This window comes from Homo sapiens, chromosome 18 (assembly GCF_000001405.40).
Source record: "Homo sapiens chromosome 18, GRCh38.p14 Primary Assembly".
Lineage (NCBI taxonomy): Eukaryota > Metazoa > Chordata > Mammalia > Primates > Hominidae > Homo > Homo sapiens.
The window spans coordinates 8601338-8883834 of NC_000018.10; the positions used below are offsets into that span (position 1 = coordinate 8601338).

Consider the following 282497-nt stretch of genomic DNA (forward strand, 5'->3'; position numbering starts at 1 on the left):
CAGTTCTGATGCTTGAGCAAGCTCTGGCCGAAACACTTTATTTCACAGAGCAGTGTGGGTATCTGAACAAAAGTCATGGTTCCGTTAGCATTGAAAAGAATGAGGAAGTGGTTGTTGCATGGATAACCAACAGTGATTGCCGTAGTTGCTCACTGGCATTCTGATGTGCTTTCTTGAGGAAGAGCAAAGGGAGTAAGGTATAATCAGAGCAATAGGAATGGCACATAATGTGGTATGTCTCTATGGGAATGTGTGATGAAAATGGCTAAAATGCATCTCGGCTGGAACCAGATTAAGACCTGCTTGCTTCTCTGTATCTCTGGTCTTCACTTTGCGTGTGTTACTCAGTCTAGTGCAATCTCACTCCCACCCTCATTGCAATGAATGCTTTAAATATGGACAGTCCTCTTTGCATGGTAGAAATTTCAGTTACCACAGCTTAGTTAAATAACACCAGTTCCCCAGCATTTCAGATTTCAGTTACCACGGTATATTAACTATGAGTAATTGCAGGAAGTACAAAATTCACAGCTAGCTCTTTAGTTCACAGATCACTACATAAATAAACAACACTTACATCATAATCAGTGATCCATGATGTCTGTTGTGGACACTTTGAAGAATAGAATGAACTCCCATCAAAATTTTTGGTTTGGATGTCAAGACTGATGACACCACACACACACACCAAGAAGGTGTATGTGTTCTTTACATTGGTTTGTTATTTCTGGGAAGAATAGGGCGGCCCTCCCAAGCTGGTTTGAAAATGGCTTGAACAGAGGAAGGGAAACTGGCTGGGGGTATTGATTGTGCTCTGGGGAGTGGACTAGGATGAGGGCTCTACACATAAGCAGGGACTTGCATGGTTTGAATCTGTCACCAAAGGAGGGAGCACACAGGCTTTCTTATCAGCTTGCCCAGATGTGGGGCAGAAGCTGAAGAGGGCGAGGTGAGACTTCAGCAGTCAGACATCAAAAAATGGAGTTAGGCCGGGCACGGTGGCTCATGTCTGTAATCCCAGCACTTTGGGAGGCCAAAGCAGGCAGATCACAAGGTCAAGAGCTCAAGACCAGCCTGGCTAACATAGTGAAACCCTGTCTCTACTAAAAATACAAAAAATTATCTGAGTGTGGTGGTGGTCACCTGTAATTCTGGCTACTCGGGAGGCTGAGGCAGGAGAATCGCTTGAACCCAGGAGGTGGAGGTTGTAGTGAGTGGAGATCACGCCACCACACTCCAGCCTGGGAGACCGTGGGAGACTCCATCTCAAAAAAAAAATGGAGTTAGATTCTTTACTACAACACCACTTGTATCAAAATCTCTTGGTAACTGATTTCTGTGTAAGTCAGTCAGTTCATACACAGACAGCAAAGCATGAAGCAGTGATGCCTCCTTGTCTTTCAGTGGTAAGCCCATGTGACATTTCACAAAAATAGGCAATCAAAAGAAGAAACTGGCCAACAAAGATCAAAGTGCAGCAGCAAAGAAACAAAATGTGCCATATGGCAGCCATGGATGGAGATGCTGGTGGGGGGCTGTGCCCTGGGGTCTGTGCACTACTAGCCCATGGTGGACAGGATTGTACTCCATTCCTAAGAAGGACAGAAACTGGAGAACCCAGGCTAGCCCATCCTAGAAGACTTTTTTGGAGTTTTGCTGAAGGGAGGAGAAAGTTCTTTAAAGGAAGCTCCAGGGCAGAAGGAGAGGAAAGAGAGAATGAGGCAGAAAAAACAGTTGAAGAACTAATGGCTGAACATTTCCCAACTTTGGTGAAAGACATATTTTCATATTCAAGAAGCACAGTAAAACTCAAAGCAGAATTGGAAATAAAAAAACAAAAATGGTATCCCTTGGCACATCATAGTCAAACTGCTAAAAAGCAAAGAGAAAGAGAAAATTTTGAAAGCAGCCAGAGAAAAAGAACACACTGCATACACAGAACAACATTTTCAGTGTCACTGTTTTCTCATGAAAAACAATATAGGCCAGAAGACAGTATAACATCTTTAAAACGCTGAAAGAAAAAGTCAACTCAGAAATGCTTTTCCTGGCTGGGCACGATGGCTCACGCCTGTAATCCCAGCACTTTCGAAGGCTGAGGTGGGCAGATTGCTTGAGCTCAGGAGTTTGAGTCCACCCTGAGCAACACAGTGAGACCCCATCTCTACAAAAAATACAAAAATTAACCAGGCGTGGTGGTGTGTGCCTGTAATCCCAGCTACTTGGGAGACTGAGGTGGCAAGATCACTTGAGCCTGGGAGGTGGAGATTGCAGTGAGCCAAGATCACGCACTGCACTCCAGCCTGGGTGACAGAGCAAGACCCTGTTCTGAAAATAAATAAATAAATAAATAAATAAACAAACAAACAAATAAATAGAAATGCTTTTCCAGTGAAAGCATTCTTCCAGAATGAAAATGAAGTAAAGCTATTTTCAGATAAAAGAAAACAGATTTCGTTATCAGCAGACCTACACTATAAGAAGTGCTAAAAAAAAGTTCTTCAGAGAAAAGGGAAATGAAACCAGATGGAAGAACAGAGCTACGGGCTGGAATAAAGAGAATGGTAAATTTGTAGGTAAATACAAAATGTATTTTTCTTTTTAATGTCTTTAAAATACATCAAACTGTTTAAGGCAAAAACGGTTGTATTGTGGGGTTGGTAACATATGTAGATGTAACATATACGAAAGCTACAGCATGAAGGATGAGAGGGTAGACTCATACAGTTACAAGCGTCCTGCATGTTACCCGCAGTGCTGCGATATAAACTCGGAAAGACTCAAGAGTTCAGGATGCAGACTGTAATCCCTAGAGCAGCAGGTCTCCATGTGTGGTCTAGGATGACCCACAGTCCCTAAGATCCTTTCAGGGAGTCTGTGAGTTCAAAATTATTTTCATAACAATAAAAAAAGAAACAAAAAGTGATAATGCTGGAAGTGAAACCTGAATCTACTGTTAAGTGGAGTAATAAAGGAAATAGCTGACTGTGGGAAATGTGATTTTGCTGCCACTCGGGAGGCTGTAGATGTGCGATCAGGAATTCTGTAACGGCCAGCTCGTCGCTGTCACAAGGAGGAAAGTGGCTGTGATCAAAAGGACAAAGGTGGCCCTGAGGAAGTGACACGGGCAAAAAACCTAACATTAAAGAAACTCTCAGAGCTATTTCATGACACTGAAAGCTCAAAGGATGAAAAGTTAGAGGCCGGGCACAGTGGTTCCTGCCTGTAATCTCAGCACTTTGGGAGGCCGAGGTGGACAGATGACTTGAGGTCAGGAGCTTGAGACCAGCCTGGCCAACATGGTGAAACCCCGTCTCTGCTAAAAATACAAAAATTACCTGGGCGTGGTGGCACATCCCTGTAATCCCAGCTACTCAGGAGGCTGAGGTGGGAGAATCGCTTGAACCCGAGAGGCAGAGGTTGCAGGGAGCCGAGATCGTGCCACTGCACTTCAGCCTGGGCGACAGAGGGAAACTCCATCCCAAAAAAAGAAAAAAAGAAAGAAAAATTAGAAGCTGATCCAAACAGAATGGAGTATGACAATTCAGCAAGGCATAAAAAAGATCTTAACTCCTTATAGTAAGTTATATGGGCTGGACGCAATGGCTCATGCCTGTAATCCCAACACTTTGAGAGGCGGAGGCAGGTGGATGGCTTGAGCTCAGGAGTTCGAGACCAGACTGGGCAACGTGATAAAACCCTGTCTCTACTAAAAACACAAAAATCAGCTAGGTGTGGTGGTGCATTCCTGTAGTCCCAGCTACTTGGGGGACTGAGGTGGAAGGATTGCTTGAGCCTGGGAGGTCAAGGCTTCAGAGAGCTGAGATCACACCACTGCACTCCAGCCTGGGAAACAGAGTGAAACCCTGTCTCAAAAAAAAATAAAGAAAGAAAGAATTAAGTTATATGGCAAGAAGAAGACAAGCACTGTTCAAACAATTATTTATAGTTTTTTTTATTATAACAGAGACGAAGTCTCACTTTTTTGCCTAGGTTGGTCTCGAACTCCTGAGCTCAAGTGCTCCTCCCACCTCAGCCTCCCAAAGTGCTAGGATTATAGGTATGAGCCACCATGCATGGCCCAAACTATTCCTGATAAGTATTTTAAAAAAAAAAACACTTAATTCTCAATGTTTCCGGCATTTTAAATTATAGTGTCCTAAATAAATACTAACTTTACAATTTTTTCTTCATGTCTTTATACACGTATAGCAATAGTTGAAGTGTTCTCAATGTTTTGACAAAAATTTTAAAGGCCATGAAATAATAATAATAATTTTCCCATTGGTTATTAAGATCACTTTCTACTATTCAGGCTTAAGCAACGATCTTTATGGTGTCTGACTACCTTGCAAATCTGTGACTGCCTGTACTTATTTTATGTGACCATTCTGTGACACGGGGCTCTTTTGATCATTCCTGCCTTTGTGAAACACAATTGTGCCCTGTTTTTCCATGACCTCACTATCTCCAGTATCCCCTCCCTCCCATCCCAGGTTTCTTTCCAGCTTCTCTTCTCTTGCTTATCTTTTGGATGCTGGTGATCCTGGAGCTCTGTTCTTGACCTTTTGTTTCTTACTCTACATACTCTTCTGGTTCTGGCCTTTGTTATACTTGAAACTTCTCCCCCGTATTAGCCCGTTTTCATGCTGCTGATAAAGACATAATTGAGACTGGGTAATTTATAAAGAAAAAGAGGTTTAGTGGACTGACAGTTCGACGTGGCTGGGGAGGCCTCACAATCATGGCGGAAGGCAAAAGGCACGTCTTACATGGCACCGGGCAAAAGGGAAAAATGAAAGCCAAGTGAAAGGGGAAACCCATTATAAAACCATCAGGTCTTCTAAGACTTATTCACTACCATGAGAACAGTGTGGGGGAAACCACCCACATGATTCAATTATCTCCCACTGGGTCCCTCCCGCAACACGTGGGAATTATGGGAGCTACAATACAAGATGAGAATTGGGTGGGGATACAGCCAAACCACATCATCCACCTCAGGTGGTGATGATGTTGTTAAAGTGAAGACAGTGAAAAAGGGAGACTTCACCAAATGATAGGAGGGAGGTTTTTTTTTTTAGGAAAAAGCAGGATATGGGGTGTCTAGGTTTAAGACAGAGCCCAAAGAGCCAATGAAGTTTATGGATAAACTATGAAATGTTCTATAGGGATATCTACGAAAATGGATATCTATGGATATAGATAGCTATAAAAATTTCATTAATTCATTCACTTCACCAATATTTACTAACTTGTACCATGTGTCAGGCACAGTTCCAGGTGCTGGAGCACTGTGGACTGATACCGTGTGCGGTACAATTCAATACTTTGCAAGAGAAAGAGACCACATTCACATAACTGTTATTACAGTATATATCTTCATAGTAATTGTATAGTTGGCTCTTGAACAATGTGATTGGTAGGAGTGCCGACAACATGCAGTCAAAAATTTGTGTATAATTTTGACTCCCCCAAATGTTAACTACTAATAGCCTACTGTTGACCAGAAGCCTTACTGATAACATAAACAGTCGATTAAGACATATTTTGTATGCTATATACATTACTGTAGTCTAGTAAGAATATTATATTGTAAGTTACAAAATATGTAAGTTAGAGAAAAGAACACGTTATTAAGAAAATCATAAGGAAGAGAAAATACATTTACTATTCACTAAGTGGAAGTTGATCATCATAAAGGTCTTCATCCTCGTCATCTTCACATTGAGTAGCTGAGGAGGAGGAGGAGGAAGAGGAGGGGTTGGTCTTACTGTCTCAGGGGTGGCAGAGGCGGATGAAAATCTGCATATAAACAAACCCATACAGTTCAAACCCATGTTGTTCTAGGGTCAACTGAATTTTATTATTAGTTATTGTTAATCTCTTACTGTGCCAAATTTTTAAATTAAACTTTGTCATAGGTATGTATGTATAGAAAAAAACATAGTATATAGAGGGCTCTATACTCTCTGAGGTTTCAGGCATCCACTGTGGGTCTTGGGACATATTCCCAGGGGATTAGGGGCACTATAATAATTGATTTAAAATAGTGAATATGCACTTACCTGTCCTCCAGAAACACTGCCCAACCTCTGTCATTTAGTTCATTAATTATTCTAGTGGCAGAAACTACAGATCTACCTTATGGGGAAGATATTTTATTTTGGGCAAGAAGGTCTTCAGCCCCACAAGCCATGCCACATGCATCTGCCTATTAAGACAGGCGGTGCTATTAATCAGAATGGACCAAATTAAAAATCTTGAGATTACCTTTGCAGATGCGTCTTGCTTTGTAAAATCACAGTATTCCTGAAAAGCCATGCATAAATCAGTTTCTTTAATCCCTTACATTTATATAGTGCCTTATGGTTGCAGCAGACTGCAGAGATTGTTAGTTGCTTTTTTCCTAACAATGCTAGAGGAAAGGAGGGGCCACTACTCTCATTCTCATAGAACAGAAGAGAAACCCACAGCTAAGAAATGTTCTGCGGCGGAGCACAGTGGCTCATGCCTGTAATCACAGCACTTTGGAAGGCTGAGGTGGGAGGATCACTTGAGGCCAGTTCAGGGTCTCACACTGTTGACTAGCCTGGTTAACAAACCAAAACCCCAACTGTACAAAAAATTTTTAAATTAGCCAGGCGTGGTGGCACGTGCCTGTGGTCTCAGCGGCTCAGGAGGCTAAGCAAGGAAAATCACTTGGGCCCAGGAGTTCCAGGCTGCCGTGAGCTGTGATCGCACCACTGCACTCCAGCCTGCGCAACAGAGCAAGGCTGTCTCAAAATCAAAACAAAACAAAATGAAAGAAAAAGAAAGAAAGAAGGAAAGAAAGAAAGTAAATTCCGTGATGGTAAGTGATGGATCTGTGTTTCAAATAATATAGAGGGATCATATTTTACATATTCTCAGAATTCATATTATAAAGATCCCTACAGTGACTGCACAGTTAAGAATGCTCTCATAGATGTAAACTTCCAATCTACACTGTGGGCAACGCTAGATTTTTACAAATCAGGTTTGCTGTGTAACATATGCGTGTACTGTGCATTACTAAACCTAGTTCTAAATACAGCACAGCTGAAATTTTGTGGGTAACGTGATCATTCGGCAAATGTTGCCAGCCCCTATCATATTCAGAACCCTGTGTTCTGAGATGCTCAAGTTCAAGCTGAGGAATTTGCTAAACAAATCTCTGGCAAGGAATCAGCAGTGATTTTCTGTATCCTTAAATCCTTCCAAACAGAAATGGCAAAACATACGACCCGAGTCCATAATTCCTAAAGTTTCAATCTTCTCGCACTGTTTGAGTTTTAACTCGCTTATTCCCCCAAAGGAGTATGCCATTTACTTAATTTAAAAATTAAACAGCATAAAAACTTCTGAACTCTGAGTGAGACAGCGATCAGAGTTAAAAATAACTGATTTCGCGCGTTTCCGTGCAAAATGGGAGACAGACGTGACGGAGAGAGACCGAGCAGTGCCACGGCCCGGTAGAGGGTGCGGGGGCTTGCACCCGCTGGTGTTTGTGAGAGAGCGCTGGTGTAGACGCGAACGCAGCGCAGGCGGCCCGGCGGCGCGGCCTCAGGTCGGGGCCTTTCCAGCGTTCCAGCTACACCGAGCGCGCGGGGGCGAAAACATGTGCATGGTGTTTGGGGACTGTGCGCATGGGAGTGTTTTCACTGTCAACCAGGGTTCTTTTTCTTATTTTGAACCCATTTTCATGATGCACCGGAATGCTGAAGTTCAAAATTGCCTACGGAGAATTTTAAGACTAAAACCACACTAAGTTTCTTGTGTTAACTATAAATGCGGGTCAGAGTGAAAGCCGAGTAGGGAGGAGTGAAAAGGGGGAAAAGGGAAGAGATAAGAGGAAGAAAAGATGAAAGAGCCGGCGGAAGAGGGAGGGAAGCGGGGGCGGGCAGGCGAGCAGAGGCAGGGAAAGAGCGGCGCGGGTTGCGGGAAAGCTCCGCGCGCAGTACCCAACCGAGGCCCGGGCGCGCGGTCCTCCCGCCGGCAGGGGGCGCCCACCCGCCCGCCTCCGGCCCCTCGCGGCCAGCCGCCCCGCCCGCGCCTGCGCTTCCTGCCCCTCCTCGTCCGGGATGCTGCTGCCGCTACTGCGGAGTAGCTGCTTCCCTTCCTCCTCTCCCGGCGGCGGCGGCGGCAGCGGCGGAGGAGGAGGAGGAGGGGACCCGGGCGCAGAGAGCCGGCCGGCGGCGCAGTTGCAGCGCGGAGCCCACGGGCCGCCGGGGCCGCTCCAGCGGGCGGAAGCCGAGCCCGGGGCCGACCCCCCGCGCGCGGCGGAGGCCGAGGGGGCGCCGGGGCCCGGGGCGCGCAGCCGGGGGGCGGGCGGCGGCGGGCGGCGGGCCGAGCGGGAGCCGCATGCGTGTATGGATCCGGGCGCCGCGCTGCAGAGGCGGGCCGGGGGCGGCGGCGGTCTGGGCGCGGGCTCCCCGGCGCTGTCGGGCGGCCAGGGCCGCCGGAGGAAGCAGCCCCCCAGGCCGGCCGACTTCAAGTTGCAGGTCATCATTATCGGCTCCCGCGGCGTGGGCAAGACCAGCCTGATGGAGCGCTTCACCGACGACACCTTCTGCGAGGCCTGCAAGTCCACCGTGGGTAAGGGCGCCACGGCGACCCTGGGCCGGGCCTCCTGGCGCCCGGGCAGGTGCCCTTCGCCCCGTGGGCTTCGAGTCTCATCGAGCCTGGGAGTCTTTCGGGGATGGGCCTCTCGGTGAAACTAGGGGCGGGGGTCTCCTTGGAGCGCCCTGCATCCCAATCCCAAAGCCTGGCAGAGGTTTTCGTGCCGCCTCCGGGCAGACCTGCCCTTGGCCCCCGGCCCTGCCTCAGAGGTCCTGGCAGCCCCCGGGGCCTGTGGGGGCGGCTCTCCACGGAAACTTCGGCCCTTAGCATACTCGCCCAAGAAAAAGCTGGGTTCGAGTGGAGCGCAGGCAGGCAGGGGAGTGAACGCCTAAGGCCGCTCTCGCCCGGCCCGCCAAGGCCAGCGCGCGCCGTCTGCTGCGGGTGTGATCCCTGCGCAACCAGGGCAGTTTTCTTATTTTGAACCCATTTTCAAGAAATGAAGTTTAAAGTCACCTATGGAGAATGTTAAAACTAAAACTACAGTAAGTTTCTCGTGCTAGCCGTACGTACGGGGCAGAGGAGCTTCAGCTGTATTTATCCATGACCTCAAACAACCCGGTGACTGGCGGGCATGGGGTTGATTCCTCCAGTACCGCTGTTTTCGGTGAGGGACAGGAGTGAAGTAAGTACAGGAACGCTCCAGGGTCAAGGAGGAAAACAGCCGTGGATCTGAAATGGAAACTGCAGGGGAAATTTTTTTAATTAAGTCATGCTTAGAGGACTTGACATTGAGATTTCTCAGTTGGATGTGGGTAGCAGTTGTTTCTATGGAAAACCCCTTAAAAGATGTCCAAACTAGGAGAACCCCGTTCTTTAAAATAAAGGGCAGTCACTTCCGTGATAGGAAGTGAGAGATTTCCCCAGGGGCGGTCCAAGAAACTGAGTAGTCAGGAGATTTGATAGAATTAAAAGCATAATTTCATGTAATTCTATTTATTAATAGTGTTATAACCAGTGGTAGTTCCAAGGCTGTCAGTACGATTTTGAGATGACTTGATTTGAAATTGTCATGTAACAAAACAGTACTACATTTAAAGTGTCTTATTGGAAAGTGAAACCTCCAATTTTTGTACTGTCTTTCTTGGTTTGTTTTCAAGAACTTACTTCCCTTAATGCTTTTTTGGAATAGATCATTTTGGAAATATTTGTGATGTCTGTACCATATGTTTTTAAAATGTTGTCGTTGGAGACATTATATTAAAATGAGTAGCATAACTATACCTGTTTCAAATATCCAGTCTTGGATCATGCAGAGTACAGGGAGTTGTTAAACCATCAAATGAGGGTTAGGCTGTTATTTTAGTACCTGACATAAATAAAGTAGGGTTAAATTCCGTTTAGAATTGTCAATATTTTATGGCTCCGTACTTCAGTATATAAAAATGAGAGATAATAGAGTTGCACTGTGTGATGAAGAGAAATCAGGTACCCATAGGTGGGTAACTGAGGGCTTGAGTGGATGGAGGGTGAGATGGATGAGCAAAGGTGTGCTTTAGAATGCAGAAGAGGAGAGAGGAAGAAGGATTTTCTAAGCCTGGCAGCAGTGGAGCAGCCCCCCACCTCTGGGGAGGGTTCCTTAGGGGACTTGGGAATGGATGCTGCGAGACCTTGACCGCCATGCTAAGGAGAATGGACCCGATCCTATGGGCACCTGGAACCAAAAGACTCCTTAGTAAGGCATTGGCACGAAAACAGTTTGGCAGAGTTGCATAGGATGTTTGGGAATAAGGAAGAGCTGCGGAGGATGCTTGGGAATAAGGAAGAAACCAGGAGGCAAGGAGACCAAGCAGTTTGTTTCTGTGTCCCTTAACAAACATGCACTTACCCGAGCACATACTCCCTACTCTGAGTGTGGTTGAATTTCTGTCTTGCTCATTTTTGTTTGCTTCACATGTAGCCTATAATACTTAGAGTACTGGAGTACTTTAGTACTCAGTGCGTGCTTCTAACTGTGGGATGTTCAGAGAATGATCATGGCCCCTGGCCTGCTGCAGAGCGGGAAGACACTGTGAGAACGCCAGCCAGCTCCACTTCAGTTTCTGCTTCAGAGTTGCTTTTCCCCTCCACTCATCAGATCGTTTGTTGAGCACCTACTGTGTGTTGGGTGTTATGCTACCCAGTGGGGATTCAGTGGTAAACAGGACATCGACTCTGTCCAGAAGTGGATCGGAGCTTCTGGGAGCTGCGTGACCGCTTGTCAGGGCAGTGACAGATGTGTATGGGTATTTGGGAGCACAGTGAAAGCGCCTCCAGTCGAGGCTAGTGATGAGGCCTGGTCAGAGAAGGCTTCCTCGTCATTGGAATGTTTGAAGATAAGTTTGTTCCTCTAGTTCCTTTAGAAAAATGCAAATTAAATATGGTACTGGGTGTGGTGTAGAATTGTGGTTGCCTTACCTGAACGCTTACCATTTGAGCAGTTAGCTCCCGGGGTTCTTCCCAGGCTGGTTTTTCTAGTTTCATCTTCATGTAGTGCAGTGAATTCCATATAGAGCAAGAGTCTCTTCCACAGTAGGAGTTTCTCCCTACCCTGTCAGGGCTGCTCGCGACAGCCGTCTGGGAAAGACCGTGAGCCTCACAGCATGGCCCAGGGAAGAGTCCCTGAGTGTGCCTGGACCAAGATGGGTCACTAGAGTGGTAGTATTGTCTAATTCCTAGGCTAGGAGAGTGTTTCCATTAAGAGCCTTTTTATTTTTATTTATTTATTTATTTTTGAGACAGAGTCTTGCTCTGTCACCCAGGCTGGAGTGCAGTGGTACGATCATGGCTCACTGCAGCCTCGACCTGCCAGGCTCACACAATCTTCCTGCCGCAGCCTCCTGAGTAGCTGGGACTGCAGGTGCACACCACCAAGCCCTTTTTTGATTTTTAGTAGAGACAAAGTCTTGCTATGTTGTCCAGGCTGGTCTCAAACTCCTAGTCTCAAGCACTTGGCCTCCCAAAGTGCTCAGATTACAGGCGTAAGCCACTGCTCCTGACCAGTAAGTGCCCTTTTAAAGTAAATGGGATTCACTTGAACTTTCTATAAAAGATCCGTAGTGGAAGTCCTTAGGGATTTGAGATGATGAACTATTATGTAAAATTATAAATGAGCAAAATGTTGTTTTTTGTATTGTTAATCAAATCAGAAACTGGTTTAAAAGATTTACAAAATTCACAAGGGTATGAAAAACAGAGGTTGTATTTACTGATTGGTCTGTTTAATGGAAATTGTCTAATGGAATTGTCTCATATTTTCAAATGGGATTTTGTTTTCATGGAATTTAATTAGTCTGATTATAATTTACAAGTTCTTTTAAAAAGTACAGGAGCAGCTTTTTAAAGTTTGAGAAACAGAAAAAAGTAATTGACTAAAGAAATTTACAACTAACATGCCTGGTCCACTATTTTCCTCATAGCAGTGCCTGTATCACAAGCATACTTATCCACCATGAATCTGTGTGTGCTTTTGCAAGTTGACATTATTGCTTCCTGAGTGAAGCTGTAGAAACCATTTCTATCTAGCAATGCCGAATTCTTGATCTTGGTTCCTTCTGTTTGACTCTCATTAGTTTTAGCATAAACAGGTAAATGTGCTTTTTTAAAAGTATATTTCAAAAAACAACTCCATAAAATTACATATCTGTCAATCTTTGTTTTATTTCTATGTTACTGTTGGAAGCTAGCTGTTAATTTTGTTTAGGTTGAAATGGTTTTACCTTTTAAAAACCTACCCCCGCCCTTGCTCCAACAGCATTGCATGCTGGAAAAAACACTAGAGTAAGAATAAGAAATGTGGGTTCTTGCTCCAGGCTCTGCCACTAACTAGTTTGTGACTTTGGATAAGTAATGTAGTTGTCTGTGCCTATAAATAGAAGTAGTAGTAGTAGTAGTAGTAGTAGTAGTAGTAGTAGTGGTCACTGCTATATGGTGAGCACTTACTACACCAGCAGAAGGCCTCATCACAGCCCTGAAAGTTATCCCCGTTTTACAGATGAGGACGAGAAGTCTCAGAGAGGTAGAAATTTACCTGCTGTGGCACAGCTGCTCAGCAAGTGGTCAGGGCCAAGGGCTGCAAGTGAATTCTTTTTAACTATCTTTCTGTCTGTTCCTTAGCTTACTTTCAGGTTTAGATTGACTTTGCTTTGTTGAAAATACTAATGGCTCACACACATAAAGGTCAGACATGATGGAGCCCTTTCCTCATTTTAGAATTTGGTCCTTGTTACAGCCCTGTGAAGATAGTGACATAATTATCCTATGGTATTAGTGAAACTGATTTTCTTTAAGTGTGCCCCTGTCATTACTTGTCACTTGCCTTTTGAATTAAAATAATGCTACAAGAACTGCTTTTTAATCTATATATTCCATCATTCAAATTCAAGTGTCTTAAGCCTTTTACATACCAAAATAGGTATATTTGAATACAGGAGAAGTCAAAGAAAGGCAATCTGGACCAGAATTCTGATTTTTCTGGGTAGTAAAGTTTCCTTCAGAATGCTGGTGGCCAGCATAGGATTGCCAGTTCTTTATTTTGCCAAGTAAGAACATTAAAAAAAAAAAAAGAAAAAAAAAAGACTTAAAAAAATTAGGAAAGATAAGATACCACAGTTTAAAAGTTTTTTATTTTATTTTTTATTTTTATTTTTGAGACGAAGTCTCACCCTGTCACCCAGGCTGGAGTGCAGTGGTGCGATCTCTGCTCACTGCAAACCTCCGCCTCCCAGGTTCAAGCAGTTCTCCTGCCTCAGCCTCCCAAGTAACTGGGATTACAGGCACTCACCACCACGCCTGGCTAATTTTTGTATTTTTAGTAGTGACAGGGTTTCACCATGTTGGCCAGGCTGGTCTCGAAATCCTGACCTTGTGATCCACCCTCCTCAGCCTCCCAAAGAGCTAGGATTACAGGTGTGAGCCATCACCCCCAGCCAAAAGTTCTTTAAATTTATCTTCATTTTTCTCATTGTGCGGCAGTGCTCTAAACTTCACAGCCTGGCCCCCTTAAAGGATGGCAGCCCTTCGGTGAAGCCCTTTAACTCCGCTGCAGGCCGCAGTCCTGTGTGCTCTCTGCCTGACTCCCCTCTAGCCTGTGTTGACATGGGGGTGCACTCAGGATGCCCACTGGTGGGGCCTCGGCCTGAGACTGCTTACGCTGGGGAAGTAGGGTAGTGCGAGTGACTCCGTTTCTTTGGACCTGCGGTTGAGCTGGCAGCAGAATGGAGGGGTCCGAGAAACGGGTGAGTGTGAATCCCTTGCAGAAATGCTCTCTGGGGGTCTGCCCTTGAATGTTAGGCGGCATGACAAGTCAAATGCAGTCCACCAGGGTCTTCACCTGGAAATTGACTACTTGTACTTTATTCTGGAAACTTAGGGCAGAGATTTTTGTTAGAAAACCCAGAATGAGCATCTCATACTGGACTTAAATGCTTAACTGTGTATTTTATTTTGCTATACTGTATTTGTACACAGTCTTCTAAGCCATGACCGATCTGCCCGTGTTTCACTTAAGAGAGAATTAAGGAAAATCATCCAGAATTCCCACTCCAAAAGCCCAAGCTCTGCAGCCCTGCAGTGTGGTTTTGCTCCATCTGGAGAGAACCTCACACAGACTCCCCTGCCAAAATGATGTAACATGATGACTCAGGGATGTGAGCGTGAGAGGAACCAACATTTAGTTCTTATACCCACATATGCTGTGTGTTGTGTGATTAGGTTTATTTAATGAACTTAATGCAAGCTGAGAGGCTTGACAAAACGTCCCCTTTTGTGGACTGAAGTAGCTATCTTTCAGAGAAAGCATGCAGATTTAGTTGGTGTTAGGTTGTTTATGTTGAATAAAAATCTATTTAAAGACCTGGCTGAAGTGCATTCAGCCTTTCACTGTCTGCACTTACAATAAAAAAGAAAGATTTTATTATGCATGACAGAGATCCAGATTCTTAGAGATTGCCTCTTTCCCTCTGGTCTGTGGAATCTGCCAGAAGCCATCTGTTAATGGATCTTGGAACTGGCTGTAGAAGGCAGAGTAGGTTCCTTTGAGAACTGATAGGTCCAAATTATTCTCTATCCTTGGGTGCCAGATACGTTGTTCCAAATAAGCATTAGTTTGAATTTGTAAAGAAAACAGCTTTGTACAGTAGTCATTCTACAAATAGTTTTAAGCAGCATTTTGTATTTATATAAGACACCATCCTGCTCGACCTTCCCCTGGGCACAAAGCTCACACCTGGTTTACCCTTTTCAGAGAGGAGGTGAGTCACGGAGGTAGCCATAATAAGTGTTAGAAAAGAGTGCCTCCTGCTTCAGCTGAGGAAGACATTTATCATCCTCCTTTTGTCCTTTAATTCACGTCTTTGACATTTGGAAAGTATTTGGAAAGCCAAAACTACAGACCAAAAATTGTGCCCTTAATTGAGTGTGATTGTTAAAAAAAAAAAAAAAAAAAAACTTGTGAAACTGGGAAGCACAGCACAGGCTGAACAGAGCACTGGATTCCATAGAAAATGTTTTCCCTCCAACTCTGACAAACTCCACCCTTTGGTTTCTGGTGCCTAGTTAACAAAACAACCTGCAATTCCAACTCCACGTCAGCACTTGGGCGAAGGAATAGGCCCCTATAAATGAGGAGCTTTGTGTTTTTCGCTGGCTTCCTCTCACCTCTTCAAGCCATGTGTGTGGTAGGACCTCAACACACTTGTCGATTGGCTAAAGAATCACACACCTGCAGTCAAATTTTCACTTTTAATTTTTTACTTAAAAAGAAAAAAGAGCAGCCTGGGCTACATGGCGAAACCCCATCTCCACAAAAAAAAAAAAAAATGAAAAATTAGCCTGGTGTGGTGGTGCACACCTGTGGTCCCAGCTACTTGGGAGGCTGAGGCAGGAGGATCACTTGAGCCAGGGAGATCTAGGCTGCAGTGAGCAGTGATGATGCCACTGTACTCCAGCCTGGGTGACAGAGTGAGACCTTGTCTCAAAAAAGAAAAAACACTCCACCTTCTCCTTGGCCACCACTGTCTTCCCAAGCCATGGCACTTGTGGAAAGAGATTTTGGAGGCAGGCATACAGTCCTGCATGTAAGTTTCAGCTCCAGGACAGGCTGCCAGCTGTCCTTAGGCAAGCAGCTTACCTCAGTGTCTTCACTTATAGGAAGAAAAACAAAGTGGGATTTACACTTTCTTCACATCTCACAGTATAGGCATAAATGAAGTTAAAATATCTTACATGTCTGGCATAGAAAAGACAATTTTTAATTCTCTTTTCCTAATTTATCCTGTAGATCCGAAAACTCTGAAACACTCCATAAAAAAATCCTTACCCTTTAATGATACACACTGATATATACAGATGATATAAATTTCAAAATGTAATCACATGTCCTGGGTAAAACATAATCTGTTTGACAGTCCCTGTGTTTTCATGGATCCATTCTGAGTAGTAGTGAAGTTCAATTTTTTTGCATATGAAGAAAATGTTAATAATCCACTGTTTGATCATGGTTTTTTTTTTTTTAATCTCTTCCCTTTAAATATTCTCCTCCTCTTTTGACCAGGAACTCAAATAACATGGTAGCATTTCAGATGGGGGTTTGTCTGAAGGCAAGGAGTAGAGAAGGCCTCCTGGTGCAGGGATGGAGTCTGTCCCAGCCAACCAGCCATCCACCCTGTCTTACTGTTAATTTTATATACTTGCCTAGCAATGCAAAGTTCTTTTTCAGCCTTAAATATATGTTCTTAGCTCCCTTCCAGCCTCTGCCTTTTGTTCATCAGGTGGGGCTGCACAGTGCACAGGGAGGAGCACAGCCGGGAGCCAGGCAACCCAGGTTCAAATCTGTGCCCTCATGCTCACCAGCTTGGTTACCTTAGGCAGTCTACCAGCTTCCCTGACTTCTGTTTTTTCATCTATAAAATATAGACAGTAATATATACCTCATAATATTGTTAATGAATATACACTGCAATAAGTTAATGTAGATAAGGCCCTTAGAATATTATCTGAAATATAGCAAACACCACAAAAGTTCTTAATCTTTTCATTTGTGAAGAGAACATACACCTTTCTGTGGAATTCTCATACGTGTGTACACTTCCATGAGAGGAACTGTCCACTCACTCTGCTGGGCTCCAGCCACGCCTCTCCTTGGAGGCCCAGGACCTCCAACTGTCCCTCTGTCCTCCCCTCCCTGATGCAGTCCGTGGTGTCATTGTTTGTTCCAGTCAAGTGCAAGGCTGTCTCCTTGTGCTTCTGTGTACAGGGTGGGCTTTATTTGCTGGGTGGGAGCGTGCCAACCCTGGAGTGCAAGCGAGGACAGGTCTTCTTGTACCTGGATGCAATTTGACATCCTCAGGCCTGGATAAGCATTTTTTTAATGACGCATAGTAACATTAGGATTTTAATAGTACCTGCTTCTGAGTTGATCAAAATATTTTATAGTTATAGTACTTAGTTTCTATTTAAATCCTTACCACACAGGTTAGATAGGAAAAGCCAGATAATATTAAATAGTAGGATGTCACAAGACAGGTCTACTAGCAGTGAGTTTGCATCCCCTTTTCCTCTTTTTTTTTTTTCTTTGAGACAGAGCCTTGCTCTGTCCCCCAGGCTGGAGTACAGTGGCGCGATATTGGCTCACTGCAAGCTCCGCCTCCCGGGTTCACGCCGTTCTCCTGCCTCAGCCTCCCGAGCAGCTGGGACCACAGGCACCCACCACCACCACACCTGGCTAATTTTTTGTGTTTTTGGTAGAGACGAGGTTTCACCGTGTTAGCCAGAATGGTCTTGATCTCCTGATCTCGTGATCCACCCGCCTTGGCCTCCCAAAGTGCTGGGATTACAGGTGTGAGCCACCGTGCTCAGCCACATTCTCTTTTCCTTATATGGGACGAGAATTCATTTTGAACTCTTCCCCGGTAGGTGGTAGAGTTTGGGCAGAAGACTGGCCTTATGCCCACATGACTTGATTTTAATGCTAGATTTGCCTCTCTCTGTAACCTTAACATGTTCCTTAATTTATTTTCTCACAACTCACTGAAAATGCTTACAATCCAATCCCTTAGTAGAATATTATATCCAATTTAACATTATGTAAGATACATCCTTGGAAGAACAGCCACTATATAAAACTTAAGGTCATTATTATAAATTGGCAGTGACAACTACTGTTTGTATTGAGACTTACTTCCAAGTCTATGGAAATTCTTCAACTTCTTGAAAGTATTAAGTAAAATCTATGGTCTGGTCCAAACTCCAGATCTTTGGTGGAACGAGGAGAAGTGACCTGGGCATGGAAGAAGAGGGCACAGTCCGCTTGGCCGTAGTCCTAGATGTGGACCACAGTGGTGGTTAGGCTTTTTACTGGAAAGGAGTGTAAAGAAAGAAGTTTCCGTGTGTTTTTGCCATTTTCACTTTTGTAACTTCTTATGGCCCAGCAAAAAGAAACAGTAGTGTGCAAATGTTTCGCTTTAAGGGGAACATAGAAATCTTACAAGCACTAAGTCCAGGGATTCCTCCCGCTGTTGCTAGACATGTGAAAGACAGCCAGCAAGAAGGCAGAGCGCAGAGTCAGGCCTTGTCTTAACAGCTTGGCTGTGGGAGCTATGAGCCACTTCAGAACATCTCACGCTTTTCTCTCTTTTCACCCATCTGACTTTTATTATAATAACCTTTCATTGTGGGCAGTGGTGTAAATTTGAGTCTTGGTTCTGCTGCTTCTCTGTCATGTGGTATGACTGTAGGCAAATTACCCTGTCCTCTCTCTGCTCATCATGTTGTCTTCCTTTATAAAATGGGGGTAATAGTTTCCCCGTCACTGGGCTGCTGTGAGGCTTGGATATGTTGGGTATTAGACATGGAGTATTTGACAGATGTCCACTGTCATTAGTACTAAAGGAAATTAAGGTCAAGAATAAGACACCGGCACAGTTGCTCATGCCTATAAACCCAGCACTTGGAGAGGCTGAGGTAGGAGGATCGCTTGAGTTTGAGACCAGCCTGGGCAACATAGTGAGATGCTATCTCTACAAAAACCAAAATCAGTTAGTGACAGTGGTGTGCTTCTGTAGACTCAGGTACTCGGGAGGCTGAGGTGGGAGGATCACCCAGGAGTTGGAGGCTGCAGTGAGCTATATAGGATCCTGCCACTGCACTCCAGCCTGGGTGACAAAGCCTTCTTTTTTTTTTCTTCTTCTTTTTTTTTTTTTTTTTTTTTGCTTCAAAAAAAAAAAAAGACTGACTTAAACAGAGCAGTCTAAGACCTTTGATAATACTGTATCTCTGTAGCCTGCGTGCTTTTAGAAAGCATTGTTAAAATACTTTTAGAAAGACTTCCACAAAACTGGTAAGCCTAAAGAAAAGCAAGCTCCTCTCACCAGACTAATTCACCTGGTAGACCAGTTCTGTATCTAAGGGACTGAATGGAGAAACTGTTACCGTAATCCTCTGAGATTAGTGTGTGTAGGGAGAGGCTGTGAGCAAGGATGTCTGCCCCATCCTGTGAGGAACTGTAGGAGAAATGAGAGGTTGTGTTGCTGCACACACTCATATTTCCCCTGTGTCCTGGGCACCCCTGCGTTCACTGCTTCCATTCCACACCTGCTACTCAGATGCCTTTTTTTTTTTAACTAATCAGTCCTGAATTTCCCTATTTTTTCCCAAAAATAATTTGCATTTCTTCTTACATATACAGCATTTGATGGAGAAGAGGGAGCAGTTTCCAGCCATCAAATTTATTGAGTTGCTGTTGTGTGCCAGGCAGTGTCCTAGACTTTAGGGGGCTGAAGATGACTACATCCTCGGAGGGCAGGCACGTAGCCTGTCGGGGAGGCCAGCAAAGAAGGAACGATGTGATATGGGCTAGAAGAGAGTTCAGGGCCAAGAACTGGAACATAGATAAAGACAAGGGTAAAGGTGGGTGCAGTCAGAAGAGGTCAGATGGGAAATCTAGGGCTTCAGAGGGTTCTGGGCAGACAAGGAGTTTCTCTAAGAAGAGAGAACAGCAAAGACAGATGCTTTGCCAAGTGCATGGTGTGTTAATTTAGGTCAGTATGACTGAGGTTTTCAAAGGCAGGGACTGTCCCCATCAACAGTGGTGGGGGCTCGTTGCTTCCTCCCTTAGTCAAGATAACCTGTAGGAAACCGGTTTTCAACAGGGTTGTAGACAGTAGTGAAGTCGCCACCCTCTTTGTCCCTTGGTTGTTTGTAAACATTTCCTCTTCTGTAACAGGAACTCTGTTGACTTTTCCTAAATCATCTGCCAGATATTTGAGGTTATTCATGACTTTTTTCCTTTTATTGAGGATCATTATCACTTCTATGACATCCCAGTATTAAAAATAGACAACATTAAGGGATATTTTTGACTTTTAATATAAGAAAGTTTTTAGAAATGTTTAGTCATGTACTTTGATAGAGGTATATGTTTCTAAGCCAAAAATTGGATTAAGTTTCCAGTCATTGCAGGCTACTTAATGTCTGTTAGATGTGGTATAGGTATAGGATATTTTGTTTAAGAGCGAGGACTGTTTTAAGGAACTGGTTTTACTCATGGAACCGTAGATCTGGCCACTGGGTATTTTTCTGTTGTGTTGTTAATTGTCATTCATCTACTCACTATAAGATAGTCTTCATTTTGGCTAAACAGATTCTTTTTTTCTTTTGTTTTTTTCCTTTCCAGCTTTTATTTTAGGGTCAGGGGGTACATGTGCAGGTTTGTTACATGGGTGAATTGCGTGTCATGGGGGTTTGGTGTACAGATGGTTTTGTCACCCAGGCAGTGAGCATAGGACCTGATAGGTAGTTTTTCAGTCCTCTCCTTCCTCCTACCCATCACCCTCAGGTAGGCCCCAGTGTCTGTTCCCTTCTTTTTGTCTGAGTACTCAATGCTAAAACAGGTTCTTAGCCCTATTTACTGTCGGGTAATCTTTGCTTTGTTTTCCTATTAGAACTAATAATGTGTTTATAATTACATAGTGATAATGTTACCACTTATTTCCTGATTTTGAATATTAATGTCCTAGCCTTTTATTTTTATTCATTAAATGTTGTGATTACAAAATAGTCCTAGTGTAGGACTGCTGGAGTTCGGTAAGTTGTTCAAGTTGGTTGGGAAAGGCAGTCTGACATATTCAGACTCCATTGTTAGCAGAGAAAACTGTAGTCAAAACAAAGATTATCTGCTCTAGCTGTTTCAGGGACTCTTAGTCAATTTGAAGCAGAGCTCAAAAGAAATATCATCTGCCAGTTATTTTCAATAAAGTCGCAGCCACTGCCACAAGGTTTACAAAAGTTACAGCTCCTTTAATTACATTTTAAAAACTAACTTACTTGAAGAAATTGGAAACAAAAGTAAAATAGAATATTGGGGAACCTGCCCCGTTAGTCACGTAGGTTCTTTTCTATTTTCCCTAAGCGTCGGCCGGTTTGAGAAATAAAGGGACAGAGTACAAAAGAGAGAAATTTTAAAGCTGGGCATCCAGGGGAGACGTCACATGTCGGTAGGTTCCGTGATGCCCCACAAGCCACAAAACCAGCAAGTTTTTATTAGGGATTTTCAAAAGGGGAGGGAGTGTGTGAACAGGTGTGGGTCACAGACATCAAATACTTCACAAGGTAATAGACTATCACAAGGCAAGTGGAGGCAGGGCAAGATCACAGGACCAGGGCGAAATTAAAATTGCTAATGAAGTTTCAGGCACCATTGTCATTGATAACATCTTATCAGGAGACAGGGTTTTGAGAGCAACCGGTCTGACCCAAATTTATTAGGTGGGAATTTCCTCTTCCTAATAAGCCTGGGAGCACTACGGGAGACTGGGGTCTATTCCACCCCTACAGCCTTGACCATAGAAGACGGCCACGCCCAGGGCCCCCCGCCACCCCGTAGACCTACCCCCAGGCGAGTATTCTCTTTCCCAGGGATGTTCCTTGCTGAGAAAAAGAATTCAGCGATATTTCTCCCATTTGCTTTTGAAAGAGGAGAAATATGGCTCTGTTCCGCCCGGCTCACCAGCTGTCAGAGTTTAAGGTGATCTCTCTTGTTCCCTGAACATTGCTGTTATCCTGTTCTTTTTCAAGGTGCCCAGATTTCATGTTGTTTAAACACACATGCTCTACAATTTGTGCAGTTAACACAATTATCACATGGTCCTGAGGCAACATACATCCTCCTCGGCTTACAAGATGACAGGATTAAGAGATTAAAGTAAAGACAGGCATAGGAAATCACAAGGGTATTGATTGGGGAAGTGATAAGTGTCGATGGAATCTTCACAATTTATGTTTAGAGATTGCAGTAAAGACAGGCATAAGAAATTATAAAAGTATTAATTTGGGGAACTAATAAATGTCCATGAAATCTTCACAATCCACGTTCTTCTGCCATGGCTTCAGCTGGTCCCTCCGTTTGGGGTCCCTGACTTCCCGCAACAATAGAATAGTAGTCATCACAGATTATGCATTTGATTAGTAAATTCCATCACAGAGTAGCATGGCAGCAGTGAAATCCTAACTCTACATTAATATGAAGACAGTGTTTTGTCATTAAACTGTGCTGCTTTAAACCAGATAGCAAATATCTGCGCTATTTTGTGCGTCTTGTGTAGTGTCACTTGAAATTGCAGTTTCCTTGCAGCTGAGTGTTAAGCCACTGTCTTCAAGTTCTCCATCATGCAGAACCTGCTTCCTGGGTCAAGGCAGTGTCTGAGCTTCCTTTGACTTTGGAAAGCAAATCATTTCCAGAACTGAAAGTGAAATTGAATTAAGTAGCTTTCCTTCAGGGACATCTGAAATTATGTGTTATGTGAGAGGTTAAGAATTGACATGGAGTAGTGCTCTCTAGCTTTGTTTTCTTGTGACATTTTATATTCATGCAACTTCTCTCCTAGGGCAGGAGGGCTGCCTCCCTGGCCACACCCTGCCCCAGGGCTGTAAACATGCCTTTTGTGTGGCATTGGTGTCCACAGTGTTACTAATTATAAAAATCGGTCACATGTCTTCCACTTCCCCTCAAGAGCCTCATCTGACTGCAGCACCTCATTGGTGCCCAGAGACGGGCAGTCAGGGGCATGGCCAGGGCCTTGCCCTCTGCAGCCACCATACCACTCACAAACATGGGCACCTGCTGGCCCGGGGAGCTGGGATCGTCTACACCCTGGGTCCCAAGGAAGCTGTCAGGAAGTCGTTCCTGTAGGGAAGGTGCCTCTAATTCTAAATTCAGCCAGCATCCCTTTTGTTTCCCTTAGTTATGAAAATTGTGTAATAAAATATTGTTGTGAAATATTTACATTTTGTATAACTGGAAGGCATATAAGGTAGCATACACAAATGAAAACTTGGTTTTAAAAATATATCTGAAGCTTTACAGGCTAAATTGAAAAGGAAATATACATGATGGTTTGCTTAGTAATATTAAAATGAATAAAAATTAAAGTTGGGTATGTTAATTTGTGTAAGAGTAAATTTTAAAATCTTCTCACTGTTGATCATATAATGTTATGTTTATATTTACCTAAAATTTTCATGAGTACTGAAATTTTTAGTACAATAATTTCTAAATTCAGACTAAGGCTATTTGACTAAAGTTGATTAAGTTTGATTAAGTTTCCAGTGTTCCATATAAGAATTTTCCCTGAGAAAACATCCTTTTAAAGCCACTTATTTGTTGATGTAGTTATTAAATGTAATTTTAAACTGGTTTCTATGCTGAACTGTGGTAGTTATAAGTTGTGTTATGAACAGCAAATACTAGACCGATCACTCAGGATAAGACATAACATGGGCTGACCTTCCCAGTGTGGACTGAAGCGTGAGAGATGGGAGGTTATAGACACTGGTGCAGATACTGCTTTTCCTTGGAATTAAGTGATGTCAGGTTTCGTGGGGTTTTCTTTTTTTCTGATAATGATAACAAAATACACAAATAGGATTATTTTGTATGACAAATTGCATCTTTGTTGTTTTTGCTTCACATTTATTTGTTTTATTTACAGGTGTTGACTTCAAAATCAAAACTGTAGAGCTAAGAGGAAAGAAAATTAGATTACAGATCTGGTAAGTGGGAGAGTGTGCACCCAGTAATGTGCTGTGTGTGTTTAACAGTCCATGTACTTGTCTAATAAAATGAACTGTTTGAGCTGATTTGCCTCTCCTACTTTCTCCTCTTTTGCTCATTTTAAAATTAAATGGACAGTGTTTCCATCAAGAGAGAGAATTTAGATAAGGCTGTTATGTTATATGCCACTTGCACATGGGGAGCAGTTGTGGACAGAAGAATGTTACTTTAATGGTAGCTAGTTTGGAACCTTTTTGCCTCTATTTTCAAATTATTTACGTGATATCAAAACTGTCTCCACTAAAATGATTGCTCAAATGTTTGTCTTCATGTCTTTATTTTGTATGATAGTATTCAAAGAAAGCCCAATATGTTCATAACCAGATTTGCACAATCTGAAGGCAGGTCCCCTGCAGACAGTTCCAGAGCTTCTTGGTGGCACAATGTGACTATTACTGCGGGTGGGCATACTCCTTCCGGCTGTACTGCTGATTCCACGGGATGTGAGCCCCCACTAATGCCTACTAGAAATGAATCCAGGCCCCTTTCTCAAATCACAATTGGAATGAGAGACTCAACCAGCTGTGTTATAACTGCACTCAGCACTAAGAGCTTTCTGTTAGCTATTAACCTGTTAACAGCCCGCAGGTGCTAGCGACCTGTCTGTGGAAGAAGGGATAAGATCTGGTCTGGTGGTCTGGCGGTGGCTTAAAAGTAGCCCCATTGAGGTGCTCTGAGAATGCCGTTTTGTTTTGAATGCTACAGCTGCGGTGTACTCAGCTTACTAACTCCTCTTGGCAGGTCACCCTCAGCTCTGATTGTTTGTCCACCATGTGTGTGTTTGCTTTCATCTGCGTTAATTGCTGCTTCATCTGTGGCATCATCGGTCACCTAATGCTTGAATGTTAGTGCCATGTCTTCATTCTTCATCCGTGTCCCTGTCTGGGCCGCAGCTGCAGCCAAGCCGCAGTGCCTGCCTTCTGGAGGTGTCTGAGGTAATATCTTCATTTGGTCACCCTTCACTGTATAACACACTTCTAAGATTTTTTGATTTGGGTTTTTGTTCGTTTTCTTTTCTGTTGTGCATTTGGTCTGCATATTTTCATTTTTGGCTTGATTATGAAACATTAGGTCTTGTCTAAATACTTGAATAAACAACAAATAGATATTTCTTCCTGTGCTAGTCCCGCAGACTTTTTGTGCATTGCTGCCCAGCTTTTAAACGCTGGAAATGGCAACAAAGTGTTTGGCACACAAGCTGCTGTTTCTAATTATAAGCTCTATAAGGTAAAGACCATCTTCACAAGGATTTGGGATATGCCTCTCTCTGTTCCTAGTACCTGTGTGAGGTACTTTCTGATGAGAATATTGCCCCACAAAAGTGATGTAAACATTATTAGAATGTGTGACGCCTGCCTTGGTGACAGCCATGCCTGATGACTGTGGCACATGTCTTAATTAATGCATTAATACTTCCATCTTCATCTTTGGCGGCAGTATTCTTTATAAAGTATGTCCAAATGATTTATAAAGTATGTCCAAATGTCCTGGTGCCTCCCTGGAGCTCTGCCCACTAAGTCTATGCTGGTGACATTGTACACTCCTGGAATCTGACTACAATGTCCTTGACTCTGAGATAAGAGGGCCCTACCTGATGGAATCCCCCTCGGGGAGAAAGTGAGATACTGTGGCTCCACGAAGAGCAGCGGGCACTCAGAAACCATTTTTCTCTTGTATATGAAAGCATTCTCCAAATGACCCCTCTCCCTCTCCTGATTCTCCCTTGACTCTTTACTACTTTTTCATTCTCTAAATCTGTGCAGCTGTACAGCATGGGCAAAGAGCGTAACTAAGGGAGGAAGAATGAAATGGATTGGACTTACGGAATGGTTGATTGCAAGTTTTCTACATGGAATATTCCAGTGACTCTTTTCCTGCAGGAAGGTTTTGAACAGTGACTCATATATCTACTACAGGCCAGCCATTTTGTTGATCACATAATACTCAAAATAAGATTTTTATCTTCTGAAATATTTTATTTAAAAGATGAAAACCTTTTCCTTCATTATTGCTATGCAGCAGGTAAAAAGGAAGTGTTAGAATCATGATTGTAATTTGTATTACTGTTTTAAAGTAATGCGTGGCTTCTTTAGGAGTGAGGCACAGCCCTTGTGCTGCTGCTGGTGTAACCTGCTTTGTTGTGGGCGTGTTGTCGTCGTTTCACTCTCATCCATTGAGGGCATAGAAGGCGCCTGTGTAGCTGGAAACGGTCCCTCAAGGAGGCGCAGTGGATTGTGCTATGCTAATAATAGATAGCTCTGCTCCGATTTTCTAGACTGGCATGAAAGCATTGCCATTCGGTTTTCATAGGAGGATCTTGTTGGAAGAAGTGCATTATTTACTATAGATTCCTAAAAGCTAAAAGTACCAAAAGCTGCAGGTGTCTGTTACATTTTTACGTCACGTTTTATGTCATTGCCACATATTTCAGTTTGTTGATTACCTGTGGTCAGAAAAAGGACCATTTTTCTCTTCTCTGTACTTTAAAGTATTTCTACATGAATGTTAGAACTTTATGTAAGTAGCTAAAATAAAACATGTTGACTAGGATGTAGTTTGATGAATTTATATCCAAATGGTGTCCTAGAAATTATTTACAGTGAACTTGGAGTTGTGTTGAAATGGACTTGAAGCCGTGAAATTTGCCTCTTACCTTTAGGCAAACACAGAATTGAAATGCTTCATATAAGGGCCCTTTGTTCTGCCTGTCGGACCAGTCCACTGTTGGGGGACTTTGTTTTAACCAGCGTTCTTAGGTCAGCATCATTCCTTTTGTTCTCTGCTTGGAAGAGGGGGAATATTTCATACCCTATATTGGCGTGTGCCCTGAAAATTAGTAATTAAATAATTTAAGTGGCTATATTAAATACAGCAAATAAGAGGCTTTGAATTCTCCAAGCGTTGTTGTATCACCAAACTGGGAAAACAGAATTGCAGGAATTTTTCAATTGCACAAAAACCAGATAGAAAAATCAGAATAAGGTGGCATGCTAACTGTAGTAAACGATGATTGAGCTGACGTTCATAACTTGCAAACCTCTAGAAATCCGCACCTTATCATTACAGTGAAAACTCAAGTTTATGGGGAAAAAGAGGGAAATATTAGGATTCTGCCTTTTCATAGAAAGGTGAAAGCATGATCAGTGCATTGATGTAATCTAATTTTCTGAAAAGGAGAGATTTGTGTGGGATTTTTATGGTGCTGGCACACGGTAGATATTTAAGAAATACTTGCTGAATGGAATCAACATTTCATTTATTATTCTTTGGCCGTACCTGATAGTAGATAATTTAGTATGTAAGGGAAATAAATCAAGCAAAGGCACTTTTGAGAGGAATAGAAAATAAAAGCTTTCTCAACCCAAATATTTTGGGAGTGTGGAATCGTCTCTCAAAGAAACATGCTTTTCTACCCCCAGCCTTCAGAGCCAGGCCCAAACAGTGGCATTTAAGGAATGGGCTTAAATGGGGAGTGCTGAACTAGTTCATGTTTCCTCATTGGGATTTTTGTCAACTAAATCAGTTTGCTCATTTGCGTTAGGACGATTGCCTCAGGTTTTGAATTTTGAGGTTTCTATCCTCTTTCTTTACATTGGACTTAAAGTCAGTAGAGGCAGCTGACTTCTTAATGGTGAGCTTCTTAATGTTTCTAAGATTCCTGAGTATGCTATTCATGCAAAAACATTTTAAGCTACATCAAAATTGCCTTTTACTATCCCTGTTCTTTGATTGTTTTTATTAAAACTCCTATTATCTGTAATTTCTCTGGTTTTGTGCCTCCAGTTTCTGGATTCTTAAGTCATTGAATGTGAATGGAAGTGCATGTGAGTTGACTTATACTGAAAACCAGATTAAAATTACCTAGAATAAAAGTTTATTAAAGTATGTAATTCCTAAAATGCTTATTGAAGACCTTAAATCTGATTGTTATTTAAATTTGTGGTTCAGCGATATTGTGTTAACCACTGATTTCAGAGTAGAAAAAATGCTTATTATTTTTAACTTTTTAAAGAAATGGGGAATGTTTTGTAACAGTACTCAAATAGCACAGAATATTTTTCAACATTAAAAACATTTGATTGAATCCTAATTTAGACAAGCCATAACTTGGGAGGATGGTAAACCATCCTCTGAAAGATTTAACTCTTTATTGGTTTGGAAGTAGTAAAGTATACCCCTAAATGCCTAGGATTAGAGAAATAATTTTATTCATTGACTCTTTATGGAAACCAAATGGTATCTAACTCTGTTCCTTCTCAGCCACCTTGAAGGTGACTATTAGTGTGGTCTTTAAGTTGCTTTTAGAAATCCTGAAGAATTCAGTCTTCGTCTATCATATTCTTCAGATTTCCTTTTTTGTTTTTGCAGTTCTGAGGCCAAAAGATGAAGTTTCTTTGCCTTGCCTGATGTGGCATCAACTTTCTAATTTTTAAACATGTTACCAGCGCATGTCTACTGATCGTGTACTGCAGGACCTGGGTAGACAGAAACATACCCACCTCTGCCCTCCTCACCTTCCAGTCAGGGCAGCAGGGGATCCTCATATCCTCTGAGGCAAAGCAAATGGCTTCACTTTATGTGGAAATGAATTTGCCAGTGAGCTTTCGTGCTTGTTTGACAATAAGGCATCACTGATGTGAACTAATTTGGTGGCAGGTCTCCTCTGAAGGAAACCAGAAATTGTAACAGCATGGCCAAGGGGTGTTTCTAGGGACCCAGTCCCACAGGTGCCTAAGGGAAGTGTTCTCCTCCCCTTTCAGGAACTCCCTGCTGTGTGGTGAGAGGCTCTGGTGGCCTTGCATGGAAGAGCCTGTTGCCCCCCAGCTTACTCCACTGTGGCGCACTTGGTTGGGGTTCTTTGGGTAAAGCTAAATCATAGATGGTCTTTAAAGAAATCGCTTTGCAAGTGTTAGTCCTTCCTGATTGGAAGCCTTCTCCATTGAGCCTTATTGGAATTAGAAATTTGCAGTGGTTCTCAGTTTCTAGGCTTATCATAATATAAGATATAAACCAAAAAGTATCTGAGACAGGTCTCAATCAATTTAGAGAGTTTATTTTGCCAGGGCTAAGGACACACCTATGACACAGCATCAGGTGGTCCTGACAACCTGTGCCCAAAGTGGTCAAGAGTACACTTTGCTTTTGTACATTTTAAGGAGACATAATACATCAATCAATACATGTAAGATTTACACTGGTTTGATCTGGACAGGTGAGACAGCTCAAAGGGGCTGGGGCTTCCAGGTCATAGGTAGATTTAAACATATTCTGATTAGCAGTTGGTTGAAAGAGTTATTATCTATAGAAAGCAATGTCTGGGTTACTATAAGGGGTTGTGGAGACCTAGGTTTTATCATGTAGATGAGCCTCTAAGTAGCTGGCTTCAGAGAGAAGAGACTAAACGTTTCTTACCAGACTTAAAGTGTGTGTTCATGTTCATGCTGGAGGGTAGAGTGAGGAATGTCTGACCCCCACTGCTCATCATGGCCAGCACCAGCCTTTCAGGTTAAATTTTAGAGTGCCCTGGCCGAAGGGGAGGTCCATTCAGATGGTTGTGGGAGGACTTCAAATTTTATATTTGGTTTAAAAAGGAGAAACAGGGCTCAGCTGGCATCTGTACTGATTGATGTGCTTACATTCTTCATGTGGATGTGGCCAGTGTCAGCCTGGAGAAAAAAGAACGCTTTTAGATTTCAAAGGAGCAGTTGGGTAATAATGAACTTTACCATATTTGCAAACCTATCTGGTATCTCTCCTCCCTTTTCCTTTGACCACCTATTCTGTCTAGGGTTAAGAAAATAACAAAGCCAATTCTGGTTTGTTTTTGTTTTTGTTTTTGTTTTTTGAGATGGAGTCTTGCTCTCTGTCCCCTAGGCTGCAGTGCAGTGGCGCGATTGCAGTTAACTGCAACCTCTGCCTCGCAGGCTCAAGCAATTCTCCTGCCTCAGCCTTCTGAGTAGCTGAGATTACAGGCATCTGCCATCATGCCTAGCTAAGTTTTATATTTTTAGTAGAGACGGGGGTTTCACCATGTTGGCCAGGCTGGTCTTGAACTCGTGGCCTCAGGTGACTTGCCCACCTCAGCTTCACAAATTGCTGGGATTACAGGCATGAGCCACTGCGCCCGGCCTAACAAGGCTAATTCTACAGCATTTTTCATAAGTGTGGGACTATTGGTCATCTTTTCAACAAAACCAGATATTAACAATCAATGTCAGTTAAAGGAGAGTTGTAGACTTAAATAGTGTCAATTGTCCTACATTTTCATGTTGTTGATAACAGCCTACCATAGAGGTGTTACAGCTTCCACCATTTTACACAGGAGGAAACAGAGCTCAGCTCAGAGAGGTTGAGTTTTCCAAGAAGCCAAGTCATGGGGCCAAGAATAGTGCCCGGGTGCCATGAGACTCTGCCCACTACTGCCCTGCTGGCTGCAGAGCGGCTCAGATACGGCTGTCATCCAAGCCAGGGAGCCTTTGAGCCAGTGCTGCTGAGAAAATTGGGAAAAAGCCCACTGCCCGGTTCCCAGCACATCTTCACTGTTCCTCGGGCTCCCTCCATGTCTGTTTCCCTCTGAGTGTAGTAGATTGGGGACTCAGAACCTTCTAGAACAGAAGTTATGGTTTTGTAAGGGGAAGAAATATGGTCAAGTGCACATCTATAATTTAGAGTATTAAATTTCCTTGTACCCTTATGATTTATTCTAGAAGGTCAGCACATTGATTACAAAGCTAATGTTGGCTAACATTAATCCTTCAGGTATGAGGTAAGAAATAAAAAATTACTTTCATGCTTCATTTCTGCACAAAATTTCACTCTGGAAAGATATTTCATTTGAAAAAAAAATTAAAAGTTTTACTCTGTAAAGGATTTTCAGATCTTTTCTGCTATGAAAATTCTTGTTTTCTAATTTTCAAAATCTTGGTTTGAAAGTAATTGGAGGCTGGGCTGGTAGCTTACACCTGTAATTCCAGCACTTTGGGAGGCCAAGGCAGGTGGATCACATGAGGTCAGGAGTTTGAGACCAGCCTGGCCGACATGGTGAAACCCTGTCTCTACTAAAAATATATTAGCCAGGCATGGTGGCGCATGCCTGTAATCCCAGGTTGTCGGGAGGCTGAGGCAGGAGAATCGCTTGAACTCGGGAGGCAGAGGTTGCAGTGAACCAAGATCATGTCACTGATTGCATTCCAGCCTGGGTGACAGAGCTAGACTCTGTCTCCAAAAAAAAAAAAAAAAAAAAGTAATTGGGACTTATTGATGTTTTTGTTTGAGTGTAACTTGTTCAGAAAAGCTACTGTGGCTGACAGTAGTGGCTGTGCACGGATGTCAGTGCAGACTTGAGGAGCTTCCAGTGGCCGGACCCAGACAGAGGCATTCTCAAGAGCTGGCTCTGCTTGTCTCCACAGACTCAGTGCTGCTGGCCTGACTGTGCCTGCTAGGGTTGTAACTGTGGATCTTCTTTTCTTCCTGAAGTGGTCATCGTAAGCTGCCACATGTGCCCCACGCCTGCCCCCAGCACTCTAGGTGGTGGTTAGTGAGCTCTGAGAAATGAATTCTTTGTGGCTTGGAGGGCATTCATTTTCACAATCCTAGGATGCCCACCATTTATTGTGTGTGTGAGCGGGGAGTGGGTCATGCATGTGTATCAAGTGTGTGTTTCTTGTGTGGCATTGTTGCTCTTGGGTATGACAAATGGTTTTGTAAATCACCTACAATGTGAATTCTTAGGGATTGATTGTTTGGAAACTCTGTATTTTAAAAACTTTTCCCCCATTTTATTTTAGGAAAACATCATATATTTTGATGTTATATTAGCATTCCTGTTGCTGATTTTCTGTCTTGAGGGAAAAAGTTATTCAGGAGAGTATGTTGATCTTGGTTCATAATCCATCTCCATTAATCTAATTTAGTTGTTAAATATAAAGGTATTTTCTATGTCATAGTTTTAGTCAACCTAAATTTTTCCTACTTTCTTTAAGTGTGGTCATCAGGTCAAAGGGAAATAGGGGTTACTCTCGTTCTTTTTTCGCAGAAAAACTGCAGCATATAATCTATGTTTGCATTGGAATGTGATGGTGCTCACTTTGGGCATTATTTGGGAACTGACTTTGGCTGCTTTTTCTTAGGGACACAGCAGGTCAGGAGAGATTCAACAGCATTACCTCAGCTTATTACAGAAGTGCCAAGGGGATCATATTAGTATATGATATCACTAAGAAGGAGACATTTGATGATTTGCCGAAATGGATGAAGATGATTGATAAGGTAAATGTTGCATTTTTCTGTCCAATGTGAACTCTCTGCTTGTGAGTCTTAATCATTATTAAAAGAAGGAGGGGAAACACATGTATTGAGCATGTTTTCATATAGACTAAACATCATTTAGCCCATATATAGCCTTCGGGATAGGGATGTAGTCCTGTATTGTGGATGAGGCAAAGAAGAATTAAATTTATCCAGAATCAGGATTTTTCGTCTGGTATCCTGGACTGTCTCAACTACAGAGGCCAAACATGCTCATTCCACTACATCCAGCTGCTTTCATGGAATAGATATAAGACATTTCATTTCTGCGGAAAGGTCACCTGGACACTCATCTCATGCACGTCCACTGAGTGACAACCTTGAGGAGATGGCCTTCTCCACGGTGCCTGCGGATGTCCCACGCGCCTCCGTCACCCACTGGACATCTGTCCTCGCAATTATAGATGCCCTTTAGCTCCTCATTTTGAGCAAGAGGAGCTCGAGTTCTCCTTTGGCTCGTGATGGAATCATACAGATAGGCTGTGTCCCTGTGGTTAATGTGAACCGTGGGTTCTCCGCTAAGAAACATGTTCCCAAATACACATTTAGAAGGCAGAGCAGTTGGGAGTGGGATGTGATGATATACCATTGACCACATTTTGAGTTTTCTTCCCCTCGTGCAGTAGTTTCATGTTTAGTTCCTTTGCATAACAAGCATATGCAATATAAATTGGATTTTATCTACACATTGCATTTAAACCTGTCTGCTAGATAACATTGGAGAATGTTTGCCAGCTTTACCAAGCATGTCATTGATGATGTATGCCTCTTTAAAATGTGTTAGGATTGGTGGCCAGGCATGGTGACTCACACCTGTAATCCCAGCACTTTGGAAGGCCAAAGCAAGAGGATCACTTGAACCCAGGAGGTCGAGACCAGCCTGGGCAACATAGTGGGACTCCATCTCTCTCTCTCTCTTTTTTTTTTTTTTTTTTTTCATTAAAAAAAAAAGTTGTTAGGATCAGGGTTGCAAGGTTGGATCAGACCTGAGGCGGGGCCCCTGCCCCAGCCTGCTCTGCACTGGGCATCAGTCATACCAGGCCCTCCATTGGCACATCAGTGGATACTGATGTTCCCTGATACGGAAGTCACAGAGTGCAATCCTGTGGAAATTAGAAGTGGACAGTCCTCATAGTCTAAAACTTTTAGAACTAATAGGATGAATACAAAACCAAAAGAAATGGCCTAAATCCTACCCCATTTGGTACTTGAGTTTGTGAGTCTGTGCCCACCCAGGTCTTGAGGTCTGATGCTGTCTTCCTTTTGTCATCAACTGCTGCTTTTCACCTTACTTGAGTGAGAGCATCATTTCCTGAGTGCGGGGCCCATTGCCCCAGCCCTGCGGTGGGTGCTGTCACTGTTACCCACACCTCCCTGATAAGGGGCCGGCACTCCTCACCTGGCTGCGTAACTGGCCCACGGCCACACCATTCAGGTTCCTTTTGTTGCAGTCTGTTTCAAGTAACTTTTTAGAACGACAAGTTAGTTGCTCAAGAGATTTTAACCTCATTTTTAAAGACAGAAATCTCATTGTACCTATATGTATTTTTAAACTTAGAAATGTAGCTTAACTTTTTTCCTGGTTATAAAATTAATGATACCTTCATTATAGAAATTTGGAAAATGAAGAAAAGCACAAAAGTAAAGAAGAAATCTGTACCTCTGGCATCCTGAAAAACCAAATTGGCTTCACTGTATTTAGCTTTACGTCTTGCTTATTTTGTGAATATTCTGTCATGGAGTCCTTCCTGTGTCATTCTCTGTTCTTCTGAAGCGTGTGTTTTTTTAAATGCCTGTGTTTTTAAAATAACTTGATTCTTGAGCCATTTTGTTTGACTTGTAGGTTTTTCAGTTGATAACCATTTTGAGTGTAGAGCTTTGCCTGTATGTTGAATCATTTCCTTAGGAAGAGGTCTTGGGAATTGTTGGGTCAACAGCCAAGAGCATTGTGGTTCTTAATGCCTGTGCCCTAGTTCTTTCTAAGACACAGTGAGCCCTGCCTTGCACTGCTGCCCAGTCCTGCCTGGGAACTGGTAGAACCTCAAAGACAGTGGAAGTGAATGGACAAATGTAAATTAGCGAAAAATACTGTATCGGTTTATATTTCTGCTGTCAGTATATGGCGATGCCCATCTTTGAAATGTGGCTTCTTTTAAAATTCCACAGTATGCTTCAGAAGATGCAGAGCTTCTCTTAGTTGGAAATAAGTTGGACTGTGAAACGGACAGAGAAATCACCAGGCAGCAGGGGGAAAAGGTGAGAGGGCGTGGGAGGCACGGTTGCCACACACTGTGCTTAGCGCTTGAGGTACTGTTTCTTTTAATAAATTACTTATTTTAAAAATTACAAAGAAATTATCAATACAGTGATAACTCAGTCACATCCTCCTAATTTGTTTGCACTTTTTTGACTTCGTGCTCCTTTAAATTCATTCTGAAATGGAGGGAGAAAAAAACACATCAGTGTATACAACATTATTATCTAACCTGACATTTTATACAGAGAAACATATTTTAAGCCATAAAGTTGCTTTTATAATTTACTTTAACGTACTTTAAACTTCCTTGGTTTTTGCTAAGGATTGAATCATGGAGAAACGATGCTATTCACATTTAAATGTCAGATATGTTACACTTTTAGAAACTTAGGCAACTGATTTGACTGGAAGGTCCCGGCATCACCTTCAGGATTTTTATTGTCTTTTGTTTTGCTAGTTGCTTATAATGTAAGAATTTGCTACACTTGTGAACTTTATCTTTGAGCGTCAGTGGGACTTTCTACCCCTTAATCCCAGCCCTTCCCTTGAAGCTGAGCCCAGAGACCTCATGCTCGCACGCTGGTCTGTGAGGCCCCACACAGAGGAAATAGGTGTGTGTTTCTTCTCAGTTTGCACAGCAGATCACTGGGATGCGGTTCTGTGAAGCAAGTGCCAAGGATAACTTCAATGTGGACGAGATATTTTTGAAACTTGTCGATGACATTCTGAAAAAGGTAAAAAAAAGAATCTACATTATAAAAGTATATCATCTGAAACCTGTTGTTTCCTTTATTGCTTTTTTATTGAGAATTTTGTATTTAGAAACCAAAATACAGTAGTTGTGCTCAGGCGCAAGAACCAGGTATGGTTGTTAACTCAGCCACAGGCACCCGGCCTGCTGTAGCCGTTTCCCACCCAGGGGCTTCTGGTGTCCTTGGGGTTGGTATATGGCATACTTGCTTCGCCTTAAGATACAGCAGGGTAGACTTAACAGGGTGTAGCAATATGCTGTGTTTATTTGACATTTGCTTGTTTTCCCACCCCCGTTTTTCTGTGAGAATTCAGTTGGAGACCTAGCCAAGTCTGCAGGTGTCTTAGCGGAAAAGAGAGCCCCGTGGTGCTGCGCTTGCATCCCTTCCTGTTCTGCTCCCTGGTGGGAGCCACTTCCTTACAGAGACCTTTCCATGATGCTGAGTTGCAAGAAAATTGCTAGACAGCTTCATTGAGCAGCAGCAGTTTCTTCAGGCATCTTTAGGCTTACATTCAAAAATTGTTAATAAGAACTGAAGTTTATGTTATTAAGTGAAATTTGCTCAGTTCATACATAATTCAGAAGCTTCTAATAAAGTAATTGTTTAGGCTGGGTGTGGTAGCTCACACCTATAATCCCAGCACTTTGGAAAGTCAAGGTGGGAGGATCACTTGAGGCCAGGAGTTCAAGACCAGACTGGGCAACACAGTGAAGCCCCATCTCTACAAAAAAAATTTAAAAATTAGCAAGGTGTAGTGGCATGTACCTGGTTGTAGTAATCCCAGCTACCCAGGCTGATGCAGGAGGATTGCTTGAGCCCAGGAATTTGAGGAATTTGATACAGTGAGCTATGATCGTATCTACACTCCAGCCTGGGTGACAGAATGAGACACTGTCTCTATTTAAAAAAAAAAAAAAAAGTTTATATAATTGCCAAGGTAGGTTATGTCTGTCTTTAGTAAGTATGCAACTCCTTGGAATGCAGACCATTTTTAAAATTTATTAATGTATTTTTATTTTGCCTGGTTCTGTGAAAATATATGTTTATGAGGTTGATCTGTTCTCTTCTACCATAGGGTATTAAGCAGGCTGGGCATTGTTCATGTTGTGATATGAAGTGTCTTGAACATGGCTTTTTTTGGCTTAATATTTTAATGTCTAATTGATCTTTAACGATCGGAGGACTTTCAATAATAATACTTTTTTTTATATAATTGTATAATTTGGAAAGCATTTACAGTTGACCCTTGAACAACAAGGGGGCTAGAGGTGCTGACCCCCTAAACAGTCAGAAATCTGAGTATAACTTGACTCCCTAAAAACTTAACGACTAAAAGCCTATCACTGACTGGAAGCCTTACTGATAACATAAACAGTCACTTAACACATAGGTTGTATGTTATACGTATTTTATACCATGTTCTTAAAGTAAGCTAGAGAAAAGAAAATGTTATTAAGAAAATCATAAGGAAGAGAAAATATATTTACTATTCATTAGTGGAAGTGGATCATCATAAAGGTCTTCATCTGTGTCATCTTCACATTGAGTAGGCTGAGGAGGAGGAGGAGGAGGAGGGATTGGTCTTGCTGTCTCTTCCGGGTGGCAGAGGCGGAGGAGAAGGTGAGTGGGGAGGCAGGAGAGGCAGGTGAAACTTGTATTGAAAAGCAGCTGTGTATAAGTGGACCTGTGCAGTTGAAACTCATGTTCAAGGGTCAGCTGTATGTGTACCTTGTAAAGTTAAAACGGATTTTTTTTTGTTTGTTTATACGTTAGATGCCTCTGGATATTTTAAGGAATGAGTTGTCCAATAGTATCCTGTCGTTACAACCAGAGCCTGAGATACCGCCAGAACTGCCTCCACCAAGACCACATGTCCGATGCTGTTGATTTCCTACTTTGGAGACAAAGTGGAAATGATTCCTGGAAAGGGGAAAAAACGTTCTATTCTGCACTACAATCATTTTGACAATTTCCTTTCGCACTTTGTAATCCAAGTCAGAGCTATACACTAACTTGTAAATATGCATATATGCAATCCTGGGTAAGTTTTGGTTATAAGTTACCTATTTCCCTCCAAATTATTATATTTCATTCATTACCCCAGTGTCTAGTGTACATACACTGGGAAACCTAGTACTTCTAATATGAAGAATGGGAGAAATGAAAGGTATAATGTTTCTTGAAATAAATAATATAATTGTCCTTATTAATTATATTATGAGGACAGAAGATATTCTGATAAGAGAGAACGTGGTGCTTTGCTTACCGTTTTAAAGAAAATTTGTAAAACTAAAGACTTTTTGAAAAAAAGCTATCTTAAGTGCTTTTTCTTTATTTACAAGACATTTCCCCCAGTGGTAGCATCTGAAGTATTGGAGTGTTTCTGCCACGAAGCAAAGCTCCATTCATGGCCGTCATGGAAGGTTATTTATTAATGTTACATAATGGTAGAATATTACTAGTTAGAGGGTTGGATTTGACTTGGTCCTAAGGCCACAGAATCTCTCTCATGGCTTCCTAAGGGATGTACCTTTATGCTTTTAAGAACTACAAAGATTCAATAAAGAAAGAAATGTTTTTGAAACTATAGAAAAAGATTTTAAAACACGCTGCTGTCCTAAACAAATCCTGTTTAAAGGAATTTTAAAGAGATGCATTTTACTATATCAAAGAACATACGTGTATTTGCCTAAACACTCTGTACCTTTGTAATGATAAAACTTCCCCCTTCTTTACGGTGAAGCTTATTCTGATTAAGCCTAGACTGTGTTCTTTTTTTTTTTTTTTTTTTTTTTTTTTTTTTTTTTTTTTTTTTTTGGTCTGATGATGAATTTGTGAACTCTATCTTTGGTATATCTTTTATTAAACTGCACTGTTTTGTTTAGTCAAGGTAATTAAGTAATTATGTATTTGAATAACTTGGTGTGTCTTGAGTGTTGTGGTATGAAAAGCATTGTGGTCTTTCTACACTAATGAAGTGCAAATAAAATTTTGTATTTATGAATGAAGTTGAGTTGCCATATTTATTTATCCAATTATAAATTGTATATATGACAGTATTCTCCATGAGCTCCACAGCTTAATCCTTTTGAGTGTTTAGACAGGAAAAGCATAGTCCTCCACTGGGGAAAAGAGTTTGATGTTTTCTCAAAGGGCTGAACATAGAGCTACCATATGATCCAGCAATTTGACTTCTAGGTTTATATCTAAAAGATCGAAAGCAGAGACTCAAACAGGTACTTGTACACCAGTGCCCACGGCAGCATTGTTCACGAGAGCCGAAAGGTGGAAACCGCCCCAATGTCCATCAGCAAAATAATGGATAAACAAAATGTGTGTTCTACAAACAATGGGATATTCATCCTTAAAAAGAAAGGAAATGCTGTCACATGTGCAGCGCGGATGAATCTTGAAGACATTACGCTGAGTGAAATAAGCAGGCCCAGAAGGACTGATACTGCCTGATTCCACTTACATGAGGTATATGGAGCACCCAGATTCATAGAGATGACGTAGAATGGTGGTTCCCAGGAGGGCGGGAGAGGGGATGAAGCATTGTTTCTGGGTGCAGAGTTTCAGCTGGGGAAGATGGACGGTGGCGATGGCAGCACAGCAGTGTGCAGGGACTTCTTTAGTGCCACTGAGCTGTAGCAAACTGGATTGTCGTGTCCTCCAGAAAAGATTTTTAGTTCGTGTATATGCCTTTATCAGCCACAGTCGATTACGACTGCTGGTGATTTACCTACCCTCACCTCCCACCCTGCCCTTCTGTGTTCTGCTCTGTGATGCTGGGGTTGGGACTCCCAACTATATTTGCCAAACCCTCTTGCTCTTCCTGTTAAAATCTGCTGATGGAGAGCTAGAAGTTGGCAGGAGGGAAGAAGGGGCTTGCTTGCCATTTTTCCGTTCCCATCAGCCTCCCTGGAGCAACAACAGACCACCAGCTCTAGCCTCCAGCTTCCTGCGGGACCCCTGGCTCCAACCTCACTGTGCCCTGTCAGAGGTACCAGTGGCATCTGGGCTTCTCAGTGTCCTGCCAGCTGGGTCATTCCAGCCCCTGCTGGACTGTACCCTCAGCAGTCCCTCTGCCCCCCAGGGTCCTGCTCCTCCGAGTCTGCACTCCCCTCCTCAGAAGCTTGGACCCAGTCTTGCAGGGGTCCTTCCTCTGAGCTCCTGAGTTGTGGCAGTGCCCTCCCCTTTTTGCCCCCAGGGCCCTAGGGTTGGTAGCTGCTTCCTTCACTTCATTGGTTTAGCATTTGAACAACCATGTAGTCCCCTGTATTAAATCCTTCTGTTTAGATATCCCGCATTGGTGTCTGTCTTCCTGACTGATAGAGGACCTGGAACCAGGAGTGATCTCAAGAAACAGATCCTCAAAGATGAGTTCAACAAAAAAAACGGTGGTGTTTGGCATGGGCATTTGTAGCTCATTCAGCAATCTGTGGTCTATTTTATGTTTACAACTCAATCTTAGTTTCTGCATTTTCAGTCTGTCAACTGTAGTATTAACAAAAGTGCTATCCTTGTTTAGTAGGATAGTTTGGGGGTTACAGTTGGACTTTGCAAGAAGGCAGTGTGGTTTATAGCTCTTGAGTTTAATTTTTGTTGTCGTTGTTGAGTTTTGCTCTTGTTGCCCAGACTGGAGTGCAATGGCGTGATCTCAGCTCAGTGCAACCTCCACCTCCCAGGTTCAAGCAATTCTCCTGCCTCAGCCTCCCGAGTAGCTGGGATTACAGGTGCACGCCACCACACCCAGCTAATTTTGTATTTTTAGTAGAGATGGGGTTTCACCATGTTGACCAGGCTGATCTCAAACTCCTGACCTCAGGTGATCCACCCACCTTGGCCTCCCAAAGTACTGGGATTACAGGTGTGAACCACTGGCCCAGACTGATTAAATTTTTATTCTTAGGTTTTCCAGTAAGTATACTTTTGGGTTTTTCTTCCAATGAGTACGATTTGTGAGCGTGGGACTAGAGCTAAATTTTCTAGACTGTTAATTCCCACATTGTCATAGGGGCTGGTTATTCAGTATCTGCTTGGCCAGTGGTTCTCATGCTGTCAGTGGCCTGTCTCACCTTTGGACAGCCCAGCAGTCCATTGTCTGATCAGCTGAAATGCAGTTTGATCCCTCTAGATTTCTGTTTTGTCTTTTGAGACACACTCATCCAGGCTGGTGCAGTGGTGCGATCTCGGCTGACTGCAACCTCTTCCTCCCAGGTTCAAGCAATGCTCCACACTCAAGCCACTCACGTAGCCGGGATTGTAGGTGCCTTCCACCATGACCAGCTAATTTTTGTATTTTTAGTGGAGACGGGTTTCACCATGTTGGCCAGGCTGGTCTTGAACTCCTGACCTCAAGTGATCTGTCTGCCTTGGCCTCCCAAAGTGCTGGGATTACAGGTGTGAGCTACTGTGCCCGGCCATTCTTCTAGATTTTTTAAGGGAACTGTCCTATTGTGTTTTTGTTGTTGTTGTTGTTGTTGTTTTGCTTTTGAGAGAGGGTCTCTATCTGTCACCCAGGCTGGAGTGCACTCGTGCGATCATGGCTCATTGTAGCCTCGACCTTTCCAGGCTCAGGTGAGCCTCCCGTCTCAGCCTCCTGAGTAGCTGGGACTACAGGTGCACGCACCTTGTCTATTTTTTGTAGAGATGGGGGTCTCACTATGTTGCCCAGGCTGGTCTCAAACTCAGGCTCAAGCGATCTGCCTGCCTCCGCCTCCCAAAGTGCTGGGATTACAGGTATGAGCCACCATGCCCAGCTAGGAACTGTCTTTTTGAAGAACAGTCGCAAGTAATATTTTATACGTTTATAGCTCATTGTCCTAGGTTAGTGTCTTATTTGGTTCTCACAGAGACTCTGAAGTAAATAGAGCCAGATATAAAAGGAATTTTCAGTCATCCATGTAGATGGAGAGGAGCATAATCTAAGAACAAATAAAAACCACCCAAGACCACAAGATCTGCAGATTTTGTTGGGGCCACAAAGTTGTATTTCTGGTCTGTGAACTGGATGCTAAACATCCTGGAGTTGAGCAGCTTTGTGGAGAATTACAGTGGATTTCTTGTAAAGCAGTGGGGAAACAACAGGTTCATTCTCTGTACACTCATCTCCAGCTGGTTCTCTTTCTATCTCCTGGGGCTTCAAAATGGAGTCACTAGTGGGCAGCTGGTTTAATTTAACTAATTGCTTAAAGTCTTTACAATGAAATGTGAGGGGTGAATATTAGTTGATGACAACAGAACAGGAGATTTACCTCGCATGTCTCCAGCTCTCAAACAAGCTTCCTCAAATTAGGTCTTTTTCCATGAGTGACTTACATTACCAGGGAGAGGGAAAGTCCTTGTGTATAGATTACGCGTTGCCTAGAATTTGTAACTTGGCTTACAAGCTGCATAAGAGTGATGAGTGGGTCAGGACGTGATAGAAGGAACCCATTATTTCTGTTGTGACACTGTAGTAACAGTTGAAATTTGCTGTGTGGTTGCTTTGTGCAAGGCCTAGATCAATACAACGACCCTCGAGTTTCAGGTGCAAGGGATGGCGGATCCATAACTAGAACACGCGGCAGAGCAGCCTCTGTGAATCCACGGAAGACGCACCAAGTCCTGGGGAAGCTCAGAGTAGAGAGAGGTCAGGGCCCAACTGTCAGTGTACAGTGGCCCAGCCTCTACCTGTACACCGATGACTTCCAAGACTAGTGAAGACTACTCCTGAACTCCAAATACACCCATCAAACTACCTACTGGCATCTCCACCTTGGTTTTATGGACACCTCTAAATCAACTGACATTAAAACTGATATTACCTTCTATTTATAAACCAGCCCCCTCCAACTTGTCCTCTTATATTTCATACCTCAGTGAAAGTAACCACTATTTACCTAGCTTCCCAAATCTGAAACTTGGGAGTCCTTGACTTCTTTTCTATTCCCTACATCCGATTGGTCTTCAAGCCCCATTGAATTAAATCCTCTTCTCCAACCTTCTGCATTAGTTGAAGTCCCTAGTTTCTCATTTGCATCCTTGCAGCAGTCACTGATCTATACATATATTCTAATTATTCTCCCTGTACACAAAAATACTCGCAAGCTTACTGTGACAAGTCATCAAACAGATTCAGAAATTCCATTTGTCATCCAGATTCAGAAATTCCATTTTCTCTGGACTTTCCCCAAATGAAGAGATTTTTTTTCCTCAACTGTACCCAAGATTTAGAGATAGTTCCTCTAATTGCTTGTAGACGGTATTGTTTTGTCTATTTAACTGAGTCTCAGGAAGATTAGGCAACTTGCCCAGATCTCTGTAGCTAGCAAGGGGTAGAGCTGGGTCAGAGCCCCAGGTCTTTAGACTCCTTGCTGTCTTCTCACAGTCTGAACAGATTTACTAACGTTTTGGCTTAAGTATATAGTAGCATGTTCCTTATTTATTTGTAATAACCATCCAAGCAGGATTTTGACTTCCCACCAACTAGAAGATGGCCCAAATGGCTTATGTTCTTAGTGTCATTTAAATTTGCTAGCAATCACTATATGCACAAATCATTATAAGATGAGCACTGACTTTAAATGTCTATAGAAAACAACTAGCAAGATGCTGGGTTTTTTTTTCCTTTTTTAAGACAGGGTCTCGCTCTGTTGCTGAGGCTGGAGTGCAGTGGCATGATCACAGCTCACTGCAACCTTGACCTCCCTGGTCTCTGGTGATTCTCCTGGCTCAGCCTCTCGAGTAGCTAGGACTACAAGCATGTGCCACCATGCCCAGCTTTTTTTTTTTTTTTTTTTTTTCTGTAGAAATGGGGTTTCACCATGTTGCCTAGGCTGGTCTTGAACTGGGCTCAAGTGATCTGCCCACCTCAGCCTCCCAAGTGCTGGGATTATAGGCGTGAGCTGCCACACCCGGCCAAGATGGTGAATTTAATCCAACTATATTAGCAATTACATTAACTATAAACAGTTTAAACTTACAAATTGAAAGAAGAAATTTGTCATACTGTTTTGTTGGTTTTGTTTTGTTTTTGTTTTTTTGAGACAGAGTCTTGCTCTGTCACCCAGTCTGGAGTGCAGTGGCATGATCTCAGCTCACTGCAACCTCCGCCTCCTGGGTTCAAGCTATTCTGCTGGCTCAGCTGCCCCAGTAGCTGGGATTACAGGCGCACACCACCATGCCCAGCTAATTTTTGTATTTTTAGTAGAGACGGGGTTTACCATATTGGCCAGGCTGGTCTCGAACTCCTGACCTCGTGATCCACCCACCTCAGCCTCCCAAAGTGCTGGGATTACAGATGTGAGGCACTGCACCTGGCTGTATTTTTTTTTTTAAAGACCTAATTATTTGCTGTCTACAATAAACCCACTTTAAGGATGAGTTAAAAGGATGAAAAAAGAGGTATCATGAAAACACGAATCAAAAGAAAGCTGAAGTGGTTCTATTGCTATCAGACAAAGCAGACTTTAGAACAAGAAATATTTCCAGGAAAAAGTGGAGCATTATATAATAATAAAGGAGTCAATTCACTGACATGACAGTAATCTTAAATGTGTATGCACCTAACAACAGAGCTTCGAAAGACATGAAACAAAAATTGATAAAACTACAAGTAATTGACAGATTCAGAATTACAGTTGGAGATTTCAATGCTCCTTTCTCAGTCAACAGAACAAGTCAATAGCAAATCAGTGAGGCTACAGAAGACCTATTTGACTTATGTGGCCTAATTAAACTCAACCTAATTGAACACTATCAAAAGAAAAATTTGTATTTTCAAATATACATGAAACATTCACCAAGATAGATTACATTCTGTGCCATAAATTTTTTAAAAAATAATATAAAGTATGTATTATGCCACAGCTGAATTAAACTGGAATAATAATAACAGAAAATATTTGGAAAATCTCCAAATATGTGGAAGATAAACAATACACTTTCAAATAATCCATATGTAAAAAAGAAGTTAAAAGGGAAATTTTAAAGTACTTCTAATGGAACAAAAACCCAAATTCAATATATCAAAATTTGTATGATGACCAGCCTGGCCAACAAGGTGAAACCTAGTCTCTACTAAAAATACAAAAATTAGCTGGGCATGGTGGCAGGCACCTGTAATTCCAGCTACTCGGGAGGCTAAGGCAAGAGAATCGCTTGAACCCAGGAGGCAGAAGTTTCAGTGAGCCGAGACTGCGCTACTGCACTCCAGCTGGGTGACATGAGTGAAACTCTGTCTCAAAAAAAAAAAAAAAAAATTGTGTGATGTAGCTGAAGTCGTGCACAGAGGAAATTTATAACATTAAGTGCTTATATTAGAAAAGAAAAAAGTCTTGGATAACTTATCTAAATTTTCACTTTAAGAAACTAGGAAAAGAAGCGGTAATGAAACCCAATGCAAGCAGAAGAAAAGAAATAATAAAGATGAAGCATAACTCAATGAAATTAAGAACATAATAATAGAGAAAAACCAAAACTATCCAAAGAACTCAGCAGCAACAAAAACCCCAATTAACAAATGTGCAAGGACTTGATAGACATTTCTCCGAAGAAAATATGCAAATAGCCAACAGCACATGGAAAGATGCTCAATGTCACTCATCATTAGGAAAATGCAGATTGAAACCACAAGATTCCACTTCACACCCATTAGGATGGCAATTATATGTGAAAAAATAACAAGTGTTGGTGAAGATGTAGAGAATTTGGAACTCTTATGTATTGCTAAGTGGGATATAAAATAGTGTAGCCACTGTGGAAATTGTATGGTGATTCCTCAAAAAATCAGGTATAGAATTACCATATGACCCAGCAATGTCACTTCTGCGTATATACCCAAAAGAACCGAAAACAGGTACTCAAACAGATATTTATACATTCATGTTCATAGCAGCATTGTTCAAAATAGCCAAAAGGTGGAAACAAAGAAAGTGTCGATTGGTGGATGAATGGGTAAACAAAATCTGGCATGTACATACATGTACGATAATTAATGGAATATTAACTATTCAGCCTTAAAAAGAAGCAACTTTTCTTTCTTTCTTTTTTTTTAATTTTATTTATTGGGTGGCTCACGAGATGGCTGAATAGGAACAGCTCCAGTCTGCAGCTATGAACGAGATCAATGCAGGAGGCAGGTGATATCTGCATTTCCATCTGAGGAACCCAGCTCATCTCACTGGGACTGGTTAGATAGTGGGTGCAGCCCCTGGAGGGCAAGCAGAAGCAGGGTGGGGTGTCACCTCACTCGGGAAGCACAAGGGGTCAGGGAACTCCCTCCCCTAGCCAAGGGAAGCCATGAGGGACTCTGCCATGAGGAACAGTGCATTCCGGCCCAGATACTATGCTTTTCCCATGGTCTTTGCAACCTGCAGACCAGGAGATTCCCTTGGGTGCCTACACCACCAGGGCCCTGGGTTTCAAGCACAAAACTGAGTGGCTGTTTGGGCAGACACTGAGCTAGCTGCAGCTTTTTTCATACTCCAGTGGAGCCTGGAATGCCAGTGAGACACAACCATTCACTCCTGTGGAAAGGGGGCTGAAGCCAGGGAGCCAAGTGGTCTAGCTCAGCAGATCCCACCCCCACGGAGCCCAGCAAGCTAAGATCCACTGGCTTGAAATTCTTGCTGCCAGCACAGCAGTCTGAAGTCGACCTGGGGCATTAGAGCTTGGTGGGGGGAGGGGTGTTCACCATTACTGAGGCTTGAGTAGGCAGTATTCCCTTCACAGTGTAAACAAAGCCCCTGAGAAGTTTGGACTGGGCGGAGCCCACCGCAGCACCGCAAAGCCACTGTAGCCAGACTGCCTCTCTAGATTCCTCCTCAATGGGCAGGGCATCTCTGAAAGAAAAGCAGCAGCCCCAGTCAGGGGCTTATAGATAAAACTCTCATCTCCCTGGGACAGAGCACCTGGGGGAAGGGGCGGCTGTGGGCGCAGCTTCAGCAGATTTAAACGTTCCTGCCTGCTGGCTCTGAAGAGAGCAGCAGATCTCCCAGCACAGTGCTCAAGATTTGCTAAGGGACAGACTACCTCCTCAAGTGAGTCCCTGACCCCCATGACTCCTGACTGGGAGACACCTCCCAGCAGGAGTCGACAGACACCTTATACAAGAGAGCTCCAGCTAGCATCTGGCAGGTGCCCCTCTGGGAGGAAGCTTCCAGAAGAAGGAACGTGCAGCAATCTTTGCTGTTCTGCGGCCTCTGCTGGTGATACTCAGGCAAACAGGGTCTGGAGTTGACCTCTAGCAAACTCCAGCAGACCTGTAGCAGAGGGGCCTGACTGTTAGAAGGAAAACCAACAAACAGAAAGGAATAGCATCAACAGCAACAAAAAGGACATCCACAAAAAAAAAAACCCATCCAAAGGTCACCAGCATCAAAGACCAAAGGTAGATAAATCCACGAAGATGAGGAAAAACCAGTGCAAAAAGGCCGAAAACTCCAAACACAAGAACACCTCTTCTCCTCCAAAGGATCATAACTCCTCACCAGCAAGGGAACAAAACTGGATGGAGAATGAGTTTGATGAATTGACAGAAGTAGACTTCAGAAGGTGGGTAATAACAAAATCCTCTGAGCTAAAGGAGCATGTTCTAACCCAATGCAAGGAAGCTAAGAACCTTGAAAAAAGGTTAGAAGAATTGCTAACTAGAATAACCAATTTAGAGAAGAACATAAATGACCTGATGGAGCTGAAAAACACAGCACGAGAACTTTGTAAAGCATACATAAGTATCAATAGCCGAATCAATCAAGCAGAAGAAAGGATATCAGAGATTGAAGATCAACTTAATGAAATTAAGCATGAAGACAAGATTAGAGAAAAAAGAATGAAAAGGAACAAAGCCTCCAAGAAATATGGGACTATGTGAAAAGACCAAACCTGCGTTTGATTGGTGTAGCTGAAAGTGACAGGGAGAATGGAACCAAGTTACAAAACACTCTTCAGGATATCTAGGAGAACTTCCGCAACCTAGCAAGAGAGGCCAACATTCAAATTCAGGAAATACGGAGAACGCCACAAAGATACTCCTCAAGAAGAGCAACCCCAAGGCACATAATCATCAGATTCAGCAAGGTTGAAATGAAGGAAAAAATGTTAGGGGCAGCCAGACAGAAAGGTCGGGTTACCCACAAAGGGAAGCCCATCAGACTAACAGCAGATCTCTCTGCAGAAACCATACAAGCCAGAAGAAAGTGGGGCCCAATATTCAACATTCTTAAAGAATTTTCAACCCAGAATTTCATATCCAGCCAAACTAAGCTTCATAAGCGAAGGAGAAATAAAATCCTTTACAGACGAGGAAATGCTGAGAGATTTTGTCACCACCAGGCCTGCCTTACAAGAGCTCCTGAAGGAAGCACTAAATATGGAAAGGAAAAACTGGCACCAGCCACTGCAAAAACATTCCAAATTGTAAAGACCATCAACACTATGAAGAAACTGCATCAATTAATAGGCAAAATAACCAGCTAGCATCATAATGATAGGATCAAGTTCACACATAACAATATTAACATAAATGTAAATGGGCTAAATACCCCAATTAAAAGACACAGAGTGGGCCAGGCACAGTGGCTCATGCCTGTAATCCCAGCACTTTGGGAGGCTGAGGTGGGTGAATCACCTGAGGTCAGGAGTTCGAGACCACCCTGGGCAATATGGCGAAACCCTGTCTCTACTAAAAATACAAAAAATTAGCTGGACATGGTGGCATGCACCTGTAATCCCAGCTACTCAGGAGGCTGAAGCAGGAGAATCACTTGAACCGGGGAGGCAGAGGTTGCAGTGAGCCAAGATCACACCACTGTACTCCAGCCTGGTGATGGAGCAAGACTCCATCTCAAAAAGAAAAAAAAGCAAACAAGCAAGCAAGCAGTGGGAAAGCAAGGAAGCAGTGGTTTCTGCCCATAGGCAGAGACCCCAACAATAGGTGAGAGGAAGTGAGGGCTATGGGCTGGGAGACAAGAGTGAAACTCCGTCTCAAAAAAAAAAGTCACACACTGGCAAATTGGATAAAGAGTCAAGACCCATCAGTGTGCTGTATTCAGGAGACCCATCTCATGTGCAAAGACACACATAGGCTCAAAATAAAGGGATGGAGGAATATTTACTAAGCAAATGGAAAGCAAAAAAAAAAGCAGGGGTTGCAATCCTAGTCTGATAAAACAGACTTTAAACCAACAAAGATCAAAAAGATAAAGAAGGACATTACATAATGGTAAAGGGATCAATGCAGCAAGAAAAGCTACCTATCCTAAATATATATGCACCCAATACAGGATTACCTAGATTCATAAAGCAAGTTCTCAGAGACCTACAAAGAGACTTAGACTCCCACACAATAAAATGGGAGACTTTAACACCCCACTGTCAATATTAGACAGATCAACAAGGCAGAAAATTAACAAGAACCAATGACAGAAACCACACGATTATCTCAATAGATGCAGAAAAGGCCTTTGATAAAATTCAACACCACTTCATGCTAAAAACTCTAGCTAAACTAGGTATTGATGGAACATATCTCAAAATAATAAGAGCTATTTATGACACACCCACAGCCAATATCATACTGAATGGGCAAAAGCTGGAAGCATTCCCTTTGAAAACCGGCACAAGACAAGGATGCCCTCTCTCACCACTCCTATTCAACATAGCATTGGAAGTTCTGGCCAGGGCAATCAGGCAAGATAAATAAATAAAGGGTATTCAATTAAGAAAAGAGGAAGTCAAATGGTCTCTGTTGTATATTTAGAAAACCCCATCACCTCAGCCCAAAATCTCCTTAAGCTGATAAGCAACTGCAGCAAAGTCTCAGGAAACAAAATCAATGTGCAAAAACCACAAGCATTCCTATACACCAATAATAGACAAACAGAGCCAAATCGTGAGTGAACTCCCATTCACAATTGCTACAAAGAGAATAAAATACCTAGGAATCCAACTTACAATGGATGTGAAGGACCTCTTCAAGGAGAACTACAAACCACTGCTCAAGGAAATAAAAGAGGACACAAACAAATGGAAAAACATTCCATGCTCATGGATTGGAAGAATCAATATCATGAAAATGACCATACTGCCCAAAGTAATTTATAGATTCAATGCTATCCCCATCAAGCTACCATTGACTTTCTTCACAGAATTAGAAAAAACTACTTTAAATTTCATAAGAACCAAAAAAGAGCCTGTATGGGCAAGACAATCCTAAGCAAAAAGAACAAATCTGGAGGCATCACATTACCTGACTTCAAACTATACTACAAGGCTACAGTAACCAAAACAGCATGGTACTGGTACCAAAACAGATATATAGATTGATGGAACAGAACAGAGGTCTCAGAAATAACACCACACATCTACAACCATCTGATCTTTGACAAACTTGACGAAAACAAGCGATGGGGAAAGGATTCCCTATTTAATAAATGGTGTTGGGAAAACTGGCTAGCCAAATGCAGAAAACTGAAACTGGACCCCTTCCTTGCACCTTATACAAAAATTGGATGGATTAAAGACTTAAACATAAGACCTAAAGCCATAAAAACCCTAGAAGAAAACCTAGGCAATACCATTCAGGACATAGGCATGGGCAAAGACTTCATGACTAAACCACCAAAAGCAATGTCAACAAGAACCAAAATTGACAAATGAGATCTAATTAAATTAAAGAGCTTCTGCACAGCAAAAGAAACTATCATCAGAGTGAACAGGCAACCTACAGGATGGAATAAAATTTTTGCAATCTACCCATCTGACAAAGGGCTATTATCCAGAATCTATAAGGAACTTAAACAAATTTACAAGAAAAAAACAACCCCATCAAAAAGTAGGTGAAGGATATGAACAGACACTTCTCAAAAGAAGACAATTTATGTGGTCAACAAACACATGAAAAAAAAGCTCATCATCACTGGTCATTAGAGAAATGCAAATCAAAACCACAGTGAAATATCATCTCATGCCAGTTAGAATGGCGATCATTAAAAAGTCAGGAAACAACAGATGCTGGAGAGGATGTGAAGGAATAGAAATGCTTTTACACTGTTTGTAGGAGTGTAAATTAGTTCAACCATTGTGGAAGACAGTGTGGCGATTCCTCAAGGATCTAAAACAAGAAATACCGTTTTACCCAGCAATCCCATTATTGGGTATATACCCAAAGGATAATAAATCATTCTACTATAAAGACACATGCACATATATGTTTATTGCAGCACTATTCACAATAGCAAAGACTTGGAACCCACCCAAATGCCTATCAATGATGGACTGGCTAAAGAAAATGTGGCACATATACACCATGGAATACTATGCAGCCATAAAAAAGGATGAGTTCATGTCCTTTGCAGGGACATGGATGAAGCTGGAAACCATTATTCTCAGCAAACTAACACAGGAACAGAAAACCAAACACCACGTGTTCTCACTCATAAGTGGGAGTTGAACAATGAGAACACATAAACACAGGGGTGGGAACATCAAACACCAGGGCCTGCCACAGGGTGGCGAGCTAGGGGAGGGGTAGCATTTAGGAGACATACCTAATGTAGATGAGGGGTTGATGGGTGCAGCAAACCGCCATGGCATGTGTATACCTGTGTAACAAATCTGCACATTCTACACATGTACCCCAGAACTTAAAGTATAATAAAAAAATTTTAAATTAATTAAAATTGAATAATGTATTTTAATTTATTAAATAAAACTTGAACTTCAAAAAAAATTATTTTTATTTATTTATTTATTTATTTATTGAGAAGGAGTCTCAGTGGGTTGCCCAGGCTGGTCTTGAACTCCTGGCCTCAAGTGATCCTCCCACCTCGGCCTCCCAAAATGCTTGTTACAGGTGTGAACCATCATGCCCAGCGAAATTAACACAACCGATAAGCCTCTAGCCACACTCACCAAGAAATACAGAGAGAAGACGATTATCCATAACTGAAATGGAAGAGGAGAAATCATTACAGGCACTGAAGAATAATAAGGAGGCCAGTTGCAGTGGCTCATGCCTGTAATCCCAGCACTTTGGGAGGCCGAGGCGGGCAGATCATGAGGTCAGGAGATCCAGACCATCCTGACCAACATGGTGAAACCCCATCTCTCAAAAATTAGCTGGGCGTGGTGCCACATGCCTGTAATCCCAGCTACTCGGGAGGCTGAGACAGGAGAATAGCTTGAACCAGGGAGTCAGAGGTTGCAGTGAGCTGAGATTGCACCACTGCACCCCAGCCTGGCAACAGAGTAAGACTCTGTCTCAAAAAATAATAATAATAAATAATAATAAGGAAACAGCACAAACTATCCTAAGCCTATAAATTTAACAACTTAGATTAAATGGACAAATTTCCTAAAGAACACAAACTGCCAAAGCTATTTAAAAAAAAAAAAACATAGGGAACTTTCTCAACCTGGTAAATGTTACCTACAAAACAACAGCTAGCCTTATCCTTGATGGTGGAAGACTTGTCTTAACTCTAAGAATAGGAACAATACAAGGATTTTTTTAAAAAGTTAAGCATCATACTAAAGTTTATAGCCTGCAATAAGGCAAGAAGAAGAAATTAACGGAAACAAATAAATAAAACAAATAAAACTATTCGCATGATTGTCTGCATAGAAATTCACAAAGAATTTACAGCAAAGCTGTTAGAACTAATAAGTGCGTTTAGCTAGGTCACAGGATACAAGGTCAACATACAAAAATTAATTGTATTTTTATTTACTATCAATAAACACTTGAAGGTTGGATTTTTTCAAAGTACTATTTAAACAGCACGCACACACCTACACACACAACAAATTATATATGTAAGATCTACACGCTGAAGACTACAAAATTCTGATTAAAAAAATCAAAGACCTAAACAAGTGGAGAGAGATACACCAATCCAATCAAAATCCCTACAGGATTTTTTGTAGAAATCAACAAGCTAATTCTAAACTTTATATATAAAAACAAATAAACTAGAAAGGCTAAAGCAATTTTGAAGAACAACAAAGTTGGAAGATCCACACTATCTAATTTCAAGACTTAACTATAAATCGACAGTAATCAAGGCATAAGGGATAAGCCAGGGATGGTGGTGCGTGCATGTAGTCCCAGCTACTCAGGAGGTTGAGGCAGAAGGATGGCCTGGAGTTCAAGACCAGTCTGAGCAACACAGTGAGACCCTGTCTCAAAAAAAAAAAAAGAAAGAAAGAAAGAAAGAAAGAAAGAAAGAAAGAAAGAAAGAAAGAAAGAAAGAAAAGAAAAAAAATAGTGGAGAAGAAAGGATAGACATACAGATGACTGGAACAGAATAGAGTCATACATATATGGTGAATTGACTTTCAACAAGTTTGGAAAGAGGCAATTCAATGGAGAAAGGATAGATTTTTCAGTGAATAGCTGGAACAATTAGATATTCATATGTAAAAAAAATGTACCTCAATCTACGCCTTGCACTCTCTACAAAAAAGATCATAGACCTAAGCATGACACCTAAAGCTAAAAATCCTCTAGAAGAAAACAGGGAGAAATCTTTCTTTCAGCAAAGTCCTAACCCCACTTGGCTTTGTGAGGTAGGTTGATAGAATTGTTGTGACAATAAGGGAGATAGCAAAATGAAGGTTACTAACATAGTCCCTGCTCTTTTAAATATCTGTTGCTTTGTCAGTTTCCTTCTCTTTCCCCCCATGACTGATCCCAAAATAACTTACCACAGCCTATTTGACAAAAGCCAATGGAAGTATCAAGTGATTGTGAATAAATTGAATACTAAGACCCGGCTGGTCATCTCGTGAATCTAGCATTTTCATTAGGTTCTTAATTTTCCACCAGAAATGACAGCAGTCCTACCATCTGTTTGGTGCTTTTAAAACATACGGATTGCTCTTAATCAGCTACACAAATTGCCCACACTCCAAGCTGTTGAAATTGAATACCAGCTTCAAATACCTGCTGCTCAACTTTATCGAAAATCCCGTGGAGCATAGTTTGAAAGTCATACTCTCTGTTCTTTTCTTTTAGCATTATTTCCCAGGTCAAGACAGCTCAGACACAGCTGCATGAAGAAACCCATGGTCTTGACTCCAGGAATTGTCTTCTGACTTGGTGTCATGCCTTCATCCAAAATGAAACAACTTTAGGAAACCTCTCATGGAATCCATTATTACCTTTAGTGAATACACTGTAAACCTGCATTTCAACTTATTTAGTTTACTTTTTTATAGTGTGTATGTTCATTAAGCCACCTCAAATCTCTTGGGAAACTATATGGACTCTAAATAATCCTGGTGTTATAATAATCGCTGAGGAGTTGGTGCAATTATACAAAATTTCCACTAGGAGGAGGCAGAGCACGAATGATAAAAAATTCAGGTTAGACTATCATTTATACGTTGTACAATTATTTCTAAATTAGAATCTTTATTATTTTAAAAAACATACATAATTAAAATAGATCCTTTGAATATGTGGATGTGGTATAATTTAGAAGAGGAATGTAAATTTTAAAAATTATGCCCTACATTTTAGCTGCAATTTGAACAGACACAATGAATTCAGTTGGAACTCAGGGGAATTTCCCTAATTAGAAGGCTGAAGAATTTTAAGCACAAAGAAATGTTAAATGTAGACAGTGTACAATAATTTTTAAAGGTAACTCTTTTGATAACATTTATTGTTTGCTTTTTTTTTCTAGGTGCCATTTAAGGAAGACAAAACTGTATTTTATTCACTAAATCTACTTGGCATTTGCTTTTTAAACTTTAGTCATGGACTACACTCAAAGATTGTGACTCGTGACCTTGGCATATATCACAGGACCTGCTGAGGACAGGAGTGGGGGGTCTGTCAGTGACACAGCAGGGAGGGTCGTAGATAAGGAATCCACAAAAGACAGGGGTAGCCAAGGGCCACTTTCCACAAAGTGGCACTGTCCTCACAAGATTGGGAAAGTGTTTAAAGAAGACTCAGCCAGGCATGGTGGCTCATGCCTGTAATCCCAGCTCTTTGGGAAGCCAAGGAGGGCAGATCACCTGAGGTCAGAGGTTCGAGACCTGCTTGGCCAACACAGTGAAACCGTGTCTCTACAAAAAATACAAAAATTAGCTGGTGGGGTGGCAGCCACCTGTAGTCCCAGCTACTTGGAAGGCTGAGGCAGGAGAATCACTTGAACCCGCGAGGTGGAGTTGCAGTGAGCCAAGATCGCACCACTGCACTCCAACCTGGGCAACAGAGCAAGACCCCGTCTCAAAAAAAAAAAAAGAAGAAGAAGAAGAAGATTCAGCACTCTCAAGTGCAGTGTCAGCAGCAAAAAAGCAGGGAGTATCAAAAAGTCTCTGCAAAGGAAAAAGAGGGAGAATCGAGTAGATGCTCTAATGAATTCTGTACGTAGATAGCCTGGGCAAGGATACCATAGAGTTGGGATCTAACTAACACCAGCTAGAAGAGAGCATGATTTCTCTTGCTATCTGATGATAGGCAAGTAATGATTAGGTTTAGGGAGTCAGGAAAGGATACTAACTTTGCTCCAGTTCTCTCCTGGGCAATGGAGATTAGGCAGAGGGTATGCTTGGAGAGGCCTTTGTGGGGTGAGCAGGGGCAGGTGGTAAGAAATAAGAGTTGAGAAAAAGACAGTTCTCTCCTGGCCTCTTAGTGGGGAACAATCAGGGAAGCCAGCTGTGGCTCCCAGGGGCCCAGGGTCCTCTGGGCTGGGGGAACCAGGGCTTCTCAAGGGCGAGTTCCTCTGGGGGGTTTTGGTTTGGTTCTGTTTTGTATTGGTAAGCTGTCGTTGCAGTATAACATACATAAAGAAAAGAACACAAATCATGAGTTGTTCAACTGATAAATTTTCCTCACGATGACTGTATTCACGCCCGGGACAAGAAAAGGATCAGAACCTCAAGAGTGCCCTTGCACGCCCTTCTAACCCCCTGGATTAGGTTGCTGGGTTGTGAACTTGACAGAAATGAACCATACATGGAGCGCTCTTTCAGGTCGGCTTCTTTTGCTCAGCACGATGTTTGTGGGAGTCACCCGTGTTGTTGCAGGAAGCTGTAGTATGCTCAGCCTCCTTCCTTGGCAGCTGGGCTTCCCTAGACAGTCATTGGAAGAGAGTAGCAGATGCCAACACCATTGCTAGGAGCCATTCCAAGAATCAAAGGCTCAAGTTAAACTCAATCCAATGAATATGTGACTTTGTGTTTTACCGGACAACTGTTTGCAGCATCTTCCCATAGAGTGTTCCTTTAGATTGTGGTCTAAATGATTGATTGGCATAATAAGAATGATTCCTTTGGGAGGCCAAAGTGGGCAGATCACTTGGATCAGAAACTAGCTTGGCCAACATGGTGAAACCCCGTCTTTACTAAAAAAACAAAAAAATTAACTAGACATGGTGTCATGTGCCTGTAATCCCAGCTACTCTGGAGGCTGAGGCAGAAGGATCGCTTGGACCCGGGTGGCAGAGGTTGCAGTGAGCTGAGATCGTGCCACTGCACTCCAGCCTGGGTGACAGAGAGTCTCTCTCAAAAGGAAAAAAAAAAAAAGGAACGATTCATATATGGCTAATGATTTGATACCAAATGAGCCCAGACAGGCACTACACAGAACCTCGGCCTTGTTTTCACTGTTTTGGAAATAATAACATTGGTTCTGCTCACTTTCTGCTCGGATGAATTCACAGAGAAAGTTAACACTGGCCGTGGTCACTCAGAAGTTAGGGCTTTTCAGTTAGCCCCTGTGAGATCGTCAGGAAGGCTAGAGACTGTGTTGGTCGTGGCCCCTCTGACTCAAGTTATAATGTGTGTTCACACTCCTGGCAGGCTGTCCACACATCCTCCTAATCACTTCACAGTGAGGGCCCGGGGCAAGGTGGTGCCTCACCCCCACTGGCCCTCTGAAGGTCTCATCTCTGACGAGGTGGGCGACAGCAGGCACTTAGGAGCAGATTTCCTGAGAGCCAGGAGCACCTGCCGACTGGCCTAATCTACCAGTAAACTCTGCCTGCTCAGAACCGGCCTGACGCTTTTTTGCATTTTGTGCCTGGCATCACTTGTGACTACTACTTGAAACTGCCACTTAAATCCATTTTCCCATTACAGGAAAGGTCTGATTTCATAGGAAGAAACGCTTTAAATTCAAGGCAGAGCAAAATCTCTAGCCACCATCAGCACTGAATATAAAACTGTTGGTGTGTTCCTGGCTGCGGAGGGCAGCTGCTGCTATTCCATTTCTGACACAAGTCTGGTTTTGTCATCGCCAAGGTCACTCCCTGGCCCTCCCTGGTCACGCACTGCCCCAGGCTGCAGGCACAGGGGGCCTTTGTGGATGCTTTCATTTCTTTTCTCTCTCGGCTCCAAAGATCAGGTTGCTGCTTGCTTTCTTCCTTTACCTTTCCTCCTTGGCAAGATTTTAAATTCCACCAAGATATTGTTTTCTCACTGTCCCTTGCCTTCATCTGGTTGTTTTCTAGCATTTATGGTGACCTTTTCCTTTCTCCATTGTCATACAACTCTTCATCATCACCATTTACGGTTTTTTCCTTCGCCAGAAAAAAAAATGCTGTAAGGTCCTACATACACTTGAAGCTCCTTCCGGAACCCCCGAGCCCACCACACCCCCATGCAATAGCTTAGCTGCCTGCCAGGCCTTCCTGCTTTCTGGCCCAATCCTGCCCATCTCTGGAGGTTGCTGTGTTGCCATGGCAACTAGCAACCTGCCAAGTCAGCAAGCTCCGGGTGTGCTTGTCTGGCCTTGGGCATTGGTCCAGCAGCCGACCTCCCTTAGCACTGTATGAAACGACCCCCTTCGGTAGCGCCTTCATCGTCCTAGAAGGATCCTGCCAGCTCTCAGTTCTCACCCATCCTGACTCAGTTACACGTGGGGGTGAAGATCACCCCAGGTGAAGAGCAGCAGAAAGTTTTCTGTATTTTCTCTGCAGAGAAATCTGTCATCACTCTGTCCTCGAGTAGGTTTATTGGAACGTCAAGAATGAGATTGGGTGTGGTGGCTTATGCCTATAATCCCAGTAATTTGAGAGGCTGAGGTGGGAGGATCACTTGAGCCCAGGAATCTGAAACCAGCCTGGGCAACATAGTGAGACCCCGTCTCTACAAAAAAAAATGTTTTAATTAGCCAGGCATGGAGATGCACGCCTGTCATCCCAGCTGCTTGGGAGGCTAAGGCAGGAGGATCACTTGAGCCCAAAAGGTTGAGGCTACAGTGAGCCATGATTGTGCCATTGCTCTCTGGCCTGGGTGACAGAAGTGAGACCCTGTCTTTAAAAAAAAAAAAAAAAAAGAATGAATGTCTTTTGAGCTGAAATGATGGTCTTCGCGTCTTCATGAGGAATCTAGTTGGGGACAGGGACGAGAAAAGCTCTAAGAAATTTGGGGCAGGGAGGACCCACACAGATTTTATGACATTTGCAAGGGTAGTTTTTATTATGTTTTCAACATCTTGCCGTTCTTAAACTATAGGAGTAGCTGGTTGTCCTAGGGAAGGGTTTCTATGGCGCCACTGTGGCATTTCTCTCTCGAAAGCTTCTCCGTAAAGTAGCTTGAACACATCATGCACAGGCTCAATCATGTATAAACCACTTTGTAACAAAGGCTCTCGGGCAGAGTGGCCAGGAGAGAAGCGCCACAGAGAGGGGGCAGAGGGAGCGGTAGGAAGAGAGGTGCCGTCACAGCAGCACGTGGGTCCTGGATGACTCAGCCAGGGGTGGCCACCAGCCTGACCTCCCCAGAAAACCCCCTCACCCGATGAGACGGTCGTCTGGGGACCTGCAGATGATGAAGTTAAAAGGACTTATTCTTTGCCTCGTGTATCTTCACGACTCGTGGTGCTGATATCAATAACCACGCTCAGATGGAAACTCGGCTTCCTCCCAGGCCATCCACGACAGAAGTGGCAGCTGAAGACGGGCTGGCCCGAGAGGCAGCGCCCCGCGCAGAACGCCCGTGCCTGGGAAGAGGCCTGCACTCCAGCAGACTTCCATGTTCGCTGGAAGCCTCCCTTCCTGACTGTGAATTGGGACAATGCGCAGACTTCCATGTTCGTTGGAAGCCTCCCTTCCTGACTGTGAATTGGGACGATGCGCGGGATTTTCTGAAACCTCAGTTCCTCCGTCTGTAAGATGAGATTGTGGGGAGGAGGGCGGACCTGTAAGTGCCCAGCCACGAGGGCTGAGAGATTCGAACTCCTTTGCTGCCGCGAAGAAGGGCCTGTTCCCCGGAGGCCAGGTGGGCTCCAGGCCAAGCTCGCAGAGGGGCCAGGTGTGCTCTGGCGGTGAGAGGGCCGCGCGTCCCGGCACACACCCCGCCCATTTCAGCACCCTCTCCACCCTCCTCAGATGACCAGAGAAATCCAAGCAGGCCCTTGGCTTTCAAGATTCAGCTTCAGCCATGCATAAGTCCTTCACTGAAGTGGCAGAGGAAGGACGAGCGGCTTTGTTGGATTGGGGCTGGAGCCCCGTGCCCGGCTGTGGGTGCTCGTGGGAGAGCCTCGCCCGGCCCTGCGCTTCCCGAGAGTTCGCCGGGAGCACAAGCCCTGGAGAGCCCATGGGCAGAGCTCACCAGCCCCACCTCACAGAGAGGGAAACTCCGAAGTGGCCGTGGATTTGCCCAGGGTCACCCAGTGACAGACAGCTCAGACTCCTTTCCCAGCTCCGGCCACCGAAGCTTGCAGGCGCGTCCGTTCCAGCTCAGATAAGCACCTCCGCCACGCTTTCCTCACGCCTTCATCCGATCTGGTGTTTCCCGGCCTGAGGTTTGGTTTTAGCACGCAGCAAGCACTTCCGTTGAAGCGTTAATCGAGTTTTATTTTGACTAGCTCTTCCGTCTCTTCCAAAGATACCTCCTGATTTCTACCACCACACGCCAGTTTTGCAGTTGTTGAATATTATACAGGTGGACTCCCAAGGTATCCCATTGCTGGGCTTTTACAAAACACTCACTGGCTATGTTCCTATCGGCTCTGGTATCGGTGGCCTGTGAGCTACTCACTCACAGAGCTCAACCTTCCTGCAGGTACCAGTCAGGACTAACTTCTGGAAAGAGAAGCCTTAATTTAAAAACATAAAAAATAAATTTTAAAAAAAGCTTTCCTACCAAATTCCTGATTGGTAACTGTAGTAACAAATTCAGGTCGGCTTCCCTGACCTTGGCTTCTGACAGTCTGGGATTCGTCACAGCTTCCTGGATGAGTCTCTAGAATGTTTTAAAATATTTTTAATTTTCATGGGTACATAGAGTCTCTAGAATATTATGAGACGTGTATACAAAAAGTCCAAGCCTGGGCAAAATAGTGAGACCCTGTCTCTACAAAAAATAAAACAATTTAGTCAGGCTTGGTGACACAGGCCTATAGTCCCCACTACTCAGGAGGCTGAGGCAGGAGGATCGCTTGAGCCCAGGAGTTCAAGGCTACAGTGAGCTGTGATCACACTATTGCACTCAGTCTGGGTTGACACAGTAAGACCCTGTCTCTAACAAAAAGAAAACGAAAAATCCATATGTGATAATCCATGCCAAATAAAGTTAATCATGATCATTACAAAATGAAAGTAATTTCCGTGCTTTACAAAATGATTCACTATTAAGTTACTTTAAATAGTAAGCTCTCTTCCTATGTTTTAAAATAGATGATCTAAATGAATTGAACCAATTTTCAGGAATATATTCATACCTATATCAAGGCATACCTGATTGGACCCTATATAATTTTTGTTCATTTATTTATTTGTCCCTCGATTTGTCCAGCCTGCCTTATTGATCAGCCGCCCCGGAGGGGAGGGGACTTGGGAGTGAGGTCCTGTGGAGGAGGAGGGGGTGAGAATGGAAACTGTGGGTTGTCTATCTTAATGTGATTTTCCTGACTCAGTGGGCTGGCGAAGACTGCTTGGCATTTGAGACATAGCTACTTCTTGGTCTGTCTCCCAACTAGATTGTGAAGTGCTTGAGGACAGGGGACATTTCAGTCTGAATGTGTCTGCCAAGAAAAAGAGCAGGAGAGAGGAAGGAAGGAAGAGAAAAAGGGAGGGAGGGAGGGAAGAAGGAAGGGAAGGAAGGAAGAAAATTGTATATAATAGCCGTAATGTCTGTGTAGGTACATAAATGGATACATAGATACATTTAAACCACAGCCTTACAGTTATTCAAGTATTGCTACTTCTTTATAATCTGAGACAGAGAAAGAGCAGTCATTACTCTCTCATACAAGCTTCTTTTTCGTATTGTAACCTGAGAATTTAGCATTAATTGCTACAAAGGAAGCAAATAAAACTCACTTGTGAAAACACAAATTGCCCTGCTGCCTTTTGCTTTTTTTGCCTGTTGATATAAATTGAAAAATACACCAGGAACAATCAAACTTGCAGTCGATGGCATTGACTGGAAGAAGGATTAGGAAGTGAGAGAACAGGTTAAAATGTGGTCCACAATTCTCAGCGATGGCTGGAGATCAGGCTTCACCAGGGAGGAGGGTTAGCTCAAGGCTCAGGCTCGTTTAAATATTTTCCCCTTCCTCTCCTTCCTGTGAATTTAACCAGGAAAACAGCACAGTCTGTCACCTAGGTAACTGGCTCTCCTGCTGACTGGTGGAGATTGGAAACCGCACCCTTTCTCACTGCAAATTTGCATTCGCAGCTGGGCTTCGGGTGACCTCGCCAGAGGACAGAAAGCTAATCCAATCCTGCTGCTGAATGAGGGTGCCCGGTCCTACCTGGTCCACCTGACAGGCATCTGCCTCTGTAAGGAGTCTGTTTAAGGGTCCCGCGTGCCCATTGCTTTCCTTCAGAAGGAGGCTGGAAAATGCTTTTGATTTGAAAATGATGAAAATGAAAATGGTCCTTGGATTGTCACTTTGTGCAAAACCCTGTATTTCTAATTGGGAGAACATCGCTTCTCCCAACCATGTTCCCGAAGAGCCTGCAGGTTAGGCTGGCTGAGATGAGGACAAAGACCTTGGGTGCCCAGTTTAGTCATGTTAATTAAAATAAAAAATTGAAGTGGGGAGGCGTGAGGAGAATGTGCCTGGACAATAGGAACCCCAGGCCGTGGTCGTCAGCTCAGTGTTTGTTCACAGCCGCTCCTTTCTTTGCCCCATTGTGCTGTCAGCTCGGTGACTTCTGAGAGGGGCTGGGCGCCAGCTGTATGCAAAGTGCAGAGGCCCTGGGGCGGGTGCCTGGGGAGAGGGGCTGCCTGCATCACTTCTGTGTTACTCGTTTTCTCTTCTCCTCATGGAATAACAGCTAATTCACACCTTTATGTAATATCGGCGAACTCACACCTTCATGTGATAACGGCTAACTCACACCTTCATGTGATAATAACAGCTAACTCACGCCTTTAGTTGTAGGTGTTATTCTCAGGACTTCCGTGTCTAAAATGACTTCACCCTGACCATAATAACCTAGGAGATGGGCACTGTTCATGCTGATTTGAGAAAGGGGCAATCCCAGATGCAGGCAGCGGAAGTGATTTGTGCAGGCCTCATGGCCAGTAACTGACTCCTGACACCCTTGGCACCGGCCACCCCCCAACTCGCCCCTACATGCAGGTGGGTTCAGCTCAGCAGAAGAGGGCACTCAATGCCCTTGAGAGCAGGTGCGGGACCCAGGCTGCAACTGGCCTTGCTAACTTGTCCCTGGCGTCCTCACTCGCTGTCTGGCCTGGCAAGCCCGCGGTGAGCTCCCATCTGTCCCCTGTCATCTGCGAGCTGCGCTATGGAACTGATCTGAAGGGCCATCCGCCTCCCCCTCCACCCATGCTCCCCAACCTTGACTGCTCCCTTAGTGATCCCTGTAGGACAGGCGGAAGCCAAAGGAAAGGAAAAGAGAGGCTGCATGGGTACCTAGGAAAACGCCTAGTTAAGAGGCATTATCTGAGCTCCTTCCGAGTGCCAGTCCCAGCTTGGAATGGGGAGATGCACTGCCAGTGAGGTAGGCAGGGTCCCGGTCCTCCAGGCTGACCTGCTGACCCGCAGGGGACACAGACAGGAGGTGCAAGGGAGCAGCAGGGCCTGAGGGGATGCACATGTTGCCACAGGATCAAGAGTGAAGAAGCTGAGGTGAGGGCTGTGACTTCCCTAGGTGCTCAGAGAACGCTCCCGAGGCTGAGGCCTGCCCGCCAAGACATTAGGGGGAGGACAGCCTCAAGCAGACCTGGGGACAGGCCCCCAGCAGGGCTCAGGAGCAGAAACCGGCCAGATGCACCCAGCAAGCAGAGGACAGTGGCCAAGGGAGGTGAGTGGCTCACATGACTCGCAGGCCTTGGAGAGGGATCTGCACTTCATTCTAACTGCAATTTTTCACCCAAGAGAAAGGAAGGTAGCCTCGGGTTGGGAGGGACCCATTGTGCAATTTGTTGTAAGGTCAATACACACCTGAGGTGAGCAAAGACCCACTGTGAGTGATCGGAAGAGGGATCATATCCTTCCAATATCTGTGATCGATCCCATCCAACCCTCCCTTTTATGCATGGTGCCTGACGTGGATGCTGCTTCCTCAGATCTACATGTTCAGTACACAGCAGAGCCTAAACTGGAGGTCAGTCTGGTGAGGGTTCTGGTTTGCCCCAAAGAGATGTGGGGTGAATGAGAGAGTGATGGCATCAGGCTCATTTGCTGACCAGAACCCTGGGCTGACCTAGAGAACGGTAACGAAAGCACAGGATAGATGAAGAAGTGGGAGAAATGGGGCCGTGTGTGTGTGTGTGTGTGTGTGTGTGTGTGTGTGTGTGTGTGTGTGTTCTAATATAGGAATGTGCTTGCAATATTACAATATAATGGCAAGTGAAAAAGAAAGGAAACTAAAGAAAAGATAAGGATTTGGAAAGTTCAGTATTTTGACAAAGAGAGAGAACTAAAGACAGAAAAGAAGAAACTGTTCAACAAATAAAGAGATCAGGTTTTTATTTGTTTTTACTGTGAAAAGGAATCATTTGCTACCTACCTCAAAGATACTGAGCCCAAGTCCCTGCTCTGAAATTCAAGCACACTTGTCAAAAATCTAAAACAATTTTCATTCAGTAATAGACACTCAAGCCTTTGGTAAAGATAGGATATCTGGAATAAAGTCAGTTCCCCAACCTCACATAATACACATAAAGTAGGTCAAAATAGGTCCAACTAAAACTCTTAGAATAAAACTCAGGAGTAAATCTTCATGACTTTGGGTAATGTCTTCTTAAATATGGCATCAATTGCACAAAACAACAAAAGGAAAAAACAGATATAGTAGACTTCATCAAAATGATAAACTTTCGTCAGGAGTTCGAAACCAGCCTGGGCAACATAGCAAGACACTGTCTCTATAAAAAATTAAAAATTAAAAACTTTTGTGCTACAAACTATCAAGAAAGTGGGAAAACAATGCACAAAAAATGTTGTCTGTATCAAAATCTTTGCAAATCATGTCTCTGACAAGGACTTATATCCAGAATATATAAAGAATTCTTACAATTCAATAATGAAAACACAACCTAATTTTAAAAATGGGCAAATAATTTGAATAGACATTTATCCAAAGCAGGTATACCAATGGCCAAAGCACATGGAAAGATGCTCAACATCGCTAGTCATTAGGGAAATGCAAACCAAAACCAGAATGAAAGCCTTCTTAATACCCAAGAGGATGGCTATTATCAGAAACATACATACTACCAAGTGTTGGTGAGGATGTGGTGAAATTGGAACTCTCTTACACTGATGGTGGGAATATTGAAGGGTGCAGCCACTTTGGGAAAAAAAATCGGTAGTTCTTCTGTTACTGGTGGAGGGTCTTGACTGCAGGTTGTCCAGTTTCTAGGCATTTCGAACAAAGAATTGGACAAAATGCACAGCAAAGCAAGGAAAGAATGAAGCAACGAAAGCAGAGATTTACTGAAAATGAAAGTATACTCCATAGCGTGGGAGCGGCCCAAGCAGCAGCTCAAGGGCCCCGGATAGAGAATCTTCTTGGGTCCAAATACCCTCTAGAGGTTTCCCATTGGCCACTTGGTGTTCACCCCATGTAAATGAAGTGGTGGCCTGCAATCAGTCTGATTAGTTGCGGAAAGCAACCAATCAGAAGCTAAAGTGAAGTTACAAAGATGCACTCCTATGCAAATGAAGACTTGGCCTACAGTCAGAGGCTGAAGTTACAAAGCTACCTTCCTATGCAAACGTCTGGTTGCAGAAAGCAACCAATTAGAGGTACTTCCAATTTTCCATCTGCCTTGCAGAAAAGGTGGGGGTTTGCAAAGAGAGTAGCCTCTGGTCCTTTTGGTACTTGGGCATGGAAAGCTGGGATTTTTCTTTTGATTTAGTTCTAGGAAGTCAGGGTGAATCAGCCTTAGGTTTCCTGCCTCCAGATCCTATTCTCCCCCACTTCAAAAAGTTAAACATATTACCATAAGACCCAGCATATGACTCACCATATGACTCAGCCACTTCTACTCTCTTGGATATATATTCGATAGAAACAAAGACATATATCACATACACACTTGTACTTGGATGTTCAGAGCAGCATTATTCATAAAAGCCAAACCCAGAAACAATGCAAATGTCCATCAACAGATAAACGGAGAAGCAAAACGTGGTCTATACATACAATGAAATATTACTTGGCTGGGTGCCATGGCTCACGCCTGTAATCCCAGCACTTTGGGAGGCTGAGGCAGGTGGATCACCTGAGGTCAGGAGTTTGAGACCAGCCTGGCCAACATGGTGAAACCCCGTCTCTACTAAAAATACAAAAATCAGCTGGGCATGGTGGTGCATGCCTGTAATCCCAGCTACTCGGGAGGCTGAGGAAGAAGAATCACTTGAACTTGGGAGGTGGAGGTTGCAGTGAGCCGAGGTTGCACCACTGCACTCCAGCCTGGGTGACAGAGTGAGACTCTGTCTCAAAAAAAAAAAAAAGAAAAAAAAGAAATATTACTTTACACAGCTATAACACTACATCATGGATGAACCTTGAAGTGGTTCCAGTGGTTTCACTTATGCCAAGTGAAAGAAGCCAGTGAAAAAATACCATACACTGTGAGATTCCATTTATGTGGCGGGTCAGAAACTCCCCCATCTCTGCAAGTCCCCCGACCATCTCTGAAAGTGTGTTCATCTCAAACTTCATGCCCTGCACTCTAGGCTCTGGTCACACTGGGGTCCTCACTACTCCTCAAATATGTTACCATCCCATCTCCTATGTCCACACCTTTATTTCTCATGTTCCCTTGAGTGGCAGATTCCCACACATCCTTCAAAGGTCCTGGTCAGCCAGGAAGTCTACTGGTCTCACTCTATTCCCTGAGCACTTCTGCTTCTAAAATAACACACAAGCAGATGGAGAGAACGATCTACGTCACATTCAAGCAAAAGTCATCAGAAGAGTGTTTAGTCCTTTGCAGACATGCGTGCACACCGTGGGCAAAAAGGAGGGTCTCACAGGTGTGAGTGGACTTCACAGAGGTGGGGATGAAAGAGGTGGATGAGCAGATGGGGAATAGTAATGCTAGCTGATACTGTTTGCACACTCACTCTGCCCTATGCACTGTGTGTAAACTGTATTCGTTTAGTCTTGTCAACCTAAATAACAGACAGGGAGATGCTCTAAAAGAAAATGATTAATTGGGAATAGGCACTGTAATGGTAGTATGTGTGTCATAGTAAACTATGTGTGTATTCAGGGAGGTAAAGGAAGACTAAGATTTTTAAAGGGAAAATTAGGAGGATCATATCATTGTTGAGTCAGATAATTATCTGACTTGTAAGGATCAATTAACAAGGGTGGTGCTAATCCAAGGTTGAACAGGTAGTGGCTGGGCAGATGTCTTTGAAGAGGTAGTTTTTGTTTTTTGGGTGCAATAGTTTTGGGGTAAGACGTCGGGTGTTGTAGAACCTCTTGTGATAGTTCCTGTTATCAGACATTTATGCATGAGAACCTTCCTTTCATGGCCTTCCCCAGATCTGTTTGTCAAGGTTTCCAACACAAGTGACTCCTCTTTGAGTCTGACAACTTTCACACTTTCCCCTGTTGATCAAAATCTTTCTCCAAAAGCACTGCTGATCAATCGTTCTGTAGTTAGGTTGTTGTTGTTTGGAGATGAGGGTCTCGCTATGTTACTAAGGATGGCCTTAAACTCCTGGGTTCAAGTGATTCTCCTGTCTCAGCCTCCTGACGAGCTGAGACTACAGGCACATGCCACTGTGTCTGGATTGTGGTTAGATTTCGATTGTCCTTTGGTGCTGGGACAGACCTGTCCCAGTTCGGTCTGGTCTGGTCCCCGCTGGAAGGAAGTGTTTAGTAACCAGGAGTCAGCATCAAAACCCTTCTAGCCACATTTGAGCAACAAAAGAGGTTGGAGGGAGTGGATCTCATGCTAGGCCCACAGTGGACCCAGAGTCCACTGTGAAGCTCAATTTTGTCTGTTCTGTAGGTGTTAGCTTCATCTCAAAGTGTTGGGCCAGCATTACTCTGTTGTACTTATGCAGGAATTTAACAAGTAACAAGTACAAAGCTTAAAAAAGAAAATATGAAGTAAAATGATAATCTCAATTTGTATAATAGTTTTGAGCCATAAACCTAGGCTTAAAGACAACCAAATTGAATAAGTCAAATGACCACAGGGAATTAAGTGAGCTTTGTAGTAAACATGTAGTCCGTTTTCTTATTTTGTGTATGTGGGTCTCAACTTTCCCAGAGGAATTTATCCTGGTACAGCATGTAGCATTAGCAATAGTGCAGGCATTTCCTTACTTGACCAACACATACTGTAGAGCAATTTTATTTATTTAATTAATTTATTTATTTTTTAGACAGTTTCGCTCTTGGTGCCCAGGTCAGAGTGCAGTGGTGTGATATTGGCTCACTGCAACCTCAGCCTCCCGGGTTCAAGTGATTCTCCTGCCTCAGCCTCCCGAGTAGCTGGGATTACAGGCACGTACCCCCACGCCTGACTAATTTTTGTATTTTCAGTAAAGACAGGGTTTCACCATGTTGGCTAGGCTGGTCTGAAACTCCTGACCTCAGGTGATCCTCCCCGCTTGGCCTCCCAAAGTTCTGGGATTACAGGTATGAGCCACTGCACCTGGCCTATAGAGTAATTTTAGCATCTAGTATCCTATGGCTGGATTGAATTAAAGCAGAGTAAGCCAGTTGTATTAGGAATGTTGCCAAGTCACCCACTAGGCTGACTAAAGGATCTCTTAGGCCAGGTTCTGTCAAGTTACCAGCAGAAGATACCATTACCTTGCCAAGTGAGCAAGGTAGGCATTAAGAGTGGTAACAGTCTCATTATAATATGGAGTCATTAAGTTCAGGCATCTTGAGAAAAGCTGTTTGCAGTGTGAAGCTATCAACTTCTTGCCCTGGCTTGCAGTTTGAATATTTCTGGTTATGGCATCAGGCAGTTTGGTGAACTTTCTGTGTGATCCATACATCAGGCCCTAGACTTATTCATTAAAATTCATCTAATTTCAGTTTATAATGCTCCAGGAACAGAACAGTTCCTGTTTTTAGTAATTCCATGGAAAAAAGTTGGATTGGAGGAATCTAGAAGAATTCAGGGTTTAGTTTAGTCTATAGGTAAATAATGAGAACTCAGAAACAGTGTTCAGGGCTACAATCTAATTACAGGTGTACCATAGCTTTTATTTAGAAACATAATTTTTTCTTTCTACGTTGAACACAAAAGAATCTCAGACTTCAAATTTTAAAGGCTCTTGAGGCTAGAAAGCCGAACCAAGGTAGATTTCAGATTTTACATAGTCTTAAGATTCCTGGGCCTGCAAGGAAGTGACAATTTTTACTCACTTGCTGCAATGCTGGGAACCCTTGAAGCCAGGTATGTATGCTACGTACATTCTCGAATATAACATTCCAGTCAAAGCCTTGGTACTACAACCAATATTTCCAACTGTATCCTATTATAAAAAGAGAGCAAATTCTTACTGAATGTATGCAAATAACCATATTGCCATAAGAATACTCATAAATAGTTTCCAAATTCTGGTGAGATCAAGTAGGAAAAAAAGTAAATGCTTCTGTCTGTGTTCACAAAAGTATATTTTACCAGTTACTATAAATTATGGATAGCTTAAGAGAAAAAAATTATTAAATCTGGAAAACAAAACATTTAAGTAACAAGCCAACGTGTTAAACAGAGTCATAAAAACATTTTCTTCATCAGTTGTTTAATCTTATGTAATTATTTCTGTTCTGCTTGATTTCCTGAATGATCAAAAAATTTGATACAGGCCACACAGGAAATCATCTTAATAAGTCAGAAAATATTTTTTTCTTCGGAAAGTTACCAAGTAGGTAAAGAAAAACCTCCTGCAGTGTGATTGCTTCTTCTTATGGGGCACCTGTTTGGATAACCTAGAAGTCAAACCTGATTACAAAGATATGTGAATTTAGTCAGACACAGGAAGAATATATGTCCACAGGTTATGAGTGTATGCCACATTATAGACAAACGTAAACAAGAAAGCTAGCAGCTTGAGCAGGGGAATACAGGGCTCTTAATAAAAGCATGGGAAATTTTCTGGTTATATGGAACAATTCTGACACATCAAGAAAAGCCAAGAGTAAGACTCGGCCGGGCATTGTGGCTCATGCCTGTAACTTTGGGAGGATGAGGTGGGTGGATGATTTGAGGTCAGGAGTTCGAGACCAGCTTGGCCAACATGGTGAAACTCGTCTCTACTGAAAACACAAAAATTAGCCGGGCGTGGTGGCGGGTGCCTGTAGTCTCAGCTACTCAGGAGGCTGAGGCAGGAGAATTGCTTGAACCCAGGAGGTGGAGGTTGCAGTGAGCCAAGATCGTGCCACTGCACTCCAGCATGAGTGACAGAGCGAGACTCTGTCTCAAGAAAAAAAAAAAAAAAAAAAAAGCCTAGAGAAAGACAGTGCTCCAAACTGTAAAGCTACAGTTTGGAAGGTGGTTGAAAATTTATTTTAAAAAGCAGATTTCAGAATTAAATCAAAACCTTTTGCAAATTTTACTAAGAGCAGTTCAATAGTTCAAGAAAGCCTTATTGTTCTAGTATATGGAACCAAATTTTTATGTTTGTGTTACCGTATTCTTAATATCAAAGCCAATATTTAGAAAGGCTTATAAATGGCCAAGCACAGTGGCTCATGCCTGTTATCCTAGAATTTTGGGAGGCCGAGGCAGGCAGATCACTTTAGGTCATGAGTTCAAGACCAGCCTGGCCAACGTGGCTAAGCCCCTTCTCTACTAAAAATACAACAATTAGCTAGGCATGGTGGCACATGCCTGTAGTCCCAGCTATTCGGGAGGCTGAAGTGGGAGAATCACTTGAGCCTGGGAGGTGGGGGTTGCAGCGAGCTGAGATTGTGCCATTATACTCCAGCCTAGGTGACAGAGTGAGAGCCTGTCTCAAAAAAAAAAAAAAAAAAAAAAAAAGAAAGAAAAGAAAAAAGAAAGGCTTATAAGCAATTTCCTTCTAACTGTAGCCAACTTGATCACATGCAAAAATTTCTCTCATAAATTCATCCTACACAGACCTTTTATAAACGAGTCTTCTTATTTAACAGACCTTCCACAACATGCTTAGAATTTTAGTTTTGTCCTATACTTCCTCCTTCTTAAATAACTAACCATTTTACTTTAGGACAAAAATTTACCATATAATATTCTTTATCATACACAGTTATTCTCTGTCTAATATTCTTTACCAATAATATATCTTTATACCTATAACTTTCTTCACATCCCTCTCCTACTTTCTATCTTGTTTCTATTGTATTTTCTTCCTAAGTGCATATTTTGAAACAACCTTTAATAACTTCTTAATTTAGACAAAATTATTCCTTTTTCTCAATAAAGAACATATATTATGCTTTCCTTATCATTTTTATCATCAAAAACATTTTTGTACACTTTGTATACAGAATCATATATATTAATTAGAATTTTTAACTGGTAAGTAACACTAATTTCCAATGAAAACCAAGGAAGCAAGAAATGTTAGACTGTCACGTATTTTATAGATATGAACCATTTTGTAATTTTAGAAACATGTTTCCCCAAAATATAGTTGTTATGTATATTAATAGAACGAAATATATTTAGTCTTTTTTATGAAATTCTAAAAGTCAAGAAGAAACATTTATGGGCAGCAACTTATGCTTCTGTGTTTTATCTTGTTTGGAAATGACTCAGATATTTAATGAGTATCATTTAATTTAACATAACATAACTTTTAAGGTTTTAAGTGACATGAAAAGTCCATTTATAAATGTTTATCCCATTTACATTTACCTAAGTTATTTGTTTTTAACAATTCTACCTAGATTACTTATGAAAACGGAGATATTAGACAAAGCTAATCATCATTTCGAGATATTTCTCTGTTAACCATCTTTATAGCCTGGGAATACCAGGTGTTCACCTAAGAAAAAACCTGGAAGTGAAATATATGGATATTTTTTCAAAAACTCAGGAGATACAGCTGTTTTTATGAAATGAGTAATATTTAATTGGTCTTATTTATCAAAGAATTACACAAAAATCGTCCTGTTTTTAGGCTGGGTTTATAGTTTTGTGACCTTTAAACATGTAGCAGAGACAAATATAGTCCTGCCTGACCAGTAAAATCAGGCAAAAACGTATGCTGACAATTCTGAAAACATTCTATTTTCGTCTTATCAACAAATTTATAACTAGCTCAAAGATTTACCTAAGTCAAGTGAACTAAAAGTCATTTCGGTTAATTACTATATATTGTATATGAGTGCTCATTTAAGCTAATCGGAGTAGAATTCCTTAAGGGATTTCTGGCTGACTACGCCAGATTTTGCCAAGTAAACACATGTGTAAACACACTCACACACACACATATAAGTAAAGATCTTTTAGCTTTAATTTTAGAATTTTTGTCATGAGACAGTAAAACTTAATAATACAAATACATCATTTATAAAAGACAGTCAGATCTAAATTATATTTCTGACAAAGTGGGACTGTCCACATGGCTAAATTTTATTTTTCCTGATAAGTAGTCTAACAAAGGCTGTGGACCAAAATTTTGGATTTTTTATTAAAAAATACCTCTTTTATCCTTTTTTTCCAGCTCCAAGTGAGTTTAGGGTTAAATATTTAAATGTTTATATTTCAGCTATGACTAGCCGAATTATATACAAAAAACAAAATCTCCAACTGGCCTTGAATTAAGCTATCTTTTGTTTCTAGTCTGGTTTGCTTGACTAGTCAATGTAGGTGGAGAAACAGTCGCCATGTAGTCCCTATATGGCAGACAAAGCAATTTGTATGCCGGACAAAGATAGCTTATGTGATTGCTCTGAACTCAAGATTTTGACCCATTTGATCTAAGACAGCCCAACTTTTATAAACATGTATCTAGTTATTTTATTTTAGAGTATCAATCCTTCAATTAACTATTCACTCTAAGCAATTGTGAGTCAGGCAAACCTAAATTAACATTTCCAAAAGGTATCTAGTTTGTTGGTTACCATACAGCTGTTGTAACTTGTAAAGCCGTTAATTTGAAAGCCCTTTAAGACATTAAAAAAGAATTTTGCCTGGAATGCCATAAGCAGTGAAATTATCTCAACACCAGCAAAAAAGTCAGCAGATTCGAAGTAGGCAGAAAAAAATAGAGAGAGATAGAGAACTTAGAAGCTCTACATGTTGACTCTATAGTCGGTTGTAGTTTTAAAATTCAGTTCTAAGGGAAAAACAAGCTTGGGGAGCTTGAATGAGCCCCACGATGGTCACTGACTTAAAAACATGCACAAGGGAAGCCTTGTAGCCAGCTGGAGTCCTAGAAAGTTGGCATTCCTTAATGTTTGAGGAACCCATTTCATTTATTATTAATCTCTTGAGAGAAAAGAAAATCCTATCAAGGAGTTTGGATCAGTATCTTAGATGGCAGCAACCACCCTAGTGGCTTTTAATTAACCATCTCATGCCCACCATTTAAAATGTTTATTTTTGAGCCAAGCATGGTAGGCCACAACTATAGCCCCAGCAACTGGAAAGGCTGAGGCAGGAAGATCACTTGAGCCCAGGAGTCCAAGTCCAGCCTGGGTGACATAGCAAGACCATGTCTCAAAAATAAATAAATATATACATAAGAAAGAATGTTTATTTTTGTTCTCAGAAGATGTTCAGAAACAAGCAAGGGAAAAAAAGAGTCAATTCGTTTCTGGACATGTGTAACCCAAACCAACAAAACCAAAATGAAACCAAAATCAGAGTGCTCACACAAATTTTAGCCCAGCTGTGCAGATGAAACCAAGTATTAAACTAGGTACACAGAACCAGAAGTGAAGTCACCCCGAAAGACACGCCTCACAGACAGAATGTAAATTCTGTAGAAAGCAGAGTACTTAAACCAGACAGACGTTGCCCTTATACCAGAAAGGACTCGCCAACGAACAAACAAAAACAAAAACAACCTTTTATAGTCCCAAGACGGACCCAAGGTTCTTTATGAAAGGAGGCCTTATAATAAGATCGGATCCTGAATGAGGTCAAAAGGAACCCATCAAACAGAAGTAGTCCAAGAATCCAAGAGGAGATTCACCAGGACAGAAAGAGCAACTCACGAAAGTGGAGAGCACAAAGGGCTCAGCTGGTACCACATTCAATTCCAGGGCTGCTGATTCACCCTAGGTGAGCTCACTTCTGTCCTACTTCTGACACCATTATGTCAACATAAATAACAAACAGAGAGAGAAGCTGGCTAAAAGAAAGTGGTGTTTATTTGGGAATAGGCATTGTGATGAGAATATGCATGTCTTGGGTAAACTATGTGTGGATTCAGGGAGGTGAAGAAAGACAAATGTTTTTAAAGGGAAAATGAGGATTACATAATTGTTTTGAGATGATTTTCCTTGGCTATAAGGACCAATAACCAGGGTAGTGCCAGTCCAAGTTTGAACAGGCAGTTCCTGGGCAGATGTCCTCACAGAATAATTTTTTTTTTGGTAAGGTTGCGATGACCTTTGTGCAAGGTTGTGGGTTTTGCAGAGTCTTTTGTGATAGTTTTTGTTATCAGGACTTTTAGGCATGAAAATCCTTCCTCCGTGGCCTTCCCTGGCTCTATTTGCCAGGATTTTTAATACAAGTGACTCCATATTGATTCTGACAATTTTCACAGTTTTCACAGCCCTTTTGGGATTAAATGCACTGATATTCATCGTGTCTACCTCTTGTCCTGATCCTGAATGCTATATAATTGTTTGTCAAATCAAATACACACGTAAAATGGAAATAGATAGATACCATTATTATCCTCATTTTACAATGGAAGAACTCAGGCACTGAGGCACAGAGAGGGTTAATAAGTTGCCCAAAAGGTCACACTAGTAAGAGACAGAAGCAAGTAGCATAGTGCAATCTTATGCTAAGAAAGTGGAAGAAAAGAAAGAAAATAAGAAAGAACCTAGTTATTATAGTTAACAATATGGTGTTGTGCACTCAAAAACTTCTTGAGAGAGGTAGATCTCATGCTAAGTATTCTCACCAAAAGAAATAGGAAGGAAGAAAGAAGAAAAGAATAAAGGAGAAAAGAAAGAAAAGCAAGAAGACACAAGAAATTTTGGAGGGGCTGGATATATCTATTACCTTATTTGTGGTGATGGTATCATGGGCCTATGTATTTAAAATGTAAGCACAATTTAAAACAATATTTTCAAGCTATATAGTAGCCAGTCAAATCACTTATGTTAGAATTTAAGGGGAAAAGCAGAAAGCTTAATTAACATAATGTGATAATTACAAATTTGGGAAAAAAGTGAGTCAAATGAATAGAGAAATATTGAAGGTGACTGTGGTTAACAGTCATGTTTCTTTTGGCAGATTTTTAGTTTCTTTAGTTATTTAAAATTATATGGAGTAATGTATATTCTAAAAGTTGCTTTTTGTTGAGTATGCATTATTTTAATGACAAAGAAAACAAACACTAAGGTTTTGTTTTTGTTTTTGTTTTTGTTTTGTTTTGTTTTTTTGAGAAGAAGTCTTGCTCTGTTACCCAGGCTGGAGTGCAGCGGCATAATTTCGGCTCACTGCAACCTCCGCCCCCAGGTTCAAGTGATTCTCCTGATTCAGCCTCCGAGTAGCTGGGATTACAGGCACCTGCCACCATGCCTGGCTAATTTTTGTATTTTTAGTAGAGACAGGGTTTTGCTATATTGGCCAGGCTGGTCTTGAACTCCTGACCTCAAGTGATCCACCACCTCAGGCTCCCAAAGTGCTGGGATTACAGGCATGAGCCACCGCGCCTGGGGCAACACTAAGGATTTAGTGTTTTAAAGAGAAGAAATTAAATCAGCCAGTGCGAGGGTGAGGACCTCATTTTTGTCTCTCGCTGCTGGCTAGCGGGGAGTATAGATGGAATGTGGAGAGGGCCTACTTGATCCAAGTACTCTGAACTTAACAGGGCACTGCAGAGCAGTCTTTTCTAAGTTTTGCAGAAATGTCTTCCACCTCCTTATACTTTTTCACATAAAGATGGCACTCCTATACATTTGGAGAAAACATTTTTTACATTGTTTGCCTGTCTGTAGCTCTTGGCCTATACAACATTCCCTGAGCATCAGAAGAGTTACCAGAGAAAACTTAAAATACGCCAACATTTGGCCCCTGTCCCAAGACACTGATTTAATCTGATGGAGTGGGGGCCAGGCATCTGTATTCTGGGTGATTCTAACGGGCAGCCAGGGCGCGGGACCCATGGGACTCTGCACCACCTGACCTTCCCGCTGGCTCAGGAGTTCCAGCCAATTCTATTTTTCCCCTGGAAATGTGGAAATTGGGGGATGATAGTTCCTTCTTGGAAATGTGGAGATGGGAGAGACTGAGCCAGTGGCTGGAGGGTGGGTAGCCACGACTGATTTGTATGAGTTGGCATCATAGGCAATAGCAGCTATGCGAGCAGAGCAGAGGCTCCTGGGCAAAGGCGGAGGGGCAGTGAGATGCTGCCAGGGAGTGAGCTCAGCTCAGACGCCCTCCAACCCCTTGGAACAACAGCATGCAGGAGCCGACCCTCCGCTCCTTGAAATGAGGCTAACTCTTTCAAATTCAGAAGTTAGGGCTTTCCTCCATTGAAAATAAGGGGGAGATTAAAAAGCAGGAAACAGCCCTGGAAGACCCCTCGAGAGGAATCGGCTCAGGTCTGTGCCTCATGACAGAGTCCTTAATCTGGGGTCTGAGCTTCTGGGTCTCTATGGTTGCTCGGGTAGAGTTCTATGGGCATTTGTACATACGTGCATTTTATAGAGGAGAAAGTCTATATGTTTTATTCTGAAAAGGGCCCATGAACCTTATAATTAAAAACAACTGCTCTATGAGAACAGAAAATTTTAAGAACGTCTCTCCTTCTAAACCTATGTAGGAATTTAAATGTTTTAGAAAACAAATACTGCGTTAATATTACAGAGAAAGGCAGAGAGAGAGATCATCAGTACGTTCAGTGCAAATTCTAAACGTATGTATATTTTGTGTGTATGTGTGTATTTATTGGAACTGAGGCTGGTTTTACAATATATCTAGGAGAATAATTCCATATGTTGGAGGATAGTAACTCTCATATAATTTGATGGGAGTAGATTGTGGTACAGCCATCATTTTGGGAAACTTCTTTTGTATTATCTACTAAAATTATAGCTAATAGAACTGCATGCACACGTGAATCAGCATTTTTTTATTTTTATTTTTTGAGATGGAGTCTCACTCTGTCACCCAGGCTAGAGTACAATGGCGTGATCTTGGCTCACTGCAACCTCTGCCTCCTGGGTTCAAGTGATTCTCCTGTCTCAGCCTCCTAAGTTGCTGGGACTACAGGCGTGCACCACAGTGCCCAGCTAATTTTTGTATTTTTAGTAGAGATAGGGTTTCGCCATGTTGGTCAGGCTGGTCTCGAACTCCAGACTTCAGGTGATCCAACCGCCTTGGCATCCCAAAGTGCTGGGATTAGAGGCGTGAGCCACCATGCCCAGCCCCACAGTAGCATTTTTAAATTGACAAGTAATAGTTGTCTATATTTATTGGGGCAGCATTATTAATAGCCCCCAAATGCAAGCAATTGAACAGTGGAATGGATAAATTGTGGCAGTTGCAATGGAACTCTATACAGCAATGAAAAAGAATGAAATAGAGCTATATAAAACAATATGTGTGTATGAAACTCATAAACGTAATACTGAGCAAAAGAAACAAGACACAAAAGAAAAAAACTAAACTATTTTATTTCTGTAACGCTCAAGACAGGCAAACCTAACCTATGGCGCTGGAGGTCAGGAGAGTGGCCACTCTAGCAGAGGCACAAGGAGGCTTCTGGGGTGCTAGTGATGTTCTATTGCTTGGTGATACTTGGGTGTGTGCCCTTTGTGGTAATTCATCAAGTTGTACACTTACAGCTTATATACTTTTAGTTCTCAATATTATGCACTTTAAAAATGTTATGCTTATTATCTGCAAACACATGCATACTGCATTACATTTAAATAATGAAGGACTTATATGCACAATATATAAGGAATTGCCACAGATATAAAATGTAGAAAACTGGCAAAATAAGCAAAAAGGGGTTTCACAAAAGAGTGATGAGCAGTCAAGCGGGTCCCAAACCGCAGCAGTGGGAGCTGCCAGGCTGACTTGCTACCTTTCCATAGATTTGGCCTGTAAGACAACCATGATCCGTATGGATGCAGACAACTTATTTCAAATTAGTTCCTTTTCCTCCCAATCCCACGGGGGCTCTGTGGAGGCAGGCGTCGGGGAGGCTGCACAGACAGGGGATCAGTGCACAGCTGAGGACCCCTGAGCCTAGGAGACCACCAGTCTCAGAAGGGGCTGCTGGCGGCCTAGTGACTCTCCTCTCCAGAGACATTGTCATTGTCACCCTGGAGTGCAAGCAAGTCTCTAGGGATAATTTTTGCTGTCTCTTTTTAATTTAAAAATAAATTATGAGCTGGGCATGGTGGCTCACGCCTGTAATCCCAGGACTTTGAGAGGCCGAGGCTGGCGGATCACTTGAGGTCAGGAGTTTGAGACCAGCCTGGCCAACATGGCGAAACCCCGTCTCTACTAAAAATACAAAAAATTAGCTGGGCGTGGAGGTGGGCGCCTGCAGTCCCAGCTAGTCAGAAGACTGAGGCAGGAGAATCGCTTGAACCTGGGAGGCAGAAGTTGCAGTGAGCTGAGATTGCACTACTGTACTCTAGCCTGGGCAACAGAGCAAGACTCCGTCTCTAAATAAATATAAAATAAAATAAATTATGAATTTTTGTCTTTTTTTCATATACTCAGACTAAATAAAGGCATTTTTACTGGTGCATTCCTCAACTGACTTTTCTTCTATGTGTTTGTAATCTGTAGTAGAAAAGATAACCCTGCTCACACTGTTCTTTCATTTCTGAGCTAAGGAAATTTGTAATGCTGCACATTTTCACTTGTTAATTAACTGTCTCATCTTTGGGTGGTTACATTTTAATCCAGGTGTTAGTGATAAAGTTCCCAACTTTAATAAGGTTAAGAGAGTACACTTTCCCCCTTATAAATGATAAATATCTTACCAGGTCCTCCAGCTAATATTAGAGTGTGAAATGTTTCCTTAAATTGATGGTTGACCAAACTTCATTTAGTTAGGAAAAGAATTGACTTATGAAATTTTTTAGTCCTTCATTTGCACAACTGCCATTTTCTTTTTATAAAATTTAAGCAGAAATTTACAAAAAGTATCTCAATTCTGGAGGCCACACGTCTAGTTTTCATCCCTCCTTGAAATTTTCACCTGGAGTTACATGCCCTTAAGTGGCACAGTCCGTGGGGCTTGACAGTGAATGCTTTACTTCTTCTTTAGGAATTTCCCAATGCTTAGAAGAGAGAACTCCTTAAAGTAAGACTTAACTTGTTTTTGTAAATAAATGAGAGATAGCAAGGTGCAGTGACAAGAAAATTGCACAGAGGCCAGGCAACTTGCAGTGAGGATTTTGAAATATTAAACCTATCGAAGGGGCACTTAATGATGAACAAAATCTTTTTATATTTTTTTCTATAATTGAATGAGAGTGTTTGTAAATCATTGAAAGGTGAGTTTACCTATGAGATTTGTTTCTCTCTCTCTCTCTTTTTTCCCTAGAGACAGGGTCTCACTCTATTACCCAGGCTGGAGTGCAGTGGCACAATTAGGGCTCACCGCAGCCTCCAACCCCTGGTCTCAAGCAATCCTCCTGCCTCAGCCTCCTGAGTAGCTGGGACCATACGCATGCCACCATGCCTGGCTATTTTTTTTATTTTTTGTAGTGATGAGGTCTTGCTATGTCTTTGCCCAGGCTGGTCTTGAACTCCTGAGCTCACGTGATCCTCCCACCCTGACTTCCCAAAGCGCTGTGATTACAGGTGAGAACTGTCGCATCCCGCCATGTTCTGTATTAAGATATCTGACTTGAGACTTCTGCTCACCCTCTCCAGAGACTCACAGAGCCAAATCTTAGCAGGGTGAAAGGGACTCAGGAAGGGGGCAGGGAGTGAAGTAGGAGTTGGGGAGCGAAGGCCAATTTAGCTGCTACCTTCTCTCTGTCTAAACCAGTGGTTCTCAAGGACAGTTCCTGGACCAGCATCTGAGATCTTGTTAGAAATGCGAGTTCTTCCTGGACCTGCTAAAGCAGAAACTCCGGCAATGGCCTCCTGCAATCTGGGTTTAGACAAACCCTCGGGGTGATTCTGATGCATATGAAAGTCTGAGAACCATTGCCCCATATTTCCAACATCAAAATTATTTTTAAGTTCAGAAGACTCTATGAATAGCTTCAGATGACAATTCAGAGCAGAAAAACAAAATATAATAGAGAATAATGCTGGATAAAGTATTTTCTTCCCAAAATATAAGAGAATTGATAAATAAGGAGAGGAGGTTACAGGAAGTGCACACATGTTTAACTCTAACTAGTGGTAAAATATTCTTTTCCATAATATGGTCAAACAATTTGAAAAACTATAGTTAATCTGAAAGAGAAAGTACAACTTTTTAGTTAGAACTTTTCTCTTTGAAGTTTCCTTGTCTAAATTCTTTTGGGATCACTGGTGAAAATGTAGGAAACTACCAAAGAAGTATAAACACAGTGAAATTTATCTTCAGGATTTTCTTTCTTCCTGACATGAACATGATTAAAAACAGTAGTCAGAATTCCCAAAGGAGATGTTTCAATATGTTCCTTCTTACAGCACCTAATTAATCAATGGCTGACCTGATATATAGCAAATAATAGTAGCGTACTCATAGCTAAAAAAACACTGAGGAAGGGCTGGGGCAGTAGCTCACGCCTGTAATCCCAGCACTTTGGGAGGCTGAGGCAGGTGGCTCACCTGAGGTCGGGAGATCGAGACCAGCCTGGCCAACATGGTGAAACCCCGTTTCTACAAAAAATACAAAAATTAGCTGAGCGTGGTGGTGGGTGCCTTTAATCCCAGCTACTTGGGAGGCAGAGGCAGGAGAATCGTTTCAGCTTGGGAGGCGGAGGTAGCTGTGAGCCGAGATCACGCCACTGCACTCCCGCCTGGGCAACAGAGCGAGACTCCATCTCAACAAAAACCCCAAAAAACAAAAAAACAAAAAACTGAGGAAGAAGTTTTTTGTTTGTTTGTTTGCTTGCTTTTGAGATGGGGTCTCACTCTGTTACCCAGGCTAGAGTGCAGTGGCATGATCATAGCTCCCTGCAGGCTCAACCTCCAGGGCTCAAGTGATCTTCCCACCTCAGTCCCCCACATAGCTGAGACTACAAGCATGTGCTTCCACACTCAGCTAATTTTTAATTTTTTTGTAAAGACAGGGATCTCTCTATGTTACCCAGGCTGGTCTCCAACTCCTGGGTTCAAACAATCCTCCTGCCTCGGCCTCCCAAAGTGCTGGGATTAGAGATGTGAACCACTGTGCCTGTATTTTCTTTTGTTAACTTTGGGAAATAACAAATGCTAAACCAATGTATGGCTTAGTGTACTCTAGGTAGAAATGTAAGTGCTTTGAAATGAAAGTAAAACCGGTAGCTTCTCCCCATAGAGACTGGCCCCTGCCACAGTGAAGTCAAGGGTGCTCGTGAACTTTGCAGGCGCCCTGAAACCCTGGTTGACACTGTCTTATTGCAGACTCAAAGTGAGGGGCCACAAGTCCATGCAGAAGGTGACCTTTGATTGTGGCACCCAGTTCCTATCTTGTCTTTCAGCATAACTTTGTGTTGAGTCAAAAATGCAGCCAACAAAAATGCAAATTCTATTGACAGAAAGTCCTAGAAATGTTGATAAAATTAAAATTTAAAAACAAATAGGCCAGGCACAGTGGCCTGTAAACCCAGCACTTTGGGAGGCCAAAGTGGGAGGATTGCTTAAGGCCAGGAGTTTGAGACCAGCCTAGGCCACATAGGAAGATTGCATCTCTACAAAAAATATAAAAATTAGCTGGGTTTGGTGGTGTGCGCCTGTAGTCCTAGCTACTAAGGCGACTGAGGCAGGAGGATTGGCTGAATCCAGGAGTTTGAAGTTACAGGGAGCTGTGATCTACACTCCAGCCTGGACTACAGAGTAAGCCCCAGTCTCTTAAAAAAAAAAAAAAGTCAGGGCGCAGTGGCTCATGCCTGTAATCCCAGCATTTTGGGAGGCTGAGGCAGGGTGGATCACCTAAGGTTAGGAGTTCGAGACAAGCCTGATCAACATGGTGAAACCCTCTCTACTAAAAATACAAAAATTAGTTGGGCGTGGTGGCGGGGGCCTGTAATTCCAGCTATTCAGGAGGCTGAGGCAGGATAATCGCTTGAACCCAGGAGGCAGAGGTTGCAGTGAGCCGAGATCGTGCCTCTGCACTCCAGCCTGGGCAACAAGAATGAAACTCCGTCTCAAAAAAAAAAAAAAAAAAAGGGTGGGGGGCAGCGCAGTGGCCCACTTATGTAATCCCAGCACTTTGGGAGGCCAAGGCAGGCAGATCACTTGAGGTCAGGAGTTCGAGACCAGCCTGACCAACAATGGCGAAACCCCGTCTGTACTAAAAATACAAAAATTCGCTGGGCATGGTGGGGGGCACCTGTAATTCTAGGGAGGCTGAAGCGTGATAATCGCTTGAACTTGGGAGGCAGAGGTTGCAGTGAGCCGAGACTGTGCCACTGCACTCCCGTCTGGGTGATAAAGTGAGGCTGTGTCTCAGAAAAACAAAACAAAACCAGAAGTAAAGAGGGGAAGAAAGTAGAGGGGACAGGAGGAAAGGAAAGAAATCTCCCTGAAGTGAATAAATCCACATATTCAAGCATTTGGATTACAGTTAATGGGGTGGTTTAGACCCTTGAGATCAAGGTGCAATTTTACGCATCTGCAATTTTTCTGCCACTTTTTCTGTAAGAAAGAAAATCTTTGACCAAATGGTTACACTTCTGAGGAGTGTGAAGAAGGAGAAGTGTGTCACTACTCCCTGGTGTCCTGGGCTCACAGCCCTGAGGTCCCACCTGCTCTGTGGGGCAGAGACTGTGCTGGCTGTGCAGCCTCTCCATTCAGAAGAGCATCCTTGGCAGACTGTGCTATCCCACTAGACACGGTGGACCAGAACCCGCGACTTGATTTCCTAAACTCCTGATGGGAGAAGAAAGAGGTGAAGAAGAAACTAATTTTTTTTTTTTTTTTGAGACAGAGTCTCGCTCTGTCGCCCACGTTGGAGTGCAGTGGTGTGATCTCGGCTCACTGCAACCTCCGCCTGGTGTCCACTGTCTGTCTTACAATGTGTCTGGTGTCTTACACATGGTCCTACATAAGACAGTAAGACAAAGGCCGACGGACACACAGCTGTCATTGCTTCCCATCCACTCCCACCCTCTCCTCCACCAGTTGGGCTGGGGGCAGACACCTGACCCAGGCTGGGTCAGTTGGATTTTCTCTCTCAGGAGCTTTGGAACACAGGTCCTGAGAAAAGGAGCTGATGTGCTACAGGCAACAGAGCTGCAGTGTCATATGTGGTCATAGCTTGAGCTATTATTGCAGTAGACCAAAGCCATGTGCAGAGAAATTACAGAAGGCGAGAGAAGCCACGAGTGGGCCAGGCTACATCGCTTGGGGAGACAAGCAGACACAAGGAACTCCACAGTGCAGAGAAGACAGAGGTCTCTGATTTTCCAGCATGATGTGGCTGCACGCTGTTTCATTTCTCAGAGGCCTGAGGGAGTAACTGTTATATCCTTAGTAAAACCATCTTTTACTTAATGTTGACTCAAGTGGGCTTGTGTTCTAGGTGTAAAAAAGTGAAAAGTGTATGTCCCAAATCTAATCTAGGGACAGAACCTAATTTTATGTGATGTAATCCCCAAACTTCTGGGAAGAAACTGACTTTTTTTAATTTAAATTTTTTTTTTCATTTTTCTTTTACCATGCAAGACTTCATCACAAGAAATCAACATTTTTGATTTTGAAAAATTAAGGCAATTTAATATTAAACTTTAATGGGGTTAAGACTTGTTCTGGGAAACCTGTTTCTCACTCACCCAGTCAAGCAAGACAAAGGTGACCTTTAATCAAACATCCTTTTCAGGTTGTATCTGGCCCCTTGATGACCATCTGATAACCACCTTTTTTTTTTCCCTGTAAAATGTCCCTGCCAAGAGAAAACTGTATTATTCTTTTTTTTTTTTCTTTTTTTTTGAGATGGAGTCTTGCTCTGTCACCCAGGCTGGAGTGCAATGGCACGATCTCGCCTCACTGCAACCTCTGCCTCCCAGGTTCAAGTGATTCTCCTGCCTCAGCCTCCCAAGTAGCTGGGATTACAGGTACCCACCACCACTCCCGGCTAATTTTTGTATTTTTAGTAGAGATGGGGTTTCACCATGTTGCCCAGGCTGGTCTTGAACTCCTGACCTCAGTTGATCCACCCGTCTCAGCCTCCCAAAGTGCCGAGATTACAGGCATGAGCCACCACGCCCAGCCACAAATTGTATTATTCTAACAGGGGCCTTTTCCTTTGAATATAAGATTGTACTAATCTCATATACAAATTGTCTGAAAGTTTTCTCAGGCAAGGACAATGAGGCAAGCTCTGAGGCAGCAGATGTCTCAATGTTCTCCTCAGCAGTGGTCTTACCTGGGAACTTGCTAGAAACGCAAATTCTCTGGTCACGATCGAACAACTGAATAGGAAACTCTGTAGGTGGGACCCCACAGTGTGAGATCCAGGTGATGCTGACATGCATGACATTTAAGAACCTCTGTACTCGGGACACTGAAGCTCACATAGTGCTTGTTGGATTCCTCTAAAGACTGAGCTTGGGTTGGGTTGTACAGGAGTGAAGGGTGTAACCAGAACAGGCTCCTTGCGCGATGCACACAGCACGTCAATCCGCTAAGACCACCAGGTTGCAGCAGAGAAAGAGGTTGAATCATAGGGTCACTGAACAAGGAGATGGGAGGGAACCTCAAATCCACCTCCCCAAGGAGTTTGGGGCCAGGGTTTTTAAGGGTTTGGAGTGGGCCAAGACATGGAGCTCGTTGGTGGGATAGTGCAGGGTGAAGTCGTCGGACAGGGAGAGGAAGTAGCTGTGTTTTCAGGCTGATCCCTTCCTCTGTGGGGTCTTCAAACTGGGTGCTGGAACTCAGGGTCTGAAAAACATCTTAAGTTAAACAAAGTCCTCATGCTTCTAATGTCAGCGATCATGTCTATAAGAACAATGGGGAGGCAAATTAATTCTCACACAGTCTTCTGACCCTGTGTCAGAAATCTCAGAAACAATAGGGAGACCTATGGGTCAGGGTCTACGGCTTCATGACTTTCAGCAATAAGGCAGTGGGCCGGAGTGCAGCCTGCCTGATGCTGATTATAAGTATATTTCTGTCCAGAACCCAGCACGCAATTTTTGTTAATCCTGTGGGGACATATCCACATGCCAGTTTTCCATATTCTTCTTGGCTCAAAGTGGCCTCTCTTCAATAAATAAATGATCCCCTTGAGAGGGGCTTAGACAGTGACCCGGTGAAAAGCCTCCCACTGTTTCCACTGTGGACTGTGGAGCTTTGTTCAGACAACAGGCCCAACTGTGGCTCCACTGGCCCTGCGATAACCCTACACTGTTGGCTGGCCTGGTTCCCCGTCCAGAAGGAGTTTAATGAGGAGGTGAACATGAGCACTCCTCACAGCGAACGTGCCCGAGCAAGTCAGCAGGACTCAGATTTGCTTGCAGTTGTTAGCCAAGCTGATCTCCTGCTGACACGTTTAGCTCGGGGACAATGTCCTGTCCCCAGACAGGAGGCCTGAAAACTTGACAGATGGCAAGAGCTAGCATCTTTCTTTAGGATGAGAAGCAGGGAAGAAGCCCTCATAATTGGAGGAACACACATTTTAAGAAGGAAAAAAATGGCCACTCCTTACTAGATCATTCCTCACCAGCCCCTCCCGTCTTCCTCAGGGGAAAACTGCTTTCTCTTTCCTCTGTGCCCCAGGGCAGCTCCAACTCCTCCGACGCAGCACGATACTGTTATCCTTGCTTCTAGACTGGCTCCTTAATGAGACTCTTTGAGGGCCAAAGCAATGATTAGTCATCTTTGTGTTCTCTGTGTTTGGCAAAATGTATTTGCTGGATGAATGAGCTTTAACTAGGGCTGGTGCAGATGTTTGGGTGGCAAGGGGAGTTGGCTAGCAGATCCTAAAACCCAGGCAATCAGCCCTTCCTGACTGTAGATTCCCGTTGGCCTCGCACGCACACACACATATACACATCTTAATGGTGATTTCAGGACACTTAAAATTCCCTTTCAGTTTAAAAAACCTTTAAATGGGCCGGGCGCGGTGGCTCACGCCTATAATCCCAGCACTTTGGGAGGCCAAGGTGGGTGGCTCACCTGGGGTCAGGAGTTCGAGACCAGCCTGACCAACATGATGAAACCCTGTCTCTACTAAAAATTCAAAATTAGCCGGGTGTGGTGGCACTTGCCTGTAATCCCAGCTACTCGGGAGGCTGAGGCAGGAGAATCACTTGAACCTGGGAGGTGGAGGTTGGAGGCTGCAGTGAGCTGAGATCACGCCATTGCACTCCAGCCTGGGTAAAAGAGCAAAATTCCATCTCAAAAAAAAAAAAAAAAGCTTTCAATGGCTATGGTGGCTAGTTGCAATGGTCCATTCAAATAGAAGAATTAGTTTCCACTGCCTTACTCCCAAAGAACACACACATCTTACAGAAAGGTGAGATACTACTCATGTGTAGGGTCATTTCGGTTCCCATCACAGAATGCAAAGAAAAGCACTGGAAATTCAAACTGCATTGTGTCAACCTTATTGGTTCCTTCGGGGCTGCTGAGAAGTGTACTTATGTGTTCTCAGTGCACAGAGGTTTGCTAAGGAAATGTAGAGTGTCAGCAAGACCAGGGACACTGTTTTCTTAGTTGAGCGAGGTGGCTTTATTCAGGGACTTGGACATTTGCATATCAGCCTCACGATTGCAGGGACAGCAGGAGCTGGCATGAATTAGGCTGGTACTTGATATGCTAATTACAGTTCTCTATAATCTTTGAAGGCTGTTTGGAAAGAGAATTTAGAATTGGAGAGAATGGAAACGCAGTTAGGTTAAATGACATGCCCAAAGGTCTCAGAGCTAATCAATGGGAAATTTGCTACGTGTTTCCAATGTGCGAAGAATACTACATGCAATACCTCCTTTAATCCTCTCAGCAATTCTCTGGTGAGTATTTTATTACTATTATTGCCATGCTGTAAGGGAAGCCACACAGAGCTGCCACTTGCCCAGACTTACTCTGCTAATGAGTGGAGGAGTCAAATGAGGTTTGTTGAGATTTCGGCTGAGGTCAATCTGGTCCCAGAAAAGAACATTCGAAGGTCATTCTTGGCTTACCGGGAACAGAACTAAGATTGTCTCCATTTTTTTTTTTAATCACTCAAAGATTTTAATGCTCAGTTTTTACAAACACATTCAAGTTTCCATCCAATTTTCTGATTCGTAGCAAAATGTACTAGCTTTAAAAATGTGCATTCTTCAGCTTTCTCCTACACTTTTTCGCCTATTTTTCAAAACTGAGCACTGGGTATTTTTAACGTAAGTGATATTATGTTATATGTGCATTTTAATTGCATGTTTTTCGGAAGAAATGAAATCCATGATATTTTGGGTAACTCATAGTGTACTTATAAAATGAAAAGCTTGCTATCAAAATATACTTTTCACTGGGAAAAAGAAATAAAACAAACAAATGGATCTACATGAATTAAACATTGCCTTTGATAGATTTCAGTGCAGGACAGTCCAGAACAAACATATTTGCTCTTATTTCCCCAGAGCTGCTCAACTTCTTAGCTGAGTATTTCAATAATTTTTTTTTTTTTTGAGACAGTCTTGCTCTGTCGCCCAGGCTAAAGTGCAGTGACGTTATTTCGGCTCACTGCAATCTCCACCTCCTGGATTCAAGTGATTCTCCTGCCTCAGCCTCCGGAGTAGCTGGGATTACAGGCCTTGGTCACCACACCCGGCTACTTTTTGTATTTTTAGTAGAGACAGGGTTTCGCCATGTTGGCCAGGCTGGTCTCAAACTCCTGACCTCAGGTGATCTGCCCACCTTGGCCTCCCAAAATGCTGGGATTACAGATGTGAGCCACCGTGCCTGGCCTATTTCACTAATATTTTTAACTGAGATTTTATTGTGTTGGCATTTGTTTATCATTCCACATCTTTAGCAGAGCTCTGAGTGCTTACAATTTTCTGATAATTGTTGGGAGTTTACTCAGGAGCATTGGACCACTGGACACTCGCAGTAACTGTCCACACCCAGCACTCCCTGTCATCAGATGCTCCATGTCCTTCTCACACTCACCTTGAGCTAGTAACTCTTCTCTGAGCTGTATTTCTTCAAAGAAGATTTCTGAACAGCTTCAGCAACTTTAAGGTCAGGTCACTTGCAAAGCTCAGCTCTCTCCTTGGCAAGCTTCTGTGTCTTTCTTTGTTCTCACAGCCTGTTCTTGAAGGTAGGGTCACTCCGTCTCTTGTGGCCTAAGTAAATGCAGTACCCAATGAAAAGGGCCCTGCGTACCCTGGCTATGACGGCACTGTTCTGGCCCAGCGTCTTTTGTAGACTGTGGCGTCAGGGTCTCAATTCCTAAATCAGCAATGAACATCTGCTGCTTAGTTCCTATTATTACTGTACATAAAAGGCTGCATTTCTTAAATTGGAAAAAAAAAATGGGCATTTTGTACATTCAAGTTGGCCTTCTAGTTAGTTCCCGACCAAATTAACCATTATCAAGATGTTTATATTTCACTGAATTCACGAGCTGTCTGACAGCAACAAAGGTCATATGAACATTGTGAAATCAGGAGTGAAAACATGGATGTGTCTTTTTTCTATTTCCCCCCTCATTTGAGATTTGCAGCGTACTTAACAGCAACTGATGTGGTATATTCTGTCCTTAAATTTAAAAATTATAAAAGTAAACACTCAGGTTGAATATTTGGAGGGAAACATTGATACTTTTGCACAGCAAAAATAAATACATATATTTCTCCTTTATTCAAGAAATTTCTCAGCAACTGGAAGTGCTGCTGTGAGACTTATCCTGAAATCTGCACACGCTGTGGTTATTCGTGCAGGAGAAACGTGGGAATGTGCTGGTTCCTACGGCAAAGGCCCCGGTTGGGGCTTCTCCCTCCCAAGCTGTGCGGTGACGCCAGCCACACATGCAAGGACAGCAAATTGGAAGTTGGTCATCACTGAGGACTTAGGAGAGCTTGGGTGGGTGTGTGGGGTAGATCTGAGGGGCTAAGGAAGGGGCACAATGACAGGGATGGGTGCTGGCTGTACCCGGCATGCAGTAGATGCTCAACAAAGGTGGAGTCTCAAGACAGATGGCTCAGAAGTCTTTGGGGAAGGGGAAGGAGAGGGAGTTCAAAGATGAACCTTTGGAGCCCAATATCAATTTAAAGGAGCAGAAAAGCAGTGCAGACAAGGAGGCTTCTCATCTCTAAGCATCTGCCTGTTCCTCTGCCTTCTAGAAGACACTTCCTGTTAGAATTTCAGGCTCATGCTCCTGGCCTTCCCTCTTCTCCCTGCTTGGATCAGAGTCTCGATCAGAACATAGCTCCTGGGAGACCCCACTGGCCTTCAAGACAGACAAACAGGAATAGGGGGATTGTGGCAAGTCTTTCCCCACTCAGTAATGTGGAGAAACTGCCACGGGAGATAAGCAGCTGAAAATGTTTCCATCTATGACCTAATAAGCCAAGTCAATTTCACACACACACACACACACACACACCATCAAAAACATCATGAATCCCGATGACATCACTTTTGCATCTGCAATGCTATTACTATTGTTAAGGGCCTTCTAAAGCACCTTGTTAAATCAGCATTTGATCCAATCACACTGCCTGCACTCAAATCAGCGTCTGAGACAGCCACAGGCCGTGCTTCTTCTTCACCGCACCGCACATAAGCACAACCCAAGCACGTACTTGGGCTGCTGACGCTTGGCCACTGCGTGTTTCCTCACGTAGCACAAAGGGACGCTGGGCCACGCAAGGTCGTGTTGTTCAATGGCAGCTGAAATGTCACAAGCAGGTTTCCTTGAGCCTTAATGGGTTTTGTTTTCCCAAAGTCTCAAAGAATCGAACCGCTTGCCCCCTTTCATCAGTCTTCTCAGAACACTCCCCCAGGACCGAATTTAAACTTCTGGAGGGATCAAAAATCAGCTAATTAATCAGGAGCTCAAAGCCAGCCTCTTCCTGGATCAGCGCATGGGGGTTGTGCTCCTCCACACTCACCGCCCTATTTAATGTTTTAATTAAAAAATTTCTTCCTCATCTTTTCCATTTTTAACTTGTATAGAACTCGTTTGAGTGGAACTCTTTCGTCCTATGGGCTCCATGCACTCCCAAAGGCCTCCGATTCTTGATGAGCATAAAACCTTCTCTCCACCATCATCTCACTTGCAAATGGAAATTCCAGAGCTGCTCCTGGCTCTGAGAACCCCAGGGCAGACATCTAGTGGGAACTTTCCATGAGGAAGCAAGACATCTCAGCATGTCTGACTGTTGTCTGAGGACCCTTAGCTCTTTCCTTCCAGCCACTTCTCTGGCATCTCTTTCCTCTGTGCATCCTGCAAAGTCGGCCCGTCTCACTCTTCGGAAAGACCCCAGCTCTGATGGTGGCCTGGTGCCCGCAGGGAGTAGAGAGTGTATGAGAGGAGGCAGCACCCAGTGGGGCAGGAGTGTGTGCACCGCCAGGCACTTCGGAGTTCAAAGCCCGGCCCTGCCACTTAACAGTGTTATGGTGTGGGGTGAGTGGCTTATTTGCCTTGTGTCTTGGTTTCTTCATCCGCAGCACTGAGAGAAAAATAATATCTGCCTTCCCCACCTTAGGACCCATTACCGCATTGACAAGGCTCATTTGCTACCTTCACCATAAAGCCTTGCCAAACCTAATTACTTCCCTTGTAGGTTTTTGTTCTTGTCTTCGAAATTTGCAAAACAGAAAACCTATTTATTTTCCGATGAGAAATGGAACTATCAAGCACATTGTTTGCCTGTAAGCAGATTTATACGGGAAGCTAAATTATTGTCAGGATGTTGGCTGTGCACGGCTCAGAGGCGCTGGTGTTGTGAAGCAATGATGGCCTCACACATTCATCTCCACTAATAATAGCTCATCCTTATTCAGGTGGTGCTAGATGCCAGGTGACGGGACTCTAAATGTTTATTTATTAAATTTTAATCCTCACTATAACTTATGAGTTAAGAACTGTTATAAGCTCCCTTTCACAAACAAGAAAACTGAGGCATGGAGAAAGTCACTTATCCAAGGACACACAGCTGGCGATGCTGGGGTCTGCCCCAGAGCCCAAGCTCTTGGCACTGTGCTCTCTCTCCAGGGAGAAGACTGCAGCGCAGACTCCACACTGCTTTCCTCTGCGCCTCTTACCACGCACATCTGTACTGCTGGGCTAACTTCCCGGGGAATATGACCTGCATGATCTCACAGGATCTGTGCTTAGAAGAGTTTCATCCTAGGGCAGGTGCCGTGGCTCATGCCTGTAATCCCAGCACTTTGGGAGGCTGAGGCAGACAGATCATGAGGTCAGGAGTTCAAGACCAGCCTGGCCAACATGGTGAAAATCCGTCTCTACTAAAAATACAAAAATTAGCTGGGTGTGGTGGCAGGCACCTGTAATCCCAGCTTTTGGGAGGCTGAGGCAGGAGAATCTGCTTGAAACTGGAAGGCAGAGATTGCAGTGAGCCGAGATCATGCCACTGCACTCCAGCCTGGGTAAAAGAGCAAAACTCTGTCTTGAAGAAAAAAAAAAAAAAGGAAGAGTTTCATCCTTAGTTTAATACTCTGCTGTTGCACTAAACTTGAAATTCTTAGCCCATTGATCTCTGAACCTGCGTTTCTTAAAAGAAATCCAGTGGGACAATGGAGTGTATGGATGAACAGAGCAGACACATGCAAGATACATGTCTGCTGTTCCTTGCCATCTGATTTGCACACTGCATTCATGTGGCCCCTGAGCACAGCGTTCCAGTGGGCCACGACATACAGAATTCGGCAAGGCTCAATGCAAATACAAGGTAAGGTAAGGATGTGGTGTCCATGACCAAGTAGGCAGAGGCACTGGAGCTCTGAGAGGCTATGCTTTCCTTTGGACCAGGAACTGACCAGAACTGGCTTTTGAATGCAGAAAGGAGACAGACAGTAGTGTTCAAAGATGCATAGATGGCCAAGAAACCCTATCACATCCTTTCTTACTCATGCAATTTCCCTCTACTAGCCAACCCACCGTTCCTTTTTCTTCTAATTCTTCCTTACTCTTTAGTAAGCTGAAGGAAGAGTGTTTGTAAAATACATGAATATCAAGAAGCAAAACAAAAATAGATGAGTTAGTTTGGGACAGTGTTTCTACAGTTCTAGTAAGAATAAAACATATAAGTATACGATATTCAAAATATAATTTGTGTAATATCTGTGATCCAACGTGAGCTAAAAGCCCATGTTTTTTGCATTTAAAAGTGGCTTTGCACAACAGAAAGATTTATGGTCTTGTTTTTGTCTTGATCCATCACGATCTTAGAGTGCCCTTTTGCGAGGCTAAGGTTCTGTGAAATGGTTTATACTGAGCAGGAGAACACAGGGCCTCGCTCAGAGGGCCAGGTGAGGTCCTAGGAACACAAACGCCTGGGTGACCATGGGGGCCAGCTCCAAATGTCAGCCACAGCTTTTCTCTTTCTTGTGACATTTCCTGTATGAGATTATGTGCCCCATCAAGGCAGGTACCATGTTTTTTTCATCCCTGCTGTTCCCAATATCTATACATGGCCTAGCATTTTTGAAGGTGTTCAATAAAGAATCTTCAAATGAATGAGTGTATACACGGGTGAGCAGATGAACAGGATTCTTCATTTTCTATCCCAGTTGGATTCAATTTGGAGATGTTCTTACCTGTGGGAATGTGCGTTAGTCATGGCTGACCATGCAGGCTGAGCTGCCCGGCCTGGGCCAGTTCACACCTGTTGTCCCCTGTAATTACTGACTATCTCCTTTCACTCTCAAATGTTCTATGATCTGTATGATAAACTATATGACCACCCTAATTACAGAAGGTAGGAAGCCTTCAGAACAAGAATAATAACAAGAAGATACCAGTCAGGGGACTTCCTAAAGATAGGTGTTGATGAAGGAGGGGACAGCAAATGCTTTCTAAGCCCTCTTTCTTTTTCTTTAGATGGGATCTTGCTCTATGATCCTGGCTGGAATGCAGTGGTGCAATCATGGCTCACTGCAGCCTCAAACTCCCAGGCTCAAGCAATCCTCCCACCTCAGCCTCCTTAGCAGCTGGAACTACTGGCACATGCCACCATGACCTGCTAATTTTTTTTTTTTTTTTTGGTTGGGGGGGGATGATGGGGTCTTGCCATGTTGCCCAGGGTGGTCTTGAACTCCTGGGCTCAAGCAATTCTCCTGCCTCAGCCTCCCAAAGCGCTGGGATTACAGGCATGGGCCACCACACCCAGGATCTAAGGGCTCTTTCTGCTCTCAGATTCTTAGATCCTGTGAGATATATTATATATACACATATGTATTATATCATATATATTATATTTTATATGTTATTATATATATATAATTTTTTCTTTATTTACAGGCATACCTCATTTTATTGTGCTTTGTTTTATCGCACTTTGTAGATATTGTGTTTTTTACAAATTGAGGCTTTGTGGCAACCCAGCATCGAGTGCGTCTACTGGCACTACTTTTCCAACAGCATGTGTCACTGTGTCCCATTGTGGTAATTCTCACAATACTTCACAATTTATCCTGACTATTATGACCATTATCTGTCATGGTGATCTTTGATCAGTGATCTTTGATATTACTATTGTCATTGTTTTGGGGTGCACTCATATGAGATGACAGACTTAATTGATCAATGTTGTGTGTGTTCTGACTGCTCTGTGGGCAATATTTAAAGGAGGGAATACAAAATTTACTTATTCCAAATCCACAGTATTGAAAAACACAAAACCATGGCTAACACTCAACATTCTACCCCAATAAGGTCATCAGGAATATGTAGAACTAACTGGGATATTGTGAAACATGTATTTGGTTTTCCTCCCCCTCTCCTGGTATATAGCTCCTAAAATCCTTGGACTCTTCAAAGTGATAAATGCCTTTCTGTAGCTTCAGGATGGGGGCTGTCACTGGAAAAACCAAGACAGGATTATGGAGTTGGGACTTTCAACCCCACCTCCCAATCTCCGGGGAGCGGGGAAGGGCTGAAGGTTAAGTTGATCAGCAATGGCCAATGGTTTAATCACTCATGCCTACTTAATGAAGCCTCCATAAAAACCCAAAAGGACTGGGTTCAGGGAGCTTCTGGATCGCTGAACTCGTGGAGGTTCCTGGAGGCTGGTATGCCCATGGAAGCTCCATGTCGCTTTCCCCATACTTCACCCTATGCATCTTTTCTTCTGTGTCCTTTATAATATCCTTTATAACAGTAAACATGTTTCCCTGGGTTCTGTGAGCTGCTCCAGCAAATCAATCAAACCCAAGAACAGGGTCATGGGAATTCTGATTCATAGCCAGATTGGAAGCACAGGTCACAGCCTGGGGCTTTTGATGAGCATCAGAAGTATGGTGGGTGGCCTTATGGGGCTGGGGCCTCAACCTCTGTAATCTGAGGCCATCTCTAGGTGGACAGTGTCAGAATTGAATTGAACTAGAGGACACCCAGCTGATGTCCACTGCAGAATTAATTGCTTGTTTGCTGGGGAAAAATCCCTGCACATTTGGCATCAGAATTGTGTTGTGAGGGTAGAGTGGGAGGCAACTGAGTTTGCTTTTTTGGCTCACCAACATCTGTTATATTAATTCCATCATATTAACCTTCCTAATTATGCTATTCTATTAAGATTAGTTAACATCCTTTGAGTATATTTTGTCTGAGAATGAACAGAGGTGATGATATGGTTTAGATGTTTCGTCCCCTCCAAATGTCACATTAAATGGTGACCTCCAGTGTTGGAAGTGGGCCTGGGGGGGGGTGTTTGGATCATGGGGGGGGATTCTTCATGCGTGGCTTAGCACCATTCCCTCAGTGATGAGTGAGTTCTCGCTCTGAGTTCACACGAGATCTGGTTATTTAGAAGTGTGTGGCACCTCCCCCAACTCTTGTTCCCACGCTCACCACGTGGCGCCTGCTCCCTGTCACCTTAAAGCGTTATTGGAAGCTCCCTGAGGCCCTCACCAGAAGCAGATGCCGGAGCCAGGCTGGCGTAGCCTGCAGAACCATAAGCCAATTAAACCTCTTATCTTTATAAATTACCCAGCCTCAGGTTATTTCTTTATGGTGACACAAAAATGGCTGAACACAGGCGACCTAAAGTTTGTTGTGAATAATGCCATACTGAGAATTATTAGGTTGGTGCAAAAGCAATTGTGGTTTTTGCCATTAAAAGTAATGTAAAAAGGGTGGGGCACAGTGGCTCACGCCTGTAATCCCAGCACTTTGGGAGGCTGAGGGGGGGTGGATCACCTGAGGTCAGGAGTTTGAGACCAGCCTGGCCAACGTGGAGAAACCCTGTCTCTACTAAAAATACAAAAAATTAGCCAGGCATGGTGGCGCGCACCTGTAATCCCAGCTACTCAGGAGGCTGAGGCAGGAGAATCACTTGAACCTAGGGGGCGGAGGATGCAATGGGCCAATATCATGACACTGCACTCCAGCCCGGGCGACAAGAGCGAAACTCCATTTCAAAAAAAAAGTAATGTAAAAAGTAATAAAAATAACACTTTTAAGTCAACCTTACTCAGATTCATAAAGCTGGGAATAATATTAAAGCTTATTTAAATTCCACTCCTTAATTTTATAGACAAGGCCTCTAAGGCCCAGGAAGACTGAGCCTATTTTGTGCAAGGTCACTAAACAAATCATTGTGTCCAGGCATAGAACCCACATTGTTCTATCTCTTCATTGGTAAAGTATGCCTGACAATAATTTTACACAGGAATAATATTTAAAATGTTTATTTCATAAGCACTGTTATTTGCTGCTATGGAACCTTCTGTAAATCCATGGTTCTATTTTTGCTTTCCATGTAAACATACCCTTATTTTGTATGTAAAGATGAGCTTAGAGTTGGGCTGGAAAGCCAGACTTCCTTCCAGACAGCAGGAGGAAATGGGAACAGGCATCCTCTATTTCAAATCTCTACTTCTGTTTCGACAGGTAATAATGTTGCCAGATGCCAGGGGTTCGGGCCAGGTCCAGTTGTCACTGTAGAGAAAGCCAATCACTGAGATGATGAGTATTGCTGGGGAAGAAAGGCTTTAATGCAGGTGACATCAGCTGGGACATGGGAGACCAGTCTCAAATCTATCTCCCTAACTATCTAAAGTTAGGGGTTTATATAGCAGGGGGTTAGAGAGAGGTAAAGAAGAGGAATTGGTCAACAGGCAGCAGGTGCATCTCATGACTGGATGCCATCATCTGAAAAGTTTCAGTTCCCTGATACTATCTGGGAGCCCTGATGGTTGGTTTCCCGAGAAAGAAACTCAGACAAAACAAATATAAGTTCCTCAGGCTTCAGTTCTATGGGAAAATCAAGCCAGGTTCAGCAACTCTGTAGGTAGAGAAATCAGCAATGGTGAATTATGATAAGAGCAAACATGGTGAGATGTAGAATGTTCTCAATTAACCCATTAATTTCTCTTAAATTTTTTGGAAACACATGCTGCTGACCAGGAAAGGTAGAGAACTTTGATTAGTTTTCCTTACATAACAACGTATTTTTCCTGTGCAACAAGCTTAGAATCCCAGGATAATTTTTGAAAGTTTAGCAGTTATGTTTTAAGAGAAAAAGAGTTCAAATGTTCAATTTCAAGGCAATATGCCAAAAGGTTGCAAACATGTAGCAAACATGCCAAAAGGTTGTATAAGGGAATTCTGCCTCCTCTGATGAAAGAAGATTCTTAGAACCACCTGGAGGCTGTTTTAAATTATACATACACCCATCACCGTGGGGCTGACCATTCCATAATAGATTCTATTTTATCCCAGTGGGGAAGGGTGCCATCCCAAAAGCCACCACAAGGGGGCACCCTCCGGGACATCGCGGCTCTCTCGGGGCAGGAGCTGTCTCTTTCTCAACCCTGCCAGCCCCAGAGCCCCACCTGCTTTTTTTTTTTTTTTTTTTACAAATGCCATTTAATTTCTTTTTTTTTTTTGCTAGAACAGTTTTGCTTTTATTAAACTATTTAATAAGACATATTTTAAAAGTAAATCAAATTTGGCTATAAATACTTTATATTTAAAAATTAAAATTCTTGAATTATACCCTGTATTTTGCCTTTTTTTCTCATGTAACTATTTTAATGAGGTATCATTCACGTACCATAAAATTTAACTTTTTAAAAGATACAATTCAGTGTGTCTTAGTATATTCACAAAGTTATACAACTATCATCATTATGTAATTCCAGAACACTTTTCTCACCCCAAAAAGAAACCCTGTACCCATTAGCAGCAGTCACTCCCATTCCTCCTTCCCTCAGCCCTTGGCAACTACTAATCTACTTTCTGTCTTTATGGAATTGCTAATTCTGGACATTTTATACAAATGTAATCATGTACTATGTGGCCTTTTGTGGCTGGTTTCTTTCATTTAGTATAGTTTTCAAGGTCCATCCATATTGGATCATGTATCAGTACTTCATTGCTTTTTGTGGCTGGATAATATTTCATTTATTAATATACCACGTTTTGCTTATCCATTCATCTACTGATGGGCATGTGTATTGGAATACTACTATGAACATCTATGTACAAGTTTTTCTGTGTATATATCTTTTTTTTTTTTTTTTTGAGACGGAGTCTCGCTCCGTCGCCCAGGGTGGAGTGCAGTGGCGCAATCCCGGCTCACTGCAAGCTCCGCCCGCCAGGTTCACGCCATTCTCCTGCCTCAGCCTCCCAAGTAGCTGGGACCACAGGCGCCCCCCACCACGCCCGGCTAATTTTTCGTACTCTTAGTAGAGACGGGGTTCCACCGTATCAGCCAGGACGGCCTCGATCTTCTGACCCCGCGATCCACCCGCCTCGGCCTCCCAAAGTGCTGGGACCACAGGCCTGAGCCACCGCGCCCGGCCTGTATATATCTTTTTAATTGTCTTGGGTATACACCTAAGAGTAGAATTGCTGTGTCATATGGTAAATCTCTGAGGAATAGCCAACTTTCCAAAGTGTCTGCACCATTTTACATTCCCATCCACAGTGTATGAGGGTTCTAATTTTTCCACATACTTGCCAACATTTGTTATTGTTCATCTTTTTTTATTTTAGCCATCCTAATGGGTGTGACTTCTATTTGCATTTCTCTAATGACCAATGAAGTTGAGTACATTTTCATATGCTCATTGGTGATTTATATATCTTCTTTGAAGAAATGTCTATTCAAATCCTTTGAACATTTTAAAATTGTGTTACTTGTCTTTTTATTGCTGAGTTGCAAGGGTTCTTTATATATTCTGGACACCAGTTTTGTAGCCATTTAATTTCTTGAAATGAGAATCACTACTTGTGGTTGTCACTCCCCTAACCGTATATTTTTAAAAACTGATATACTTCTCTAATGGTAATACAAAAAAGAAATAATAAGAAACCAACTTATAACAAAATAATATCTATTTCAATATATAAAGCTTAGGTACATATATACTACAAAATATATAATGAAGTAGTCAGATGCTCTACATAGAAGCAACTGCTAAAACACGGACAAATACAGGTGGGTTCTATTCATGACTCCAGTCCCTTGAGTGGCACTCCCTCAATGCAATGATCAAAGATAAAAAATGCATTGAAAATCTCCAAATAAAATGCAGTCTTTATTTTATTTTTATTTTCTTTGTGTTGTTTTGAAACAGACTCTCCCTTTCTCACCCAGTGCAGTGGTGCGATCTCGGCTCACTGCAACCTCCACCTCCTGGGTTCAAGTGATTCTCCTGCCTCACCCTCCCGAGTAGCTGGAATTACAGGCATGTGCCACCACATCCGGCTAATTTGTTGTATTTTCAGTAGAGATGGGGTTTCGCTATGTTAGGCAGGCTGGTCTCAAACTCCTGACCTCAAATGATCCACTGCCCTCGGCCTCCCAAAGTGCTGGGATTATAGGCGTGAGCCACTGTGCCCAGCCCAGTCTTGATTTCTACTGTGGTTTCATTCCTAAAAAAAAATTCAGTTGATGGTAAAACAACCCTAAAAACATACTGCTTTAGTATACATATATCAAAACAACACGGTGTACTCTGTCAATGTAATTATGATAATTATGATTTGTCAATTAATAGTTATATTAACTTTTAAAAAATATTTTAAAAACTTAAAAAATACTGCTTTATATGTAAAAGTATTGTGTTTATGTGTAAAACATGTACTTCTAGCCTTAGATAATGATAAACAGATTTTTTTACCCACGTGAATGTTTCAGAGGACTCTTACTTGGAAGTCCTGTAGCAGGAGAGATGACTCTTTTTTTTTTTCTTTTTCTGAGATGGAGTCTCACTCCATCACCCAGGCTGGAGTACAGTGGCGAGATCTCAGCTCACTGCAACCTCTGCCTCCTCGGTTCAAGCGACTCTCCCACCTCAGCCTCCCGAGTAGCTGGAATTACGGGCACATGCCACCATGACAGGCTAATTTTTGTATTTTTAGTAGAGACAGGGTTTCATCATGTTGGCCAGGCTGGTCTCAAACTCCTGGACTCAAGTGATCCACCACCTCAGCCACGCAAAGTGCTAGGATTACAAGTGTGAGTCACCTCATCCCGCCTAGGACGACCCTTCTCTGGGCACACTGCAAGATATCTAGCCCCCCTGACTATTCCCCTTCCCTCACTTAAATGCCAGTAGTGCCCTCCAATCCAGTTGTTATGACAAGAGAAAACACCCCAATATACGTCTAGAATGCTCCCTGTGGGTGCTTCCACCCCCATGAAGAACCACTGGTCAGGAGGGAAAGGGCCTCCTTACACCTTCACCTCTCTACTTCCTCTGGTTCTCATGTCACAGGGAGACTCCCCTGTTCTCCCAGCAGACTCTAGAGCACACCTTAGGTTGGGACTCTCTAGTTCAGATTTAAGTGAGCAAATATCCATCACCCAGCATCTCACATGCATAGAGGTGGGTCATCCCGCACAGTATTGGAAGGAGTTTTGAACAGAAATAGGAAGAACGCACATGACAAGCCATGTGACACTTGGACCTGTGTAGAAACACTAACACATGTGTCTGTGGTCTCAGCTACTTGGCAAGCTGAGGTGGGAGGATCACTGGAGCCCAGGATTTGGAGTCTGCAGTGAGCTATGATTGCACACTCTGCTCCAGCCTGGGTGACCAAGCAAAACCTTGTCTTTTTAAAAAAAAAAAAAAAAAAAAAAGAAGGAAGAGAGAAAAAAGAAACACTAACACAGTGTTTTTCAATGGGAAGTAAGATAATTACTTGCATCAAAAGTATTTGTTAAAAATACAGCCTTCCGGCCGGGCGTAGTGGCTCACACCTGTAATCCCAGCACTTTGGGACTCTGAGGCGTGCGGATCATTTGAGGTCAGGAGTTTGAGACCAGCCTGGCCAACATGGCGAAACCCTGTCTCTACTGAAAATACAAAAAATTAGCTGGGCGTGGTGGCGGATACCTGTAATCTCAGCTACTCAGGAGGCTGAGGCAGAAGAGTCGCTTGAGTCCAGGAGGCGGAGGTTGCAGTGAGCCAAGATCGTTCCACTGCACTTTAGCCTGGGCAACAGAACAAGATTCCACCTCAAAATAATAATAATAATAATAATAATAATAATAATAATAATAATACAGCTTTCTGGGCTCATATCTCTTAAATCAGATCCCTGGGGATGTGGCCAGATAATTTGCATTTTTAACAGTCTCACCAGGAGATTTTAATGACCTCAAGGTTTAAGAGCCTCTTAAGTTATTGTCATTGTCACCACCAATGCCATGCACAGCTGCCAATCTGGACATGAAGCCTTTTTCAGGTCCCATGTGGCATTTTGGCAATCACCCTTGCAAAGAGAGCTGGGAGGTCCCCACAGACCCCAGTGTTGGATGCAGACTCCAGCTTCAACCTTGGCGGGTGGTGGGGAGGCGGGGGGATCAGGCATTATTAGGTTGTCTCTTTTTAAGGTTAACTTTCTTGCAGTGCCCAAAAAGCCACTCACTCTGAAAAATTCCCTCTTCTTTCCATTCTTTTCAAAGAGTATGATTTCATGATTTCTCATGACTTCAACCAGGAATGCTTTCATATTTTAAATGTGCCTTTCTGTTAAAATAAGGGGAAAAACTGGAAGATACACATATGCCTGGGTTTGGACAATGTATTAAAGGTATAGAAATTCTGCATATAATTCTGCCTGGGAGTATAGAGTGAAGTATAGTCCTGAGTAAGTCACATTTTTTTTTTTGTCTATGAGTCAAACCAAGTAAAAAAAGAATTCATTTCTCTTTATATAACTGTATAGACACAGAATAGATTTCTAACTCTCTGAGTGAGAGTTTGGAATCTGAGTGAAAAATCTGGTTTGCTCATATTTTAAGAGTTTTGAAGATTATTTCACTGGTGTTAAATAATGATGATGATTCTGAAGATTATTTCACTGGTGTTAAATGATGATGATGACTTGATAACAATACCTTACCCAAGGCCACACAGACAGCAAATGACTTGGGCAGGATTTGAACCCAGATTTACCTGGTGTCAAAGCCTCAGGTCTTGTCACCATACCACACCGTTCTTGGACAAAGAGGTTGTGAACACAGCCACACAAACATTACTCATCACACCACTGCTGCACGCAGCTCCCTAGGACAGTATTTGGGCCTCTGCAGAGGAATGAGACGATGGGGCCCTGGGCCTTGTGCCAGCATTTACAATCCAGGGTTGCAATGCAGGGAATCAGCCACAGTGAAGCAACCCGGAGATCTGCAAGCACAGGAAGGCACCACCACCCTTGATACGAGGCAGTGGAGGACGAAAAGCTACCAGGAGGAGTAGTCCATCCAGTGATGGCTGGAACCTCAGAAATCCACTCCTCACAGAGACCCAGCCACTGCCAGAGAAGCCGCCTGCAGCAGAGAGAGTAAGAAATAACCTGGTTTCTTCCTTCTGGGTCCACTCCCATCTCCTGACGGCACCTCCACTGGCCAAACCCAATCAGCAAACCCAGCGGCCTGGAAACCCACACTTCCACTCACATCAGAGTAGCAGAGGGGCAAGACTGGATCTGAGGGCACGCAGATGAAAACAGGCACGCCCATGCTGGGTTTTGTTATTTCACAGAATAAGCACTCTATGGTTCCCTTAAATAGTAAATCCTCTATTACCTTTAGATTAATTTGATTTAACAGAAAAAGAATTTAAAATCAAGTATTTCCTTTCTTTGCTCCCTCCTTCCCTTCCTCCCTTCCCTTCCCTTCTTTCCCTCCCTCCCTCCCTGCCTCCTTCCCTCCCTTCCTTCCTTCCCATTTTTTTGAGACAGGGTTTCACTCCCATCACCCAGGCTGGAGTGCAGTGGCATGATCATGGCTCACTGCAACCTCCCCTCCTGGGCTTGAGGGAGCCTCCTGCCTCAGCCTCTCAAGTAGCTGGAACTACAGGTGTATGCCACCATGCCCAGCTTATTTTTGTATTTTTGTGTTTTTTTGGTAGAGACAGGATTTTGCCATGTTGCCCAGGCTGATCTCCAACTCCTGAGCTCAAGCTATCTGCCCACCTTGGCCTCCCAAAATGCTGGGATTACAGGCGTGAGCCACCACGCCTGGACCACTTTTTCTTTTTCTTTTCTTTTCTTTTTTTTTTTGAGTGACTTTAAAAAACATCTATTATGCAATCAGATATCTCTTTATACCTGTAACTCACTGAATACTGGAAAACAAAGAAGGCATTATTGGCTGGGCTGGGTGGTGCATGCCTGTAGTCCCAGCTACTTGGGAGGCTGAGGTGGGAAGATGGCTTAAGCCCAGGAAGTTTGACTTCAGTCTGGGCAACATAGCAAGACCCCATCTCTTAAAAAAAAAAAGGAAGAAAAAAGAAAAAAAAAGAGAAAGCATTGATTGAATACTTCCTTACAAAGGGCTAGTAGTCTCATTTGCCAGGCTAATAATAAGTAGTAAGGAGGATGAATTTTATCTGACTTATTACCTGAAAGAAAGAGAAGCTGGCTGCAAATCCTATAGTCATCAAGCTACTGTCTTTAGAAGACTAGCGTATTGAAACTTTTTTGGGGGGCCCTTTCTTTGAGTGTATATGGTATGAGAAGCTGGCAAGCTTGTGCTGAGAGTCCTGGCCATAATTCTTCGGAAATGTGAGGGTGTGGGAGGCTTCAGAGCCTCTGGAGGAAGTTCTAGGCAGAGGTCAGTTGTGCTCTGGCCCGACCGCGGGCCCCCTCCCACGGAAGGGCAGAGCTAGAGGGCCCTCTGGGGACAGCAGGCCCGGCGCGAGCGGTGGCCAACACCTCTCAAGCCTTTCGAGGTGTGCCGTCATCCACGCCCACCGTGGAGCCAACAGTGTCCTTCTCCCAACGCTGGAGAAACGGCTAGGGCATTAGCCTCAAAGGAGATTAAGGAATTGGATTTCGTAGAGATTGGATTTCGTGCGTGCTGTCTCCCATTCAGAGGCATTCCCAGAAAAACGACTCACAAAGACCACAACAGCAGCAGAGCAGGCGAGGTCTCAGTGCCCCCAGAGCTCAGCCAGGGCGAGGCAGGACGACTTCGGGGCAGGGCTCTCCTGACGTAGGGATTACAACAAAAGGGTTCATCCTGCATTTTTTGAAGGAGATGGCTAAGTAGGGTAAATCTGTGGTTAAGATCACAGACTTTGGAGTCGATTTTTTCCTCCTATTTTTGCGAGTCGGCCCCCTCTTCTCTGTCCCTGCTCCCAAGGCCCCCTCACCGCGCATACTGCCACAGCCGCTCGCAGCTCCCGTGGCCCACCTCCCTCTCCTCCAGGTTGCTGCCCCCGGGGTCTTTTTGAGCACATCAGATCATCTTGCTCAGAATACCCCGTGGCTACCGCCTCTAGGATAATGCCCAACGGCCTTGGTAGGATATTTGGTGCCACACACCCTCCAGTCTCCCCTCTAATCCCTAACCTACCTGCCTCCCCGCCCAGGGGCCCTGCTCTCTGCAGGCTCTACTGTGTCCTGGGCCCTCAGCTGAGAGACCAACCCGTCCTTCCAGGAAAATGCGAGCCTCACCAGGCAGGGTTATGCTCCCGCCCTCCTCCTTGTAATTATTACCTGACCCTCTGCCTCCTGCAACGCCAGGGCTGGAGGACAGGCTGGCCCCTATTCCTATGGGCACTGGCCAACATCCAACGCCTGGGACATAAACTGCACCCAATGGTATGTGAACTGTACTTTACAGTTTGCACGGTGTGTTCTGGTATTTGCTAAATCTTCACACATGCTCAGGTGGCAGTACGTTTTAATGATACAGGCGAGGGAACTGGGGCTCAGAAAGGTCTAGTGCCTTGCGCATGGGAGACTCAAGTGGTAGAACCGGTGGCCGGGCTCCGGGCTCTGAGCGGAAAGCCTGCAGGACTCGGAATCCTGAAGACCTGGGTTTAAACCCGCTCAGCTAGGGACTGGGTGAGGCATCGCAGGCAAGTGACTTCACCTCCCAGCGCCGGTGCCCTAGTCTTCACCGAAGACAGCAATTCCAATCTGGGACTGTGGTGAGGCTTAAATAAAACACTGCTCAGTAAGTGGCCAGCAGGCCTGGCTCGCAGCCGGAACTATAAATGTGAGTTCCCTTTCTGACCCCCAGGTTTGGCGAGGGCTCCTCCTGTTTGGGCAGCAGCTCCTCCTGAGCTCCCGAGGCCACGGGGGTGCCAACTGTGGAGCGCCCGCCGTGCCGTTTAGACGCGAGAGCTGCGTCGGGTACCAGCGATCCTTAAAGGAGCTCGGGGACCAGGGGCACAGCTTGGAGAGGACAGCGAGGGAGGTGACTGGCCTCGGGGAGGCGGGCGGTGGATGGAGAGGCATGAGAGGGGTGTTGTCAGCCGCGGCACACGCCTTCCCCAAGTGGCCGGCGCCGCCCCTTGCCACCACTTCACCTCCGCCTCTTCCCTTCCTCCCTAGCTCCTGGCAGCGTCTCTAGGGCCTCAAAAAGCAAGGAGGGTCCCCGGGCAGCGAGGCCCCATGGATCCAGCCTGCGCCTGCTCCCAAGGGCGCGCAGGTCCCGCCCCTGCCGGGCGCCCGCCCCCCGGGGAGCGCAAGCCCCCGCCCCTTCCCTCGCCCCTCCCCTGCACGGCGCCGGCTGGCTGGAGGCGGGGCATGCGCACGGGCCTGGGCGAGGGCGCTGGGCGGCGGGGAGGTGGGGCGCGCGCGTGCGGCTTCTCTCAGCCGGGAGCGGCGGGGGCGGGCACGGGCAGCAGCGGGCCGGCGGTGGGCGGGGAGCGGGACGCGGGAGCCGGGCGCGCGCCGCCAGCGCCGCCGCGGCACCGGTGACCGCGAGCCCGGAGCGCGAGGTCCGGGGATGCGAGCGGCCGGGAGCCGCCGCGCTGCTGAGCCGGGAGAACTCGATCCGCGGTGACCTCAGCGAGGGGCGAGCGCGGCGGCGGCGAGCCCCGCGGGAATCCTCGGGGCCGGGGTGCGGGGGGCGGGGACGGCGGGAGCGCGGGGCGCAGCCCGGGCGGGGCTGGGACAGTGATGAGAGAGCGCGCGGGGAGGCTGCACGCCGCCGCCGCCGCCGCCGCCGCCGTCGTCGTCCGGAGCATCTGCTGCCTGAGCTGCTGCCGGCGGACCCGGCCATGGAGACACTGAACGGCCCCGCGGGCGGAGGTGCCCCGGACGCGAAGCTGCAGCCGCCCGGCCAGCACCACCGCCACCACCACCTCCACCCGGTGGCCGAAAGGCGGCGGCTGCACCGTGCGCCCTCGCCCGCCAGACCCTTCCTCAAGGACCTGCACGCCCGGCCCGCCGCGCCCGGCCCGGCCGTCCCCTCCTCGGGCCGAGCCCCGGCTCCCGCCGCCCCGCGCTCGCCCAACCTCGCGGGCAAAGCGCCGCCCTCGCCGGGGTCCCTGGCCGCGCCCGGCCGCCTCTCTCGGCGCAGTGGCGGCGTCCCGGGCGCGAAGGACAAGCCCCCGCCGGGCGCCGGGGCCAGAGCGGCGGGCGGTGCCAAGGCTGCCCTGGGAAGCAGGAGGGCGGCGCGCGTGGCGCCCGCGGAGCCGCTGTCCCGGGCTGGGAAGCCTCCCGGAGCCGAGCCGCCGTCTGCCGCTGCCAAGGGCCGCAAAGCCAAGCGCGGCTCCCGGGCGCCACCCGCCCGCACCGTCGGCCCCCCGACCCCGGCCGCCCGGATCCCTGCCGTGACCCTCGCGGTGACCTCGGTGGCCGGGTCCCCGGCCCGCTGCTCGCGCATCAGCCACACGGACAGCAGCTCCGACCTCTCTGACTGCCCCTCCGAACCCCTGTCCGACGAGCAGCGCCTGCTCCCTGCCGCCAGCAGCGACGCCGAATCCGGCACGGGCTCCAGCGACCGTGAACCCCCACGAGGAGCGCCGACGCCGAGCCCCGCAGCCCGAGGAGCGCCGCCGGGCAGCCCCGAGCCCCCAGCGCTCCTCGCCGCGCCCCTCGCCGCGGGCGCCTGTCCCGGGGGCCGGAGCATCCCGAGCGGGGTTTCGGGGGGTTTCGCGGGGCCCGGCGTGGCGGAGGATGTCCGGGGGCGCTCGCCACCGGAGCGACCAGTCCCCGGGACCCCCAAGGAGCCCAGCCTGGGCGAGCAGTCTCGGCTCGTGCCAGCGGCGGAGGAAGAAGAGCTGCTGCGGGAGATGGAGGAGCTGCGCTCGGAGAACGACTATCTCAAGGTGAGCCGCGCCTCGGCCGCAGGTGTCCCGGGGCGCCCCCGGAGGGCCTGGCTGCGGCGGGGACCCGCCAACCCCTCCTTCCCGGGCCTGTCCAGCGCCTTCTCCCTCCTGCTCTCCACGGTCCTACCCCCGCATTGTCAGGCATTGGCAACTTAAGCCCAAACTTCTGGAAGGAGAAGCAAGACCTGTGGGACCCCGCCAGTTCGCAACCCACTTCTCTTTTCTCGCGTCTAGAACTCTTGCGTCTCTTCGCTGATACTTTTACTTTTGTTGACCTGTTGGGGCAGAGGAGGCTGTAATCGTTTTGGGGACATCAGCGGACGCCCCCATCCCCGCTCAGAACGTGCCAGCCTCACCTGTAGGAACAGGTGATCCTTCGCCAGGGAGCTCTAGCCGGGCCACGTGCGGGCGTGGCGGTTCAGGATAATGCCACTGGAGGGCCCCCGGCTACGGACCCGCTTGCCCCTTCTCCTGCAATTACGGAAAGAGCTGGGGGCTCTCAGGGTCTCCTGGGCTCCGACATCCCGGGTAGAGGGGGCCGCGCCGTTTTCGGTGAGCAAGCTGAAGCTCAGTAGAGGTCCTTGGAGTGTGGCCCGGGTTGAGGAGCAACGGTGTTGCGCGGGCCAGTCCTTTGTAAGCATCCAGGAGCCGGCTTTCTGTGTCAGGAGAGGCCACGCCAGCACTTTCTAAGGAATCGCGGCGCCTGCTGCACTCTCTGAGTATTTTCCGGCAGGGCCTGCGGGCAGTGGCGTCTTAGTCGCCTTAGCACTGGGTGCTTAATCCGGCTCCATCTTTTCTCCACGGAGGGGGCCTGGTGCTGCAGACGGGGTTCCCGGGGTCAGGACGATCCAGGTGACTTGAGAGAAAATAAGGGGAGTTGTATTGACACCAACTGTTTTATTTATTGTGATCTTCAGGTTAGTAAACAACTCCAGTGGCATCAATCTGTGTATCTGTTAAGTCTTAATGAGCAGCCAACCAAACCCAGGGGTGTGGCCCTGCTTCTTCAGTGGGTTATGTGATTTGAGCTGTTTTCTCAGCAAATGATGAGCTAACCAATACGGGCCCAGTTTTTGGCTAGTGAGATTGAGGATTGGGCTTTAAGGTGCATGGTGGTGAAGTCTGCAGTTCACACGGAAATCAGAGCACATTAACTGCTGGGTGATCTCAAGCCTAAATTTCTTATGGAGCTGCTCCAACCAACTGAGCCTTGTGGTTATTTTACTTTGTGCAAGAAGTAACAGTGAGGCAGAGAAAGAGAGGTGATAAAAGAAAGATTGGGACTTAAAGCAAGATATTTCAGATAGTATGTTTGTTTTTGTCACTTACTCTTAGGTAATAGACAACGGAGTGAAGTTCAAAGGCAACTATGTTGTGGGTGACTCCATCATGAAAGCAGCTCTTTTGTAAATCTTCAACAAATGTAAGCTCCCTGAGGGTGACCAAGATAATCTTGTTGTTTTTGTATCCCTGGCTCTTAGCATAACCCCTGACTTACTTTCTGATTGAATGATGTTTATCCAAATGACTGCTGTGCAAGGGAAAACTGTATTTCTTTAAAGAAGTTTCTCATTGCATCTTTGATCTTAAGGTAGGCTATCCATCATTTTGAAGTTCATTCTTGGTGCAACTGGTTATTTCCTTTATTTTTTCCCAATGAATGAAATGTGTCTGAGCCTGGAGTCTGATACAGTGTATTTGCTATTTCACTGGATCTTCCCAACAACATAGGGTGGTGGTGGTGGTATCATGATCATAACTAGTATTTCACAGACGGAGATGCTGAGAACCTAAAACAGAAATGACTTGGCCAAGGTCATAGAGTGAGTAAGAGGTGGCACCTGCGTTTCCCCAGAGCCTCTGCCCATTTTACTGCACCGGGATGCAGCCCTATTTCCAGCGAGGCTGCTTTCCTCCGAGCACACTGCTTCTGAGTTGTTTTCGTAGCTCAAAATGTTCCTTGTGGTGAGCTTTTCTAGGGGCCCTCTGTTTTCTTTTCAGGTGAGAGGGCCGTCATGCCCGTCTCTCCACTAGCCTGTGTACGAATGGTCACATAAATCCCACTGCCAGTGTTTCAGTTGTGGGGACTGTTCAGTTGCCATTTACTGTGGAGAAGGTGTCACTTGCATCCGTTTACTCTGCCTGAGGCCACCTCCCCACTGTTCCTCCGACAGCAGGGGAGAGAAGAGGGTTGTGAAGGAGGCTAGCAAACCAGATGATTGCGTGTATGCATGTGAGGTACTCATTTGGCCACTCAGAAGCTTAAATGACAATAGTTCAATTCGGGAAGGAAACGCAGGGATCCTAATGGACTTTTCTACAGGTCGTGGAGCCTGCCCACATGTGCAAAATTGGGCCCAGAGCTTCAGGGACCCCCTGTGGCAGAGGCAGTAGTCATGCCTTTGCAGTGGTGGTTAGCGTGTGCCCTTTATAAATCAAAACTTCTCTTTTTGTTATTTTCAGGGGTATTTTTTCCGTTTTTTGTGGTTTTTTTTTGAAGGGATGGTCTTGCTCCGTGGCCCAGGCTGGAGTGCAGTGGCATGATCATAGCTCACTACAACCTTGAACCCGTGGGCTCAAGTGATCTTCCTGCCTCATCCTGATAAGTAGCTGGGACCACAGGAACACACCACCAAGCTGGGCTAATTTTTAAATTTTTTTATAGAGACAGGGTCTGGCTATGTTGTCCAGGCTTGTCTTGAACTCCTGGCTTCAAGTGATCCTCCCTCCTTGCCCTCCCAAAGTGCTAGGATTACAAGTTTGAGCCTCTGTGCCTCGTGGGGTACTTTTTAAAGAGGGTAGATAAAAGTACGTCCTTGACCTGCTGCTTTGTTAGGGAGCACTGCACAGAACTAACTCTCAGGATTAGGTATAGCATTCATCTATTCCAATGTATCTGATAAGAGGCTCGGCCCACAAATTTTACGTTGCTATATTCTGGAGCATTCCAAGTAAGTGCTGTCATCATTGTTGTACAAGACTGTGACAGTTTCTGAACTAGAATGACCAAAGCCCAATTCAATAGAAAAATAAGTCCAGCAAAACCTTAGGAGGATATTCTTCGGATCAGGACATTTAAGTGGAATTATCTTGGCTTTTAGCCAGGCTGCTGTATTTTTTATTTTATTTTTATTTATTTTTTTTGAGACGGAGTCTTGCTTTGTCGTGCAGGCTGGAATGCAGTGGCGTGATCTCGGCTCACTGCACCCTCCGCCTCCCAGATTCAAGCAGTTCTCCTGCCTCAGCCTCCGGAGTAGCTGGGATTACAAGTGCCCGCCACCACGCCCAGCTAGTTTTTGAATTTTTAGTAGAGACAGGGTTTCACCATGTTGGCCAGGCTGGTCTTGAACTCCTGACTTCAGGTGATCTGCCCGCCTCGGCTTCCCAAAGTGCTGGGATTACAGGCATGAGCCACCGCGCCCGGCCTGGCCTGTATTTTTTTAAATAGTCAGTGTCAACAGAGAAGCGGACACCTTGTGTTGTGCTGTAACAGAGCAAATTTGGTCGTCCCTGACTCTGCTTTCTGTTCCTTCTCCACCTTCATCAAATGGTGCCTGGGTGACTAGGTGAAAAATGCAAAATCAATCCAGGTAGCTGGCTTTTGTGTGAAAACACAGACAGAAAAGCACTCTTGTTGTCCTTTGACCTCTGATAAACTCAAATACATTTGGAAGTATTCAGAAATTCAGGTGAGCACTTCAGTTATCCAAAGGCCTGGGCTTCTCATAAAACCCAGGCACTTTCTTTTTTTTTTTTTTTTTTTTTCTCTTTAATTATGGTAAATATTTAATGTTTCCTTATAAAATAATTACAGCCTTAATAGAAACAAAACTGTTGAAAGTGTACCTGGATGACAATAATGGTTAAATATACACTTTAATAATTTAAAGTGATGAGTTTTTTTTTTTCACAAAAGTTTAAGGTGGTAATGAAATCATTGGAATCCCTTTTACCAAAGTGAATTTTAAAAATTACATTTTCCCTCTTGCAATCATGTTTGTAGCATAAAGGAGCAATAAATGGGGGCAGGGAGTAAAGCTTGGGAACTAGTCTATGTTAGGCTTGAGTAGTCTAGGGCAATGTCTGATAAAGGAGGGGTTTGAATTTTGGTATGGAAGGCTTTCTTTTTTTTTTTTTTTTTTTTAATCTGTTTTCTTTTTTCTTTTTTTTTTTACTTTTTTTTTTTTTATTATACTTTAAGTTTTAGGGTACATGTGCACATTGTGCAGGTTAGTTACATATGTATACATGTGCCATGCTGGTGTGCTGCACCCACTAACTCGTCATCTAGCATTAGGTATATCTCCCAATGCTATCCCTCCCCACTCCCCCTACTCCTCGACAGTCCCCAGAGTGTGATATTCCCCTTCCTGTGTCCATGTGATCTCATTGTTCAATTCCCACCTATGAGTGAGAATATGCGGTGTTTGGTTTTTTGTTCTTGTGATAGTTTACTGAGAATGATGATTTCCAGTTTCATCCATGTCCCTACAAAGGACATGAACTCATCATTTTTTATGGCTGCATAGTATTCCATGGTGTATATGTGCCACATTTTCTTAATCCAGTCTATCATTGTTGGACATTTGGGTTGGTTCCAAGTCTTTGCTATTGTGAATAATGCCGCAATAAACATACGTGTGCATGTGTCTTTATAGCAGCATGATTTCTAGTCCTTTGGGTATATACCCAGTAATGGGATGGCTGGGTCAAATGGTATTTCTAGTTCTAGATCCCTGAGGAATCGCCACACTGACTTCCACAATGGTTGAACTAGTTTACAGTCCCACCAACAGTGTAAAAGTGTTCCTATTTCTCCACATCCTCTCCAGCACCTGTTGTTTCCTGACTTTTTAATGATTGCCATTCTAACTGATGTGAGATGATATCTCATAGTGGTTTTGATTTGCATTTCTCTGATGGCCAGTGATGGTGAGCATTTTTTCATGTGTTTTTTGGCTGCATAAATGTCTTCTTTTGAGAAGTGTCTGTTCATGTCCTTCGCCCACTTTTTGATGGGGTTGTTTGTTTTTTTCTTGTAAATTTGTTTGAGTTCATTGTAGATTCTGGATATTAGCCCTTTGTCAGATGAGTAGGTTGCAAAAATTTTCTCCCATGTTGTAGGTTGAACCCAGGCACTTTCTTAATGCTGAGGACTTTGGTAAAGCGCTGGTGTGTTCCTTCCCTGCCAGGCTGCCAAGACTGTGTTTTGCTCGAGTGCTCGGAGACAGTCAGACAAGCCGGAGTGCTCGTTGTCAACATATTAATTATGTTCTCTGTTTCCACAGGCTTTTCAGGAGGATTTAATCAGTTGGCATTTATGAGCCTATTTTGAAAATGCTTTTAGCAGCCATAACCCCACACCTCCCCCACCCCCAAATAGTGTCCTCTTGCCATGCTGACCTCCTGCAGGGTGGGTGAGGATTGGGGTGGGAAGAGCTGTTTCTTTTTGCTTTGCTTTGCTTTCTCAGTTATTTCATAGGAAATATTTTTCTGTTAAAAGAAAACAAGTTGGTGCTAGATACAAGGGCAGAGAAAATTGGCTTCTTGGAGAGGAATGATTTCCTAAGGGAGAGGTTGAGTTTTGGTTTTATAGGTTGCAGTGTCTCACTGCTGATCCAAGCTTACCATCCTGCTTCTCATTGGAGTTAGCCTTTTGAGTTTCAGGCCCTGACCTGGTTTTTGACATTTGGCAGCTGGGCTGCCCAGATGCCGGGTGCTCAGTGTGGCCTGGGGGTGGAGGGGCACTTGGAGAGGAGCGCAAGCAGTGCTCTGTAGCTGAGGTGTCTCAGCGCCTCCTTGCTCCCCGCCTCCTCCTCCTTTCTCTTTCAGAAGGGTTAACATGGACAGTATTCCCCATTCTTTCCTGACATTCGCTGTCCATACCCACTCTGTATTCAGCCACTGAAAGAGTGGCTATGATCATTTTCAGTGGCAGTTAATGTAGACAAGGGCTGCGGCCACCAGCTGCTGGCTGGACCATCACCTGGTAGACAGTGGGAGTCGCCCTGCACCTCCTTAGTTACAGCTGGGACTCTTGGAGAACATTTCCCTTGTCTGGAGGGAAATGAGGTGGATTATTCGTATGTTACAAAAGACAGTAGTTTCTGTCTGCCCAGAAGATAGAATTATTGCAGCAGTAGCCAGAGGACTCCTTCTACCATCCAAACTGGGTCTATTTAAAGAGGAGGTGCTAAAATAGAGATAGTTACTGATTTTGGGTATTTAAAAGAGATTAAGATTTTCATATAGTTATTAACATGATTAAGAGTTTTCATCACTTATACTAAGAAGCCATGGATTTGACTTTTATTATATATTCATGGATAAAACTATCCTTTTAGAGGTTTTCATTAAAACATATAATTTTAATCTTGGTTTACTCTAGTGCACACCTGGTACCTCATTATTCCTCTAATTTGAGATACATGATAAGGCTTGATTTGTCAGCCACAGGCAAAGGGGAATAGTCGACTGGACTTCACAGTACTTCAAGATTTCGTTTTATATACAAAACTTTAAAAAGGTATTTAATTAAAACTAGCTTTTCAATGAGATAATGATTTAATACTTAAGTATCCTCCAGACTTGATGTTAATTCAGTAAAAAACTATTAAGGACAGCTTTTTCTTATTTCCGTGTATAAAAAGACAACAGCGATTTTCCAATTTTATGTACTATCTCTAAATTACACCTGTCAGAAACATCATATGCTCTGCTCGATTTGGTTTACTTAAATTTTTAGTTGGCAGATGTCATTAAGGTTCTGCAATACAGTTTTCTAAATTGGAGCATGCCGTCAGAAAATTAATGTAATGTTAGTTTGAAAATCACTATCCATCATGACCCTAATTCCAGTAATCATAGTTTTTGCTTTTCAGATGGCTGCTGCCAGCTTACATGGTTTATAATTTGCTTGTCTTTAACTTCTTTTCACTGAACCTGAAAATTACTTTTTTCTAGGCTCTCTGGGAAGAGTTGAAACACTGGCCCTGGTCCTATTGCTGCAGCAGACCAATAATGGTGGAAAGCCATTTATACTTTTAGAATCTCAGTTTCCTCGTTTTAAAGATGGGAGTATTAGCCAGGCATGGTGGCATGTGCTTGTAATCCCAGCTACTCAGGAGGCTGAGGCAGGAAGATCACTTGAGCCCAGGAGCTCAAGGTGGCAGTGAGCCATGGCTGCACCACTGCGCTCCAGGTTGGGTCACAGAGTGAGACTCTGTCTCTTTAAAAAAAGCGGGGAAGGGGCACGGATATCTTTACCGCACGTTGCAGTGTCTTCCTAAGAACCAGTTGCCCTAATGGATATGCTTTGTGTCGTCACTTGTCGAGCTGTAAATGTTAGGCTGCTTTTTTTGTTTTACACTGATGGTGGACTTTTAAAAGTACAATTGAAGGTCTGTTATTGTTTCATTTGTCCAGGTTGAAGCAAATAATTTATGGTATTTACTCGAAAGAGTGTGTGATTGAAAGCAGACAGGCCTGGGTTTGCAGTGTGGCTTCAATTTACTAGATGTGAAGCTTTGGACACAGGTAACTAGCCTCAGTTTTGTTTTTTTGTCTATCAACTGCATAATGTGTTCCTGACAGGGTTATTGTAGGGTTAGTAATGAGGGTGAGGTGCTTAATAAACGACGCCTGTTCTGTAAATTTAGGTAAAATATGAATTATAAGAGCAGTGATTTAAATACATGCCGTTATGGTGCATTGGTCCATTTTTATACTTCTGTGAAACACTAGACTGGGTAATTTATAAAGAAAAAAGGGTTTAATGGACTCACAGTTCCACATGGCTGGGGAGGCCTCACAATCATGGTGGAAGACAAAGGAGGAGCAAAGACACATATTACATGGAGGCACGTAAGAACGTGTGCAGGGAAACTGCCGTTTATAAAACCATTAGATCTCTCTTGAGACTTACTCACTGTCACGAGCAGCAGAGGAGAAACCCGCCCCCGTGATTCAGTTACCTCCCACTGGGTCCCTCCTGTGACACGTGAGGATTATGGGAGCTACAGTTCAAGATGAGATTTGAGTGGGGACACAGCCAAACCATATCATATGATCTCTCCCTAATTTTCTTTTCTCTTTTTTTTTTGAGGTGGAGTCTCACTCCATCGCCCAGGCTGGAGTGCAGTGGCGCGATTTCCACTCACTGCAAGCTCCACCTCCCGGGTTCACGCCATTCTTCTGCCTCAGCCTCCCGAGTAGCTGGGACTACAGGTGCCCGCCACCACGCCTGGCTAATTTTTTTTATTTTTAGTAGAGACAGGGTTTCACTGTGTTAGCCAGGATGGTCTTGATCTCCTGACCTTGTGATCCGCCCGCCTCGGCCTCCCAAAGTGCTGGGATTACAGGCGTGAGCCACCGCACCCGGCCCCTAATTTTATTTGCAGTACAACTAATGTTGGTGATTATTTGTGCCAAAAAATATTGCTATTTACATCTGGTCTGCTCAATGATGTGGAGGTGTGGGTGCATCTAGCCCTTGAACAGTTTTCATAGCCTGTAACATCTGTATGAAAATGCAGCATTTAACATTAGGGTGGATGTGGGCTCTCCAGTTGCAAAGTCTGAAAGCTAGAGACATTTTATACCTGGAAGCTGTATCTTGCATCTTAGGGCTATATTGCATTTTAAAAACTTTTGTCTTAGTTGCCGATAATCCCAGGCATTAATGACTTTGGCAGGCTTTCTGGAAAGAAAAGCAATCACAAACCATTCTTTCCATGAACAGAATGGCCAGAGTCACTGTATATTTGTATGTGTGGATATACATGTACATATACATATACAGATATTGACTTAGTGTTGAACATTTAGTGATTATTGCTTGTATTGAACTGATTTGTATTAATGACTCAGTGAAACAATTAACCTCTTTACTCAGAAACAAGCATTGCGGTTAGGTTCTTTCTCAAAGTCTGATCCATTAGTTTCATGGATGGGGTGTGAATCAAACTTGACGTTGATTTTTGAAGATTCAGAACTAACTTCCCACTCTATCGAAAGAGTGACAACCACAAGGCTCATTTTAAAGCTTTCAGTCTCCAGTTGACCTCCTCTAGGAGTGGGTAGTGCAGGGGCACAGCTCCCATAGGGCGTCTTCAAAGCCTCAGTGATCAGGCATCAGTAACAACCTCCTGTTTGTGGAAGGTTTGCAGAAGGTTGTCAAGCACTGTCCTGAAAGAGCTGTGTTCTCTGGTCCCCTGAAGAGCCCAAACCACCCATTCTGTTTATGTGTGTTCAGCTGATCAGCTCCTATGCTCAGTCCAGTAACTTCCAGTTCCAGCAGATCTTCCCACAAGGACCAGGATTTACCAGGAGAGATTTCCATGGAGGAAAAAAGAAATGAAACTTGGTTACGAGTTCACAACATTTTCAGTGTTAAGATTGATCTTTCTTAAGACACATTAGGACATCTTATACTTTTAATATTTTCATCATTGGTATAGAAATTCTGTAGGAGCACTTAGGAGCCAAGAAGAAGAACATTTTATGCATTTGACTACTGGGAAGTTGGTGAAGGTTTCTTCTTTAACATCTGTTCTCCTTGGTAGCCTATTGAAACAGGCTCCAGATGAGTCCTGGTCAAGTGAGTAGCTCGTTCTCTTGATGGGATAGTGTAGGCAGAGTGGAGAGAACCTACATGCTGGATTGGGGGATGAGTTGCCATATCTGTGCCCTTTCCAGTAGACCATTGTGTGCAGGTAAGGTTGACCGAAGCATCATCATCACCCCATTTTGTGCCAACCCTTATTTTTCCATAAGGATTCACATTTTTATTTGTTGTGTTTCTTGTACTTAATCTTACCTAGGATAAACACATCTTCAGGAGATTTCTTTTTGTTCATTTTTTTTTTTTTTTTTTTTTGTCTGAGGCTCGGATGTTGGGCACCTTGTTCTTTATTGTTAGTCAATTCCTGTTTTTAAGAATAAATACAGGATTAGCATGAGTGGTAAAAATCCAGGAACAAAGGGAATAGCAGGACGAGAATGGACAATTAGGGTGTCTGAGTATAGGAGAGATTTTTTTTTCTTGAACCTTAATATTAATTGAATAAAGTAAATGGGAATAACTGAGTGCATGCTATTCTGGAGGCATCTGAAACTATCAATTATGAAACTAGTCAAGAAAATCCCTAGAATGTTTCCTTAATCTTCCTCCTTCCAAATTGTTCCTCCTTTAAATCTTGTGTAACCCTTCAGTAGAGTGAATATCTCATACCTGCAGCTACATCTGTGGGTTTGGGAAGAAGCTTTCATCACTGGGCTGCAAGACTGGAACAAAGCGAGCGTGCAGTTGTGTCTGATGTTAGTCGCCTTTCTGACTTGGTGTTTGTAAGTGTTCACTGGCGCACCTGTGTATTCATTCAGCAATATTTATTGAGGACCTACCGTGTGCTCCATGCTGCTCGGGATGCAGAGAGGAGAAAGACAGACAAGCTTGCTCCCCTCTGAAGCTTACCTTGTTAGTGTAGGTGACAGACAGTAAGTAGGAAAAAATACCAATACTATTAGATGGCACTCAGAGGTGGGAAGAAAATAGAGCCAGCAAGAGACTAGAGACTCGGGCTGATGAGGGTGGCCAGGGGAGGCTTTGCATGACGTCAGATTATGTGATGGAATGAGCTCTGCAGAGATCTGGAGCGGGGAGTGTTTTCAGAAGTGGGAATAGCAGGCGAGGTCTTGAGGCCTGAAGAAGCAAAGGTGCGAGCAGTCTCAGACCCTGTGCTAGTCGTGGGCAGGGAGGGAGTGTGGCCAGGAGGCCTGGAAAGAAGGAAGCCCCTGGAGGGTTTGAGTAGGGAGTGAGGTGGTCTGATTTGCACATTAAAAGGATTACTCTGCTGGGTGGGGGACAGACTGTAGGAGGATTAGAGGGCCAGCTGAGCAGTGGGCACCTGTGTGTCTCCACTTACATCTGTGTGTGGCTCCCCTCCCCCAGGGATGGAGGCCTGGACCAGGGTGATCCATCCGGAAGGGGCGCAGCTCTGGCTGAGGGCTTGGCTGTAGAATGGGAGGGGAGGGGGAGCCAGGAATGAAATGACTCCTTGGGTTCCCCTGTATTCAGGGTGCATTCCTGTGGACAGCAAAGAGTGGAGGTGTGGGAAAGTCAGAATAGGTGAATGGGAAAAAACAGACCCAATGTGTATTTAAAATAATGGAAAATGTCTCATTTGTGGATAGCGTCGCTTAGTCAATGCTGAGATGCGTCTTGTGGAACAGAATTTTTGGGACATTTGCAGGTATGTTTTAGTTCCAGGGCAATTAGCACTTGTTATCCTACTGAAGTTTATGTTCTTTGAAGGCAGGGTCCGTATGATTCATCTTAGTACCTAGATTATGCCTTAGAGATAAAGGCTTAGGTCAATGTTTGGTTTGAATTGAAAGGTTCAATTATCTGCAGAGTTGATTTTATTTGATCATGTAGGGAGATGTTGGGAGTGGGATAAGTTCTGAGAGGCCACAATGAATAATCCAGTTTTTTAGCTTCTGGTTACATAAGATTTGAACAGATACTCAATTATATTATCTCATATGCAAATTTCCAGAGGTTCTGGTGCCTGTCACCCAGGCGTGGCCATGAGGTGATGGGTAAGCGTGTAGGTATTCAATATTTAGTATTGAGGAGCGGGTATGAAGGAGAGACATGCCATCCTTTTTTGATGTACTTGGCTCATAAATCTTCTCTGTCTGATTTGCATAGGATGAGTTAGATGAACTCCGTGCTGAGATGGAAGAGATGAGAGACAGTTATTTAGAGGAAGATGTTTACCAGCTGCAGGAACTTCGGCGAGAACTGGACCGCGCTAATAAAAACTGCCGAATCCTGCAGTACCGTCTTCGGAAAGCCGAGCAGAAAAGCCTGAAAGTGGCTGAGACGGGTCAGGTGGATGGTGAGCTTATTCGAAGCCTGGAGCAGGACTTGAAGGTGAGTGAGGGGGTGGTGCGTGCACCTCGCAAGGCTGCTGTGGACCGGCTGGCCACATGCACGTTGCCCTGGTGTTTTTTCCCTGCTTGTGTCTGTCTCTACAGATTGCAGCATAAACAGTCTTGGTTTGCTTTATGGCTTATAGAGTGTGTGTAGTTATATGACTTTGACACCCCAAGGTTTACATTTGTCATAATATGAACTTTAAAAAAATGATGATTATTTGTGATAACGAAGAATTAATACCTGCCAATGGGTCTGACAATTGGATAGAAATTCTGCAGAAACTCTGAAAGATCTGAAATATTTTTTTTAAAAATCTATTGATTATCAGTGTAGTCAAAGGCCACTCTTAAAAGTTGATCATATCACTTAACATTTTTTTATTGTTATTTAGGTTTCTAGGATGTAGAAATCCTGACATTCCCATTACCCAAGTGAGAATTGTGTAGTGAGGATCTAATGCCAGGAGAAGTAATCACAAATTGTCTGAGGTGTCTTTGAGAACCACTGGGAGAAGTGGGAATAATGGGAAGAAACCCCAGACTTTAAGCCATTTTCTCTCCGTGGGCAGCGAGGCCCTCATGACCTGATTATCAAATCATTTATCTGGAGATGAATTATGCATACTGTTCTCTTTATTGCCGGAGTACTTGTGAAATCTCATCTAGCCTTTCAGTGTGATAACAGGAAAAGAACCTTTGTAATTCTACCAAAGTTATAAACCACTGACAAAATGTCATTCAGTGTGATAAAGGGTGATTTATATTTCTCTTACAAGGCCTCTTGCCTCATTTGCTTTTAGAAAGTAAACGTGTTTAACTGCTTTGCTCATTCAAATGGTTTACCACACCAGAGCCACAGTACAATATTTAAGACTTGACTACATTGAACATCTTATGCATAGAGAATTTTTTTTTATTATTATTTTAGAGATAGAATCTTGCTCTGTCACCCAGGCTGGAGTGCAGAGGCACCATCATAGCTCACTGTTACCTCGAACTCCTGGGCTCAAGCAACCCTCCCATCTTCACCTCTCAAGTAGCTGGGACTATAGGCATGCATCACCATGCCTGGATTATTTTTTATTTTTATAATTTTTTTAGAGACAGGGTCTCACTGTGTTTCCCAGGCTGGTCTCAAACTCCTGACCTCAAGTGATTCTCCTTTCTTTGCCTCCCAAAGTGCTGGGATTACAGGCAACTTACTTGTTTTGTTAGCAGATGGGTTCAGTATTACTTTAGTGAATATAAATGTTTATTTGTTTATTATTATTCGAATTTCTCGCTTAAAGCACGTGAGCTTGGGCAGAATTGGCATGGTTGGTGATCATCTGTGAGGGAGGAGGGTTATCCAAAGTGGGCTTTAAAAACAATTTATTTATTTTAAAGCCATTTAAATTTAGCAGTTTGGGGGGGTTGGATACCAACTTTAGTGACACTAAGGTTAGCACGTTCTGATAATGCACCACCATCAGACCAGCCAGAGTGGCCTTTTAGCCCAGATGTTGATTTCATTTTTAAATGAATCTCCTCCTCCTTTTAACAATAAGTCAGTTGTGTATTGCCAGGGTCTTTGCTATGTGGTGTAATATATTACTTAATGATTTTGCCTCTGATGTTGTCTGATAGTACCCTTAGCACACAAAAAGCCTCATATCCTGATAATGATCTCTGTGGGTCGATGCAGGTAGCCAAAGATGTATCTGTCAGATTGCACCACGAACTTAAGACGGTGGAGGAAAAGCGCGCTAAAGCTGAGGATGAAAACGAAACTCTCCGACAGCAGATGATTGAAGTGGAAATATCCAAACAGGCCCTCCAGAATGAGCTGGAGAGACTGAAAGAGGTAATCCAAAACTGTGGGGGTCCTGCCCCCTTGGATTTAATAAGGAGGAGCTTGGAACTCCAAGTGCCCCCTTCTCATTGTGGTCGAAAGCTGGGGTTGGCAAATCGTGGCCTGTTTGTTTGGCTCATAAGTTAGATTGTTTTTACATTTTTTTCCTAGCGTGGTAAACAAACAAGCAAACAAGCAAAACTCACAGGAAAGAAAGCCCCCAAAAGCAAAGAAGACTATGGATTCAATACTGTGTGATGCTTGCAAAGCCTAAAATATTTTCTATCTGGCCCTTTGCAGAAAACGCTTATTGGGCCCTGGTCTAAAGCTAGTTTTTGTAATTACCACTCAGATGAGCTGACCATTAATTCCTTTGATGTGTCCAAGTGGAGCCTATTATTGCTAGAATACAGAGTTAAGAAGTAGCTTTTTTCTCCAGAGTCTTCTCCAGTGAGCTGGAAAGTATGTTATGGTTGTCTGTTAAAGCTGTGTAAACAGACAATGTATGTAACACCACCTGTGTAGCTAAAATGAGTTAAATATAGACATTTTTAAATTGTAGGGAGTGATTTTTCTAGCAAAGTAGTCTGGAAAATGAATATATATTTTTTTCATTTGCATACAGCAATGCAAATCCTGTTTTGTTATTGACTTCCATTATAAGATTAAAGCTGAGTGTTTTCTTGGAAAATGTCCTGCATGTGTTGAAATTAAAAGCCTTTGGCGAAGGCTTTAAGCTCACAGTGAATTCTGGTGTGTTACCTGCACCTGCCAGCAGCCTTGCTTAGCGGCTCATTTTTCCTTTGGAACAGTTTCCTGATTCACACAGTTCTTCCCTATCCATGCCCCCTCCCATCTGCTGCACCTGGTTCCGGCCTGCATGGGCTCTGGGTAGGGTTGTGCATGTGCAGTGCAGGCCCTGCTCTCAAGGCGCCTCCAGTTCAGTCAGGCCCACAGATAACAAAACAAACAAATCACAGCAAAGTAGCAGGCGTGCCCCTCTCTGCTTCTGCCCCCACCCCTCTTCTCACAGCTGCCTCGGCCTCCCTGCTCTTCCCATGCATGCCCTCGCTGGAATGTTCTTTCTCCAGGCACTCACCTGTGGCTCATTCCCTTATCTCTTTCGGGTCCTTGCTGAGATTCACTCAGCCCCTCCCCTCAACACTCGTGAAAGTTGTCCCCATCTCCACCCTGGCCAGCCCTGTTCACCTTCCCATCTGACATACGTGTTCTGGGACATTATTTGTCTATTGTCACCGCTCATCTGACAATGCTGTGTGTTTTCTTTCTCTGTCTTTTATCCGTCCCCTCCTTTACTAGTGCCCCTTCGTATCACAAGCTCTGTGGGGCAGGGACAGGGGCTTTGTCTGGCTCACTGTGGGGCCCTCATGCCTGGAACAGTGCCTGGCACATGCTGGGTGGAGGAGTGAATGAAGGGGGCGGAGCATAGAGCTGTGTGATCAGAGCATGCCTGGGAGATGAGGTGGCCTCCCAGAGGAAGAGGTTAGCTTCTGGGAGCTTGCTTTCATCACAGGTAACCCTCACCCCTTAACTTAGACTTGTGTCTGCTCCCAGGACTCGAGGAATTTGTCCTCTAATTAAGGATCTCTGCCTCAATTAAAGTACCAGTTGCTGGTACTTTACTTCCCTCCTGTTCCTTTGTTCTAAGTTTGCTGGAATAATTTCCTTTCTCAGTTTGAGCCTGACCTCAACAGTTAGAGGGTATAGAAAATAGTTTACAGTTGACTCTGGAACAACGTGGGGATTGGAGGTGCGGGGGTCACCTCCTGTGCAGTTGAAAATCTGTGCATGTCTTGTAGTCCTAGATACTAGGGAGGCTGAGGCGGGAGGATTGCTTGTGCCCAGGACTTTGAGGCCAGCTTGGGCAACACAGCAAGACCCTGTTTCTTAAAGAAAAAAAGAGAAAATAATGTATATAGCTTTTGACTCCCCCAAAACTTAACTAATAATAGCCTACTGTAGACTGGAAGCCTTCCTGATAACATAAAACAGCCAATCAACACATATTTTGCATGTTGTATGTATTATGTACTGTATTCTTATAATAAAGCTAGAGAAAATAAAATGTTGTTAAAATCATAAGGAAGAGAAAATATATTTACTATTCATTAAGTGGAAGTGGATCACCGTAAAGGTCTTCATGCTCATAGTCTTCACGTTGAGTAGATGGAGGAGGAAGAGGAGGGTTTGGTCTTGCTGTCTCAGGGGTGGCATAGGTGGAAGAAGATTTGAGTATAAGTGGACTTTCACAGTTCAAAAGTATGTTGTTCAAGAGTCAACTGTAGAACTATATTTTATAAAATTTTATATGTGTATACATTTGTGTATAACTAAACATAAATATATATTTTAAGTAGGTGAAGATTCTGTTGCATACATTTAAATGGATTTGTGTAGGATTTGGCATCTCTTTGAAGGAAGAAATGATTATTGTTACTCTTGACATTCAAAAGCAAGGCCAGAGTGAGACAAGTATCTTCAGAGAACCTGATGCTGGCTCAGGGTGGATGTGAGGAGAGAACGGAGAGGGATCAGCCCTCCCTTTGTGGGTTAGAATTACTGAGAGGAATTGTTCCATTGGAATGAAATAAGTATTTTACTTCCAGAGTTGCATTCAGGGTGGTGGGACCGCATATTTACACCAAACTTCTAAATGAATCATAGAACCGACAGGAGTCCCAGGAGCGTTAGATGCTGGTAGATTAAACTGGAAGCAGAGAACGATGGTATCTCATGATACAAGGTTCAAAGGTGGTGGAGGAAATATTTATTGGAAAATGCCAGCTGCTATCTTTGTGAATGGGTTCTTTTTGCAAAAGCCAGTACAAACAGGCTGAGCTTTGCTCTGGGGTGAGGATAATATTTTTTCTATTGTGCGCCTCACTTTTTGTTGTTCACCTCTGGAGTTTTGTAAATGGATGTGTGACCTCCTGAAAAAGGCAAGGACAGTTCATGTGTTGTGTGTGTCTGAGCAGCAGCAGTTGTCGCAGGTGTGTGTGTGTCCCCTCGGCCTCAGGGGTCCGTGAGACAGCATCTCCATGCCTTCTCTCTGGAGCCACCACTCCCTTCTCTCTGAAGCCCTAGACTGTTTTCAGCTGCTTAGTGGACATCTCCAGTATGAGTTTTTCCTAGCACTTTAGACTCTGTTCAGAACAAACTCATCGCCCCTTGCCCCACCCTGCACCTTCTCTGTCTCCTATTTGTGAAACGGTCTCTGAGTCCTTTCAGTCCCCAAGGCCGATGATGGTGTTACCCTTAACCCTCTTCTCCCTTCTTCAGCCACTTGCTCAGTGCTGTAGGTTCGGCTTTTGCAGGCTTTAGACATTTCTTTCTCACTGATACCTGATAGGACATGGATGAACCTTGAAAATCTGCTAAGTAACAGAAGCCAGACATACTGTTCGATTCCATTGATAAGAAATATCCAGAGTAGATAAATTCATATAGACGGAAAACAGATTCATGGTTTCCTGGGGCTGGGGAGAGGGGAGAAGCGGGACCAACTGCTTAATGGGTAGGCGGTTTCCTTTTGGGGTGATGAAAATGTTTTAGAGCGAGATAGAGGTGGTGGCTGCACAACACGAGAATGTACTCAGTGCCACTGAGCTGTGCACTTGAAAATGGTTTGTTTTCTGTTACGTGAATTTTAACCTCAGCACTTTGGGAGGCCGAGGTGGGTGGATCACCTGAGGTTAGGAGTTCGAGACCAGCCTGGCTAACATGATGAAATCCTGTTTCTACTAAAAATACAAAAAATTAGCCAGGCGTGGTGGCGCACACCTGTAATCCCAGCTACTCGGGAGGCTGAGGCAGGAGAATTGCTTGAACCCAGGAGGCAGAGGTTGCAGTGAGCCGAGATCGCGCCATTGCACTCCAACTTGGGCAACAAGAGCAAAACTCCATCTTAAAAAAACAAAACAAAATAAAAACATTTTTCTTTCTCCACTCTATCCGTACTTTTACCAGTCCCCCACCTCAGACGAGTATTTGAGAGCTGAAAGTGTAGGCTGACCATACACGTTGAATGTGTACACGATTTCTAGTCCTTTCCTTTTGTTTTCTCTACATGCCAAAATTCTGAACATGTCACTCTGCTTAAACAGGCAGACTTGCCTTGGCTTGTCTTAACTCTTTTGCATGACACAGCAGCCTATTACCCCCTAACCCATCCCCGGCTCCCTGTTGGGTTTCCCACTCCAGGGCTGTAAACGTTGGCCTGAAATGGGAGAGCAGTTTAGAATGATGACTAGGACTGTGTGCTCTGATTCTTTTTGAACTACTAGAGGTGTATCTTTTAAAAGTTACTTTCTCTATTGATTAAAAAAAGGGCTGATCTGGCTAGAATTATCCCTTCCCACTAGCCAGCTTGCTTGCTGGCATCCTGTGCCTATTCACTCTTGGAGTCTGTGACCCTAGGCACCCACACGCCCTCTGCTTGTACAAAACTCAAACAATTTTCATCTTTTTTTTTTTTTCTGATATATTTCTTCTAGTATTCAACTCTACCTATAGTGGAATCTCTCAAAAAGTAGAAAATGGTTAACCTTAGCTTAGTTTCCACTTCTTAAAGATAGCCCTAATTCTTTCACTGAACAGTATTTCATTCTACCCCCAATTTTTAGAGTTCTATTACGTGCTAGACACAAATAACAACTAGCCAGGTTAGCCAGCACTTATACGGGACTATATACATGTTCTAGATCATTCCAGTGAGCTCAGGTTATTGAAAAGAGTCCGAGGGAACCAACTAAGAGACGACTTCTTGCGGCTGCCTTTCCTCAAGCTCAGAAAATGACATAGATTCCCTGGGTTTGGTTGAGACTTCTTTTGTGCATAGTAAATCATCAGATTTTGTAATGATTCCTGTGTGCTTGAGACGAATGTGTTTTGGGGTGCAGACTTTGATTTAAATCTGTTAGATTGAAGACTTCAATTGTAACCCACAGCAAAAAGGGCATCATCACTCAATATACAACTATACAAAGGTTTTACAAATACACAAAGGTTTAACAAAGTAATGCTTAACTTTGTCATTTGGGGTACACTCTGTTATTTTCCATTCAGCTAAAAAAATTTTTTAATGGTGGTTATAAGATTGATTTATAGTTCATTAGTGTGTTGTTGCAATTTGGAAAAATGTATTGACTCATTTGTTCGCTGTATTCAAATTTTCTATATCCTTTATAGCTTTTGGTCCCATTATAATTGCGCATTTTAATTTTATTCTTGTAATTTGTCAAACTTTGCGTTATGTATTTTGGTGCCATTTTCTTTTTTTTTTTTTCTTTTTTTTTTTTTTTTTGAGATGGAGTCTCTCTCTGTCGCCCAGGCTGGAGTGCAGTGGCACGATCTCGGCTCACTGCAAGCTCTGCCTCCCGGGTTCACGCCATTCTCCTGCCTCAGCCTCCGGAGCAGCTGGGACTACAGGCACCCGCCACCACGCCCGGCTAATTTTTTTTGCATATTTAGTAGAGACAGGGTTTCACCATGTTAGCCAGGATGGTCTCAATCTCCAGACCTCGTGATCTGCCCGCCTCGGCCTCCCAAAGTGCTGGGATTACAGGCGTGAGCCACCGCGCCTGGTCTTGATACCGTATTTTTAAGTGAAAACAGATTTAGGACTCTTCCTTGTGATGAGTTATTCCCTTTATCAGTTGGTAATGACCTCTTTATTCTAATGTATTGCTTTTTGCTGTAAATTCTTTTTTATCTGCTTTCATCATCTATACCAAATTTCTTTTGGGTAGTATTGGCTTGGGATAGCTTTTTTTTCTTTTTTTCTTTTTTTTTTTTTTTTTTTTGTCTTAAACAACAGACATTTATTTCTGACAGTTCTGGAGGCTGGGAAGTCGAAAATCAAAATGCTAGTCAATTTGGTTCCTGGCGAGAGCCCTCTTCCCTGCTTACAGATAGCTGCCTTCTTGCTGTGTTTTCACATGGCAGAGAGCATGAGGGTGAGAATAAGAGGAGAGAGAGAGAGAGAGAGAGAGCGCGCGCGCGCGCAAGAGCGAGCGAGAGAGAGCGAGTGCGCATGCGCGCGCGCAACAAGCAATGTTCTGGTGTTTCTTCCTCTTTTCATAAAGATATTAACCCCATCATGGGGCCAAGGCCCCACCTCCATAGAACATCACGCTGAGGGTCAGGGCTTCCACATATGAATTTGGGGGAGGGCATAAACGTTCAGTCCATAATAAGGGGGAGAGTGGAGGAGGCAAGTTAGGAGGCTTCTCCAGTAAATCCTTGAGAGAGATGGTGGTGGTTTGAACCCCAGGGTTTTGGTAATTCTTTTTAAAATTTCTTTAAATTTTAGATTCGGAGGCATGTGTGCAGGTTTGCTGCATGAGTATCTTGCATAATAGTGAGGTTTGGGCTTCTAGTGCACCCACCACCCGAACGGTGACTGTACTCAGTAGATAATTTGTTTAAACCCTCACCACCATCCCGCCCATTCTCCCCGCTTAAGGACTCCCCAGTGTCTATTATTTACATCTTTGTGTCTATGTTTACCCATTGTTTAGCTCTCAATTGTAAGTGAGAACATGCAGTATTGGATTTTCTGTGTCTGAGTTATTTGACTTAGGATAATGGCCTCCAGCTCCATCCATGTTGCTGCGAAAGACAGGGTTTCATTCTTTTTTATTGCTGCGTAGTATTCCATGGTGTATATATACCACACTTTCTTTATCTAATCGTCTATTGATGGATACTTAGGTTGATTCCATGATTTTGCTATTGTGCATATTGCTTCAATAAACACATGAGTGTAGGTATTTTTTTAATATAATTTCTTTTGGGTAGATGCACATTAATGAGATTGCTGGGTTGAATGGTAGTTCTATTTTTACTACTTTGAGAATTCCCTATACTGTTTTCCATAGAGCTGTACTAATTTACATTCCTACTAACAGTGTATAAGAGTTCCTTTTTCTCCATATCCATGCCAACATCTGCTGTTTTTTGATGTTTTAATAACAGCCATTCTGACCGGTGTTTGATGATATCTCATTGTGGTTTTAATTTGCATTTCTCTGATGATTAGTGATGTGGAGCATTTCTTCATGTTTCTTGACCAGGTACATGTCTTCAATTGAGAAATGTCTGTTCATGTCCTTTGCATGGCCTGGGATAGCTTTTCTATGGTTTCTTTAGTTTCATTTTTCTATGTCATTATGTTTTCAGTGTATTTCTTCTGAACAGAATGTAGCTACATTTTTTAAAAATGGGATCTGAGACTCTCTCTTTTTTAAACTGATAAATTTAATGCATATATAAGCATTGTGGCTACTGATGGTTTGAGTTTATTTCTGTCATTGCATTTTATGTTCTTTATTTTCCCTGCTTGCTCCTTCTCTCTCTCTCTCTCTCTCTCCCTGCTTCCCTCCCTCCCTCCCTCTCTCTCTCTCTCTTTCTTTGACTTCTCTTTGAGTTTTTAATTCTGTGTCTTAGTTGGGAAGTTATACATTCTATTTCTGTGATTTTAATGATCACTCACATGTTTAACATGCATGTTTGAATTGAAGTTTAAAACTAATCATTAGCTGTATTCTCCTCCTGAAGAATACAGCCATCTTAGAAAGCTTCAACTTTAATCAAATCTTGTCTTTCATATGTTTTAGTATCATTTTAGTTTCATCTTTTTAAAATGACCTTTTAAAAACTTATTTAATAGCTAATGCTTGTTTAGATTAATTTACAGTTAATTTAATTGCCTATTTGTTTACTTATCATTGCTTCTTGAGTGTTACTTCTCTGAGTTCAGTTTCCTTCTTGCTGATCTTTTAATACATCCTTCAGCAGTTTTTTTCAGTTAGCAGTATTGCTTTCATTTCATATTGTCTTGAAATCTATTTAGTTGGGTGTGGAATTCCAACACTTTGAAGATAATATTTTATTATCTTTTGGCTCATTTTGCTGTAGAGAGGTCTGCTGTCAGCATAATTTTTATTTTTGAAGCTAATCTGTCTTCCTGATGACTCTTATACTTTTCTTTTTGTGTTTGGTATTCTATAGTTTCAGTCCACTTTATCTAGATTTATTCTTATTTTGCTCAGCATTCACCGTCAGTCTGATTAAGTCTGTCATGAAATCTGGAGAATTCTCACTCCGAATAGTGTTCGATAGTGAAATTTTCTCTGAATTGTATTTCCTTTCATCACCTGTATTCTTTCTAAAACTTCTGCTAGTCCCATGTGGGGCCTTCTTATGTTGTCCATTCTTTTTTTTTTTTTTTTTTTTTTTTTTTTGAGACGGAGTCTCGCTCTGTCGCCCAGGCTGGAGTGCAGTGGCGTGATTGATCTCGGCTCGCTGCAACCTCCGCCTCCCGAGTTCAAGCGATTCTCCTGCCGCAGCCTCCCGAGTAGCTGGGATTACAGGTGCACGCCACCATGCCCAGCTTTTTCTTTTTGTTTTAGAAGAAACAAGGGTTTCACCATGTTGGCCAGGCTGGTCTCAAACTCCTGACCTCAGGTGATCCACCCACCTCAGCCTCCCAAAGTGCTGGGATTATAGATGTGAGCCACCACGCCCAGCTGGATTGCTTGCTTATTGTACTGTTTTTTGAGACAAGGTCTTGCTGTCTCCCAGGCTGGAGTCCAGTGGTGTGATCACAGCTCAAGGCAGCCTGGACCTCCTTGGGCTCAAGCAGTCCTCTCGCCTAAGCACTTTCCACCCCCACCCCCGGCCCCGAGTAGCTAGGCTAGTGCCACATGCCCAGCTAATTTCCGTATTTTTTGGAGAGACAGGGTTTTGCCATTTTGCTCAGTCTGGTCTCAAACTCCTGGCCTCAAGGGATCCTCCTGCCTTAGCCTCCCAAAGTGCTGGGATTACAGGCTTAAGGCCTGCCTGTTATATATTTTTTTTCATTGTTGAGTTTTGAGAGTTCTTTGTACATTAAGTTAATTAATTAAAATTTTTTTAGAGACAGGGTCTCCCTCTGTCACCCAGATTGGAGTACAGTGGTATACTCGTGATGTACTGCCACCTTGAACTCTGGGGCTCAAGGGATCCTCTGCCTCAGCCTTCTGAGTAACTAGGACTAGAGTTATACGCCACCGCACCCAGCTGACTGTAGAAAATCTTTTGTAGAGATGAGGTCTCACAGTGTTGCTCAGGCTGTCTCAAACTCCTGGACTCAAGTGATCCTCTCACTTTGGCTTCCCAAGAAGACAAATATATATATATATATATATATATATATATATATATATATATATATATATATATATATATGGTTTGCAAATATTTTCTCTTACTCCGTAGCTTGTCTTCTCATCCTCTTACAAGGTTTTCTCAGGGCAAAAGTTTTTAGTTTATGAAGCCCAATTTAAGAATGATTCCTTTTGTGGTATCAATTTTAAAAGCTCTGTGCCTAACCCTACATCCTGAATATTTTCTCCTATGTATTTTTTGGAAAGTTTTATTGTTTTACATTGCACATGTATGTCTGTGATCCATTTTGAATTAATTTTTGTATATGCTATGAAACTTAGGTCAAGCTTCATTTTTTTGGCCTGTGAACACCCAGTTACTCTGGCACCGTCTGTTGAAAAGGCCACCTTTCCTCCATCGAATTACTTTTGCATTGTTGTCAAAAATCAGTTGGGCACATGTGTTTGGGTCTGTTTCTGGGTTCTCTGCTCTGTTCCATTGATCTCTGCCAGAGCCACCCAGCCTTGATCACTTAGCTATATATGTCCTGAAAGTGCTTTCTTGGTGCGGAGTCCGTGCCAGCCAGCAGATCCGAATCCCATTTGATCCCTCAATGGCATTTTGGCCCACTCACCTCTTTGCCTTTTGGTATGTCTGTGTCTCTCTACACAGCCCCGTCCTTATGAAACGCTGGATAAATATTTGTTCCATGGGTGAAGGTTTTATCATCTTTATTTTTCCCTTGAGAAAGAGCCAAAACATTATTTAAAAATCTCTTGCTGAGGAATTTCTGATTCTTTATATCATTACCTAAGGATAGTTAATAAAGGCCAGTAATTCCACTGTAGGTCAAGTTTTTTGACAATGACTGTGAGTCATGAAATTGGCCTGTTTGGTTAGTGATAAGCGAAGCCGCTTCTGTTCATCAACTTCCTGAACGTCAGCCAGGCTCCTCGCTGGGCTTGGACAACGCCGGCTTGTCCCCTGTGCGCTGTACAGCTGCCTTCTTTTTATTTCCTGTGCAGTCTCGCCCACAGCACTGCAGGCTCCGGGGGACCTTTTAGGGCAGATTATGGCACCCTTGGGATGGCTACCTTGGACGCAGCGATGCTGTGTGAACATTACTTTGCAGACTTCCTGAGAGATTGAAGATCCATCTATTTCTCTCCTTCTCTAAGACAGCCTTTCTTGGAAGATGGGAATCTCTGATAATGTGCAGGGCGTTTCAGCATTTTACCTACACGTTAGAATGGAACCTCTGACTTGTAGTGAAACAGACACTGTGCTTGCTGCTTTTCTTAAAAATAATTGGCTGGGTGCGGTGGCTCACGTCTGTTTTCCCAGCACTTTGGGGAGGCCGAGGTGGGCGGATCACGAGGTCAGGAGATCAAGACCATCCTGGCTAACACGGTGAAACCCCATCTCTACTAAAAATACAAAAAATTAGCCGGCCGTGGTGGCGGGCGCCTGTAGTCATAGCTACTCGGGAGGCTGAGGCAGGAGAATGGCGTGAACCCGGGAGTCAGAGCTTGCAGTGAGCCAAGATTGTGCCACTGCACTCCAGCCTGGGCGACAGAGCAAGACTCCATCTCAAAAAAAGATAAAAAAGTAAAAAATAATAATAATGATAATTAAAATAGGCTGGGCACGATGGTTCATGCCTCTAATCCCAGTACTTTAGGAGGCCGAGGCGGGCAGATCACCTGAGGTCAGGAGTTCAAGACCAGCCTAGCCAACATGGTGAAACCCCGTCTGTACTAAAAATACAAAAATTAGCCAGGCATGGTGGCAGGCGTCTGTAATCCCAGCTACTCAGGAGGCCGAGGCAAGAGAATCGCTTGAACCTGGGAGGCAGAGGTTGCAGTGAGCCAAGATCGCGTCATCGCACTCCAGCCTGGGGGGCAAGAGCGAGACTTCGTCTCAAGAAAAAAAATAATAATTAAAATATAGACAGCACATATTTCTGAATAATTTAGACTTTCACTAGGCAGTAAACTGCATCAAATTTGTAGCATTGTCTGTGCTATGGGAAAAATAGAAACTACTGCTCTTCTCAAAAAAAAAATTTTTTTTTGAGACAGAGTCCCACCCTGTCACCCAGGCTGGAGTGCAGTGGTGTGATCTCAGCTCACTGCAACCTCTGCCTCCCAGGTTCAAGTGATTCTCCTGCCTCAGTCTCCTGAGTAGCTGGGATTACAGGTGTGCACCACCACACCTGGCTAATTTTTGTATTTTCAGTAGAGACGGGGTTTCATTATGTTGTCCAGGCTGGTCTTGAACTCCTAACCTCAAGTGATCCACCTGTCTCAGCCTCCCAAAGTGCTGGGATTACAGGCGTGAGCCACTGTGTCCCGCCTCAAAATTTGTATTTGATTCTCTTGGGGTCTGTTGAATTTATATGCTACAAGTCATGTTATTGATGTAATATAATTTAGGTAACTTTATTCTTTTAATCTTCATTTTTTTTGAGACAGGGTCTCGCTCTGTTGCCCAGGGATCATGGCTCACTGCAGCCTTGACCTCTTGGGCTCAAGGGATCTTCCTGCCTCACCCTCCCGAGTAGCTGAGACTACAGGCGTGTGCCACCACACCCGGCTAATTTTTTTGATTTTTTAAATTTATTTATTTATTTATTTTTTAGTAGAGACTGGGTCTCATCATGTTGCCCAGGCTAGTCTCAAACTCCTGAGCTCAAACAATCCTCCCACCTCAGTTTCCCAAAGTTTTGGGATTACAGGGGTGAGCTGCCGTGTTTGGCTAATTTAGGTAACTTTTATCTTCAAGTGCAGAATCAAGAGTCAGAGAAATAGAAATGCTTAGAAAATACTCCATAGGATTCTCTACGGCCTGAGTGCTGTTTCTTGGTGTTGCTCAGACTCAAGTGAGCCATCGTACGTTGAAATGGTATGATTATGAGCCAAATAAGCAAGTTGTGTTGTTTTTTTCTCCCTGGTAATAAAAAATCATTCGCATTGAAAAGACGCCGAGTCACCCATACATAGTTACACAGCCCAACTGAATGTCTCCCTGTTGGGCAGGTAATCAGGCAGCACTTGAATTCTGACCTGAGAATAAGCCCCAGAGAGAGGATGGACCCCAGGTGCTGGCAGGGTGCCGCTCCCCATGGCTGTTTGTACAGGGTGGTTATTCTCCCCTGAAAGAATGTTGGGGGTGGGGGCAGTTAGGTGTGTGTTTGTTCCTTGCATCGTAGATATGCTTTCGTGTGACCTTCAGCAGTGTTCCTGGGACAAGGGGAGCAGGAAATGGGGAGGGCATTCATCAGGCAGTTGGCATTTGAACGTAGACACTGTTCATCTTTGGGTGCGGATGTGCTCTGGTTGCCCAGGCAAAGCCGTGTTCATTGATCAGACATCTATCTGTGTACTGTTTAGCACTCAACAGTTGCGGGTAGACCGTTGCCAGTTGTTTTCGCATCACACGTGGCTCATCTCTCCTGGCAGGGGGGAGGAAGGTGAGAGCTGAGGACGCAGTGCCTGGGAGCCAGGGCGCAGGGCAGCCCTCGGGACTGTCAGACCACCTCGGGGGCTGAGGTGAGACGAGGCCGGGGAGTGTTTGATCTTCTGTGTTTATTCATGGGCATTAGTAAAGCTTTTTTTCATAAATGAGAGAAACAAAATCACTGCTGAAAAATCCTCCATGTATTGTTTCTGTAAACTATAGGAAACATTAAAATTTGAAGATGATATGGTTTTTCACAAGTGCCTGTCTGTATCTGTGTCGGCCTCATTTTTTGTTTGTTTGTTTGTTTGTTTTTGAGAGGGAGTCTCTGTCGCTCAGGCTGGAGTGAAGTGGCGTGATCTTGCCTCACTGCAACCTTTGCCTCCTGGGTTCAAGCGATTCTCCTGCCTTGGCCTTCCCGGTAGCTGAGATTACAGATGCCTGCCACCACACCTGGCTAATTTTTGTATTTTTAGTAGAGATGGGGTTTCACCATGTTGGCCAGGCTGGTCTTGAACTCCTGACTTCAAGTGATCCACCCACCTCGGCCTCTCAAAGTGCTGGGATTACAGGCGTGAGCCACTGTGCTTGGCCGTTAGTATCCTGTTAATGATTGAGAACCTCAAGCATTGGCACTGAGGAGGCTACAGGAGCGTCCTCGCAGGTGGGAGTGGGCCGGCCAGCTGGCTGGGTCAGTGGTGGGGCTTGGCCAGGCCGTTTTTACTTTTCAATCTTGAAGTAACACTCAGAGTTTCTTGTTTGTTTCCAAGGGTTCTCATGTGTAGGAATCTTGGTTTGGGTTTGGATATGTCGTTTTTATCTTCCCTTGAGAAAGAGCCATAAACATTATTTTGAACTTATTTGTAAACGAGGTTACTCACAGGGTCACCTAAGTAATAAGGCCCAGTTGTCATCTAACCCTCGTGGAAACATTACAGGTGAGGGTTGCTAGAGGAATCACTTGAGTAATCTGCTTGGAGCAGGGTTTCTCTGCTGTCGTTTTAGACTGGGTCCTGCTTCGTTGTGGGGACTATCCTGTGGACTGCAGGATGCTTAACGGTGTTCCTAGCCTCTGCCCACTAGATGCTGGTAGCACCCCCCCTCCCCAATTTGTGGCAATCAAGAACTCTTTTCCTCCTCCAACTCCGTTGAAGCTTTGGAGGGAAGAGTCATCGCTTGACCCTGAGTACTTTGTGTTGAAGGATTTCAACTGTCTTGAAGGATTTGTTTGACAAGATTGTGGGTTGGCTGCACAAGGTTTGTTCTAGCACCTTAGGAAAACTCTCTTGTCTCCCTTCTTACTGTCTCAGGTCACACCCTGCTCCGGAGCCATCCCCGTGAAGTCTCCAGCTTGGCTCATTATGTATTTTCTGAAGGGTACCCTGCATTTTCTAGCTGATTGATGAGATGGGTAGAAGGTGATACCCATGTTCACCTTTGCTCTCAACCTTTTGCAAAACACCCTTTTAAGTGACTCTAGATGTTTGGGCCCTTCTCTGTGGGAAGATTAGAGGGCGGCAGTGCCAGGAGCAGGTTTTGACAAGTGGTTTCTTGTGCCGTCACTTTTACTGAGGTGGTGAAAGATTGTACAGTGCGTGCCTGGGATCAAGCCCTTTAGCTGGTGATGCCAGGCCCTGGCTGCACGGTAGCATCCCTGCGGAGCTTTTAAGAATCCTGCTGCCCAAGCTACACCCTGGCCCCTACATCAGACCCTGGGGGTGGTGACCCAGGCATCTGTGGTTTTTAGAACTTCCCTGGTGGTTTCAGGTCAGCAGCAGTGTGCCTGCAGCATCTCCTTTACAGAAACTTAACAATTTTCCACCAGGAGAGGGTCTGGGAGTTGGTCAGATTAATGAAGGGTAAATGTAGGAGTTTCCCAAACTGGCGTTTTGTGAACATGAGGCTTCGGAGTCACTTGTTTGGACAAATGACCTCTGTCCATCAAAGCCAAGGCCCCAATTTAGCTAGGATATATAATTACTCTAATAAGTTAATAAGTTCACAGTCATGAGTTTTATATTTCCAGGACTACAGAAGTTGTAAAGGACAATAACTGTATGGTTTCCTGTTACAGTTTTCCTAAAGCAAATCCAAGGTCAGATTCTAGCATATGCATGAAGGTGGCCTTTGTCTATGGTGGATTTGAACCTGCCACTCATCAGTTCTACTCCACTCCTCTGCCACCTTCAGTTTCTTTTCTCCTCTGTCCTCTTCCCCTTTAGCTCAGCTAAAGAGCACACTGTTCTGGCTGTTGTGAAAAATGGCACTGAATCTGTGTGGCTCTGTCCTCTGGGTCACTGGCAGATGGAATCTAACAGGACAGGAACCCTTGCCGGAATGTGGGTGGTCTCTGACCTGTCCTTCCTGGCTGCCTTTTTCAAGCCATCCCCTTCAAAGGCCGGGTTTCATTTGATCCCTGCTGCTCTAGGGGTGGTAGAACACATTTTCTGTAAAGGAGGAGGTTCAGGGGAGTTTGCCAGCCTGGGCAGGCTTACTCTGTGCATTACTTCTGGAAATTCCTCTAGTTGGGGGGTGGGCATGGAGGTAGGGGTGGAAGTTGAATGAAAGCAGGAGATAGAGCGTGTGAGCTGAATGAGTGAAGGCCCGCTGAGAGCCACGGGCTGAGTGTTTCCCGATGCTCAAAGCAACTCAGTGTCAGGGCACACCTCCCCTTGAGAAACTCAGAGCTCAGGGAGAGTAGGTGGCGTGCCCCCGGTCATACAACTTGTGAATGGCAGACAGGACCTTGTGCCAGTAGGAGCCATTGACTGTAGGGGACAGAACAAATGCTTTATATATATTTTTTTTAACCAAAATATCTTTTCCTTTTCTGAAAAGAAATGGGGAAATTCAGCAGTATTTGTGTGAAATGTATAAATTTGCCTACTATCATATATTAAGGCTGTGTGTGTAGGAAATAAAGAAGACAAATAATTAAGTCCTTCTCCTCACTTTTTAATCCTGTGTCACATAAGCAGCCGGGGTATAGCTGCTTCCATGGACAAATCGTATTTCACCTGCTCTGCCATTGATTGAAAGGTACACCATTAGGAGAAAGTAAAACATGCTGCCAATTACATGATGACATGCCATAGATCATAACATGCAGCCTGATTTCAGAGATGTTAAAATGTGACATCATGCATCTTAAAATCAGTGAAATACGGTATGTGTAGATGCTCCTTGACTTATCATGGGGTTACATCCGATAAACCCATTGTAAGTTGAAACTATATTAAGTCAAAAATGCATTTAATACACTTAGCCTACTGAATGTCATAGCTCAGCCTCGCCTGCCTTAAACATACTCAGAATACTTACATTAGCCTACAGTTGGGCAAAATCTTCTAACACAAAGCCTGTTTTATAATAAAGTGTTGAGTGTCTCATGTATTTATTGCAATACTGTGCTGAAAGTGAAAAACAGAATGATTGTACAGGTATTTGAAGTCGGGTTTCTACCAGTAATGTTGAAAAGTTATACCTGGAACCATCATACATTGGGGGCCTTCTATATCCATGTATTTTTTTTTTTTTTTTTTTTGAGATGGAGTCTCGCTCTGTCGCCCAGGCTGGAGTGCAGTGGCTGGATCTTGGCTCACTGCAAGCTCTGCCTCCCGGGTTCATGCCATTCTCCTGCCTCAGCCTCCCGAGTAGCTGGGACTACAGGCGCCCACCACCATGCCCGGCTAATTTTTTTGTAGTTTTTTAGTAGAGACGGGGTTTCACCATGTTAGCCAGGATGGTCTCGATCTCCTGACCTCGTGATCTGCCCGCCACGGCCTCCGAAAGTGCTAGGATTACAGGCGTGAGCCACTGCACCCGGCCTATCCATCTATTTTTAAAGTTCCCTTGGATAAGCCCTATTATGCAAATATTCCTACCTGAGTAGAAACCTCAGGAGGCATGAGGGGATTTAAAGAGCTATTTGCTGCTATGTCTGACTCCAGAAGACTCCAGAAGACACCTTTTTGCAGTGTTCCTATGAGCTGCACTGGATATTGCCTGTAACTCTGCATGTTCCCTTCTACTGTGCAGTAAAGTTCTGGACGGGACATTCACACACAGGACGCTGGCATCACTCTTCACTTTCATCTTCAAAGCAACAAACCAAACTAAGAGAGTAGCTGATGTTCATGATAAAGTTTTCTTGAGCTCTTGCACTAGGCTCTGTTTTGACATTTAGTAAATAGCTTAAACAGAGACAGGGAAGTTTAAAGAGTTTTAAGGATGGGTTTAGAGAAAGCATTAAGAAGCTACCTGTGGTAATCTCACTTCGTACCTGTATTTAAAATTCACAGCTGGTTCCAACAGCTTCTTATATCTTTAACAAACCCTGGGCCAGGCAGTGAGGGGCATGTCACGGCCATGGGGTCTGGGCTGGCCATCAGGGTGCATGTTCTTGAAACTCTTCTCAGAACCTGATTGATAGCAAGTGAAATGAGCAGAAACCATCGAAGATGCCAAGCAGGTGACCAACGCGAGGGCAGCCAGGCATCTGGGATCTCCGTCAGTTTCCTCAGGACTGAGACGATGACTGAGGGAATGCTTTATAAACGATGCAGGCTAAGGATAGAGCACTGGGTTCGAGTCCCATGACATACCCATGGGGGGAAAGTAGCCCTTGACTACTTTCAGAACTGTTCAAGAACTGGGGTCGTGCGGGGCTCCATAACCAACTGCAGGACAGAATCTGCTACTAAACCAAGGTCATGGCCCATCTGACCCATGACTCCAGTTGGCCGGTGGGCTGGCTTTCCTGTCTGTTGCTTTATGGGGCCATGTGAGCATGATGAGAAAAAGTGAGTTTGGTTTAGGCAGCCATCATGTCAGTCTCGCCGGAGTGTGTTGGTCTCGAAGAATCAACATATGTTTTCATTTTTCTGATTTCTCCTTCAATAGTATTTAAGAAGCAACAGTTTAGTCAATAATTTCATAGCTAATATCATTTCCTTCCAAAAGAGTTTTGCCTGGTCTCACATTTCCAAACCAGGAGGCCTCTCCTTTCTGTTGGGTAGCTACGCAGTGGGGTGGGCTTCCTCTCACCGCAAAGCTTAGGGGCCCATTCCCACCTGGGATTTGAGGTTATTGGTGCAGTTTTTAAAAATAATTGTATGCATTAATCATCTGCTAGAAGGCAGTATTTGTTATTCTTATTAAGTTACTCTATATACTAATATTCTTTGGATTTATGGGTATTACACATGTGTTTACATATAGTAATTCCCAGTTTACATGTGGTGGGAAACTCATGAGTAAGGAGGTGATTTCTGTATTCTTTTGTAAAATCATTTTTGTAGGTACTTTTAATGTGAAGCCCTGTGGGTTTATAGCATGATTTTGAGGTGGTGCTCTTTCATATTTTGAGACAGAGATGTTGGCCAATGGACACCAATAATTTAAAAATGACCTTGGGAGAGATTTGGAGGTCCAGTTGACCTCATATGATTAGCGGAGAACAAAGGTGTGGCATTTCTTTTGCTTTCAGAATAGAAAATAGAGACACTTCTTTTGAGTTTCTCTTCCTTTTCCTCCCCACAACACAGTTTTGCCCAATAACTGCTTTTTAAAGTCAGGTTAGACCTACCTGGTGCATTGATAAGGACGCACTGCTTTGAGAGTGGATAGGGAGGCTCACAGAGTCCTTCTTGGCTAACTTCCACTCTGCAGCATCTATGACATCTGAAAACTAGGCTCAACAGAGTAAGAAACCACAAATTAAAACCTTGGGCAGCCAGTGCTATGTTGAAGCGAGAGTCCACTTAACTCATAGATGACATTCCTGAAGTCTGGACTTAGTATATTTTGGTGCATGTCACTTGTTCATCTAAAAAAAATCATCCTGGCCAGGCATGGTGGAGCACGCCTGTAATCCCAGGCAATTGGGGAGGCCAAAGTGGGAGGGTTGCTTGAGGCCAGAAGTTCGAGACAAGCTTGGGCAACATAGCAAGACCTTGCGTCTACAAAAATTAAAATTAAAAAAATTAGCCAGGTGTGGTGACATGTACCTATAGTCTCAGCTACTTGGGAGCCTGAGGCGGAAGGATCTCTTGAGCCCAGGAGTTCCAGGCTGTGGTGAGCTTTGATGATACCACTGCACTCCAGACTGGGCAACAGAGTGAGACCCTGTCTCTAAAAAAATTAAAAATTAAAAAACACCCTGAAATATGGGATGCTCAGGGGTGAGGATACTAGTCAGGAGCAGGCAGGGGCCTATTTCACCAGAAAGCACACCCTCCAAGCACGTTTGGGGTGGGCGTGCATGCGCGGTGGAAGAGAAGCAATACAGAAAGGTTTTCTGCTAGAATATGAATGCGCTTCCCCCTAAGAGTTCCTGTGCATATCTGCAGTGTTTATGAGACACCCTACACTGCCTAGGATTCTTCTTTTCATGTTAATAATAAGACTGCATCTTTCAGAGATCAACAACAACATCTTTCATATTCAGAGAGGTCAGAGTAATTGAGAAACTGGCAAGTTCAGGGAGAACACTGTGAAACAGCACTGTGTGATCATACAGCCTTCTGCTCAAAGGGGAGGTCTGTGTGTGGGTTTTAGTACTGATACCAAGAGGGCTGCCACAAATATCTGCATTAAGGAGATTGTTTTGTTTGTTTGTTTGTTCGTTTGTTTTTTTTTGAGATGGAGTCTTGCTCTGTCACCAGGCTGGAGTGCAGTGGCCTGATCTCGGCTCACTGCAACCTCTGCCTCCCAGGTTCAAGCAATCCTCCTGCCTCAGCCTCCCGAGTAGCTGGGACTAAAGGCGCACGCCACCACACCCAGCTAATTTTTTGTATTTTTAGTAGAGGTGGGGTTTCACCATGTTGGCCAGGATGTTCTCAATCTCTTGACCTCGTGATCTGCCCGCCTTGGCCTCCCAAAGTGCTGGGATTACAGGCGTGAGCCACCGCGCCCAGCCAAGGAGATTGTAAAGAGGAAAAGAGGAAATGAGAGTAACATTTCTTTTCTGGCTGTAATTGAAACAATTGCTTTGTCCTTGTAAAAGATGTTAATGTCTCCTGCAGCCCATCCTGCTGAGTGAATTTGGAGGCAGGCATCATAGTAATTGGTTAGTCAAGAAATAGTCGTATATTGCTCTTTTTACTCACTTATCTGTAAGTTGTTTTTAAAGCAGGTTGTTTTCCCTTTAATCAAAATCCAGTCTTTAGAGCTCTCTTACTCCTATGTGTTTAGAGAAGCAGGAACCCTCTGAAGCATCCGGAAATCCTTGAGAAACAAGACAATGGCCAAACATCAGTTTTATTTGTATGTTACAGCCCTGTGAGGCAGGTGGATTATTTTATCACCCTCATGGGACAGATACCATGCGGCCCAAGGAAATGAAATAACTCAATTTTTTATTTTAGCTTATTAATTAACTAATTTTTTGAGGCAGAGTCTCGCTCTGTCACCCAGGCTGGAGTACAATGGCACAATCCCAGCTCATTGCAACCTCCACCTCCTGGGTTCAAGCGATTTTCCTGCCTCAGCCTCCCAAGTAGCTGGAATTACAGGTACCCGCCATCACACCTGGCTAATTTTTGTATTTTTAGTAGAGACAGGATTTCACCATGTTGGCCAGACTGGTCTCTAACTCCTGACTTAAGGTGATCTGCCTGCCTCGGCTTCCCAAAGTGCTGGGATTACAGGGGTGAGCCACCGCACCCGGCTGAAATAACTCAATTTTAGATTACTCCTTTTATGAAGCTGTGGGACTCTAGGCTTCCTGAGGGCAGGGGCTGTGTGGTATTCCTTGTGGAATCCACAGCCATAGCCCAAGGCAGCACCTGGGATGTCCTAGTTGCCCTTACATTTGTTGAGTTGAGTTGAAAAGTGAACACCAGATCAGATCTTTTGCCTCTTAGGTCTTCTCACCACAGACTCTGTGTTCTTTCCACAAAGCAACCCTAAATTGTCCCCTTTTACATAGGACAGTACCAGAGCCCAGAATGGTGAAGGGACATGGCCAGGATTTTCTTGAGTCCCCATCAAATGTTCTTACTGTACAGCTTCATGCATGCAGGTACTTGGGGATGGGGAACACTTTGAAGTGGGATGGGTGGAAGGAGTTTGAAGATTGTCTGCATGAAGTTAGATGTCTGGACTGCAGGACCCTGGTTCATTACAGTGTGTTAATTACTCAGGAATAATTATGTCTGGCTGCCTGGCTGTCCTTTTCCCTGCCGTCCATGTGGAATTAATGAGAACACTTTGGTTTCAGTCATTCATCAATGTTCTTTGTTCAGCTTCTGCTTTCCTAACTGCAAATAAATTGCTTATAATAGCAAGTACCTTTTATTCTATTGTTAACACTTGAGAGTGTTTAAAGGATGGGTTTCAATTGGATTCCTTAATAGAAGGAACTGGCTGCTTTTCCAGGGCAAAAATTACCTGAATGGCAATAGCAAACTGTGCAACTAAGTAAAAGATTATGGGATGGGAAACATAAAAAGGATATAACAGCTAAATGGAAAACTGTGACTGAGCACCAACTCATGCACACCCAAACCAGGAAGGACAGGAAGGAAATAAGAAAACAAAAATGATTTACTTTTGTGCCAAGCAGCACAGACTCGCAAATCAGTTAATGGGTACGGTAAATGATGATGTGCTTGCTGTTCGGGAGTTTATTTCTCAGTGGACTTGGTGGCCATCCAGGAACTCATCAAATCAACTTAATGGAGAGTTAAATGGCTCTTGAAACAAGCTGGCTTGAAGCAGCTGGGAGCCAGGGCCTGTGTTCGCTTGACTTAGTGTGGCTCCGCCGCAGGGTGGGCATCCTCTGGCAGAAGAGCTTGTTTTTCGCAAGGAAGAGTGGGTCTGAGGGGAAGCTGCTGGAAAACAGTTGCCTGTGTCTCCAAGAAAACGCCTGCTTCCTTGATCCTATTCAGACCTGCCCTGGTGTCCTCAGGAGCTCTAATGCAGGGCAAAAAAAAAAAGCACTGTGCTATGGAGCCAAGCCTAATGATCTTCAGACAGGCAGAAGCCAGTTCTAGATAGGACAAAAAAAATCCCAGTTTGGTGGGAGTATGTAGGCAGGTGGGACACATACCTGGTTAAGAATTTTTGTTTATTATGGAGAGTTTCAAACATATACAGAGAATAATGTAAGGATGCGTGAGATACCTGTCTCCAACCTTTCCACAGACTGCTTTTATCTGTTCCCTCTCCTGCTCTCCCTCTCTCCCTCTCTCCCTCTCTCCCTCTGTATTAGTGCGTTCTCATGCTGCTAATAAAGACGCACCTGAGACTGGGTAATTTATAAAGGAGAGAGGTTTAATTGACTCACAGTTCCACATGGCTGGGGAGGCCTTAGGAAACTTACAATCATGGCAGAAGGGGAGGCAAGTCCTTCTTCACATGGTGGCAGGAAGGAGAAGTGAGAGCTGAGCAAAGGGGGAAGCCCCTTATAAAACCATCAGATCTCCTGAGAACTCACTCACTATCACAAGAATAGTATGGAGGAAACCACCCTCATGATTCTGTTACTTCCATCTGGTCCCACCCTTGACACGTGGGGATCATTACAATTCAAGGTGAGGTTTGGGTGGGGACACAGCCAAACCACATCACCGTCGTTTCCTTTATGCTGACTATTTCAAAGCAAGTCTCAGATACCTACACACGTGTTATTTAGTACTTCTGAATTTCTTATTTTTGTATGGAAAATGTAAAGCATATAACAAATGGAAGCAGTCCATGGTTTATACAGTTTTCCCTTAACAAAGCTCACCTTTAGGGAGGAAGTGTGACACCAATAATATGACTACAATAATACTGTGGACTTTGAAAACACATGCACCACTCATGGACCTGTATGCCTTTGACTTTCACTTTGAGGTTGGCAATAGAAGTTATTACTGTTGCTTTTCTACTTATCACAATTAAAACTGTATCACCTTATTAAAACTATTTAGAAAATTTGAATGAGTTACTTTAACTACTTGGGAAAATTGAGTAATTTACTTTAAACTGCTTTTGGTGGAGCTGCAGATGGAGAAGTCCCGTGTGGAGGAGCTAGAGAAGATAGTCTAATTGTGATTCATTGATAGTTTCCTGTTCCTTAGTACAGGACATTGTTCTAGCTGGCTAGTAAGGCTGAACAATTTTTAAATGACATATCCACATGCAAATATATAACATACGTAAATGAATTGATAAATGTAATCACATGTTACATATTGGCATTTTATGTTTTCCTTTTCTTTACTTTTCCTTTTACTTGCATGATTCTGTCTTTCCCAGCACAGTATAGGTCCAGTCCTAAGCACAGAAGGTCTTAGTACTACAGATAAATATATTAGTTTACTATTGATGCTGTAACAAATGACCACAAATGTAGTGGCTTAAAACGACACAAATTTATTGTCTCATAGTACTGTCGTTCAGATGTCTGAAGTGGGCCTGCACTAAAATGAAGTTTTCTGCAAGACTGTGTTCCTTCTGGAGGCTCTAGGGAAGAATCCATTTTCTTGCTCATTCCAGCTTCCAGAGGCCATCTACATTTCTTGGCTCATGCCCTCTTTCTTCATCTTCAAAGCCAGCAATGGCGGGCTGAGAGCTTTCCCTGCCATTTGTCTGGTGCTCTCTCCTGACTCCCTCTTTCATTTTTAAAAACCCTATGATGGCATTGGGTCCACCTACATAATGCAGGATAATCTCCCTATTTCAAGGTCAGCTGATTAGCAACCTCTACTCCCTTTGCCGTGTAGCATGATACAGTCACATATTCTGTGGATCAAGGACGTGGATATTTGAGGGGCATTATTCTGGCTACTATAGTAGGAAAGCAAAACTTCAGAGCTGGTGAGGTTGGAGTTCATTTATTCTGTCTTACATTTGCATAGTTGAGAAACTGAGGCCCAGGGCATACCATTTATTCTGCATGACTGGATACTTCCAAATCTTCATCTAATCCTAGGACGGCCCTTTGAAGTGGGCATTTTTATATTTCATTTTTATATGTCTTTAAGATAAGAAAACTGAGGCTTGGAGTAGCTAGCAAACCTGCCCTAGGTCCCATAGCTAGCAAATGACAGAGAGCTGAGTCTCACAGCTGTGACTGGCAGCTGCCCGGGCCCACTGGCACCCTTTCCGCCGCTAGCTAGGTGCATGCGGTTAGCTGCCAGGTCTCCGGTTTCCCGGCTGGCATTCTTCTCCTGTTCTCCCATTCTGCTCACTCACATTTGCCTCCAGTGACATGAGTAATAATACATTTTCCAGAACTTCCTCTTTGAAAGATTGAAGTATCATCGGTGTTATCAAACCTTTTCAATTTTTGTAGCTTCTGACTTCCTTCTTTAAGGGACACTGTATATTCTTCATCCCCTTGGAACATTAATTTTATTGTGTTACTCAGTTCAAACACATCAGATTTTTGTGGAAATTCTGAGATAAAAACTTCTCCTGGTTTTCATTTCTCACCCTGCTTCCTGCTGCTTCTTGTGACTACGTCCCATATTTTTTTATATTTTTATCTTCTTTCTGTTTTTAATTTTCTTTTCTTTTCACAGGTTTGGATACTTTTTTTAGAGTGTATGAACCTGATTTGTAACTGTCCCATTTAAAGCATGGTATGGTTTTTTTTGAGTAGCATCTGTTAGGTTTTTCAAGTAGCATCTGTTAGGTTTTTTGAGTAACCACCACAGCCCCCTTTATTCAAGACGGGGGCACTCACCTGGTGGTTTTCTTCTTGTTGCAAGGATGTGGGTTACACCAAACTTCTCTATGAGAGTCCTCCATCCTGCCCTCCACCCCCCGGAAGTTCCCTGGCTCTGACGACTAGAGGCTTATGCAGGGAGTGTTTGGGAGGGGGTGGCCCTGAGCAGGGCAGCCAGCCCCCCTGAGCTGTCCGGCTGTGGCCTTCTGTGGTCTCCACAAATCCCATGATCTGCAAAGACATTACAGCTGCCAATGGAGGATCAGAGCAGTGAGTTCACCTCCCACCTCCTGATTTTGAGAGGCTTTGGGAATTGGAGATTTTCAGTTATAAGTAAAGTTCATGACCTCATTATTTTTATGATTAAAAATCAATCATTATATATAAAAAGAATGTATATTTTATGTAAACTAAATAATTTAAAGAATAGTAAAAAGAATACCCATCTTAGGAAATAGAGCATTATCAATTGGTTGCCAGATCCAAGTATGTCTGTCCCCCATTAATGGTGTTAATTTTTTTCTTGCTCTCCTTTACAGTTTGCCAACAATGTGTGTACCCCTCGGATGTATATTGTTTAGTTTTCCTTATTTTTGAATAAACCAAGAGACGGAGTCGCACTGTAGCCATCCGTCTGCGGCATACTTCTGTCACTTGGCGGTATGCTTGTGACATTCTTACATGCTGATGCCGGCAGCTGGAGTTCATTCATTTTTACTGTTCTTTATCATTCCGTTGTCTGGATGTACCACACATTATTAGTCTCTTCTCTTGTGTTTTGGGTTGTTCGGGAGCTTCCAGGTTTTTGTTATTACAAAACATGTGTCTGTGAACATGCGTCACTGTTCGTTTCCCGGTGCCCACGTGCAGCAAGTTCTCTAACGTGTGTTCCCAGGAGTAGATGTGCAGGGCCATAGGATGTGCACATGTTCAACTTTTATCTTTTTATTTTTAACTGTGGTAAAACATACATGACATAAAGTTTATCACTTTAACCATCTTTAAGTTGCAGTGCAGTGGCATTAAGTACATTCACATTGTTGAGCAACCGCCGTCTATCTCCAGAACTTCTTTCATCTTGCAGAAGTGAAACTCTGTACCCATTAAACAACAAGTCTCCATTCTTCCCTCCTCCCAGCCCCTGGCAACCACCATTCTATTTTCTACCTCTATGAAACTGCTATTCTGTGTACCTCATATAATTGGAATCATACAGTATTTGTCTTTTTGTGTGTTTGGCTTATTTCGCTTAGCATAATGTCCTGAATCCATGCTTGGTCCACGTTGCAGCATGTGTCAGAATTTCCATCCCTTTTAAGGCTAAATAATATTCTATGGTACTCCACATTGAGTTGATCTGTTTATCCATCAATAAACACTTAGGTTGCCCTCACCTATGTCTGTTGTGAATGAGCTGCTATGAACGTGAGCATACAAATGTCTGTTCAAGTCTCACCCTCAGTTCTTTTGGGTGTGTACTCGGAAGTGGGATTGCTGGATCAGATGATACCTCTACTTTGAATTTTTTAAGGAACCGCCCCACTGTTTTCCACATGGCAGCACCGTTTTACACTGCCATCAGCAATGCACAAGGCTTCCAATTTCTCCACATCCTTGCCAACTCTGGTTATTTTTTGTTCGGTTGTGAGGACTTGAGGTGAAATATCTAAAGTGCTGAGGCTACTTAAACAGGGGCTGTCACTCTTATGAGCATTGTCATTCTTTGAAGTGTGGAGAGGGGGAATCCCATGGATTTGAATCTAGAAACCCTGGATATGTTAAAGTGGGCATTTTCTTGTCCTATGTGGAGTAAAAATAAGATAGAGGATACCTTGGTTTTCCTTCTTGCACGGAAGCCTTCTCTCGAGCTGCACTGTGGTGTTTGCAAACCCTGCTGACAGGGGCCCCTGCACTGCTCCCCATCTCCTGCCCATGTTGGTGCAGGAGAGAGGGGGTCTCCACAATGTGCCAGAGCTGGGCCTGGGCAGTGATGGATGTGGATTATGGATGTGGGATTATTAAACAGATAATTATCTCATTATATCAAACAACAGTCATGAATATATACCCGAGGACCGCGTGCACCTACAATAAATGCAAAAAGGGTGGTAGGAGTGGGGGCAGTTCTATTCTCAAAGAAAGGAGACAAAAGTGGAATGGGACAGGGAAGCCCATTTAAGATTTAGCTGGAGAACCTGGACTGCCAGTTCCGTCTCTCCACCCACACTGAGCATCGTCACCTGGGGCCTGGGTATCGCGACGATGCTCACCCTTCCGATGTCCTGTGTTGGCCCGGCTCTTCCAGGTGGAAATCAGAGATGGTCAGCTTTTTGGAGAGACAGGTCCAGAGCCCACACCATGCCTCTTGTGGTCTGGACACCACTGGTCCACACAGGTACTGACTCTGTCTTTTCTAGTACGGCTGCAACCAAGGGCCCACCCACTGAACGGCTTCAGAACCTGAAGCTTATTCTTTCACAGCAGTGGGGACTGCAGTCCAAGATCAGGGTGCCTGCAGGGCATGCTATCTGGAAAGGCCCTAGGGGAGAGTCTGTTCCATGCCTGGTGCTTTGCTCCCTGGCCTGTGGTGGGGGCTGCAGTCCAAGATCAAGGTGCCTGCAGGGCACGCTGTCTGGAAAGGCCCTAGGGGAGAGTCTGTTCCATGCCTGGTGCTTTGCTCCCTGGCTTGTGGCTGAGCCACCCAAATCTCTGCCTCTGCCTTTGTCATCACACAACCTCTTCCCTGTGTGTCTGAGTCTCAGCTGCCTTCTCTGTGTGTGTGTCTCGTCCTCAGCTTATAAGGACACCAGTCATCTTGGATCCGGCCCATGCAGTCTAGTAGGTCCTCCTCTAAACGTGCAAAGACTCTGTTTCCAAATAAGGCCATATTCCCCAGCACTGGGGGTAGCACTTGAACATATCTTCTTGGGGAAATAGTTCAGCCCACAACATACAGGAAAACAGAGAAGCTGAGTAAGCCCTAAGGAAGTCTCGCTGGAATCTGACACTGCCCTGCCCTGCGAGGACAGGATCAGTGGGCTCGCATTTTCTGTTTTTTGTTAATAATTATCTGCATTGTGTTTTTCCTGAGTGGCTCCAGATGGATAGCCTCAGCAGCCCTGCACAGGCTCCTGTCCTCATTGTGTCCTCCTTGTGTGCCCCATGCTGGAGTCCCACTGGCAGGTTGTGAGGAGAGCTGCCTGGTTGTCACCCACACACCTAAGCTCTGTGTCCTACCTCCAGGTCATGTTGGTGCCCCTGGTCTTCCGTCCCCAGACCATACCCCTCAGAACTGCTTGTGGCCGCCTCACTTGGGGCTCTGCACCCCTGTCAGCTCTCTCCCTCACACAGTTTCCTGGTTCTGCCCTGTTGCTTTCTAGTCTCTCTGCCTGCACTGAACTGAGGTGCCCAGACCTCACACCAAGCCGGACCCCTGCCCCCATCCCTCCCCTGCAGTCAGTTTTGCACAAAGCTGCCAGGTAGGTCTTCTTGAAGAGGCCTCACAACACTAAATATATTCGTATATTAGTAGGTGCCAAGGCAGGAGGATCGCTTGAGCCCCCAGGAATTGGAGACCAGCCTGGACAACATAGTGAGACACCATCTCTACCAAAATTTAAAAATTAGCCAGGCATGGTGGCATGCACCTGTGGTCCCAGCTACTTGGGAGGCTGAGATGGGAGGATCGTTTGAGCGCGGGAGATCAAGGCTACAGTAAATGATAATTGTGCCACTGCATTCTCACCTGGGTGGGTGACAAAGCAAGACCCTGTCTCCAAATATATGTATGTATGTGTATATATATATATGCACACACACACACATATACACACATATATATATTCTGAATATATATATTCGTGACTCCCCGAAATAAATTCAGTTTATATATATGTAAATAAATTCTGAAGACTCTACATGTGTGTGTATATATACATATATATTTTTGTATTAACGTTAATAGTAATATTAACATGAGTTCAGGGTATTAGCCAGTTCTGTCTTTCGGGATGAAGTCACTGGATTGAGGCAAGACTTCAGTGAAGGAAGCCATGTGGTTTGTAAAATGAAACTGACAGGGGACCTTTGTATCTTATGTTCAGGTGATCACAGCTCCTTCTTGGGGGTCATCACAGTCACCTAAGAGATTGAGTTCCTTCAAAGCAGTTTCTTGTGCACAAGGACAGATGGGGTGTCCTCTGTTCACTCTGCTAGCACATGATGCTGCCGTCAAAATGGCACACATCATCTCTACTTTTAGTTCTGTTATAAATGGAGACCCTGGACTTGCCTCAGATGACCTTGTGAGATATTTTATTTGTTTGGCAGCATTAAAAGGTGGAGCCTTCGATCAGCCAGCAGCATTTTCCATTCCTGGGACATCCCTTCTTATGCAGCATCTGCAAGCTCATTTCATAAAGGCATGGGAGAGCAATTGGAGAATGACAGGTGTGCTGTGGCACCCCCAAATGCAGTTGCCGCTGCCTCAGGCCTTACCAGTAATGACACTATATCAGGGTGGGGAGGACAGTAGGGACAGGTTAAGAGTTGGCCAGCCTGGGGCTGCAAGCCATGCTGTCACCATAGCAGGAGGCAAGGTGTATGGAGAGGCCAGGCTGGCTGCGGACGGACCACATGGATCTAGGGTCCTGGCTCAGGGTGTTCGATGCACTCTGAAGGCAGAGGGTGCTGTGGTTGAAAAACCACAGGAGGTTTTTCAAGGGAGAATGATATGGGCAGTTATATCTTTGGAAGGTAAGTGGAGGAAGAGTGAAGTGAGAAGACAGAGCCAGTGGAGAGGCTGTGGCCGTGGCCTAAGTGAGAAGAAAGCAGAGCCTGAGCTTGGGCAGATCCAATGGTGGGCCCGAGAGAGTGACAAGAGCACAGGGATGGGGTTTGGCCACCTGTAAATACCTGTAAGCACAGTGCCTCCCACTGGCCCTGGCCCTGGACCCCAGCGAACAGGGCTTAGGGCATGATCCTGGATCGTACAGACATGGGGGCCTATTCTTTCCTTGGCAACTATGGGACTTCGGGCAGGTTGCTTAATGGCTTGAACTTCAGTGTCTGCAACTGTAAAACTGAGTTGTTGGGACCCAGCTATAAACTTGTTTCGATGTTTCAGTAAAATAAAGCTTTGCTCTAAGAGTAACTTTACTACTAAGACTAACATAAAACTGTATTTTCAGTTTGTTTCTGTTAACCCATAGGGAATATTAAAGTTGCTGTTAGCTGGATGGTAATGTCATTTTATTTTTTATATTTGTTTTTATTTTTATTTATATTATTTTGAGACAGAGTCTCATTCCATCACCCAGGCTGGAGTGCAGTGGTGTGATCGCGGCTCACTGCAACCTTTGCCTCCTGGGTTCAAGTGATCCTCCCACCTCAGCCTCCCACTGAGAAGCTGGGATTACAGGCTCATGCCACCACACTGGCTAATTTTTGTATTTTTAGTAGAGACAGGGTTTCACCATGTTGGCCAGGCTGGTCTCGAACTCCTGACCTCAAGTGATCTGCCCGCCTCAGCCTCCCAGAATGCTGGGATTACAGACGTGAGTCTCTGTGCCCGGCCAGTAATGTCATTTTATGTCTTTCCCTGGTGTGACTGCCTAAGCGAAATATGCCTGGAGAGAGCCCGGTCCTGGAGGGTGCCCCTCCTCCAGGGTGGGGCCCCACCTGCTGCTCTCTGTGCCCTGGGCACCATGCAGAAAAGGCTGGGCAGCTCGGGCCAGTGCATTCTGCGCTTGTCTCCTGGCTGGCTGGAGGTGCAGAGGAAGGAAGGAAGTTTCTATCTTCTAATCAGATGGAGGGCAGGGAGGAGGTGTTGAATGCTACCAGTTCTTCCTTGGGGTTACCAACCTGGACCCCAAATGCCTATATCCAGAGGACACTGCCCTGCAACGGTCTTGAGAACATTTTTCTAGGCATGGGAAAAGTTGTAACAAGATTATGAACATGCTTTTTGAATGCATTGCAGTTATAATCAGATTATGTGTCTGATTTAAGGGAGTCTTGGCTTATAAGAGTGCTTTATTTTCATTACAGGGAAATGACTTGCTGGTAAAACTGAATTTATTTCCGGGAGTCCCAAGCTGGTCCCCCTTTGGCATAGCTGGGAGTGAGGCCTGCAGTTGCCTTCTCTGGATGCGTTGATAAAGTTACTGGCAAGGCGGCCTGAGTGCTGGGTAGGGTGGACAGATGCAGTGTGCACCGTGGCCAGGCCCTCTCGTGCTCCAAGGAGGAGGAGGATGGGGTGGACAGTGCCCTGGGCAGCGGGCCCCCAGAAGGACCAGTGGGTGTGGGCATCTGACTGCATGTGTGCATGACTCATGCACACATCTTTTCCGCACATGGACTGTGTCTGGATTCTGTTGAGAACAAAATATTTATGCAAAAAAGGTCTGTAAGGCTCAGGCTGCTGATGACTTTGCACTTTCACTTGGATGTTTATGTAGAATTTTCGACATGTTTGGACATAGCTTGTGTGTGTTCTGTCAAAAGAAGGCTCCAGAAGGATATTTCACCAGGTCCTCAGTTGTCTGTTTTAAGTTTTGCATGCGTAGACATTAAACATGCCTCTTTTGGTGACCACCCAGGAGTGAAACGCGATGCTTGATCTGTGCTTCTGAGGATGTAAGTGATGTTGCCGCTACTGTTACTGCTCAAAAGTGGGCCACCTAAATCCTTCCAGAATAGAATGGTATTGTTTTGGGACAAGATAACTGACATTTTGTGCTATAGTTTCTCCCTGGACTGCAATTTTTGACACTCATGTCATCAACACTCTAAAAACAAACGCTTTTTGGTTTTGAGGGTTTTAGCTCCATTCCCTTCAATAGTCAAGGAAATCCGAGGTGAATTTTCTCATTGGTCTGAGTCACCTGGTCCAGTGCAGGACGGGGTAGGTGTGAGGCAGATGTGGGGGGTACAGTTGAAGTGAGGTTGGCTGCTGTTGCAGAAGAGGGGGACATCACAATACAAAAACAATCTTTTTTGCTGTTATGAAGACTAGACGAGGTTAGAAATGCTCTGAGTTGGGGCAGATGGAGCCGTGGGATTCGCTTGTGAAAGTTGTTTCATTGACCTGCACACGAGGTGTTGAAGACTTAGCTCAGGGCAGCGGTGACGCGGAAAAGAAACGTTTAAGGCCAAGCTGCTGCAGACTGCACTTTCACTTGAATGTTTGTTCAGAATTTTAGCATGTTTGGACATAGCTGGTGTGTGTTCTGTCAAAAGAAGGCCCCAGAGGGATATTTGAAAAGAGGTTGTTGATAAATCTATAAGGCTGAAAGGTAAAGAAGGAGCGGGATGGAAAGGACCCCAGAGCTTTGACTCTAGGACATCCCGATGACAGAGATAGAGATGGCTGATTTGGGGAGAAGAGGGCCAGGTCAGCATTGACTTGCTGAGTATGAGATAAAACTAAATATAATCCAGTGTTTTAAGTTAGAACATTAAAAAGTTTTATTTTGAGTAAGATGTGTAAATATTGTGACTTTATAAAAAGTCATCTGCCTATCCAAAGTACTGAGCAGTGGTTTTGAAAAATTTGTTAAAGTTTTCTCTTTTACTATTTAAACTTCCATGTACTAGTTGAATAGGAACTGATAGTTGTTAACATAACTTTTAAATCGAATTTTTTTTGTGTTATTGCTTTCTTTAGCAACTGTGCCTCTCTTTTTTATGTTTGATTTGAAGGAAAGTTTTAAGAAGGCCTGGCCTGGCACTTGTCCCAGAGGAATGCATGTGGCATAGCAAGTTAAAGAGTGCAAATGTCTGCTGTCTTAGAGGGCTGAGTTTGTATGCTACAGACCCACAGAGTATTTCCAAGGTTCTTGGGGGGTAACTATTTAAAAATCTTTCTTGTTACCATCCCAATTGTTAAACACAATAGAATGATATTGAAAAATATTGTCATAAAGACAGTCTAGAAATGATGAAGAATCAATTCAGCCACTTATCAGATGCTACCAGTTGCTCCTGGGGTTCAGGCACCCTATTGCTGGGTGCGTAGGCTATTTCTACAAACAACATATCCCCTGCCTCCAAGAGGAGTGACACAAGGTGGCTCTGGGCTTTGGACAGTGCACAGTGAGCCATAATGAGGCCTGAGTACAGTGCCACAAAGAGCTGGACATGAGCAACCTCAGAAAATACAGTGGGCAAACAGGCAAATGCGTGGAGACGTCGCCGTATCGAACATGGCCATCCTGACCTGCTCCTGTATAAAGAGGATGGTTTTTACTATAGACCCCTAAGGCTATAAGACCAGGTGGCCTCAAGCAGAGCCACAGCAGCCCACAGAAAGAGATGAGAGTAGAACAAATAATCCCGAACTTCTGGCACAGACAGAAGTCTTCATGCACATTCATACCTGGACCCAGGGAAGCCCAACATGGGTGAGAACGTTTTCATAAAATGCTAAAATCATTGTTTAAAATAGCCAGTGCTACATTCCACTGTTAGAGGCATGGCCTTCTAATCCAGTTGTTTACCTATGAATCAACTATGATGTCAATTTTTTAAAAAATGGGAGACACTTATTGTTTGAAATAAAGGTATTGACAGATCTGGGATTTGATTTTACTGTACTCACAAGCTAACAAGCTAGCCTCCTACCATTCCGTGGATGCTGGCAGAAGACATGAGACTCCTGGATCAGAGACAAAGGACTCATTACTCAGGGCACAGCAGGCAGCATCAGCACAGTCAGTTTTCCTTGTCCCCACATCCAGTAAGCATGACCCAATGGGCCCAGATGGATGCCTTTGAAAGACAGTCCAGCTCTGCCCTGACTCCCTGGTCCTTTTTACCTGGTGACATCAGAGAGCCCCTGATGTGAGCTGTGGTGTCACAGCTGGGGAACACTGAGCCTGGAGAACCCACCATGTTATAGCCATTTTATAGTAAGCAAGCCTGCTCTTTGTTGCAGAGGGAGACATCACCTCAGCCATCAAGGTTTCTCACTGCAAACACGGTCCTGAGAAATAGTCCAGGTAGTGTATGGTTCCAGCCTTGCATTCACGACACACCCAGCAAGCTGTGTAGGAGTGTAAGAGGCCCATGAAGACTGTCTCCTAGTGACATAAATATATAAAAATAATGATACTGTAGGTAAAAATCTGAGAGGACTGTTACAATTTGTGACTGTTAATATGGGACCATTTCATACCATTTGGTGATATACTTCAAATTTAAAATATGTATTAATTCTTATTTCAAACTGAAAATTTTATTGCTTTTCATACAGACTTACGTGACAAGCAACTGGTTGAAATTTTCCCCCTACTTCCTATTTATTTATTTATTTATTTTGAGACACGGTCTTGTTCTTTCGCCCAGGCTGGAGTGCAGTGGCACTGTCTTGCCTCACTGCAACCTTTACATCCTGAGTTCAAGCAATTCTGGTGTCTCAGCCTCCTGCATAGCTGGGATCACAGGTGTGCACCACCACGCCTGGCTAATTTTTGTAATTTTAATAGAGACGGGGTTTCACCGTGTTGCCCAGGCTGGTCTCGAACTCCTGGCCTCAAGCGATCTGCCCACCTTGGCTTCCCAAAGTGCTGGGATTACAGGCGTGAGCCACCGCGCCTGGCCTCTCCTTTATTTTTAAGCAAGCATCTATAAAATAACCCCATGTGTATAAGTGTATAATACTCTACCAGGAGCTTTTGGGAATATGGAAGAAGTAAAGGGTTCAGTTCTTGCCCTTGGCTTTATAACATGTTAGAATGATGAGACAGCATTACAGGAAACAAGCAAAGTAAATCCATCAAGTGCCTGGTAATGAGATACCAGTAATGTCAGAGAGAAAAGGGAACCAAGTCGTTTTGTAAGATTTTGATGGAATCTTATGATAGATGCAGAGTTTTAAATTTGTATTTTTGCAGCCATAGCCACCCAGGTTCCTAGTAGCTTTAGTATAGATGCGTGCAGTTCTGCAAAATGCCTGCTATCTAATGTTGCCTTTTTCTTCCCAATTCTGTTTTATATTCTCTCTTGTTCTCCATTTCTTGGTCCCTGTCTCTCTGATGTATGAAGTAAGTATTAGTGGAAAGAGGGCTTAGCTCTTCAATCTTTTTGATGGGAAGAACATAGCTTGCAGGTGGAGTACACCTGAGAGTCTCCAGCTCTGCCCTGACTCCCTGGTCCTTTTTACCTGGTGGCATCAGAGAGCCCCTGATGTGAGCAGCCTGGTGCGTTTGGTCCTGCAGGGGTTATCTTGAATCACTGATAATATCTGGGAGTGCTTCGGTCACTTTTTTGTGAAAGTGGCTATGTTAGCGACACAGCACATTTGAGTAACACCGCCTGTTGCACCAAATGCCCCCGTGCCACGGCTGCTCTTGCTGCCACTCTGAGTTAAATGGTAACTTCTTAATGCATAGGACGACTGTGGCTCAGCGCCACCAAAGGACTTGCCCAAGGTCACACGCGTGACAGGACGAGGGGCAGGACCTAGGCCTTCTCCTGCCAAGGTCGCAGGTGCTATTTGGGATGTCGTTTGTTGCTTTTGTTGTTTTAACCGGGATTGGTTTGAAATGAAAATGACCACATCAGCACAAAGCACCGTGTTTAGTCCTTGATTTTCTCCTCAACAGGTTGGAGTTTAACAAGGGATTGGGTGGTGGCGAGGTCGTTCTTTGGCCCCAGTCTTGCAGCGTGTGTGAGTGTTACTCTTTATGAAATGCTGATGAACCAAGCCAGCTGTCATTTCTCCCAGGAGCACTTCAGGGACATCTCACACGCTTCTCCTCACTCTCCCTGGGACCAGGTCTGTCCCAGAAAACCTTCCTGAGGCCATGCAGCTTCTGAGTTCCAGGACATCTCTCGGGTGGCCCCAGGAGAACCTGACCTATTTTGTGGCAGATCATGACTATTTTTAGAGTCTAAACCACCTTTAAAAGACAGACTATCATCCTCTTTCAGAGAATATAGTCCAATCAAGTCAACAGAATGTTCACAGGGAGTGGGGCACGGAGGAGGATGTGGTTTTGGAGGTTATACAGTAAGTTATGAAGCATGACACAGATGTGATTCTTTTCATCTATTTTGTTAGGTCTGTATTCAGAGTAAGAATTATTAGCCAGGCATGGTGGCTCATGCCTGTAATCCCTGCACTTTGGGAGGCCAAGGCAGGAAGATCACTGGAGCCCAGGAGTTCAAAACCAGCCTGGTCACCATAGCAAAACCTTGTCTCTATAAACAAAAACATTACTTAGGTGTGGTGGTGCACACCTGTAATCCCAGCTACTCAGGAGGCTGAGGTGGGAGGATTTCTTGAGTGCAGGAATTTGAGGCTACAGTGGGCCAAGATCGCACCACTGCACTCCAGCCTGGGAGACAGAGCAAGACCCTCTCTAAAAAAATAAAGAATAACCATGCACAAGATTTAACACGTTCATACTGGGGTCTCTCTTGTAGGTCAGGGCCTTTCTGGAGGTCGTCAGACCATGCGGTGACTTCTAACCCATGTCACATTTCCACTACAGAACAGTGTGAGATTTCAGCCTTAGCCATGAAAAAGAAGTGTGTGTGTGTATGTATGTGTGTATATATATGTGTGTGTATATATATGTGTATATATGTATATATGTGTATATATGTATATATGTGTATATATGTATATATGTGTGTATATGTGTATATATGTGTATATATGTATATATGTGTATATATGTGTATATATGTGTATATGTGTGTATATGTGTGTATATATGTATATATGTGTGTATATATATGTGTGTATATATGTGTGTGTATATATGTGTATATATATGTATATATATCTCAAAGGCAAGAGATCCAAATTCTCACTTAGGTGGAGTTTCAGGAATGTTGAAGGAGAGAGGCAAACTTGTTGGAGAAAAGAAAAATTTAGAGCCTTTAAAGGTGAGGAAGAAAGGAAAAATAGGAGTGTTTTTATCTCTTTATGCAGTGAGGTCCAGAATCCAGCCATTGTCAGTTCTGAGCATCTGGGATGTGGCCAAACCGCAGGGTGCTTCAAAAAGCCTCTGAATTCCCAAAGAAGTTGCAGTGAATCCCAAGGAATATATTTAGTGGGCAAGGTCTCCTCTTAGAGCCCTTCCCTGTGAAGTTAGCTGGATTTCTATCTCCTAGTGGCTGTCGTTGTCTAAGGCCCCAGTCCCTGGTGGATGTGACACTTGCAAAGCAAAGGGCACTGCAGACACCCTAGTGATGAGTGAGGGGAGCAGCATTAGCACCGTGGAACTGTCAGCCAGAGAGCTACAAGGTAGGGTCCCCAAAGACTGGTAAGAGGACCCCAGACACAAGGAAGATGTTGACCTGCATTCTGTCATTTTCATATAAGAAGGCAGGAGACTGCCTGTGCCTCTTTGGAAAGAGTACCTGAGAATGAGAAATTCTGGCTCTCCCACTGCTGAATGCCATGGGCAGCTGTGGTGTTTTCATCCCAGGTTCAGAATTTCCAGGAGTCTAGAACTTCACAGCCATCTATAATGCTTGACTCTGTGTATTTAATTCTTGCTTTAAGTTTTAGCTTCTACAGGAGAAAGCTTCAGTTCCCTGGAAACATAGGAAACCTCTTTTCCTGAGGTTGCCAGATCAGGAGTAGCCGCTGTAGGATAAAAGATGTGTGTCCCGGCAACCAAGGAGACCCCCCAGACTTTGTAACAGGTGATTCACCTCCAAAAAGGTTCTTCCTTTAAGAAAGTTTCCATAAAGTTTTTATAGAAAATACAGGTTAAAAACAAAAATAGAAGAGGCTGGGGAGCCGGGAGACCTGTCATCGTGTGAGCATCTGCTGTCACTGACAATCAGTCAGCAGTGAGGAGACCCCGGCAGGGATCTAGAACAGGAAGGGGCGTGTGTGCAAGGGCCGTGTCCCCTTGCAGAAGCACGTCTATGGCAAATGCCAGGGCATGTTTGGAGACACATTTGCATTTTTGAGATTTTTTTTTCAGGAGTATTGTCATCTAATAAAGGTGATCTGATAAAAGTTTCACAGTTTTTGAAAGCAATAGGTTTTTACTATGGGTGTTAAATGCTATCATTGTCTTTTATTGTTATTGCTGTCAATAAAATGTATGGTTCTTTTGACATAATTTTTCTTCCTTTGGTTTTAGAACCTTGGATTTGGCTGGAAAAGGTTTTAAAGACTGACTTGTCAGCTTTTTTATCCAAGAAAGATAAAAGGAAATATCACAAGCTGCTCCTTTGTGAAGTGTTTTCAATAATGACTCAAAGTTGATGAGTAGCACCCAGTCTTTTTTTTTTTTTTTTTTTGAGACAGAGTTTCACTCTTGTTGCCCGGGCTGGAGAGTGCAATGGCGCGATCTCGGCTCACAGCAACCTCCACCTCCCGGGTTCAAGCGATTCTCTTGTCTCAGCCTCCGAGTAGCTGGGATTACAGGCATGCACCACCATGCCTGGCTAATTTTGTATTTTTAGTAGAGACGGGGTTTCTCCATGTTGGTCAGGCTGGTCTCAAACTCCTGACCTTAGGTGATCCGCCTGCCTCGGCCTCCCAAAATACTGGGATTACAGGCGTAAGCCACCACGCCTGGCCACACCCACTCTTCTAATCCCTCAGGAGTTATGCCAGATCTACCACCAGGAGATCTTTCCACTCATCTAGTCATGGCTCACTCCTTGTTTCCTAGGTGGAAATAATTTCACACATTTTCTTCTTCTATGGATTTCAACAGTGTCCTTCACCTGGGGTTTCCTTCATTCATAGGATTTGGGGTAATTAAAGGCAAAGGATACAGTCTTTCAGGTTGATTAATCTCACCTGTGATAAGCATAGTGCTTCTGCTTTAGGATTCTAGGTAGGCTCCAGAACTTGATAAATCTAACATAGCCTGGTCTTGCATAAGTTGTGTGACTGCGTTCCTTTGTGCTGAAGTTTTCCTGAGAAAGGTTTGTACTTATCCCATATTTGGGCGCTTTCTCATCTCCCAAGGGCCCCGGGGACTTCAGTAATTGTAAATTCTTGGTTATCAGGAGTTTGCGATCAGACAATAATGGGTGGCACAAGGAAACAAAACTATTGTTGCAAATTCTGCTGATACCCAGGGAAACCAGATGACAAGATTCAAAACAGAGATGAGAGGACCAAATATACCTATCTTGCAGATTTCTCTAAAAAATTCCTCCCTTTCCCCCTCCACTTACTGGAGTTAGTGAAATCCAGTTGAAACACCTCCTCCGAAGTTTCAGTCCAAGGTAGTGACAGTAGAGGGGCAGAAGGACAAGAGGACAGCAGGGGGTGTGGAGAGCATCCTGGAGGAAAACGGGGATGTTGTTACTGTTTGCAATTCTGCATTTGCGATCACACTTTGAAGAAAATTGCCTGTGAGCAAAGTCTTCGTGTGGAAAGACTTAAGTAGCAGATCACATGCACGATGACGCTGAATGCTTCTAAACTTATTGATGTCTTAACAGGCCACCAAGCATGCCCTCTGCAGAGATCATCTGTATGACTTAGGTCTGAAAGTAAATGCTTGTTCTTCTCAAAGCAGAAAAACATTGTGAAGTATTTTCAGCATCTTTGCTGGGGCTCAATACTTTATTCATTCTTGGTCACTAGCTGGTATCTGAGCTGAGTTCAGGAGGAATTTGGAAAGAATCCTGTTGATTTCAAAGACTGCTGGAACATTGACTCTTTGAGGGTGAAGGGTTGACTATGATTTCTTCTGTACAGCTAGGAATATACAACCTTAATCCTTTCCCGCTGTGCTTAGATCATTTTGAGACTGCTTTTTCCCAAGGGCACTCTGAGACCCTTCTAGCAGGAGAGTTGGAGAGGTTCTCACTTGTCACAACCCAAAAACAATCTTATGGGAAGAAAACTTTTCAAAGAGCCAAAGGCCATAATGAGGCTATTACAAGGGAGTTGCCCTTCCAAGCCCAGGATTTTTAAAGAAGCATGTAATTGGCATAAATTTCCAGAAAAAAGTGTGATGGCCACAAATGTCAACGTGTTATTATAATAGATTTCCTGTTTCTACCAGTAATCTAGAAAATGCCAGATCTGGGTCTGCGGGGGGTCCCAGAGCTTGAAGCGGGATAGAGGTGGCACCCATCAGTGAGAGGTGCACGTCCTGGCAGAGGGAGGGTGGCGTGGTTTGCGATTCCCGGTTTCTCCAGGGGGCCCCAGGGGCTCATGCTCATGGGGCCTTGGTGTCCTGAGGGTGGGTCTGCTCCACCACAGCACATCGGGGCTATGCTGTAAAGTAGGTCAGAAGCGACTCCAGCTGTATGAGAAGCGCTTAGACCCCTATTTGCCCCCTTTGGGAGTCACCAAAATCCCAAAGCCACAGCACATTCCTTGTCATACCTTCTTCTGGAACATGGGCTCACCTCATGTCCATCTGGAACGCGAGAGCGGTCAGCAGGAGGTGGACAGTCCCTCAGTGAGTCCAACCTGCCTCCTTGTAAGTCCCTTCTCCGAGATGCAGTGCCGGGCTATGGAGGGTCTCAGGCTGTGAGGAAGGAGAACGGGTTCAAATCCTGGCCGTGTGGTGGGCAAGTTACTTCTTCTGAGCCTGTTCCCTCACACAGGAAATGAGAACAAGAGTCCCCACCTCATATTGGTGGTATTAGGATTCGGGATCTCAAATATAAAATGTTGGCTGTCTAAACTTGTTAGACGCAGATGCAAGTGCCATGTTTGCTAACGCCCCTGACATTCTCTAGGGCAGTGCCTTGAGGGGTGTGTTGTCATCTCAGCGGGGTGGCCCCACTCACCTGCTAGGAAGCAAATGTTAGGATTTTGACTTCTCAGTCAATACAGAGGGTCAGCTAGAGCTATATCAGGAATAGAAAGTAATGCTTGCAGTGTTTTCCTTTTCTTCATTCCTTTTTTCTTTACCTCCATTATTTCCAACTTTCTTTACTCCTTTCTTTCTTTTTTCTTCCCATATTTCCGTAAGAAACCGTGTGTGTGTGTCTGCATGTGTGTATGTGTGCATTTACATAAAGCAAAGATAAGCTGTTGTAGAAGGCACTCCTCCATTATTTCCAACAAATTTTAAGATTTTACAACTCTGTTAGAAAATCAAAATTTCTCCCTCTAGTATTTTCTGGTACATTTTAGAAATATTTTTCCACAAATAAATTAAGGATTGAGAAATGATGACTTCTTATGAAGAAACCATGCATGTTGATTAAAATATGCTGCTTTGAAATGTCCAGAGAGAAGAAACTGCCTTTAGATATGTAATAATATAAAAATTTTAAATGTGTGTCACCATTTTTTTAAAAAGTAAGGTCTTTGGAGAAAAAACTTGCTAAAGCTTTGGTCACTGTTTAAAGGCTGCCCTCACAAAATTTATAAACAGTCTGGGTCCATCTAGATGTGTATTTTACAGATTAAAGGCAGTACTCGCCTGTCTTTGCTTCTTGGCCATAAAAGGAGAGGAAAGAGAATATATAGGGCTGTTCACATGGAAGGTGCAATAAATCATAGATTGCACAGTGATGCCCAAAATGTAAGCCAGGTTGAGTCACATGTAGATCTTTGTTTGGGGTGCTTATGACTGAAAATTTTTGATGTAAATTAGTATTTTTATTGTGATAAATACACATAACGTAAAAGTTACCATTTTAACCTTTTTAAAGCACCAATTTGGTGGCATTAAGTACATCACAGTGTTGGGCAACCATCACCATTATCTATTTCAAGAACTTCATCATCATCTCAGACAGAAGCTCATACCTATTAAACAATAATCCCTCACTCCCCTCCTGCCCTTCACCCTGGTGACCTCTGTTCTTTCTATCTCTATGAATTTGTCTATTCTGGGTATCTCATATGTATTAGTCCATTTTTGTGCTGCTGATAAAGACATACACAAGACTGGACAATTTACAAAAGAAACAGCTTTAATGGACCTACAGTTCCACATGGCTGGGGAGACCTTACAATCATGGTGGAAGGTGAAAGGCACATCTTACATGGCGGCAGACAAGAGAAGAGAGCTTGTGCAGGGAAACTCCCCTTTATAAAACCATCACATTTCGTGAGACTTATTCATTATCACGAGAACAGCACAGGAAAGACCTGCCCCCATGATTCAATTACCTCCCTCTGGGTCCCTCCCACAACATGTGGGAATTTAAGATGAGATTTGGGTGGGGACACAGCCAAACCATATCTTCATATAAGGGGAGCCATACAGTATTTGTTCATATTTTGTCTGGTTTATTTCACTTAGCATAATGTTTTCAAGGTTTATTCTTGTATCAGAATTTCATTCCTTTCTATGTCTGAATAGAATTCCATGGTACATACTGATCATGTTTTGTTTATCCATCCAGGTGTTGATGAACACATGGGTTATTTCCACCTTCTGGTGATTGTGAATTGTGCTCCTGTGAGTATTGGTGTTCAGGTATAGGTTTGAGTCCCTGATAATTAGTGTCTTAAAAGGTGTCTTTTTGTAAGCTGAGATTTTCCAAGAGAAGTTTCAAGGACACCTCGCCGAATGGCATCCTCTTGCTGTCATGAGGGCAGGCACCAGGCATGTTGCTGTGCTGTCTCCATGGTAAAGCTGCACCCCTGCCTGTGAATGTGCACAATACAGAACTCAGCATCAGCTGAGAAGCAGCCATGCAGTGTGCGCTGGGACATTTAAACTAGGGTAGCTGCCGCGACTGCTCTCAGCCCAAACATTATTCAATGTTCAGGATTGATTAAGGAGAGCAACCCTTGGGGGACACCCCCACTAAGGAGGCTCTCAAATGAACAGTCGGGGTGATGGAGTCTTCCTTGGCCATGGAGAAGAATGGATAGAAAAGATGCTGTCCCACAGAAGGCAGTTTCCTACGTGGAGTGAGGAAGGACGGAAATTGATGATGACTTCGTGGCTTCCACCCTTGAGGACAGAGCGGCTGCCAGAACCCCCACAGGGGTGGCAACAGGAGTGATCACACTGATAGCTGAAAGGGAGGTACAAGAAGACATCGGCACACACAGCATGGGATGTGCAGGAAGGAAGCAATTGGGGAGCCCCTCTCGGTGAGGGGCAGGAAAAGCAGGAGGACTGAGGCTCTGCGGGATAGGGCGGGAAGGAGGAGATGAGCGTGAGAGCACGGGGAAAGGGGCGAGTGTGGTGCCCGGCTCAGGCTTGGGAAGCAGCGTCTGCACCCATCTGTTGTTACAGTGGCTGTTTCTGGGCTGAGTTATCTTTCCGTTTCTGTGTATTCTTTCTCCTCTTTGTTAATTTCATTCTTAATTATTGTTTGGTAGCTTCTATAAAGTCTTCTATATAGTCTACAGGCTGAAATGACCTGCCAGCTGCACAAAGAAATTCTTCTCCCCCCAACCAAGCCCGCTCAATACATCCTCATTGATAACATGTCCCATGTCTGTCTGGAGGAAGCAGGCCTGTGACAAGATGTGCCGAGTTGTTCTGTCTGGCTTCAGTTATGTGCAAGAAAACAGAACTGAAACCAGGAGTTACCAGGGGGTTAGAAATCAAGGAAGAGGAAAACGATGTCCAAGAAAGGGACAGCCGTGGAAGTGGCCATCCTGGGGCAGGAATGAGGCCTGCTGGCTGGGGCTTCCCTGATGGGCCCGCCCAGACCCCAGGGTCCAACCTGCTGTAGAACCACCACAGAACAGAATCTAAGTCTCTCCTCATTTTTTCCAATTGGATGCCAGTTCACTTCCAAAGAGATGTCATGTGCCTGTGAATCTGGCTCAGGCCACCACCAAGGCAGAGAGTCTCCAGCCCAGCTTGTGTCACACTCTTATCAGCGTCTCAATTTCCATCTAAACCCAAAGCTCTTGTATGGAAGAGGTTTCCTAACTTCTTTTCCTTTTATTTCCCTTTCCTTTGCTTCACGCTTCTACATATCCTTTGGTTCAGTGGTCTCTCTCAGCCTTATTGCTCATTTGATTTTAATATGTTGACAAAAAGTCTTGTCAGTTCCAAAGAGGAGTGTCTGTCCTTTGCTAATTAGGTCCTAATAGCAGGGGAGAGAACACACATCATCGGTTTTCTCCTGGTGGTTTGACTCATCCTATAAATTGTATGTGAAATCACTTTTGCCATTGGCTCTTGGCATACTTAATTGCATTGTGGAAAATCTGACCCACTTACCTCCCTGAAATGATAGAAATAATGCCCTCTTACTGTGGGAGCGAATTTTGTTGTTGAAATTTTTCCTATGAATTAACAGATTGGGATTTTTATTTCAGACTTTATATACTTGGTGAAGTTAGGGTTCTAAATTCTGTTCTATATATAGAATATATAGAAATCACACAGTTGAAAAAGTTCATACTTCAAACACACATTTTCCATGCAGAGTGAAAAAGCCTGTTTTCTAAACATTGGTTTTTCTCCTAGAGAGAGAAGAAAGCCAAAATGATTAATAGTGGGTCTTTTTTTCTACTTTGAAAAAAAGGAGGGGGTGATTAGGACTTGAAAATATTAAACAAGAAGAGAATCATAATTGGCAGGGTAATATTGCTTTTTATGGTTATCACTTGTTAAGCAAATTACTTCATTTGATCTTTAAAAGAATGCTTTATATAAGGAAGGTACTATTCTCACTTTTTTTTTTTTTTGAGACAGAGTTTCGTTCTTGTTGCCCAGGCTGAAGTGCGGTGGTGCAATCTTGGCTCACTGCAACCTCTGCCTCCCGGGTTCAAGTGATTCTCCTGCCTCAGCCTCCCAAGTAGCTGGGATTACAGGTGTGCACCACACACCCGGATAATTTTTTGTATTTTTAGTAGAGACAGGGTTTCACCATGTTGGCCAGGCTGGTCTCGAACTCTTGACCTCAGGTGACCCACCTGCCTCGGCCTCTCAAAGTGCTGGGATTACAGACATGAGCCACTGGCCCTGGCCCCTGCCCCCGCCCCCCACTTTTAAATAAGGAAATTGAGACCACAGGCTGGCTCGATATGCCTGGATTTGGATGTGAGCATCCATGTCCTTAATTCACCTTTCCCTTTTACCCACGTAGCCTGGGCACTTTCACATGGTTGCTGGACAACTGAGACTTTGTAAGGATGTTGGGTCAACTTTGGAGTAAAGTGCATTATCCAATGCAAAACAAACTATACTTTGAATTTTCAAAGTTTTTCTAAAGGCATTGTCATGGAGGCTTTTAAAAACCAGTTAAAATTACACAGTTAACTCTGAGAGGCACTGACAGGTGCAATTACTCCCAATGATAAAAAGAGAAGAAATAAAATGCCCGGAAGAGTCAAAACAAAATAGTGGCCTATGTAGGTATGTGACTAGGGCACCATGGGGCTGCCTCAAAGCTTGAACTTGTGGCAAGAAGAACAAGTGAGTTGATACCCGGTGGGATGAAGGAAGGTTCTTCCCCTGGCCTTCGCCTACCTGCAGGCCATTTGCTGCTTGATCTCCAAGTGGCTCCTTCTCTGAACACCAGTTAGTTTTTTGAAGCACATTTGCACCTCAGGATAAATGTCGTGGCAGCAGGCCTGTGTGCCCTAGGAAGGTTGATGCAGCCTGTGAGCGGGGTGGAGGTAGAAGGAAGATGAAAAGCTGGGGCAACTATGCCAGAGACACACTCACGCTCTGCCCCAGTGAGCCCAAGGGGCAAGAAATGACTGGCTGAACAGACGACTGATTGAAAGAGCAAAAGTACCTCCATGCCAAGTCCCTGCACTGTTGGTGGCCTGGTTGCGTGTGCGCCAGAGGCAGCTGTGATATGGGCAAGCAGAGCACCCTAGAGCAAGAGCCTCCTCCCCCACAAGTCCTTGGGCAAGTCACTTAACCTTCGCACACCTCCATCTTCTCCTGGGTTAGTGCCTCACACTGCCCGTCCTCGGGAAGAAGTGGACCCAACCACACGAGGGATGGAAGTGCCAACAGGAGGGTGCTGCAGCTACTCGGGCAAGCCACTCCTCCCATGCTTCCTCCAAGGAAGCTTCTCTCTTCTCTTTTGGGTGGGAGTGATTCTGTTGAATAATAAAATCGAGAACCGAAGCATTAGAAGGACCCGGGACATGTACTTTCATCCTTGGAACAGTGATAGAACAGAAGTAGTCATGCGGGCTCCTGGGAGATGTGAGGTCTGTCCCAGCAGGGAGCAGCCACATCAAAGAAGGAAGCAGGCAGAGCTTCCAGCAAACAGAGCTCCCTGACTGGGCCTCTTTCCTTCTGTCCACTCAGAAACCATTAGAGTCCAGCCTGATTGCACAAATGGATCTAGACAGCCCCAGGAGGAGCCATCCCGACACAATGCTGCCACAAGTCTGAATAATGCACACATTCACCCTTATGTACCCACAGGAGGTCTTCTGGATTTTTATAGCTTGCAGATAAAGATCCAACAACATCTGGATTTTCTCAGATGTGAGAAGCTGGTCATAGATTGGTGTCATTTAGAAGACAAAACATGAGATTGATGTGTTTTAAAAGCACGCAGCGGATGCTGCACACAAGAAAGGCGTGGTTAATGAGCACTCCAGGCCTGCGTTTCAGCAGGGTGTGCCAAAGAATGATGCCTCATGAGGCCTCCTCCATCATCCTCCATGTAGCGCCTGTTGTGTGAGCTGATCCACCGAGCTCCCCACTAGGTGAAGCATGAGTTGTCGGAGGTCTGGGAGAAAGGAGCAGCTGTCTCTGCCGTGGCTGCTGCAGGGACACTGTGTAGGCTCTGTGCCCTGGTCTGCATCAGAGGCTGGGGCCTGGGGCGCCCCAGTGGGGACTTGCAGACGATAGCTTTAGCTGTTGAAAGGCTGCAGTGAAAACACCAGCTCTGGCAACTGATCCTGCTTTTCAACATTGTCTGCAATGTTGTGTCTCATAAATATAATATACTAGCAGAGATATTGACAGTTGAGGGTGTTAACTTTCTTAGCCTGTGTGTTCATTCCAGACAGCACCAGAGATAATCAAACTGACTTCTTTGGTTTTCATCACATGAAACCATGGCTGTTTTGTTTTTCTGCTGAATGCCTGCTCCCAGCTGTAGCCCTGGCCCAGCCGCCTTCCTGGGAGAGGGCTGGGCAGGACAGAGCTGAGGGTGGGCAGGTGCAGCTGGGACTTCCCTCCCTCTGTTCTGCCCTATGCCCATCCTTAGTCCAAGGGCTGGGTATTGTTCTTTGGTGATTTTCTTATGTTTCCAGGTTGCCTTTTAGGGGAAGCTTGTTCATTCCCAGCCCTCACTGGCTGACCCACCTCAAAGACCAGGGCTGGCCAGCCCCTTCCGCAGCCTCAGAGCAGCTCTCTAGCCTCCAGGGGTTTGTCCTGTTGTAGGAGCAGGTTGCATCCTGTGCCTCTCCCTGCAGCTTTCACTGCTCTTGCCTAATTAAATAATCTGTAGTTTCCAGGACAGTGGCAGAGGCTGATGGAGGAGGGAGGGTTTTTGCTCCTTAAGAATCATGAGATCATGGAGCAGAAAGTTACCCCCTCCTCTTGAATCACTTAAAGTATTGTGCCCTGGGGCTTAGAGCTAGGGATCCTAGCTGCCAGTGCTTGGAGATGAGAATTGCTGAAGATTTGCCCAAGGGGCATCAGTAGCTTTTGTGGAGTAATGCTAGCCAGTGATGCTTTTGATATTTCAGCACAGTTTAGTAGATGATTTATGGAACCAAGCAGTGGCTCCAGATAGCAAGGATCCTAGGCAGGTATGGGTCAGTAAGTCGGACAGGGTGTTATTAGGCCTCCCTAGTGGAAGAGTCTCTTGGATAGGAAGCCTTAAGCCTGGGAAGGCAATTAGGGTTTCAGAGTTTCATTTACTGTCCTCAAATATACATTAAGCCCTACTTTGTCCTCTGCACAAAGATGTATTTGATGATCCCCAGTGGCACAGAGCTAATCCTGCCTGGGGGTTAATCCTGCAGTTTAATCTCCTGTTCATTTCTGTCTGACTTGAGTACCCGGGGTCCATCAGTCTTGTCCATCATTTCCAGGTGAGGCGGAGCAGAGGTTTAATGGAGGTGTGGGATGTTTGCATTACGCTAGGTCAATTCCATTGTCCTTAAAAAATGAGAACCTTTCTGATTTGAAAAAAAAAAAAATTAATCTTGACTATTTGGGGGAATGGAAAAAAAATCTATAAACAAAAACATAAAGTCATCCATAATTCTATTCCCCATTGATAAGACCTGTTAGCGTTTTAGTGTATTTGCTTCCAAACATTTCCAAGACAAAAATATTTAATCTTGTTGAGATGATATTAAGTATATATTTTTAATCCTACATTTAAAAGGTGAATGTTTTATGAAAAATTTTGTCATTAAAATTTTTTAGTAATCACGATTTTTAATGGCTACACAATATTATATTAACTTTTAGTGCAAATGAAAATTTATGTGCCTGATTTCTTTCTTCCCAACATTTTATTTTGAAAATTTTCAAACAGATAGCAAAAAGAGTTCTGTAGTGAAAACACCTGTTATCCCCACCATTCACACTGTATGTTAACATTGTACTATACTTGGTTTATCACATGTCTGTCTACCCATCTTTTTATTCATTTACCCATCGTATTTTTTGGTGCATTTGAAAATAAATGGTAGATGCCTATTCACTTTCTCCAAAATACATGTTGTTAACTAGAGCTAAATTTTTGTTTATATCTTTTTTGAGTAAACTCGTGGACAGAAATGCACAGATCTTAGTTCACATTCACTGAGTTTTGACAACTGTATATACAAAGTTTTACTACTGTAATGGTGTACTCTATAATTAGAATCATACTTAAAGTCAAATCAGAGGGTCTGTAGGGTATGTTGGCAGATTAATATAAAATAGTATGAGGAGTAACTCAGAACTTTCCTATGTGCTCTTTGACAGTTAAATATTTTTTCACATTACATGCATCTGAAAAACTGATGATGGGTTTTCTCTGAAAAGAGGGCAACATTTTAATATATCATTTATTTGTATGATTTTTCAGCTTTGTTTTGTTTTCAAAGTAGTTCTAACTCTCTTGCTTTATTTCATGAAACTAGGAAATAATTTGCCTCTCTTGATGGACTGGTAGATTTCCTTCCATTAGACCAATGGCAGAGGTGGGAACAGATTCTTTTCTTCTCTTTTTTTTTTTTTTTTTTTTGAGATGGAGTCTCGCTCTGTCACCCAGGCTGGAGTGCAGTGGCGCGATCTTGGCTCACTGCAACCTCCACCTCCCAGGTTCAAGCAATTCTCCTGCCTCAGCCTGCCGAGTAGCTGGGATTACAGGTGTGCATCAGCACGTGGGCCCAGCTAATTTTTGTATTTTAGTAGAGATGGGGTTTCACCATGTTGGCCTGGCTGGTCTCGAGCTCCTGACCTCAGGTGATCCACCCGCCTTGGCCTCCCAAAGTGCGGGGAATACAGGCATGAGCCAGCGCGCCTGGCCAGGAACAGAATATTTTCTAAAAGACACAGCCTTATATTCAGTCTGACAGGCAAATGTCATGTTTCTACAGACTTTTCAACTTTTATAAATGCCCAAGGGCCCATCTGTAGGGGTTTCTCAAATGTAGGATTCTGATTCCATATTTCCTACTATGCTCCATGGTATTGCTAAGTGCCAGCATGGATGTGCACAGAGTTGGGATTCTTGCAGTTTGGGGGAAGGATACTTTGTTTTTGGTGCAGTCATCATTATGGTTTTGTCATGGTCATCAGTTACAATTTTTCTTTGCACTGTAGTTATAATTTACAGTTTTACTTTATTACCTTTGATTTAGTTTATTTTGCAATGTTTGGTTCAGAGTACTATGTGATAGTATGTTTTAGCCAAAACATACCTAGTTTTTTCCAAAAACTAGGCTTCAAGGTACATATCACAAAGGTTAAAATGAGCCAACCAGCTCATATTGCAAAGCAAATGTATGTCATGTTCCCGAGTTTGCATGTGCAGGAGAAAGTGGCATTTGCTAGGGGGTGTGCTGGGCATCTGTGTCCATCCCAGGTGGCCTGGTGACCCTGACCTTCCACTTGCTGGCCAGGCTGTTGCCTTTGGGGCCTTCCCAAACTCTTTGACTTGGATGCTGGGAATCCTGAACCATGCTCTGGCTCATGGCCCCACTCTTCTTTAGCCAAAGTGTCTCAATGTAATTTTCCTCTTCTTTCCCTCATTTACTTATAACATTTGTCCTCTAATAATAGTTTTCTGTCTTACTTTTCCAAATAAGGAATTCTGCTGTCTGCAGCCTCAGATCCTTTGAGAAATCATCAGTGCCAACAAATATTATTTCATAGCCATGCAGCACCTGCGAATGTAGCAACTTGTAACCATTCCTATAATAGTCCTTTGTGCTCTTTTGCTAAAGAAAGGCAAAGATTTTTTGGATGAGAAAAATTGGCAATTTGGGGCTAAGAAACCAGAAAACAGCCCAAATATGGGCGATTGGGCTATGAGAGTCCTGGAAGGTAGCTCTGAGGGTCTGAGGGCTGTGACCTTGAATGTAGGCTTAGGGTTGGGCCCAGGTTGGTGGCCCATCTCCAAGTTTAGGGGATCTTGAAACATTACCCAACTTTTGACTGTGTTTTAGTTTTCTTGTCTGTTACTCAGTGGTAATAACATATGCCTCCCCAGACTCTTGACAGGATTGAATTAGATTAGATATTGTCTTAGTCAGCTTGGGCTGCTGTAACAAAATATCACAGGCTAGGGGCTTAAAGAACACATTTATTTCTCACAGTTCTGGAAGCCTCAGAGTCCAGGGTTGAGTTGGGTTCTGGTGAGGACCTTCTTTCTGGCTTGCAGAAAGCTGCCTTCTCGATGAATCCTCCCGTGGCAGAGGGAGGAAGCTCTGGTGCCTCTTCCTCGTCTTACAAGGACGCTAATCCCATTGTGGGGGTTCCACCTTCATGACCTCATTGCAACCTAGTTACGTCCCAAAGGCCTCACTTCTAATACCAGCACGTTGAGAATTAGGGCTTCCACATAGGAATTTGGGGAGACACAAACATTTAGTCCATAACAGATGTGTAAAGAGAGTTTAGCATTGTGCCTGGCATGAGTGGGTGCCCAACACATATGGTAGTTGTTAATATCATTATCATCACTGTGCTCTTAACAAGGCCAAGGAGAAAGGGTTTCCTTTGCATTATTGCTAAGGAGGGTTTTCCACTGGATCTGAGAAGTGGATTTGTTTTTTTGGGTCCTGTTGTGTAATTCCAGTGCAAGGTGAAGCAAGCAGCTCCATGGTGTGAAAGGAAGCAGGCTCCCCGGAACTATTAAAGGGATAGGTGAAAACATAAATAAATAAATAATACCTCTTATGGCATAATATTTAGAATAAAAACAAATAAAATAAAGGGATGAGTGAACAGGAGGAAGGGGGAGGAGGCATCTTCCAGCCAGGACATAGTGCCCGTGGCTGAACGAGAGGCTAATTAATTCGCATCCTTCACATCTTCTGGCACTTAAATGACAACTTTAATATGGGTAAAATAATCTTTTTTTAAAAATTATTTTATATGATAGAGATGGGGTCTCGCAATGTTGCTCAGGCTACTCTTGAACTCCTGGCCTCAAATGATCCCCCTACCTCAGCCTCCCAAAGTGCTGGGATTACAGGCGTGAGCTCCCATGACCGATTTAATATGAGTAAAGGAATCTTAATAACTTCCTTCTAAAAGGGAGAAGAAGACCTCTGCACCTTCATTTCCTTAATCTGGTTTTATACCTGTGTGTCTTATAAACTACCCCCCAAAAACCTACAAACTTTCTAAATAATAAGAATCTGTAAGAATTCTGAAAATTATCAGTCTGCATCTACATCCTCGTTCCCATACTGACTTATAATTTACAGCATCCTAATTTTTATTTGTCTCCTTTTATTACCAATCTAAATTTTTTAAAAATTTAGACTTTCAAAGTCTGTCTCTGACACACTTTAGCAATTGAGAGCTTATTAATTTTTCTGAAATTGTGTGGAAGAAATTGGCCAACTTAAAATAGGAAGCATTAAGAATTGACATGAAAGTCCAAATAATTGCCTAACTTCATATTTTATTTAATCATTTTCAGTACTCAGCAAGGCATCAGCTTTAGATGGATTCAATTTGGATTCACAAACTTAATTTTTTTTTCTTTTCAGTAGGAATATGCAATTGATTTGCTGGCAATTGATCAGGCTAAAAGGAGGGAGTAGAATTAGTCACCAGGCAAAGCCCCCACTGGGGGGGTTCCTGTTATTTAATAGTCTGCATTTACCTGTTCCCTTCATTGTTCCTTGGAAGAGACTCTCCACTGGCTCTCTGAGGCATCCAGAGGAATAAACTGGGCATGACTAATGTACACGCAAATTGTCCTGCACCCGTGGACACTTCACCCAGAGTCCGGTGGCATCTAGCACGCTACACTGGACGAGACCCTGGCAGGTGGCCATTGAGGAGCCTGCGTGGCTCTGTGCTTGGAGGCACAGTGATTGTTCCTCATGACTGCTTGGCACTTGGCCAGGGGACCATATGCCTGGAGTTGTGTAATGCAGTGGGATACCTGGCCAGTTTCCCCAACCCTCAGGGGGCTTCCTGGTCTTTTTAACCAACCACATATGCATAGGCTATATTCGAAGGACCAAGCTGATGAAAACAATATCAGCTTGTGGGAAGAGACCCAAGAAATCGGTGAATAACTTCCATTGAATTGTCATTGCAATCCCACATAGGAGATCTGTGATAGTCTCTTTTCTCTGACGTCTTTAAAATACAAGTTTTATTTTCCTGACCTTTTTTTTTCCATTTTAAAGGAAATAGTACTTACTGTAGATCATTTATGAAAAGCCACAAAGAAAGAAAATGAAAATCACTAATAATTCTGTCACCTGAACATGATGACCATTAACATTTGGGGGTGTACTGCTCCAGGCCACTTTCCTTATATGTATATATGTTATATATTATTATGTTATATATATGTGTTATATATTAGTATTTAATATGTATGTTAACATAAACATACATGTTATGTATATAACATAAAAAGTATGTTATATCTTAAATATAAATATATTTTAAGCATTTTGAGATCACTAAATATATGCTGTCTGTAACCTGTATTTTCTTTATAGTGTATTATGAGCATTTCCTATATCCTTAAATAGTCTTCAAAAGCATGACTGTGTCTAGAAATATAGTATACAACATGAGGACTATAATGAGTCCTATTGTATTGTGTACTAGTGATTTGTTAAGAGCATAGCTTTTAGGGATGCTAACCCTAAATAAAATAATAAAAATAATAAGAAAGAAAGGTAACTGTATGAGATGATGGTTATGTTGATTTGCCTAACTGTAGCAATCATTTCACTATGTGTATTCTGAGATGAGCATATCAAAACATCATGTTGTGTATCTTAAATATATACAATAAAATAAAAGGAAAAAATTGTAATACCTCCATAGTACTCACTCACGATGATAGAAGGTGCGGTGAAGAGTATTCTCATTTATAAATCTTGGTGCATGTCTCTTGTCCTTAGGGTATGTTCTCAGAGGTGGAATTACACCTCTCAACCTATGCCTTTGTAAGGCCAAGTTGCACCACCATCCCCCTGCACCCCCTGCCATGCTGCGGGTTTCTCATGCCCCTTCATGTGCACAGAAGTGCCCGTCTCCCTGGGTTCATGCTAACACTGAGTGCCCTACTTTTTTGAGTCTATAAATGTCTAAGTGAAAAAAAATCTTGTTTTAATTGTCAGTAATTGTGTTTATTGGCCGTTTGTTTATTTTATTAAGATGTGTTTTCTGTTGCTTGCAAGATACTACTCTTTTGTCTGTCACGTGTTAGAAAAATCTTTTTTCCAGTTTGTCATTTGCCTTTTAATACTATAAGTGGTTTCTTTTGATGTATTCTTTTTAAAAGTTAAAAATCTTACCAATCTATCAATCTTTTCTCTGGATGTTTCTGCTTTTGTTTCTGTGTTTATAAAGAACACACATCAATTCATCTTTTTTTTCTCGTTCCTTGTATGTTTTTTTGCATCTAAAATTTTAATTCATCTAAGATTTATCTGTATATAGTGTGTGTCTCACCTTTTTTGATCTCACAATATGTTTAGTTGTTTCACCAACACATACCAAATAGTTCATCCTTTCCTCACTAGTTCAAAATATGACCTGTATTGATTATTAAAATCTCATATATTCTTTATTTCTGAGCCTTCTATTTAGTTTCATTAATCTGTCTATCTTATACCAGCACCGAACCATTGTATTGAATTTTTATATCTAATAGCACAAATACTGTCATTATTTTTCCTTTTCAAAGTGTTCTTGGCAATTTTCACCAATTTATTTTTCTAAATTGAGGTCAGCAAAGTAGTTTGAGGCTTTGCAGGCCCCAACAGTTTGTCACTAGTGCTCTACTCCGCCCTCGCAGTGGAGAGCAGCCATAGACAGTGATAAATGAAGCTGTATTCTAATTAAAGTTTGTTTACAAAACAGGCTGTGGGTTGATTTGTCCTGAGGGCCATGGTTCGCCAACTTCTGTTCTTGATGAGTTTTTGAATTACTTTGTCCATTCTTACCACACTCACAAACACATACACACACTCTTTTCGAATGTGTGTGTGTGTGTGTGTGTATTTTTTTTTAAGGAATTTGGTTAAAATGACATCATGCTTACAAAATGGTTTGGAAGAAACATGGCGTCTTTATTACAAGGTCTTCCCATTAGGCAGCATTAAGCATTATTTTATGCTGATCTTCAATGTTCTATGGTTTCTTTTATACAGGTTCTGCAAATTTCTGGTCTTTCTTTCTTTTCTTTCTTTTCTTTCTTTTCTTTTTCTTTCTTTCCTTCTGTTTTCTTTCTTTCCTTCTCCTTACTCTGTTGCCCAGGCTGGAGTGCAACGGCGCCATCTCAGCTCAGTGCAACCTCCACCTCCCGGGTTCAAGCAATTCTCCTGCCTTTGTCTCCTGAGTAGCTGGGATTACAGGCGTAAGCCACGACGCCCAGCTAATTTTTGTATTTTTAGTAGAGACAGAGTTTCACCGTGTTGGCCAGGCCAGTGTCAAACTCCTGACCTCAAGTAATCTGCCCACTTCGGCCTCCCAAAGTGCTGGGATTGCAGGCATGAGCCACCGCCCCTGGCCTCTGGTTAACTTTAAAACTTTAACCCTTGCAGTGTTTTTCATTCTAGTTGCCACTGTGAATGGAGTCTGTGAATGGAGGAGGAGTGTCCCATGACTCCCTGCCTGTTCTGTGATTTGCTAGGAGGATGGCAGGACTCAGGGCTACAGTTGACAGCCCATAAGCAAGGGGAAGGGACACATGGGGTAGGGGTGGCTAGAAGAGTCCATCCAAGGGCTCCCACCCAGAATGTGCTCTAGCCACCAGCCTCATTTGCAGCAGCCCATGATTCTGCGTAGATTTTGTCTCCAGTTCTAGCTTTCATTTTACTTCATTTAGTTTTCTTTCAGTGCGTACATTGGGAGAATGTGATGAAAGCCAGGGACAGCAGGCTCTGCCCTCACTGCGGGCCCTGATCGCTATTACAGCCCTGGAATTAAGTCCCTTAGGTTAAAGCTTGGGAGAGAGCCTGCTGATTCATCAGGATTTATCTCACTCAGCTCATTCAAATAAAAGAAACTTCTGGCCGGGCACGGTGGCTCAATCCTGTAATCCCAGCACTTTAGGAGGCTGAGGCAGGTGGATCACCTGAGGTCAGGAGTTCGAGACCAGCCTGGCCAACATGGTGAAACCTCGTCTCTACTAAAAAAAAAAAAAAAAAAGCTGCGCATGGTGGTGCACACCTGTAATCCCAGCTACTGGGGAGGCTGAGGCAGGCGAATCGCTTGAACCGGGGAGGCAGAGGTTGCAGTGAGCCGAGATTGCACCACTGCACTCCAGCCTGGGCGACAGAGAAAGATTCCGTCTCAAAACAAAACAAAACAAAAGAAACTTCTTAACTGAAGCATGAAGGTAGAAATCTTGGGGAACTTCCTTATTAAGGGTGGAGAAACTCAAGCTGTCTTTAAGACAGGCTTACCTTTACCTGTTGGAGGATACTGGTTCTCTTTGTAGTGTGACCCACTTTACCAAAAAGACTAAAGGAAATAAAGCCTTCTGCAGCTGGGGTTCCTTCCACCTTTGTTAGTCAGGGAGCCTGCTGCCCCTGCTCCATGATGATTCTGTGACCCTCTTCAGCCCTCTGCTCGGAGGGCCTTCTCTCAGTTATCTATTTTATATTTTCCGGGTCTCCAGCCTCCTAGAGGCTCAGGGGCAGCTAGAATTTTAACTGTTTCTTAACCTAGGATTCTTCCCACAAATGGCAAGGGCTGGCATTCTGAGAGTGAGGCACTTAAAATGTGAACAGTGCTGAGTTAATGAACTTAAGTTCTAACTGCGATGTAAGGGACTTGCATAGAGCCTCCTTTGCAAACTCTTCTGATACAGGGTGGGCACCCAGGAATAAAGCCGAGAGAGTCAGGGCTCTGAGCAGACCTCAGATGAGGCCCTGGACCCCGAGGTGGAACTGCAGAGGGGAGGGAGGTGGGCGTTGGGGACAGTCTCTTTCCTTTCGCAGGCTTGCCTTGACAGGTCTGGGGCCGGCAGAGCTCTGCTTCCCCACCTGCTTCCTTCTAGCTTTCCTCAGGATTAACTTAATCTTTGCAGATTAAGAGGCTACAAATCCCTTCATATTCCTCTAGGATGCTTCTCACTCCTCATTTCTTTCTGCCTTCACACTTTCCCTTTGCAGGAGCTGGCATATCTCCCAGTTGGTCTGTTGCAGACACCTCTAGGCCCCTTCACTCATACTCCTGTTTGTATTTTCAGATGTATTTGCAATTTCTTGTCTATAATGTAAAACTAGGCAGGGTTCCCAGGCACTGAAGGACACAGCCAAGGCCTTCATTTCACATGGGAATAAGTTATGAGCTTTGTAAGATCTTTAAGATAGAGGTTTAGCCATGAGTTGGAGTGGGTTTCCTGAGAATTTCAAAACCTAGTTAGGTTTTCTCTGTAAACAAGGGCCGCCCTTCTCTTCCTTCACACCACTTTTTATCTGGCCACTCAGGAAACACTAGTTATTTATTTATTTATTTATTTATTTATTTATTTATTTATTTATTTATTTTGAGACAAGGTCTTGCTCTGTTGCCCAGGCTAAAGTACATGGCTATAGGCCTGATCATAGCTCATTGCAGCCTCGAACTCCTGGACTCAAACAATCTTCCCGCCTCAGTCGCCCTAGTAGCTGAGACTACAGGCACATGACTCCACACCCAGCTAAGTTTTTAAAAATTATTTTTTGTGTGGCTGGGCGTGGTGGCTCACGCCTGCAATCCCAGCACTTTGGGAGGCTGAGGCAGGTGGATCACGACGTCAGGAGATTGAGACCATCCTGGCTAACACGGTGAAACCCCGTCTCTACTAAAAATACAAAAAAAATTAGCCAGGCGTGGTGGCAGGTGCCTATAGTCCCAGCTACTTGGGAGGCTGAGGCAAGAGAATGGCATGAACCCGGGAGGTGGAACTTGCAGTGAGCTGAGATCACACCACTGCACGCTAGCCTGGGTGACAAAGTAGTGAGACTCCATCTCAAATAAAAAACAACAACAACAAAATTCTTTTTTGTGGAGACAAGGTCTTATTACTCTGTTGTTCAGGCTGGTCTCAAACTCCTGGCCCCAAGTGATCCTCCCGCCTTGGTATCCCAAAGCATTGGGATTATAGGCATGAGCCACTGCACCTGGCCAGGAAACACCAATTAATTCTCACATTAGCCCAAACAAAACATGATTTGGAACGTGAACCAGCTCCAGAAATATGAGTTATCTGTTTCCCAAACTTCCTGCCTTTCTCCTCTTCTTCTTGCCTTCTCTGCACTGTTAAAGTTATCCCAGCCACTCTCCTTTTTCATTAAACTGAACACTTAAGGAATACCCCAAATACAATAATTAGGATTTTAAGAATCTTAAGATTCAGAGACCTCATCTAACTTCTCCAACTGCATTTACACATTGATGCTTCTTGATTCTAAAGCAAGAAACAAATTTACACAAGTTGTTTCTTGATTCTGGTGGGAAACAGCCTCCGTTCAGTGTGTGTGTCCCCACCCATGGGGACGATGTTTGCTAATGCTGGCTATCACGTGTGAGCCCTTGGTCACAGAATGTCACTTGGATCTATTTCAGAGTTCCCTAAAAAGAAGAAGCACTCGGGAAATGTACAAGGAGAAGAAAACCTTTAACCAGGTAAGCAGAGGTTTTCATTCTAATGTTACATCTCCTATAAGTGAAGTCAACTCATTTTGAATGTTTTTCAGTAAGTGTTAGCTTTGCCTTTAAAACATCCAAAGAAACATTACCTGCCCAAACACGTGGACTCATTCCTAACCTCCACAGTGTGAACATTTTCTTTGCAAACCCACAGCTCCTCCCTCTTGTTTCTCCCTCACGCTGACAAGCTGGTGATTTCTTCAGGAAAAAGAACTGGCTTTGTGTAAAACAGAATTAAGTGTAGTTTGGGGGCCTGACAGTACTTATAAATGGTAAAAAGTGTTTTGACCTTCAAAGTCATCCACACAGTGAAATGAAACAGCCACTGTGGTGTCGAGTCATTCATAAGACATTGTTTTGAATGTTGTTGTTTTTTAAATGTGCAAGCTGAACGATATCTTGAATGGTCCTAATTGAAGGTAAAATATTCTCAGCCTTTTCTAGATGCACAGTATGTATTCTTCAAAACTTTCTTAGCTTTTCTGTAAAGCTGTTTTACTGGATTCTGTTTTTAAATTGCTGCTAGCATTAGGTGGTGGAGAGAACAAAGGTGTTATTGGGATATCAGCTCACTGCACTCTGAGAGCAAGTAGTAATTAGAGAGACACAATGAGTCGGGGTAACTAAGAGCTCAGCAACCTCCACCGACCTCCTGCAGCCCTGTCCCTGTGAATTCCCCTCTGAAGGATCCCCTGGGTTTCTCCATTCTCCAAACTCACTGATCCCCAGGGCATCATTCAAGGGGGGGCAGGCCCCTGCAGCAGCAGAAAGCTCAACTGTTCCCTTCCACCCTCCCCAACCTCCCAGTCTCATTTTGGAATCCATTAATAACAGGGAAATTAAAGTCTGCCATCCCGTTGCTGGGTGCTTATACTCTTCTGGGCTGAGAGTGTTTTCAGTTGACTGGCTCTTGCCCAGGGAAGATCTTTTCCTTAAAAGGGGAAATTCTGCCCCATTGTGAAATGAACAGCATGGAGTTGCATTCGCCCTGAGGGTAAAACAGGCCAGGAACAGGAGCTGCTGCTCCTTGGGCGCGTGTCAGAAACCCTGGTACCTGGGATGCGTTGAGCCGCCCACCCAGCCGGTGGGATTATTGAGGAAGGAGTTTCTGTTCAGCAGAATGGTGGAATGGAGCGCCCTGGGAACTGCAGGCCCGCAACCAAAACCCAAAGGAAGCTGGCGCCCCGGCGCAAGGTAGGCACGTGGGCAGTCACCCGCTCAGGGTGCTGGCTGGACGGCTGACTTGCAAGCCAAAGAATATATACAGAGAGCGATATATTTCTGTTGCTTGACAAGGCCTTTCCCGCTGGTGGTGATGGTGGTGGGCCCCTGGGTGTCTCCCCTCCTGGCCATGCCTGCCCTCTGCCTGCAACAGGAATCGTGTGTCATATGGAAAGTTGGACTTGACCTACTTTCATACCACATTCCTGGGGCTATCCAATGATCTCTCGAAACCAGAAATGATATGCTTCAGTTTAGACTCGGCCTTGAACCCCCGCCTCCGCTAGACTCTTGGCAGAGTTTTAAGAAGTCTACGGTTACAAGATAAGATGGGCATCCAGCCTCCCGCTGCCTGAGCTGAAGCTGTGATTCCACATCTTATGAGAAGGAGTGGCTTCCCCTACTCAGAACAGGCCGAGCTCAGCTTCCCTCAGGCCGCCCCTCTCCTGTACACAACACCCGGCAGGTGCAGCGGGCCCTGCTCCAGCTGCCTCGACCTCACGGAAGACGTCTGACTCCTTCATTTAATATACACTCTCCCATGGCTTCCAGGACAGTCTTTCTTTCAAACCCTGCTTTAGTCTTGGTGGCAGGCCTCATAGTGCATGTGTGGTTGTTAAGTAGAAATGACAGCATGCTGTCATGCTGACAGCTTTTTTCTTTAAGGAACGAGAAGACGTTTTGGACATTTTATCAATCCTCAGGTAATCTACAAATTGACCCTTGTTAGAGTATGTCATAGGATCTTGCTGCTTTAACTGACCTGGGTTTAGGTTCATGGAGACGGAGGAGAATTGTTCTATGATAGATTTGTAGTGGATGGTGGACAGAGGGTGATGGTGTGAGGTTGAAGGTTTCCAGAAATCAAGGTGATTTGAGGGCTCTATGGGGACCTTCTGCCTGCATGAGGGGGTGCAGATAAGCACGTATAACCTCCAGCGTGTTTCAGGACCCTTCAGAGATCTTACCTCCTTCCCCAATTTTTCACTTCAACTTGTTGGGGAAGACCCCCAGGGGTTGGTCGTATTACCCTGAGCCTTCCTTGTCATATCATTTTTCCCCTTCCGTGGGGTTTGTGGTGAACAAGGAGGGACCAGGCAGAGTGGGACTGCCTGAGTCCCTGGTCCACACGCCTGTTTGAGCCAAAAGCTTCCCGCACCATGCAGGCAACTCTGCCCCTCGCCTGCACCTCCTGGACTGGCTCCACCACATCAAGGCCTCACCAGCTGCAAGTTTCCACGGATGCTGGTCACAGCAGGCGGCCCTGCCCCCACCTTGTCCAGCCCAGTCTCGAGCCCCAGGCTCAAGAAGGGTGGAGAGTGGGGCTGAGTTTCCTTGCAGCTGGACAATGCTGCCCTCTGTGATCTCTGCTGCTGTGGATTTCTCTGCTTTAGAGGTGGAGATGGGATCATTTAGATGATTTTTGACAATGGACAGACACTGGCTCTCAAGTTAACAATGGGGCTGAGGGCACTCCCCTGTTTTCTGGTCCCAAGCTTTTAAGTGTTTACAATCCATTTCCATTGATAGATATTTTAGCTTAAACTCCATTCCTTCATGGGAACAACAAAGACCTGTCTATGTATTTGGATTTCTTACAAATCTGTGTTTAACAAAAATTGAAAAGGTGCTTGTGTTTGCTGTACTTTTGAAAGTTCTAAGAAGCTGGGGTTGTTTAAAAGTAACATGCCAACTTCTGGTACATACTAGGTACTTAATAAATATTTCCTGAAAGAATGAATGAACAAGGCCAGGTGTGGTGGCTCATACCTGTAATCCCAGCACTTTGGGAGGCTGAGGTGGTGGATCATCTGAGGTCAGGAGTTTGAGACCAGCCTGGCCAACATAGCGAAACCTCATCTCTACCAAAAATACAAAAATTAGCTGGGCATGGTGGCACACTCCTGTAGTCCCAGCTACTCGGGAGGCAGAGGCAGGGGGCAGGAGAATTGCTTGAACCTAGGAGGCAGCGGTTACAGTGAGCCAAGATTGCGCCATTGCAGTCCAGCCAGAGTGCAGACTCCAGAGCAAGACTCCATCTCAAAAAAAAAAAAAAAAAAAAAAAAAAGAATGAATGAACAGATAAACGAGCATGCTTTTCCTCTAGTATTAGTATTAAACACAACGTATGCCTTTTACAGCCCATGTATTCTGTGTAGGTTCTTTCAAAAAATACGTCATTACCCCAGCAGCGATGATAGCATAGCCCATTTGCCTCAGTAGTTGTGAGTAGGGCAGACAGCCTTACTTCAAGTTAGTCACAGGATTGCTTTTTATGTCTACCTAACCCAAACCCAACCAAATCCTTCATGTGATAAGTTCTCAGAACTCAAAGACCATGTGACATTTATATGTTATTCTCCTAACGTGCAAAGAAGGAAAAAGACTCTTTACCGGCTCCTTTACCCAATACTAATTGTGTTTCAGACAAATAAGAAAATTAATTTCAGGGAGCTAGAGCATGGTGATTTATCATACACAAACCAGTTTATATATAATAAATACACTTTTTAGGTTTATGATTTATCATATACAGACCATTATTTCATTTGACCCTCACAACGACGTTGTGGTTAAGTGAGCATTCCTGCTTTAGATACAAAGAGACAGGTTCACCGGGGCTCTGTGATGAGCCCAGGTCCCTTAGACAGTAGGAGGGGCAAAGCTAGGACTCCGGGCAGCATGTTTGACCCCAAGTCCAGCAGGCCTGGTTTTGTCCTCAGCTAAGAGATGACAGTGGGCGTGTCATCCTCCCGAGGACGCACAGATAGCGCCAGGGCAAGCTTTCCCTGTGGCAGTGGCTGCACACTTGGTCGTAGGTGTTGGGCTGAGCCTTCCTGGTCATATCGTTTTCCCCCTTTCCATGGGGTTTGTGGTGAGCAAGGAGGGACCAGGTAGAGTGGAAGGAGGAAAGTTGGGAGGCGCCGAGGGAGGCATTTCTCTTTCTGCCAAATGATGAGTGTGCGACCAGACTGCGGCAGAGAACGAGCCATGCTCTCTGAGTGTAAAAGCTGCATTGTGAGCACACGTGACGATCCGAAGGAGTTAATTCTCCCCCGGGGGCTGACTTGTTCCACAGAAGGGGCGACAGGCCTGGAGAGCAGTTTGAAGCCTTTTCCTCCACGAGGGCTGTGGGATTTGACTCCCGCAGTGCTGTTGTTGACAGTTTCTCTGTGTGATGGGGGAAACCTTTGCTGAAGCCTTTTGAAACTTTTGATGGCCGATCAAAGAGGAGTGATTCGTGAAATCGGTTATTTTTCCCATCTGCTGAATGTGAACAGTAAAACGTTTTTGCAAAACCAAAACGGGGAGTTCATCTGGCTTCAAAACAAGGAGACCAGCCCTGCAAAGCAGCGTTGACTTTCCACTGGACCCAAAAAGTGCCGTTTTGACCTCAGCCAAGCATTGCAGGCTGTGAACAGCAGAGTCAGCTTTTGAGGATCCTCCAGAACCCTCTGGAAGCCCTATGAGGACACTTCTTAGGTTTTGATACACTTGACTCTATCCAACACTTACCTCCTTGCCTTGGGTCTCTGGGTTTAATTTCCTGCTGTGTTATAGCAACTAAAGGGAAAGGAACGTAAGTAAAGGCTCTGAAGTTGCACTTGCATGGCAAGAGGCTGCAAGGAGCTCAGGTGTCTGGGTCTGCAGTACCCAGTGTGTACCCAGAGCTCGGTACTGACTCAGTACGTGCCTGGACTTCCAAACACCTTCATGCTCATACCTCATGTTTTTGTCATGTCATTCTTGTGGGACATTAGGGCTGGGGAGACCGGGATGGGGAGAAGCGAATTGCCCTGTCTCAGGTACCTTAGGAAACCAGGGGAAAGCTGAGCTCTCATTTGGGGTGGCCTGACTTCCCCATCCTGGTCAGACCTTGTGGATTGTGGGCCACTTTGAAAGAGGGAGGTCTGCACGTTGGAGGTGGTGAGTGCAGCAGGGTGGAACCCTGTCTGCCTGCACCAGGCCTTGGTGAGGGGTCCTGCTGTCTCTCACTGGTGCTGGTGAGTAACCAGGTGGGATCCAGAGAGCAAGGAGGGGTTGCGCATTCCCGCTGGGTTTTGGGCCTCATTTCGTTTTCCCTTCTTTGCCCATAACTTGTATGATGGTTTCCACGTGCACTTTTTTTTTTCCAAACTAATTTTTTTTTGTTTCTTTTGCTTCTGTGGCAAAGCAACAAACTGTAGGCCTTTCACAGGCCCCCTCCACAAAGCCCCTGGGCCCACCTCTGCTTTGTCTTGGCTGTTTCTCTATGTAACTCAGCGGCACCGATGGGAAGATCGGTGTTTGATGTTTGTGTGCATTGGGGGCGAGGTGTGAGGGGAATCATGAAAAACACGAACATTTGGTATTTTCAAATAACCCTTCTCCCGGGCTGTTCTCTCCTGGCAGGATGACAGTGCCGATTTGAGGTGCCAGCTCCAGTTTGCCAAAGAGGAAGCCTTCCTGATGCGCAAAAAGATGGCCAAGCTAGGAAGGGAGAAGGACGAGCTGGAGCAGGAGCTCCAGAAGTACAAGTCCCTCTATGGGGATGTGGACAGTCCCCTGCCCACGGGGGAAGCAGGCGGGCCCCCCAGCACCCGGGAGGCCGAGCTGAAGCTGCGGCTAAAGCTGGTGGAGGAGGAAGCCAACATCTTGGGCCGGAAGATCGTGGAGCTGGAGGTGGAGAACCGTGGCCTCAAGGCAGAGATGGAGGACATGCGGGGCCAGCAGGAGCGGGAGGGCCCGGGTCGGGACCACGCACCCAGCATTCCTACCTCACCCTTCGGTGACTCCCTGGAGTCCTCCACTGAGCTCCGCCGCCACCTGCAGTTTGTAGAAGAGGAAGCGGAGTTGCTCCGGAGGTCCATCTCCGAGATCGAAGACCACAACCGGCAACTGACCCACGAGCTCAGCAAGTTTAAGTTTGAGCCTCCCCGGGAGCCGGGCTGGCTAGGAGAGGGTGCAAGTCCTGGTGCCGGGGGTGGGGCCCCCCTGCAGGAGGAGCTGAAGTCAGCCAGGCTGCAGATCAGCGAGCTCAGCGGCAAGGTGCTCAAACTGCAGCACGAGAACCACGCGCTGCTGTCCAACATCCAGCGCTGCGACCTGGCAGCCCACCTGGGGCTGCGTGCCCCCAGTCCCCGGGACAGCGATGCCGAGAGTGATGCGGGCAAGAAGGAGAGTGATGGGGAGGAGAGCCGCCTGCCCCAGCCCAAGCGGGAAGGGCCTGTTGGCGGGGAGAGTGACTCGGAGGAAATGTTTGAGAAGACGTCGGGCTTCGGGAGCGGGAAGCCATCGGAGGCCAGCGAGCCATGCCCCACGGAGCTCCTGAAGGCCCGGGAGGACTCTGAGTACCTAGTGACCCTAAAACACGAGGCCCAGCGGCTAGAGCGGACGGTGGAGCGCCTCATCACGGACACCGACAGCTTCCTCCATGATGCGGGGCTGCGGGGTGGTGCGCCCTTACCGGGGCCTGGCCTCCAGGGCGAAGAGGAGCAGGGTGAGGGGGACCAGCAGGAGCCCCAGCTGCTGGGGACCATCAACGCCAAGATGAAGGCTTTCAAGAAAGAGCTGCAGGCCTTCCTGGAGCAGGTGAACCGCATTGGGGATGGCCTATCCCCCTTGCCCCACCTCACAGAGTCCTCTAGCTTCCTCTCCACTGTGACTTCCGTGTCCCGGGACTCCCCCATCGGGAACCTGGGGAAGGAGCTGGGCCCAGACTTGCAGGTAAGGGGGCTCGTGGCTTCGCCTCCCTGCTCCGCCTTGCTCTTCCTCCTTCTCGCTGGCATTGCTGCACTCGGGCTCACGCTGCTCACGGCTGCTTGGTTATGATTTCAAACCTGCATTGTACTAAAGCCTCCGGGGCAACCGGATCCTCTCTCTTGGTTGGGCTCCGTTTTTTTTGTTTTTTTTTTTTTTAAGTTCTCTTGTATTGCCTTGTTTCTTTTTCCTTTCTCCTGTCTTATTTTTAACTGCGCCGCGGCTCATGGTTTAGAGGCCCTCCCAGACACGAGGCTGAGCCCAGTGGAAGCGATAGGGCTCGACGCATGCCGGCCTTGCTCCTCTCTTGGTATCTCAACCAACCAGCCACCCGCTGAAGAAGCCGTGAGGAGGCTAAGACAAACGCATGTCACAGTCAGGATAATTAGCAGACTCGCTAACGAGCACGTCCCTTCCTGGGTGTGTTTCAAGGGACACAGTGCAGTCCAAGGCCCTAGGCAGCCCAGGCCCCCACTCCCACTGGAGGATCAGCCAAAGCGGGCGAGGAGCACGGTGCTGAGAAGGATGGTTTTGGTGGAAAAGCTCTGCTGGCTCCTGCCGCCCTGCCGCCGCTGGGGAGGGCGCGGAGGGTCTCCGAGGACTGCTGTCCTAGCCTCGCCTGGGTGCATGGCCCAGCTGCCGCCCTGGACTGTGGCTTTGGCTGCTCGACCCACAAGTAAGGAAGGAAGAGCCTCGTTTTCCGTTTCCTTCACGGGTAGCGTGCTTGCGGTTGAGTTCTGGATTCACGCATCGCCATCGCATGTGCCCCGTAACCAGTGTTTTGCACCCCCACTTTCTCTTTTTGCTTTTCAGATGTGTCCACCCGCCCCTTTGCTCATCCTCATCTTGGGTCTGTTTTCTTCACTTTCTTACACCACTGTCTTTAAGCCTGTGTTTCTGTTCGTGCTGTTCTTTGGTCGTTTTCTCAGTCGTCTCCCTTGTCCATTTTTGTTTTCTTTATCCCCCCTCCCTGCCTCCACCCTTGTCCTTTGTTTGTTTGTTTTTTTGTTTAAAATTTTAAAGAACAACAACAACAAATTCCTCCCGTGCACCTAACAGTCCAGACTGAAAGAGCAGCTGGAGTGGCAGCTCGGGCCGGCCCGAGGGGACGAGCGGGAGAGCCTGCGCCTCCGAGCCGCGCGGGAGCTGCACCGCCGCGCAGACGGGGACACCGGGAGCCACGGGCTGGGAGGCCAGACCTGCTTCAGCCTGGAGGTCAGCGTGGGCAAGCAATCCCCCCCCCCCGCCCTCCCCCTCCTTTTTCTGTGTGGCTGGCTGTGTGACGTTTTCTGTCCCGGACGAGGCCCTGAGGGAACATGGCAGGAGGAGGTGGAACTAGGTGGAACTCACTTGACAGCAAACCCATTTTGTGGCACTGGGACAGGCAGGTGTGCGCAGGTGCCTGCGGTGAACTGCTGTGCTCGTCAGACAGAGGGACAGCTCACTGTAGGCACTGTCCACCTCCTGTTTCCGCAGACCGGGAGCACCTGGAAGTAGGCTGATTGGTGAGTGCGCAGTGGCTTCTTGTCCAGTCGCAGAGAAAGAAGGGATGAAAACCCAGCACGGGCTTCCCTGCTCTGGAGGAAACTCTCCTTAGAGTTCCCCTTTTCAGCTCTTTGTTGCCTGTGTCTCATGTGACCATCCCACGGTCTCGAGTGACACTGCTGGCAGGTTGGTAGAATCAGGGAGGCTCGCTCCTGACCTGTGGGCACCCCTAGCAGTGTCTGTCACCACAGTAACCCGGTATACACAAGGCTTCAGCCACCACAGAGACCATGGTTGGAAGTGTTGTCAGCAGCCTGGAAGAGTGAAAGCTCTTAGATGCGGGTCACCCGACCCGGGACAGAAAGAGGGGATCCCCGAGGAGCTGTTGAATGAGGAAGCACCTTTAAAAGTCCAAATGCTGTGTCAGTGTAAAGTATGAATAATAGAGAATGCAATGTCTTGCCATTGGGGACTGTCAAGGGGGAAAGCGTGTCACAGCCCGCCTAGTCAGGGGCCCAGTTTTCCCTTCCCACTGTAGCTCTTTCTTCTTTGCCATGGGCTGTTTCTGGAACCACAGCTCCGGCTACACAGGGCGGCCCCCTTCCCTTTGATGGCTGGTTTTACAGGAAGTGCGTCTCCCTTCCCGAGTGTTCCGTCCTTCAAGGTGTGTCACACATAGCTGTGTGCAGTTAGAGCCTGTGTCAGAGAGCTCTCCTCCTGGATTCTTCCTAGGTCCTTATTGTGTAACCTGGAGCAGTGATAAGTTGTCACCATCATGAATGCATCGCATAGCTTCAGAAACTGGGAGTGATTTGGGAGAGAGAAGCATACTTAGTTGAAGCAAACCAAATACTGAGGAGCAATAAAGCTTCACAAGAAGTAGATTAGCAGAGTGAGCTGGTGCCATGTGACAGCACAGGATCTCCAAACAATGCAGCTCAGAAGGGAACAGCAGGTCTTCAGATGAAGTCTCTCATTCTGCGGATGAGAAAAGTGAGGCCTGAGAAGTGAAGCGGCTTGCCAGTAAGCCCTCCTCCTGGTTGGTGGCAGAACTGGGTCTAGAACAGCCTCCAGCCAGCTGCAGCCCCCGCTCCCCAGCACATCCCCGGAGGGGCCTGATCTGCAGTAGTGGGACGGCTCTGCACTGACCCCTGGGTGTGTTTCTAAAGAGTCACTCTAACGACTAATTGTACAGCCGCTGTCTTGCCATGGAATGGCACCTTTTAAAAACATCCATCTAGTTTCTTTTAATTTTCTATATTTTAACAAGAGAGCTAAAAATCTCCATAGTGAAAGGCCAGGTCTAGGGAGCGTCATTTCCTAGAAGGGGAAGCAGTATGAATCAGGAGTTTTAAGCAAACATCCCTCATTCTGATGTTTTTTATTCACAAAGACATTTCACACAGAAAAGAAAACTCAATTATGCTGCAAACACATCCTATTTTATTTTATTTTTTAATAAGGCATGTTCTGGAGCCACTTTGAATCTCCACAGTGCTTCCTTTTATTAGAGAAGCTGGATGTGGATCTGTCGCAGAGCCTGGGTCGGGAGAGGCCGCCCTGTCCCTGGTGTGAATGTCACTCTGACAGCCTTGTTAGTTTGGTCTTTGAATATGACATTGTGTTAAAGAATTGTACAATGGATAATTCTGGGGGCAGAACTCTTAAAAGCCTTTTAATGAGAATATCCCTGAATTTGCTGCCAACAATTGCTTTCCCATGAGGCTCTAATGGAAACAGTACACAAAGCTCCCATAAGTCAGCCCAGCAGCCCGGCCAGAGACTCACACAGACCCCGCCGGACTAACTGGGGGAAAGACAACATGGACACCTTCATGCAGACTGAGGCAGGGCTGGAGCTGGAGGTCCTGCCGGCAGCTTTCTTTGCTCCCTTCTACATTTCCCTTGAAATAACCACGGATTTTGCCCTCAGGCCAACCACGACTCTACCTGTGTGGATCCCCTTTAGCTCTCTGCCCGTAGCTCCTCAGGGGTGTGGGAGGGGGCCCAATAGCACACCTAGTATCAGCGACATCAAAGAAGAAACTTTTCCAAATTTAAGCAGAAAAAGGATTTGTTCCTCAAGCTGCACTTACAAAATGCCTCTGTGTCTTCTGCCTTATGGATTTTTATATTTGAGGAAAGAGGAAAGAAGATAAGTGATTATTTTGAAAGATTGAGGCATTTTGGCCCGACCAAAACTGTGACTACTACTCATAGTTGTACCAGCAGCAGCAGTTGTAACGCTAAAGAGGAGAAAAAGAAGTGCATTCTTACACATGACACATGTTAGCAGATTGCAAATCTGGGCAGTGGAGGAGCCCTGCTGCTCAGACACCACCATTCACTAAACCTGGGAAAGGGGCGGCCTCTCCAAGGCCGGCATTCTTATAAACAGCCACAGCCAGAGCAAACTGAAGTCAGAACCCACGGACACCCACTGACACATCAATGCAACCACGCAAAAATGAACTGCTAAAAAAACACTTCAGGACGAGTGTTTCTGCTGCCTGCTCTTCTCAGGAGATATTAGCGAGATGCTCACACTGTGCACTGGACTCTTCCCTGACTTCACTCCCTGGGGTTCCCATCAAATGTGAGACAATCACATTTGTTAAGAGAGAGTGGTGTGTAGAATGGTTTGGAATGTGCGAGGCACCTTAAAAATAGTCCTGAATGAGAAGTAGCCATGCACGGACGCTGGTCAGATTTCAGGTATAAAGGAGACCAGGCCTGTGCCCAGAGGATTGAGTTTCTGGGTCAGAAATCTCAAAGAGCTCTTCTCCTCAGTGCCTGCTTTTATCCTTCAATCAAGGAAGCACACAAAGCACTCACAATCCCACGTGCCTCAGCTGTGAAATGCCAGCCACAAGGAAGTTACGTGGGGTTTTATGCCAAGTATTTGCACTCATGTGTTGGCCTCATGTACTGCTTTTGAAATAAGTGGTTGCAAAACTGGCCAGGACAAAATGGAACCCTCCAGAAAATGAAGCCATGGTCATGGTGATGGAATTGTCCTAATAGAGGAGTAGCATTGCTAGGCACTCTAGTGATGGCCATGAAAAGCCTTCCTTTTCTGTTTGTGTTTGAGATTGTGAAGTTATCTTCTTAAGTGTGGGAAGTAATTTGTAAGCCACTTTCTCTGGAGGTAGGGAAGTTAGCCTTTGTCAATCAGTGTGGGATGCAGCTCTATTGGGGAAGACATGGACGGGAGTTCCGGAACACTGACGTGGGGAGAATGGTTACAATTGTCAAGACTAGTGTCTCAGCAGCCTCGGAAACAAGTGAGGGTGGTGGTGGTTTAGATAAGCTGCTTTAATAGGGAGATCAAGATGAATTTGATGTATAATCAGAATCCTAGGTAAGTGAACAAAAAAAGGGTTTTTTTTAGAATCAAACCTTTGGGGATTGGGTGGTAAAGGGAAATATTTATTTTTTTAGAAGACATTTATGTGTCATGTGAAACTTTTCTCCAAATGTATGTGGTTGTATGCAGTTGTGTGGCAGTAGAGTAATTCTAGGCTGAACCTTTTGCCATAGCACGTTTTGTATGTTGTTTTTTGTAACATTGGAGTGACGTTGGCATCCCAGCTAGGGGCAGTTGTCCGTGGGAGTTTTAATATTGCATTAGCAAAAATGGACAATAAAGGAAAATGAAACTTCTGATAATCAGGAGGATCTAAACCTGTCTGCTGTTGGGCAGGCAGCAGTCTCCAGAGACAACACTGGAGCCATCGTAGGTGAGTCCGACTTCCCCAGTGAACTGGCTCAAGGACCTCCCTTTCTGTGACTCTTCAAAGGTGTGGTTCAAACAGAAGAGCACGTTTTAAATCCAATGACACTGAAGTATGAGCTTCATATATTGTTTCAGATAAAAATGGCTTCTTAACATATATATTATTTATTAAAATTAAAACCAAACTAAATAGTTCATGCAATGTATAGAAACTAAACTAATAGATCTTTGCTTTTCTTAAACAATAAGCTTGATTAGGATGTCTGTTTTTACACCTAATAAAGCTTTTGGCTAGCACCTAATGCATTAAATAAGAAGGATTTTTACATTTTGAGTTTATAGAGTAATGTGTAGCTGGAAAGTAAAGCTGGCAGGAGAGCAGCCTAGGTGACCTGGAAACAGTCCTGCACGGAACACCTGAGAGAGGAGGGAAGCCCCAAGGGCAGATGTGGCCGCTGTGTTTACTGCTGTATCCCCCACGCTTTAGATGATGCCTAGCACTGGAGGTGCTCAATAAATATTGAATAAAACACTGCATAAAATAGAAAGTATCCTCTTAAATACATCGCTGAATTCCCAGGAAATTTAGGGGAATCTTCAAGAGTTGGAATTGATTTTAGATTTGAGACCCAGAAGGCCAGGCACGGTGGCTCACGCCTGTAATCTCAGCACTTTGGGAGGCTGAGGCAGGCAGATCACTTGAGGTCAGGAGTTCGAGACCAGCCTGACCAACATGGTGAAACCCTATCTCTACTAAAAATACAAAAATTAGCTGGGTGTCATGGTGGGTACCTATAATCCCAGCTGCTCGGGAGGCTGAGGCAGGAGAATCGCTTGAACCTGGGAGGTGGAGGTTGCAGTGAGCCGACGTCACGCCACTGCACTCCAGCCTGGGCGACAGAGCGAGACCCTGTCTCAAAAAACAAGCAAACAAAGAACTGAGAACCAGAGTGGTCTCTGTGGCCCTTGGGTGGGTGGATTAGGGAGATTGTTGCCAGAACTGGTAACTGGGAGCCTTGGGTTTCAGCAGCTCCAAGGGAACAGGAGATGGGGCCTGGGCCCAACATTGCAGGGAAAGAAAGGAAATGAATGAACAAGAGAAGCATCTGCCTGCTGGCCCCAGGGCAGGGAGCAGGGAGGCAGCACTGATACTTGTTTCCCCAGCATGAGCCTCTGGATCAGGAGTGGGAGGACTGAAGCTGGCCTCACCCAAGGTCAGGCTTTGAATTGATGTTACCAGTTTGGTCCGGGAATCCCCAAAGAAAGGGATTTATGTTATGTTGCTAGCTCCACCAAACAGGAAACCAATCTGGAGGCACATCCTCCACCCAAATCCATACTAGATCCATAGATAAGTGCCCCTGGGAGATGAAGTCACACAAGCCAGTAACGTCCAACAGGGACACAAGTTGGCAGACACGGCAAATAGCAGGATTCAACCCTAAGACTGCAGGTAATAGAATTATCAGATGGACGCTATCAGATAAGTGCCTACACAGCTATTAAAGGCAAGCAAACAGGAGAAGAGTATGTCACCATCATAAAAGACCACACATTTTCTAAATAATAGACCTTTTGGAAATGCAAAATTAGTCATTGAGGTCAATTCAACATGTAGGGAAATGCATCTTTTCAGAGAACCCCAAACAATGCTGAATATGTATAAGAGACTATAGTAGTCTCAAACAACTAGCAAATCAAAGAAGCATTTAATGCTGTCAGAAATTACTGAGTTTTTTGAAAATAAGATGTTTAAATCTCTAGCTTTCAAAGTTTTATGCTGAACTTGGTGAATCCCCAGTGTCTGATTTTCTGTCTCCGTTCTTCTTTCCTTAATACCCCTTTCTCATATCCCCAGTACTAAGGGAGGTGCTCTGCTCTTTTATTTTTTGCATTTTCTGTTCTTGGGTATGATCTTCACTCTTGACTACCCAGGTACCGATTAGGAAGAACAAACAGTATCCTCAGGGAGAAGTAGTAGATAAGTTAAAGGGACTCAGAATGAACCAGTGAAACCGCACGTATTTTATTGCAACAATCTACTCTAATTCCCAGTTGTATAAATCACCTGTCTTCAAGTAGCATAATCCAGTGGGTAAAATGTCATGCTTACATTTCGATGATGCCTGAGATTTTTAGCATAAGAGTGTTTCCATCTCTAAAAAGCACATTTCATGTGCCTGACTCCTCTATCATGGCATTAGAACATAAAAGGTAGACTTTACCAATAAAAATCATGATACAGATTCCACCACCTGTCTTTAAACGTAGTAAGTACATCTTTGTGCGATTCCCTGTAGACAACATGTGCCGTTGGGAGGCCTGAAGCCGTGCATCTCTGCTCATTGATGAACCCCCACCCTATTGCCCTGAGCATCGGTGTCAGACCACCTTGATAAAGACACCCTCGGTTGAGAAGGAAAAACTCTAATAAGAAAGCATATGAAAAAATTAATTATGCAACACAGAAAGACCCCATGACTTAGAGAAGGAATCCAAGAGGCTGACGTGTAATAGGTGGTCATGCTTGCCTCGGTCATAGTCGGCTCTGACCATCCCGGCGTCCAGAAGCCACTGTGGGAGCAAGGACACCTCTGGTGTACTTTGACTTCCTTCTCTCAGTCTGGTTTGTGGTTATGGTGGTGGGTGAAGCTGCCCACTCCCCTCCTGGGTAAGAGATGCAGGGCAGGTGGAACTGTCCCTCCCCAGGTAACGCAGGGAGCTGTGGAGTCTAGAGGGAGGCCCCAGCGGAGCTGCCACAGTCACTCCACTGCTGCAGTGCCCACACATGCTGTGTCGCTCCGTGTGCGTCCCCAGCTTGTGCAGATGTCTGTCCTGCGTCGTCACCTCAGGCAGAGTTCTCATTTCCACTAAACCCCTTCCTTTATCCCACCGATCAGCTCAGGGGCCCCCCCGTTTTACCTGAGCAGAGTGTATCCATAGAGGAGCTACAGGGTCAGCTCGTGCAGGCGGCCAGACTGCATCAAGAGGAGACAGAGACATTTACAAACAAGATCCATAAGGTAAATATTTAACACGGACTCAGCACAACCGCTTTGTGAACTGCAGAGCCCCAAAGGAGAAATGCCACGATACATTTTCAAAGAAGGCTGTCTGTTGCGTACAGGCTGCTAGACTCCTGGGCACGTATGGAAAGGTCACCCAGTCAAGCTGTCCCCTCTCAGACACCCCTAAAGATAACTCTGCTTTTCTGCTCTGGCACATGCTTTTCAGCATCTACACTGTGGTCTCAGCAAGGTCTTCCTCATACCTAATCTAAACTTTCCTGCAGCAATACCAGCCTAACATCAAGTAAGGGCCTAAATGCAACTGGACAGAAAAGTGTGTCTGTCACCTCTGCTGATGTTGGGTGAATTTTCCGATAGAAAAATCAGCAACCTCACCCTAAACCATTGCCTTCGGAAAACTGCCGCAACTTGAGCTGTGGCCTCATTAACCTCTGTTACTCTCGAATAACCTGGTACTGGCTAATTATCTTTTATCTGCAAATCCTTCCCCAGAGTTCCGAGTAGAAGGGATTTGCAGATGTGGGCACTCGTCGCCCTGGACATCCATGAGAACAGCCCAATCCCGGCCACCCCAAATCTAATTAAGTTGTGAACAGATCTCTAGGTTCAGAATTGCTGCAGCTGCTCTTCCCCCGTGTATTTGTTCTTGAAAGATAGCTATGTCTTTAAAACGAAACAAAGCAAAGCGGTTGATCTTGAATAGAGCACGTTGGTGTTTTAAAATGCATATCCTATCCAAATAAGGTCCTGGTATATCTAAGAACTTATTTTGGCAAGGAATGTGTGCTACACATAAGCCCCCATGTTGACTGAGGCCATGTGATTTAAATGGGTCACAAACTGATTAAGGGAGTGAGCTCCTTCTCTGCACCTTGCAGCTTAGGGAAGGCAGGGCCGAATGCCAAGATGTAAATACTTTCTGCCAACTTCTACCACTACATGTATGACTCTTTTTAAGTGTTTCATTTAGGGGTCAAGTTGCACATCTTATTATCAGAGGAAAATAATTCCATATTACTTGAAAGATAGATTCCTAAGTAATTAAAAAAATGTTTGCATGGCACCAAAAATTGTTTGAAAAGTGAGTTTATCACTGAAGATGCTGCTAGCACAGTGTCCATGGCCCACGTGTTTCTAGTATGTGGGTTAATGATGAAGGAGTATTGCGGAAGAGGCTTCGGATGGTAGGAGATGTCCTCCAGGCTTGTTCAGAAGGGAAGGGAAAGTGTCCCCCAAGGTACCCAGGGGGCAGAAGACTGAGCTCTGAGAATTAGGAAGTTCATGGAGCCATGGAACAGAAGGAACTGGAAAGGGCAGTGGAGATGTGAGGGAGAGAAAAGAAGGCTCTCCAGGAGGGCCTAGGCGCGGTGCTGCTGATGCTGCCTCCCGTGGTGCGGGTCCGGGTGTCTCAGCGCCTCTCCACAGCCAGGCGGGGAAGGGTCTCACGTTACCTTCACATTGCCCCTGAGGCCAGTGAAGCTTGCCCAGCATGAGTCAGTTGGCTAAGACATGTAAAAGAAAATAAAACTACAGGACTCTCTAAATTGATTATGTCAAGGGCAAAGTTAAGTCCTGGAGACTGAGTCATGAACATGTTTGCAGTTTTGTTTCTTAGATTATAGGTGAACTCTGTTCCTCATTGTTCTTGTTCTGTAAATGACTAAGAGACCAGAGACCAGACCTCCCTTCTTTTTAATTACTGATCTTTGTTATAGATTAACTGCCTCTTTTATTGTCATGTACCTAACTCAGACCAGATGGTGCAAAAGATCCCATGACCGTTACATCTTCAGTGTGAAATGTTAAATACACTTCCCCCACCCAAAAAAAGACCACGTTGCCTTATCAATAGGAAATTGCAGATGCTGGGTGTCTGGTACGCTAGGCTGCCCTTGTGTCCACAGGGGAGAATCGGTGGAATGCTGAGGGCTGCTGAGATGATGAATAAAATCACCTGTTTTCTGTTATTTCAGCCAAAACTACAGTAAAGGTCAGGTATTAGGTGAGCGGCCACGCAAGTCGTTGTCTAGACCTATGGACCTTTCCAGAGCTGCCTCTGACTCTTCACTGGCCTTTAGCACATTGGCCTCGGGCAGCTGTGGTTCTATTCCCATGGCCTCTGAGAATTAATCTAGTACTTTAAGGAGAAAAACAAATCCCTTACTTGGTTTTTGGCATAAGAGAGAGTGTTAAGAGAGGACAGCTGATAACCTTAAGGCTGGCATTCGAACCTTTTATTGGCCTATGGAACACAAAGCTTTGATCCCATAGTATCACTTTAGCTACTATAAATATTTATAGATGTTATTCTTGTGCCTTATGTGCAAAGTGATATTTTATTCACGCTTACTTTTTAGTATTGATACACAATAATTGTTGCTTGAAAAAGTGTCTATACCGGGGGTGTTTAAAAAACAGGAATTTAATGTGGAGATGCCAGATATTTCTTTTTCAGTGACACTTTTCTTTTCCTAAGAGATATGCACATCTAATAGGAATGTCAAGTCTTTCAGCATGGAAATAGGCTATCAGACTCACTTTTCTGTTTCCTGGCTGTTGTATGCAGTTGAGGCCTGCATATTCGGAAGAATTCCTTCCACCCAGCCTGCTGTGCTCTCCACCAGCTGGGGTTCTCTTCTGTCGGGGCTGTGGGGAGTCAGGGGGCTCAGGAAGTAGAGGGGAAGGATTTCCACTTGTTTTCTCCTTTACAACTGTAATGTGCGTTTGAGTGCCCAGCTCATGTACAGAGGGGAAGTGGAATCTGCTTACACCGGATTCAAGTCAGTGGTAAGCCGCACTTCCAAGACACGGTTTTCCTGAAGGAGTTTAGAGACATCTAAAAACACCATGAGAGACTTGGCAATGAAAAATGATCATAATACCTTATTTTGAAATAGCACTTGATTCTGAATCGCAATACTCATGAGGTTTTGTAAACAGGAAACTGAAGCCCTTTATCAAACTGAACTTCTGGGGACTCCTGTGTTTCACGTCTCATATGCAGCATGACAGAGACTGAGTGGCAGTTTGCAGGGACTCTTGGTTTGGTTTGGGTGGCGGATTGGATTAGCTGCTTGTCACACTGTCTCTCTTATTCCATTCAAGATGGAGGAGGAGCACCTCTATGCCTTGAGGTGGAAAGAACTGGAAATGCACAGCCTGGCTTTGCAAAACACCCTCCATGAGCGAACCTGGAGTGATGAGAAGAATCTGATGCAGCAGGAGCTCCGGTCCTTGAAGCAGAACATTTTCCTCTTCTACGTCAAACTCAGGTGGCTGCTGAAACACTGGCGGCAAGGGAAGCAGATGGAGGAGGAAGGAGAGGAGTTCACTGAGGTAACTCCACTGTCGAATTCCTTTTATTTGCATCTGTTTTGTCCTTGACCCCAGACACTGCTTTCTCCTCACCCACCCTACACACAGTCATGTTCTATTATTTTATTTCTCAATATTTGGTTAACATCTAATATTGCAAAAAAGATGTAGAGCAATTCATACAGACACTTAGATAAGAGAAAATTGAGCACAGGTGACTGAAACATCAATCATTTTCCTATACACAAGCAGATATAACAGAAGTAACGTTACAGTAGCAAGAGCAGGTATGCAGTGCTAGGCATAAACTTACTGAGAATAGTGCAGGAATGACATGAAGAAAACTACAGACTTCCCTGTGAAACCTGCATGATGTTCATGAGTGAGGGACTGGCAGAGGCAGGTGCTGTTGGTTGCCTACTCAATGTCTACTCTTTCTTTTTTTATTTGTACATATTCATGGGATACAATTGCAGTTTTCCACATGGATATTTTGCATTGTGGTGAAGTCATTATTATTGTAAATTATTTCATCAATTTTGGTCCAAGAAATGGAAATGCAGCAGCTTGTCCAGTTATATATGAAACCAAGAATTCTGTGCTACGCTCTGACCTAGTGTTAAGAGTGCCCTGGTCCATAACTCCGTGCTGTAGCAAAGTTCCGCTCCCGTCTCCTTTGCTGCTCATTTATAAAATTCATTGACGTTATCACCCTGAGGTCCTGCGCCATCTCATTCAACCTTGCTGGTGTGTAAAAGCTGGTTTCTAAAACTTTTGCTCTTCTTTCTATTTGAGCTTTGTTCCTAGATGTGGAAGCCTGTCCTGCCCACACAGTTTTAAAAGGATCTTTTCTAAGCTTCAGATGAGTCACTTTGCCACCTCTGGAATTTGTATATGTTCTTCCTGTTATGCCTCGATTCCCAGGTTTATAATAGAAACAGAAGCGAGATCTTTGCCTTCTGTTTGCTTTTGTATTGATTAAGTCAGAGTGGCCGTTTGCACTGCAGGCTCCTTCCTGGCCTTGCTTCCTGGCACACCCGGGGCTGGCGCCACTGGCGTTCTGTGTATTCTGTACATCACTGACCCTGGCTTCTTGGCCAGCTGCTTCGAGGCATTGTGAATACTTGGTTTCTTTTTAGCTCCCAAAGACCTTTTGTCTGGTTTTCACTCTAGGGAACAGTGTATGTAATTTTAAGTTCTCATCCTAGGAATGGGAAAATACAGTGATTCTCTTTCCTCAGAGTGAAGAAAGTCTTGAAAAACTAATTCCGCCAGCTTCCAACTATCCGTGACATAGATAACCATTATTAAGCAAAGCCTAGAAATTGTTTTAAAGTTTCCTGTTGATCAGTACTCTGGAGTTCCTCCTCCTTTAACTTATAAAACCATAGCTATTAGCAATACTAATTTAAAAGCAGTAGAATTAAAATTTCTCCCTAATGTCTTCTAATAAGCTGAGCATCCACCCTGTGGTCTTTAAATGCAGCAAGTGCCAATGAGTGAGATGGCCAAAATGAGCATTTTAGGGGTAAGGACTGAGAAGTATAGGCGTTGATAATCCATAAAGTAGATGGTTATCCTCAGACAGTGAAAATCAGGCTGTACAGCAAAAGAATTTGGCTGAAGCTGTGATCGTCACCTCCTGCCTGTTTCAGGGTGAACATCCAGAGACCCTCTCCAGGCTCGGGGAGCTTGGAGTCCAGGGGGGTCACCAGGCGGATGGCCCAGACCACGACAGTGACCGAGGCTGTGGCTTTCCAGTGGGGGAGCACTCCCCACACTCCCGGGTGCAGATTGGAGATCACAGCTTGCGGCTGCAGACCGCGGACAGGGGACAGCCCCACAAACAGGTGGGTACCTCGACCCGAGCCTGTCGCCCTGCCCACACCAGGGAGAGGAGGCTCCTAAGCTGCATTTGGGTCGTTTTGTTTCCAGTGTTGGCATTCAGGTAGCAGAAAATTCCACCGCCTGACTGCGGTCACCTGTTGTCATTTGTGATGCTGGGTTTTTCCTAGAAATCACCTCATCAAACCTTTTCCATCTTAATGTCAGCCCACTCTTTCATTTGAGTTGCCATATAAATAAGGACTGTAGTAAGGGCAGATCAATGCTGCGTGTCGCTGCTGGGGCCAGTGAATTGACCTCAGAGGGTCTGCCATTGGCAACATCATTCGTTTGGCAGCATAACGTACAAGGAGCAAAGGACACGTTTTAAAAAAAATCCCCCAACATGGACAAAATATTTCAAGTTCTCTTTGGCCCACTTGAAACATAATGCTCCCAAATAAAAGTATTTGATGACACTTTGAAAAAAATTAATGTATAAAGAGAGGTGAGACTTCAGTGTTATTAAGTAGCTGTTATTGTTGCCAGAGACCACAGAAATAGACTCTACTTAATAAAGCAAAAGATGCTACTAATAACATCCAAACTGCTTGCATTTTTATACCAAAATGGCAGTGACGGAGGATTTGGAGTAAGGAGCTCCAGAGCAGGACCCTGTGTTAACGCTGTCTCGCTCTCAGGCTTCTGAGTCCCCTCTAACCCAACTTTATTATGTATTAATAATAATAAAGCTGCTCAGGGGGCTCCTGGAGTACAGCTGGATGCCCCTGCCCTAGGAAGCCTGCGTTCAGGGCTGAGGGCGCAGGGGCAGGTGGCCACGGGGATGCGGCAGTCATATGGGCGCGGCTCTAGCCTCTCAGCCACAGACACTCTGGGGCACTCCCTCTGCACTGGACGCCACAACTGCTGCTCCTCCCTGGCCCAGGCTCCCGAAGCCCAGAGCCTCTGGGAGCTCTAATGGGAGCACGCTGTCGCCAGAGCCCTGGCTCAGATCCAGATGAGGACAGGCGGCAACCTTCTGAGTGCAGGCTGAGGGGAATTTGGGTTCCCCCTGCTCCCTCTCTGTACAATCAGATTTTCACACCTAAACAGCTGTTTCCTATGTACACCTGTCCCCACTTCATTCTCCCTGAATAACATGACTCAAGGAGGAGATGATACTTGCAAAGGAACTTTTATTCACAGCCATCAGAAAGTATGCCATTATGCCAGTGTCCATGGGGAGAATTTAGGTCATGGAATGAGTTTTCCAGCAATAATCTAGTTAGAAATGAAAATGCTACTTTGCAAATAATGCTTTACAATCTACTAATTTTACTTTTTGAAAAGAAATGTTGTCATTCAATCCCATAAAGCATCTGTGCTTACCTCCCATAATATTGCCACTGATGGCCACTGTTCCCACCTCGCCACAAACCTGCTGCGTCTAAGAAAACGTGTTTCCCACGCATTCACGCAGATGCTCTGGACAAGGAGAAAACCTCGCACATCTGGTTTTCTAAACAACAGTCATAGAAAATGTTACTGTCAGGGTGGAAAATAACGTGAAGTCACTCAGCTGGAACCTTACATTCAGCATATTTTATTGTCATTTCCCTTTGCCTCCTGCTTCTTCCAACACTAGTTTTTAGCGATTACCCACGAAAGTGGAGATGGACCCGTGAGCTTCCACTGCGGGCCATGTGTGATAGAAGCACGTGGCGGGGTGGGGTCCAGACACTCAGACCCAGGTCTGCCAAGTGGGCCAGTGTTCACAGTAGTGAGTAAGGAGCTCACTAACGCATGCACAACCCTCTGTCTGTCCAAGGACGGAAGATGGACGAGCTCTACTGTAACGACAGCTGGTTCTCTGGGAGGGAACATTCCCGGTTAGAGGATTTGCCTCTCTGTGACTGGCATGAGTATTAGCCAGGCAGCTGGGATGCAAGAGCCAGGGTACGTGTCTCACAGAGCTGCACAGAGCCGGGCCGTTCCCGAAACGCCGAGCACCTCGCAAGGCGATTAGTAGCATGGGAAACCTAGCCAAGCCGTTTTCCCAAGGACAAGTTCTCAGTCACAGTATTCCTCAGGCCTTGGTCTTTGCTTTGTGACATATGGAACGTTCTCACAATTGAACTCAAGTAGATGGCAACATTTATCACGTCCACAGAGGTTTAAAAAAAACTGCATATACCGATCAACCTTGGGATGGCTCATAACAAATCATCAGGTTGGCAAACATTTGGCTCCGCAGACATTCCCTGTTTCCCTGTCTTCAGCCACGTGAGCTCGCAGTCATGACCTGGGCGCTTTAGAGCCACAGTGAATGCTTTCAGTTTCCCCAGCCATCCTGAAGAGCAGAGGCTGCGCACACGCAAGAGGGAATCTTACAGTTTTCCTTGAGCTCCAAGACTCACGCCACTGCGTTAAGCATTTGAGGCCAGCATTCCTAAGGCTGTTTATGCATTTCATGCTGATTAGTAATTCCTGGAATCCAGCTACTTCACACAAGGTGATTAATGGTGTGGGAATGATGGCCCTGGGGTGCCAACAGCTTGTTTTCCCTACTTGGATTAACTGATTTGAAAAGAAGTTACTTTTTCATTCAGGGATGTGACCTAATTATCATTTAGTAAAACAACTAAGTAAAAAAAAAAAAAAGTGTGAAGAACTTAATATAAAATTCATAGCAAGAGCTGAAGGAATTGTGTTTCATATTTAAGTCTTCACCTGCTACAGGCCACTGAAGAGCCTCATCCAGTCCAGCCTCAGGACTGAGTAGACTCCACTTCCCTGGACCTCTGCTCCTTGTCGGGGCTTCTGTGCTGCGTTAGGGCCTTCGGGGGCTGCCTGAGAAGTCAGCCTTTCTCCTGCAGACAGAGAGCCCTTGGCTCCCTGGGCTTCCGGGGCTGTGGCTCTCCCAGGCCCCAGCAGTCTTCCTTTCTGGCCATGCAGGCTGCCCACCTTTGCTTGCCCAAGATGAAAAACTTCCAGAAAGAGCACCCTTGCCAGAGGAGGCCTCACATCAGAACTGTGATCTGCCTGACTTTTTTTTTTTTTTTAATTAGAAAGTTATCTTGAGCCTAGATGGTATTTACATTTCAATTTTGTACGTCATACCGTGATTCATTCTTCAGTTTATCCTGCAACTGGGAGGCCTCCCCTATAAGGCGTGCTACTCTTTCTGTAAGAGGAACCAGACCAGAGCTTAGGATCTGAAGCGTTTTATCTTTGCCGTGTACTTGTGGTGGCAGTTGTTCTGTCACTCTTTAAGTAGCCCCTGCGTGAGGTAAAAATTCACATGTGCAGATGGGTGCTTGATGAAAGGACTCTCCTTGCCCCATCCTACCTCCCAGAGTTAACCATGGCCTGCAGTTTGCCACAGGCCTTCCAAAGTGCGTAACTAAGCCTGGGACCTCACAAATAAGTCTCTTCCCTAATGGCCACCTGATTTTCATCAGACTTGCCCTGGTTTCCTAAGCCTTTGGGCTGATAACTGTGTTTACAGCTTGTTAAATATGTGCCTCATTTATTCTTTCCCGGATCCACATTCATTCTTGGGAAGCTCTCAGTGGCATTTGTGGAGACCACAGCCCAGAGCCCTCCTGGACAGGATCACCGGGCAGACTCTTGGCCAGAGGGCAGAGGACTTCTGTGTGTAAATGACTCTAATTCCCATGATATTAATAGATTATATTTTCAGGGTCTGTCTTGAGTGGCCCATTCTCTGTAGGGGATAATGGTTTTTAGAAAAGAACTTTTCTGGATGTAACAATGAAGGTTACATTGAGGAGAACGACAAATGGCTCATTTATAAAAATGCTGCTGGCTGTGTGAATGTATCAATTCTAGCTAATCTCACAGTAAAGAATTTGTCCAGGGACTCCTGCTGGTGGAGGAGTTGCCTGTGTTGAATGCTAAGTGAGGTCTCAAAAAGGAGCTGTGCGTGCCTTGTGGGGGTCTGGGCAGCTACCACATCATTCTGGAATTCTCCTGCCTCTGTCAAGGAGCCTGAATAAACGTGGATGCTATCACCTCTATTTTGTGACTGGCGTTTTGTGGGTTAACCCATAGCAGCAGGTCAATATGTCTGTTCCAGCTTTAGATTAATCCTATCTCCAAAGTTAGTGGCTGTGATGCAAGCAAAGTAGTCGGTGGTGGTTTAGCTCTTTTGTGGAGCTGTGATTTCACCTGCTGAAATCTTAGAAATCTTAGGCAAGAACAATTTTGAAAATTAGCCAGCATTGCATCACAGATACCTTGATACGTTACCTTATCTACAAACTTCCATTTCACTTTCTATTAGTAATACTTATAAATAGACTTGGATATTAGACTTGGATAGACAGACTTGGATAGCAGTCTGATGGACCAAAGACCAATTCTGAACCTGTTAAAAAGTTTGACATATTATAGCACATTGTAAGTCTCACTCAAGAGAGCTGAGCTAGGTGAGGCTGTAATGCCCTTAGGTGGAGGAGAGGGAAATAAGTGGAAGCTTTTTATCCTGCTGCTTTGCTAGAAAATCAGCCAGCTGATCTCTGAATGAAAAGCCAGATTTTTGAGTTGAAACTGACCTACACTCACCAGATGTACAAGCTAAAAGGTTGCACGGCTAGACCCCGGCACAAGAGGTTCAGAAAGCCTGTTGTCCAAGAAGACTTGCATCATAAAGACATCTCAATGGAACCGAGTCTTAATTTGATTCTTGACTTGATTTGGGTCATCTTTTTACCCAAAAGGTAACCCAGCAAGGGGTACCACCAGGGGAAGAAAATAAGAGCAGTTAACTTTTAGGTATTCTCTCAGGATGACTCACTATCATTAATTTCCCTTGATAGGGGAAATTGAATTAGCTTCATGGGGATTAGATGGCTTCTGCAAGGTAAAGTTTAAAAAAAAAAAAAAGAAGAAGAAAAAGAAAAAGGCTTGGCAGGGTATAATGTCAGAATTCGAATATTCCTGGCTCGGTTTGTTGGCTTTGGAACGCGACAACCTGGACTGCAGTCCAGGATCTCACTTCCTTGACAGTGGGACCTTGGCCCTCAGCCACTCCAAGCCATAGTTCCTCCTCTGTAAAATGGGGAACATAGTATATGCACTCAAAATTGATGTGACATATATATAAGGTCATGTTGGCAAATAATTTAGTACATCCCCTGGCCATAGGAAGCACCTATAATATTAGTAGTTATCATTACTATTTTTTTGCCTGTGTGCGAAAGTCATTAGGAAAATCATGCCTATCTACGGCCCATTCTGGGTCTTCAGAAATGTTGACACAGACATCCACTTTTGCCGTTGTGTGCTAATGGCAGGAGCTTGCCTGGCTTCCTGCTGTGCCACATGCTGCTCTTGAGGAATGATGATAACAGGTACCAATAGCATTGAGCTGGGCTCTCTTGCTCCCTTTGGCCACCTTCACCCCAAAGCAATTCTGGAGCTCATTCCGCAATGATTAATATTATCCTGGTTGAATAGAGCACTGTTTTGATTACTCTGATGCAAATATGCATAAATCATTAAGGCTTAAATTTTATTGAATTCAGTATCTGTTAAAGCCAAAAAGTACTTGCTTCCAGAGAAACCAAGTTTCCAATCTGCAAGAGGACTGTACAGTTCTGATTCTAATGTCATGTGGTGTATGGGCCAAGAACAGCATAGGCTGATACCATATGTAACTTGGCATTCATAGAAAACCATCGATTACATATAAGAATGTATCATATGGTTTTCTGCTTTCTCTTCAGTGAAAATTAAATGACTACTCCAAAATCTGGATCAAAATTATTATAATTATTTTCTGCTTGAAATACTCTTGACTCAAAAAGCAGTGATTTTTAATTTAAAATCTAAAGATGAAACTCCCAAACAAATCTACCACAAAATGTATGTGATTATTCAGCAAATTCTATATGAAGATGTATATTTCTGAAAAGATTGTTGTGACACCTCTTGTCACTCAACTGTACTTATATAATTTTTAGATTTTTTTTTTTTTTTTTTTGGAAACAAGGTCTTGCTCTGTCACCTAGACTGGAGGGCAGTGGTGTGATCTTAGCTCACTGTAACCTTGAACTCCTGGGTTCAAGCGATCCTCCCATCTCAGCCTCCTGAGTAGTTGGGACTACAGGCAAGAGCCACAACGCTAATTTTTAGGTACTTTTTGACGTGGAATTTTAAAAACTGTTCTGTGTTTGTTACAGCTTCACATATATGGTGAGCATGTCTTTGAGTATAGTGGTAATTTATTTCTATTCAGATGGTTGGTAAGAATGTATAAGACTCATAGATGGTTCCCTATCTGCCGAGTTCTTCAAATGTTAACTGACTTGTACTCTTAATGCCTTTTGTCCCAGAGTTATTAAAGTAAAAATTGTTCCCTGTGAGAAAAAGAGCAATAAATATGAACAAACTGGCCTTTCTACTCCATCAAAAGTCCATTGTAGCTGGGCACGGTGGCTCATGCCTACAATCCCATTTTCTGAGGCTGAGGCAGGTGGATCAGTTGAGGCCAGAGTTTGAGACCAGCCTGAGCAACATGATGAAACCTTGTTTCTACAAAAAATACAAAAATTAGCTGGGCATGGCGGCACACGCCTGTAGTCCCAGCTACTTGGGAGTGTGAGGTGGGAGGACTGCTTGAGCCCAGGAGGTTGAGGCTGCAGTGAGCCGTGATCCACTGCATTCTAGCCTGGGTGACAGAGCGAGACCTTGCCTCAAAAAAAAAAAAAAAAAAAGTCCACTTAATTAAATGCTGGGGACAACTATGGAGATCTCTATAATAAATCTGCTCATATTAAAGAATTTCTCTTTTTAATACAACTTTATTTTTGAATATATATATATATATAGAATTTTAGGTTCAGGGGGTACATGTGCAGGTTTATTATATGGTATATTGCATGTTGCTGAGGTGTGGGCTTCTAATGACCCTATCACCTAAGTAGTGAACATAGTACCCAATAGGTAATTTTTCAACCCTTGCCCCTCTCCTCGCAACCCCTTTTGGAATACCCAGTGTCTGTTGTTCCCATCTCTGTCCGAGTATACCCAATGTTTGGCTCCCACATATAAGTGAGAACATGCGGTATTTGGTTTTCTGTTCCTGCATTAACTTGCTTAGGATAATGGCCTCCAGCTGCAACCATGTTGCTGCAGAAGCCATGATTTCATTCTTTTTTGTGGCTGCACAATTTTATGTAAATACAAACATCCATCCAAAGTATCTTAAATTCCTCCCATATATACTTAACCATTTTTGTGTATGTTTAGTGGATCAACTAGATGGATTTAGAAGCATGACTGTGGAGTGAAGGCCAGTGTGTGTGTAGAACCTGAAGGAGGGGTCCCAGTGTACTTGCTGAACCAGGGAGGAGAGGTTTATCAAGTTTGGGGGATGAGGAATTCTGAGAGGGTGGGGCTCTGTTTTTCCATAGTAGAGCTTATCTATGTCCAGTGGGACTTAGAGAGCTTTTATAACTCTTGCTTCATACATGCACCAAAAAAGAATGCCCTGAGACCGCCCTGAGAGCTTGTGATGTGCTTTCCGTGCTGGTTGGAAGAGATGGGCTCACGAGGCTTTTATTATCAAGGTACCATAATTGATTCAGCGTGTTTCATTCATTTGGCCAAACCCTTCTGATATAATGCCCTTGCTGAAATGTACTAAGACAGAAATCATGGCTTTGAAATTTGACTTCAAAGGGCTGGGCAGGTTTCAGAACATATAAACCATTTTAAGTTAGATATAAGCAGATTAGTAATAAAAATCCACTCTTCATTTACCAGACACATTTGCATGCTTAACATGAGCCAAGGATTGTGCCAAATACTGGAAATGTGAGGGTGGGTCTGGCTTGTCCTTTCCAAGAGGCAGAAAAGTGGGGGCTGATAGTTCTATCTCAAGGGACCACAATAAAGCCTTCCTGAACAGGTTATGCATTTCACCTTTGGCTTTAATTATTAAACATCAAAATGTTTAATAATTAAACCCACCCACACACAGTGGCCATGTGTGTCATATCTGTGACCTTTTAGTAACCACCAATCGGAGTCTGATTACCCTATGTGCATAGGAGTCCTCGGTCTTTATTAATTCTCCTCTAGTACAACATCTGGCACTAGAATGGCAGCATATATGTAGGTGAGTGTGTAGGTCTTGTCATATCTGCACCCTCATGACAGTCTTGTCAGCCCAACTCAGTGTTCTGGACATCTAAAGTCACACAGTGACTGGCAGCCCTGGCTTTGGGGTTCCCTGTGGCCTCCTGCAGTTTCCTTGCTCCTGCTCCTCAGGGCCCACAGCACCTCTGTGGCAGGTTCCCACAGTGCCAGCCCAGGTTCCGGCGTCTGAACACAGCTGCCAGGTCACCAGGGCAGCCTTCCTTCTACCCTCCTCCTGATCAAACAGGCCCTCAGTCTCAGGCCCAGGAGACCGATGGCCAGCAACAGGGACCCTTTCTTTGCTCCCCGGCTAACTGCAGACTCCCCACCCACCCTGCACCCACTGCCAACAACACCTGGGAAACAGCCCCCACACTACCTTGATAGCCAGATCCTCTCCTCTTCTGACCTAAAAAATACGCTTAAAGGAGGTGGTGGAGCCTGACTCAGTGTTCCCGCAGGTGGTGGAAAACCAGCAGCTGTTCAGCGCCTTCAAGGCCTTGCTGGAGGACTTCCGTGCGGAGCTGCGGGAGGATGAGCGTGCCCGACTACGGCTGCAGCAGCAATATGCCAGCGACAAGGCGGCCTGGGACGTGGAGTGGGCCGTGCTCAAGTGCCGTCTGGAACAGGTACCACCCTCCCAGGTCTCCCTCGATCCTGACTGTGTGTCTCTGCTGTCCAGGATATGTGGCGGGGGAGCGGGCACAGAGAGATTCAGAACCATGGGCTTCTTGTCCAGGAAAAAAAGAGAGGAGTGGCTGCTTGTGTCTCTTCTTAAAGTGCAGAGTCCCCATTTTCCCTGATGTCCCCTCTCCCAAGTATGCAGTACGGCCCCCACCAAGCAGCATTTTCAGAGCAGCATGTATTCTCCCATTCTGCATTAAACAAGCTTGTATTTAGCTGCATCAGAGGACGGCCAGGCTGAAGCTGTCATCACACTGAGCTGACATAACTCTAGACAGGAGCAAAGCAAAAGCAGACTGTGGTTTAGTTGTCTTTGAAAAAGGTAAATGCATGCTTTCATTGAGATTTTTCAAAATATCAAAAGAACTTGGAGACCTCCCACTGCATGCCCAAGAATTCTAATACATTTCAGTCTCCTTATTTATATCAAAGGAAACTGAGGCCCAGAAGAAACAGCTCAGCTCAGATCACAGAGCCATGTAGTGCTAGGGCAGGAAGAGAGCCCGGGTTTCCTGCCTCCACCTCACACCACAGAGGGAAGCCCCCTCTGAAGTCTTACACCACAGCCATAGGAGTTAAGATCAGACATAACAAGAAACATCCTTTCCTAAGTGTTTCTTCCTTGGAAACCATTGAATGTCATGTGACTTCCTACATGGTATCTGCTGCTGAGAGCGTCTCTCGAGGTTTCTTCCAGCCCCTTGATCATGAGGAGGGAGGGAAGGTCTGTGTATCCTTGGTAATCTATTTCCTAGACTCTATTTTGAGGCAAACCATAAAGTAAGTAAAATTTTGTAGGGATTGGCCTGGTCATGAAAGGAAAAGAATTGCCTGGAAAGGAGACCCCTGTCACATGGTCTTGATAAAAGATGAAAAAGACTTGATGTGTCAAAAAAAAAAAAAAAAAACTCCAGCTCTCCTGGTACCCACAAGTTCCCCTGCATTTCCACCTGGCCACAGCAAGCAGTGATGCTGAGCTGATAGCCCTGGGTGGGGCAGGGACACAGCCTTGCAGGCCTGGGCATCAAGTGAGAGAGCAGCTGGCCTGATTGTGGCTCCTGCCTGCTGCCCGCGGGGGATTTGACCTAGATGCTCTGTTTATCTTAGTCCCCGGCCTGCAGCATCAGCAGCGGAGGAGAAATGACTAAGGACAGTCTCTGATGAGCTGTCTTTAACCCTATTAAAAAAAATATGTTTATAGGGGGAGTTAAGTGTTTCCAAAGCCCGAACTATAGCTAAGGAAGGGAGGTGTAATCTTCGATGCAAGCCAGTTTCAAAACATTTCATCTTTGTTTTATAGGAACGTAGTATCCACCCACAGGTTTGCCACAAATAAACCCTCAGGGAGAGTGTCCCTAAATACCAAAAAATAAAGCTAGAACTTCAAATTCAGAAGCCAGGTGGTAATAGGTAGAGAGTTTATCTTCTGCCCAAATCATTTAGGAAGTTTCTTAAACATTTGCAACCCAGGAAGCAATGAATATGGGATGATGCTAGCTCATTTGTAATAATCCCATATTTACCCTCTTCTGCTTAAATGCAAAACAGTTTAATTCTGCTACAAGTTACCTTCTTTCAGTGGAGCCCACGTTGATGACACTTCCCAAGTCCACGATTCCTTCAGCAGACTCCTAAGTCAGACCTTGCTCTAAATGTTGAACATCCAGCAACAAATCAGATGTTCCTTGAAGGGGTTCTCAGTGCAGTGGGGGGACCTAGACAAGTGCTGTCCTTTATAACAGCGTGGAAAGTGCCCACAGGGCTTTTGCACGTAGGCTGTCAGGGAACAGGAACGTGCAAGGCACATGCCTTGGCTTGAGAATTCAGGGAAGGCTGTGAAAGTGAAAGTCCTGCTGAGAAAAATCTCAAAGGATGGACAAGAACTGGAATGTGGAAAAGGAGAGAAAGGAAGTTTCAGGCAAAAAAAAAAAAGTATCATGAAGAAAGGAGCATGGCTCATTTGAGAAGCTTAGGTATGAGGGGAAAGAATAATTTTAAGGAATTGATACTTTAATCCTGATTTTATCATGAAAGTTTAGATTCCCTTTTTCAAAAGATTATTCTGGCTTCAAGATAGAGAATGGATTAGGAGCCATTAGAATCGAATGGATTAACCTGGGGTTAATGGTCTGTAGACTGAAATCAGGGAATTGCCAAACCAGAATAGGAAAGAGACGCATCTTTATGGTCACTAACTTTCCACTAAAATTTAGCATGTCCTCCGGTTATAAACATAGGCAACAAGCCCAACAGAAATCACGGATCTTTTTGAAAGGAAGTATGGAATGAAAGAATAAAAAGTAATCACACACATCTCTCCATTTCCCGTTAGAATTGTTGTGGATATCCCAGAATTAACATTGAGGAGGAGACTTTAGGCTTCACCAGGCTGCCAGCTGGGTCCACGGTAAAAACGTTGAAGAGCCTTGGGTTGCAGAGATTGGAGGTGAGAGGGGTGACTCTGAAGTAAAGCAGCAGCAGTGGAGAAGGAGTGGAGGGCACACACCTGAAAAAAACGGAGCAAGTAGAGAGTGGCCGGGCCTGGTGGCCGGTTCATGAGACGCCGTGGAGCAACAGGCACCTCGCACGGCTGTCAGGTTTCTAGTACGGGTGCCTGGGCGATGGGCCATCACTGAGACAGGAACGCAGAGAGACAACCAGTTGGGATGGAAAGGGGACAGGTTGGATTTGAGGTGTGTGTCATCACAGGCACTGGGACTTGAAAAGGGCTGGGCTGAAGATGTATATACCTGGGTGTGAATGAGGAGGTGGGAGGCAGGGCCATGGAGGACGCTGCAGGACTGTGCACAGAATGAAAGGAACTCATAGAAGGAACCAAAATATTCATTTTGCAGAAATTAGTGGAAGGAGAAGAGATTGGAAAGGAGCAGCCAGAGAAATTTATGAAAATCCAAAGCAAATGCTGTCCCAGAAGCCAAAGGGAGAGACGCTGTGGCGTTCCAGGTGGAGTTCAGCGATATCGGATGCTTTGAAGAGGACAGGACAGATGAAGGATAAAAAGTTCTGTTGAACTTGGCAGTGAGGAGGGCACTGCAAAACTTGACAAGAACAGTTGCCGTCAGGTGTGCGGGGCTGAAGGACTGTGCGCTGTGCCGAGGGACAGAAGTTGAGTTTGGCGGTGAAGGGGAAAGAAGGAGCACAGACAGTGCAGTAACAGGAGCCGCGGAGTCATGGGGACGCCTGTCCAGTGAGACCTGACAGTGCAGGGCCACTGATGACACGAGGTTCCTCAGTAGGCAGGGGGATTGGGCTCTAAGCATTGAGGGGAGGGGTGACCCTGACCATGAGAGACCTGAGAGGTGTGGACACAGAGGAGCTTGTGGGCAGAAGGAGTGTCCCTTCACTGTCTTCACAAAGCGGGTGAGCAGAAGTGATGTGGGGCCCAGGAAGGGGTACGCTGCATGAGGAGATTCTAAAGAGAGGACCTGTTGGTTGCTGGAAGCATCTACAGGTGAACAGACGTACGTGCGAGGGGCTCAGCAGCCTGTCTTTCATTCTGGGTTACGTGGACTTCCAGCAGCTCTTTTAAACTGGGATTTTGTGGTGCTTGGTGCTTTTCTGGTAGTCTTCTGGTTAACTAACACTGGAGGTTTCTCCCCTCTTTTGTTTCTGCATTCTTTCTACTTAGAAAAAGTTTTATTTTCCCCAGATTTACATTTTATAAATAATTGATCAAGAAGCGTCACCACTGACCTGTGCCCGTGGCTGTCATCTGCTTCCTCAAGCCTTTCCCTGCTTTCTCTCCAAGCAGGCCTGAGTTCCACTAAGATTCAGGGACAAAACAGTGTGCTCTCCCCGCTTAATGAAGCATTTGCCTTTATTACAGAGGCGAGATTCGATGTTAGCTCTCTCCCAGTGAGTCCCTTGTGAGCAAAAACTTCCAGTTTAACTGAGCACACCACTCAGCAGCCTGTCTTAGTCCGTTTACTGTTGCAATAAAGGAATACCTGAGGCTGGGTGATTTATTTAACAACAAGGTTTATTTAGCTTACAGTTCTGCAAGCTGCACAAGAAGCATGGTGCCAGCATCTGCTGCTGGAGAGGGCCAGGCTGCTTCCACTCAGCAAAAGGCAAAGGGGAGCCGATGTGTGCAGATCACATGGCAAGAAAGGAAGTACAGGTGGGCGGAGGTGCCAGGCTCTTTTAAACAACCAGCTCTTAAAGAAATAATAGAGGGAGAGGTTACTCACTCCCCGCCGCAGGGCATGAATCTGTTCATGCACAGTCCACCCACATGACCCAGACACCTCCCACTAGGCCCCATCTCCGACACTGGGGATCAGATTTCAACGTGAAGTTTGGGGGACAAACATCCAAACTACAGCACTGATACAGACATCTTTCTAAATAGAATAATACTGGGTGGTTTAAGTCATTAATCTTTATATATATATACATATATATATCTATGGTCTCAAAAAAGTTAAAAGAATCTTTTCAGACATGGATAATCAGCTATGAATTATTTTAGTGGGTCTTGAAGTAACTCATTTTAAGAAAGTTAATTGAACTCTACATAGGAATAATGGTTACTGACTTACCATGTCCCTTAGGCAAGTCCCTAAAGCACTGAGCTGCCATTTCTTCACAAATAAACTGGGAATAAGGATACCTATACGTATTTACAGGATTGCAGTAGACACCAAATGAGGCAATCTATGTGAAAGGCCTTCCTTTGAAAAGTATACAATTTGTTAAAATTGTGCACTTAATGAAATATAAGAGATTGCTTATGAGGATAAAAACGAGACACTGAACAGCAAGCTGTTGTGCAGTTTTAGTGTTTGCCCTAGGGTTTATAATATACGTATTTAATTAATCAGAGTCTACCTTGAAGTCCTATTAGGCTACTTTTCATGCTGCCTGAGGAAATTGCAACAGTGTATTCCCAGTTCCTTCCCATCCTCTGTGCCATTGCTGTCATAGTTTACCTCTACATATTCTGTAAACACACAACACACTGTAACAATTTTTGCTTTAGATAATCAAATATTAAAACAGAAAATAATGAGTTTTATATTTACATAGATGTCATTTCCAGTGTTTATTTTCTGTATAGATCAAAGTGCCTGTTGGTATATTCCTTCTGCCTAAAGAACTTCCTTTTTCATTTCCTGAAGTACAGGTCTGTTGGCAATGGTTTTTTTTGTTTTTTTGTTTTTTTCAGTTTTCATTTGCTGAAAAGTGTTTTCCTTCTTTTTTGAAAGATACTTTTTCTGCGTACAGAATTGTGTCTAGGTTGAGATCTTTTTTCTTGAACACTTTAGATGCCACTCCATCATCTTCTGACTTGCAAAGTTGCTGATGAGAAGTCTGCTGGAATTCTCTCGTCTTTGTGCCTCTATGACATGGGTCATTTTTCCCTGTCTTTAAGTCTTCTCTTTGGTTTTCACAGGTTTGAGTACATAAGATGTAGAATCTTGTTTGGTTTTGATATTTAACCTCCTGGGTATTTGACAAATATTTATTGAAAACTATTAGGTTCTGTCACTGTCCCATCCCTAGGTTCCATATAGGAGCTAAGGATATAGGGACGGACATGGTACCTGCCCACAAGCAGTTACACAGAAGTACAGGCAAGAGATAGTGGTGACTTAGACTAGGAAAGTGGAGCAGGGAAGCTGGCCATGGGAAGCTCAGTTTACTCACCGCTTAACATTCTTTGTGACTGTGTCAAACGCTCTTAATTAGGACTTTAAAAATAAAATTTGTTTATACTGTGGGATTGGTCAAATCTTGGTTTAAACATGTTTCCAGGGATCACATGTAAATGTGCTGAGACTTCATCCTTGAATGCAAGACTTGTCAGAGAGGGAATTCCTAAGTCTCTTCTCCTTGACAGCTGGAAGAGAAGACTGAGAACAAGTTGGGAGAACTAGGCTCCTCCGCTGAGAGCAAGGGGGCCTTGAAGAAGGAGAGAGAGGTGCACCAGAAGCTCCTGGCAGACAGTCACAGCCTGGTCATGGACCTGCGCTGGCAGATCCATCACAGCGAGAAGAACTGGAACCGGGAGAAGGTGGAACTTCTCGACCGCCTGGACAGAGATCGGCAGGAGTGGGAGCGGCAGAAGAAGGAATTCTTGTGGAGGATAGAGCAGGTAAGGAGGCACCCCGGGGCCCTGGAGCATAGGCACAGAGTGTAGACTGCTCAGTGGACCCAGAAAGCAAAAGCACTAGGCTGCTTCATGGTCCTTGCAGCATCAGGATGCATGGGCTTCCAAAGGAAGAGAGAGAAATTCTAGAATTGCTTGTGTTGGAGACCAAGGCTCATGCCTCTCCATGACACAGATCTTTTCTTTGCAAAGTTCATAGGTAACTCTCCTATGTGTACATGTGGTAGTGGCAGAGCAGGGTGGGTGGGGCTTGTGGGAGCGGGGGGATAACTTTTTAAAGGAATTTAAAGACTAAACTGGAAAGAGGAGGTTATTTCAGGTCTTATTCAATTGAAAACAAACTATAACTTTTAAGTTTGCCACTAAAGATGTGGTCACAGTGACTGCTCCAACTTGAATGGAATTGTTGTCATTAGAAAAGAAATTGCTGAATTCAGTTGAAAGTCAGGCTGTTTGCTGGTGAGTGTTCCTGCTGTGGATATTGCTGAGCTGTGATTAGATGGACCATTGTCAAGAGAGGTAGCTGGTAGCTCATCATCTTCAGCTAAACAAACAATTCAGAAACTCAGATGAATTTGGGGAGGAGGGGGGTAGTCATTTTTCTGCCAATATAACCATTCTCTGCATTGCATCAGACTTAGAACAGTTTGCATAGTTGCAGTAGTTCCTGAGGGATACACAAATTAAATTGATGAAGATTTGGAATTCTTCCCTGGCTGGATTTTTACATAGTATATATTTTGTTTATTTCAGCCAGTCACACACTTATAAATTTATGAGGTCTCAAGGAAATGTATTAATCAGTAAGAAATTGAGCTCAGGAAAAATAACCTCATTACTCTATTTTAAATACCCATAGAGCCTTTTGACAAATGTGCTCTATTATCCATAGACATGGTGCCTGTGTTACGCAGGTACAATGACAAAGGTGAGTGTATGCATGTGTTGGATAGGGCGGGAGGCAGAATGAACTAAATGGTAAGAAAGACCAAGAGGCTTTGGCTTGGAAACCACTAAGAAGAATAAAATACACCGCAGGTGAGCTATGATCCCCACTGCATTCCAGCCTGGGCGACAGACCGAGACCCCGTCTCCAAAAAACAAAAGAAGGAAAGTACACTGCAGATAGAAAAGCTGAAACTCTTCGTAGGTTTGACCACTTACACAAATGAGTCACCTTACTAATCTTTGATATTCCCCAAATCCTATCAAGAGGAATGCTGGCCATTTCCTTTCTGGCTTGGAAATGCAGCACTTGTGAAGAGTCTCCTGTATTAAATCTCCTGTGTATGTCGTTGCTCTATGGTTAGGTGGAAATTTTAGGGATAGAAGTGGCATATATTCTTTGAAAATGGCCACTAATTTATTATATCCAACTTAGTTGACCGGTGTCACAGTAACTCCAGGCAACTTGTCACCAGGGAGCTTCATTCTTGGCCCGTGCTCTAGGGCCACTCACTTTTTACATCCCTCCTGTACCCCAGTGAGGCCATCATGATCCCTGCCATGCCCCCTTTAGGGTGCCCTTCGCCTGTTAGCCATGGTGGCTTGTTGGACTTGTCACAGGCTTCATTTCTTTGGGAAGTCACACCTTGGATATAAATTAAGCAAGTCTTTTAGGTTTTTATTTTTACTTTTGGGAATGAAGAATTTCTAGTAAAGGAAAAATTAGATACATGTGGTGATACTCAACTTTCGAAAAGTCAGTGACTTACAGGAAACAACAGGTGCTGGAGAGGATGTGGAGAAATAGGAACACTTTTACACTGTTGGTGGGACTGTAAACTAGTTCAACCATTGTGGAAGTCAGTGTGGCGATTCCTCAGGGATCTAGAACTAGAAATATCATTTGACCCAGCCATCCCATTACTGGGTATATACCGAAAGGATTATAAATCATGCTGCTATAAAGACACATGCACACGTATGTTTATTGCGGCAGTATTCACAATAGCAGAGACTTGGAACCAACCCAAATGTCCAACAATGGTAGACTGGATTAAGAAAATGTGGCACATATACACCATGGAATACTATGCAGCCATAAAAAAGGATGAGTTCATGTCCTTTGTAGGGACATGGATGAAATTGGAAATCATCATTCTCAGTACTGTCGCAAGGACAAAAAACCGAACACCGCATATTCTCACTCATAGGTGGGAATTGAACAGTGAGATCACATGGACACAGGAAGGGGAACATCACACTCTGGGGACTGTTGTGGGGTGCGGGGAGGTGGGGGATAGCATTAGGAGTTATACCTAATGCTAAATGACGAGTTAATGGGTGCAGCACACCAGCATGGCACATGTATACATATGCAACTAACCTGCACATTGTGCACATGTACCCTAAAACTTAAAGTATAATAATAATTAAAAAAAAAAACATTAACATTAAAAAAAAAAAAAGAAAAGTCAGTGACTTAAAGATGAACCACAGCCTCATTTTGAGACTATATTTTGGAAAGGTAATAGTGGTCAGGAGCTGACCTCCAATTCCAGGTTATCAGTATTGAAACAGTTCGGCCAAACTGACAGCCTCAGAACCCAGTCCTCAAGGTGGACATCTTTGAGCATCATAGATCTGAAACACGTGAGTTTCGGGCATGCATCTGTTCATGAAATCTGTGTGATGGATCCCACAGTCTTTGTACAATGATGTCATTGCTGTTTTTAGAAGAGGATTGGTTACAAATGAACTGATGCTTCAGACATGCAATGGTGGCTTTCAAAAATAAATCTGGCCTTTTCCCCAAAATATTAAACATTTTTAAAGAAGACTTCTTAAATCTCAGTGCCCCATCCGGAAATTGAGGTAAAGCAATTATAGGCATTCACCAGACTTCCTGAAAAGAGGATGTTGGTTCAAGTGTGTATGGGTGTATATAGATTTTGTTCATTTATCAGTTATTGGGTTGCTTGTTCATTTAACTTTTAGCTACATACTCCGTAGATAAATGAGAGATGTAACTGAACATTCTTCACAATGTATACTCTCAACATTTGACTACTTGGTAAGCCATATAATATAACCTTGACTGTGATAACCTAATACAGATGGTGAAAGCAGTAACACTAAATCCATTTTCCACTTTCAGAACACATGCTTCATACTTGTCCGCTGTCATTAAATTCCTACATAATTTCTGCACCACATGAGGCATGTTATGTGATGTATGACTGTGGGAATGTGGCTAAGGTCATATAACACATTTTATCTCTCTTATCAGCGTCTCTTGTCTCAATCCAAGTTTGATTGCGGGGTGGGGGTAGGAGACTTTTATGGAGTCACACTACATTTCTCCTTAGAATTGTTGAGTTCCCAGTTAACATGCAGATGATGTAAAACTTGCTGTTATATTTGCTGTACTTGTCAAGCAAAAAGGGTCATCCATTCATTCTCCTTCCAGTAACTTTCTTAAATCAGCTGCCATTCTTTTAAAAACTCCATTCTTTTAAAACCTGTTACAAAGTGGCCTTTTTTCTTTCTACCAGTCTGGGGAAGGTGACACTCTCGAGGGTTTATTGTTTCCTGTATTAAAATACAAATCTTTAAAATGTTCGACTTGCATTAAAAGTTGTTTTACTGCAAGATTGCAAGTAGGTGCTGATGCTGGCTGAAATGACTCCTATAGGAAACCCTCCCTCTCTGAGGACTCGTTCTATTACAACACCCCAGAGGCATCTTAGCAGCAGATATCTCCACCACAACCACTCCAGTTCAATTTTAGGAAACCTAACACTTAGCAGCTTGAGTACAAGTTGCTCCTGGCTGCCTGGGTTTATTTTTGAAATCCTACTTTACTGAGTTAGAAGGTGCTTGTTCATAGCCCTCCTCTTTAGTCATTCTTTTCCCCCTTCACTCACACCCTCAGTGCACATTTGCAGCTTCAGATGGGATTCTTGCATTTTAATTTCTTGCCCAAAATAGCTTAGAGATGATCATGTGTTGAAACTAAATTGTGCCGACATGCATTAAATGAACATATAAAAAGCCTTCCCTTTTTTTTTTTTTTTTTTTTTAAAGAAAGCAGTTAGCATCTTTAAGACAACTGCAAAGAACTGTGTCATCATCAGGGAGGTGGAGGAGGAGAGAGCAGAGGGGCAAAGCTAAAACGTAGAGTTTTTAGGTTTTGCTGGGTCCCTAATTTGACTGTGAACTGCCTCAGATGCTAACGTGTCAGCTTTGGCTGAATCAGACTCCATCTTTCTCAAAGGTAAAGATAAATCTCTGTTCTGCCACCTTAGAAATCACTAACAATGAGCAAACGTCCTTTTGTCTTTACTGTCTCATATGGCTTTCTTCCTGACTATACAGAAACCATATTTACGTCCAACTTGTGGATGAATGCTCCAATTAGGACACAGAGATGCAGTTTGTAGTGATGCTTAAAAAAAAATGAATTGATCTGCATTCAAGGAGGTTTTAGAATTTCCTGGAACGGTCTCAGCACTTGAGGACTTCAAATCATTATTTGGCCACTCCTTCAGGTCAAATCCAAATGTCACTTTCATCGTTCAGATACTTTGCTTATTCAAAAGAGCAGTCAATCCAGTAGTGTGAGCTTGTCATCCAATAAAGGCACCATTAAAGATTCATAGGCGGAAATAGCTTCAGGTCTCAGTTGTGCTTTCTGTGGCTGTTTTAGAAAGGGAAGCAATGAGGAGGGATCAGAAGAATGGAGTGGAAGCTGGTGAGGGCTCCTCTGGGGAGGGAGGCCGTGCGCCCTGCAAGCCATTTGCCTGCCTGCCTCAGCAGTTCCTTGTGATTTCATATGGGCTCCCTTCCTGAGCCACCTCCACGAAATCTCCATCTAGTGCCGCAAAACAGCCCAGAAAGGCATAATGCCCTTATGTGGGCTGGGCTCCCACTAGACGGCATGACTCCGGTGAGCCCACGTGCACAACCCATCTTACAGATAAGGAAACTGAGCTCAGGAGAGTCGGGAACTTGCACCTGCCTGCAAACCAGCAAGCCACACGTTAATGGTTCCAACTCAGGTCTTCTAACTCCAGGTGGCCCTGTGCTTGCCCACTACCGCTTCTTGAGTTCAACCAAGTCAGGGAAAAAAGTATGACTCTAACGTAATGTGGCTTTTTTTTTTTCTTCACTCAGTCATACCAGATCTTTACTTGCGTTATAGCTAAGTTTGTATCCTCTCAAATAAAGTGTAAGTTATGTTTAACACCAAATGGTTACAAACTCAAGTTTGCTCACTTGAATTACTGATAGGACCTGTTCCACATGCCCTGGGGCTAGTTAGGAAAATCAGATTCACACTCAGAAGTTTGCTATCACTGATAGTATTCCACTGAGTATGTCTTCACTTCTGAAGGAAGTTCCAAAGAGAGTTTTAAACATGTTCTTTAACAGTATTAGATTAAAAAATAGTAATAAATGTAAAATTTCCCATGAGCACAACACTCAGAGTTATGTACAATAACACATATATTGGTGTCAGAAAGAGTTCACCATACTCGTACGTGGTTAATGCAGATTTTCTGGGCCAGATAAAATTGTGGGTTTTGTAAAGCATCTGTAATGTTGTGTTACATTTTGAAATTAAGATCAGAACTTTAAGAACATTTGCTTCTCACAATATTTTTCAAACTGACCTATGTGTAATTGCAAATTGTGGAGAAACGATGTTCTTAGGGAGACCATCAGACAGAAAAGTGAGGCTAATTATTTTCATTTTTAAAATTCTCAAGTTGCAGAAAGAGAACAGTCCCCGGAGAGGTGGCAGTTTCCTCTGTGATCAAAAAGACGGCAACGTTCGCCCCTTTCCCCACCAGGGAAGCCTCCGCATGCCCCGTCCAGTGGCCATGTGGCCTTGTGCAGATGCTGACTCCATCCCGTTTGAAGACCGGCCGCTGTCCAAGCTGAAGGAGTCGGACAGGTGCTCGGCCAGTGAGAATCTCTACCTGGATGCCTTGTCCCTGGATGACGAGCCAGAAGAGCCACCAGCCCACAGGCCCGAGAGGGAGTTCAGGAACCGCCTCCCTGAGGTCAGCCAGGTTTTGTCCATCCTAGTTAACCACTGTGGAATGAGGGAGCCGTCATGAAACCTAAGAGGCATCTGCCAGATTCCTCTCCTGGCAGGCTCTAGCACTTTTGCATACAGCAACCTCCGAATTGAGTAAAAATGAAATCTTCACAACACCAAGGGTTTTGCTTCACCCTAAATTAGCATGCTCTGCTGTCAGTTTAACTTTGCCCCCTTGTTTCAGGTTTAGAAATACTGGACTAGAGTCCTATACAAAAGGAAGGTCTCACAAATAAGTGTGTCCCATAAAACACACAAGAGGAAGTAAATAATTCTGGGAAGTGTATATGCTCAACTTTTTCTTTTTTCTTTTGATTTTTTTGGAGATGGAGGTCTCACTCTCTTGCCCAGGGTGGAGTGGAGTGTCTGATAACGACTCACCACAGCCGTGACCTCCTAGGCTCAATTGATCCTTCCCCCTCAGCCTCCTGAGTAGCTGGGACCACAGGCACATGCTACCATGCCTGGCTAATTTATTTTGTTTTATTTTTTAAGTAGAGACAGGGTCTCCCTATGTTGCCCAAGCTGGTCTCGAACTCCTGGGCTCAAGTGATCTGTCTGCCTTGGCTTCCCAAAGTGCCGGGATTACAGGTATGAGCTACCACACCCAGCCTCAACTTTTCTTGAAATAATAGTACAGTCTTCTGAGTCTAGAAAACTAATAACCAAAAATATTCTGGGCAAAGGGAAAAAAATCCAACACTTAGAAACCTTACATAAATTAGACCACCAAATGGGTGAGCTAAGCTGTAGACATTTCCATGGCACAGCGTTAGTTATGTTTTTCTGGTTTTAATATTTTTAAAACCTTGTTTTAAAAGTTGTTCTAGGGCCGGATGTGGTGGCTCATGCCTGTAATCCCAGCACTTTGGGAGGCCGAGGTGGGCGGATCACGAGGTCAGGAGATCGAGACCATCCTGGCTAACACGGTGAAACCCTGTCTCTACTAAAAATACAAAAAAATTAGCCAGGCGTGGTGGCGGGTGCCTGTAGTCCCAGCTACTTGGGAGACTGAGGCAGGAGAATGGCGTGAACCCAGGAGGCGGAGCTTGTAGTGAGCCAAGATCGCGCCACTGCACTCCAGCCTGGGCGACAGAGCAAGACTCCATCCAAAAAAAAAAAGTTGATTCTAGGACTCATTACCTGTGAAGCAGTTCAACAGTTGCTGCACCTATCATTTGGTCTCCTAAACACTCAAGACTTAGAAGAGTTCATATCAAATAGTGTTATTGAAGTATGCAGAAATTATATTTCACCCACATCAGTAAGGTCAAATGCCTTATCCTCAGCAATGTGTACCAGGTTGATAGGACATTGCCACAGTCCCACCCTGTCTGATCTATTGGCAATCTTATACAGTCCGATTACATAGTAGAGGTAACGTGGGGTGGGGTCAGGAGCCTGTGCGTGGGTTCCAGCCCACTGGACCCTGCATGGCAGAGACAAGGGGCATGCTCATTAAGGGGAAGGGTACCCCTTGCTATTTACTGTCTTGAAAAATATGCTTCCCTTACTGTTAGTCAGAGTCTTGCTGCTTCAAAACCACATCAGCACAAGAGTGTTTTCTCAGCAGACAACCTCGTGTTTATGCCGTTCTCTACAAACACAGCTATCATTCTTCTTAAAGGGGAAGGCACTGTACTTTGCCTCTGATTCTAAATGGGAATGTTTAAAACCAACCAAGTGCCCGAGTCTAAGGATGTCACGCCAACTTCTACAGCAAGATCGGGACCACTAACGTTACTCTATCACCTTCCATCTTTCTCTCTAACATAACACATGCACACTCTCTCTCTCTCTCTCAGTCTCACTCTCACACTTAGGTTGTTACAAATCCCGCTTTGAAATTCATGTAGTCAGTGAGGTCCTTTGAGGAAGCACAGAAGAGCCACCTCCTCCATGACAAAGTTTATAGCCAGTTGTTCTCACTCATGTGGGCTTCTCCCTGGACTACAGAAGCTCCAGCCCCTCATCATGCTGTGGACTCGCTTTGATGATTGTACTTTAAAGGCCTCAGGGCAGTAGCACTCCTAACCAGAGCTTGGCCTCAGTGCACATTTTAAATGGTGGTTTCCTGGGGGTGCAGAGCAAACAAATCACTTAAGTACATTCAGGGCTTCTGGACAACCAAAATTAACCGATTCAGATGAAGTTATTTCTTCTTTATAGGAAGAAGAAAATCACAAAGGAAATCTTCAAAGGTAAGTAAGATTGATGAAAATAATAGATTACTAGAATAAAAATGTCTTGGTCTTAAAATGTTGTTTTGTCAATGCAGTCTATTTTACCACTCTCTTCAAAATGACTTAAAATTATGCCACTTCTGAAGAAGTGGCTGCTTTATTATTCATTTCATAAACATGGTATTTTTGATTATTAACAAAGAAGTTAGACGTGCTGTGTCACATGTGTATGAGTTTTATGGTAAGGACTTTCCAGTTGTTGTTGTGTTATGTATACAAAGGAATGCTTGTGTTGAGTGGTTTTTGAAAGGTCCATGGAAACCTCTCTTTTCTCATTTAAAGTCTGGGAAAACTCTCTTTTGTATGCTGTGAGATGCTTTATACACTGTATTTAAAAGCTCCACTAAGAGAATTTATTAAAATATTTTCTGGCAGTAGTCCTTGAAGAAGATATATAGTGGTTGATGTGGTTGTTAGTTACACACCAGTTTTTTCCTCCCCAGTTTAATTTCCTCCAGTTTTACTTTTTCATCATTCTCCAAATGAATACATACCGTTTCTACTACATGAAATTTCTTCTCAGGCAATTCAGCATTTCCAGATCGCCTCATCCTTGATTTTCCTCTGAACTTCGAGTCTGTGAATGACTGTCCTCTTCCCATTTGCTCCCTGCCAGATCTCTGCAGCACCTAGCCATGCCTGTGGCACACTTCTGTCCTTCACGCTGTCTTCTCTGGTCTTTCTTGGGTGGTACAGGACAGTACTTGAGAGCTCAGGCTCTAGAGCCAAACTGCCTGGGTTGGTTGGTTGGTTGGTTGGTTGGTTGATTTTTGAAATGGAGTCTCGCTCTGTCTCCCAGGCTGGAGTACAGTGGCACAATCTTGGCTCACTGCAACCTCTGCCCCCTGGGTTCAAGCAATTCTGCATCAGCCTCCCAAGTAGCTGGGATTACAGGCAAACCCCACCATACCCGGCTAATTTTTGTCTTTTAATAGAAACAGAGTTTCGCCATGTTGGCCAGGCTGGTCTCGAATTCCTGACCTCAGGTGATCCACCCGCCTCAGCCTCCCGAAGTGCTGGGATTACAGGCGTGAGCCACTGTGCCCAGCCCAAACTGCCTGGGTTTGAATCGCTTCTGCCTCCTTGGGTAGGTTACTCAACTGCTTTGTGCCTCAGTTTCCTCATCTGTATACAGGACGTATTTTGATTATCTTTTTTTTTTGCAGCTTATGTATGTTAATACACATAATGAAAGCAGCACATGGCACAAAACAAACAGTAAACAGAGTTTAGTCATTACACCCTCCCACCTTCCCCGTTCACAGCAGCAGCCACATCAGTGTTTCCGGTTAGGCTTTGGAGCAACTGTACTTCACCACTCAAGCCATCAACTTTTATGCTTTCAAAAGTAACACATGCTTGTTATAAAATGTAAATATTGGCTGAGGCAGGAAAATTGACCGAACCCGGGAGGCGGAGGTTGCAGTGAACCGAGATTGCGCCACTGCACTACATCCTGGGCGACAGAGTAAGACTCCGTCTCAAAAAAAAAAAAAGATAGATAGATAGATAGATAGTCTCAAAATATCCAAAGTGGAAACTGGATGCGCCCTCCCCACTGTCCCCATGTCCTCTGATTCTGACTGCCCGGTATGTTTCCACCATACTCTCTTCGTTCCACCTGCAAGCGCCTACACATGCTCCAGATGTATCCCGGGTTTTCTCATCATGGTTTTGTTTGCTTTGGCCACTGCTGAGGTTAATGCCTCTGCTTTCTCTGTCTTTATCATCTCTGTTCCACCATATCCATCCATGCCCCAGAGGCACTGAGTTCCCACCCAGGTAGGTGCCACTGATTTAACTCTGAGACAGTTCCTCTGTGGGCAAAAGTGGGAGTTAGATGAGCTATGTCCACAGAAATGTGGAAAGGACCAGGGTGTTGGCATGTGTCCGGCACTTACAGTCCCCAGCGAACAGTGTTCTGAAACTCATCATTAATTCAGCAACTCCTTGAATTGAGAAGAGGGAAATTCATACTTGCTGGAAAGCTCATGACCTTGGGACAAATCAACCCATCCCTACCATTGCCCTTCCTTTCCGGCACTGGATATAGCCAGCTTGTGGTTATTCAAAGCACCACTGGACAGTTTGTAGATTATTTCTAACAACAAAAAGATAACAAGATGGAATGCCTAACGATGTCACTTTTAGCCTGCTGTTTTACCCCGTGGTGCTGACCACATGGACGGGTGCCTTGCCCCCAAGGTGAAGCCAGCTGTCAGCAAAGCTGCCCAGAGCTTTGCTGGTTCTGTGTACCAGCGCACACGGTACAGGGACTTGCTCAGAGCAGACCCCAATTCTGGCCTCATCATCATTAATAGGTCCTATGGAGGAGTGGTCCATACACTCAATCTGGGACCCCTTCCACAGGGCCTGCACTAGTCTAGATCCCTAGGTTTAAGCCTGTGCTTTGTGGGGTGAAAGGAGTATCAGTATGTCCTGTAAGAATCTGGACAGTGAGTCTACAGACACCTCATCGCCCCATCCCACCCCAGCTGGAGGGATTCCAGGCCAAAGAGGTTCTGTTGCCTGAGCCAGCAGGCACAGGCAGCCCCAGCCCCGTTCCTGACCACCACTTCTTTGCCCTGGTGGTAGTCGTGCCCGAGCACTCCGGCCACTTTCTGTCTTAGCCTGGAAGCATTGCTGGCACCCCTGCAGCACCTGCCAGGCATGTGAGAGGCATTCAGCGAACTCATGGCAAATTGAAAGTGCTAACACATGGAAGAATCCACACCAAATCTGTGTCCATCAGGTGGCAGCTTGCCAAAACCTGGCCATCGCCGTGGCTCACCGTCTTCACCCTTCAGCTGTGGTCCGAGTGAGTCTCCTGAGAATTCTCACTGAGGCACTGAGGCCTCAAGTGATTCTCCTGTCTTGGCCTCCCAAAGTGTTGGGATTACGGGTGTGAGCCAGAGTTGGTTGTATTAAATTCTGACCAATGCAAGGCTTCAGGAACAATTCCAGAGCCACGCAGAGTCCAATAAATGCCCGCAGGGTAAGTCTGTGAGTGCAGCACATGAGCAGCTGACAGTGTTCTCCTGGTGTGGGTGGCAGCGGGTGCCTTCACTGACACTTCTCATGCAGGGCAGGACATGGGTGTTGTGGTGTGTCAGAGGCTCCCTGGCAGGTACTGACACCCTCTTTTCTGCTTTTCCCAGGGCGGTGTCCGTGTCCTCCATGTCTGAGTTCCAGCGTCTAATGGACATCTCCCCCTTCCTGCCTGAGAAGGGCCTGCCGTCCACCAGCAGCAAGGAGGATGTCACCCCACCCCTGTCTCCAGACGACCTCAAGTACATCGAGGAGTTCAACAAGAGCTGGGACTACACACCCAACAGGGGCCACAATGGTGGGGGGCCGGACCTTTGGGCCGACAGGACCGAGGTGGGGCGGGCAGGGCACGAGGACAGCACAGAGCCTTTCCCCGACTCCTCCTGGTACCTAACCACAAGTGTCACCATGACCACGGACACCATGACCAGCCCAGAGCACTGCCAGAAGCAGCCACTGCGGAGCCACGTCCTCACCGAGCAGTCGGGGTTGCGCGTGTTACACAGCCCGCCTGCCGTGCGCAGGGTCGACAGCATCACGGCGGCAGGTGGTGAGGGTCCCTTTCCCACAAGCAGAGCCAGAGGGAGCCCGGGAGACACCAAGGGAGGCCCTCCAGAACCCATGCTCAGCAGGTGGCCTTGCACCTCCCCCAGGCACTCCCGGGACTATGTGGAGGGGGCACGGCGCCCCCTTGATAGTCCCCTCTGTACCTCCCTGGGGTTTGCCTCCCCACTGCACAGCCTGGAGATGTCCAAGAACTTGAGTGATGACATGAAGGAGGTGGCCTTCTCTGTCAGGAATGCCATCTGCTCCGGCCCTGGCGAGCTGCAAGTCAAGGACATGGCCTGCCAGACCAATGGGTCCCGGACGATGGGGACCCAGACTGTTCAGACCATCAGTGTGGGCTTGCAGACTGAAGCCCTGCGTGGCAGCGGTGTCACCAGCAGCCCCCACAAGTGTCTCACTCCAAAGGCTGGGGGCGGTGCTACACCCGTGTCGTCTCCTTCCCGGAGCCTTAGGAGCAGACAGGTGGCCCCTGCCATCGAGAAGGTGCAGGCCAAGTTTGAACGCACATGCTGCTCCCCCAAGTATGGTTCTCCCAAGCTGCAGAGGAAGCCCCTCCCCAAAGCCGACCAGCCAAATAACAGGACGTCACCAGGGATGGCCCAGAAAGGGTACAGTGAGTCAGCCTGGGCCCGCTCCACCACCACAAGGGAGAGCCCCGTGCACACCACCATTAATGATGGCCTCTCCAGCCTCTTCAACATCATTGACCACAGCCCCGTGGTGCAGGACCCCTTCCAGAAGGGGCTGCGGGCCGGCAGTCGGTCTCGCTCAGCAGAGCCCCGACCAGAGCTGGGCCCAGGCCAGGAAACAGGCACCAATTCCCGAGGAAGGTCGCCTAGCCCCATTGGGGTGGGGTCAGAGATGTGCAGGGAGGAAGGGGGAGAGGGCACGCCAGTGAAGCAGGACTTATCTGCTCCCCCTGGCTACACGCTCACTGAGAACGTGGCCCGGATCCTCAACAAGAAGCTGCTGGAACATGCCTTAAAGGAGGAGAGGAGGCAGGCTGCCCACGGGCCCCCGGGTCTCCACAGTGACAGCCACTCGCTGGGGGACACAGCCGAGCCAGGGCCCATGGAGGTAATGAATGCTGAGTGCCCCACACCCTTCCCCACCAGCTCTTCCCTTTAGCTGTGGGGCAGGTTGGGACTTGGGATTGTGCTCTGTCATTTGATCTCAGGAATCGTCCATGATTGGTTATTGGGAGCTGGGGAGGTGTTAGGTTTATGGGAGAATAGAATAGGCAGAAAAAGCCCTGAGCAACTTTTTTGAAGAAAATGTTATTTTATTGTCCTTGGGAAATCATATAGTACATGGTTTGATTTGGGTTCTGTCACCAGTCTTAAGTGATTGATCCTTATTTATCAGGGCATTTTATTTGGGGTCAGTTTGCCTTCTTTCTGTGTGAATTCGTGCACATGTACAAACTATGGGATAGTTGTGTCAGGCTTGCTGCATACTGCAGACCTTCATATGTGACAGCATGAGGTGAGCTGGAGAGGGTCTGGACCACATGAGCACGAGCACTTCTCATCAGGAGCCACAAGATCTCGATTCCTGGGCTGGCTTCCTTACAAAACAGCCATCTGGCAGCTCACAAATCACTTACCCTCTTTGTGGCCATGAGCCCCCCTAGCAGTAAAACCAAGTGAAACATATAGACAAAATCAAAATCCTACCCTAATACAATATGATTATCATTATTGCCCTTGATATTACTCACAAATCAATCCACTGTGAATTGGGTTCTGATGCACATCCACATGTGGTGTTTTTGTACACCACTTTACAAAACGCTTCCCATTTCCACTTCAACAATGAGCAAAATGAAAGCCTGATGTTGATGCTGGTGGTGATGGCTATGGTGATGCCACTTTGTGGTTCGTGCAGCACAGAGAGGACGTGTCTGTCCAGCGAGTGATTCCAACTCGCCAGGAGTCCGGATGAACAGGCTTCACACTGGGAACACCTGGCCCCATGAGCACTCTCCGAGCCAGGCTGCTCCCGCAGATGGCGGGGGTCAGAGGAGGAGGAGGACGGCAGCTTGCTCCTGGTCTGCCCGCTGCTTCCTCGCCAGGACCCAAGCAGCCCTGGCTTCATGGGCAGGGAGAGGAGGAAGGTGTATTGCCTGTTTCACCTGGCCCACGTTTCCCACAAGAGGGTAAATGATGGCTGTCTTCCCAGCCTGGCCCACCAATGAATGTTTAACTCAGAATGCAGGCTTGAAATCTGAATAGGTCAGACCTGTGGAACTGCCAATGGCTTACAGAAGTGGCAATTCCATATGGTTCACACCTAATACAAATATTGATACTACATGGCCTACATGTTCCAAGATCTGAGTCTTTGTGATAAAGTTGTTTGCATGCTCTGAGGACAAACTGCTGGTTGAATGTTCTCAGGTGACAAATGGTGTCTTCTTTGGGCTACTGTTACCCCATCCTTCTGGGGTCCTCAGGTAAGTCCTCCTGCCGTGGAACGGTCTGTTTATATGTGAGTGCCCTGCCTTCTTAGGGCTCTGAATCTCAGTTGAAATTGGGGCTATGTCACAAAGCATTAACCGGCTGTGTCTGTATTGTCTGTTTATATTACACACCAAATAGAAATTATTCTTTAAGAACCAAAAAAATGCTTTGAATTACGAATAGTGAATCCTGCAAGCAAAAATAGGTTCTTGATGGAATCCCAGCATTATGGCATGAAAACGGTTTTATCAGTACAAAGTGGCGCCCAACCCCTTTTGTCCTCCGTAAAGTATTCATTTAGATTTTCTCTTCACTTGGTGTGTTTGCCACCAAAAGAGATGATGTGAAGGGAGCACAGTTGCAGGGCCTCAGAGCGGGCATGGAGCACTCATCGGCAGCATCTAAATGCCACGGGCTCTTTTTTCCATTTCTGTTGGAATTTTCCTCGTTCTAGATTCCAGTGGGATTGTTCTGAATTGATGTAATATATTCAGGCCATTGCAACCCCTTCCCATTGCTCCATGAATTATGCAGTAGTTCTCGGTATGCGTTCCCAAATCCCCAGGACTACTTCTGATTCCAAGCCCACCCAGTGCGCTGTTGCGGAATCTTTCCCCGAATGTTCACTCAGGCATCCACACCCAGGAGTGATGCAGGTGACAAGAAATCTCCCTTTCTCACTGCACTGTCATCCCATAAGCCACTCGGGCCTCTTTTTCTCTTGACACCATGGCACTAGTTCAGCAGTGCAGAGAGAAGCCGTGAGGAGTTCCGGTGTGAAGAGAAAGAATCTGAAAATGGAATGCTCTTCCTCCCTCCCCTAAGTGGAAAATGTGAGGGGAACTTTTTAGAGTAAGTGGCAGTAGCTTGGCTGTTGTGACCGAAACAAACGCAGCCGTATAATAGTCTCTGTTTTAGATACCAGTCATGCAATTTCCATATCTCTGTTTGCCAAAGTGCTGTTTGAAATGTTAAATGCTAAAGGGTGACTCGGAAGCATAGAAACTAGAGGGAGGTCTGTGACTCCTCCATGGAGTTTCCTTCTTCTCTCTGGGCAGATGGCAGAGGGCAGGCCTGTGTGCCTAGTGCCTGGCCACTTCCCCACACCTGCCTTGGAGTGAATGTGCTAGATCTGAGAGCCCGCAAGTCTCTCCTGGTGGCTACCCCTGAGCGAGAGGGATGGTCCTCTACCTCCGGGCTTGCTGACTTTAAACCTTTATTGTTCTCCTGTTTAAAAAACACTTTCCAACCTTCTTGCTTTTCTTTTCTTTCTCTGTCTGTTCTGTCCAGAACCAAACTGTCTTGCTAACTGCCCCCTGGGGACTCTAGCCCTGCCCGCCTCACGCTGTAAGTGCTTCCTTCCTTGTTTCCCAACTGTCTGGAGAGGTCGTGTTGTGTAACTCGCAGTTGGCACCTGACGCTCATCACCTGAGGGAGTTCTGCCCGGTGGCGGTACCCTCGCTCACCCCAAGTTCCAGGAGGTTCGCCTAAACCCAGGAACAGATTGATAAGGCCAGAGACTCATCTGCTCTGCTAGAGGGTTGACCACTCAATGCAAAGAAGGGTTTTTAGGTTATAGAGATTCTGCTGAGATTTCTCCGCTTTTGTACATTTGCAGCCAATATGCTTTCAGAGAATTGAGTAGATACTGGCCAGGAGGGGACATCCTAGGCACAGGGGTCTTGCCTGAGGGGGTCTTTGGGCCCAGCCACCCAGGACTGGTCAACATTTTGGTTATACGTGCACTGGCATGTGCTGAAATGAGGTGTGACCCTAATGTGATAAGGCTTTTGTTTTTCATTTTTCAACAACCATACCACAAGGAATGAACCCAAATATATCTTGTCCTTCCAAGTGAGCACCGTGGGTGACAGAGTAAATGCTCAATAAATATTTGTTGAATGAATAAACAACAAAATCATCCCCACTCCAAATATCTTGAGACCTTCCCTCAGAATTGCTTTCAGAGTCTGAGTCAAAGCACATGAGAAAAGATATACTTTTTGATCAAGGATATAGTCATCCACCCACCTCATCCACTGGCCTTGACTCGAAGCCAGTAGTATCTGTTGTCAAATACAACAGATGTATCCCCATGAAAAGATGACAGGGAACACAGGGAGGGTCAATTCCCAGAAACGTGCTACAGGGGCAGCATCCCAGGACACCATGCCATGCAGCGACCACAGTGGCTTCTCGGGAAAGCGCAGCATCGTTTGCTTGTACATGCCGGTGTGTTACTAAGGAAAAGGTTGATTCCCTTGAATGCAGACTCACAGTGATTCTTCCTTCACAAGCAGAGGCTGGCAAAGAGGGGGTACTGAATGGTCTCATAAAAAGCCTGCTCTTCAGCACCAGCCAGGCGGAACGGGATACGGTGGTGTCAGATAAACCTATGACAGCAGCTTCACCAACACACAACACACACAGAACAGATACACAATACACAACACACACACTACTTCTATAACAAGGGGAGCGCAGACACAAAACACACAGATTTCCCAAACCGTGTGTCCCAGTCAAGCACTGTGGGCTGCAGTGAGATGAGGACACAGGAGCACCTTGGGTTAGTCTGCATCTTGGTGGCTGGTGGCGCTGGTGGAGTTTTAACTGGAGAGGTATTTCTGGTTGTCACGGTACTGTTAGCATAATGCTTTGGGAACAGAAGCTTCTCCCTGTGGCCGTATGAAGTTCCAGCCACAAAAGCAGCAGGGAGCATGAAGCATAGTCTCCAGGGCCACTGTTCCTTTTCTGCTGACCCCAGAGGGAGGCAGGGAAACCGCTCGCCCCATTGCTCTTCTGGAAGCCTGTGGCTCCCACGCTGTCCTCGGGCCATGCTGTCTCTGCCGTGTTCCATCTTCTCCCGAGTGACACTGCCCATTCCGTGCAGCCGTCTGTCCTTCCCCCGCTGCTGCTCCCCTGCACCACTGGCTGGGCTGTCCTCATCCTGGTCTTTTCAGTTGCTTGTCACATCTTTTTAAATCCTCCAACTCACTTCCTTTCTTTGAGGGTCCTTGTTCTCTGTCATCCTTCCTGTGCCTTCCATTCAGTTCACCTCAAGCTTCCAGTGTCTGAGTGTCATTCCAGCCAGCGGGCTCCATGCTGGGCAACTCAGTTTTCTCATGCCACAGCTTTTTACATTTCTGTGTATCAGCAAATTCCAAATTTGGGTGTCCTGGTTTTGTAACATGTAAGGACAAGGAGCTCAACATTCTTTAAAAACAAAGTAGCTTGAGAATAAGGATTCTAGGTGATTTGCACATGGTTGAGTGTGTCTTGCATCACCTGCTCGCAGAACATTAGGATGCCTGAAACACAAAACCACCAGTACATTCTGATTCTACCTTTTTAAAATGCTGCTGCAATTGAACAGTCATTAAAGAAAACCAGACCCAAATTAAAATTTCTGCCTGCAGCATTTTTGCCATGTTGTGGGAGTTTGTTTAAGCTACTCCCAGTCAATTTCAAATAAACAGTAGCAGAGTTCGTTTAAGACGACTGCCATTGCTAACACAGCTGAATGAAATCAGAGGTCTCTTTGTGGGCTCCCAGTAGATCCAGGCCCTGTAGGACCAGTTCACTTGTCCACTGTAGCTAAATAGATCATACAAAAGGGCCAAATGAACAGATCTACCAGATAGGAATATGATGAAGTGGCCTGTGGAGACCGCTGCCACAGTCACTGTGTCATGCCTTCTGTATACCCCAGCCCAATTCTAAAGGAGCTTTGCAAGCTGACTCATCTCACAGTATTGCTGTGTTTAATCATAATTGGTCTCTTCCCATTCATGTCACTGATCATTTGTGTTGAATTCTTTATTATTTTAAGTTATTCTGCATGAGCATAGAAAGTAGTTAATATTCACGAGTTGCCTGTGGTGTATACTTCATCTCACTTGAGTCTGTTGAGAAGTGTGTTTGGGGGAATCATCCACTGGTGACACTGCCGGTCTGAGTAACCCTGTCTCCCTTTCTCGGCTCTGAAGGAACTACCTTGTTCTGCACTAGCTCCATCCCTAGAGCCCTGCTTCTCCAGGCCCGAGAGACCAGCAAACCGTCGCCCTCCGTCCCGTTGGGCCCCACATTCCCCCACTGCCTCACAGCCTCAGTCACCCGGAGACCCGACGTCCTTGGAGGAGCATGGTGGCGAGGAGCCGCCCGAGGAGCAGCCACACCGAGATGCAAGCTTGCATGGATTATCACAGTATAATTCACTGTAATTTGCATAACCACACCATCACCATGAACAAAACTCTGCCCAACAGGAGAGATCTAGTTTTCTCAAGGTCAAAGAATGTTTTTTAAAAACACAAAGCTGCTGAATGTTCAACCTGTGAAACTGAGATGTTTCTAGAATGAAACAGTAAATGTGCCTGTAATAACTTAATTTTTTTCATAGCTCAGAAAACTATTTTTGTCTCCATCTTTTTTACACACAGTATATTAAACGAAAAGGTAAATAAGGTATAAATAGATTTAAAAAATAAAAGTTTTAAAAAATGTACATTTTAAGAGATTCTGAACACCCTCGCTGTCAATACCTGACTGCCTCTGTTAAATTTGCACTGTTACATTTTGGTTCAGTTTATTTCCATGTTGAATTAGAGTGGATTAAGTTAATTTTATTTTGTCAGTGTTACTGTTTTTTACGAATTTTTTAATGCTTCAGACTGTCTGATTCAGTGAACTTTTTGTAGTGAAAAAGCCATGAAGCCAGTAGACAAGACAGATATTCTGTATGCTGGAGGGGATACAGGATGATTTTGAAAAGGTACAAAGTCCTCAGTGGGCTTAGAAAATTCACTGTATGATCCTTATATTATCCTACTTGGCTTGCACGTCTTCGGGTGCATGTATATACCGCTACTGTGTCCTCGCCATCACCTAAATGTGACTCAGTCTGTTCCACTGTAATATGTTGTGAATTTCCTTGTACTGTACTTTTATTGTTGGTCTTCTTGCATCGATGATCCAACAGCAACACCATTTTTAAATTATTGTGAAAAGATTAACTGGCAATGTACAGAGTTTACTCAAAGTTTTCTTAAGGGAAAACACTACAAAAAGTCACAAGGATACCAAATGGAAACACATGATGATGCCTCTGGGTCTGTATGAGACCGTGATGAAGTAGAAATAAAGCCCTTCTGAGATGGCAGCATGTCTCGGTCTCTCATTTCACACACCCTCCATCTTTTCCTAAGGACTCAGATGGAAAGTTTTCCATAGCTAGGGGAATGAGGGAGAGAGGAGATCATGTAAAGAGGCAACAGCTGCTAATATATCTTGCTGGGAATGCACTCTTTGGGTACGTGATCATGTTGCAGTTTTACTGTTCCCCGTAAGAGAGTCCTAGGATAGAGAGACAGCTTTATTGTTGAAAAGCCAAAACTGTGGTGTGGGCAGGGATGTGAGGAAACTGGTTACCTACAAGTCAGAGTGTGCCCGGCCTCTCTGCCCGCTCTGCTCATTAGGAGAGAGGGAGTGGCCAATAACTCTAGAAGAGGCCTTTCCATCTCTGATCCTGAGATGAGCCCGCCTCTCAGTGTTTGGTGGAGTAGAAAGAAGTGATGCTACTGAAGAGCCCAAAAAGAATGATTTCAGGCTGAAGCTTCTGGCTTTAGTATTTCATTTAGTGCTTCATTAACCCAACAATTTTCTTCTTATATAGATGAGCTGCTAATGTAATAGGCTATCCTAGCATTACCACAGCTTCATCCTTAAACTGAAATATTTTCAAAAAATAAAAACCAACAAGTGTTGGCAAGGATGTGGAGAAATTGGAACCCTTGAGCACTGTTGGTGGGAAAGTAAAATGGCCCAGCTGCTGTGGAAGACAGTATGACTTCCTCAAAAAGTTAAACATAAAATTACCATAGGATCCAGGGATTCCACTTCTGGGTATACACCCAAAAGGACCAAAAGTAGGGACTCAAACAGGTGTTTGCACACCTATGTTCATAGCAGCATTATTCATAATAGCCAAAAGGTGGAAACACTTCAGTTGTCCATTGACAGATGAATGGATCAACAAAATGTGGTATATACATATAAAGGGATACTATTCAGCCCTAAAAAAGGTAAATTCTGACGTACTACAACATGGATGAACCTTGAGGACATTATTCTAAGTGAAATAAGCCAACCACAAAATGGCAATTATTGTTTGGTTCCATGTATCTCGTTTATATATCAAGAGTAGTCAGAGTCAAAGAGAGAAAGGAAAACAGTGGTTATCAAGGGTTGAGGAGGGAATGGGGAATTGGTGTGTAATGGGTACACAGTGTCAGTTCAGGATGATGAAAGAGTCCTGGAAATGGGCAGTGGTGATGGTGCACAGTGAATATACTTGATGCCACTGAGTTGTACACTTAAAAATGGTTAAAATGATAAATGGCCTATAGATTTTACCACAATAAAAACTTTTTTTTTTTTTTGAGGTGGAGTCTCACTCTGTTGCCCAGGCTGGAGTGCAGTGGCGCCATCTCGGCTCACTGCAAGCTCCGCCTCCCGGGTTCACGCCATTCTCCTGCCTCAGCCTCCCGAGTAGCTGGGACTACAGGCGCCAGCCACCACGCCCAGCTAATTTTTTGTATTTTTTTTTTTTTAGTAGAGACGGGGTTTCACTCTGTTAGCCAGGATAGTCTTGATCTCCTGACCTCGTGATCCACCTGCCTCCGCCTCCCAAAGTGCTGGGATTACAGGCGTGAGCCACCATGCCCAGCTTAAAAACTTTTTTTTGAGATGGAGTTTCGTTCTTGTTGCCCCAACTGGAGTGCAATGGCGTGATCTCAGTTCACCACAACCTCCGCCTTCTGGGTTCAAGAGATTCTCCTGCCTCAGCCTCCCAAGTAGCTGGGATTACAGGCATGTGCCACCACGCCCAGCTAATTTTGTATTTTTAGTAGAGATGGGGTTTCTCCATGTTGGTCAGGCTGGTCTCGAACTCCCGACCTCAGAGGATCTGTCTGCCTCGGCCTCCCAAAGTGCGGGGATTACAGGCATAAGCCACCGTGCCTGGCCAATAAAAACTTCCAATAAATGCAAAATATAAATATTTCACTTTATCACTCTAGATATACCTGCAAACAAACAATCAGCAGGTCAGTAAATATTCATTGCCTATTCTGTGCAGATTGCAAATGCTGAGAGGTACATTGGTATTCCTTCAATTGGAAGCAACCAGCCACCAACAAGAAGGGAAGTTGTGGCTGTCACGACTGAGAGCCTCAAACCGTGCCATCAGGACTTTGCTCAGTCTCCTAACTCTGTCTACTCTGTATGGCTTTATACTCAGACAAGCATCACAAAAATTGGCAACAATGGTCCCTAGCTGCTGCTATTAGTTTAGCAACTCCTAGAGAAAGGGGATCTCTTACCAGGAGCTCCAGTGAAAGCCCAGGACCGATGATTCTCATTTGGTAGGGATTAAGTCTCATGTCTGGCTCTGAGCCAATCGTGGTGACGGGAAGACCCAGCAAAGGAAAAGCAGGGTACGATTAGAATAGAGGGCGTCAGAAAGGCAGTAAAGGCGTATACCACTGTGGGACACCCCAAAATTGCAAGGAAAAAGCTCTGAGCACCACAGAACTTGCCAACTGGTTGGAAGAGATAACATTCCCAGGCACAATAACAATAAAATGAAAAATGGTGTGGTAGAAATTCTAAGTACAGTAGGGCTTGAGTTAGGCTTGGCAGTACGGGAAGCATTCCAATGTGCAGGAGGAGAAGCAAGTGGGAGGTGGGAGGAGCAGAGGTGTGAGGGGCAGTAATAGACACAGGTCGCATTGGGCAGTGATGCAGAAACCAGGCTGGGAGCAGAACTTTCATCAAAAAAGCCACATCTGGCAGCACCAGTGCCTTGAAAAGCCGTCTGGGAACTTCTTCTCACATCTTATTTTCTAAAAGTTGGACATGTGTATTCTTAAGTCTAGGGTGGAAGCACTCCAACTGTTAAAGGCCAGGCAAGACAGTAGGATGAAATCATTTTCCACACCACTGTCCAGATGAATGCCAAGGCTGCTATGTGGGTCACACATGGTGTGAAAGGGGAGCAGCTGCCTGAAGGGAATGGCTTCATGAGCTGCCATGAATGTGCCAGTTGCTTTTATGCCCTAAAGAAAGCAGCAGAAGATTCCTCAAACATAGCCACAGACCACACGTCAGGCGTGCCCTGCCTCCTGGGTAACAGCCAGCACCACCAGCCCAGAGACATTTCTTGTCCAACTGCAGCCAAATTGGGCAATAGTGGCCACATTTCACCCTCTCTTCTTATCAGGAGGTAACATGTCAGCGTTTTCAGTATTATGCATCTATTTTTTATATCTGTGTACATCGTAATTCTATTTCTTAAACACATTTGCTTCAACCTTTTTTCCTGTAGAATGGCCTGTAATTCTTATGTAATACATTTGTTTCACCCTTTTTGTTCCTATACAATGAATGTAATGTTTACAAACTCCTTATTTTTTAAATTTAATTTGTTTTTAATTGTATATATTTAAGGTGTACATGATGTTTTGATATGCATATACAGAGTAAAATGACTACTATAGTCAAGGCAATTAACATATTAACATCTCACATAGCTATGGCAAGAGCACCTAAAATTTACTCTTTTAGCAAAAATCCCAAATACAATATTATTAGCTATAGTCCTTATGTTGTACATTAGATCTCTGCACTTTATTAAGCATGATAGAGTTATGCTTATTTATTTTGTTTAAAAAGCAACTAAGAAGTACAACTACCATTTTCTATTTTCCAGTTCACTGTTTTAAACTGTGGTAAAATACCCGTAACATTTATCATTCTTGCCATTTCAAAGTGTACAATTCAGTGGCATTTAGTATATTCACAATGTTGTGCAGTCACTACCACTATCTACTTACAGAATATTGTCATCACCTGAAAGGAAACCCCATATGCATTAAGCAGTCACTGCACCCAGCCCCTGGCACCCACTCATCTAATTCTGTCTCCATGGATTTGCCTATTCAGGATAGTTCATGTAAATGGAATCATGTATCATGTGGCTTTTTGTGTCTGGCTTCTTTCAATTAGCATAAAGTTTTGTTTTTTGTTTTTTGTTTTTGAGTTGGAGTCTCACTATGTTGCCCAGGCTGGAGTGCAGTGGTGCGATCTTGGCTCACTGCAACCTCTGCCCTCTGAGTTCAAGCGGTTCCCCTGCCTCAGCCTCCTGAGTAGCTGGGATTACAGGTGCCTGCCACCACGCCCAGCTAATTTTTTGTATTTTTAGTAGAGACGGGGTTTCACCATCTTGGCCAGGCTGGTCTTGAACTCCTGACCTCGTGATCCACCCGCCTTGGCCTCCGAAAGTGCTGGGATTAAGGCGTGAGCCACTGTGCCCAGCCTCAGTTAGCATAAAGTTATCAAGGTTCATCTGACACAGGATTTTTCTCAGCCACTTTGCCAACCAGGGACCTCCATGGCCAGAGATGCCCCCCTGCTGCCCGTGTCTCATTCAACCCCGGGCCTGCCACTGGAGGTACCCCACCCACTAAGCCCACCTGTGTTATAGCTTATACCCATGTTTGGCAGTTCCTGAACTCTTGTCCCACATCCAAGAAGAATAAAGATACACTGACAATTTGAAGGGTAAGGAGGGCAGAGAATAATTTTATTGAGTGATGGAACAGCTCTCAGCAGAGAGGGGCCATGGGGGTGGTCCTCCACCTCCATGGTTAGGTGGTTCCTCTCTCAGTGTGGCTGGGTCTGGGACTTTTATGGGCTCAGAATAGGGAGTGTGTGCTGACTGGTTTGTGAGTATGCAAAAAATATCAAAATGAAGACACTGCTCAAAGGTGGGCATGACAGTGTAGAAAACCAATTAGGAAAGGGTAGGTATATGTAAAATAGGTGAAAGGTGGGGATCAATCAAAGGAAAGCACACCAAATGGGAAGACAGGTTCTCAATCCGGTTCATGGATTTGACTTTTAGCTTGACTTTCAGGCTTTAACTGTCTTTGGCTTGGAGGTGGGATTTCACCAGGGACCTGCCCCATCTGCCTAGGCATTTGCCTGCCTCCTGCCATTATCACATCCATGTTGTAACATGTATCATTCATTCCATAAGGCTGCATAATATTCCACTGTGTAGATATATCACATTTTATTTATCCATTCATTGGTAATGGTATGTGTCTATCTGTAAAACAAAACCTTTGATTACCTTGTTTTATTTATTTTTAGAGACAGTCTCACCCTGTCACACAGGCTGGAGTCCAGTGGCACCATCACAGCTCTCAGGCTCAAGCAACACACCGCCACAACAAACTAACTTTAAAGAAAAATGTATTGTGTGGGCAGGGGTGGTAGAGGAGGAAGGTTGTTTCAGCGGGGGGAGGGTGTCTCGCTATGTTGCCCAGGCTCCTCTCCTACCTTGGCCTCCCAAAGGATTGGGATTACAGGTGTGACCCATTGCACCTGGCTGGTTACCTTAAACATCTTTAAGCATTCCCCCCAAAGAAGGTAATTCACAGTGAATCATTAGAACACTCAACAATCAGTTTACATGATTTAGGCACTTTGATGTCTTTAATCTTAAATCTTTCATCTTAGTTGTTTCAAGAGACCACCAATAGATATTTTATACTTGTCATGCTCTTCTTTGATTGCATTTAATCCTTTCAGCATCATTCTTTGAATGCAGTGTGTATCAGAATCCAGTATAGCAGGAAATTAGGCTCTGAATCATACACAAACTGGTCACTTGAGTGAATTTGATGACCATGGGTCTTTAGTGCACTCTGGTTCACTAAAATCAAGTGGCACTGAGAGTGACAAATCAGGATTTGAATCCTGGTTCACACACTTAAAGTAATGCAACCTCAGGCCATCTCTTTAATACTTATTTGTTTTTGTTCTGTTTTGTTTTGTTTGAGATGGAGTTTTGCTCTTGTTGCCTAGGCTGGAGTGCAATGGCGCAATCTCAGTTCACTGCAACCTCCACCTCCGGGTTTAAGCAATGATTCTCCTGCCTCAGCCTCCCGAGTAGCTGGGATTATAGGCATGCACCATTACGCCCAGCTAATTTTTGTGTTTTTAGTAGAGACAGGGTTTCACCATGTTGGCCAGGCTGGTCTTGAACTCCTGACCTCAGGTGATCCACCGCCTCGGCCTCCCAAAGTGCTGGGATTACAGGCATGAGCCACCACGCCCAGCCAAGACTTATTTGAAAAACAGCAACAATAATACTTCCCAGGGCTATTGTAAGGATTAAGGTTTGTTGTTTACCTATTGTGTGCAAGATACCATTCTAAGAATTGCAAACACCAGAGATAAACAGAAAAGACAAGCTCCCTGCCTTGTGAAGCTTAGTTATGAGAAACACATAGCAAACAGGGCTAAGTGGGATAGAGAACTAAGAGGCTTCCCTGGGTAGGTGCCGTTTGATCTGAGGCCTATGAACAAAAATCTGTCTACCAGGTAGAGGGAAGAGCTGGTGGAAAGTTGAGATGGGTTGGGGGGCATGAACTTGGTGTGTTCCAGGAAGTGGACGAAGGCCACTGTGGTCACAGCAAGGTGGGCAAGGGCACCAGAGAGGGGCAGGAGGAGGGGTCAGGGAGCTTAAAAGAGGCCTAGTGGTCCACAGTAAAGGGTTTAGATTTTGTTCTAGGTGAGGGGGAAAAAAAAGCCATTGGAAGATAAAAAGCAAGGAGTTACAAAATGTGATTTGCATTTTTAGATTACTGTGTTAAGGATTAGAAGTGGATGAGATTGGAAGGCTTCCAGATGCAAGGCTGTGGTGTTGACCCAGGGAAGCACCAACGATGGCTTGAACAGGTTTTCTGCTGCTGTTATCAGCCTCACCACCACCAGGCCAGCCGCATGCTGCTTGGCAGGAACCACGATCTAGCAGGCCCTGCTGCCAAACTCCAGAATCTACCCCAGCTGTTCAGCTAGAAACTGAAGGAAGCCCTTGGTTATTCTTCTGCTGCCTCTCAGTCCAGGCCAGTCTTCCTGCAAATGGCCTTGGGCCAAGAAGAACCTTCCAAACCCCATTCTCTTCAGGGCACAGGATTGCACAGCAAGCTTCACAGGCCTTTCTACCTTGTCTTTTTAAGGTGCAAACGCCTTCTCCAACTTTTAGGTTGGGGCTTCCAAACTATTATCAGTCATTTATAATTTGGTAAAAATGAGTTCCTTCTCTTTAAATTTTTTTTCATCAGGGGACAACTGAGGTCTCTGAGTGTGGGGCTGGGTAGGCACAGCTCTCGATGCTACTGCACAGTCTAATCTGAGAGAATAGAAAAGGAGCACAAAGAAAGCTGACTGCTTCTTTTTCCTAGGCCCAGTTCTGTCTATTAGATTGAAAGGCCCCAGTTCTGTCTATTAGTTTGAAAAAACCCACTCCACTTCAAAGACAGAGGCTTCTATAACTTCCCAGCAAGCTAATGAACTTCAACAGGGGTCCAGGAATCCAAATAAAAGTTCATAATTCTCATGGTAATCCCAGAATGAATTCATCAATCATCAGTGGCCCCAGATCTACAGGCCAATCCCAGCCCATGTGGTCCCCTATAAATATCATTTTAAATTGGTTAAAATAAAAACAAAGCACTGAGGAAGCGATGATAAAATCAGTGCACCTAAAAGTAGCCGTTGGAATGATAAATGCCAAATTTCGGGAGAGTGATGTAAGCAATTATCTATAAAACTGCTTGTATTTCTTGAGTCATTTCATTTAAGGGAATTTACCCCAAATAACCCCAATGAAATCAAACTAATTTACAGAATATATTTGTAGCAGTACAATACCGTAAAATTTGGAAACAGGCTAATCAAATTATGGTCCATCAACAGGTTTCACTACTGTGCTTGTTCACCTAATAAACACTCCTAATGGCCAAGTACTGGGCTAGCCTGGTGAGGAAACAAAGCTAACCACGACCTACCTGCTCCCCAGGGGCTCCTGACCTAGTTGAGGGAGTTCAATTACCTGGGCTCCAATCCTGCTCCAGTGCTTTCTCACTGAATGGCCTGTGGAAAGTACCTACTCCTGAGCCTGAGTTGTCTCATATGCGAAATGGAAGTAATAACAGTAATCACTGTTAGGCAGGTTATGAGGACTAAACAAGATAATACTGGTTAAGCACTTAGAATAGTACCTGGTACTAAATTTTGTTAAAAGAAGTAATTGTATAAATGGCAAATTATAACACAATATGAAAAGTGCTATAATAGTATATGTAAGTATACAGTGAGGACATAAAGGGCTTCATTCTGTCTGGGAGGATGGTCTAGGAAGACCTCACACTGACCTGTTTGGTAAGAGTCCTTTGTAGAATGCATAAGATTTCTGCAGGTAGAAATGGTGAGGGAACAGAAAGAGTGAGAGAGAAAATTTCAAAATGTACTACCTAGGTTATGCATGTAATACTCCTTTCGGATTTTGCAAGATAAATATAAAACCCAAGTGGGGAAAAGGAGCTCAGCCCTCCTGATACCCAGGACCCTGCCATCCATCCTAACATAGTAATCCCCTAGTAACAGCTAACAGCATGCAGTGCATGCCCTAGCAGAACACCAGTTTACTCCTTTCCAGGCATACCATCTTCTATGGCATTTTGTAGGAACAGTCACCTTTCATCCTATTCCCGTGAAAAACTCTCCCTCCTTACACCCCATCAGTTCATGTCAACTTCCTCCAGCGTGTCCTACTGACATGGGCAGCAACATCCATACTGTCTTGTGGGTTTGTGGCTGTTTACTTGTGAGATACACTCTAGACAGGTGCCAAAGTTCTCAGGGTAGTGCTAACAAAAAGGAGATATATATAAATTTTGTTGTGTTAGTCATTAGAGCTGTTCAAAATATTCCATTTGCTCCCTCTGAAGACATAATAAAATCACACTTTTCCACTGCCCTTTGAAGTGAGGTACAGTTCTTTGGCCAATAAAATGTGAACAGTAGCCACATGTGTCACTTCCTGCGGGAAGTTTTTAGAGCCAATGCCCACTTACCATATTCCTTTTTCTGCTTCAGCAATTGTAGAAGCATCACATGAGGGGATCCTTCAGTGACCGGGATGCATGGACTCACTTTATGAAGCATGAGTGAAAAATGAGCTCTTACTACGTTACACCACTGAGATTTGGGGAATTGTTCATTAATGCGGCATAACCTGGCCAATACTGACTGAATAACTGTCTAAAAAAATGGAAATACATATATAAGTAACATCAGGGAAAGAAATCAAAACAGAAGACAGAATTTCCACAGCATATAAAAATGCCACTTCACATTAACAGAGGTAAAAGAATTTCAAGCTCTCCAAAGATTTTTTCTCCCTTATTCAACTCTCTGACTTCATAATAAAATAAACTTTCAGTTCCTTTGGCTAAGAGGTAGATGAAAGTAGAATTGAGCTCACTAGTGAACTAGCTACGCATATGAGGCAAAAGGACTGGGCTAAATATTCCCAGGATGCTGCTCCTACACTTACTCCTTTTTCCTCCAAACACTTGTTGAAAAAGTACAGGTTGCATTCCTCCCTTGAGCCAGCACACTGAGACAAAGGTGAATAGTAATTTTCCTAGGGAATTACAAATGCAAGTGGGAAGGGACCTTAAGAACATCCTAACCAAACCTTCATTTTATACATACTTTCAATAACCGCCCACATTCTCTAGCTGCTTACTAGTGCCGGGTGCTTTCCCTATAACGTGGCACAGCAGTCTCTACCTGGCTGCATCTTAGAATCATCTAGAGTGACTTAAGGCTCCACCCCAGACCAAGCAAATCAGAATCTCTTGGATGTGGCTTCTGGTAATATTTTAAATGTTTCCCCTTGTGACTCTAATGAGCAGCTGGGATCAACAGCCAACAGTAGAGGAGAATTTCTTAAGCTAGTGGTTCCTAAACTATAATGCACACTGGATCACCAGGGAGTTTCAAAAACCCTGATGCCTGGCCAGGCACAGTGGCTCATGCCTGTAATCCTAGTACTTCGGGAGGATCCCCTGAGGCCAGGAGTTTGAGACCAGCCTGGTCAATATAGTGAGACTCCATCTCTACAAAAAATAAAACAATTAGCCAGGTGTGGTGATGCATAGCTGTAGTTCCAGCTACTCTAGAGGCGGAGGCGGGAGGATCACTCGAGCCCAGGAGTTTGAGGCTGCAGTGAGCAATGACCACATTACCACACTACCAGCCTAGGTGACAGACCAAGACCTTGTCTAAAAAAAAAAAAAAAAATCAATGCCTGGCCCCACCCGAGACCTCCTGATGTAACTGGTCTGGGGTGAGATCTGGGCATCAGAACTTTTTAAAGCTGCCTAGGTAATTCCACTTTGCAGCAACATTTGGGAGCCATGGTGGTAAGCGGATTTAAGAGTCTGAGGTCTGGTCAGACAGACATGGGTGCAAATTCTCCCTACCATACTGTGTGATCTTGGGCATTGTTCCTTGCCCTCTCTGGAGTTGAGTTTTCTCATGTTGTCAAGTGGGAGAACGACAGCATCTTTCCAAGGTGGCTCTGAGGGACTAATGAGGCTGTGAGTGACTGCAGGACCTGTCACATGAGAACTGCTCAACAAGTGCAAGTTGCTGTTGTCTCACTGAATTCTTCCAGTCAACCTGCCAATCAAGGTGACTGCCCTACTTTTATAGCTACAGGAACTGAGGATCAGAAAGGTATTTGGCTGTCTCAAGATTACACAGTAATTACCAGCAAAGCAGGCTTTCACACCAATGCTATACTGACCAGGTACTTGCAAGCTGACCCCAAACCCACTGCAATAACCACCCCTCTGGGAAAGCAAATGGAGCCAGGCTGCACGTTGTTGAACTGGCCTCACTAAAGGACACGATGTAGGCTGTCATGGTGGACCTGGGCCCATCTCAGCTCACCAGCTTCTGCCCTAGAGCTTAATAGACTAAATTACGTCTTGAATTTCACCGACTTCATTTCATCTCTTTTCAAGGTTGCAAAATAGCCTCAAATGACCTATTTGACCAGAATCCTTTCCTCAGTGTATTCTAGAAAAGCAATAGCTACTGATGACTGTTTCTTTTATTAATGTGGTACCATTTCTAAAGGGATCATGGCCTGTTAAATCCTCACATAACTCATGACAGAAGGATGAACTCAGACACTACTGACACATTATTATATTTGCCAAATGGCTTATGGAGAAGACAGGGAATTTGCCTAAAGCACTTCTACACCCTGAAGTATATATAATACTTTGACCCAATGTGTGAAAAAAGTATACAACCACAGTACTAGATGGGGTACCCAGCACCCTTAGGACCACAGGTTTACTTTGTTTACTGAAAACGTGTGTTCATCACTAAGAAGATGCCATCAGTGCACCGCCCCAGGTACCCCCACCAAGGCCCCGCCCTGTGTGAGGGCTGAAATCTTGGGGAAAGGAAGACAAGTGTTCAGCTCATCTTCTCTCATCTCCATCATCCTCTTACTCCTATATCTGGACATACACAATTGACTTTTCCCTGCTATGTAAAGTGACACAACCATTTCCAGAAATTCCCTCATCCCCATTCAATTAGAATGAAACCCCTACGCTGCCCCTACATAGGAACTCCGGAACAGCCACAACCGTGCTAAGGCAAAATTTCCCCTGCAAAGACGAGGAGCTACAGGGTTGCAGGACTAACTGCCTGTGCTGGTAATTTTGATGCCCCCAAGAATGCAGAAGGGATTTCTGCATGTGAAAAGCCACCATCCTCTTGGCCATAGAAAGGACCTACCAGTCACTTCTTGCCTTGCTGGCTCCACCATGAACGTGAACAAGGCCACTTCTAGACCCTACTGGCTGCAAACACTCCAAATAACAAAGCAAAAGCATCATCCCCCTGAGAACACTGTGTCCCTAAAAGTCAAATCTAAATTGAACTGAATTATCAGAGCCATGACAGATCTTGTCTAATTTTACCCTGCCCCACTTAGGGGAGGAGCCAGAACCAAGCTGATGTTTTAAAAATGAAATTTGGGACACTGTACTCAAGGCACAAATGCCCCATAAAGCAGCCTCAAAACCGATAGTTTCAAGATTCAATCCAATGATTAACTTGCTGTCTGTGAGATCAGACAGGCAGCAAAGTGCATCCACGGCAGTCAAGGCAAAGGCTGCAGTTAACACCTAAGCACGACATTGGCGCCCGGGGGGCTGCAGGCGGGGCAGTGACGCGAGTGGCCCAGTGAGGTACAGGAGCCCGCCTTGTTGCCTAGCAATGCCGTGCAGACGTCACTCTTTGGAGCATCAGTAGCCACAACCGGTTAACACATTACTCTGGCATTTCAACAAAGCATAAAATGAGCTTTCAATCACTGCTCCAGGTGGCAGATAAAATGCAGCGGATGGGGCATGTGCGTCAGAGGCAAGAACCCCTACCTCTGCCTCTGCATTTAAGATGACAAGATATTCTTCCCCAGGGCGGAAGCGCACCTTGTGTGTGTCCGGCCAGGTGGTGCAGCCCAGCAGGCTGCTGTGCACTTGCCAGGGAAGGCTGGTTTCTGCTTCCAGCTTCCGCAGGCTAATGCCGCTCTGCCACGTGCAGTGAGAGGAAAGCTAAGGCAACTTACTGTCCTTGCTGGAACCACGAATTAACAAATTAGGGCTTAATGGGCACACTGGCTTGTAGGCCCCACGGAAACAGGAGAGGTCTCTTCCTTGTGACCTCACAGTGTTCTGCATAAGTTTAGGTGACCTTCAATAAATGCTTGTTGGATCCAATACCCTCATTTATGATTCTGGGGGGAGTAGGTGCATTAAAATTTAAGGAATATGTAAAAAAGGACACCCTGTCATTTGAGACATGGATGAACCCGGTGCATTATTTTAAGCGAAATGAGCCAAGCCCAGAAAGACAAATACTACGTGATCTCACTTATATGTGGAATCTAAAAAAATTGAACTCATAGAAACAGAGAATAGAGGTTACCAGGGCTGCGGGGGTGGGGGTGGGTTGAGGAGATGTTGATCAAAGTATAACATCAGGAGGAATTAGTCAGGAGGAATATGTTCAGGACATCTGCTATACAACATGGTGACTGTGGTTAAGAACAATGTACGGTATAATTGAAAACTGCTAGGAGAATTGATTTTAAATGTTCTCATCACACCAAAAAAGATAAGTACGTGAGGTAAATGATATGTTAATTAGCTTGATTTAGTCATTCCACAATATATACATATATCAAAATATCACGGCCGGACGCGGTGGCTCATGCCTGTAATCCTAGCACTTTGGGAGGCTGACACAGGCAGATCACTTGAGCTCAGGAGTTCAAAACCAACCTGGGCAACATGGTGAAACCCCATCTCTACAAAAAAAAGAAAAATACAGAAAATTAGCCAGGCACGGTGTTGTATACCTGTAGTCTCAGCTACTTGGGAGGCTGAGGTGGGAGGATCACTTGAGCCTGGGAGGCAGGGGTTGTAGTGAACGGAGATGGCACCACTGCACTCCAGCCTGGGTGGCAGAGCCAGACCCTGTTAAAAAAAAAAAAAAAAAAAAAAAACCCATCATGCTGTACAACATAAATATGTATAATTTTTACTTGTCAATTTAAAAATAAAAAATATAGGTTGGTCACAGTGGCTCATGCTTACAATCCCAGCACTTCAAGAGGCTGAGGTGGGAGAATTGCTTGAGCTCCAGTTGAAGACCAGCCTGGGCAACATAGCAAGAACCCATTTCTACAAAAAACATTTTAAAAATTAGCCAGGTGTGGTGTCATGTGCCTGTAGTCCCAGCTACTCAGGAGGCCGAGGCAGGAGGATTGCTTGAGCCAAGGAGTTTGAGGCTGCAGTGAGCTATGATCATGCCACTGCACTCCAGCCTGGGTGACAGAGAGACCCTGTCTCTAAAAAATAATTAAAGAAAGAAAGAAAAAGTAAAACATAAAAATAAAAAATTATAAAATGTAAAGAACATAGCCTAAGCCATATAACCTGAAAGACTCATTGCGTAGCATAAACACACGTGATAATAAGCACATTGTAATGCTAATAACTACAGTGCATATGCTAACTGATGGTTTCACAAAGTGCTGTTATACACATCATTCCCTGACTGTTCAGGACTTGGGGACCTGAATGAAGCACGTTTTCACACTCAGTCACTTTCTCAGCCCTGTCTACAACTCTCCCTTGCTTAGGTCTTCTCCTTGTCACTAAGGTGCTCACGAAGCTACTAACTGCTCTCCCTGGGAGGCTCTCAGAGGGCCCTGCTCCCCTCAGATTCCCCTTGAGGGGCTTCCAGAAGACATCAAAACAGGTCCTGAGCTATTCCAGACTCAAGGGAAAGGGGAGACAGGAAAAGGAGGTGTCAGAAACGTCACCTCTCTCCTCTACCTCCAGTAAACCGCCTCCACTTAGTCCCCAGAATTATTGGCTGGGCCAAATATGTCTAAGTCTTTTAATCAATAATAAACAAACATGATAACAATTACTTATTAAGCACTTGACCATGTGCCACGTATTATCTCATATAATACAACAATCCTAAGCATCTTTTTTCTCCCCCTAAGCGTCTTGTAGATGAGGAAATGGAGACTCAGAGAGGTGAGGTCACTTATAGGGAGTAAGAGTGGAACCAGCAATTCAGATCCTGGACCATCAGACCCAAAACCCATGCTTGTAGCCAAGCCAGCTCATGCTCCTTCTGCGTGACTCAGCCTCTCTGCCCTGATTCCATACAGAAATCTCCCAGCAGCACTTCTGAATATCTCCAGAAATGCATCATTACTACTATTGTTCCCTACCCATGCCCCACTTGGGGACCATCAGTGAAAGGTAGCAGAGAGGTTTCACATCCGTGTATTCATTCACTCAGCAAACATTTCAGGAGTACCCACCCTGACTGGCCACTCTTCTACACTCTGGGCACAAAGTCAAAGAAAACCTAGTTCCTGCACTCAAGAGAAGGAGACACATATCCAAGCAAATACATTCAGAAGAGCATGTTAGACAAGGCAGGGAGAGGCCCGAGAGGCTTGGGGAAAGGCGTAGCCACTCTACTGGTAGCTCAGCAATGACATCACAGAGTAGATGAGACATTCAAGTCCTGTCATCATCTTCAAGTAAGACTGATTAAGCCCCATGGGTGGTATGTCCAGGGTTCATACCCAGAGACCTTACAAACAGACAACTCCCTTAGTCCTGGAGAGACAAATCCTATCCCAGCCCCTGCACAGTGGCCCCTTGTCTGCAATCATTTGGCAGATATTTCAGCTCTACCTTGTGCTTGGTGCTCTGCAAGGGGCTGGACATACTGCAGGAACCAGAGGAGACCAGGTTCCCAGCTTCACGGAGCTAACGGCTTTGTCACCAGACCTGTCACACACCGAAAAACTGCCCAGGCATTTGTTAAAGCATTGACTCTTAACAGGAATTTTTTGTGGTGCAATTTGAAAAGCTGGCACATGCACTGTTGCAAACAAACTAGTTTAAGTCAGAGCTCTTGCACCAGATGCTGTGGGTGATGTGAGGACAGAGGCATGGCCAGTATCTGCAGCGGCCCAGGGCCAAGAGCCTTGACATGTTGATGTTTGCCAAGCAGTGTGCTTCTGTAAGGTGACATTTTGTTAAAAATAGGTGATCTGTGTGAATGAGCCCATTTCTCAAAGTCTTCCAGGAAATACGATATGTACATATTTCATTCCCATCCTCATCACTACCCTCCAATATCCATTCTTCTATTAATTGTGCAGGTAAGGCTATCATGAAGAGTTTACAATGAGTGGATAATAAATGAGCAGGGCTTGGAGTAGGATGTGCATAAAATCCCAACTGTATTTGAAACTACTGTTGGACTCTGATAACTCTAGCGCCTATCCTGCCAGCCAAGCAAGATGATAAACAGATGTTCAATGTCTCTGCCTCAATTCTCAGTTTCACTCTTATTATTACTATTTCTTCCCGTTTATTCAGTCATCTTTCTGTCCAGCCCCAACCTCGCATCCATCCATCCATCCATCCTCCATTCACATCATTCTCTCGTTCATTCCGGGGCACTGGTTATTAAGAGATCCCCAGTGCATCCTCCTGGCTCAGAATAAGAGATGATTCTGCAGAGAAAGAAAGAAGGCTATAGTGAGGAAGCTTGTATGAGTAATAAAATAACAGCAGCAAGGCTTGTGAGAAGATATTTTCTGGAAAGCTCTGTCTGATAATAGACTCATGGCTCCCACAGGGAAGAGCTACTTGGTAAGCCTCCAGCTGGGTGTTACAGTTATACCCACACAAGATGCCCCCCAGGAATCCTGCCACCCCTAAAGCCACACTTCCTTCCCAAGCAGACCAGCCCCAACTCTGAGGGAGTCACAGCTCTGGGCCAGGTGGCTACCCTCCATGAAGCAGGTAGGGGAAATCTTTCTCCTCCTCCTTCTAAGGCAGCTCCTGTTCATGGACTGTACACCAAGATCTCCTAGGGCAAGGAGTGATGCTATTTCATACCACTTGCTATTTCTTACCCGAATGAAGTGTAAGAGAGTGAGTTAAGAGTACAGCTCATGCAGGCCTTTTGTGCCAACCTATCAGTCATGATATGATTCTACATAGAACCCAAATCCAACAACAATACTACCTTCCTTCCAACTTCTGATCATACACTGCTGCTAAATTACCCCCAGGAAGCTTGCATCGCACCGTGCATCCACCTTGTGTGTGTGCAGTCTCCCAGTGTACTCTGTTATTATGTGACTATATGTCCAGTTTAAAGTCTGATTACAGATCCATACTGTAGTCAGGATTCTTTCACTCAGTTAATCAACAAAGATTAACTCTCCACCACATCTCTATCTCGGAGCCAGAGATACAGAAATGAGCATGTAGAGAAGTGGTTCAAGGGACTCCTCAGAGTCCAGTGGAGGAGAAAGGTGTAAATCCACTTTACTATAGCACAAGGTACTATGGTGATGGACAGGGTAGACCTAATTCTACCTTGGGGGTAGCAAACACAAACAAAAGGGAACTCCATGAATGTCACTTTCTGGAGATAACTATTTTCACCTACTTAGGGATGAGACTCTTGACTTAGATAGGGCTCACCTTTCTCATTCATGTTTCCTATATGAAAAATATCTAGCTAGACTCTTTAATTCAGAACTTTATGGGTGTGACAAATGATTGAAGAAGTATTACAATGTAGCATCCACATTAGAGTCAATGAGTGAATCATGAACTCTGATTGTGGCTTGCAGCCTTCTTGTCATTAAGGAGGCAGTGATGCCTGCTAACTAGTGTGGCCAGGGGAAGTATGGTATGTAGGCTCATCTCATGCTCTGCAGTGCCTTCCTGCCTGGGCTGCCAGGTCTGATTCATCCAAGGCTTCTGCTGACACAAGCGCTAAGAGAACCATCTTCATGCACTGGCCTCTCTGAATGGGCATGCATCCCTCCAGTGAGCTCTACGAGGTGCTGTCTCCAAAGTTGCAGCCTCATCTCTCAAAACTGAGTGCTCTGCTTGGTGTCACTGCTCCATCTGCAGAGTCAGAGGTCTTGGTAAAATTGTTGTCCTCCTGGGCTACAGCTGCTGTGATGAGAGAAACTGGGCTTCCCTTTGAAATATGATCTGCAAAAATATGATTACATAGACACAAAGACACAAACAATTTCTGTGTAGCCCATGGAATGACAGGTCACCATGTAACTCTGAATCACTTCATGATGTATATTGCATGGGCTATGGAGGGTGGAAAGAAGTATGGATAAAGAAGGAAATTATACCAAGATAGAATTTGGAAGAAGCAGGACTGAAGTCTCAAGGAGGTTGAAATAAACAAAATGGAGAAAAGACAGTTTAACAGGAGATTGTGGCTGTAGACATTAGGACTGAAAATGGCTAACAGGACAGAAAACTCAAAAGAAGAGTGCCTTAAACAAGACTGAGGCTTATTTCTTTCTCATAGAAACGTAGGCAACACAGGGCTGTTACAGAGTGCTATGATCATAAGGGAACCCAGGCTCCTTCTACCTTGTAGCTCCATCACCCTGAACGTCATAGCTTCCAACTCATGGTCCAAAATGGCTGCTCAAGACCCAGTCATCACATCCTTATTCCACCTCGCAAGAAGAAAGAAGAAGTAAAGAATAGATTGCCCCTTTTCTATGGAGACAGTTCTCAGAAGTTGCATACACCACTTCTGCTCGCATCCCATTGAGCTAGAATTTAGTCAGATCACCACACCCACCTAGTAGGGAGGCTGGAAAATATAGGCTTTATTCTGAACAACTTTGTGCCCTTCAGTGACAAATGAAGGCTTTATAGCAGTCTCTGCAAAAGTCCTGTGTAAACACTCAAGTTTAAGATCTCAGAGATGGAGCACTTCCAGGTAAAGACACAATGAAGAATATGACCCCAGGAATAGGTGGTTGAAAGGCAGTCAAATTGAAGGTCATTGACATATTAAAGTCAAGGGACAGTGAGGTTTATTTATGGGATGGATCATTAACAACACAGAAGACGAAGCCACATAGGTTAACTGAAGAGTTAGGGTGAAGAGGAAGATTCGGAGGCCACTGATGATATTGTAGCTATATGGTAGACCTTGAAACCACATGAACCACTGACTTAAGTTTATTCTATAATTATTTCAACTTAAAGAATCAGGAATATTCTCTGCTATTTCACTTTTGATTTCCCATAGTACCGGAGACATTGAACACACTTAATACAAGTTGCGCAAAAGAGTCACAAACCCTCACTAGACCCCAGAAAGATAACCAAATATGTTCTATCCCCCAAAAGCTCTTGCTGACTCAGGCATTAGGAAAATGACAAATATTCTTTCTGTTGTATTGCAGCATTTTGGTAAACTGTCCAGTTTAACAAGCAGCATATTTGAAATATACTACCTGTTCTTTGAAGATTGAAAATAGTCTAGGGAAAAAAATACATAAAACAAGAAAAAATAAGGAAGTTATATGTGTGCTGTGTTACTATAGGAGACTGAGAATAGACTTAAGATTGAGTGCAGCATCTGTTTCCAAAACAGCCAGACAGAAGGGAATTCTCTTCCTATTCTCATTACTAAATACTCAAAAGAATCACTGATTTGGGGAGTAAGGGACAGAGCAACTTCTTTCTCCTTCCTGTGAAGATGAAAAGCCAGCCTGTTGGCTTCCATATGAACTATGCACTTAAAAGGCAACCATCTAAGCAGCTTGGAAGGACTGAGAGTCCTGTGTCTGACTGCTGCCCTCACCGGCAGCAGGGATGCTGAGCCACAGGCCATGTCTTGCCTAGTGCACAAGGGAGGGTCTCATTCTGTCTGCCTTCTCTCTTTCTCCTTCCAAAAGCTGGCTCCAAGGAACTTTTATCTACTCAGTGTTACAAAGAGGAAGACAAATGGGTGAAGTTCCGCCAGCTGAGACAGGGTCAAAATCCTGAAAGGACTTCATGCAGATTCTAAAGCAAGTGAGATCCAAGTCTAATGAGACTATGCAGAGATTGCAAAGAACCTTTCAATGTTCATGCACTACAGAAGATAACCACCTTGGCAATTTTCTTTCTTGAAACCCTTGATTAGAAATCCACTGCCCCCTCCTTTTTATTTATTTTATTTTTTTGTTGAGAACTGTGAGTGTACATATCTAGCTAATATCCATAGCAAGACAGAAAAAATGTATAAGTTATCCTAAGCTTACATTCCAAAGCAAATTTTCTTTTCAAAAACAAAATATAGATAACGGAGTAATTAACAATACCTACGTATCCACCATCAGAATGAATAGTTAAAATCTGTTAGCATTTATATATTATATAAATTACAATTGACCCGCATTACATGTGGTATTTATGTTCTATAGAGTTACCACAAACACTGAATTCTCAATTACCAAACCATTGCTCCTAGAGGAAATACAAGATTAGCTTCCTGTGAGCCTCTGGCGTATGTATCCATGAACAGAATGTGGTATGGTCGTGTAGGGTTTATAAAATGTTTTACACAAACAGTATCATACCATTTCAACATTCTGCAACTTACTTCCTCCACTTAACTGTATGTCTCCAAAGTCTATTTATATTGAAACATATAGATTTAATTAATTGATTGAAACTTCAGTACAGTAATTCCAAGACTCAGCAATTAGATGATATCAATCACCAAGCATTTCAAGCACTTTCAGTGAAAAGGTATTCTTCATCCTATACCTAAAAAGTTGTCTTAAACAAATGTGGTCACAATATTCTTTTGTTAAATCAAATATGATGTAGAATATAATCAACCCCTCAGTACATCAATGTCATCTTCAATCAGGACCACTTCTCTGATGTCATGTCCCATCACTCAACCCCATGCAATTCATGCTGTGGTATACATGCTTTTCATGTCTTTGGCCCTTTCAAATACTATTAGCTCTGACAGGTAGGTTATTCCTTTCCTCCTGTGTCTGGCAAACTCCTAGACAACCTTCCAAACTCAATGCAAATGCCATCTCCAGAGGCAGATTTACTTCAAAGCCAGTGAAATTTAAGCTTCAGGCCTCTCAATTCCACAGGTCTCTACAAAGACCATGGGAGAGATGTAGCAAGGTATCCATGTGCACATTTGCATTTTTGTAAAATCATAGGATTAAGGTTTTTTTTTGTTAATGGGCCATCCAAATTATATAATCTTAAGCTAAATAACAAACAGAGATGGAGACTCTCTAAAGAAAATGATATTTATCTGGGAATAGTATTGTAATAAGAATGTGAATGTCATAATAAACTATGTGCATATTCCAGGAGAGTGGAGCAAGGGGAAGTTTTTATTATTTATTTATTTATTTATTTTGAGATGGAATCTCACTCTGTTGCCCAGGCTGGAGTGCAGTGGTGCAATCTTGGCTCACTGCAACCTCCACCTCCCAGGTTCAAGCGATTCTCGTGCCTCAGTCTCCCGAGTAGCTGAGATTACAGGTGCGCGCCACCACACCTGGCTAATTTTTGTATTTCTAGCAGAGGCGGGGTTTCACCATGTTGGCCAGGCTGGTCTCAAACTCCTGACCTCAAGTGATCCACCCGCCTCAGCCTCCCAAAGTGCTGGGATTACAGGCGTGAGCCACCGCGCCCGGCCAAAGGGGAAGGTTTTAAAGGCAAAATGAGAAGAAATACATCAAGCATTTTGAATCAAGTATCGTTGCCTACAAGGTTCAATAACAAGGGTGGCATCAGTCCAAGGTTAGACGGCAGTTGCTGGATAGACGTCCTTGCAGAAGTATTTTCTATGTAAGGTTACTGTGGCTTTTGTGCAAGGCTGTAGTTTTTGCCATCTTTTGTGACTGTTCTTGTTATGAGGCACACATGCATGAGGACCCTCCCTTCACAGCCTTCTCTGCCCCCATTTGTTAGGATTTTAATTCAAGTGACTCCATTTTGATTCTGACAACCTTCAAAAGCTTCAGAACCCTCTAAACCTCGATCTGCCCTGATCATCACTTTTGTGAAGCTTTCCATGACCTCCTGAAAGGGAAGTCCTCCGAGGTTCCACAGCACTTTATGTCTAATACTTAATATGTTTTAGTATAACTTATCTGCCCAAATAACTGCATAAGATATTAGATAATTTTTGTTCATATGTCTGTCTCAATAGTAGGAATTCAACAAAAACTCGCTAAATGTATATTATTGATGAAAATGTAAACAGAGATTTGTGCATTTATTTGCTGTCTGTTCCATTTTCAGACCCTGCCACCATCCATCTTCAGAAGGAGCCTTCCAACTGCATGCTCACTGCACACCAGCAGACAGGGAGGGGCCAGAGGGAGCCAGATGGCAGCAAGAGGGGAAAGAAGTTTTCAGGAAGGTTATGAGAAAGAATGTGAAGTCAAATCACAAAAGGAATGGGAGTCAAACAGAAATGAGGCTGAGAGTTCTAACAGGGAAGGAGACAATAACATGGACCCATCATCTGGGACGAGTTCATGTTTGAGGTGGTGGGGTAGTTTCATTTAAAAACAAAGGGAAAAGTTCAAAGTACATAAAAAGGAGATATGAAGAAAATAGGTATTTAGTTACAATTGGGTAGATTAAATTTGAGAAACTAGCTAATCCTGCGTCGTAGCACTTGCTGTTTCTTCTGCTGGACAGCCCTCCCTTGTCAGCTCTCACGCATCCTTCAAGAACCAGCTTCACTGTGACTTATCTGAAGCCATTCCTGGGCTTTCCTGCCCGAATGCTCCAGATTTCATTTCTCCCTCTGCTCTGCAACCAAAACTATAAACATAACTACAAGTGTGTTTTTTACTTATTTTAAACATCTGAGTGAGTACTAAACTATGTGTAAATAAACTACTCTTTATATTTTCATCTGATAATTTTAACTTCCCCACAATTAACTACTAAATAGAAAATTTTAGTGTTTTTTATTTCAAGTCATCCTTTTATCCCATGTACCCAAGATAGAGTTATGTTCTAGTAAAATATGACATTGTTCTCCTGGTGAGAGACAAGAAGGCAGGCAAAAGCAAAAGGCAGAACCAAAACACATTTGAAAGCACTTCCCATGGGAAAGAATGTCACATTTGAAAACAGATTCCTCCGTTGTTTCCTTGGTTTAAGCGGAAGTTACTTGTTTGTAAAATTACAGTTGAAACCATTGCTGCAGAGCAAGAGATTCTCTGTTCTCCTGTGGCAGTTATTACTGTGTCCAAGGCAGGCTCAAATAGAATCTCAGATCATTCAAAATTTAAACAGTGAATGCAGCAATCAAAATGTCACTGGGGTAGGGGAATGAATGAATAATTCAGCTAACTAAAGTTAACATTTAGAAAACACCAGACTTGCAAATTCCAGGAGGTAATGAGAGCCTGGAGTAAGATGGTCCCTACCCCTCCGCCACCTGCTGCAATTAAAAACAAACAAGGCTGGGCGCGGTGGCTCACGCCTGTAATCCCAGCACTTTGAGAGGCCGAGGCAGGCGGATCACGAGGTCAGGAGATCGAGACCATCCTGGCTAACATGGTGAAACCCTGTCTTTACTAAAAATACAAAAAAATTAGCCAGGTGTGGTGGCTACTCGGGAGGCTGAAGCAGGAGAATGGCGTGAACCCGGGAGGCAAAGCTTGCAGTGAGCCGAGATCGTGCCACTGCACTCCAGCCTGGGTGACAGAGTGAGACTCCGTCTCAAAAAAAAAAAAAAAAAGACCATGAAATCTGTATGTTGACCTCCTAGACACCCCGCTTTTTGGGGGTGCATTCAGATCTGAGGAGCAGCAGCCAGAGAGTGATCCAAACACCCTGATGGGGCATTCAGGAACATTATTTGATTTCAGTTCATCCAACACTTCCTGAGCTTCTAGCAAGCCAGACACTGGGCTGGGTGCAGGGAATGCACAGATGTGTAAAACCATCACCGCCTTTGAGGAGCTCGTGGTCTGGGAGGGTGGATGACAAAGACTCGGGGATCCTGCATCATGGGAGGGCATAATAAAGCTATGACAAGAACAACAGGATCCCTGAAAGGCCCACCTGCATAGGCTTGTGTTTGTGGTGGGGAGTTGTCTGGTATAAAATCTAGATGGCTGGTGACTGTCAGGGAGCTCCAGCAGCAAACTTGGGGTTCAGGGCCAGGCCCTCATGAGGACAGCTTTGCTCTTTCATCCCACTGTGACTGTAGGTGTGGTATTCTCTCTGCCTAGGATGTCCTCACCTCCTTTGCCCACCTGGAAACCTCTATTCCTCTGCAAGACATCCACATGAGCTTTACTTTCCAGATGAAAGCTCTCTTGGCTGTCCCAGACAGCCTCGGGTGCCCAATTGTCATAAACAAAGACAATGACCACATCCTGCAGTGACAGCTCCTCGTCTGATTCAGTAGATGCTCTGCGAGCAGACAGCGAAGGCCATGTTTCATCTTGTCTGCATGTGCAGAGCCTGACAAGCAAGGCATTCAGCAAATGTTTGTTAAAATGAATGAGGCCGAGTTCTGCTTCGCTTAGGAGGATGTGGATTTCATTCTAATAACGAGAAAAAGCCTGACATTCTAAAACATCGTAAGTTTTCTTGAGCCCATCTGAGGAGGTGAGGCCAGGACACAATGAAGTGAACATAATTCCAAAGAGTGACAAGCGCCTGCGACCAAAGTGGGGGACACACGGTTGTTACGCCTTTGTCAGAAATGGAGGAGGACATGGCTGCCAGAAAAAGCAGGTTGGAAGGAAACAGCTAAAATGGTAATGAATTCTTAAGTGTGGCCTAAGCACAACAATGTTAGCCCCAGACACAAGGAGCGGGCATCCGTACTCACACGCGAGCTCTTTTCCAAGGCCTCCGTGGGGGGCTCCTGAGAAGACTGGGAGGCAGGACGGAAGAGCAGAGAAGCCCCGTCCCCCACCACGAGCCTAACACAGAGTAGCAACAAGCGCGGATGCAGAGTCAGCCCATGAAGGCCAAGGTGGGGAAGGGACACTGAGAAAGCCCAGGACGGTGTGGGCCGCACACGAAGCACAGGGAAGCGGCCCAGAAGGACTCTGCCCTACCCCCGCGGCTGTGAGCGCCCACTTCCGGGTCACTTCCGGGTCCTGGGCGGCCCTCTCCTCTGCGTCCGGCAGGCGGTGGCCTCCGGGGCCTCCATGCGGACTCCTCAGCGGTGACACAACCAGGCTCTGCACGGGTCCCTCCTCCCAGCGCTGCAGCTCGGAGACTCTCCAGACAGTCAGCTGGGGCCGTCGCGGGCCGCCTCACTTGCCTCCCCTGTCAGGGGGATGACTTTCTCATGCTGCCTGTTGCCCAGTGTGGAAGCCATTGGTTCACAGATTTTCCTTAAGGTTTTTAGTATTTTAAGTCTCAGCGGTCAGTCTGGTACTTGTTACATCATCTTGGTCAGAAGCAAATGTTCATTTGATTTTCCACAAAGGTGCTAAAGCAATACAATAAAGAAAATAATGCCTTTTCAATAAATGATATAGAAACAACTAGATTCTCACATGCTAAAAAATAAACCTCAGCACCTACCTCCCATCAAACAGAAAATGTTACATGATGTGTGCGTAAACCTGAACATAGCAGTTAACATAAACATAATAAAGCTTTTAAGGGAAAGCATGTCTCTAAAACTTAAGAGTAGGAAAACATTTCTTAGATAGGAAACAGCAAATAACAATAATAAAAGAAAAAAAATGATAGATTTTATCAAAATTGAAAATTTTTGCTCATCAAATGACAGTTAAGAAAAACAGGCAAGCTGCTGACTTGGATAAAACATTCACACAACTAGAAACTATTATCTAGGATGATAAAGAACTACTATAATTCAATAATAAAAAGACAACTATAAAGTAGTCAATTAATATGATCAGATACTTTACAAGGAAGGTATACATATGGCCAATAAGGACGTAAAAAGTTGTTCAATGCCATTAGTCATCAGGGAGCGGCAAATAATTAAAACCAAAAGACATACCATTACATAGCCACGAGAATGTCTAAAATTAAAAACACTGACAACAACAAATGTTGGTGAGGAAGTGGAGTGACTGGAACTCATATGTTGTTGGTGGAGGTATAGTGGTATCTGGCAGTTTCTTGTAAGACTAAGCATACACCTACCCTACGGCCCAGAAGTTCTATGCTAGGCATTTATCCAAGTGAAATGAAATATATATTTATTAAAAGAGCTCAGATTTATAATATCCAAAACTAAGAAACTCCCAGGTATCTATCAATAGGAAAACAGATATACAAACTGCAGTATATTCGTATAATGTGATGCTGCTCAGTAATAACAAGGAACAAATTACTAATACACAAAACAGCATCAATGAATCTCAAAACCATGCTAAGTGAAAGAAACCAGACAAAAAAGAGTATGTACTACTGTATATATATTATAATTACATTTATTTGAAATCTAGAATAAGCAAAATGAATGTACACAAAAAAGAGAGCTATCCATCAAAAAAAACGGTGATAGAAAATAAATCAGATTGATGGTGCCACTGGGGAGGAAGGAATGGTGGGAATTAGCTGGCATAAGGGACTTTCTGGGATTACGGTACCATTCTATGCCTTGATAGGGGTTTGTGTTGTACAGATTTAGGCAATTATCGAAACTCAACAAATCATAACATTAAATATTCGAGCATTGCTTTGATTGTAAAATTTACCTCAAAAGAAAAAAGTTAAATGGATTGATGGATGAATAGAGGGATGGAAAAATAGATACATATGTGATAAAACAAAGACAGTAAAAAATAGTAAAGTCTAGGTGGTTGGTATACGGATGTTCACTTTAAAATTCCTTCAACTTTTCTTTGTGCCTGAAAATTTCATAATATAAAGTGATGAGAAAAATGTTGTTAAATGAGTAGGGCAAGATGCTAGTCTCAGGCCAAAGTACTAGGACAGGGACTCAAGTACAAGATTATAGGACAAGACCAGTTAAACAAACACAGGGGAATAATAGTAATAATGGCCATCATTTATTTATTGGATACTCACTGTACTGGGCCCTGAACAGGGCACTTCTCAAAACTCAGCTTGCTTAAGCCTTCCAACATACCCATTTTACAGATAAGACACTAAAGCTTAGAGAACTTATATAATTCATCCTAAGCCCCACCCCACAGCCACAAAGTGGGTGAGCCAAGTTGGAGCCCTGGTCTATCAGATCCCAGGCATCATGCTGTTCCTCCTTTGCTATACTTCAGAGGGAAGGCTGGAGCTACTTGAACCAACAGCATTTAAGATTAGAGCAGGGCTGATTTGATGAGTCACTGGGATATTAGAGTCCAATCCTGTGTTGCTTAACATTGGGGATACATTCCAAGAACTGCATCCTTAGGCAGTTTCATCATCGTGTGAACTCATGGAGTTCATTTACACAAACCTAGATGGTGTAGCCTACTACACACTTAGATCATATGCTATAGTCTACTGCTGCTAGGACACAAACCTGTACAGCAAGTTACTGTACTGATTATTGTAGACAATTGAAACACAATGGTAAATATTTTATGTATCTAAACATTTCTAAATATAGAAAAGATACAGTAAGATTTGATATAAAGGTTAAAAAAAAAAGATACTCTTGTATAAAGCACTTGCCATGAATGAAGTTTGCAGGACTGGAGGTTGCTCTGGGTGAGTGAGTGGTGAGTGAATGTGAAGGCCTAGGACATTACTGTGTACTACTGTAGACTTTACAAACTCTGTACACTTCGGCTATGCTAAATTTATTTTTAAAATACAGTAAGTGTGATATGACTTTACAACAGCTACAATGTCACTAGGCTATAGAAATTTTTCAGCTCCATTATAATCTTATGGGACTGTATTTTAAATTCCTTCTGACTGGGCAAAGAATGAACTCCAGAGTTTAGGAGAGGGCTGTCAGAACTGAGGTTCTGCAGTATGCACTCTATGGGGCAGGGACCATATCCCTCTCGTGTTCCTGCTATAACCCCACAGTCACAGTACCTGGCAAATATAGGCATTTCCACAAATGTTTACCAGTGAATGAATAAATACATACAGAACTAGGAAACCAGACAGATCATTATAAATTCTCAAGCAGGAATGTGACTACGTGAGTGGGAAAATCATCTTTCTAGATCAATCTTATTTCTCTCAAACTGTACTTCTGAGATTCTCCAAAAGAATGCAACTTCTTTTGAATGGCTTATTCCTGGAGAGGTTTTTTGTTGTTGTTTTTGTTTGGGTTTTTTGTTCGTTTGTTTGTTGCTGACACTGGAGGTGTTCTTTGCACATTTTAATGTATGCCAAGAAGTCTGTAAGAGTTCTGAACAGTCTCAGAATCTTGACTTTTGGAAGATCTTTAGAGGTTGTTCAGGCTAGCAACAAATATAGGATAGTAAAAGAGTCTTGTAATCACTTTTCTCCCTCTTTGCTGGAGAAAGAGCAAAGATTCTAACCTGACAGCAATAGCACAAATGAGAACCACAAAAGCCTCTTCTTGAAAGATTCCTAATCTGTGGGAGAGAGTTGCTTTATGAGAGGCCAGGGGCCAGAGCAGGCATGCTCCAGGTTCTGAGTTTTCCAGAGAAGACAGGTCTGCCTGTGCCATCTCTAGATTTGGTTTTCTTAAGTGCTCTGAAGACAGTTCTATATGGTAGGCTGGGTAATGGAAAAGAATGCCTCCCCTAAAGATGCACTCAAAATAATTTTCTATTCTGGTTTCTTTAAAAAAGATGCTCCCAAACTACTCTTTCAACGAGATTAAAGCCTATTTGCTTCTTTGTACAAGAGGAATGGGATTCCTTATAGTAGGGCCTTTTGGGCTACTTAGATTCTTTTACAGAACTGGAATTCATCAGCAGGTTCTGGTGTTAATGTGGCTGAACTGCTTCAGAACACTCAGAGATTCTCACAAAATCCCGTTGATGCAGTGTTTTTGTTCACATTGTGCAAATGAGGAACTAAGACTCAAATAGATCAAATAACTCATGAAGTCATTCCGCTGGTATGAAGAAGAACAAGAGAAGGCAGAACTGATCTTCATGCCCAGGTGAGGTCTCTTGACTGTCAGCTTGGTCTTTTCACAACAGAACTTGAATGCCTGTTTTTCCCAGGTGCTAGCAATTAAAGCACTCCTGCTAATACTTGTCAGAATAGACTGGGAGTCTGAACTCAGCATTTTCGGTTGTTGCTATTTAGATTCATGACTTCTTTTGAAGCTGTCAGGCATTCCCTGAGACCTGATGCCAGATTTGTAGTTAAAGGAGAACCATGACCTATCTCCAGAACATTCCCTGTGAGTCTGAATGGAAGTTATAGATCCCTATGTCTTCACTAAGTTCTTAGTATATTCGGAATGGCCCATGCTTACATCCTTTCTGCCAGTCCTCCGTCACTCTCTGGAAGGTGATGTAAGATCATCAATGAAGCAGAAACACTGGGAAGCAGCTTGAAGGGAGTCAGCCTTTGAGTGGGAAGGGCCCATGATTTCCTTGCCTCTTGCTTCTTCATCATTGACAAGTCAAGGTGCTGGCTAAGTGGAGACTCAAAACAGGAGAATTCACAGACGGTTCAGACAGAAGTAGCTTGTTGTCTGACCAAGTCTGGCAAAGCATATGGAGACCTAATTAAAAATGGCAGCCAAGAAAGGATCAGCAGGGTCCATAACCTTTAAAAGAACTCAATAGTACCTGGCCACATCTTCAATATTTAATGCTGGGGGATGATAAATTATTCAGATGAAATAATCTTGGCTTCCACTCACCATAGCCCAAGAGCATTGATCCACATCATCACTAATGATGATGAGCATCACTAATCCACAGAGGCCTTCATGATGAGATGCCAACATGAAATGGAAGAGTGACAGCATTTCTGCTTTAGATTGTTTACCCCTTCCTCACCCTGAGATTTCACATGCTCTTCAGTGGGCCTCCAGGATTGAACTGTCCTTCCTGTTACGTCAAACAGCAACATGAGGATCAATTATCTACCTATATTCCCTGTTGGGCTCAGGATTTGGGGTAGTGAAGGATTGATTCAGATCCCTCTGCTGGTACAGAAGACAATCCATTATCTCACTTCCAGACCAGTGCTTTTAACATCTAGATCAGTGCTTTTAAAACTTAGATTTGCCTAAGAATTATCCATGTATCTTGTTAAAATGCAGATTGTGGTGCACTAGGTCTTCTTGGTTAGATACTCTGCCTTTCTAGCAAGCTCCCAGGTGATGCCAATGCTTCTGGTCTATGGATCAGTCTTTGGAAGGCAAGGCACTATATGGCTGTGAAAAGTAGGCCCACCCTCCATACTCTCTCCACCCAGGTCCAACCTGTACATTACAGCAATATCACACCTCTGCTCAAATCCACTCTCTTTTTTTTTTTTTTTTCAGATGGGGTCTCACCCTGTTGCCCAGTCTGGAGTGCAGTGGCGTGATCTGGGCTCACTGCAGCCTCTGCCTCCCGGGTTCAAGCGATTCTCGTGCGTCAGCCTCTGGAGTAGCTGGGATTACAGGTGTGTGCCACCACACCCGGCTAATTTTTGTATATTTTAGTAAAGACAGAGTTTCGCCATGTTGGCCAGGCTAAATCCACTCTTTTGCCTGACATTCAAGGTCCTGTACAAACTGATCCTACTTGCTTTGTAACCTTTTTTGTCATTGCTCTCTTCTCATGATCTGCATCTCAAGCAGATGAACTATTGCTGCTTCCCAGCCATACTGCCACGCTGCCTTTATTTTGCTCTTTCTTCTACCTGGAATGTTCTTGTCCACCTCTTTCAAGGCCCAGCTCAAGTGCTGCCTCCTCCATGAAGCCTAATGAGTCCCTTCAGCCAGAGGTCGTCTTCCTTCCTCTGACTACTGATGTCACTTTATACCTATTTCTCTTGGGGACGCTGTCACTATCTATCTTGAACTATGACTTGGGGACCATGTCTTTTATCTTGTTTCTACTATAATTCTTTGTAAACTTTCTGAGGGCAGGTTCTATTTTGATTTGCTTGTAACTTATAGACACTTATCACAATGCATTATACATAGCAAGAAGTAAGTGCGTGCGTGTGTGTGTGTGTGTATCAGTTAATTTTATTGGAGTACAATTTAAATCAATAAAATGCATAGATTTCAACTGTACTGTTCATTGAGTTTTGTACCCAAGTAACCACCACCCAATCAAGATAGAAAACTTTTCCATCACCCCAGAACACTCTCTATTTCCCATTCCAGCCAATCCCCTCCCGTTCTAGCCAATCCTTAGCTAGAAAATAACTGTTCAGATTTCTACCAGCATAAACTGGTTTTGTCTCTTCTTGAATTTTACATAAGTGGAATTATAGAAAACCTACTCCTTTATCTGACTTCTTTCACTCAACATAATGTCCACGCTGCCACACGTTGGAAATAGCTTCTTAAATAATTCACTGATGGGGGCGATGGAAGCCTTGGTTTAGTGCAATCAGACTGGCCTGGGGACTTTCCTGAATTCAAGGACATTTTGGACTTTCTGTGCTTGCTTCCTGCCTGATGTCCAATTGCTCACTAAATTACCGAAGCTCCTTGAAGTCCTGTCACTCTTTCTCTGCCAGCACTTCTGCCTCCTCCACAGTGCCCATGTGTCTTCCCACTACTGCCAGCAAAGGGCTCTCTCCCAGCTGCCTTCCCTACCAGCTCCCTAAGACTCTGTTGCTGAGCTTCAAGGTTCTAAGATCCCTCGGATTGGCTCTGTCTGTTGGAAAAGATGTGCTCTCCACTGTTGGTTTTTTGTTTGTTTGTTTTTGTTTTTGTTTTTGTTTTTGCCAATCAGCTTTTCTTCTTTGAGGATGAGGGTGGGTCACCCTTTGAGGCTCAGCCAAAGTCACCCATCCAGTGTCCTCCACGCCCATAACCTGCTACGGCTCATATCAATTCTTTGCCAAGAGGCAAGTGCAACTGGAGCCCCCAGTGAGGGCACGGCTGCTGGCCCTGGAGTTTCCTGCATGCTGCAACATGGGAATTCTCACCAGACTTCACCTAAAGTCAGCTTGCTCCCACCTGCCAGGCCACATGACCCAGCAATGGTGACAATGACAGTAGGCCATTCCTGGCTAACAGACTCATGCTTGGTCTGGTTCTTAGTGCATGTTGGGCTGAAAAGAGCAAGCATTGCTTCCTCCCCATCACAGTAGCCACAAAGGGCTTATTCTCATCCCTTTTATTAACTTTGCTGTTGTCTAGGTCAGAGTTGCCTCTACGGGCCTATGTGTGATTGATAGGGTGAGAATGAGGCCCAGACAGGACAAGTCCTAAATTGCAGCTCCAGAAAAGGAGAGCCAGGCCTGCATCTCCTGACACTGGGACATATGGCTGAGATGTGAGCAAGAAGCCAGGTGCCACCCACAGTGAATTATCTTAATCTGGAAAGAATAAGGAAAGACAGCCATAAGGTCACACTGCCATTTTGCACTTTTTTTTTTTTTTTTTTTTTTGAGACAAGGTCTCTCTTGCCCAGGTTGGAGTGCTGTGACACAATCATGGCCCACTGCAACCTTAAACTCCTGGGCTCAAGAGAGCCTCTCACCTCAGCCTCCCAAGTCGCTAAGATTACATGTATACACCATCATGCCTGGCTAATTTTTAATTTTTTTCTGTAAAGAGAGGGTCTTACTGTGTTGCTGGGGCTAGTTTTGAACTCCTGGCCTCAAGTGATCCTCCTGCCTGGACCTCCCAAAGTGCTGGGACTACAGGTGCGAGCCACCACACCCAGCCCATTTTGCACTTTATGGGATGTCATTTCCTGATTGCTCCTGAAGGACATGTGTTCCTAATAATATGGAACACCCACTTAATCCTTGCAGCCCTGTGAGGTAGGCCTTGTTATTCCTGTCTCAGGAAACCACAGCCCAGAGAGGGTGCTGACCTGCCCATGGTTGCGTAGCACAAATGGCAGATCTTGGATTTACATATGCTTGGCTCCAAGCTGTTCCTACCACTCCATCACCCTGCCTTTCTGTCTGGCTCCTGGAAGGTAATTACAATGTCTCTGATCTCATGTATCCCATCAAAGTGCTTAGATGTGCTGACCACAAAGCTCTTCTTAGCTCCTTACAGCACTTACTGACAGGAAGCCAGGAAGGAGCTGGTGCCTTTCCCCTCCCTGCCAAGGGGACGCTGGAGCTTGCGATTCCCGCCCATATGCATCGGCCTCTGCTGCATGACTTGAGATTTGCAGTATATTGACAAGGCCTATTGTATTAGTTTGCTAGGGTTGTCATAACAAAGAACTGCAGACTTGACTTAAACAACAGAAACATATTTTCACAGTCCTGGAAGTTGGGAAGTCCAAGATCAAGGTGTCAGCAGGGTTGGTTTCTTCTGACGCCTCTCTAAGCTTGGAGATGGCCATTTTTGGAGTTGGCTTGGCGATGGCCATTTTTTCCCCTATGTCTTCATATCATCTTCCTTCTGTGCCAGTTGTGCCCTAATATTCTCTTATAGGACACCAGTCATATTGGATTAGTGCTCTAACTGTTTTAACTTAATTACCTCTTTAAATACAAATATAGCCACATTTTGAGGTACTGGGAATTAAGACCTCAACATACACATTTTGGGAGAACACGGTTCAGGCCACAACACCTACCCAAAAACATTTGCCATTCCAGGGCTACCACACATTTCAAATTCCTACCATTGGTCCTCTGAGCTAGAGTTTCATTAAAGTGCAAATATTTTAACAGAATGAAAGAGTATGGAATCATGGACTCCTACTAACATTGCAGTCATTTTGCCCTATAAATTACCCAGGCCAGTGCCAAGCCTGCTGAGATGGCCTCAGGGCAAATTATTTGAGAATGAGTGGGGAAATTAAGGAATAAACTATAGTTTAGGGTTCTGCCCAAGAGCCCGGGACAACATCTGGTACCGTATTGAACTGTGGTTTCATGGATGGAGTGTAGAGGGATGAAAGATGCTGAAAGAAACTAAGATAAGATTTACCCACTTTTAGGATTTCACTGGGCACTCTGTGGTGGAGTGTTAAGGTATGAATTTTGGAATCAGGCAGAACAGGATTTGCTGATCACCAGCTGTGAGCCCCTGGGCAAGTTGCTTGAGCTATCTGTATCTGTTTCCACTTACCACAGTGGGGAGATGTTAACGCCACCCTCCTGGGGTTGTGATGATAAGCCGTCCTCCACTGGGCAGGGAAAGCATGGAGCATAACAACGGCGCACAGAGATGTTCAGGAAATGAACCTCATGCACTGCTCCAACACTCCATCAGAGTACACATAACAACCTAGATCCCAGAAGATGTTTCAGAAGTGATATGGAAAACTTCCTTCCTTGCTCGGGCAGAACCAGGATATCCCAGAGAAAGAGCAACCCATTTGCAGACCTGAAATTCGAAGCAATAACCAGGACCAAACTAGTAAGCAGATTCCAGAAGAACGAGAGCTTTCCAGTGTGTGACCTGGCCCTCCAATGGAGAGGGCCCCTGCTAAGAGGTGGCCTGGAACACTCTGAGGTAGGGACAAGACACTTCATTCTGAACTTGAACCCCAAAGTCCAACAGTCCAAGCTGAAAAGTTAACCGCAAAGCAAACCACACCACAAAAGACCACAACGTAAGGGCTAAAGAGATCCAACAATCCAGAAGCCAAATCACTGGGAGCTGTTAATCCAGGAGTGGAGCCAACACCAAAAGCCACATTGAGGTCAGAAAGCAAAGGTGCTCCCAGCCAATGGGGCCAAAGAGGAGCAAGGCAGAGGTAGACCAAGAAAGACCCTGGAACCAGGAGGAAAACCAGCTGCCACCAGCTGCCTGTGGCTGAGAGTGGAGCCACATTATATGCCCTTTAAGAGGGAATATGCAAATTAAACCCATTTTGACCTGCAGAGAGTGAGAAAAGACCACGTCACAGCACCTGCCACCTACCTCTTGCACCCAGTGGGCCTGTGCCTTGGCACAAGCAGGGAGTGGAGCTAGGGCTCTGCTGTCCTCAAGGACAGTCTCAGCATCTAGGGCAGCCCACCTGGTGAGCATCTTGCCATCCTGAAGGTGATTTTGTTGATACAGGTTCAAATTTTTCATATAAAATGGCCTCTAAACACAAGTCAACCGCTGCATCCAATGCTCAACTCAAGGGGGAAAAAAACAGCAGTTGCCACGCAGGTGGGGAAACTGGTGGTGATTGACTCACTGAGCGGCGTCACTCAGTGTAATTTTGGGGTGATTTAAGGGTTCTGAGGGTAATATTGACAGTGAGCAATTTTTACCACATGTACTGGCCAGACAACCTAAATCCTGTGAAAGTCTACTCTGTATTTGGTCCATATGAATGCAGGCTGGGGGCAGATCCCAAACTGTGAAAAATAAATATATGTTGTTTAAGCTACCTAATCTATAGTAGTTTTGTTATATAGCAGCCTGAACTGACTCAGACATATGAGTAGCTCAATCTACATATAGAGACAGAAAGTAGATTGGTGGTTACCAGGAGCTAGAGGGAGGAACGGGGAGTTGGTGTGTAATGGATACAGTTTTGCTTTGGGAAGATGAAAAAGTTCTGGAGATGAATAGTGGTGATGTTTGCACAAGAGTGTGAATGTATTTATTGTCACCAAACTGTACATTTAAAATGGCTAAATAGTAAATTTTATATCATATAAAATAACATATATGTTACCACAACTTTTTTTTTAAAGAATTGGTACTGTGTAACTAATAGACATTCCCCTCACCAGGAAATCTCTGACCAAACCGCTCAATTAGGTTAAGAACTATGTGCTCAGTAAGTGTATCTACTGGTGTGTTTTGTTGCCATTTTGGCTTCGCCTCCACTCTCATTGGAATTGAACATGCCCAGCCTGTCAGCTGAGCTGCGGGTGGGATGGTTTGTCCCCGCTTTGCAAGGTTAGCCAGAGAGGACTTCATCATGTATCTGAGGCTTCTCCCCTTTACCAATAGTGGATGTCAGGGGAGATGCCTCTTTGCTCCTGGTATTTTCTTCCGTGCAGAAACAATCTTAACAAACAGGCCATTGTGACGTCTGGTCTTCCTCACTTCTGCTCAGCAAAAGTGGAGTGGCCTCCACCATGAGGGAGAGCCTCGTGTATCCAGCCCCTTGCTGTCTCCATCTGCTTGGGAGTAGCCCCGCTGAGGAAGCCCACCTTCTGCTCCACATTCCCCGTGCCTGCTGCCTGGGCTGGGGCCTGCCTGGTGCTGGGCTGTTGTGATCGGATGCCCCCATGCCTATAGATCTAACCCTCTTCCTCACATACCATCCTCATCAGTAGGAAAGGTGCTAGGTTGGTCTCTGTCTGCCAACTCCTTTGTCTTTTCTCAATCCGTTTAGAACTTGGGTGGCAAGAGCAATACCAGCAGGAGGCTTGGAGATCTAAGCATGATCTACTATTGTGTTCCTGAAACCACTAGGGGATGAGTTGCTACATTCCTCTGAGGACATTGTCATGCTCTGGGTCTCATCTCAGCCCAAACAGAGGGGAAGGCAGCCTGGGAAGCAGGGTCCTCCGTCTGAAGCAGAGCTCACCCACTGAGGCACGCAAGTCCCGCCAGCCAGACTCCAGAGCAGCTGCTGGAAGGACATTCTGCCCTGGGAGGATAGAACATGACACTGGGGGGACCAGGTCACATACAAACAAGACAGCCTGGCCAGAGGAGGCAGCAGAAAGCTCGAATATGGTGGCTCTTTTTCTATTGCTGGATAACAAATTATCAGATATTTACCAGCTTACAACAACCTGTGTTTATTATCTCACAGTGTCCAAGGGTTGGGAGTCTATGGAAGGTGGGGCTTGCCTGTCACCTTCAGATCCAGCCTGGCAGAGTTCCCACATCAGTCCTTGCTGAGCAGACAGCATTTCAGCAACAATCTCAGCCTCTGACTTGGGGGATTTAGAATTAAGTCAGTGATCTGGGATATAAAGGCCTGGTCACAGCAGACTGGGTCCTCAGCTCAGGATCTTGCAGGCTGCAATCCAGCTGCCAGCCAGGCAGAGGGGGTAACAGTCAGCACATACCTCTTACCACCACAGGGCCCCCAGGGATCTATGAATGCCTGGAGATGGGAGGCTGATGGGAGGCAGCAGGTTACAAGCCCCCATAGGGTAGGATTCAGAAGCCTTGGGTAGCATAATCAGACAGAAGGTTAGACGGAAGGCACAAAGTCACATACAAGGCCAATTTGGCAGCACAGAGCATACCTATTTTGGGGCTCGGGCCAGCAGAGCAGGACCCAGGACTACAGCAAAGGAGAATCATACCTGAGAGAGAAGAGGGAGTCTGCCCACTGTGACCAGGCCTCTATATCCCAGAACACTGACAATTCTAAATCCCCTGGGTCAGAGGCTGAGCTTACTGCTAAAATGCTGTCTTCTCAGTGAGGACTGATGCAGGAATTCTTCAGAGCTGGATCTGAAAATGACAGGCAAGTCCCCATCTGCAAGGAGTGGGAAGGCAGAGGCCACCAGATGCCTTTAAGCTTTTACTCTTGACCCTGACTTCTCCAGATAAACTGCTCACCTAAACCTTTGCTCTTCTGATGGTCCTCATTCTACCAGCTTTGTCCTCCTAAACCTCCAGGCTGCTTTTTCTACCTATGCTGCTTCAGACTACCAACTGATGACAAATTGTCGGCCTCGACTTCTCTGCTTTTTTCTTCTTCTTCACTTCTGAGGTCTCCGCTCCTGATGGAAGGCTGGTGTTGAAAGGATTCCAGCCACAGCCTGGACCACACCCCAGGAGCCAGTCTGTCGATGCTCTTGTCTCGGTACCTTTCTCATAAATCAGCCAGGGAGGGGTTCAGTCTGCATCCTGGCCAGAGATCAATGGTGCTAATGGTGTCTGGTCCATTAGAGGTGGAAGAGTTCCAGCCTGTGCAAGTCTGCAGCGAACTGCACCATCAGCTCTGCCAGGTACAGACTCTGGGAATATTCCTTGGTAGTTCCCTGGTCACTCAGAACAGGGCACAGTAAAAGGAAAAACCTTGTCACAGGGCCATCTGACAGACCGTTCTGTCCTATGCCAGATTCCTCATCCTTCCTAATCCTAGGGACACAACCCCTTGCCAGTCATCCCATAAAGTAGTTTTCTTGGTTATTCCTGTAACAGAACTGTCTGTAGACCGTCATCCTTCTCCCAAAGACTGCAGCCACTCTGCGAATTATCTTCACAGAGCACTTTAAGCTGGACCACTCCAAGGATGAGGACCTGGAGGAAGCATTTGGATAGATACAGCCTGTGTCGTGCTGCACTGGGAGGGGGTCATCCCAGTGTGGTTCCAGGATCACGGCTCTTGGAAATCCCAGTAAGGATGTCTTATTCTAGAAAATAAGCTTTATGGTTAGCAAAGGTGGCTATGTTCTCCTTATTAATGGGTACCATTGGAAGACAATGCATCCCTGGACCTACTCACTAGGTCACTTCCATGGTGAGGCTCCAGTCCCTCCACACAGGTTCACTCAGGAAAATCTCTTATTATCCACGCAACAAGATCCTATTTGCCATGTTGTATTCACTTAGACCCATCTTTTAGCAGCTGTGACTTATGCACATCTTCATCTCTACGGTATCAAAATCCAAGATCTCTAAACCAAATGTGGGCGGTGGCTGGAATTTCCCCATCCTGTGGGCAGCAACTTTTGGAAACACTAACAGAATAGAATAAAAAAAGAGGCTGGATTCTATTTGCAGCTTAACACCAACCGCTGAATGAAGCCCTGACTCCCCGTTTTGATGTGCTACCAAGTTTGAATCATGCTGACACATGCCCATCTGTCAGGTGGAATAATGGGGTTTTGAGTGGCTTAATTGTAGCCCAAGTATTAAAGCCCTGCTGAGTTACACGGTGTTGAGTTAAGGCATGTCCACAGTAAAGAGAATGCTCTTCTCTGCCTGAACCAAGGCAAAGACAGAGCTCTTTCCACTAATGGTGACTCCTAGCCACAGATCTGTTGCTAAAAGGAAAACAAGCCCATCTCCTGTTTGTTCTTTAATAGCCTCATCTCTGATATAAGCAGCCTTCCCACCTCCAGAAACTCAGCATTAAAGTGACATCATTGAAATTTGCCATAAATACTGCAAGCACTTTTTTCAAAATGATCTGGTTTATGAGCAGGGTAGCGTAGCCATAACAAGCACCCCTTTCAATACCAACTAATTCTATTTGAAATAGCCTGTCCATTTTTCCATCCCAGGGTCTCTCACCCCTCCTACTTAAAATGCAAAGCAGAATTAAGATTTTGAACTCTAAAGTCAGACATAACTAGATTCAATCCCAGCTCTGAAAATCACCATGGGGTGCGAAAGTTATAAAACATGTTATCAAAATTTTAACACTCCTTCCATCAAGAGTTGGGGTCCATTGCCCTTGAATCTGGGCTCTGTGACTGCTTTACCCAATAAAGTACAACAGAAGTTATGGTACCAGCTTCTGGATGCAGACCTTAAGAAACCAGCAGCTTCTACTTGCTGTCTCCTGGGGTGCTCCTCCTTCTCAGAGCCCAGTCATCCTGCTGGGAGGAAGCTCAACAGCTCATGGAGAGGTCCACGGAGAGGAGACCCAGGTCCTCAGGCCCATGGCCCCAGCTGGGCTCCCAGCCAACAGCCACCACCAATGTGCCAGTCCTGCAAGTGAGCCATCTTGTAAGTAGTCATCTAGCCCCAAGGCTATGAATAATGCTACTGTGAACATTCATCTACAAGTTTTTATGTAGACATATGTCTTCATTTCTCTTGGGTATTTTCCTAGGAGTAGAATAGCTAGACCATATGGTAATTCTATATTTGACAATTTGAGGAACTGCCAATCTGTTTTCCACAGAGGCTGCACCATTTTAGATTCCCACTAATGATATATGAAGACTCCAGTTCTCTTTATCCTAGCCAACACATTTTATTATATGTCTTTGTGCTTATAGCTATCCTAGTGTGTGAAGTTTTATCTCATTGTGCTTTTGATTGCATTTCTCTGATGGCTAATGATATTGAGCATCTTTTTATGTGTTTATTGTTCATTTGCATATTTTCTTTGGAGTATGTCTATTCAGATCCATTGCCCATTTTTAATTGGGTTGTATGTCGTATTATAATTATTTGTATATTCTAGATATTTAACAGTTATTTGTATATTCTAGATATCAATTTGCAAATATTTTCTCCCATTCTATGGGTTGTCTTTTTTTTTTTTTTTTTTTTTTTTTTTGAGACAGGGCCTTGCTCTGTTGCCCAGGCTGGAGTGCAGTAGCACAACCATAGCTCACTGCAGCCTCAAATTCCTGGACTCAAGTGATCCTCCTGCCTCAGCCTCCTGAGTAGTGGGGACCCAGGCATGAACCACTGTGCCCAGCCCTTTTTTGACTTTCTTGATGGTCTCCTTTGAACCACAAAAGTTTTTGATTTTTATGAAGTCCAATTTGTCTGTATTTTCTTTGGCTACTTGTGCTTTAGGTGCCATATCTAAGAAACTATTGCCTAATCCAAGGTCATGAAGATTTACATCTATTGTTTTTAACAAGTGTCATAGTTTTAGCTTTTACAATTAGGCTTTGATCCATTTTGAGTTAATTTTTTTATATGGTGTGAGGTAGGACATCCATTTAATTCTTTTACATGTGGATATCCAGCTGTCCCAGAACCATTTATTGAAAAGACTATTCTTTTCCCCATTGAGTTATCTAGGCACCCTTGTTGAAATTCAATTGACTGAAAATTTGAAGATTTATTTCTGGACTCTCAATTGTATTCCATTGGTCTGTATATCACTCCTTATGCTACTAACACAGTATCTTGATTACTATTGCTTTATGGTAAGTTTTGATACCAGGAAATTGAGTCTTCCAACTTTGTTCTTCTCTTTCAAGATAATTTTGGCTATTCTGAGTCTCTTGCATTTCCATATGAATTTTAGGATGATTTTATCAATGTCTGCAAAGAACCCAGCTGGAATTTTGATGGAGATTGCACTAAATGACTCTATAGATCTTTTTGGGGAGTGTTGCCATCTTAGCAATATTAGGTATTCTGATTCTTGAACATGAGGTGTCTTTCTATTTATTTAGGTCTTGTTTAACTTCTTTTAATAATGTTTTGTAGTCTTCAGAGCATTTAAGTTTTGTACTTCTTTTGTTAAATATATACCCAAGTATTCCATTCTTTTTGATGCTATTGTAAGGGACAGTTCTTGCTCTTTTTTCATTACTAAGAAGGTCTTCCTTGCTAATGGCTCTATCTTACACAGATATTTCAGTTATGTAGGAGTTTTAGGCTTCTGGTTAAGCCTTAGCTATTTTACAATTAATCAACTGGAAATAAACTACATAATAAAGATTTTCCTTTGCCCTGATCCAATAGGGTCTAACAAATTAAATTTATATTTTCAAGGAGCTTACTTTTCATTTTATTTACTTTTGTTTCTCAGTTCAAATGCAATTAGCAGGAAAACAAAATGTGGCCCACTATGCTTTCCTCAGACCTATGTTAAATAACCTTATTTTAAAGAAACATAAAGCAGAAGTCCTTTCCCAGCTACTTTCCTTGAAAAGAATTCTATTCTTTGGGCTATTTCTGTATGCCCTTTCGGCAATGCAATCTTTAGTCTCAACATATGTGGATTTCAATTTTCTTCTTTCTTGAGAATAATTAGAAAAAGCATAAAATGGAGTTTAGAAATAGAAAAGAGATGATATAAAAGAAGAGCAGTGGGAATTTTGCAAAGAAACCTTGACAGAAATGAAGGTCGCTGAGGGCAGGGCCTTTTGTGCCTTGAATAGCTCCTGCTTGGTGAGGAGGGGCCTGCCGAGGGACTCTAGTGCCCAGCAGGGCATGGCCTGGCTGTGGCTTCAGAAATCAAAATCAGAAAGAAACCAAAATGGGCTTCTTTTTTTGTTAGCGAAAAGTTTCAAATATACCAAATTTTAAAAATACATATTTGTCATAATGAACAAATATAATGTACCTCCAGGAACCCACCAACCCAGACTCAACAATCATCAACTCGTGGTCATTTCATCTATAAACCCACCAATCCCCCACCTCCACCTCTGATTATTTGGAAGCAAATCACAGACATTACATTGTTTCACCTACAAGCCTTTCACTGTATATGTATATATCCATATCTGTGTGTGTGTCAGTGTGTGTGTGTGTGTATAATTCCTTAACATTATAAAATATTCAACCAGGTTCAAATTTGTCCATTACCACATAATTTGTTTTCCTGACAGATTTTTTGGATCGGGATCCAAAAACTTATATAAAGTTTCATGTGTTATAATTGGTAGATGTTTCCCTTCGAGTCTTTTAATCCATGTTCCAATGAAGATCCAGGCACAAGGGAAAATGCACATAAATCGTCCGCAACAAAGCAAAATTCTTAACCACTTTAAGCAACCAATAACAGTGAGTATAAATTTCACAAGTCATAGATTCAAAAGCACAAAAATGTAACTTCATTTTACCAATTTTTAACTTGAGCCCCTCATTCTGTCTTTAGTTTGAAAACTCAACCCAGCCTCAGATAAATTTAATCAAATGCAGTGAGTTTTCCATTTTAATCACATTCAGAACACACCTTCCTGGATTTCTACCTGGAGCTGATGCTATCCACTTAAATGCAGCTTGTGGTGGTGGGGAGGAGCTTATCTGAGCTCCTCCTGTTTCTTTTCCCCCCTCTACATTAATTTTTGATTGCTGTGTAACAAACTACCACAAACTTAGCAGCCTAAAACAACACTCATTTGTTAGCACAGAGTTCTGTAGGTCGGAAGTTCTGCACAGCATGGCTGGCTTCGCTGCTCAGGGGGCAAAGTCCTCTGGAGACTTTGGGGGAAAATCCACTTCCAAGCTCATTCTTGTTGTTGGCAGAATTCAATTCTTTTTGGTTGTGAGACTGCAGTCCTGGTTTCCTTGCTGGCCGTTAGCTGGGAGATCACCCACGTCCTTGCACATGAACCCCTCCATCTTCAAGCCAGCAAGGCTGCATCAAATCCATCGTGGGCTTCAAACTTGACTTCCTTATCTGTAGCCAGAGGGAGAAAACTGCTTTTAAAGGGGTCACGTGACTAGGTTGGTTCCCCTCGCCACAGATCATCTCCCTATCTTCACACCAACTTACGTGGTAACTTAATGACACCTGCAAAATGCCATCACAGCAGCTTCTAGGTGCATATATACCAGGGACTTGGAACCAGGGCAGGGCGATGGGGGTCTCAGAAGTCTGCCTACAATGGTCTCCATGAGACACAGCTGCATCCTCAACTGTCCACGCCATACCTTCTGATGGTGGGTCTCCTCATCCAGTCTCGAGTCCTGCTTGCTCGCTCGCTCTCTCTCTCTCTCTCTCTCTCTCTCTCTCTCTCTCTCTCTCTCTCTCTCTCTCCTTCTCTCTCTCTCTCTCTCTCCCAATTAACCTCCAGAAGTGAGAAAGGCAGGACTGGGGGCTGAAAGAGAAGTTTCCCCCCAGTGTGTTGTAAACTGCAGCTCCAGCCTTTCCTAAGGGGAGCTGGATGGCCCTTCAGAGTTGGCCCAAACCGAGACAAGGAGGCTGGGCTTTTATATCCCCACATTGCCCAGTCACTTGGCACAAGCACAGAGACTGGATGAGGAGACCCACCACTTCTTGGAGGAAGGGGGTGATGCCTTATCTTGTGGAAGGGGGTGATGCCTAATCAGTTCCCTGTGGCTGAGGGCAGTTTCTGATGAGGGACCCAGCTGAGAGACACCTGCTGCTCTCAGTTGCTGTGAGATGGCTGCCTCTTCCCAGAAGAGGGGACACCAGTGAGTGCTACAACAATATCCACTCCACTCATCATCTGTTCTCCTTTCCACTTGTTTCTACATCACACCTGGGCCTTTCCTTTTGAATATATAAACCAAGAATGTTGGATTTTCAATACATGAGCTAGCAAAAAAGACTTCATATTTTACAAACCATCCTGCCACAGGAAAGTGGGTATTCAAATGCATAGTATCCATTATTATTAATTTAATGTATAATAGCACTTCGTTGATATTTTTTATGCATATACTACTTTACTGGGTGTTTTTATGTCAATAAAAAATTTAAGCCCCCACAAATCCTTTCTGGAACACAGTGAGAAATAAAAACATCAAATATTCATGGATTCTCATGGATTCTTTTACACCTGGAGTCCTACCATTAGATATGAGTTCTACATTTCTTTTCAAAGAATCAGTATGTCAGTATGTTTAATTCTTTGCCTTCTACTTTTAAACTTAACTTCCTCGTAAAGCAACCTTTTTCCATTACCTGCTCCACCCTGACTCATTCCGATTACCTGCTCTGTCATAACCATTTTTCCCACCAAAGCACTCACCCCATCACTGTCTTTAAATTAGCCACTTGGAATTAGTTTAGCCTGTGCAGTCTAACCCTAGCCAATAGGGGAATGACACAGCAGCAGGGGCCATGTACATCAGGGATAAGAACCCCTTTCCCTCCTTTGTCCAAGTGTGCACTCACCATTGCTCCGTCTGTAAGCGTGCACCCATCTACAGAAGTAACTTGCCTTGCTGAGAATTAAAAAGAAGATGTTATATTCGAGTGCAATTTCTTTTGTGGCACCGAAATTTTATTTATAACACTACCAACTCAGTTCTTCCCATAAAATACAATAGGGGTTGTTTCCTAAATGCCTAGTCCCCATTAATTTACCCAAATTGATCCAAGCTTTGGGAAGCCTGAAGTCCCATCTGTCTTACTACCTCTTTGTCTCCAACACATGCTGCCTGACTTATAGTAGGTGTTTGGCAGTGAATGAATGTCTGCTAAAAATAAATATATGCATACGTAAATAAGACTAACGTTATATATAAAGTTTCAGTGCCACAAAAGAAATAGCACTCAAATATAAAATTTTCTTTTAGTTCTCAGCAAGGCAAGTTACTTCTGTGGAAGGGTGCGCCCTTACAGATGGAGCAATGGTGAATGCACACTTGGACTAGGGAGGGGAAGGGGTTCTCATCCCTGATGCACGTGGCCCCTGCTGCTGTATTGTTCCCCTATTGGCTAGGGATAGACCGCACAGGCTAACCTAGTTCTGATTGGCTAATTTAAAGAGAGTGATGGTGACTGCTTTGGCGGGAAAAAAATGGTTATGCAGGGTGAAGAATGAGTCAGAGCAGAGCAGGTAGCAGGTAATCAGAATAAGTCAGGATGGAGTAGGTAATCAGAATGAGTCAGGGTGGAGTAGGTAATCGAAAAAGGTTGCTTTATGAGGAAGTTAAGTTTAAAAGTAGAAGGCAAATAATTGAACATACTGACATATTGGTTCTTTGAAGAGAAATTTAGAACTTATATCTAACAATCCTTCCTCTTGCATTTCCTTACAGATTTTTGTCATCAGACTTTTTTTTAACATGTCTTGGCTTATTTGTTCTGCTTGATTTTCCAAAAGAAGAAGCTTCTTTGGATAAGGTGAAGGATAGTTAAGGGAGGTTTTAGTAAGTGCCATTTCTATGAGCCTCTGTGCCAACTTACGGATGCACAGCATGACACAGCACCCGACAAGAATAAGTACACCTATTACAGCTGCGAGAGAAATAAGAATTGAGGCTATTATTCCTTTCCATTTACCAAACTACTTTTCTAGCCATCCTGTAAAGGGGTCATTTACCCCTGAGTTGCTGGCTAACTCATTGGATAGAGCAGTCAGACCTTGCAATGCTTTTGTTATACTTCCATTAGGGGCGGTGTTGTTTGGGATGAAGGTGCAACATTGAGTTTTAACCGTGATGCAAACTCCTCCTCTTTCTGCTGATATCATGTCTAAGGCTATCCTATTTTCGCACGCCCTCTGGCTAGTAGCACCTAATTTTACAGCTATTTCTTTAACAGCATCTCTAGTGTAGTTAATAAATCGCTGTTGGTTGTAGTAGATTTGGTTTATTCAATCTACATTTTTATTAATTGTCACCCACTGAAATATTGACTCAAATCCTGCAGCTATTTGATTTTGGGCTTTAAATTGATCTGGTATTCCCCATGGGACTCTAATTGTGTCTAAATAGACGTGAGAGTGGAAAGACCCATAAGGGGCTTCTCTAGCTTTACGATGCTTCATTTTTCCTTCCTCTGGTTGATGAAATGCCAGGGTGAAAGGGACAGCCAATTGGACTAAAGCACAAGTGTCACCCCAGTTATTTGGCAGAGTGTCCACTAAAAGTCCACCACAATACCACCACACATCTGCTCGGGGATGAACAAGGGCTGACTGATTGATAAGCTCTTGAAAATCCTTACGCTCACTGCATCCCTTCAGGTCTCCAAGGAATGCTAAGTTTTCCCCCTGTCATGAGAGACACAAAGTGAACTTAGTGTTGGGAGATGGAAGCTGGATGGCCCTCAGGGGCTGACCCGCAGGGTGCCGGACTCCGGGATATAGCAGAGAGAGAGCTTGGCATGACTTATTACTCCAGGCTGTAGAATCCTGGAAAAGAGCCACCATGCAGCCCATGCCTCTAAGGACCACCTTAGAGGAAAGGGGACAGTCTGTTCCTCTGGCCTGCCGTGTGCACAAGCATAATAACAATTGCTTTTGTTTAACGTGTGGATGGAATATTTAATCCATTCCAACCAGGCGTTTGCATCTTGGTATCTGCCTTAATTGCCAAAGTTTGTTTTAAGTCTTTAACTTCTATGATCTTCCAGTAAAATGAAGGTATGGTTTTAGGAAATTACAAAAACCAGTTGGGGCAGTCCATCCTTGCTCTTTAGTGGCCCACAGAATGTTGGACCAACTATGGCATAAAAGCACTACATCCGGGGGCAAGACTCCTGGTTGACACTGGGGTCTTTATCGATATCTCCCCAGATTAAATGGTCCTAGTTTACTAATGCCCAGTCTGAAGAGAGTCAGGAGGGACAGAGGTACTTTTCTGAAGGAGAGAGCTGTCTTTGACTTGACAAGTCCCCACAGGGTATAACAAGGCAAGTATTAAATGCAATAGTTTGAGGTGAAATTGACTTGGTTATGTTAATAACTAGGTGGTCAACAATAGAGTGAGGAAAGAAGAAAGAGTAACAGAATAAATGAAAGAGAATTAAATTGTTCTTAGCTTTAATTTGGTAGGGTTTTCCCCTGGGGCTATGGCCCACAACTCTGGAGGCGGTGGCGCTTTCTTGACTCAGGTGTTATGAGTCCATCCCTTTTTTGCTGTATGAACAGCAGTGTCAGTGGTTAGCAGCACAAGATATGGTCCTTCTCAGGCTGGCTCGAGTTTTTCTTCTTTCCACTCTTTGATGAAAACATGTTCTTCAGGCTGGTGCTGGTTTACCGGAAATTCTAGGGGTGGTACCTGTGCTAAAAGACTTTTAGTTTTGAAGGAAAGGAAAGTGGAAGATACACCAAGTATATAATTTCTAAGAAATTGACCTTTTGTTTTAATTGTAGGGACATCAGCAGTGGACTTTATAGTCCTTGGTGCCTTCTTACTGAGAAATTTCCGTTAGCACCTCTTTTTATTGGTTTTTAGACCAAAGAAAGCCAAACATTTTTATATTTGACAATTTTATATTTTATATTTGACAATGCTTCCTGTATGGTTTTCATACCAGATAAGCTATATTTCACCTTTATATTAGTGTGTTATTAATGTTAAACTTAGTTTTAATAAAACTTTGTAGACATATTTATTCACTTTTTAATGTCTGACCATAAGGTAAGATTTTTATAGACTCTTTAACCTTTTATAATTTCTGTTAAAGAGCGGGTTAGTGCTTTAAGAAAAACCTGTTGAGCTTTTATTTTAATGTCCAGTTCACAGAAAAACTGGATGATACCTCTTTAACTTTAACCAATATGTTTACACACAGAATTTCCTTTACAATTAATGTTTCAAAACTTGCTAAAACCTTTAAAACAAAATATTTTTTTAAAGTTTTTAATGTAGGTAAAAATCCACATTCTTATGCCTCCTTATAATCCTTTTACCAAAGGTATATTTTACTTACCTTATTCACCTTGCACATAAACTACTTCTTCAATATTTTTACATTGAGGAGGCCTAATTACTTTTAAATTCTACAACATTTCTTGCATAAATTCCCTTTATAACTTTTTTTTTCATGATTTTCACAGACAATTCTTTGACACGCCTCAACTTTGTGACTTGTTGCAAACATCCTTTTCTTTAAACAACCAGTTAATTTATTTTAGGATAAGAATTTACCATATAACATTATTTTTACATAAATTCTCCCCCCCACCCCACACCCCCACTTTTTTCCCCCTAAAGATGATAACCATTCTTTTCCAAAGCGAACTTCCTTCCTGTCTGTGGACTAGACTGCCTAAGGCCATAAGATTTGAAGTTAGGATAATACATGTTACACTGTTAACTTTGAGCAAACTTTACTTTTGTTGAAAACCTTGTAAGTTTTGGATTTCAATTATCCTTTGCTGTTAATAAGACTTTGTTTAGTCCAAATTTAGAATTGGTATAGATGGTTCTTTCCTGGTTCTGTAAGTACTTTAAGGCTTGGCTGAGTGGAAACAGCTCAAACCTTGGAGTAGACCAATTATCAGGCAATTTTCCTAACTCTGCTTTTACAAGAGTTTCCCTATCAATTACTGAATACCTATTGTGTCTTTTTCCCTCAGTCACCCACCCGGGAGGAACCATCTGTCCTCCCGGGAACTGTCCTAAAGGGAGTTCCTCCTAGGTCTGGTCAGACCTTTGTATGGTAATTAATTAAGATTTAGATCCCCTGTTAGGAAACCTGCTGGGTTAAGGGAATTATCAGTGGCTAATGTTAAATCATCTTTTTCTAACAGAATAGTCCCATACTTCAAGATTTTTGAGTTAGTAAGCTACATTTTTGCTTTTTTTTTTTTTTTTTTTTTGACTTAGGATGGTTCTGAACTGGGGAGTTGTGCTCACAATGAGGTTTCCTCTAAAAGCTATTTTTCTACTTTCTTCTGCTAGCAAAGCAGTTGCAGCTACAGATTAAATGCATTTGGGCCATCCACAAGTTACTGGGTTAATGATTTTTGATAGGAAGGCCTCAGTGCTTTCCGGCTATGCCCTTGTTTATACTGACAACAAGGTAGTATTGGGGTGTTATAAGCTCATGGAGAAGACCTTCAATTATCAATTACAGGTTTTAAATTTACCCTGGCTTTTAAAGGAATAGGTTACACTGTTTTCTCTTTACTACTTCTCTCTTTCTCTCTTTGACTTTCTGTCTCTTTCTCTTTCTTTGACCCCCTCTTTGTCTCTCTGTCTCTTCCTCTCTCTCTCTGCCTATCTCTCTCTTTGACTCCCTCTTTGTCTTTCTGTCTCTTCCTCTCTCTCCGCCTCTCTTTCTGTCTCTCTCTTTCTTTCTGCTCTCTCTTTCTCTTTCCCCTCTCTTTCTCTCTTTCCTCTCTACTGTTCTTTCCCTGCCTCTGCCAGCTGCTTATGCTGCTGTTCTCCTCTCTCCTTCCCTTTCCCCTAGGGGAAGGACCTGCAGTAGTGGAGCTACTCTTTCTTCCCCTAAAAAGAGGACACCCAAGATGGACATTAACTCAACCCAAGTTTACAACTGAGGTCCTAAGAATTGCTCAATTTGGTCTGCCACACCGTAAGGGTCACCTAGTAGCAGTTTAAGCTCCTTTTTAAAAAAAATTCTGGACTTCTGAACTGGTTAGGGGAGTATTTACAAAGCCAATGGCCACCCCCTCCTTGTGGTACCTCTTTCAAAGCGAAGAGCACTGGGGCTGACCTCTTAGGTACCAAGGGAAATGGGAAATCCTGAATATCTTTTTTACATTGTTCTACCTCATGCTGGAGTCCTTTTAGAGAGGGGTATTTAGGTTGGGAGAGAACAGGCTGATGGGATGGTAATTCCCAAGAGTCAGGGTTATAAGGAGGAGGGATAATGTGAGTAGAGGAGGAATTTGGAATGGGATCTGAGGCAGCAGTGGCTGTCTGAGGGGAAAAATTGGGGACACTGAATGGGGGAAGATAGTCTAGGGGATCCCATGTGCTGGAATTTTTAGGCATGAGAGCTGGCTCCTCTGACTTTTCATTTTGAGGTGCCAGATTGGGTTCTTCCCTATTTGTTTTTAAGGGAAAAAGGAGGGCAGGTCCTTGCCTCCATAGCCTAGTTCTTCTTGAGACACTGGACTTCTATCATTAACATATCAGATTAGAAACTGACACATTGCATCCTCATTCGACCTAAACTTCGGCCAGAAGATTGAGGGTTTGAGGATGGGTCCCTGAGTCCAAAGAAAACAGCAATATTTTATCATTTGTTGCTTTTTCCTATGTTTAGTCCTTTCATTAGCCTTCCAGTGTTTTAGCATGAGACCTAGGGGGCTATCCAGAGTGATATCTTTGTTACCATCTTTATCCTCCTTGCTCCCTCTCTTGCTTGGTGTATTTCCCATCTTGATGGTTTTGGGGTAAGGTTCAAGGTTCAATTTCCCCTACTGGAAATTTCTCACCTTTTGGGGTGAGGCTCAGTTTCCCCACTGGAAATTTCTTGTGTTTTGGGGTGAGGCTCAATTTCCCCACTGGAAATTTCTTGTGTTTTGGGGTGAGGCTCAATTTCCTCACTGGAAATTTCTTGCCTTTTGGGATAAGGCTCAATTTCCCCACTGGAAAGTTCTTGCCTTTATTTTTTTTTCCATGTTGCTGAGAGCTTGGGTTATTCCCATACTGAGGAATCATTTCTCACCCCTGAGGCTGCCACAAGGGGGCGGGGCGCGCCTCCTCACGAGACAGAACCAGAGACCATCCCAAGAGGGGAATGCAATCATGGGCGAGCCCCCAAATTGTTATATATAAAGTTTCAATGCCACAAAAGAAATAGCACTCAAATATAAAATTTTAATTCTCAGCGAGGCAAGTTACTTCTATAGAAGGGTGCACCCTTATAGATGGAGCAATGGTGAGCACACACTTGGACAAGGGAGGGGAAGAGGTTCTTATCCCTGACGCACGTGGCACCTGCTGCTGTGTCGTTCCCCTATTGGCTAGGGTTAGACTGCACAGGCTAAAATAATTCCGATTGGCTAATTTAAAGAGGGTGAGGGGGTGGGTGTTTTGGCAGGAAAAAATGGTTAAGCAGGGTGAAGAACGAGTCAGGGCGGAGCAGGTAGCAGGTAATCTGAATAAGTTAGAGTGGAGCAGGTGATTGGAATGAGTCAGAGTGGAGTAGATAATCAGAATGAGTCAGGGTGGAGTAAGTAATCGAAAAAAGTTGCTTTACGAGGAAGTTAAGTTTAAAAGTAGAAGGCAAAGAATTAAACATACTGACATGCTGATTCTTTGAAGAGAAAATTAGAACTTATATCTAACACTAACGTAGTTTTCTATTGAAGAACAACTTTCATGGCCTTTAAATCTTAATGTATATAAAATTTTTTATTTATTTTTTATTTTTTTAGAGACAAAGGCTTGCTGTGTCATCCAGGCTGGAGTTCAGTTGCTTGATCATAGCTTACCACAGCCTTGAACTCCTGGGCTCAAGTGATCCTTGTGCTTCAGCCTCTTGAGTAGCTGGGACTACAGGCTACACACCCGGCTAATTTTCTCATTTTTTTTTTTTTGTAGAGACAGGGTCTTACTATTTCACCCAGGCTGGTCTCAAACTCCTGGCCTCAAGTGATTCTTTCACCTTGGCTTCCCAAAGGAGGTATAAAAATTAAATAAGATGGGCTGGACACAGTGGCTCACACCTGTAATCCCAGCACCTTGGGAGGCCAAGGCAGGCAGATCACTTGAGGTCAGGAGTTTGAGACCAGCCTGACCAACATGGCAAAACCCCATCTCTACTAAAAATACAAAATTAGCCAGGCATGGTGGTGCATGCCT

The 282497-nt window shown here is 44.3% G+C and overlaps 2 protein-coding genes, 2 long non-coding RNA genes and 1 pseudogene across 41 annotated transcripts, besides 34 other annotated features; 2 read left to right on the forward strand and 3 right to left on the reverse strand.

Annotated features, from left to right (window-relative positions):
- Nucleotides 7928-8157: a silencer, noted in NCBI's record as "silent region_9271". NCBI's record gives its function as "represses an Ori minimal core promoter by ATAC-STARR-seq in GM12878 lymphoblastoid cells {active_cell/tissue: GM12878}" and the evidence as "EXISTENCE:reporter gene assay evidence [ECO:0000049][PMID:35858748]".
- RAB12 (RAB12, member RAS oncogene family) lies at nt 8100-38046 on the forward strand. Of its 4 annotated transcripts, none has more exons than NM_001025300.3 (6): nt 8100-8616; nt 23601-23661; nt 31852-31990; nt 34196-34285; nt 34916-35020; nt 36812-38046. In NM_001025300.3, exons 1-6 carry the CDS (start codon nt 8103-8105, stop codon nt 36923-36925), a joined length of 1023 nt encoding a protein of 340 aa, NP_001020471.3. In that variant the 5' UTR covers nt 8100-8102; the 3' UTR covers nt 36926-38046. The 4 variants fall into 4 exon arrangements, 2 of the variants coding, with proteins under 2 accessions (NP_001020471.3, XP_006722363.1); XM_006722300.4 differs by lacking the exon at nt 8100-8616 and adding an exon at nt 22647-22806; XR_001753165.2 differs by lacking the exons at nt 34196-34285; nt 34916-35020; nt 36812-38046 and adding an exon at nt 24464-24657 and having other exon boundaries at nt 31852-31934.
- Nucleotides 8588-8887: a silencer, noted in NCBI's record as "silent region_9272". NCBI's record gives its function as "represses an Ori minimal core promoter by ATAC-STARR-seq in GM12878 lymphoblastoid cells {active_cell/tissue: GM12878}" and the evidence as "EXISTENCE:reporter gene assay evidence [ECO:0000049][PMID:35858748]".
- Nucleotides 9338-9387: an enhancer, noted in NCBI's record as "active region_13062". NCBI's record gives its function as "activates an Ori minimal core promoter by ATAC-STARR-seq in GM12878 lymphoblastoid cells {active_cell/tissue: GM12878}" and the evidence as "EXISTENCE:reporter gene assay evidence [ECO:0000049][PMID:35858748]".
- Nucleotides 13216-14037: an enhancer, noted in NCBI's record as "H3K27ac-H3K4me1 hESC enhancer chr18:8614551-8615372 (GRCh37/hg19 assembly coordinates)". NCBI's record gives its function as "activates a minimal SCP1, AML or CMV promoter by ChIP-STARR-seq in naive H9 embryonic stem cells {active_cell/tissue: H9 hESC(naive)}" and the evidence as "EXISTENCE:reporter gene assay evidence [ECO:0000049][PMID:30033119]".
- Nucleotides 16853-17353: an enhancer, noted in NCBI's record as "H3K4me1 hESC enhancer chr18:8618188-8618688 (GRCh37/hg19 assembly coordinates)". NCBI's record gives its function as "activates a minimal SCP1, AML or CMV promoter by ChIP-STARR-seq in naive H9 embryonic stem cells {active_cell/tissue: H9 hESC(naive)}" and the evidence as "EXISTENCE:reporter gene assay evidence [ECO:0000049][PMID:30033119]".
- Nucleotides 17354-17854: an enhancer, noted in NCBI's record as "H3K4me1 hESC enhancer chr18:8618689-8619189 (GRCh37/hg19 assembly coordinates)". NCBI's record gives its function as "activates a minimal SCP1, AML or CMV promoter by ChIP-STARR-seq in naive H9 embryonic stem cells {active_cell/tissue: H9 hESC(naive)}" and the evidence as "EXISTENCE:reporter gene assay evidence [ECO:0000049][PMID:30033119]".
- Nucleotides 20580-21233: an enhancer, noted in NCBI's record as "OCT4-NANOG-H3K27ac hESC enhancer chr18:8621915-8622568 (GRCh37/hg19 assembly coordinates)". NCBI's record gives its function as "activates a minimal SCP1, AML or CMV promoter by ChIP-STARR-seq in primed H9 embryonic stem cells {active_cell/tissue: H9 hESC(primed)}" and the evidence as "EXISTENCE:reporter gene assay evidence [ECO:0000049][PMID:30033119]".
- Nucleotides 21234-21886: an enhancer, noted in NCBI's record as "OCT4-NANOG-H3K27ac hESC enhancer chr18:8622569-8623221 (GRCh37/hg19 assembly coordinates)". NCBI's record gives its function as "activates a minimal SCP1, AML or CMV promoter by ChIP-STARR-seq in naive and primed H9 embryonic stem cells {active_cell/tissue: H9 hESC(naive and primed)}" and the evidence as "EXISTENCE:reporter gene assay evidence [ECO:0000049][PMID:30033119]".
- Nucleotides 21887-22539: an enhancer, noted in NCBI's record as "H3K27ac-H3K4me1 hESC enhancer chr18:8623222-8623874 (GRCh37/hg19 assembly coordinates)". NCBI's record gives its function as "activates a minimal SCP1, AML or CMV promoter by ChIP-STARR-seq in primed H9 embryonic stem cells {active_cell/tissue: H9 hESC(primed)}" and the evidence as "EXISTENCE:reporter gene assay evidence [ECO:0000049][PMID:30033119]".
- Nucleotides 22540-23192: an enhancer, noted in NCBI's record as "H3K27ac-H3K4me1 hESC enhancer chr18:8623875-8624527 (GRCh37/hg19 assembly coordinates)". NCBI's record gives its function as "activates a minimal SCP1, AML or CMV promoter by ChIP-STARR-seq in primed H9 embryonic stem cells {active_cell/tissue: H9 hESC(primed)}" and the evidence as "EXISTENCE:reporter gene assay evidence [ECO:0000049][PMID:30033119]".
- Nucleotides 29207-29767: an enhancer, noted in NCBI's record as "H3K27ac-H3K4me1 hESC enhancer chr18:8630542-8631102 (GRCh37/hg19 assembly coordinates)". NCBI's record gives its function as "activates a minimal SCP1, AML or CMV promoter by ChIP-STARR-seq in naive H9 embryonic stem cells {active_cell/tissue: H9 hESC(naive)}" and the evidence as "EXISTENCE:reporter gene assay evidence [ECO:0000049][PMID:30033119]".
- Nucleotides 33993-35192: an enhancer, noted in NCBI's record as "BRD4-independent group 4 enhancer chr18:8635328-8636527 (GRCh37/hg19 assembly coordinates)". NCBI's record gives its function as "activates an origin of replication core promoter dependent on BRD2, P300/CBP, MED14 and CDK7 cofactors, and independent of BRD4, by STARR-seq in HCT116 cells {active_cell/tissue: HCT116}" and the evidence as "EXISTENCE:reporter gene assay evidence [ECO:0000049][PMID:35650434]".
- RAB12-AS1 (RAB12 antisense RNA 1) lies at nt 34325-35011 on the reverse strand. The gene is made up of 2 exons (NR_199004.1): nt 34852-35011; nt 34325-34462 (listed from the first exon to the last, which is right to left on the reverse strand). It is a non-coding gene; the product is annotated as an RAB12 antisense RNA 1 (long non-coding RNA).
- Nucleotides 45065-45687: an enhancer, noted in NCBI's record as "H3K27ac-H3K4me1 hESC enhancer chr18:8646400-8647022 (GRCh37/hg19 assembly coordinates)". NCBI's record gives its function as "activates a minimal SCP1, AML or CMV promoter by ChIP-STARR-seq in primed H9 embryonic stem cells {active_cell/tissue: H9 hESC(primed)}" and the evidence as "EXISTENCE:reporter gene assay evidence [ECO:0000049][PMID:30033119]".
- Nucleotides 45688-46310: an enhancer, noted in NCBI's record as "H3K27ac-H3K4me1 hESC enhancer chr18:8647023-8647645 (GRCh37/hg19 assembly coordinates)". NCBI's record gives its function as "activates a minimal SCP1, AML or CMV promoter by ChIP-STARR-seq in primed H9 embryonic stem cells {active_cell/tissue: H9 hESC(primed)}" and the evidence as "EXISTENCE:reporter gene assay evidence [ECO:0000049][PMID:30033119]".
- Nucleotides 56546-57045: an enhancer, noted in NCBI's record as "H3K4me1 hESC enhancer chr18:8657881-8658380 (GRCh37/hg19 assembly coordinates)". NCBI's record gives its function as "activates a minimal SCP1, AML or CMV promoter by ChIP-STARR-seq in primed H9 embryonic stem cells {active_cell/tissue: H9 hESC(primed)}" and the evidence as "EXISTENCE:reporter gene assay evidence [ECO:0000049][PMID:30033119]".
- Nucleotides 58360-58959: an enhancer, noted in NCBI's record as "H3K4me1 hESC enhancer chr18:8659695-8660294 (GRCh37/hg19 assembly coordinates)". NCBI's record gives its function as "activates a minimal SCP1, AML or CMV promoter by ChIP-STARR-seq in primed H9 embryonic stem cells {active_cell/tissue: H9 hESC(primed)}" and the evidence as "EXISTENCE:reporter gene assay evidence [ECO:0000049][PMID:30033119]".
- Nucleotides 58642-58813: a silencer, noted in NCBI's record as "fragment chr18:8659977-8660148 (GRCh37/hg19 assembly coordinates)". NCBI's record gives its function as "represses an EF-1alpha promoter that drives an FKBP-Casp9 reporter gene in an ReSE screen in phorbol 12-myristate 13-acetate-treated (for megakaryocytic differentiation) K562 erythroleukemia cells {active_cell/tissue: K562(+PMA)}" and the evidence as "EXISTENCE:reporter gene assay evidence [ECO:0000049][PMID:32094911]".
- Nucleotides 60930-61514: an enhancer, noted in NCBI's record as "OCT4-NANOG-H3K27ac-H3K4me1 hESC enhancer chr18:8662265-8662849 (GRCh37/hg19 assembly coordinates)". NCBI's record gives its function as "activates a minimal SCP1, AML or CMV promoter by ChIP-STARR-seq in naive H9 embryonic stem cells {active_cell/tissue: H9 hESC(naive)}" and the evidence as "EXISTENCE:reporter gene assay evidence [ECO:0000049][PMID:30033119]".
- On the reverse strand, nt 86685-87073 carry TOMM20P3 (TOMM20 pseudogene 3; annotated as a pseudogene).
- Nucleotides 88820-89685: an enhancer, noted in NCBI's record as "H3K4me1 hESC enhancer chr18:8690155-8691020 (GRCh37/hg19 assembly coordinates)". NCBI's record gives its function as "activates a minimal SCP1, AML or CMV promoter by ChIP-STARR-seq in naive H9 embryonic stem cells {active_cell/tissue: H9 hESC(naive)}" and the evidence as "EXISTENCE:reporter gene assay evidence [ECO:0000049][PMID:30033119]".
- On the reverse strand, nt 94519-106284 carry GACAT2 (gastric cancer associated transcript 2). The gene is made up of 2 exons (NR_120598.1): nt 105733-106284; nt 94519-94784 (listed from the first exon to the last, which is right to left on the reverse strand). It is a non-coding gene; the product is annotated as a gastric cancer associated transcript 2 (long non-coding RNA).
- Nucleotides 103564-104003: a silencer, noted in NCBI's record as "silent region_9273". NCBI's record gives its function as "represses an Ori minimal core promoter by ATAC-STARR-seq in GM12878 lymphoblastoid cells {active_cell/tissue: GM12878}" and the evidence as "EXISTENCE:reporter gene assay evidence [ECO:0000049][PMID:35858748]".
- MTCL1 (microtubule crosslinking factor 1) lies at nt 104219-231441 on the forward strand. Of its 35 annotated transcripts, none has more exons than XM_024451115.2 (18): nt 104219-105376; nt 117087-117311; nt 119001-119159; nt 176496-176555; nt 177696-177773; nt 182193-183506; nt 184599-184754; nt 191661-191783; nt 194895-195125; nt 196760-196954; nt 205556-205723; nt 208111-208224; nt 211642-211896; nt 217626-217922; nt 220130-220161; nt 223362-224895; nt 226218-226273; nt 230270-231441. In XM_024451115.2, the coding sequence occupies exons 1-18, from the start codon at nt 104324-104326 to the stop codon at nt 230289-230291; spliced, it is 6072 nt and encodes a 2023-aa protein (XP_024306883.2). In that variant the 5' UTR covers nt 104219-104323; the 3' UTR covers nt 230292-231441. The 35 variants fall into 35 exon arrangements, 33 of the variants coding, with proteins under 33 accessions (XP_024306883.2, XP_024306878.2, XP_011523942.3 ...); XM_017025673.2 differs by lacking the exons at nt 104219-105376; nt 226218-226273 and adding exons at nt 116044-116089; nt 116567-116625; XM_024451110.2 differs by lacking the exon at nt 226218-226273.
- Nucleotides 104384-104443: a silencer, noted in NCBI's record as "silent region_9274". NCBI's record gives its function as "represses an Ori minimal core promoter by ATAC-STARR-seq in GM12878 lymphoblastoid cells {active_cell/tissue: GM12878}" and the evidence as "EXISTENCE:reporter gene assay evidence [ECO:0000049][PMID:35858748]".
- Nucleotides 107295-107796: an enhancer, noted in NCBI's record as "NANOG hESC enhancer chr18:8708630-8709131 (GRCh37/hg19 assembly coordinates)". NCBI's record gives its function as "activates a minimal SCP1, AML or CMV promoter by ChIP-STARR-seq in primed H9 embryonic stem cells {active_cell/tissue: H9 hESC(primed)}" and the evidence as "EXISTENCE:reporter gene assay evidence [ECO:0000049][PMID:30033119]".
- Nucleotides 123023-123606: an enhancer, noted in NCBI's record as "NANOG-H3K27ac hESC enhancer chr18:8724358-8724941 (GRCh37/hg19 assembly coordinates)". NCBI's record gives its function as "activates a minimal SCP1, AML or CMV promoter by ChIP-STARR-seq in primed H9 embryonic stem cells {active_cell/tissue: H9 hESC(primed)}" and the evidence as "EXISTENCE:reporter gene assay evidence [ECO:0000049][PMID:30033119]".
- Nucleotides 129074-129368: an enhancer, noted in NCBI's record as "tiled region #10096; HepG2 Activating DNase matched - State 5:Enh, and K562 Activating DNase unmatched - State 5:Enh". NCBI's record gives its function as "activates a minimal TATA promoter and a strong SV40 promoter by Sharpr-MPRA in HepG2 and K562 cells {active_cell/tissue: HepG2 | K562}" and the evidence as "EXISTENCE:reporter gene assay evidence [ECO:0000049][PMID:27701403]".
- Nucleotides 164750-165349: an enhancer, noted in NCBI's record as "H3K27ac-H3K4me1 hESC enhancer chr18:8766085-8766684 (GRCh37/hg19 assembly coordinates)". NCBI's record gives its function as "activates a minimal SCP1, AML or CMV promoter by ChIP-STARR-seq in naive H9 embryonic stem cells {active_cell/tissue: H9 hESC(naive)}" and the evidence as "EXISTENCE:reporter gene assay evidence [ECO:0000049][PMID:30033119]".
- Nucleotides 165350-165947: an enhancer, noted in NCBI's record as "H3K27ac-H3K4me1 hESC enhancer chr18:8766685-8767282 (GRCh37/hg19 assembly coordinates)". NCBI's record gives its function as "activates a minimal SCP1, AML or CMV promoter by ChIP-STARR-seq in naive H9 embryonic stem cells {active_cell/tissue: H9 hESC(naive)}" and the evidence as "EXISTENCE:reporter gene assay evidence [ECO:0000049][PMID:30033119]".
- Nucleotides 170231-170731: an enhancer, noted in NCBI's record as "H3K4me1 hESC enhancer chr18:8771566-8772066 (GRCh37/hg19 assembly coordinates)". NCBI's record gives its function as "activates a minimal SCP1, AML or CMV promoter by ChIP-STARR-seq in naive H9 embryonic stem cells {active_cell/tissue: H9 hESC(naive)}" and the evidence as "EXISTENCE:reporter gene assay evidence [ECO:0000049][PMID:30033119]".
- Nucleotides 170732-171232: an enhancer, noted in NCBI's record as "H3K4me1 hESC enhancer chr18:8772067-8772567 (GRCh37/hg19 assembly coordinates)". NCBI's record gives its function as "activates a minimal SCP1, AML or CMV promoter by ChIP-STARR-seq in naive H9 embryonic stem cells {active_cell/tissue: H9 hESC(naive)}" and the evidence as "EXISTENCE:reporter gene assay evidence [ECO:0000049][PMID:30033119]".
- Nucleotides 189174-189697: an enhancer, noted in NCBI's record as "H3K27ac-H3K4me1 hESC enhancer chr18:8790509-8791032 (GRCh37/hg19 assembly coordinates)". NCBI's record gives its function as "activates a minimal SCP1, AML or CMV promoter by ChIP-STARR-seq in naive H9 embryonic stem cells {active_cell/tissue: H9 hESC(naive)}" and the evidence as "EXISTENCE:reporter gene assay evidence [ECO:0000049][PMID:30033119]".
- Nucleotides 198841-200040: an enhancer, noted in NCBI's record as "P300/CBP strongly-dependent group 1 enhancer chr18:8800176-8801375 (GRCh37/hg19 assembly coordinates)". NCBI's record gives its function as "activates an origin of replication core promoter dependent on BRD2, BRD4, P300/CBP, MED14 and CDK7 cofactors, with strong dependence on P300/CBP, by STARR-seq in HCT116 cells {active_cell/tissue: HCT116}" and the evidence as "EXISTENCE:reporter gene assay evidence [ECO:0000049][PMID:35650434]".
- Nucleotides 217300-217801: an enhancer, noted in NCBI's record as "H3K4me1 hESC enhancer chr18:8818635-8819136 (GRCh37/hg19 assembly coordinates)". NCBI's record gives its function as "activates a minimal SCP1, AML or CMV promoter by ChIP-STARR-seq in primed H9 embryonic stem cells {active_cell/tissue: H9 hESC(primed)}" and the evidence as "EXISTENCE:reporter gene assay evidence [ECO:0000049][PMID:30033119]".
- Nucleotides 228603-229126: an enhancer, noted in NCBI's record as "H3K4me1 hESC enhancer chr18:8829938-8830461 (GRCh37/hg19 assembly coordinates)". NCBI's record gives its function as "activates a minimal SCP1, AML or CMV promoter by ChIP-STARR-seq in naive H9 embryonic stem cells {active_cell/tissue: H9 hESC(naive)}" and the evidence as "EXISTENCE:reporter gene assay evidence [ECO:0000049][PMID:30033119]".
- Nucleotides 229127-229649: an enhancer, noted in NCBI's record as "H3K4me1 hESC enhancer chr18:8830462-8830984 (GRCh37/hg19 assembly coordinates)". NCBI's record gives its function as "activates a minimal SCP1, AML or CMV promoter by ChIP-STARR-seq in naive H9 embryonic stem cells {active_cell/tissue: H9 hESC(naive)}" and the evidence as "EXISTENCE:reporter gene assay evidence [ECO:0000049][PMID:30033119]".
- Nucleotides 243602-244102: an enhancer, noted in NCBI's record as "H3K4me1 hESC enhancer chr18:8844937-8845437 (GRCh37/hg19 assembly coordinates)". NCBI's record gives its function as "activates a minimal SCP1, AML or CMV promoter by ChIP-STARR-seq in primed H9 embryonic stem cells {active_cell/tissue: H9 hESC(primed)}" and the evidence as "EXISTENCE:reporter gene assay evidence [ECO:0000049][PMID:30033119]".

Coding starts and splice junctions, on each gene's coding strand:
- RAB12 (NM_001025300.3), top strand. CDS start 8,103: ATGCTGCTGCCGCTACTGCGGAGTAGCTGCTTCCCTTCCTCCTCTCCC. Junction 8,617..23,600: donor GGCCTGCAAGTCCACCGTGG/GTAAGGGCGCCA, acceptor TTTTATTTACAG/GTGTTGACTTCAAAATCAAA. Junction 35,021..36,811: donor TCGATGACATTCTGAAAAAG/GTAAAAAAAAGA, acceptor TTTATACGTTAG/ATGCCTCTGGATATTTTAAG.
- MTCL1 (XM_024451110.2), top strand. CDS start 104,324: ATGGAGACACTGAACGGCCCCGCGGGCGGAGGTGCCCCGGACGCGAAG. Junction 184,755..191,660: donor AGACCTGCTTCAGCCTGGAG/GTCAGCGTGGGC, acceptor CCCACCGATCAG/CTCAGGGGCCCCCCCGTTTT. Junction 196,955..205,555: donor GGGGACAGCCCCACAAACAG/GTGGGTACCTCG, acceptor GTGTTCCCGCAG/GTGGTGGAAAACCAGCAGCT.